The sequence below is a fragment of the Nycticebus coucang genome, chromosome 6 (assembly GCF_027406575.1).
Source record: "Nycticebus coucang isolate mNycCou1 chromosome 6, mNycCou1.pri, whole genome shotgun sequence".
NCBI classification, from domain to species: domain Eukaryota; kingdom Metazoa; phylum Chordata; class Mammalia; order Primates; family Lorisidae; genus Nycticebus; species Nycticebus coucang.
In genome coordinates this window covers 60,120,112-60,397,112 of record NC_069785.1, presented here as the reverse complement: position 1 = coordinate 60,397,112, position 277,001 = coordinate 60,120,112, and the positions used below count along the sequence as shown (strand labels likewise).

Here is a 277,001-nt window from a genome sequence, read left to right as displayed (position 1 = left end):
TTCTTTCATTCATACAGAAAAATCTTTAATTGAGTATTCATCATGTGTCAGGTATAGCATTAAGTAGTGGGGAGGTAAAAATGAGGAAGACAGAGATCTCTACTATTAAGGAATTCATAGGCCAAGGGACAAGGACCTCCAAATCAATACACCATATAATAAAATAAAATTCCAGCTATCAACACAAGGTCATCAGAGAAGTCATTCTTCATTTGCCAACAAGTTGACCAAGTAGTTTGCTGTCAACAATTCTAACACTGATGCGCTCTTCTGGATGCACTGCCATGTTGAATTTCCGGGACTGGCCTAAGTAGCTCTTTTAGTTCTCCCTGCCTCTGTACCTTCCAACATTTTCTTTTTCCCAACAATCCCTTTTCTGTCTGGTTTTGCCTTGACTGACCATCTTTGCTTGTGCTCGTGGCATCCCAGGACAGAAGTCTGTGTTCCCAAGAGTGACCACCTCACTCTCTGGCTTCACTTCCCTGACATCTCCTGCTGTGGCCACCTTCACTGTAGTTCGGAAGTCCCTTTGCACGGCCACTACTGGGACACACAGGACTGTTTCTCTTTCACAATCTTTAATAGGAAGACTCTTCTCACTGAATAACTTCCAGTTCTCACACTTCATGCGCTCACCAACTTTCTCAAATCTGCTAGTCACCCTCCTCATAAATTCCAGTCCCTTTCCACCTAGTTCTTGCCTCATGATTGCCCAAGCAGCTAATGAAGCACTTACCAGCATCTCAGGTTCCACCGACCCATTGACTTTATTCTATACCCACGCTGCCACAGCCCAACTCTGAATATATTTGGTCATCTATTTTTCTCAGATATTCTCTCTTCAGGCTGTTTAGTGATGCTGAAGAAAATCATATAAAAATATGCCATATAAATATTGACCCTATCATAGGTAACTGTGATAAAGCATCAATCCTGGCCCCATATCCTTAGTTCCTTTACTTCAAAGGTTTCAGACTTAAGTGTGCTGTAGAATCACCCTCCCTTGGAAACCCTGATGCCCTAGATCTGGGATGGTGCCCAGAAATCTCACAAACATACTTGATGATTCAGATCCCATGTCTTATTTCACTCTCTACTACAATCGCCATAGGCCTCTCTGTGCCTTCCAGCTTACAGTCACAACCCTCCTACTTGGCTGGTTATTTTTTTCTCCTAATCTGTCAGGATAACGAATAGAGTTCAATGGCTATAATTCCTTTTGTGTCTCTCCTTCTCAGAAACTTGCCCTAGTTCTATTTATGTTTTCCTCCATTCCTTTCTTCTCCCTAAAATTAGCCCCATGCTGGTATTCTGTTCTAGCCCCTCTGGACCTTGGCCAATCAACATTAATCTCTCATCCCAATATTGGCTTCTTCCCAGGGGCTAAAACAAGATCAGTTCTCTCTTATGCTGAAAAATATTCCTTCAGAGTTGTTCACTTCAAATTACCATTTCATCTGTCTCCTCTACTTTCTTTCTTTTCCATTTGAGGAAGACATTTCTCCCCTTAAGTATAAAACTATATTAAACAGTGAAAAAAATCACAAGTATTTAAATTAAAATGTTAAATTTCTCATAGTCTCTGCCCTCAGAAATAACCACTGTTGACAAATTGAAATATGCCCTGCAGAATTTTTTCAGTAGTTCTACATAAATATTTGTTCTTTTTCCCTTCTAGAATTATGTTATGCTCATTTATAAAATTAATTTTTTCCCATTTAAAATGTTCTGTTCATCTTTCTATGCCAATGTGTCATTTATCATTTTAATGACTGTATAATATTCCTTTTACAGATTTATCGTAATTTAAACAAGCTCCTTCAGATAAACAATCGGTTATTTCCAATTGGTTTTTCCTCCAATAAAACAACATTGTAATGAGCATCCTTAGGCATATCTTTGACTCTATCTCTTAGCACCAGTACCTAGAGTTGAATTACTAGTCAGAGAGTATGTGTATTTGAAATGTTTTAAAATGCCCGTTTCTCCCACTTTACATCTTTTGTATTAACCTGGATTGAGTTGGAATGCATTCATCTAAGTAAATCATCACAAGAGTGGATAAGCAAGAATCCAGTGTACTCAATTCTAATGCAAAGGCTGTAGATAATCTAATACAAGGTGGGGGTAGGGAAATGAGGGAGCAGGGAGAGGACAGGAGGGAGGGGGATTGGGTTCAAGATGGATAGCACACTTCTTGGGGGCAGGACACAATTATAAGAGGGACTTTACCTAACAAATGCAAACAGTGTAACCTAATTCTTTCTACCCTCAATGAATCCCAAACAATAAAAATAAATAAATGAATGAAGACAATGCCTATTTCTCCCATTCTCTTTAATATTGGGTAATGTAAATCTCTTCAATCTTTTCCCAAACACTTAAAAAAAAAAAAAACCATTGGTTTTATTCTATTTTCTCACTGACCATGGCAAGCAGAATTCTTTATTTCTGTATGTATATCTTCTATGTGCCAGCCCTAATGAAATTTCTTAAAGTTTTAAATAGGTTTCCATCACAGTGAACATTATTAATTGCCTACTTAGCATCTATTAAACCCTATTTCTATAGTAACAGATTTGCATTTTGAGATCCACATTTTCCCTATGCTACTGTGGGCTTTGGGTAGAAGACTGACCATTCTTAAGTCCAAGGGCAAATATTGACTAGCCTAAGTCTACAAGAATTAATTTCCCTCTTTTGAAACCATACCTGGTTTGGGAATAATAATGTGAATTAATTTGGGGCCAATGAGATTTGAGAAGAGGCTTGCTAGGGCTTTCGAAAGGAGTTCCTCACTTCTGTGAAACCATGTAGCTATTAAAGACAGTCATCCCTTAACCTTGGATATACACGGGGGTGGGGAGGACTATCCTTCTAATAAACCTGGTAACAGAAACTAGCAGAGCCTGAAAACGGGACAGACCTGCATTGTTGATGATATCACTAAATTCCTGGATCTACTAACCCTGAGGCTCAATCCTCCTCTGGACTTGCAGTTATGGAAACTAAGTCAGTTTGAATATGATTTCTGTTAATTTTAACGTGAAAAAGCCTTCAGTGGTTTGATTAGCTCCAATTTTTGAGGTAGAATATAATATGAACTATAATTGTCTTTTTACCTCTTCCATTTTAGTACTTTTATTTTTTTTCTTATTTTTATTGCATTGGCTAAAACCATTACAAAGATACTAAATCATAATAATGAAAACAAGCATCCTTGTATTGTTTCTGAAGTCAAAGGCAATGCTTATTATGTTTTGTATTTCCTATTGTCATGCTAAGAATTTTGTGTTATTGTTGTAATTACTAAGAATGTTATTTCTTAAACGTGAATGGGTGTTGTATTTTATCAAATGCCTTTGAGTATTTAATGAGAATCATTTCAAAAACTTCTGTTTTTCTTTATGTCATTAATAAATCAATATTCCATTTTAAGTGTTCCTTTGTTGAACCAGTCTTGCAATCCTGAATAGGCTCCTATTTGGTAAAGACATGCATATACATATGCTGTTAGATTTAATTTTCCAATATTTATTTTTAAATTTTTTTGCTTGGATATTCATAAGTAAAACTATAAAAGGATAATCCATATTTCTCTATCTTATAGAATAATTTAAATAACCTAAGAATTACCTGTTCCATAAAAGTTGATGGCCTCTCTTTATATATAAAGTTCTATTCAAGTTCTACCCAAGCTCCTCTTTGGGTAGTAGAACTTTGAGAATATTTTCATATCTACTATAATTAGTATTATCTATAGGTACTATATAAATTTTAGTTGTTTATGTTTTCTTAGAAATTGTTCTGTTTAATCTAGAACTTCAAAATTATTAATACAGATATAGTAAAGCATCCTTTTTCATTTCAAACATTATCTATTTATATTTTACTCTTTTTCCTTCTTGGTCTTAATTGCCAGAAGTGTATCATTTTTATTATTTTTGTAAAACCATGCCTTGATTTTATTTATTAATTACAGTTTTTATTTTATTTAAGATCATCTAATTTCTGATTATTCTTAGTTAATACATTTATCTTGATTCCATTTTATTTCTTTTATTTTTCTTATTCTTTCTCAGAGTTCACTGCTTCATTGATTTATTTCCATTTTTATTGTAAAAGTAATTAAGAGGACTTCTTTAGTTCATTGTTTCATTGCTGTTAATTCTTAGAGAATCTATAATTTCTGTTTTGATTTCTCTTAGACAAAATAGTAGTCAGTGTAATTTTTAAAGACAGTATCAAAGAAAGTTTTATTAATATCTACCTTTATTGCATAATATTCTGAGATTATATTCTCTGAGATTTTTAACTTTTTAGAATGCATTGAAAAGTTGTTATGGTCTAATATATATGACCAAGGTTTTTACCGCTCTGTAAACCTTTAAAGAATAGCTTTGCATTCCACACAGTTATATATTCACATAATCAAGATTAATTAATTGTTTTAAAGTGGAGATGTTAAGGTTTCACTTACATGCTAGAGAGAGAGAAATTTTAGCAGGATACATTTTCATATTACACCAGTGATTTGTTTGGTTTCACATTGCTACCTTCCAAGGAAGATTGCTTTATTATTTTCTGAAGAGGGATAGTGATTTAAAGTTGTTTTATCTCTGGCATCCTTAGATCTTCCTAATTATAATAGAACCTCCATAGTTGACCATCTCGCTACATTGACCAGTTCCATATGTTGACCTTTTTTCTTTTCTTTTCTTTTTTTTTTTTTTGCAGTTTTTGGCGGGGGCTGGGTTTGAACCCGCCACCTCCAGCATATGAGGCCGGCGCCCTACTCCTTTGAGCCATAGGCGCTGCCTGTGTTGACCTATTTTTCACAGATCAGACATGTAACACATGTACATATCAGTACAGTAAGCCTAGTTCCTCATATTAACCACCTTTTTATGTAGACCAGTGGTCAATTTACAGAGGTTCTACTGTATTTAGGAAGGCACAAGTTGCAGTTACACACTGTGTGACTCAGGTCACAAAGCCACATTCCTCTCAAGGCTCAGAATAGTTTAAAGTTCCAACAGGTTTAATTTTAGACTATTTAATTTCATATTGCTAAACTAGCCCACACCATCATTAGGTGAAATTGTTAGGTGAAATCCCTGTAACAGACTCCTTTATGCATACACACACACACATATACAATATATATGGATGTGTGTGTGTGTGTATAAACATAGAAGGTGCCAAAAAACGTATACACATTTTAAGAAAGGAAAAAACTATATTAAAAGTTTAATACTTAATATATACCAATAACAAAAGATGAATATAGTCACACTGAGTACCTCTTGTAGGTGCAGAAGTCAAATGTGACTCGAGCATTACAAATTTAATACAGTTTTATCCTTTTCTTAAAATGTGTATACATTTTTTTGGCAACCTCTTTATATGTGTAATGTACCTTCTACGCATCATTGCCCAAGTACAATGGAGAAATCCCATTTTGACAAAAATGAAAGGAGATTTTGACTTATGGATAGATCTTTGCTCAATTTTTCCTAATTTCTTTATGATTGTGATATTTTATAGAACAAATACACTAAAATTTGGGACAAGGTTCCTTAGGCAGAATTGCAGTTCTCTATGAGAATGAGGCTGAGGTCAAGGGCTTGGTGTTGACCACTTGACCTGCGTGGACTCCACAGCCCCAGCCATGTGAGTCTCTCAGTCACACCAGCTGATCACATGGGCTAGGAGTGATCTAGTGCAAAGTCAAATCCACAACTGCAAAAACACAAAACCCTTTGCCCCTCTGATGGGCATTAGCAACAACCATGTACAGACAGTTTGTATTACAGCTGCAACATTAGCATTTTAGGAGCCAAAATTACTAACCAAGTTGGGGATCAAGGTGAAAAATCACATATCCCACACAGTAATGATAGAGTAACAAATCTAGGACTTCCATTCCTTGTAGGTCCATGAACTTTCCCACTCCCACCCACACCCCACTAGGAAGGATGCTCAACACAATCTCTTGAGAAAGACACTAAAGTCCCCCCACATCTCTCAGCAATTGGGATATGAATCCATTGCTTGCTTTTTGAGCTTTGCCAGTAGAATGCCCCATATACCTACTGGTTGCTGTGTATTAACCCAGGGTGCTTTCCATATACGGTCCTGAGAATCTGGGAATTCCTTCTTGTTCTAGCAAGTAACTATCACTCTTTCAACTTAGTTCTGTCACTTAGGTCTATGAAAGTGCTAGCTCAGAAGGCTCTCCTTCCAGAAGCTACTCCACAAATTACAATTCCAGCTGCTCCTGTATGTACAGAGGACACAAAAATCAGGTTGTAGAGCTCTTTTCATAATAACCCTCTTCTAACTTCACATTTGTTGTAACACGAAGGAAAGAAACAGCAATGGTCACTGATCCGCATCTCAGTTAAATGACCTTATCTTCAGAGAAGATGTGCCATCCTTCCCTCAAGTACATCCTATGTTCTCCAGGGACTTCTAGGAGACACTGAGGCACTAGTGCAAGGGAAGCTTTCCTCATCTCCTGAAATGAGCAAGGGTTCTATTATTATAATAAAAAGTTAACTTGCTAGCCATTGAAAATATGCCATGATGGCTTCTAGAAAATTAAAAACAGAATTACATTTCTTCAAATGGACCTTTATCTAACAACTCATTGCATAATACACTCCTGGCACCAGAACCCATGCTCCTGGTAGTGAGTTAAAGGTGTGTCTTTAAATGCCATATTTCTCAATGAAAGCATGCTTTCAAAAGCACCTTGAAACATCTTGTAATACAAAGAATTTGGAGGCTTTGACGATGTCTACTTAGATAGACTTTTTGTAGATTAATCTCTGAATAATTAATCAAATTTCCACAAAACTGAGTGGCTTTGGTAGTTGAACTGATAAAAATAACTAATCAATTAATAATCATATAAGTAGTAGAGAAAAATTTAAAATCAGCCCTATCTTGACTGAACAATCTGAATTGAACAAAGTCCTGGCTGCTGCGTGCTCACCAAAGTGCTCTTTAACTCTGACTCCCATGTCCTCAATGACCTGAGTTCATTGATCTTTTGGGTACAAAGATGAAGATCACCTGTTTACCCAAATATTTGCTCAGAGAGAATTTGTTCAAGGGAAAGTGAGTTGACCAAAGGAAGCAAGGTCACTTTTATTTCTGTTTGTTTTGTTTGTTTCATGATATCAAAGAGACTGTTGAAATTTTGTATGCTACTAAAGGACATAAAGAAAACACTGCAATGTATTTGAAACAAACTGGAAGTCAACAGCACTTTTCAAATGAGCATTTTATTTATAATTTTGATGTATTTATTATATTTGGTACATGGAAAGAAATAAAGTGATGTCCTGCAAGTGGTTTAATCTATCTTCAAACCTGTTGACTGGGCATCTTGCCTATCTTGTCTATATTCTGACATATTGTTCTTATCCATATTGATTTGGTTCAGTTAAGTAAACAATTTTTGAGTATATGAGTGCTTAACATGCCCTTAGGTCCTTGGCACAGGAAAGAAAGCAAAATAACCTCAACCTAGTTAAGAAATCATACAATGTTGCTAAATTTGGTAAATGTATAAGATGTCTATTTTATCAAATAGCCCAGGGTGAGATTGAAACAGAGATTAAGACTAGCTAGTTGACAAGTACTTGACAAGTTTTCAAACAAATTGATATGACATTATTTGCTTTTCTGCAAAGAAATTCGCAAGACCACAGAATTTTAGGCCTTAACACAACATAACCCAGCCCCTTTGTCATAAATAAGGCATGAGAGGCTCAGTGACTTCCTCGAGTCAGCTCCTGATAGGGGCAGGATTGTAATTCTAGAAGAGAGAATCCTAATTCCCAGTCTTATGTCCTTTCCCTAGAATGTGTTGTCCCTCCCTGCTCTGCCACTAGTCTCACTCATGCACATTGGGGGCCTTAAGATCAAAACTCTGGTTGGAAAGGGGAGTGGGAAAATGTGCCTTGGTGTTGTGTTACCTGCACTGTTAACAGAAGGAATAGTTTTGTGAAGATACTTTACCTGGATTTAAAAAATCGCAATGATACACATTAACGACAGGCTCATCATAGTTAAATTTAGAGAGGCTGCAAGAAGGTGATGGAGATTAGGAGATTTCTAAAGTCCTCCCGGCTAGCTCTTGGTGCCACAATGGCTTATGGAATATAATAAGTCATTTAATTTGCATGCAGCTGGATTATGTGAACTCTTAGTATTATTATGTGATATTCCTAGAACTTTTTGCCCCTAAAAAGGTGTTAATTTGACAGGCTAAGTCCCTTATGAAAGAAGATTGGTTCTTTTTGTTTTTTATTTATTTATTTATTTATTTATTGGAATCAACTGGGACCCAGGATGTTGACTTCAGCTTCATGGATCTGGAAACTTAATTTTGTTTCATTGCCCAAATTTAACAAAGTCCCAGAGAAATGATACATATTACCAAATTCATTACCCACTGACTCACAAATAGGATGCCTCTTTATTAATTTCCAAGGAGAAAAACATCGATGTTGCCCCTGGTGCTAATCAGTACATGCAACTCTCAGCAGTGACCAGTCTACCAGAGAAGCCTCATTACTCTTGGGAAATTGGAAAACATGGATTAGAACAGTGGGAATTAGCTGCCTTGACCACTCATGGTTGTAACCAAACTGCTCCTTCCACCTATAGGCTGGCTCCCTTCAGGAAAGAATTTGCTTCACGTTGCACCCTTGGGGATCCTCTCTCCAGGTTCCACATCCCCTTGCACTTGATAACTCCATCGTGTGGCTCCATTTCATATTCCCCTCAACCAGCTTTCACCTTTCAGTTCCTCTGCTCTGGGATTGATACTTCTTTATATGGTCCTCAGTTCTCAACTTGACTTTCACTCCCAGCTTCTGTCCTTCAGCTAATTCTTGGCACCGTCCCTACCCATCCCAACATCTCACCTAGCAGTCAGAATGCTTCTGTAATGGGAAGTCTGACACCTCACCCTCCACCCCTCTCCAGACAGTAACCTGATTGGTGTACCTGTTTTCTACTGTTCAGACCTATCCATGGAAGGAACCAGAACATTCTGTTCAGTGGTCATGACTTCCTCACCCAGAGAGAGAATTTGATTACTCTTGAGAATGAGAGAGGAGTACAGAATTGAGTTTGAAGATCCCAGAGTTAGAAAGCTGGGGCTTCCATTTTTCTTTCACCACTCAATAGCTTGGTCAAGCTGTGGAACCTTGAGAAAGCTTTGTACCTCCATTTCCTCATTTGCAGAAAGGGAATTATACTAGGTCATCCTTCATAGAACTGTTCTGAGGAGTAAATTATTTCACATAACCCAATGCATACGACACACAGTAAGCACACCATACTTGCTGGTCATCTTCGTTGATACTTGTTCTAGCTTTCAAGCAGCCCCTCTCCTTTATGACAGCGCCATGACCTCAGATGTTTCACAATATAATTGAGTGGGTGATAGTTTCAGAGTAACACCCTCTTGAACTGATGCAGGAGTAGATTAGATGAGGCAGGGTGTGATTGCAAGAGGAGCACATGTATCTAACACCTCCAGAGTGCACCACTTAGCAGCTGCCTAATCATAGGGACAGCAGCCAGTGTGTGCGGAGCACTTTCCATGGGCCAGTCACCATGCAAATTGCTTTATGAATATCATTTTGTAATCTTTTATGTGACGGTCAGCCAGGTGTGCCCACAAAAGGAGATACTCGGGAATAAACAAAATTGATTATACTCACAGGTCCCTGTGACAGGAGGCTTGTTAGCACACCAGGCCTCCCCACACAGAGCTGCGTGGGAAAGACAGTAGAGTGGTTAGGGGCACAACACAGGAATTGGGGGAGGGTTTAGGTCTTTATTGAGATTTCCAAAAGAAGGGTAAGTCAGGACAAGGTGAACAATTTAGGATTTAACAGCTAGTTTGATCATTTCAGTAGGTTTGGCGTTATAAGGGTAGGTAGTCTAAGTTGCCTGGCACTTGGCCGTGAGGTGATCAAGGCAGAGGAATAGTAGGAGGTGGGACTCTGCGACGGTTGGTTCCTATTCCAAAGACATGCTCCTCACTGTGCCTTTGTGAATCTTCAAGAATTGCCTAACCCCGAGAGGAGCGGTCTCTCCCCAGCCAGAAAGGTTTTCTTAAGTTTTTAAAATGCCATCATGGAGCAGTGCCTGTGGCTCAAAGGAGTAGGGCTCTGGCCCCATGTACCAGAGGTGGTAGGTTCAAACCCAGCCCTGGACAAAAACTGCAAAAAAAAACCAAAAACCAAAAACAAACCAAAAACCCACCATCATGGACAGAGGAGAGATGTGCATTCCTCACCCTGAAGATAAGGACACTGGGTTTCCTGGCACTAGGATATTTGCCTGGATGGCAAAAGGAGAGTTCTGATTTGAACCGAGGTCTTCCTGGTTCCAGAGTGCACACTTTTCTCCAGAATGTTCTATTCTTTCCCTCAGAACATTTAGAGTGACCCTTTCCTTGAGCTGTCTGCACATTGTAGGGGCACGTTAGAATAGACTCCTAAAATAGTAACATAGATCTCATTGTCCATGATCAAGCCAGATCGGATGTCTGGCATTTTCTGGGACAGGTCTGATTGTATCTTTTGTCACTATGCTGGTTCCTTGATTTATTTATTTTGCTTCTGTTGTTGTTTTTATTGCTGTTACTTTGGCCCCATCTGAACATCCTCTGACTGAAGACCAACATATTAATCTCAGAGTTAGTGAATTCTTAACCTAGAGTTCCAAAATTCCCCTCCTTCTAGGAAGGTAACTGGTTTGGAGTTGAACCTCCAATAATCCAGTTGAACCTGGATTATTATATTGATTTAGAGGAATTAATGGCAACAGATTGGGAGCCCCATCCTTACGCCTACCTCTGTGGTGTGGCAGCCATGATGACCAACTTCCACTTCCTTCTCTGCCTGTGCTCACTTCCTTGCCGGGAAGAGAGCCCACCCGAATCTGTCTGTGACCTCTCGCTCATTCTCTCACATTTCCCTAAAAGCCTGAGCTCTAGCCTCTGGATTTTCTCATACATGAGTGTTGCTCCTGCAGATCCTAAATCGTCAGATGAACTAAATTTTTGTCCTGACCTCATGTGGCTGCCTTTGTATCATAAGCTCTACCCTGCATCTTTGCCCTGCATAAACTTTCTTATCTTCCCACCTTCTTCATCTCCTGTTATACATCCTATTCTCTTAGTCTCTTAGGTTTGAAATCTTGGAGTTATCTTTAATATATCTTTATCTTTATACTGCATATTTAGCCTTCTACCTTAATATCTCTTAATTCACACTATCCTGGCCTATCTTGCTGACACAGACTTAATTTCTTTCATTATGTGTATTAAGTATTAAAATAAACTGTCAACTCCAGGGTTTTATTTTTAACCTGAGAATTAAATGCACACTAGAAGGTCCATAGATGAGCTTTAGTGGGTCTATAAAATCTCTGGAAAACCTCCCTCTTAAAAGAACCCTTGTGATTATAATGGTCCCACTCAGGAATCCAGAATACTGTCCCCACTTCCAGGTTCTTAACTTAATCATATCTGCAAACTGCTTTTTTGCATATAGGGTAACACTAGTGAGTTCTAGGAATTAGAATGTAGACATCTTTGGGAGGCCATCATTCAATCTACCTCAGTAGTCAATGCCCTGAATATGGTAAGGGCTGTTTTCTTAACTGGCTATTTAAATCATCCAGATAGTTATTTCTCTGAAGTTACTCTTATACTGCCATTCTTCTGCTAAATTTACAATATCTTCCTCTTATTTATCAGATCAATCCACTCTCTGCGCCCAGTTTTAAGGCCATCAGCTGAGAGGCTCTGATTTATCTGTCTAATCTCATCGCCAACATTCCCCAGCTGGGACATTCTACGTCATTCCCCTGAGAAGGTGCTGTTACTCCTGACTCCACACCTGTTCACGCTGCTCCCCTGCCAAGAATGTCCTCTTATCTCACTCCTCTCTACCAGGGTAATTTCCACCCTTTTATCGAAGACTTTCTTCCATGTAATTTATCATTCATAATGGTTTCCTTTATGAAGCTTAGAATAATTACTGACCAATACTATAATCATATATTATTGTGAATCATTCTCTCACTGGCAATGAGTAAATATTCTGAGGACAAAAGCTTCTTATTAATTTCTCAGAACACCTAGAAGAATTTATGAGTGAATCATTCCTTTTATTCTTTCATCTTTCCCTCACCAAAACAATTCTCTACCACATACATGTTCTATGTCTTTCATTCTGGTCCTTTATTTATGATTCAACAACAGCCATTCTGAAATGTATCTATCATGTAAGTTACACAAAGAAAAATAAGTTCACTGAACAATAATTTTTTCATGAAAAATTGTCCTTTATTTAAAATTGTTTAAAAAAGTATGCATTTAGTAATAATAATAAAATTCTGAAAATTTCCCCCCAGTTTCTCCCTTTTAAAAAATTTTCAGATTGAAGTGAGGGTACAAATGTTTAGGTTACGTTGTTTTCATTTATAAGGCAAAAGCCCTGTCTTAGAGGCAGGGCTGATGATCTGGGACGGGACAGTGAGAAATCAACAGAGTTATCCAAAATAGAACCAGAGGAGGGGAGACAAGATGGCGGACTGAAGCCAGCTTTCAACAAAGGCTCCCGTCCAGAAGGAGAGTTAAGGGACAGGAATTTAGTAAGTATCCTGGTGGACTTGAGCCTCACCAAGAGAGAAGGCTGAAGAACGCACATCAACACCGCTGAGGCAAGTTGTGATCACAAGGACGCAAACAAAAGAACGCTCACTTCTGGATATTCTGAGGCCACACCCCCTGTCTCCCTGGGCAACCAGAGGAAGCCACCGGTGACACGGCTCACAAACCCAGAAGCCTCCAGGGCGGGGCCGACCCAGAGAGGTGTTCAGACGCAATTCTCCAGCAGCAAAGACGTTTGAACTCAAAACAGCCCGTCTCCTGTAGGCGACGACAGGAACAGAGACAGAACCTCACAAAGTTGTCTGTTCTGTTCTGTTCTGTTAGCAGCATCCATCAGGGATGGGGCTAAGCCTGAGTGAACACCTCCTTCCCATCACCTGCATCAAACACTCAAAGATGTCAGGCCCCATCTCCTCCTGCTAGATAGCGGCAGTCTGCGGGGGCCTGGCAGACTTCCTCGCGATTCAGGCAGGTGCAAACCCCTGGAGTGTCTGTTCACTGCAGGCAACTGGGTTAGCCATCTGCAGAGATACCAGTGACTGGGTCCGACGGAGGGGCAAAGTGGGGAAGGAGACGTCAACCTTCCCAGACTGCTCTGTTTGCAGGGTGGCTCCTCCTGACTCCACGCTGCACTGGGGTGAGCTGTCTCAGAGGAGTCACCAGGCCCCTGTGATCCAGTTCCCAGAGACCTCTTGAACCCTTCCACCTGAGACAAGTGCCGATTGAGACAGTTGATTCGGACCTTTTGAACTGGGCTAATAGACTGAGGACTTTTCAGGTGGTGCCCTGGGTGTGCGATTGTAGGAAGGTTTGATTCTCCTTTTCCAACTGGGGCCAGAGGTGGGCAGGCGGGGTGACTTAATTGCTGATTTTTCCACACAGCTGAGACTTCAAGCCAGAGTAGAAGTTGCAATAGGATCGAACAGAAACCAGCTGAAAACAAGACAGAACCACTTTGCTCCACCACAACAGACAGGGCCCCAGTTTCTCAGGCCACAACACTGTACGGGCCCTCGATAAAACCCCAGGGGAAAAACCAAAGGGAGTAAACCATGGGGCAGAATCAGCGGAAAAACTCTGGTAACATGAATAACCAGAATAGATCAACCCCCCCAAGAAAAGATACGGCAGATGTGATTGAAGATCCCATTCATAAACAACTGGCTGAGATGTCAGAAGTCGAATTCAGAATTTGGTTTGCAGACAAGATTAATAAAATGGAATTAGGAATTCGAGGAGAAATTCAAAAACTGTCTCAAGAATTTAACGAATTTAAAGACAAAACCACCAAAGACTTAGACACACTGAAACAAGAACTTACAGCCCTCAAAGATATGAAAAATACAGTAGAATCCCTCAGTAACAGAATGGAGCAAGCAGAAGAAAGGATTTCTGACATTGAAGATAAAGTCTTCGAACGCTCCTAATCTCTCAAAGAGGAAGAGAAATGGAGAGCAAAAACGGATCACTCACTCAGAGAGCTCTCAGATAATTCGAAAAAAAATAACATAAGAGTTATAGGAATTTCGGAGACTGATGAAGTGGCAGCCAAGGGCACAGAGGCCCTTCTACATGAAATTATGAAAGAAAATTTTCCAGACATGCCTAGAGAATCTGAAATTCAGATAGCAGACAGCTTCAGAACCCCAGCACGATTCAACCCCAATAAGCCATCTCCCAGACATATCATAATTAGCTTCACTAAAGTTAACATGAAAGAGAAGATTCTCAAAGCAGCCCGGCGAAAGAAAACTATAACGTACAAAGGTAAGAATATTAGAATAACTGCAGATCTCTCTGCTGAAACTTTGCAAGCAAGAAGAGGCTGGTCATCAACTTTTAATCTCTTAAAGCAAAAAAACTTTCAACCCAGGATCTTGTATCCAGCTAAACTGAGTTTCATCTATGATGGAGAAATTAAATACTTCAATGACATTCATATGTTGAAAAAATTTGCCATAAGTAAACCAGCTCTTCAGGATGTTCTCAGACCTATCCTCCACAATGACCAACCCAATCCTATACCACAAAAGTAAACTCAATCAGAAACTTCGGATCAAACTCCAACTTCCACACTGGCGAAAGGATTAAAAATGTCCACTGGACCTTTGAAAAACTCGATACCCAAAATTCCACCAGACTTATCCTTACTCTCCATCAATGTGAATGGCTTAAACTGTCCTCTAAAGAGGCATAGGTTAGCTGACTGGATACAAAAACTTAAGCCAGATATTTGATGCATACAAGAGTCACATCTCAACTTAAAAGACAAATACAGACTCAGGGTGAAAGGATGGTCATCCATATTTCAGGCAAATGGTAATCAGAAAAAAGCAGGTGTTGCAATTTTATTTGCAGATACAGTAGGCTTTAAACCATCAAAAGTAAGGAAGGACAAGAATGGTCACTTCATATTTGTTAAGGGTAATACTCAATATGACGAGATCTCAATTATTAATATCTATGCACCCAACCAGAATGCACCTCAATTTATAAGAGAAACTCTAACAGACATGAGTAACTTGATTTCCTCCAGCTCCATAATCGTTGGAGATTTCAACACTCCCTTGGCAGTGTTGGATCGATCCTCCAGAAAGAAGCTGAGCAAAGAAATCTTAGATTTAAACCTAACCATCCAATATTTAGATTTAGCAGACATCTACAGAACATTTCATCCCAACAAAACTGAATACACATACTTCTCATCAGCCCACGGAACTTACTCCAAAATTGATCACATTTTAGGTCACAAGTCTAACCTCAGTAAATTTAAAGGAATAGAAATTATTCCATGCATCTTCTCGGACCATCATGGAATAAAACTTGAATTGAGTAACAACAGGAATCTGCATACCCATACAAAAACATGGAAGTTAAATAACCTTATGCTGAATGATAGCTGGGTCAGAGATGAGATTAAGAAAGAAATCGCCAATTTTTTGGAACAAAATGACAATGAAGACACAAGCTATCAGAACCTCTGGGACACTGCAAAGGCAGTTCTAAGAGGGAAATTTATAGCACTGCAAGCCTTCCTCAAGAGAACGGAAAGAGAGGAAGTTAACAACTTAATGGGACATCTCACGCAACTGGAAAAGGAAGAACATTCCAACCCCAAACCCAGTAGAAGAAAAGAAATAACCAAAATTAGAGCAGAATTAAATGAAATTGAAAACAAAAGAATAATACAACAGATCAATAAATCAAAAAGCTGGTTTTTTGAAAAGGTCAATAAAATAGATAAACCTCTGGCCAACCTAATCAGGAAAAAAAGAATAAAATCTCTAATATCATCAATCAGAAACAACAAAGACAAAATAACCACAGACTCATCAGAAATCCAAAAAATCCTTAATGAATATTACAAGAAACTTTATTCTCAGAAATATGAAAATCTGAAGGAAATAGACCGATACTTGGAAGCACGCCACCTTCCAAGACTTAACCAGAATCAAGTGGAAATGTTGAACAGACCCATATCAAGTTCAGAAATAGCATCAACTATACAAAACCTCCCTAAAAAGAAAAGCCCGGGACCAGATGGTTTCACGTCAGAATTCTACCAAACCTTTAAAGAGGAATTAGTACCTATATTACTCAACCTGTTCCAAAATGTAGAAAAAGAAGGAAGACTACCCAACACGTTCTATGAAGCAAATATCACCCTGATCCCCAAACCAGGAAAAGACCCAACAAGAAAAGAAAATTATAGACCAATATCACTAATGAATATAGATGCAAAAATATTCAACAAGATCCTAACAAACAGAATCCAGCAACACATCAAACAAATTATACATCATGACCAAGTTGGTTTTATCCCAGGGTCTCAAGGCTGGTTCAATATACATAAATCTATAAATGTAATTCAGCACATAAACAAATTAAAAAACAAAGACCATATGATTCTCTCAATTGATGCAGAAAAAGCTTTTGATAATATCCAGCATCCCTTCATGATCAGAACACTCAAGAAAATTGGTCTAGAAGGGACTTTTCTTAAACTGATAGAGGCTATCTACAGCAAACCCACAGCCAATATCATATTGAATGGAGTTAAATTGGAATCATTTCCACTCAGATCAGGAACCAGACAAGGCTGCCCATTGTCTCCATTGCTTTTCAACATTGTAATGGAAGTTTTAGCCACCGCAATTAGGGAAGAAAAGGCGATCAAGGGTATCCATATAGGGTCAGAAGAGATCAAACTCTCGCTCTTCGCAGATGATATGATTGTGTATCTGGAAAACACTAGGGACTCTACTACAAAACTCCTAGAAGTGATCAAGGAATACAGCAGCGTCTCAGGTTACAAAATCAACATTCATAAATCGGTAGCCTTTATATACACCAACAACAGTCAAATTGAAAAAGCAGTTAAGGACTCTATCCCATTCACAGTAGTGCCAAAGAAGATGAAATATTTGGGAATTTACCTAACAAAAGACGTGAAAGATCTCTATAAAGAGAACTATGAAACTCTAAGAAAAGAAATAGCTGAAAATGTTAACAAATGGAAAAACATACCATGCTCATGGCTAGGAAGAATCAACATTATCAAAATGTCCATACTACCCAAAGCAATATATAATTTCAACGCACTCCCTATTAAAGCTCCACTGTCATATTTTAAAGATCTTGAAAAAACATTACTTCGTTTTATATGGAATCAGAAAAAACCTCGAATAGCCAAGACATTACTCAGAAATAAAAACAAAACAGGAGGAATCACACTACCAGACCTCAGACTTTACTACAAATCGATAGTGATCAAAACAGCATGGTATTGGCACAAAAACAGAGAAGTAGATATCTGGAATAGAATAGAGAACCAAGAGATGAATCCAGCTACTTACCGCTATTTGATTTTTGACAAGCCAATTAAAAACATTCAGTGGGGAAAAGATTCCCTATTTAACAAATGGTGCTGGGTGAACTGGCTGGCAACCTGCAGAAGACTGAAATTGGACCCACACCTTTCACCATTAACTAAGATAGACTCTCATTGGATTAAAGATTTAAACTTAAGACATGAAACTATAAAAATACTAGAGGAGAATGCAGGGAAAACCCTTGAAGAAATTGGTCTGGGTGAGTATTTCATGAGGAGAACCCCCCGGGCAATTGAAGCAGCTTCAAAAATACACTACTGGGACTTGATCAAACTAAAAAGCTTCTGCACAGCTAAGAACACAGTAAGCAGAGCAAGCAGACAGCCCTCAGAATGGGAGAAGATATTTGCAGGGTATAACTCTGACAAAGGTTTAATAACCAGAATCCACAGAGAACTCAAACGCATCAGCAAGAAAAAAACAAGGGATCCCATCGCAGGCTGGGCAAGGGATTTGAAGAGAAACTTCTCTGAAGAAGACAGGCGCACGGCCTTCAGACATATGAAAAAATGCTCATCATCTTTAATCATCAGAGAAATGCAAATCAAAACTACTTTGAGATATCATCTAACTCCAATGAGACTAGCCTATATCACAAAATCTCTAGACCAGAGATGTTGGCGGAGAGATGTGGATGCGGAGAAAAGGGAACACTTCTGCACTGCTGGTGGGAATGCAAATTAATACATTCCTTTTGGAAAGATATATGGAGAACACTCAGAGATCTAAAAATAGATCTGCCATTCAATCCTGTAATTCCTCTGCTGGGCATATACCCAGAAGACCAAAAATCACAACATAACAAAGATATTTGTACCAGAATGTTTATTGCAGCCCAATTCATAATTGCTAAGTCATGGAAAAAGCCGAAGTGCCCATCGATCCACGAATGGATTAATAAATTGTGGTATATGTATACCATGGAATACTATGCAGCCTTAAAGAAAGATGGAGACTTTACCTCTTTCATGTTTACATGGATGGAGCTGGAACATATTCTTCTTAGTAAAGTATCCCAAGAATGGAAGAAAAAATACCCAATGTACACAGCCCTACTATGAAACTAATTTGGGACTCTCACATGAAAGCTATAACCCAGCTACAACTTAACAACAGGGGGAAGTGGGAAAGGGGGGGGTGGGTAGAGGGAGGGGAATCGGTGGGATCACACCTGTAGTGCATATTACAGGGGTATTTGCGAAACTTGGTAAATGTAGAATATAAATGTTTTGGCACAGTAACTGAGATAACGCCGGAAAGGCTATGTTAACCACTGTGATAAAAAAGTGTCAAATGGTTTATGAAGTGAGTGTATGATGCCCCATAATCATATCATTGTATACAGTTATGATTTAATAAAAAAATTAAAAAAAAAAAAACAAAAAAAAACAAAATAGAACCAGTAGGCAGAAAAAGTTGGGGATAGAGAGTGTGAAGAAGAGAGTTGGGACAAAAATCTGAAAAATGAACCAACAGACAAACTAGTCACATAGCCTAAGATTAGTTTGAACCACATGGGTTTAGTTACTCCAGGAAGAGGTAGGTAGGGGGCAGTGGTGAGTATTAAAGCTGGAGCTGCAAGGCAGAGCAGAGGACATTGAGAGACAAGGTGGTTGGGCACAGCAGTCTCTTATTTACAACTGATGCTGTGTCCATTCCACAGCTAACAGACCTCAGCTTCTATAAACGAGCCCCACTCACCTTTATAGGCTCCCATCTCATCATTCCTCCTAAAAAGCTCACTTTTTGTTCTATACATGTATAGTTTCACATGTAGTATCCAACTATGTACTGTTACCTTGTGTAAATGTTGCCCATGTGATTTCTTTGGCTTAGCCCTGACTGCCTGTGTAATCTCATATGAAACCAAAAATTTGTTCTTTGAGATGATCAAATCCTTAAGTAGAATGACCAAGAAAAAGAATCAAACGACTATAATCAGGATGAAAGTGAAGCATTATTACTGATCTTACAAAAGTAAAAAGATTTTAATATTATGACGAAGTGTATTCCAAAAAATTAGGTAAACTAAATAAAATGGAAAATTTTCTAGAAAGACAAAAACTACTAAAATTACCTCTTGGTAATATGGTAGACCTATAATAAGTAGAGATTGAATTAGTATTTTAAAAATTTCCACCAAGAAAAGCCTGGGACCAGATGGCTCATTAGTTAATTTGACAAAATATTTATTTATTTATGATTTTATTTTTTTGAGACAGAGCCTCACTCTATTGCCAGGTTAACATGCATCAGCCTAGCTCACAGCAACCTCAAATTCCAAGGCTCCTGCCTCAGCCTCCTAAGTAGGTAGAGGTAGACATATGTCACCATGCCTGGCTAATTTTTTGTAGAGATGGGGTCTCACTCTTACTTATATTAGTCTTAAACTCCTGACCTTAAGCAATTCTCCTTCTTTGGCCTCCCAGAGCACTAGGATTACAGATGTGAGCCATTGTACCTGGCCTCTACCAAACATTTGTAGATTAATACCATCCTTCACAAACTCCTCTAAAAAATAAAAGAGGAGGAAAATTTTTGCAAGCCATTTTATGAAGCCATAATTACCATAATATCAAAACCAAACACACCAATGAAAAAGAAAACTCCAGACCAGTGATTTTTCAACCCGTGTCCTGTAGCACACTGGTATTCCATGAAAGGATCTTAGGTGTACCACAATAAAATTTTAAATTAATTAAAAATCATTAATTAAATTATTTTCAAAAGAAGTTCAAATCACAGTCGGTATATTCTTTTTTTAATTTTTTTGATCAATTTAAGTGTGTCATGGAAATTTAACTATAGGTTCAAGGGTACCATGAGATAAAAAGGTTGAAAAACACTGCGCTAGATCAATATTTCCAATGAATGTAAACAGAAAATTCCTTGGCGAGGCCTGGAACACCAATCCAGAAACACATAGAAAGGAATTTATCCCAGGAATGAGGGCAAGCTCAAGGTCTTAAAATCAATAAAAGTAATAAAACATGTTAATAGGATAAAAGATAGTAAGCATATTATTATCTCAATAAAGACAGAAAAAGTATTTGACAAAAATAACATGATAAGGCTTGGTGCTCACAGCTCAGTAAGTAGGGTGCCAGCCACATACACTGAGGCTGGCAGGTTCAAACCTGGCCTGGACCTGCTAAACAACAATGACAACTGCAACCAAAAAATTGCCGGGTGTTATGGCAGGTGCCTGTAGTCCCAGCCACTCAGAAGACTGAGGCAATAGAATCGCTTAAGCCCAAGAGTTTGATGTTGCTGGGAGCTGTGATGTCACGGCCCTCTACCGAGGGCAACATAGTAAGCCTCTGTCTCAAAAAAGAAAAAAAAAAAAAAAAGAGAAAAGAGAAAATCTTTGGGTTTTCATGATAAAAATACTCAACAAACTAGGACTAGAAGGGACATTTATCAATCTGATAAAGGGCATCTTTGAAAAACCCATATCTAACATTATGCTGAACGGTGAAATGCTGAAATTTTTCCCCTTAAGATCAATCCACAGCACAAGAATATCCACTCTTACTATTTCTATTCAACATTGTACTAAAGGATCTCGCCAGAGTAATTGGGCAAGAAAAAGAAATAAAAGGCATTCAGATTGGAAAAGCAGCAGCAAAACTCTCTGTTCACAATTAACATAATTTTGTATAAGAAAAGTTAATTGATTATGCACCAAAAATGTATTAAAACTAATAAATGAGTTTGACAAGTTTGAAAGATACACGATAAGTATGAAAAATGAGTTGTATTTCTATATATGATCAATGAGTGATCTGAAAATAAAACTAAAACACCCATTTACAATAGCATCAAAAAGAATTAAATACTAAGGAGTAGATTTAACAAGAAGGGCAAGCCTTGTGCACTGAAAACTACAAAACACCATAACAGATATAAAAGACCTAAATAAATGGAAATACATTCTACGTTCATGGATTAGAAGACTTAATATTAATATGGAAAACTCACCAAATTGATCTACAGATTCAACACATTCCCTGTCAAAATCTAGTTTCTTTTTTGCCAAATTTACAAGCTGATCCTAAAATTCATATGAAAATGAAAATGACCCAGAATAGACAAAATAATTTTGAATAAGAAAAACAAACTTGGAGAATGCACACTTCTAAATCTCAAAACTTACTGTAAAGTTATAATCATGATAGTGAGTGTGAGATTGGGATAAGGATAGACATATAGATCAATGGAATGGAGCTGAGATCCCAGAGACAAGCCTATGCAAACTGATTTTTGACAAGAGTGCTAGGACAACTGAATGAGGGGAAAGAACAGGCTTTTCTACAAATGGTGCTGGCACAACTAGATATCCATATGCAAAAAAACATTAAGTTGGATCCCTACTTTGCTCTGCATATAGAATGGAGATATATATATATATATGCTAAAATGATAATATTCTTGGCAGGGAATATAGATATAAATCTTCTTGAACTTAGATTTGGGGCAATGGTTTCTTAGATATATTTGCAAAAGCATTATCAACAAAAGAAAAATAGATAATTGAATGCTACCAAAATTAAAATCCTTTGCACACACACTTCCACTGCATGGCAGTCAGCAAGAACAAGCGCCTTATGAAAGGCAGCAAAAAGGGAGCCAAGAAGTGGTTGATTCATTTTCTAAGAAATATTGGTATGATGTGAAGGCACCTGCTATGTCCAATATAAGAAATACTGGAAAAAAAACACTTCACTCACTGTGAAGTGAGTCTTGCTGATCTTTAGAATAATGAAGTTGCACTGAGAACATTCAAGTTGATTACTGAAGATGTTCAGGGCAAAAACTGCCTGACTAACTTTCATGGCATGGATCTTACCTGTGACAAAATGTGTTCTATGGTCAAAAACTGGCAGACTATGATTGAAGCTCACGTTGATGTTCAGACTACCAATGGTTATTTGCTTCGTCTGTTCTGTGTTGGTTTTACTAAAAAATGTAACAATCAGATACAGAAGACCTCTTACGCCCAGCACCAACAGGTTCACCAAATCTGGAAGAAAATGATGGAAATTATGACCAGAGAGGTGCAGAGGAATGACTTAGAGGAAGTGGTCAATAAATTGATTCCAGACAGCATTGGAAAAGACACAGAAAAGGCATGCCAATCTATTTATCCTCTCCATGATATCTTTGTTAGAAAAGTCAAAATGCTGAAGAAATCCAAGTTTGAATTGGGAAGACTCATGGAGCTTCACGGAGCTTCAAAAGCTACTGGGGAAGAGACAGGTGCTGAAGTTGAACGAGCTGATGGATATGAAACACCAGTCCAAGAATCTGTCTAAAATTCAGGTTTTTAATAATGACAAATAAAGAATCCTATCTGAGGGGAAAAAAAATCCTTTGCACATCAAAGGACACTATCAAAAAAGTGAAAAGACAACTCACAGATTGGAGAAAGCATTTGAAAAGGTTATATTTGATAAGAGTTTAATATCTGGGATATGTAAAAAACTCTTATAAATCATCAATAAAAAAACAACCCTATTTAAGTATGGGCACACGATTTAAACAGACACTTCACCAAAGAAAATATACAAATGGCCCATAAACAAAAATGGATAACAATAAGTGTTAATAAGGATGAGGGGAAGTTAGAGACTTCATACATTTATTGTGGAAATGTATTAATAAAATGATGCAGCTATTTTAGGAAACAGTCTGGCAGTTCCTCAATAAATTTAACTTAGAGTTACCCGATGACTAAGCAATCTCACTGTTAGGTCTGTATCCAAGAGAAATGAAAACGTATGTCCATGCAAACACTTGTACACAAATGTTCAAAGGAACATTATTGATAATAGCTAAAAAGTGAAAACAAACCAAATATCCATCCACTGACAATGCATGAACAAAATGTGGTGTAGCCATACAAAGAAATATTAATCAGCCATAAAAAGGAATAAAGTCCGATGCTAACACATGCTAAAACGTGGCTGAACTTTGAAAACATTATGTTAATTGAAAAGAAAACAGTATGACAATGGAGCTTTAATAGGGATTGCATTAAATCTATAGATCGCTTGGGATAGTATAGACGTTTTACCAATGTTGGTTCTTCCCAGCCGTGAGCATGGTATGTTGTTTGTTAACATCTTCAGCTATTTCTTTTCTCAGAGTTTCATAATTCTCTTTATACAGATCTTTCATGTCCTTTGTCAGATAAATATACAGTTATGGTTTAATAAAGAAAAAAGGTAAAAGAAAAGTCACAAAAGATCACATATTATATAATTTTTTTGACACCAAATATCCAGAACAGGTCAATCCGTAGAGGCAGAAAGTAGATCCAGGGAAAAGAAGGGGGAAATGCGAGGTGACTACTAATGTGTACGGATTTCTCATAAGAGTGAAAAATGTTCAGGAATTAAGTAGTGATGACAGTTGCACAATGTTGTGAATATACTAAAATCCACTGAATTCTACTCCTTAAAAGGGTGAACTTTATGGTATGTGAATCATATCTCAGTATTTAAAATGTATGTTCCTAATTAATCCACTTATGAGTCTTATGGTCTAGGAGCTGCCAAAGGCACCCCAAATGGCCCTGTGCCAATGGAGGAAGCACCTGTTACACAGCTTGCTTTTGGGACATCCCTGAGATCAGAACCCCCTCTCCCATCTCTCTGTGAGTTCTAAATTAGTGTCTGCTCAGATGCACAGCCAAGTTAAGCTCAAACTGAAAACTGAGTTATTGGATTGGCTGCTATGGAAACACTGAACAGTAGGTCTCCCAGGGTCAGGTACAGGTGGAGAGAGACACCTTCCGCACTTAGTTGGGAGTGTCCGTCAATCCAGTACAGACCCGTGGCTGCAGCAGTCAGGAAACCTTGCCCCAGAGGCATGATCCTTGTCAGAGCAAGACAAGAACCAAGGAGCCAAAACAAAGTTCAAAACCTCACTTTAATAAGGAGGGCAAGAAGCCAGAACAAAATCAAAGAAAAAAACTGCAAACTTTAGGTAAATATGGGGTTGTAAGGGAAACACCCAAGATGAGGGATGTGGACAGATGTACTAATAATCAAATGTTATTTACCACGGGAAAAGTACAAAGAACACCATAGTGAATAGACCTCTTTTACTGTTACATAACTCTGAGTAATCTTTGAACCTCAGTTTCTTCAATCTTCAATTGGAGAGTTTGGGCTAAATGACCCCTGAGAATCCTTTTAGCCCTTCATACTAAATTATAGGGTATAAATTGAGATCCAGATGGCTTGGGTTCACGTCAGGGTTCTTCCACTTACTAAACCTTGGGCAAATCACCTTTCTATGCTTCAATTTTCTTACCTATAAAATGGTAAGAGTTATAGCACCTGTAATTAAATAAATATAGGTAAAGCATGTATAGTATTGTCTGGCACACTTGTAGTAAGTGTTGGGTACATATTTGCTATTGTTATTACTATCTGCAACCCTACAGAGTGTAGTATGATCTTAACGAGTCCCCTGCCAGAACTAAAGCAGCACCGAGGGCAACTCACCTCCTAGTGTGTCTCTTTCTGAGACTATTGCAAAGAAGGCATGTCAAAATTTGGAAATCTTTGTTTCCAAAGCAGCATGCTAGGAGGGTCCCTTAAATCTTTGCATGGAGACAGAGAATTCAGGAATTCATTATTACTGACTTCAAGAAATATCTCAAATCTTTGTTACATTGCTAAGAGTTCCATGATGTTGCCTATTATTTTAATAAGCCGGTTGCCAACAGATGCTACATGTGGTTGTGGTAGGAGACACGCCAAGTGAATATGAGGTCTGAAAAGGTTGTCCTATTAGAGCACCTAGTAGTTGAAGGAGAAAAGGATATCTTTTTGCATGGAAAATACAGAAATCATAACCTGTCCTTTTGTCAAAACAGAAATCTAAATTTATTGGGCTTATCCTTTCAGAATGATGAGTTTTGAGATGCTCCATTAGAATTCTAATGAACTCTTTAAAAATCACTTTAAAAATAGTTTATTCCAAAATGTGGCTACCATTTGCCACATTGAAAAATGCCCAGCATTACTAAAAGAAGTTGCCAGAATGTGTTTTTGAGTCTCATCATACTTTCGGTTTATCTTAAAGAATGTAAACTACTCACATTTTCAGTCCTCACTTTTAATTTTGGCTTCTTTAATTCTTGAGGCTGAGTGAATGAACATGCCAGGGCCTGAGAGTTAAGCGGGTTAGGAGAAACCCAATAGTTCTGGTCAAAACAGGAACAACACCTGAGGAGGGAGGCCAGATGGTGGAGTAGAAGCAGCTGGAGTGCACCTTGTCTTCAGAGAAGAATCAAGTGATCAGTTTAACACCCATATTTCAAGTAGATCATCAGAGAAAGTGCTTGAATATAGCGGAGGGGAAATGGGAAACACCAGGGTGAAGAAAAACGGGCTACTCTTTCAGGGTTTCTGAGAACCTTCCATGGCCTCTGGACCTGGAGCCAAGACCCAGGGAAGGGGCAAATGAGAAACTCTGGGGCCCAGCATTCTCACCTCAGACCTTTACAGTTTTAGCTGCAGAAGAGCTCCTTGACTCCCACAGGCCTCCACAGTGGTATAGGGAGCCATGATCACACAGAGCACTACTCAAACTCATGTGGAGTTCCACAGGCTTCTGAACTCTGAACTCTGGGCACCTGTGGCCAGACCCAATCGGGAAGCCCTTCCCCCAATGCTCCAAGTCCTGTCCTGAGGACACTGTTGCTGATGCATCTGCCAGACTAGGGAGAGAGTTTAGTGGAGAGATCTCTTTTACTGTTATATCACCCTGGAGAGGACTAGGGAGAGAGTCAGGAATGTGGGTCATCCCCTGAGCTCCAAAGTAAAGTTTCACTGCCATAGCTGTGGGCTACTGTGGGACCAAGGGGTGTTTATACCACAGCACTGTGCCTGCTGGCCTCCCCAGAGCTGCCCACCTGACTCCTCCCAGAGAGAGAAGCATATCCCTCCCAGGACCTGGCCTGCAGCACACCTGCAGCTGGCCTGCTTAAGTGTTCTGTGGGCAGCCCACTTTCCCCTCCTATGGTCAAAGCTTGAATTCAGGGGTTCTGAGGACAGGTCTATTGGCCTGGTCCTGCCCCCTCCAGGACTTGACCACATCATTCAAGAGAAAGGAGAAGGGGGAGGGGAGAGATTTTTAAATTCATCTCAAGTTGGGAGGGAGCCTCAGGGCAGAGCTGAAGGAGTGCTGTGGTTTTTGTACTGTAGTGCATGAGCAGGGCATCCCTTCCCCCATAGGAATATCCTGCCCTGGAGGGGGAGGCTCATAGCCTGGGGAGGATTCCTGACCTAAATGCAGGCTTCTTTTGACTTCCCTAGCCAATCTGACCAGACACTGGAGGGAGATCCAGGTCAGGGGAGTGGGAGTTGAGGTAACACCATTTCCACCTGCTGGACTGTAGATTCTGGACTACCCTTCCCCCTGTGTAGGTTCTTTGGTGTATGGGGGTGCTGATACCTTTCCCTGAAAGCTTCTCCAAGTGGCCTGGGAACCATCTCTGACCCCTCATGGAATACCATTTGCACCCACTTTGGGGAAGCCTGAACATGAACTTGCCTGACTAGAGCCACCTGGCTTTGACCACTCACCCATCTTAGCAGTAGCTTAACTCAAGAAGGAGTCCCCTGGAAATCCATGGGTCCCTCTAACTGCCTGGATGTCTTAGTGATACTTCTGATTGACTAGGGCCAGGCACAGGTCTTATAAACACCACCACAGCTAGCTCTCTCCTGCAAGCACCACTTAGTGGCAATGAGATCAACTTGGACAGCCCACTACAGCACTAGCTGACACAATTGTACAGAACATGGCCAACTTTTACCCACAAGTGCCACCTACTGGCCTGGAGAATAAATTGGACATCCTAATGTAACTCATACTGTTAGAAGGGCATAGAGCTGAAAAATGATGGGATTCCAGAGTCTTCCATCTCCCCTTCTGGGCAGGTGGAACCTGCCCACATCATAATACACCACCCACTACAGTCAACAAATAATTAGCATGTAGAAAACCAACACACTGAGGCTATCTATAACCAAGAATTCATTCAGCACCTTGATCCTCTGAAAGCACCCACAAGCAAAGCCAAATATTTTTACCCAACCCTCACACATGGGAAATAGTTATTATCCATATGCTATAGTTATGATCTAAAAATGGGGGGGAAATCCTATATAAACAAAAGTAAATTCAAAAATAAGAAGTGATAGCCTCTTCAGATGAGAAGGAATCAGCACAAGAACTCTGGCAGTCTGAAATGAGTATATTGTTAAAACATTCCAAATCGTTTTATTTCCCCAAATGAATTTTTCTTTCCAGAACTTCTGTTTGATTGTTCTTTAACTATATCCATCTTTAGTAAAATTTTAATTCATGTTCTGAATTGATTAATTTTCTAGGAGTTGTTTTCTTTTGTTGTTGTTAGTATTTGTTTGTTTTTGTATCTCATTGAACTTCCTTGATCTGTGTTTTGAATCCTTTACATTTCACTTCAGTATTTTCATTATAGTTGAGGTCTATTGCTAGAGGGCTAATATGATCCTTTGGGGAGATAGTTACACTCACCAGGATGAAAAACACTCAAAACTGAAATAACTCACAGCTCTATAAAATAGTAACACAATGAAAAATACAAAGCATGGCTCAGCACCTGTGGCTCAAGCTGCTAAGGCACAAGCCACATACACCTGAGCTGGCAGGTTCGAATCCAGCCCGGGCCCACCAAACAACAATGACAGCTGCAACCCCCAAAAAAAAAAAAAATAGCCAGGCATTGTGGCGGGCACCTGTAGTCCCAGCTACTTGGGGGCAGAGGCAGAAGAATGGCTTGAGCCCAGGAGTTGGAGGTTGTTGTGAGCTGTGATGCCATGGTACTCTACCAAGGGTGACAACTTGAGGCTCTGTCTCAATAAAAAAAAGAAAGAAAGAAAGAAAAAAAGAAAAATACCAAGCAGCTAGGTAAAAATCAACATGATGACTGGAACACAATTTCATAAATCAATAAGAACTTGGAATGTAAATTGTCTATATGTCCCGCTTAAAAGCTATAGATTGGTGGAAGAGACAAACAACTCAAATATCTACTGCCTTGAAGAAACCCACTTGTCAAGATTCTTATAGACTCAAGGTACAGAGGTGAAAACAAATATTCCATGTAAATGGAAACCAAAAGCAAGCAGAGGTAGCTATTCTTGTATCAGATGAAGCAGACTTGGAAGTCACTAACAGTAAAAAAAAAAGAGGTCATTATATAAAAAGATCAATTCAAAAAGAAGATATAAGGCCGGGTACCGTGGCTCCGGCCTATAATCCTAGCACTCTGAGAGGCCCAGGTAGGTGGATTGCCTGAGCTCACAGGTTCAGCCTGAGCCTGAGTGAGACCCCATCTCTAAAAATAACCAGGCAGTGTGGCAAGCACCTATAATGTCAGCTACTTGGGAGGCTGAGGCAAAAGAATCACTTGAGCCCAAGAGTTTGAGGTTTCTGTGAGCTATGATGCCACGACACTCTACTGAGGGAGACACAGTAAGACTCTGTCTAAAAAAAAAAAAAAAGAAAGAAAGAAAGAAAAAGAAAGATATAGCAATCATAAATATTTATGTACCTAACACTGGAGCTCCCAAATTTATATAATGAGTACTACTAGAATTAAGTAAAAAGATAGATCACTATACAATAACAGTGGGGAACTTCAGCACTCTATTTACAGCACTAGACAGATCAAGTCATAAATCAACAAAGAAACACTAAACTTAAACTGAACTGTAGAACAAATGAACCTAACAGACTTTTACAGAACGTTCTACAAAAAAAATTGCAGAACATATGTTCTTCTTATCAGCACATAGAATATTTTCCAAGATAGACCATATGTTAGGCCACAAAACAAGCCTCAATAAATTTTTAAAAGTAGAAATTATATCAAGTATCTTCTCAGATCACAGTAGAATAAAATTAGAAATTAGCTCCCAGAAGAACTCTCAAAAATATACATGGAATTTAAACAACTTTCTTATGAATGATCTTTTGGTCAACAATGGAATCAAGATAGAAGTTTAAAAAATTGAAATGAATAATAAAATTGACATAAGTTATCAAAACTTCTGAGTTACAGAAAAAGCAGAGAGAAGTTTACATTGTTGAATGCCTACATCAAAAAGACAGGTCACAAATTAACAACCTAATGTTACATCTTAAGGAATTAGAAAAACAAAACAAAACAAATCTAAAGCTAGCAGAAGAAAAGAAATGAATAAAGATCAGAGCAGAATTTAACAAAATTGAAACAACAACAACAAAAAAAAAATGCAAAGGATTAATGAAACAAAAAGTTGGTTCTCTGAAAATGTTAATAGTTAATCACATTAGCTAGGTTAACTAAGAATAGAAGTTAGACAACTCCAAAAAAATAATAATCTCAACCAGAAATGAAAAGGACAGTACAACTAATACAAAAGAGCATCTGAGACTGCTATGAGCACCTCTATGTATACAAACTAGAAAATCTAGAGGAAATGGATAAATTCCTAGAAATATACAACCCTCCAAGCTTGAATCAGAAAATAGAAATCCTGAACAGACCAAGAATGAGCAATGAAATGGAAACAGGTAATAAACAAATCTACCAAGAAAAAAATGCGCAGAGATGGATTCACAGCCAAATTCTATCAGACATGCAAAGAAAAACTGATGCTAATCCTCCTAAAACTGTTCCAAAAGATCTAGAAAGAGGGAATCCTCTTTAACTCATTCTATGAAGTCAGTATCACCCAGATACCAAAGCCAGGAAAGGCCATAACAAGAACAAAAAATGAAAACTACAGACCAGTATCCTTGATGAGCATGAATAAAGGCAAAAATCCTCAACAAAAACCCAACAAACCAAATCCAACAGCACATCAAAAGGATAATTCACCACAACCAAGTGGATTATATTCCAGGGATACAAGGATGATTCAATGTACACAACTCAAGAAATGTGATTCACCACATAAACATCATTAAAAACAAACATCATATGATCATCTTGATAGATGTGGAAAACCCATTTGATACAATTCAGCATCCTTTCATGATTAAAACCCTCCAAAAACTCAGCAAAGGAGGAAATGTCCCTCACAATAATAAAAGCCATATATGACACTTCCATAGCTAAAGTTATCCTGAATGGGGACAAGTTGAAAGCATCCTCTTAAGATTTAGAACAAGCGAAAGATACCCATCTTCACTACTTGTATTCAACATTGTACTGGAAATTCTAGCTAGAACAATTAGATGGGAAAAATAAATAAAAGGCATCCATATTGAAAAAGAGGAAATAAACCTATCTCTGCCAATGGTATAGTTTTATATCTAGAAAACCCTAAAGGCTTCCCCAAAAAGATTCTTAGGTTTGATTAATGAATTCCATAAAATAATAGGTTAAAAAGTCAATGTACCCAAATCAGTGGCTGAGAATGAAATTGAGAACTCTATCTCATCTCTAATAGCAGCAAAAAAAAAAAAAAAAAAAAAAAAATAGCCAGGTGTTGTGATGGGCACCTGTAGTCCCAGCTACTTGGGATGCTGAAGCAAGAGAATTGCTTGAGCCCAAGAATTGAAGGTTTCTGTGAGCTATGGAACCAAAAAAGGGCCTGAATAGCCAAAGCAATCCTAAACAAAAGAACAAATGTGGAGGCATCACATTACCTGACTTTAAATTATACTACAAGGCTACAGTAACCAAAACCACATGGTATTGGTATAAAGGTAGACATATAGATCAAGGTAATAGAATAGAGAATTACATATTTATAACCAACTGATCTTTGATAAAGCAAACAGAAATCACACACTGTGTAATAAATGGTGTTGAAAAAATTGGATAGCCACATGCAGAAGAATAAGACTTTATTCCTATCTCATACTATATACAAAAATTAACTCAAGATTGACTAAAGACTTCAATGTAAGACTTAAGAAAGAATTTCAGAAGAAACTTAGAAAAAACTCTTCTGGACATTGGCCTAGGGAAAATACTTATGGCTAAGACCCCCAAAGCAAATGCAGCAAAAACCAAAACAAAGAAGCAGCAGTTAATTAAACTAAAATGCTTTAACAATTTTTTTTTACATAGCCAAGTAAATAGTCAACAGAATAAATAAACAACCTATAGAATGGGGAAAAATTTTTGTAAGCTATACATCCAAAACAGGATTAATATCCAGAATCTATAAGGAACTCCAACAAATCAGCAAGGAAAAATATCAAGATCACCCCACTTAAAAATGGGCAAACAACATGAACAATTTTCAGAAAAAGAGGCACAAGAAACAGATAACTCTCTTTAAAAATGGCCAAGAAACATAGGAAAAAATGTTCAACATTACTAATCATCAGGGTAATGGAGATTAAAACCGCCATAAGATACCACCTAATCCCTGTCAAAGAAGAAACTACATTTTATAAAAGGGAGATAAAGCTCTTCCCAAAAGAAAAAAAAGCAGGAGATAAAAAGGTGTGATAAAGAGTTAAAGAACAAATTGAGAACAAAACAATGTCATAAATCTTATTTAATAAAATTAGAAACATAAAGGAACAAACAAGCATGAATAAAATTCTAATTGATCTCATGAACGGTCTATGAACCAAGTGTATGGTGCCCCATGATCATACTAATGTACACAGCTATGAGTTAATAAAAAGAATAAAAAATAAAATATTCCAGCTTAAAAAAAATAATAAATAAATAAATTAAAATTAAAAAAAGAAAGTCTTGAGACACAGAGAACTGAGAGAGAAGAGATTAAAGCAGTTAGAAAGAAGGAAATAGAAAAGATGATCCAACATAAGGGTAATTGCTATTTCTATTGCAGAAATCTCAAGAAGTGAAACAGAAAACAATTTTTTTCAAGAAGTATTATTTTGGGCAGCGCCTGTGGCTCAGTCGGTAAGGCGCCAGCCCCATATACCAAGGGTGGCGGGTTCAAACCCGGCCCTGGCCAAACTGCAACCAAAAAAAATAGCCGGGCATTGTGGCGGGCGCCTGTAGTCCCAGCTACTTGGGAGGCTGAGGCAAGAGAATCGCTTAGGCCCAGGAGTTGGAGATTGCTATGAGCTGTGTGAGGCCCCAGCACTCTACCGAGGGCCATAAAGTGAGACTCTGTCTCTACAAAAAAAAAAAAGAAGTATTATTTTTATTTATTTGTTTTTATTGTTAAATCATAGCTGTATACATTAGTGCAATCAAGGGATACAATGTGCTGGTTTCACATACAATCTAAAATATTCTCATCAAACTGTTTAAAATGTAGCATTCATGGCATTTTCTTAGTTATTGTATGTAGACATTTGTATTCTGCATTTGGTAGGTTTCGGCTGTACACATTCTGAGATGCACCTTAAGTGTGGCCCCACCCATTACTCTCCCTCCACCCTAACCTCCCCCACTCCATTCCCCTCCCTTGGCACTTTCCCCATATTCTTGTGTTATAGTTGGATTGTAGCCTTCATATGAAAGCTATAAATTAGCTTCATAGTAGGGCTGAGTACATTGGATACTTGTTCTTCCATTCTTGAGATACTTTGCTAAGAAGAATATATTCCAGCTCCATCCATGTAAACATGAAAGAGGTAAAGTCTCCATCTTTCTTTAAGGCTGCATAATATTCCATGGTATACATGTACCACAATTTGCTAGTCCATTCGTGGGTCGATAGGCACTTGGGCTTCTTCCATGATTTAGCAATTATGAATTGGGCTGCAATAAACATTCTGGTACACATGTCTTTGTTATATTGTGATTTTTGGTCTTCTGAGTATATATCTAGTAAAGGAATTATAGGATCGAATGGCAGGTCTATTTTTAGATCTCTAAGTATTCTCCAAACATCTTTCCAAAAGAACGTATTAGTGTGCATTCCCACCAGCATTGTAGAAGTGTGCGCTTTTCTCCACATCCATGCCAACATCTCTGGTTTTGGGATTTTGTTATGTGGGCTACTCTTACTGGGGTTAGGTGATATCTCAAAGTAGTTTTGATTTGCATTTCTCTGATTAATAACGATGATGAGCGTTTTTTCATGAGTTTGTTGATCGTGCGTCTGTCTTCTTTAGAGAAGTTTCTCTTCAAGTCCTTTGCCCACCCTGAGATGGGATCACTTGTTTTTTTCTTGCTAATACGTTTGAGTTCTCTGTGGATTCTGGTTATTATACCTTTATCGGAGGTGTAACCTGCAAATATTTTCTCCCATTCTGAGGGCTGTCCACTTGCTTTACTTACTATGTTCTTGGCTATGCAGAAGCTTTTTAGTTTGATTAGGTCCCAGTAATGTATTTTTGATACTGCTTCAATTGCCTAAGGAGTCCTCCTCATAAAATATTTACCCAGGCCGATTCCTTCAAGAGTTTTCCCTGCACTTTCTTCAAGTATTTTTATAGTTTCATGTCTTAAATTTAAATATTTCATCCAGTGAGAGTCTATCTTAATTAATGGTGAAAGGTGTGGGTCGAGTTTCAGTCTTTTACAGATTGCAAGCCAGTTCACCCAGAACCATTTGTTAAATAGGGAACCTTTTTTCCCACTGAATGTTTTTAATTAGCTTGTCAAAGATCAAATAACAGTAAGTAGCTGTATTCATCTCTTGGTTCTCTGTTCTGTTCCAGACATCTACTTCTCTGTTTTTGTGCCAGTACCATGCTGTTTTGATCACTATCGATTTATAGTACAGTCTCAGGTCTGGTAGCGTGATTCCTACTGCTGTGTTTTTATTGCTGAGTAATGTTTTAGCTATTCGAGTTTTTTTCTGATTCCATATAAAACAAAGTATTATTTTTTTCAAGATCTTTAAAATATGACAATGGAGCTTTAATAGGAATTGCATTAAAATTATATATTGCTTTGGGTAGTATAGACATTTTAACAATGTTGATTCTTCCCAGCCATGAGCATGGTATGTTTTTCCATTTGTTAACATCTTCAGCTATTTCTTTTCTTAAAGTTTCATAGTTCTCTTTATAGAGATCTTTCACGTCCTTTGTTAGATAAACTCCCAAATATTTCATTTTCTTTGGCACTACTGTGAAAGGAATAGAGTCCTTGACTGTTTTTTCAGCTTGGCTATTTTTCGTATATATAAAGTCTAGAGATTTATGGGTGTTGATTTTGTAGCCTGAGACATTGCTGTATTCCTTGATCACTTCTAAACGTTTTGTAGTAGAATCCCTAGTGTTTTCCAGATATACGATCATGTCATCTGCTAAGAGTGAAAGTTTGATCTCTTCTGACCCTATGTGGATACACTTGATCACCTTTTCTTCCCTAATTGCAATGGCTAAAACTTCCATTACAATGTTAAAGAGCAATGAAGACAATGGGCAACCTTGCCTGGTTCCTGATCTAAGTGGAAATGATTTCAATTTAACTCCATTCAATACAATATTGACTGTGGGTTTGCTGTAGATGGTCTTTACCAGTTTAAGAACTGTCCCTTCTATACCAATTTTCTTAAGTGTTCTGATCATGAAGTGATGCTGGATATTATCAAAAGCTTTTTCTGCATCAATTGAGAGAATAATATGGTCTTCATTTTTTAGTTTGTTTATGTGCTGAATTACATTTATATTTTTACATATATTGAACCAGCCTTGAGACCCTGGGATAAATCCCACTTGGTTGTGGTATATAATTTTTTTGATGTGTTGTTGGATTCTGTTTGTTAGGATCTTATTGAGTATTTTTGCATCAATATTCATTAGTGATATTGCTCTATAATTTTCTTTTCTTGTTGGGTCTTTCCCTGGTTTAAGGGATCAAGGTGATGTTTGCTTCGTAGAATGTTGGGTAGTATTCCTTCTTTTTCTATATTTTGGAAGAGGTTTAGTAATATAGGTACTAGTTCTTCTTTAAAGGATTGGTAGAATTCTGACATAAAGCCATCTGGTCCTGGGCTTTTCTTTTTAGGGAGATTTTGTATAGTTGATGCTATTTCAGAACCTGATATAGGCCTGTTCAACATTTCCACTTCATTCTGGCTAAGTCTTGATAGGTGGCATACTTCCAAGTATTGGTTGATTTCTTTCAGATTTTCATTTTCATATTTCTGAGAGTAAAGTTTCTTGTAATATTCGTTAAGGATTTTTTGAATTTCTGAGGGGTCTGTTGTTATTTCATCTTTACCATTTCTGATTGATGAAATTAGAGATTTTACTCTTTTTTTCCTGGTTAGGTTGGCCAAAGGTTTATCTATTTTATTGATCTTTTCAAAAAACCAACTTTTGGATATATTGATCTGTTGTATAATTCTCTTGTTTTCAATTTCATTTAATTCTGCTCTGATTTTGGTTATTTCTTTTCTTCTGCTGGGTTTAGGGTTGGAATGTTCTTTCTTCTCCAGTTACTTGAGATGTCCCATTAAGTTATTATCTTGGTCTCTTTCCATTTTCTTGAGGAAGGCTTGCAATGCTATAAATTTCCCTCTTAGGACTGCCTTTGCAGTATCCCAGAGGTTCTGATAATTCATGTCTTCATTGTTGTTTTGTTCCAAAAATTTGGTGATATCCTTCTTAATCTCATCTATAACCCATCTATCCTTCAGCATAAGGTTATTTAGCTTCTATTTTTTGTATGGGTGTGCTGATTCCTGTTGTTACTGAGTTCAACTTTTATTCCATGATGGTCTGAGAAGATGCAAGGAATAGTTTGTATTTTTAAAAATTTGCTGAGGTTAGATTTGTGGCCTAAGATGTGGTCAATTTTGGAGTATGTTCCGTGGGCTGATGAGAAGAATGTGTATTCAGTTTTGTTGGGATGAAATGTTCTGTAGATGTCTGTTAAGTCCAGATGTTGAATGGTTAAGTTTAAATCTAAAATTTCTTTGCTTCTCTTCTTTTTGGAGGATCTATCCAGCACTGCTAAAGGGGTGTTAAAATCTCCAACTACTATGGAACTGGAAGAAACCATGTTGCTCATGTCTGTTAGAGTTTCTCTTATAAAATGGGGTGCATTCTGGTTGGGTGCATAAATATTAATAATTGAAATCTCATCATACTGAGTATTACCTTTAACAGATATGAAGCATCCATCCTTATCCTTCCTTATTTTGGTTGGTTTAAATCTTATTGCATGTGCAAACAGGATTGCAACACCTTCTTTTTTCTGCTTTCCATTTGTCTGGACTTCACCTAGACTTTGAGTCTATAGTCGTCTTTTAATGTAAGATGCGATTTTTGTATGCAACAGATATCTGGCTTGAGTTTTTGTATCCAGTCTGCCAACCTGTGCCTCTTTAGATGACAATTTAAACCATTCACATTAATTGAGAATATTGATAAGCCTTTCGAGGTTCTGGTGGACATTTTTAATCCTTTTGCGACTGTGGAAGTTGGAATTTGATCAAAATTTTCTGTGGGTTTACTTTTGTCATGGAGTATTATGCTGGTCTTTATGGAAGATAGGTCTGAGAATATCCTGGAAAGCTGGCTTAGTTATGGCAAATTTCTTCAACATGTGAATGTCCTTGAAGTATTTCATTTCTCCATCATAAATGAAACTCAGTTTAGCTGGGTACAGGATCCTGGGTTGCAAGTTATTTTGTTTTAGGAGATTAAAAGATGATGACCATCCTCTTCTAGCTTGAAAGGTTTTAGCAGAGAGATCTGCAGTTATTCTAATATTCTTCCCCTTGTAAGTAATGGTTTTCTTTCATGTGGCTGCTTTCAGAATTTTCTCCTTCATATTAACTTTAGTGAAATTGATTATGATGTGTCTGGGGGATGTCTTATTCAGGTTGCGTTGTACTGGAGTTCTGAAACTGTCTGCTATCTGAATTTCAGAATCTCTTGGCATGTCTGGGAAGTTCTCTTTTATAATCTCCTGGAGAAGAGACTCTGTGCCTTGTGAAGGCACTTCATCACTTTCAGATCCCTATAAGATGAATATTGATTTTCTTAGAATTATCCCAGAGCTCTCTGAGAGAGTGATCTGTTTTTGTCCTCCATTTCTCTTCCTCTTTGAGAGTTTGGGAGCGTTCGAAAGCTTTGTCTTCGATGTCAGAAATCCTTTCTTCTGCTTGCTCCATTCTGTTACTGAGGGATTCTACTGTGTTTTTCAGATCTTTGAGGGCTGCAACTTCTTGTCTCAATGTGTCAAAATCTTTGGTCATTTGGCGTTTGAATTCATTGAATTCTTGAGACATCTTTTGGGTTACTGCTTGGAATTCTAATTCGATCTTATTTGCTATCCCGATTCTGAATTTGATTTCTGACATCTCAGCTATTTGTTTGTGCATGGGATCTTGTGCTGTGTCTGCCCCATTCATCCTTGGGGGAGTTGATCTACTCTGATTATTCACATTGCCGGAGTATTTCCATTGATTTCGCCTCATGATTGCTTTTCACCATTGCCTCTGGCTGTCCTCAGAGTTGGGGAGGTGTCTCTCCAAGATTAGACCCCAGCAGGATCACTCTATTGTTGCTGGATCTTTGTAGGGGGTGACCCTGTGTAGCTCCTCTGGGGCTGCCCCAGCCGGAGAGTTCTGGTTGTGGGTGCAGCTCCAGAGTGTGACACTCCCGGATCCAGCAACGGGGGTGGTGGTGGTGGTGCACACAGTTCTGGGAGTGCCTGGGGCCCAGTGACTTTGGCACAGAAGGCTCAAGGCTCCAGCAGTTGTCCAGGAGAAGGGCTCCACACACACAGAGGCAGGGAGGGCTCCAGAGGGCACGCAGCTACCAGAGTCCCTGGCCAGACGAGTGGGCCGGTGTGGAGGCAGGGAGGGTACAGGAGGGAGGACATGGGGTTGCGTGGCTCCCGAAGTTCCTGGTCAGGGCACGGGGAGGCCCAGCAGGCACGGGTCATGGGTCGTGGCGCAGCTCTTATGGGTGTCCTGGCAGGTGCCGATCGCAGGTTGTGGCGCAGCTCTTCCAGAGGTCCGGGTGGGCGTCGATCGCGTGTCGTGGTGCAGCTCTTCCCAAGAAGTATTATTTTTAAAAGGCCATGAAATACACGGAAAACTAAATCTTCAAATTGAAAAGACCAACAGTATACCAGTAAAAATAAAACAGAATGATAAATAAGAGCATTCCTAGTTAATGAGAGAATTCTTCAAGGAAACATTCAGAAAAAGGTACTTATATCTAGATTTATATCTATAATGTACATACACAGTTGATTAATTGTTCATATAAAATGTATCTTTATGTTATAAATTTGACTGTATATCTTTAAATAATATTAAAATTTCCATAAGTATCTATTATAGCTATTATTAATTTGTGCATATATTTATATAAACACAAACGACAGCAATAGATTTATATATAATTACAGATATATATGATTATATACATGTAAATGTACAATTAAGATTTAATAAAGCTTTAATTTATAAATATAAAGACTATGTACATAAACATATTGTAGTTACATGCCACAAAGAAATAGTGTATCATGTGACACAGATTAATAGGGCAGGTGGGGGTGAGTCACCTGCTTCTCTCAGGGAAGGTATGTCTAAGAAGGTCACATTTAGACTGAGAACTAAAGAAACAGGAAGAAACCACGGCAGGAGAGGAATGGTCCAAAAAGAGTTAACAGTGTGTATGAAAGCCCTGGGGAAGGAAAGAGCTCCAGGAACTTAAAGGAGGGAAGTGAAATGGCTGAAGCACAAATCTGCCAGGCTTATAGAAAAACAGGAAAAATTAATGAAAATGCTTCCAGAGTCTCATGAGGACTAGAAAACTGGGTTTTAAATCCCCAAGACATCAAAACAAAAACTAAACAAACTGGGCACAGTGGCTCATGCCTGTAATCTCAATAGTCTGGGATATTGAGGCAGAAGGATCACTTGAAGCCAGGAGGTTGAGATCAGTTTGAGCTACATAACAAGACCTCATCTCTACTGAAAATTTTATTTTTTTATTTTATTTTACATTTTATTTTATTTTATTATTTTGAGACAGTCTCATTATGTTGCCCTGGGTAGAGTGCATGGCAGTGTAGCTCACAGCAACCTCAAACTCTTGGGCTTGAGCAATCCTCTTGCCTCAGGCCCCTGAGTAGATGGGGCTACAGGTACCTGCCACAATGTCTGGCTAGTTTTTCTATTTTTTAGTAGAGGTGGGGTGTTGCTCTTGCTCAGGCTGGTCTTGAAATCCTGAGTTCAGGCAGTCCACCTGCCTCAGCCTGCCAGAGTGCTAGGATTACAGGGGTGAACCACTGCACTTGGCCTCTACAGAAAAGTTTTTTTAAAAAGCTGGACGTGGTGGCGTGTGACTGTCCAGCAATTCTGGAGACTGAGGCCGGTGGATGCTCTGAGCCCAGGAGTTCCAGGCTTCTGTGGCCTGTGAGTTCTGATTACACTACTACACTTCAGCCTGGGCAACTGAGTGAGACCTCATCTCTAAATCAATCAATTAATTAATTAAATAAAGTTAAGTAAACACAGGTTACTCACAAAGAGACAAAAATCAAGTTGAGTTTAGATTTGTCCCCTGTCATGTGCACCACAAATGGTAGAGTAATACAGTATATACATTTTTTGAGGAGAAGATGGTTTCCAGAGGATTTCATATCCTACTAGATGTTGGGTGGGGGTGGGGGAATTCACCTTCACTCACCTTCCCTCCTGTTTCCATGAAGGAGCACCTGCCAGAGGACCCTCTCTGACACCTTCCCATCTCCTCACTCCCTCCTGGGTTGAGGAGAAGAGGGACCTTCCTGGTGAGTCTAGGAGAAGGAGCTGGGTCTCTGTGGGAAATCCCCCAGGGGGGTCTTTTTTTAGAGCCAACTGAATGTGGAGTGGGCCTTTGGTCTGCTTTCATGTGGTAGGCTCAGGGAGAGATGCACAGTTTGGGACCATTCAATTCAGGGAGGAACATATGAGGATGCCTATATGGGTACAGATTCAAACCACATTCTCCAGTTCATTAAAAAGCTATATTTTTAAAAACCTCTGTCTATAAAACTATGTGCCTGATTTCTCAGTTGGTTCTGAACTTAGACTCAGTTGGGTGTGGTGATATGTGCCTATAGTCTCAGCTAGTAGGGAGGCCAGGCAGGAAGATCACTTGAGGCCAGGAATTACAGGTTACAGTGAACTGTGATCACACTGCTATACTCCAGTCTCAGAGATACAGTGAGACTCTGTCTCTAAAAAAATTAAAGAATACATTTTATAATAGACAAGGATTGACACTATGAAAATACCACATGTCAGTGGAAGCTTCTGCAGCATCCATCTGAAATGCTTTAGGATTTTAGTATTTCAAGTCACTAATTAAAACTGATGAAAAATCAAGGTTTTTATATTTGACAATTTGAGGAAATTTGTATTTTGATAAATTTTTATAGCTGTGTGGAGAGAGCCAGAACAGTCTTAAGAGCATGTCATTATGAGGTCCTTTGACAAGACCTATCTAGACACAGATTTGATCTACAACAATTCAGATTAGTCTCAACCTAAATGAAGCAGAGATCAAATTACTGGAAAGTGTGTCTTATAGCTCCCAGGGAAGGGAAATTTTACCTCAAAATAGGCAGAGTTTCAAGATACAGGCATTTTGGGCACTTGGTTTGAGAAACAATTTTATTTGCCTTTACGCGATTTATCAGGGAAGTTAGCAACCATGACTTTAAACTGTAAAGATAACTAGGTCAGTTCTTCTTGGACTATAGTGCACTAATGTGTGAGTTTCTTGCACATTAAAGAAAACCTTCCTAAAGGTTTTTAGGAAGAGCCAGATAAGCCTCTTTGTGGTTGAGCTGTCACAGGGCCAAGAGAGGTAGTGATGGATGGGCCAGCGCGTTGGAATCACTTAGGCTCAAGTGGTCTCAAGTTGGCTCTGGTTTTGTTTCTGACTGTGGTTTGAGATCGAAGTCCTAGGTTCTGGCTTCTTCCACAAAATGATGAACTATTCTATTCATGAACAAATCAAAAGCAATAGTTTGCTTGATCTAAAGAGATTAAGGCATCCTTTTGGGGTTGAGAAACAGAAACATCTCAGTGAAAATATTATAAAACTAAAGGTTAATTTAAGAAGGAAATAGAAAAGTACACTGTCTAGACTATTATCCCTAGGAATAAAGTTTGCTTAGGGAGAAACAAAGATTGAAAGAACTTGATGTGGATTCCTTTTACGGAAACTGAAGTTAATGTAATTTGGGTGCCTTTTAAAAGAAAAGATACAAAATTTTAAATACAAATTAATGGCCCAAAGTTTTTAACCTTAATAAAGTCCACTCTGTCAATCTTCCTTTACAGTATTTCACATCTTATTGAAGAAATGCTTCTCAGATGCTGAGGTCATGAAGATACTCTTCTATATAATCTTAGAAATTTCTAATTTTGCTCATTAGGTTGTTAATCAGCTAGTACTGATTTTTACGTCTGATATACGATAGAAGTTGAATTTCATTTTTTCTCCATTTGAGCAGGCAACTATTTTAGGCCCATTTGTTTAAAAAAGCCTCGGAGCAACAGATACTGGTGAGGATATGGAGGGAAAGGAACTCTCATATACTATTTGCAGGACTGCAAACTAGTACAACCTCTATGGAAAATTGTATGGAGATACTTCAAAGAACTTAAAATAGACCTACCATTTGATCCATCAATACCACTGAGGGGTATATATCCAAAGGAAAAAAGGTCATTTTATAAAAAGGACATGTGCACTCGAATATTGATAGCAGCACAATTTACAATCGCAAAGACATGGAAACAACCCAGTGTCCACCAATACATGAAAGGATTAATAAAATGTGGTATATGTATATGATGGAATACTACTCAGCCACAAAATAATGGATAGCTCATATTTTTTTCTATCACCTGGGTGTGACTGGAAATCATTCTTCTAAGTGAAACATCACAAGAATGGAGAAATCGCCACATGTACTCAATACCAAATTGGAACTAATCAATCAATGCTTAAGTGCACATACGGAAGTAAATCTCAATGAAAATCAAGCTAGGGGAAAAGAGGGGAAGGGGAAATTCACACCTATTGGGTAAGGCGCACACTTATAACTTGATAACTTGTATAGACTCAATCTACAGAAATAAAGTATGTAAACGAAACATGTGTACTCCCTAACATTCTGAAATTTTAAAAGAAGTCTATCTTTCTCCCCAATGTTCTATAGTTTGTCAGTCCTTACACAGAGCTGTATCTGGCTCTCTAGTTATTCCAATAGTCGATTTCTTCATCCCTGAACAAATATCTAATTAACTCAATTACTATGGCTTTGTAATAAACCATAACACATGGTAGAACAAGCTCTCCTATCTTGTTCATCTTCAAGAGTGTCTGATCTCCTGGACTCTGGGCACTTCCTGATACATTTTTAGAATCAGCCTGTCAAGTTCCACAAAAATACCTTAGGGGGGTTAAACTGGAATTTCATTGAATATGTTAATTATTCAGGACAAATTGCCATCTTTACAATACTGTCTTTCAAGCCATGAACATACAATATCTTTCCATGTATATGTTTTCTTAAGAATCCTTCAATAAAGTTATGACTCTTTCTGCAGTGATCCTGCACATCTTTCATTCAAATTATTTCTAGGTGCTTGATACCTTTAGATTACATTATCATTATTACCATTTTGAGCATTCTAAAAATTTTCTATTTGTTGCTCATCTGTTCAAATATAATAGATTTTTATATACTTACCTTGTGTCCGTCAATTGTATTAAGTCTAATAGATTAACTATAAGTTTTTTTTGGACTTTATGTGCCAAAAATGTATCATCTATGAACAGCGACTTTCAATTTCTTATGCTGTTTTTTTTTTTATGTTTTGTTTTGTTTTTAAGACAGGATCTCACTTGGTTACCTGGGCTAGGGGGCAGTTGTCTCGTCATAGCTCACAGCAAACTCAAACTCCTGGGCTCTAGTGATTCTCCCGCCTCAGCCTCCCTAGTTAGCTGGGACTACAGGTGCCCCGCTACCACACCAGCTGATTTTTCTATTTTTTGTAAAGGTGGAGGTCTCCCTATGTTGCTCAAGCTGGTGTTTCCTGATGTAAAGTTTTTGATGCTAATGTAGTCTCATTTATCAATCTTCACTGTAAGATTAATGCTTTTTGTCCCCATTTAAATAGTCATGAAATTACAAAGATATTATTCTATATTATTTTCTGAAAGTTGTATCAGTTTGTCTCATACATTTACATCTGCCAACTACCTGGAGTTAATTTAATGTACAATGTCCCGTATGGATATCCATTTGACCTAGTACCACTTGTTGAATAAACTTTTTTTACCTCACTGCTTTGTCATAAGCCAAATGTCCATATGCATAAATTGATCTGTTATGGATCAACCACCCTCTTCCATTGATCTATTTGTCTATCCTGGAATTTAAGACCACAATGTCTTCATTACTGTAGTTTAAAATAAGTCTTGATAACTGGTAGACTAGGCATTTAAAGTCATGAATTTCATTTTAGTTATGGTTTTAGCTTCATCCAATTTTTTGGGATAGGATGTATTTTTTGTTGTGGGTTAGTTTGGTTAGTTTCTATTTGCTGTTTTGTTTTTTTTTAAATCCATTAGTCATGTAGAGGAGTGTTTTTAATTTGAAATATAGGGGATTTTTCTAGTAATTTTTGTGTTAATTAAAAAAATTGGGCGGCGCCTGTGGCTCAACGGGTAGGGCACCGGTCCCATATGCCGGAGGTGGCAGGTTCAAGCCCAGCCCTGGCCAAAAAAAAAAAAAAAAAAAAAATTGATTACAGACTAGCCAAAAACCATGCTTTTCATAATATCCTTCATTTAAATTGATGATACCGTCCATGTGTATTCTCCAGATAGCCTAATAATATTTTTCTGCTTGATATGTCAATCTGAGAGATTGAGAGCAGCCAGAGCATTGTTCCAAAGTCTCTCACAATGATGGTGGCATTGTCTACTTTAGTTTGTGATTTTGTCAGTTTTTACTTTACATATACAATGACCCTTCTTTGTGCATATAATTTTGGAAATGTTATTTTCCTGATGAGATGATCTCTTTGTTGGTTGTGCTAGTTTACTCTGGCAATTTCCTTTGCTTTTTGCTTTAAAGTCCATTTTGTTGTGGTACTTTTCTTAGCTAAAAACAAACCTTCCCCTATGCAGCCTTAAAAAAAGATGGAGACTTTACCTCTTTCATGTTTACATGGATGGAGCTGGAACATATTCTTCTTAGTAAAGTGTCTCAAGAATGGAAGAAAAAGTACCCAATGTACTCACCCTTATTATGAAACCAATGTAGGACCTTCACATGAAAGCTATAACCCAGTTACAACCTAAGAATAGGGAGAAGGGGGAAAGGGAGGGGAGGGGGAGGTAGGTGGAGGGAGGGGGATTAATGGGATTACACCTGCGGTGCATCTTACAAGGGAATATGTGAATCCTAGTAAATGTGGAATGTAAAGGTCTTAGCAAAATAACTAAGAAAATGCCACTAAAGCTATGTTTACTAGTGTGATGAAAATGTGTCAAATGGTCTATGAACCAAGTGTATGGTGCCCCATGATCATACTAATGTACACAGCTATCATTTAATAAAATAAATAAATAAACAAAAAATAAATAAAAACAAACCTTCCCTTTGATATTTGCCTGATCTTTTTTGACAGTTGATCAGTTTTTTAAAATAATTGTTGATTGTCTTTCAACAATTCTTGGAAAATTCTCAGCCATTATCTCTTCAAATACTGTTTCTTCTCAATTCCATTATCCCCCTTTGAAATTCCAATCAAACATTTGTTAGTCCTTCACTCCCTAGCCTCCACGTCTCTTTATCTTTTTCACATAATCCATCTTTTTGACTCTCTGAAGTTTTCTTTGACTCTTTCTTCAGAGTGATTCTGTCTTGAACTATGTCTAATCAATTCTTTAACGTGTCAAATAGCGAACTTTTAATTATTGTATTTTTCTTTACTAGAATTTTTAGTTGACTCTTTTCAAATATGCTTGGTTGTTTTTATAGTTTCCTTATTTAATGTTTTGGTCAACAATGAGCCACATTTACAACAGTGGTCTTATAAGATGATAGAGCTGAAAAATTCCTTTTGCCTAGTGATGTGTAGCGGTCATAACACAATACATTACCTTTTCTATGTTTAGATACACAAATACTTACCATTGTCTTACAATTGCCTACCATATTCGGTACAGTGACATGCTGTACAGGCTTGTAGCCTAGAAGCATTAGGCTCTGCCACACGTCCTAAGGATGTAGTAGGCTATAATACCTATGTCTATGTAAATACACTCCATGATGTTCTCATGATGACTAAGTTGCCTAATGACACATATCTCAGAATGTACCCCATTGGTAAGTGACACATGACTATATATTGAAGTCTGCTTTGTACTTCTTAAAACAGGTTAAATGTATGTACTTTATAATTCTGTATTTGGTATTTCCAATATCTCAAGTTTCTTCGGTTTTAGTTCCGCTATGTATTTTTTTCTGCTGGATCTTCCTCATGATGATTTATCTTCTTGTGTTTCATGTCTTTAACTGTTAGTTCATATGTAGGAATTATTTGAGAACCAGGCTAATGTTGTGCTACTCCATAAAGTATTTATGTTTGCTTTTGCTGGTTGCTGAGGTGATTATTTTGTGGGGGTTACTTTGTTTCTATTTCACACTGATGTTGTTATTTTTGAGGCAGTCTTAAATTTATGGAAAAGTTGCATGGACTGTACCATGAATTTTTTTCCTGAAATCTTTAACAATAAGTTGCCACAATAATACTTAATTATTCCCACTTACTTAATTTCTATTTTATTTTTATTGACACATAGTACATGCATGTATTTTTAAGGAATATGTGATAATTTAATACATTCATATATAATAATTTATAAAAATCAGATCAGTGTAATTGGGATATCCATTATCTTATGTATTTGTCGATTCTTTGGAAACATTCAAATTATTTTCTTTTAGCAATTTTGAAAGCTATAATAGATTATTGTAAGCTACAGTCACCTTACTGATCTATCAAACATTAGGTCTTACTTCTTCTATTAACCTTCATATTTGTATTCATTAATCAAATTCTCTTCATCTTTTTCTTCCCCTTATCTTTCCCAGCCTCTGGTAATAACCAATGTATTCTCTGTCTTCATGAGATCCACTATTTTAGCTCCCATACACAAATGAGAACATATGGTATTTGTTGTTTTGTGCTTGGCTTATTTCACTTAACATAATGACCTCCAGTTCCATCAGTGTTGTTAAAAATAACAGGATTTTATTTTTTATGGCTGAATAATATTCCATTATGAATAATATTATGAATAATATTCCAATATTCCATACTACACTTTCTTTATCCATTCATCCATCCTTAGGCACTTGGATCAATTCTATATTTTGGCTATTGTGCCTAGTTCTACAATAAATATGGTAGTACAGATATCTTTTTGATATATTGTTTTCCTTTTCTTTGATATATATCCTGTAGTGGAATTGCTTGATTCTATTTTGTTTTTTGAGGCATCCCCATACTCTTTTTCATAGCTGTACTAATTTACATTTCCACCAACAGTGTATGAGGGTTCTCCTTTCCCTACATCCTTGCCAGCATCAGTTATCCCTTGTCTTTTCTATAAAAGCTTTTTTAACTGGAATGAGATGATTTCTCATTGAGGTTTTGATTTGCATTTCTCTGATGATTATTGAGTGATGTTGTGCATTTTTTTCATATACCTGTTGCTAGTTTGTACATCTTCTTTTGAGAAATGGTAATTCAAATCTTTTGTCCATTTTAATTCATTTTTTTTTGCTATTTTGTTTCAGCTCCTTATGTATTCTAGTTATTAATCTCCTGTCAAATGGATAGTTTACAGATATTTTCTCCCATTCTGTGTTTTGTCTCTTTACTTTGTTGACTGTTGTGCAGAAGCTTTTTAGCTTGATTGATCTCATTTGTCTACCTTTTCTTAGGTCACCTGTGTTTTTGAGGTCTTACACAAAAACTCTTTGCCCAGGCCAATGTTCTGTAGTGTTTCCTCAGTGTTTCTTTTAGTAGTTTTATAGTTTCATGTTTTATATTTATGTCTTTAACCCATTTGTATTATTTATATTTGATTTGTGTATATAGGGAGATATAAGGTTCTAGTTTCATTCTTCTGCATATGGTTAACTTTTCCCAGCACCATTTATTAAAGAGACTGCCCTTGCTCCAGGGTATGTTCTTGGTGCCTTTGTTGAAAGTGAGTTGGCTATACATTCATTGATTTATATCTGGGTTCTTTACTCTGTTTTATTGTCATATGAGTATGTTTTTATGTCAAAACCATGCTGATTAGTTTACTACAGCTTCATAGTATATTTTGAAGCCAATGATGTGATGCCTCCAACTTTGTTCTTTTTGCTCAAGATTGTTTTGGTTATTCAGAGTCTTTTGTTCTTCCAAGTAAATTTTAGGATTTTTTTTTATATTTATGTGAAGAATTTTATTGTTATTTTGATAGGGATTGCATTGAATCTGTAAATTGCTTTGGACAGAATTGTCATTTTAACAATATTAATTCTTCCAACCCAGGAGCATGAAATATATTTCCGTTTTTTTGCTTCTTCTTCAATTTCTTTCATAGTTTTATAATTTTCCTTATATAGATCTTTCACTTCTTCAGTTAAATTGTCTCTTAAATATTTTGTATTCTTTGTGGCTATTGTAAATAGGATTTCTTTGTTGATTTCTTTGTTAAATAGTTTGCTATTGGCATATATAAATGCAACTGATTTTTGTATGTTGATTCTGTATTCTGCAACTTTGCTGAATTGATTTATCAGTTCTGGTCTTTTTCTGTGTGTGTGAAGTCTTTAGGTTTTTCTAAGTACATGATCATGTTATCTGTGAACAAGGTTAATCTGACTTTCTCCTTTCCAATTAGATTAACCTTGTTTTTCTTTGTCTAATCACTCTGGCCAGAACCTCCAGATCTTAGAGGAAAGGCTTTCAATTTTCCCCTGTCAATACAATGTTAGGTGTGGGATGTTCATATATAGCCTTTATTATTTTGAAGTATCTTCCTCCTATACCCAATTTGTTGAAGGTGTTTATCAAAAAGAGGTGTTTAATTTTTTAGAATGCGTTTTCAGCATCTATTAAAGTAATCATATAGTTTTTGCTCTTGGTTTTGTTAGTGTGATATATTACTTTTTTTTTTATTGCGTGCATGATTGCTAAATGTAATTTAACTGTTATCCCCAATTCTGCCTTGTAAAAATAACAAACACGTTCCTATCAAAATTACATTGTGATATGAGTATAATTTTTTATGGTAATTTGTTCTGATACACCTCTAGAAAAATTGTTAGCGCCAAATGCACTTAAGAGTTTTGAGGCTTAATCAAAATACACAGACTAGTAATTTCTCAGTGCAGCTTAGAGGTAAGCAAAAGAAGCTAAGTTTTTAATTTTCCAAATACAGGCAGTCCCCAATCTATAGTACACCTTCCAAAGGGAAATAACAGCCACACACTGATGCTCATGTTTGTAGTAACTTCTCTTCTTCTCCCAGTGACCAGACTGCCCAGGACACAACCCAGGCCCATACCTTCATAGAGGAAAAGGTAAGGAAAACAGGAGAAGAGCAAGGTGAGACATTCTGTCACTGCTGCCTAGGCCTTCGGCTCTAGTTTATGGTTTCCTTACTCCCCCCAGACCTTCATTCCCATCTCTGGCTTCTTCCATGTCTACCTAGAAATACCTAAAACTAAAGAGCTTTCCCTCTCATTTGGCTGTGTGATGTATCACATTTATTGATTTGTGTATGATGTATCATTCTTGTATCCCTGTGATGAATCCTGCTTGATCATGGGATTCATCTTTTTTTTAGCGTGTTGTCAAATTTTGCTCTCAGTATTTTGTTGAGACTTTTTGCATCTGTTTCATTAGTGATACTGGCCTATACTTTTCTTTTTGGTTGTGCCCTTGTCTTGTTTTGATGTCAGGGCAATGCCGACCTCATAGAACAAATTTGCAAGTATTCCTTTATCTCCCTTTCTTTTTTTTTTTTTTTTTAAGAGTTTGAGTAAAAGTGGTTTTAGTTATTCTTTAAATGCTTGGTAGAATTCCGCAGTGAAACCATCAGATCCCAGGCTTGAATTGATGAGAAACTTTTTTTATGGCTTTGATCACATCACTCTTTATTGGTTTGTTGAGTCTCTCCTATTTCTTCATGGTTCAATCTTGGTAGATTGTATGTGTCCAGAAATTTATCTATTTCTTCTAGGTTTTCTTATTTGTTGATATATGCAGGAAAGAAACCCTCATGACCCTGACAAAAGTACAGTCATTTTGGAAGACAGCTGGTGGGAAGGAGCAGGCCAGAAACCAAACTGCATGATCACAGAAAACCCCCTCCCTACCCCCTGGAATACTTCAAGATCAGTGTTCCTGGGAAACAACAGAAGAGTAACTTTTACTCTGTCCCTGGCTGACAGCCGATTAAGGGTGTAACTCCTAGATTTTCCCTGAGTGCAAAAATTAGTCCTTCTGCAAAAGGGATGACACCCTCTGGGAACCCTCCTCCTACATTCAACCCTACTGATAAGGGTTCTCTTGAAACTGTGTGAAAGTGAGTTGACTCCTGGTCAGAGTCCATTCTGCTATTTTTCTCTCCTTTCTCTGATAATAAAGCCCTACCAATCCCTGGACTGACCTCCTCTCCTTTTTATGGACACTTCCCCTTGACCCTACCCCTGATTCTTCAATATAGTTGTTCATCAGAGTCACTAATGATTCTTTGTATTTCTGTGGTTTCAGTTGTTAACCTCCCTTTTCCAATTCTAATTTTATTTGTTTGGGTCTTTTCTCCTTTTTCCTTAGTCTAGCTAAAGATTTGTCAATTTTGTTTATCTTTTTGAAAAAACATCTTTTCGGTTCATTGATCTGTATTTTTTTAGTCTCCATTTCATTTCTTTCTGCTCTGATCTTTACTTCTCTCCTTCTTCTAGTTTTGAGTTTTATTTGTTCTTGCTTTTCTAGTTCCTTTAAGTGTACCACTGTGGATTATTTGAAGTCTTTAACTTTGTTGATATGGTTTTTTTTTTTTTTTGTTATATTATGATAGCACTTCCTTTCAAGTTTTATAATTATTATATCCTCTCGCTATCTTCATTCTTTTATCATTATATTGTGACCCTTTGTGCTTCTTTTTATGGTCATTGATTTGTAGACTATTTTATCTGATGTAAGTGCTCTTTCTCGATTTGCAGTTATATGGAATATCTTTTTCCACTCTTTCACTTTGAGTTTATGTGTGCCTTTATACATGAAGTAGGTTTCTTGTAAACAGTTTATAGCTAAGTCTTGTTTTTCCATTTAGTGACTCTATGCCTTTTAATTGGAAAATCGAGTCCACCTACATTAAATATTTTTATTGATAAGTAACGACTTACTATTGCCATTTTATTACTTGTTTTCTGGTTGTTTTGTAACTCTTCTTTTCTTCCTTTATTACCATCTCCCTTTGTGGTATGTGATTTTCTCTGGTAGTATGTTTTAATTTGTTGGTTTTAATTTTTAGGAATTCTAATGTAAGTTTTTGCACTGTGGTTACCATAAGGTTTACAAATCAGTTTACTTGAGTATTGCCTGTACATGAAAACATTCTCCCACACATAAATGATAAAAGCATCAAAATTAGGAAGTTAATACTGATATAGTACTATATAATCTTCAAACCCCATTTACCAGTTGTCTCAATAATGTCCTTTAAAGCAAAAGAAGCCAGTCTAGAATCATGTGATACATCTAGTTACCATGCTTTTTTAGTCTCCTTCAAATGGGAACAGTTTCTCAGTTTTTTATGGCTTGTTTTGACCTTGATACATTATGGGCCAGTTATGTTCTAGAATGTCCTTTGATCTGTATTTGTTATATGATTCTTCATGGATCAGTTCAGAGAGGGCACAATAAATAAGGGAAGATTCTAAAGCTAATGATGGAAAATGAACTCAAGAACTTGGGAGGAGAGGCAAACCCCAGTCCTAAAGAATGGTTTTCCTTAGAAATGAAAGCTATAAATGGGAAAGTTAAAAAAAAAAAAATGTTGAGGCTGAGTACGGGAAGTTGGAGGAATTAGTGAGCTCGTGTCCTGTGGCCTCACCCTTCATGATCACACTTCTTGAAAGATAATTCTGCCTCCACTTCCTCCTCACCCACTCACTTCTGCTCCCACCACTTTAAAGAAGAAACTCCCTTTTTAAAGGTCACTAAGAAACTTTTAATCATGAAATTCTATAGCCTTTTCCCAGTATTCAAGCTTTTTAACCTTCCTGTAATAACTACTTCACTTTCTTTTCTTATTTAACAAAACAAGCTATCTTGAGATAAAATTCACATATCACACAATTTATCAGGTATACAGTTCATTGTCTTTTAGTATATTCATGGATTTGAATTAATTCATCACCACAACTAATTTGAGAACACTTCATTACTCCCAAAAGAAACCCTGCTCTCCTTTGCTGTCATCTCCCAATTCCCTCACTCACTTTACTAGCCAACCAGTAATCCACTTTCTGTCTCTATGAATTTATCTACTTGGGACATTTTATATAAATGAAATTATAGAATTTGTGGTCTCTCATAACTGGTTTCTTTCACTTTGTTTGTTTTCACGGTTTATTCATGTTTCAGCATGTATCACTCATTGTTTTCATGGCTGAATAATATTCCATTGTATGGATGTACAACAGGTGTTTATCTACTCATTAGTAAATAGGCATTTGAGTTGTTTTCACTTTTTGGCTATTGTGGATCATGTTGTTTCCCTTTATCTTAAAGTTATTCCTTTTTTTTGGATTTGACACCATGTATATCATCTTACTTTAATACTTTTTATGTTACCTTCTGAGGAAAGAGAGAGAGAAAGAATCTTGACATTCAGTAATCTCCATGATATTGATTCATTTCTCGCTTACATTCTCCCTTAACTAGAGGCAAACCATATCCAGTGGCAAACCACATCCAGAGGCAAACCAAATCCAGCCTCTGGATCTTCAGATGCTTTTTACATCATTTATTTTTCCAAAGACACCCTTCCCACCATTCACTGACCAGAATATCCTACTAAATCTTCAAGGCTTATCTCAAATGCTACCAATAACTTTTCCATAATTCCTTTAAACATTTACTGAACTATTATGTTCTTCATTTTTCCACTTTTATGTCACATACTTCAATGTCTTCCCCAGTAAACTGCTAGTCCTTGAGGAGATGGACTATGCCTTACTCTTGTATTCTGTAGTAACGATACTGGAATTTTGTCTTCACTAGGTTCTTGGTCTCAGTGATTCAAAGAATGAATCCATGGACCACAGAACAGTCATAAGACAGGATTTATTTTACAGAAAATAATACAAAAACACCAAAGCTCCTGACAGACCGAAACAACCCAAGTGCGGTGTGGGGGGGTCGGGGGGACTCTAGTGCACTCTCTCTCTTTCTGTCTGGGTTCTTTGCCTCTAGAGGTATATATAGTCGCATAGGTCCTTCGTAGTTATATTATGCCAGGCCTTCATAACAAATGAATAGATACAGTCCTTTCCGCTGAGGCAAAGTGAATGAATGCATTAAAGAACAGATACAGTCCCTTTCATTACCAGGCCTAGGAAACTTACGTGAAATTGACTTAAGAGTAGGAAATGGGGGTTTCCCTCATCAGTCTTAAATGCACAGGGAAGGAGACACTCAGGCGCTGGCATCTCACTAGCAATTTTCTGGTCCCCCCGGCTACTGGAGCCTCTGGCAACACCACCCTACCCCCGCCACCCTTCAACCCGCAGGTTCTTTTGCCTGCTGCTGCTGCAACAACATCGCCATGGCGGAGGTGGCAGGTCCTCCCCTCAGCTCCACTGAGCTGGCTGGGTTATCAGCCTTGCTGATATATTCAAAAATAAGGCCTGATAAATACTTATTTATGGAAGTGCTGGCGGGGGTGGGGGTGGGGGGAAGGAATTATACAAACTGGATCAGTATTTCAAAAGATTATCTAAATAATTTAGGGAAAACTATTTGGATTCTAACTTATCCAGAATCCAAAACTTAAGTATTTTTTACTTAAGGCATGACAACAGAGAAGACGATTATTATCTTCTGAATAATTCCTATTATATTCCATTTGGGGGTAATGACTCATTGTTTTAAATGTACTGTGACTCAACACTAATTTTAAGTCAGTATCTATGTATGTTAAACAAATGATCAGTGACTTAAAAAATAGTGGATTCATGAGACTTTAAGGCACATGGTTTCTAAAACTATAGCTTTATTAAGAACAAAAAAATGAAACAACAAACCAATGTAGCCATATACAATGGGCAATGTAAACTGAAGGAGTTCTGTAATCAAATGAATGGAACTATCACCAAGATCATGATATACCTGAATTTGTGGCAGAGAAATATTTCTAAGACTGATTTTGAAATAAGCATACATCATTATTTATCTTCAAAAGATTGCTAACTTTAGCACCACTTATCAGAGACTTTTGCCTATGAAATTTCAGCATGAATCAAATCAAACCTCTAGCTGGAACCACTCATTTACAGAAAATGCAGAAGATAAAAGAACAATTTAAATGAAACCATGAGTAAGTAATGAGCTGATTCCAGAATGTAAATCATTCTAGAGTCCCATTCTTAACCACCCCTCCTTTTCTTTCTATTCGGATCTTCTAACGACTGCCTTGAAAAAGCCAACTTACAGCTATTTTCAAGTGGCTTTACTTCAAAATTATAATATTCAATGTATACCAATAACATTTGTATATTGTATGTTTTAGCTCTTGCAATTGCAGAAATCAAATGTGACTTGGCTATTACAATACAGGTTGTTCCTTTCTTAAAATGTGTATACATTTGGATGCTAACATATTTTAAGAGATCTTATTGAAAGTAAAATTGATCATTCCCCAAAAGCATATGAACTGGAGATAAAATGGACGTGCATAGCACATCTAAGTACCCTTGACCAATAACAGAACCTTCAAGTCAACTTGTAAAGTAATACACAGATAACTTCTTTTAAAATGTGTATACATTTGTTGACACCCTCTATGTTGGTGTGTATCTGTGGAGATATATATATGTCCACCAATACATATACACATGGGTGGTATTAAATTGCATATTGATGCCAAAATTATTATTTACACCTTTAGGTCCCTGGATTTGTGGTAATAAAAATAGCAACAACAATAATGTCTTATGCTTACATAGCATTTACTATATTCCAGATAATGTTCTCAGTTCTTTATCCACACTAACTCAATTTAATAAAAAAAAAACAACCTCCCACAAGGCAGGCACTATCATGTAGTATTACCATCTTTAAAAGGTGTCTGAACCTTTTAGTAGAGAGGATGAATAATTGCTCAAGGTCACAAAACTAACAAGTGGCATATTAGGATCTGAGCCCAAATACTTGTTTGCAATATCTGGGTTGTTAAGCACCGGGTCAGCCTGCCAAGTTCTCACAACCTAATAGAGACTGACTGAAATGCTGGGGCACATGCTTGCATAGGACTAGTGAAAGCCTCCACATAGTAAAAGGCTTAGCAGCCAAGATCTGAACATCCACCCAACCATTTGAATATCAGTTTGTAACTGTGTGGATAAAAACAAATTAAGTGATTATAATTGTATAATATGCCTTCTATTACCACCACTGTAAAGATACAGCCTAAGTCCACCATACATTCTAGCATATGTGAAAATAGTTTTGAATTTGAAAGTCAAAATACCTAGACTCAAGGCTCTGCTTTATTATCATGAGCCATTTAACCTTGAACATGTTACTTAACTTAGATCAGAAAGCTCTTCTTCACTATAAAATGAAGATTAAAAAACACTACTTTGTCAACTTAATGTGAAGATTGAGTAAGATAATAAATTAAGAAAGATCCTGCTAGAGAGAAATTGCTCAACAAATTCTGAAAAAGTTGAATCAGAAATCCTATTAGGAGGTAGTCAGCTTCAAAGTCAGGAAGAGGAAAAACAAAACAACGAGGTTACCTCCTTGTCTGGCAGGCGAGAACGAAGACTATCAAAAGCTGGCTCCCCGACTACAACTAGTTACTCCTAATCTATAGCTATTTTAGAAAAAAAAAGAAGCCCTGTGTGTCTTTAAAAAGAAGTTAAATAATAAATTTCAACTTTTTCTGTAGCTTTCCCCCCACCAAATCATCCGTCTTAAGTGTTTCCATTATAAATCCTGGTACATCCTATAAAGAGTCCAATTTGTCCATCGACATCTCCGTTGGAGCTTTAAGTATGGTTAGAAAAACAGAAAAGTTCAAAGCAGTTGGAAAAGCAGCAAATTGCCTAAGAATGCCAGTCAAGATTTTTTTGTTGAAAAATTCTACTTCCTAAAAGTCAACAGGTCAAAATTACTCACAGCTGGGGGTAAGGGTCTTCAGAAAATGAAAGGATGCTTTTGCTTCCTCCATCAGCAGAGACGGTCAAACAATCAATGGCTTCCTTGACGGCTTTAATGCTCAGGCCGCTGCGCTGACTCTGGAGCTCGCAGATGCTTTTCCCTTGCTGTCTTCCGGATGAAGTTGAAGCGACGTTCTTTGTGTTCCCGGGCGTCATCCACACTTTCCCCAGCGGTATTTTGAAGGGCTTTCCCCAGAATCATGTGTGCATCAACGGTGTCTAGAATGTTCATAGTTATTGCGTTCATGTTCTGCACGACACGGATCATTAATATCTCAAGACTCCTTGCCTCCACAGAACCTTGAAGGACGCCATACACTTTAGCATATACTCCGATGGGCAGTGGAGTCGTCTGCTCGGCTTTATCTCTGCCAAGCCGAAGCCGGGCCTCGATTGGCTTCGAGGTCATATCATCAATTTTGTAAAGAATGCAATTTCCAGCCTTCTCTGCCTGTCTGATTATTCCCACAATGACGACCTGGGAAACTACAATTCCTCTAACCTTGAACACATTATCAACCAGCGTGGCGGTGAGCAGCTGGTTTACACAACAAGGCATAACTTTCTTCATTTCCAGCTCGGGTCTGCGGGTCTCCCTGGCAGGAGCTGCACTTCCCTCAGATGGTTGGTCACTGCCGCTACTAGCCCCACCCTCAGCAGAGATGCTCCCACAGCTTCCAAACCCGCTTTTACTCATCTCAAGGATAGGTGAGAAAATCGAGATGGCATCTGGTCTCGTCAGGAAGCTGCACCAACTGGCGCAGAGCTCTACCAAGAGCTACTACCATATGCTGGGGGCTTGATGACGCAAGCAGCTCACGCCACCCGTGTAGCCAATCACCTACCAGACTGCAACTGCCTCCAGCCAATTGGGGTCTGTCAGGTTCTCACCTGATCCCATAACTCTTCCCGGCATGCTAGTGGTCGTGGCATGTTAGAAGTCCTACTTGTATGGTAAGGGCTGGCAGCCCTGGCCTGGGCCTGCTAAACAACAGTGACAACTGCAACAAAAAAAATAGCCGGGCGTTGTGGCGGGTGCCTGTAGTCCCAGCTACTCGGGAGGTGGAGGCAAGAGAATCGCTTAAGCCCAAGAGTTTGAGGTTGCTGTGAGCTGCGACTTAACACCACTCTACCAAGGGTGATACGGTGAAACTCTGTCTGAAGAAAAAAGAAAGAAAAGAAACAATTCCCGTTTTTAATTTCAAGTCTTTCTTCCCATGTTCATAAGAATGCATTTTTTACTAAGTCCCATCCTATTTATTTCTGAATGGTGCAACTTCGTATGTTTGAAAGGAATAAAATCACAAAGCCCCTCCCGCAAAGAAAAAAGAAAAGAAAAGCTATTAAGATGAATGAGAATGCATAACAAATGCCTGCAAGATCTTATTGCCAATTATTCTTAGATAAATGTAGAGATGAGTCTGATACTTGGCAAGAAGAATGAAGCATAAATGAGGTGGAGGAAAATTTTTAACTCGTTTACTTTTTGGCCTGCATCACCTTCTTAAATATTTCTTAGACTTTTGCATTCTACCATATATACCAAAAAATGTATAGCAATTAAAATGTCTTGCTCTGCAGTGGCGCCTGTGGTTCAGTGAGTAGGGCGCCAGCCCCATATACTGAGGGTGGCGGGTTCAACAGCAGCCCCGGCCAAACTATAACAACAAAATTTTTTTAAAAAGTCTTGCTATATTATAAGGCTATTACACAATTAACACTACCTTATACAACCAAATCACTTGTACTAATAAACACAGTTATTTTTTCAGTATTTACGATCATCGTTGGTGTCAAAATAATAATAGTATGAATCATGTAAGTCATGTGGTCGTTGTTATTACATTTATCTATATTGAAAAGTTCAGATCTGTCTTCCTAATAGTTCAGATCCTCTTTACTCAAGTATGTCTTCTCCATACCCTACAAAACTGCAGGACTAAAGTTCTCTGCAAACCCAGATGTCAATGAACTAGAGGTATGAAGAGGCCTAGATTTTGAAATAGTGATGCCATGACCTTCATTTGTGGAGAGATGAGAAGGAGAGACACCAATTAGGAGGAGTGGGTTCTTAGCCTCTAGGTGTCATTAGGGAGGAATGAAGGCATCATGAAAATCAACTCTGAAAATCTAGGATCTGTATATAAGGGAGTAAACTTTAGGGTGGGGAGTGGGGGAGACAATCTGCTCAATCATTTTGTTGCCCTCTCTGTGAATCTCATCTTTTGAGTACATCGAAGTAAGAGTTCCTACACAAAACCAAAATTAAGAAAGTTTTCCTAACAAATCAAAGACATTTTCCTGCCCTATCAATCCTATTGGATGGGCTGAATAACTCTAAGAGCCTCCTAAATATTTTCCCAGCCTCTAAGCCACCCCTTCCCCCACCATCTATTTCCGTTTTGCCCCCAGGCCCAGTCTTTCTAATTTGCAATTCTCCTGCCACTTCCCTGATGAAAACACCTTCCCTGGTTCCCTGGGATTTGAAAGTCTTAATTTATGAAGAAAAGAAATTTATTTCTTACAGCAACTCCTTTGCGTCTTCTGTTATCTTGCTGCTGTATAAAAATTATCTCCAAATGTAGTAGCTTTAAACAATGATCACTTACTATCTCTCACCGTTACTGCAGATAGACACTCCAGCAGAATACAGCAGGGATGGTTTGCTATCACTCTGCAGTGTCTGCAACCCTGTACAGAGACCTCACATCAAGACAAAGGAATGTAACCTACCTGCTATGGGGTGGGCTGTACAGTCTGCCACACACTTACCTGACCTTGCTTCAATCTACTTTTTTTTAGAGACAGCGTTTCACTTTATCACCCACGGTAGAGTGCTATGGTGTCACAGCTCACAGCAACCTCCAGCTCTTGGGCTTAGGTGATTCTCTTGCCTAAGCCTCCCAAGTAGCTGGGACCACAGGCACCCGCTACAACACCCAGCTATTTTTTGGTTGCAATTTGGCTGGGGCCGGGTTTGAACCTGCCACCCTCGGTATATGGGGCTGGCGCCACACTCCCTGAGCCACAGGCACCGCCCCCCTTCAATCTACTTTTTTTTTGCAGAGACAGAGTTTTACTTTATCGCCCACGGTAGAGGGCCCTGGTGCCACACAGCTCACAGCAACCTCCAACTCCTGGGCTTAGGCGATTCCCTTGCCTCAGCCTCCCGAGTAGCTGGGACTGCAGGCGCCCACCACAACGCCCAGCTATTTTTTTGTTGAAGTTTGGTCGGGGCCAGGTTTGAACCCGCCACCCCCGATATATGGGGCCGGCGCCCTGCCCATTGAGCCACTATTCCTTACCACTTTCTATACTCTTACCACTCTTTCCATACTGATCTTCTGTTTTCCTTCATTTTTTTTTCTTTGAACATGGAAAACTCTTCCACACCTGAGTTTCCTTGTAGATGTGGCTCAGTATGTTTAAAATGTTCTTCTTTCTCCTTGTTAACAGCCTGGTGAAAACATTCTCATGTTTCAAGTCCTAATTCAATTGTAGCATCTCTGTAAAGCCTTGTTCTGGCCCAAAGAAGTCAACTATTCCTTTCCTTAGGCCCCCATATGGCATGTATATACCTCTTGTACAGTAATACTCCTTTAATTTTCTTTATTTTCTTTATTTTATTTTTTATTTTGCAGTTTTGGCCGGGGCCAGGCTTGAACCCACGAGCCCCAGTATATGGGGCAGGCGCCCTACTCCTTGAGCCACAGGAGCCACCCATACTCTTCCAATTTATATCCTCACCAGACTGTGAGCACCTCAAAAGGAAGAACCAAGCCTTGTTCACTTTTTAAAAATGCATATTCTTTATTCTCTCCTGAATGCCAATATTTAACATAATGCTTCACATAGGTCACACTCATTAACTGTGTGTTGAAATAGCTGAACAAAACTTTGAAATAATCTTTGGGGAATTATAATTTCAAGGGTAAGGTAGCCCTGGGTCTCCTATTATGAATATTTTTTCCACTGCTATTATTACCTGAAACACTTTACTCTTTTAAGCCTTATATTTATACTTAAGATGGGATAGGGGTTTGGGAAGAGGCTGGATAGGACAACTATCCTGCCAAGGCAAGAATCCGTTTTCAGTTAAAGTGTGGATGATGACAACAGCGCTGTTTCTATGGATCAAAGAAAGAAAGGGCTAAGGGTAAGAACACACTGGGAGAAAAAAGGGTGGGAACATCAACAAGGGGGGAAATAGAGAAAAAAGGTAAGGCTTGAAACGTCAGGGACAAATATTGCTGGGCTCATAATTTTACCCCAAGCAAATCTTGTTTCTCTTTAGCTGCCTCTGGACACATAGAAGTTTTGGTTGAAAGTACCCATGTTCTGGCTCGGTGCCTATAGCTCAGTGAGTAGGGCACTGGCCACATACATGGAGGCTGGTGGGTTCAAGCCTGGCCTGGGCTTGAACAACAATGACAACTGCAACAACAACAAAAATAGCCAGCGTTGTGGCACACACCTATAGGCCTAGTTACTCAGGAAGCTGAGGCAAGAGAATCACTTAAGCCCAAGAGTTGGAGGTTGCTGTGAGCTGTGACACCACAGCACTCTACCAAGGGTGACATAATGAGACTCTGTCTCAAAAAAAAAAGAAAGAAAAACTACCCATGTTCTGTCCAGTCCTGTTCTTCAGTGGCAGGAACCCAGGACTGTCCTCCCCTCTCCCTCCTTTCTTCCTTCCCACTGCCCAAGAATTGCTACTGTTTTGGCACCACAGGAGTGAAGGGAGTGGAGAGAGGCCATCCACTGTCAAACTCCTGCGCTCCCAAGATCCCCAAGGTGGATCTCAGTGGTGCTCCAGCATGGAAGCTGGAGAGCTGTTTATGAGGTCTGCACTCTCATGTACACTCGTTCTCCCTTCTGTCTCTCCATTCTGGTCCTGGCCTTCATATCTTCAGGACCCGAGTTTCTTCATTTGTGGCAAAAGGCTTTATCAGTGTTTCCCAAAACCTTCTGAGTGTAAGAATCTACTTGGGGAACTCAGGTTGTTAAACACCTGTGGGCCCTTCCTTGGGCACCTGAGCCAACAGACTCAAGAGGAAGCTGAGGATCTGTTTTATTTCAAAGTTTAGAGAAGCCTGACAAGATGACCTCTAAGTCATTGTTGGACTTAATTGAATGCTCTACTTCTAAATTTTCTCTTCTTTCCCACACAGTTACACAGGTAGTCTTCCAAAGTCAAAACCACTTTGTTAGCAACATAAAGGTGAACTAAAGTGGTTCAAGAATAGAAATGGTAAGGACAACATTCTTCCATGCACAGACCTTTTGGACTCTTTTCCCCATCAGCAGCTTAAGAGGATTCCTGTTTTCCACAGCCCATGGGAAGTGATCTGGCATCATCTAACTTTAACTGAAGTTCATTGTCACCAATGTATAGCTTTGCATATTTAGATATGCTATCCGAGAGATACAGAAGACCAGGGCCAAAGCAGTAGCATTAGAGGTGAGAGAAGAGACTGGAAGGGGGAAGGACAATGAGAGAGAAGATGCAGAGCCCACTTTGTGCTTTGCAGGGGTGTAGCCAGCTGAGTGAGAGTAGGCACCTCCAGGCATCTCCCAACACTTTCTTTTTTATCACTTTGCTTCCTCCTCCTCCTCTGGCCCTAGGAATTTCTCCCAGGACTAACGCTTTGATTCCATGCACAGACCTTTTGGACCCTTTTCTGCTCTTGTCGGTGTGTTTGTGATGTTGAATGGCAATGACTTACACATCACACTTCTGTAGGACTTGCTACCTTCTCACACATGTAATTCTTACAGTGCGAAAAAGAAGAGAGATGGAGAGGGAGAGAGGGATGACAGAGAAGATGAGGGAAAACCGAGATGATTCACTCTTGCTCCCGCTTATGCTAAACCTTTATGCTATGCCTTTAGCGCTGCACACCTATCAGGGTACAATGCCATCACTGTGCTCCCTGCCAGCCTGAACACAAAGCTCCTCCATGGGAAACAATGATTTACACATCTTTATATTGCCCGGTACCTAACAGTGCTACAGCTGTTTTTGCTGGATTATGAAGAGATTGTGTAATAATCATTTCTCACTTCAATTTGTTTAGCTCAACTGTGCCCTAATTTTTATTTTATTTTACAAGTTCGTGGATAGCTTTGCACCATAGATAAAGGGTTATGTTTCTTTTAGAGTTAAAAAATGCAGATCTTCTAATATAAGTTGTGGCATGCTCTGACAGGGATATCCTCACGTTAGCATTGATGGACATTTTCCATTAGGGGAACAGGGGTATGTTTTCAGTGGCTCTACATATTGACTAAGGGAATGATCAGGAATAGAATTTAAATTTCCTGAATCCAGATCCAGTGTCCTTTCCCTTATTTAATAAGAACAAACAAAAAATCATTCAGAGATTGTGGAAACTCCAACAATATTGACACAACATGGTAACAATACATGAAAACCACTTAAAAACGAACAGCCAATGAATGTATTGAGCTCAAATTCAAATTCTTGAACTATTTCGCATACCTTTTCGGAAAGAATATCAAAAATAAAGTTGGCCCCCTATCCACGGGTTTGGTATTGGTGAAATCAACCAACCACATGTGGAAAATGTGCCCAAAAAGAAAATGGATGGTTGCATCTATACTGAACATCTACAGACTTCCCCCTCATCATTATCCTCTAAACAACACAATATAACGACTATGTACATAGCATTTACATCGTATTGGTACTGGAAGTAATCTAGAGATGGTTTATGCAGGACGTTGTGCATAGGGTATCTGAAAATACTATGCCACATTAGAACAGAGACTTTAGCATCCATGAGTTTTGGTATCTTTGGGGTCCTGGAACTAATCCCCCAGGGACACAGGGGGTGACTGTACCCATGCAGGAGGTTTATTAGGACAGTGGACAGAAGAAAGCAGTGCAAACTGATGGAGTATCTCTCAGAAGTTACACAGAATCAAGACACAGAGAAACATTAATCTCTTGAGAACCACAGAGAAAAGCAAGTCCTTATGCCTGGGTCTACCCCTAACCTTAACCTTTGCGTGACCTAGAGGTTGAAAACAAATGGAGACCCTAGCACCATACAATATTTTACAATTTTAAACTAAACTTATAAACTGTCAAATATAATGTTCTATTTTGCTTTGGCAAATAGACCTTCATGATGGTAAAATCTTTAAATATGTAAAGCTATGTTTTTTATTTAACTGAAAGAAAAATATCAAGACTACTAAATTTAATTATAATCATGTATGTCCTCGTGTTCTGTTGATGTGCCAGCAATGTCTGGGTAAGTAATAAAATTAAAATGTACGTGATTCATAAATTATATATATTGATTCCATAAAATGGAGTTTTGCCTTTATTTCATCAAAATCACTATTGTTATAATCAAGAATTTTTATAACTTGGTGATATTGACAGTGATGATTTAAAGGTTCTTTAAAAAATGAATTATATTTGAAGTATACAAATTTGAATACATTTTCATTAGAGTGTGAATTAATTAAAAATATTAATTTTTCTCATGTTTTCAAAAAGTTGTTTTTTCTAAAGTATTTATAACTATTAAAATTAAAAGGCAAAATTAATGAGTATTAAACTTTTAAATACAATTACTGATGGAAGCTATTTAGTTTCTAAAAAATGTAATCACTTCTTATAAAATAATTTTATAAGAATAAAACTATTTTTTTTGTTTTGTTTTGTTTTTCATTTGGAGGATTTTTTTTTTTTTTAGACAGAGTCTCAAGCTGTTGCCCTGGGTAGAGTGCTGTGGCATCATAGCTCACAGCAACCTCTAACTCTTGTGCTCAAGCAATCCTTTTGCCTCAGTTTCTCTATTTTAGTAGAGACAGGGTCTTACTTTTGCACAGTCTGGTCTCAAACTCATGAGCTCAAGCTATCCATCTGCCTTGGCTTCCCAGAGTGCTAGGATTACAGGCATAAGACACTGCGCCTGGCAAGAATAAAACTATTAGCAATTCTAGAGTTTAATGTCTACCTAGTTGCCAATGTAAAGAATTAATATTACGTTTAATGTATATTATGTCCAGACCTACATACAGAATGTCACAAAAAATGTATACACATTTTAAGAAAGGAAGAAAACAGCATTAAAATTGTAATACTCAATATATACCAAGAATGTTTGTTATCTTATATATTGTATCTTATATCTGCTGTAATTGCCCACAGTCAAATGTGACTTGAGTATTACAATTCTGACACAGGTTTTTCCTTTCTTAAAATGTGTGCACATTTTTTGGCACCCTCTGTATATACAAATGTGAGACTATTATAGAGCTTAATGTTGCAAAATATTCCTGTCACCATCTAGAACTATTGGGAACACCTTATTAATTTGTGACTACCTCAGAACCCATCAATTGGAACACAGAGAGAAGCCAGAGATGGACACTCGGCACCCCAGGGACATGATGCTACTGCTTTTGAAGAACCCTTTGCATTCATGCTATCGGAGCAGAAGGAGGTGATCAAATTCATCCATCGTTTCGCTCACCTCTGTGTTCCTATTGCTCGAATGATGACACTCAGAAGTCCAGCTGCTCAGCACCTGCATCTTCCTACCATTCCCTGAGAAAGATGTTGTTTTTCATTTTCAGAACACAGGGCCAGAGATAAGAAGAGCATTTGCTTGGGGCCTGAACAGTGTTAGTTGTAATACTGATTGTTTAGGGTTCCAGATGAAGCCCACATCCGTAATGGCTGGGTCAGATCCCAAGGGACAGAGAGGCTCAGGTACTCCTTACTAAACTTGCTTTTTATATATTTCTAACTGCAGGGGCTCTCTGGGATGTACAGCAGAGGAGACACATTTCTGACTCAGGCAACTCCTTACGCATTCTCCTTCCAGTCCCTCAAAGACCACCAGGGCCACATTTGTTTTTCATTTTCTCATTTCCTGTGCTCCTTACTGCTCATGGGAGAAGATTTACTCACATGGGCACTGTGTTCTGGATACTAAAAAGGGCAAACCACAGTGAAAAGCACATTAAATATAATTCGTGGGCATAAGTGTGTATGTAAAGTCAATCATGAAGACTTTTCTTTCTTTTTTTTTTAATTAAATCATAGCTGTGTACATTAATGGGGCACCATACACTGGCTTTATAGACCGTTTGACACATTTTCATCACACTAGGTAACATAGCCTTCCTGGCACTTTCTTAGTTACTGTGTTAAGACATTCACATTCTACATTTATTAAGTTTCACATATACCCTTGTAAGATGCACTGCTGGTATAATCCCACCAATCACTCTCCCTCTGCCTACCTCTCCCCTCCCTCCCCTCCCTTTCCCCTTTCCCCCTATTCTTAGGTTATAACTGGATTATAGCTTTCATGTGAAAGCCATAAATTAGCTTCATAGTAGGGCTGAGTACATTGGATACTTTTTCTTCCATTCTTCAGATATTTTACTAAGAAGAATATGTTCCAGCTCCATCCATGTAAACATGAAAGAGGTAAAGTCTCCATCTTTCTTTAAGGCTGCATAATATTCCATGGTGTACATATACCAGAATTTATTAATCCATTCATGGATTGATGGGCACTTGGGCTTTTTCCATGACTTAGCAATTATGAATTAGGCTGCAATAAACATTCTGGTACAAATATCTTTGTTATGATGTGATTTTTGGTCTTCTGGGCATATGCCTAGTAGAGGAATTATAGGATTGAATGGCAGATCTATTTTTAGATCTCTAAGTGTTCTCCAAACATCTTTCCAAAAGGAATGTACTAATTTGCATTCCCACCAGCAGTGTAGAAGTGTTCACTTTTCTCCACATCCATGCCAACATCTCTGGTCTTGGGATTTTGTGATATGGGCTAATCTTACTGGAGTTAGATGATATCTCAAAGTAGTTTTGATTTGCATTTCTCTGATGATTAAAGATGATGAGCATTTTTTTTATATGTCTGTAGGCTGTGCACCTGTCTTCTTCAGAGAAGTTTCTCTTCAAGTCCCTTGCCCAGCCTGTGATGGGATCACTTGTTCTTTTCTTGCTTATACGTTTGAGTTCTCTGTGAATTCTGGTTATTAAACCTTTGTCAGAGACATAACCTGCAAATATCTTCTCCCATTCTGATGGCTGTTTGCTTTCTTTACTTATTGTGTTCTTGGATGTGCAGAAGCTTTTTAGTTTGATCAGGTCCCAGTAGTATATTTTTGAAGCTGCTTCAATTGCCTGGGGGGTCCTCCTCATAAAATACTCGCCCAGACCGATTTCTTCAAGGGTTTCCCCTGCACTCTCTTCTAGTATTTTTATAGTTTCATGTCTTAAGTTTAAATCTTTAATCCAGTGAGAGTCTATCTTAGTTAATGGTGAAAGGTGTGGGTCCACTTTCAGTCCTCTGCAGGTTGCCAGCCAGTTCACCCAGCACCATTTGTTAAATAGGGAATCTTTTCCCCACTGAATGTTTTTAATTGGCTTGTCAAAGATCAAATAATGGTAAGTAGCTGGATTCACCTCTTAGTTCTCTATTCTGTTCCAGACATCTACTTCTCTGTTTTTGTGCCAGTACCATGCTGTTTTGATCACTATCTATTTACAGTATAGTCTGAGGTCTGGTAGCATGATTCCTCCTGCTTTGTTTTTATTTCTGAGTAATGTCTTGGCTATTCGAGGTTTTTTCTGATTCCATATAAAACGAAGTATTATTTTTTCAAGATTTTTAAAGTATGGCAGTGGAGCTTTAATAGGGATTGAATTAAAATTGTATGCTGCTTTGGGAAGTATGGACATTTTAACAATGTTGATTCTTCCCAGCCATGAGCATGGTATGTTTTTCCATTTGTTAATATTTTCAGCTATTTCTTTTCTTAGAGTTTCATAGTTCTCTTTATAGAGATCTTTCACATCCTTTGTTAGGTAAACTTCCAAATATTTCATCGTCTTTCACACTACTGTGAATGAAAGAGTCCTTAACTATTTTTTCAGCTTGACTATTGTTGGTATATATAAAGGCTACCGATTTATGAATGTTGATTTTGTAACCTGAGATGCTGCTGGATTCTTTGATCACTTTAAGAGTTTTGTAGTAGAATCCCTAGTGTTTTCCAGATATGCAATCATATCATCTGCGAAGAGTGAAAGTTTGATCTCTTCTGACCCTATATGGATACCCTTGATCACCTTTTCTTCCCTAATTGTGGTGGCTAAAACTTCCATTACAATGTTAAAGAGCAGTGGAGACAATGGGCAGCCTTGTCTGGTTCCTGATCTAAGTGGAAATGATTTCAATTTAACTCCATTCAATACAATATTGGCTGTGGGTTTGCTGTAGATGGCCTCTATCAGTTTAAGAAATGTCCCTTCTAAACCAATTTTCTTAAGTGTTCTGATCATGAAGTGATACTGGATATTATCAAAAGCTTTTTCTGCATCAACTGAGAGAATCATATGGTCTTTGGTTTTTAATTTGTTTATGTGCTGAATTATACTTATAGATTTACATATATTGAACCAGCCTTGAGACCCTGGGATAAAACCAACTTGGTCATGATGTATAATTTGTTTGATGTGTTGCTGGATTCTGTTTGTTAGGATCTTGTTGACTATTTTTGCATCTATATTCATTAGTGATATTGGTCTATAATTTTCTTTTTGTGTTGGGTCTTTTCCTGGTTTGGGGATCACGGTGATGTTTGCTTCATAGAACACGTTGGGTAGTCTTCCTTCTTTTTCTACATTTTGGAACAGTATATATAGGTACTAATTCCTCTTAAAAGGTTTGGTATAATTCTGACGTGAAGCCATCTGGTCCCCAGCTTTTCTTTTTAGAGAGGTTTTGTATGGTTGATGCTATTTCAGAACTTCCTATGGGCCTATTCAACATTTCCACTTGATTCTGGCTAAGTCTTGGAAGGTGATGTGCTTCCAAATATTGGTCAATTTCCTTCAGATTTTCATATTTCTCAGAATAAAGTTTCTTGTAATATTCATTAAGGATTTTTTGAATTTCTGAGGAGTCTGTTGTTATTTCGTCTTTGCCATGTCTGATTGATGAGATTAGAGATTTTACTCTTTTTTTCCTGGTTAGGTTAGCCAAAGATTTATCTATTTTATTGACCTTTTCAAAAAATCAACTTTTTGATTTATTCATCTGTTGTATTATTCTTTTGTTTTCAATTTCATTTAATTCTCCTCTAATTTTGGTTATTTCTTTTCTTCTACTGGGTTTGGGGTTGGAATGTTCTTCCCTTTCCAGTTGCTTGAGATGTCCCATTAAGTTGTTAACTTCCTCTCTTTCTGTTCTCTTGAGGAAGGCTTGCAGTGCTATAAATTTCCCTCTGAGGACTGCCTTTGCAGTATCCCAGAGGTTCTGATAATTCGTGTCTTGTCATTTTGTTCCAAAAATTTGTCAGTTTCCTTCTTTATCTCATCTCTGACCCAGCTATCATTCAGCATAAGGTTATTTAACTTCCATGCTTTTGTATGAGTATGCAGATTCCTGTTGTTACTGAGTTCAACTTTTATTCCATGGTGGTCCGAGAAGATGCAAAGAATAATTTCTATTCCTTTTAATTTACTGAGGTTAGACTTGTGACCTAAGATGTGATCGATTTTGGAGTATGTTCCGTGGGCTGATGAGAAGTATGTGTATTCCAGTTTTGTTGGGATGAAATATTCTATAGATGTCTGCTAAATCCAAATGTTGGATGGTTAGGTTTAAATCTAAGATTTCTTTGCTCAGCTTCTTGTTGGAGGATCGATCGAACACTGCCAAAGGAGTGTTGAAATCTCTGACAATTATGGAGCTGGAGGAAATCAAGTTGCTCATGTCTGTTAGAGTTTCTCTTATAAATTGAGGTGCATTCTGGTTGGGTGCATAGATATTAATAATTGAGATCTCATCATATTGAGTATTACCCTTAACAAACATGAAGTGACCATTCTTGTCCTTCCTTACTTTTGTTGGTTTAAAGCCTATTGTATCTGCAAATAAAGTTGCAACACCTGCTTTTTTCTGATTACCATTTGCCTGAAATATGGATGACTATCCTTTCACCCTGAGTCTATATTTGTCTTTTAAGGTAAGATGTGACTCTTGTATGCAACAAATATCTGGCCTGAGTTTTTGTATCCAGTGAGCGAACCTGTGCCTCTTTAGAGGACAGTTTAAGCCGTTCACATTAATGGAGAATATTGATAAGTCTGGTGAAATTTTGGGTATCGAGTTTTTCGAAAGTCCAGTGGACATTTTTAATCCTTTCACCACTGTGGAAGTTAGAGTTTGATCAAAAGTTTCTGAGTGAGTTACTTTTATGGTATAGAATTGGGCTGGTCATTATGGAGGATAGGTCTTAGAATATCCTCAAGAGCTGGTTTGGTTATGGCAAATTTCTTCAACATATGAATGTCATTAAAGTATTTAATTTCTCCATCATAAATGAAACTCAGTTTAGCTGGATACAGGATCCAGGGTTGAAAGTTATTTTGCTTTAGGAGGTTAAAAGTCAATGACCACCCTCTTCTGGCTTGAAGTTTCAGCAGAGAGTTATGCAGTCATTCTAATATTCTTCCCTTCATAGGTAATGGATTTCTTTCATCTGGCTGCTTTCAGAATTTTCTCCTTCATATTAACTTTAGTGAAGTTAATTATGATATGCCTGGGGGATGTCTTATTGGGATTGAGTCGTGCTGGGGTTCTGAAACTGTCTGCTATCTGAATTTCAGAATCTCTTGGCATGTTGGAAAATTGTCTTTCATAATTTCATGGAGAAGGGCCTCTGTGCCTAGTGAGGCCACTTCATCAGTTTCAGGGATTCCAATGAGGTGGATATTAGCCTTCTTTGAATTATCCCAGAGCTCTCTGAGAGAATGATCCATTTTTGCTCTCCATTTCTCTTCCTCTTTGAGAGTTTGGGAGTGTTGAAAGGCTTTGTCTTCAATGTCAGAAATCCTTTCTTCTGCTTGCTCCACTCTGTTACTGAGGGATTCTACTGTATTTTTCAGAACTTTGAGGGCTGCAAATTCTTGCTTCAGTGCGTCAAATTCTTTGGTGGTTTTGTCTTTAAATTTGTTAAATTCTTGAGACAACTTTTGAATTTCTCCTCGAATTTCTAATTCTGACTTTTGAATTGCTGCTCAAATTTCTAATTCCAAATTTTCCTCCATTTTATTGATCTTGTTTGCAATCCAAATTCTCAATTTGATTTCTGACATCTCGGCCAGCTGTTTATGAATGGGATCTTTAGTTACATCTGCCATATCTTTCCTTTGGGGGATTGATCTATTCTGGTTATTCATGTTACCAGAGTTTTTCTGCTGATTCTACCCCATGATTGTTTTATACCGTTTGATTTTTCCCCTGGAGCTTTGTCAAGGATCCATATAGTGCTATGGCCTAAGAAACTGGGGCCCTGTTTGGTGTGGTGGGGCTAAGTGTTTCTGTCTTGTTTGCAGCTGGTTTCTGTTCGACCCTAGTGAAACAGTTACTCTGGGTTGAAGTCTCAGCTATGGAGAAATACCAGCAATTAAGTAACCCCGCCCCCTGCAGGCAACAATTGAAAAAGGAAAAGCAAACCTTTCTACAACCACACACCCTGGGTACCACCTAAATAATCCTCGGACGATTGGCTCAGTTCAAAAGGTCCAAATCAATTGTCTCAGTCAGCACCTGTCTCAGGTGGGAGAGTTTCAAAGGTCTCTGGCAACTGGATCACAGGGGTCTGGTGACTACTCTGATATGGCTTGGTCCAGTGCTACGTGGAGTCGGGAGGAGCCACCCAGCAAATAGATCAATCAGGGAAGGTTGATGCCTCCTTCCCCACCTTGCACCTCTGTCACACCCAGTCACTGATAGCCCCGCAGTTGGCTGACCCAGTTGTCTGTAGTGAACAGATATTCCAGGGGTTTGCACCTGCCTGAATAACAAGGAAATCTATTTCTGGTCAGCCAGGCCACTGCGCTCTGCCTCTATCTAGCAGGTGGAGGTGAGGCCTGACAACCTCGGGTGCTTGATGGAGGCTTGGGGGTGTTCACTCAGTTCAAGCCCCGCCCCTGATTCGATGTTACTGACAGAACAGAACAGAACAACTTTGCAGGAATTTGTTTCTGTCCCTGCTAAATTCCCCTGCAGAAGAGAAGCTGTTTTGAGTTCCCAGAGCCTGCGCCTCAGGCCCTGTCTTTGCTCCTGCAGGTTTATATTCGGTTTCCTGTCAGTTCTAGCCTCCTGTCTTCCTTTGTCTATAGGCTGACGATCCCCTGAGAGTTGGGTGCATCTAAGGCTCAGTAAAACAGTCCTCTGGGTCAGCCCTGCCCTGGGAACTTCCCGGCTCTGCGTGTGTGTTTCTGGTCCCATGCTCCACCCAGGCCGGTACCGCCTCAGGCAAACCCTTTACTCACGGGCCTGCATTTCCATCCCAGATCTGTTCCGAGGTGGTTGCCAACTGAGTAGATGCCTGGCCTCCTCTTCTTGCCCAGGGAGAGAAGGGGTGTGGCTTCAGAATATCCAGGAATGAGCCCTATTGTTGCTAAAAGCCGGCTGCTGCTCTGCACCTTGGGGCACCGCCGCTCCAGTGCTGTTCCCTCTCAGCCAACCGTCCTCTCCTCACTCCCATGCCCCCGAGTCAGCACTGACCAGCTGCAGTTTAGGCCCTGACCACACCCCTTGAGAAATCACCCAAGAATCTGAACTCCTGGGGGACAGGCCTCCAGACCTCAGAGTGAGAGTGGAGGGGAGTGCTGCAAGCTCAGAGTTGCAGGTAGAGAATATATACAGTTTTATACAGTTTTGTGCCTGGCAGGAGAATGCCGTGGCACCCTAGTAGAGGAGGTAGGTCCAGATTTTAGAGGGTCTCTCCCGTGGAGTGTAGGGGGAGGACCTTTGAACTCTGTTCATTTGTTTGTGGGGCACTCCGAGCCATTCTCATGGCGGAGGGGACTCCCATCCACTTGATGATGGATTTTGTACCTTTTGTTTGTGTCCTTGTGGTCGCAGGTCGCCTCAGCGGGGTTGATGTGCATTCTTCAACCTTCTCTCTTGGTGCAGCTCTAATCCACCCAGTTACTGGCTAAATTTCTGTCCTTTAACTCTCCTTCTGGATGGGAGCCTCTGTGGAAAGCTGGCTTCAGTCAGCCATCTTTTCTCCGCCACATGAAGACTTTTCTTATGAGAATCAAATTATTGATTTCTTAAGAAGCCAGCCATCTTTATACTTTCCTTTCTCACACCTGCAGGGGGTCTGGTCAGTGCCCAGCACATAGGAGGCCACTGATACGAAACACGTAAATACTGGAGTCAATCATTTTTTAGAATATTTGATAAATGTACACTCGATACCCTAGGAAGAATGTTGGAACTTTGCATGTGTATAAGCAAAGGTAAGAAATATGATCTTTTTTTTTTTTTTTTTTTGTTGCAGTTTGGCCGGGGCTGGGTTTGAACCCGCCACCCTCGGCATATGGGGCCAGTGCCCTACTCACTGAGCCACAGGCGCTGCCCAAAATATGATCTTTTAATAATCCAGTGTCAGCTTGAAGGTAAGTAGTGTAAAAATGAAAAAAAAAAAAAAAAGCCCTCAAACTTATAATGCTTCGGTAGAGTCTCACACACATGTCCTCAAATACTCTTAAAGTCACACTGTAGACATCAGGTCAAAGTTACTAGTTCAGCTCTTGCTTTAACATGCAAGGAATCACATGCTTTCAAAGTGATTTCTGATTATTTTCCTCCTAGTCTTGCCACCTCTAAAACTAGCTTTTCAAGTGAATTCCTAGCCCCACCCACCTTTCCAGAAGTGGGTGGATATTTTTATAATTATGAGAAATGACTATTTCTTTGTAACCAGAGAAATTAAAAGCTAGAATTTTAATAACTGAAAATATTATGTAAATTCATTTTAGATCTCTAAATATTCTAAATATCACTGACTACAGGAACATTCAGTTCCCCAAATTATATCTTGATGTATCTTCTCATCTATAAAATTAGGTGTGTTTGGAATCATCGTAAAGTATTAGTATAGCAAGTCAAAGATTTTGTTTAATTCATGATGTTAATTTTCTCCTTGAGTTTGTTTTCTTAAGCATTTATTATGAAAAACTCAGGTCAGAAAAATTCAATAATTTGGAATGACAATCTGGATCCTTAAGTTTTGATCCTGATAAGTGTCTTCAAATGTGTATTTCTTTTACAATTCTGATCTTTAAATCCCTCTCAAAAGACATCTTTCTCTGGACAACATATTGTTTTACCAATGTTAGCAGATCCAGAAAACTCCTTATGAGCAGTATAGTACTCAGAAAATGTTCAAATGGAAAATTCAAGCTATTCAAGTTATATAACAGACTATTTCCTTTCCTCATAGCAGAAAAGTTTCAGTCCTTTCAATTGGCAGGCAGATGCTGCCCTAATGCTGCCTCCATATTCATTAGCCCATAATGAATCCATTACTTGAATATGTAAGTTTGGCTAATTAGATGTAAGACATTTCAGATTTAAAGGGTAATAATAAAAAATTTAAGCTCCAACACCAGATCAAGCATTTACGAGTTGATAAATGTGAACTGGAAGGTGCACAATTCCAATATAAATTAGTTAATTGCCTCTGTTAATTTAGGTGAAATACATTAGCAGAAAGGTCAATCCATTTGAGGCTGGATGTGTTTTTTTAAATACTAAATTAAAAATAGCAAATCAAAGAGCACTACAAAGTGGGAAGGCATGGGACTCACTTTTCTAGTCCGGAGGTTATAGAGTGGATTCAAGTGACCCCAGAGAATTAACCTTCTGTGGGTTAACCAGTGGTTCTCAAACCAGATTGTGCCTTGTAGATACACCAAGAAGCTTTGTTTAAAATATCAAATATCAGCTCGGTGCCGGTAGCTCAGTGGTTAGGGCGCCAGCCACATACACCGGGCCTGGCGGGTTTGAACCCAGCCTGGGCCTGCTGAACAGCAATGACAACTATAATAAAAAAGCTAGGCATTGTGGCTGGCACCTGTGGTCCCAGCTACTTGGGAGGCTGAGGCAGGGGAATTGGTTAAGCCCAGGAGTTTGAGGTTGCTGTAAGCTGGGAAGCCACAGCACTCTATCCAGGGTGATGTGGTGAGACTCTGTCTCAAAAAACAAACAAACAAAAAACATTAAATATCGACTTACACTAATTGAAATCTCCAGAAGTAGGACCTGGCATCAGTATATTTTGAAGCTCCCTAAATGGTTATAATTGTAGCCTATTATCTTCTGGCTAGAGCTATACCCAAAGGTCTTATACTTGAAATCACATAACTTGGTTTTGGAAAGCAGGAAGCAATCTCAACTGTAAGTATTTGCTTTTGGGAATTCCAGTTTTTTTTTTTTTTTCTTGTTGAGACACAGTCTCACTTTGTCACCCTTGGTAGAGTGTTGAGACGTCATAGCTCACAGTAACTTCCAACTCTTGGGCTCAAGCAATTCTTTTGCCTCAGCCTCCCAAGTAGCTGGGACTATGGGCGCCTGCCACAACACCTAGCTATTTTTATTTTTTAGAGATGGGGTCTCATTCTTGCTCAGGCTGGTCTCAAACCTGTGAAATCAGGGCAATCCACCCACCTTGGCCTCTCAGAGTGCTAGGATTATAGGAATGAGCCACTGCACCCGGAATCTCAATTTTATAGTTAACTCACTAGATAGCATCATTTACCTTTACCCTAAAAACATGTCAAGGAAGTTTTTTGTCGGGCCATGTTGGGAAAATCTTGAGAATATGAGATGCAAAAAATACTTACAAATAAGGATTTATTTATCTTGTATTCTCCACAGCACCTGGAAGAGTATAAAGGGCCAGGTGTGGTGGCTCACACCTGTAATCTTAGCACTCTGGGAGGCTGAGGCAGGTGGATTTCTTGAGTTCAGGAATTCAAGACTAGCCTGAGCAAGAGCAAGACCCCATCTTTACTAAAAATAGAAAAACTAGCCAGGTGTTGTAGCAGGTGCCTGTAGTCCCAGCTACTCAAGAAAAGGCAAGAGGACTGCTAGAGCCCAGGAGTTTGAGGTTGCTGTGAGCTAAGATGACAGCATGGCACTCTAGTCTGGGGCAACAGAGTGAGACTTTGTCTCAAAAAAAAAAAAAAAAAAAAAGAGTATAAAGACCCATGGGAGTGGTTTGTCTCCTGATACTCTTTTTCACTTGCATTCTACACTGGATATTCTGGATTCTTTCCTGTCTTACACGGCCCTTCCATAGCTTCACATATTCAGTTACCATCATTCCAACCTCGCTGCGAATTTGAGGGCAGGGAAGTGCCACAGACTTCTTTTGTATTCTTCAGAGGTTCTATGTCAATGCTTGGCACATAGTATTTGGTCAATGAACATTTATGCCATTGAATTTATTTGAGTGATAGAGAAAAAACATACAGGAGCATCTGTGACATCCAGTCATGGAGTCACAGATGCTCTGAAAGGGGAATCTGCATGCCTGAAGCAAGATCCTTCCTTGTCACTTGGTGCTGAGTGTTCAAATTGGGTGCTAGTGTCCTGTGCCTTTCACAAAGGAAACTGTTTGGCTAAGAAAGACATTACACTTCTGATGTCAAAATATCTAACATGTTCCTCATCTTTTCAGTGGCCCATTCTAGCATATGAAAGGAGATAGCAACTCTTTCTTGGCCTGGTTCTCTGGTGAATATCAGTATAGGTCTCTGTCCCAAACATCACCAAAGTTCATGTGAGAATTCTTTATGCCCAAAGATCCTTTGAGTTGAGTGGTCGTACAAAGGCAGAAGGACTTGGAGAAGTTGATGTGTAGCTTAGAAACGGGAAAGTCCTATGGTAAGTAACAGCAGTTAAGATTTACGTGTTGAAGTAAGAGATTTTTAAAGTAAAAAGAAAACTGTAAACTAAGGAATGTGAAAGGAAAGGAAAGCAAACTTAGTTACATGCCACTAACTTATGTGGGCAAGAAAAGAAAGAAATTCTGGAATCTACCTATTAATAACTCTTCTTCACCCACATGATAAAAATAGTTGCTTCCAATCTGAGACACACCCATGTGACTCACCCTGTGATAGATACTGAGTTGTCTGAACACTATGTGAGTAGGCTGCAGTGTTCTAAGTATTGCATTTTCTATGGTAAATTTGGCTAAAGAGCACAACTGTTCTTTTCCCAAAAGACAAAAGGTCTTGTAATGGAAATCATTCTCCTACACTAATGGCAGTCTTATGTTTGTCTGCATCTTGGAGGTTCTTTCCTTCCAGATTAATTCAAATTAGATAACAATATCTCCTAAAGATTTCTCTCTAGTATGAGATAAAATACATTGAATTCTAGCTATTCCATTTAAACGGACAATATTCACTTGCACATACATACCATCAGCTGCAGAGGGAGCTAATGCCTTTTTCCTTAGGCCTTTTTGAAAAAGCCATGTAGCTGGAAGTTTAATTTCTCTGTGTTTGTTAAATGTGATTATTGATAAAGTATTGGGCTCATCCCTGTACCCAGATTGAAGCTTCTCTATTCTAGAACATGCACATAGTTGAACTGGGCTTTACAACAAAGGGAAATCTAGTTCCCACTCTTAAAAGAGTCTCCTGGGGTCCCCCCAAAGTGGAGGATATATTTAAAAGGAAGTAGTTGTATTTTATATCAAAACATAGTTTTTGGAGTCATAACCAATTAGGACTCTACCCCTTGCTATAGAATATAGTGACCAGAGGCCACATCGAGGAATGAGGAACTTAATATCTGGAGAATTTTTATGGTTAATAAACGCCACAATCTCAACCTCTTTTCTTCTGGATGTTAGAAGGAAAGGGATAATTAAATGAGAGTTTAGATCTCACATAAAAAGTTAATATTCACATTAAATAAAAAATATAAGTGACTTTATTTTATGGAAGTTTTCATAATGGGTCCCAAATACTTCATTAAGCATTTCTGGATAAAAATATGTAAAGCACTTTATAAGCTTTTGTTAATAAATTAAATAACATTTCTCTATAAATATACCTTGCATTAAGCTTTCCTGTTAAAGAGTTTTCAGGAAACATTTCAAATAAAGTGGCCAGGCATATCCCATTTGAGATGAATGAGATCATTAGGAAACACTTATATCTGAAATAAGCACTGAGATCATTCTGCATACAACCTAAGGGCCCTAATTTTTTAAATATCTCAAACAATGTGCCTCTTTCAAATCATTAGACTTAGAGTCATTTAAGGAACTGATTCAATTAACCCAGAAGAGGGAAATGCTATAATGTGTGATTTATTTTTGAAGATAAATTAAAATGCAAGTGTATCTGTTAGAAAAGGTGAGCTGTCATCACAGTTAGTAATGGGGACAGGAAAGCAATTAAGCAGGGCCACCTGAGGCTGAAATAGCCCTTGAACATAGAACCTTGATGTTCAAGCTGGACATTCAGTTTACCGTCAAAACCCAAAGTGTATCTGCTTTGAGAGGAATCTCTGTGCTCCATTTAGTTTCCTTCATTGATTTCTAAAGCACGGGTCTCACTTTAACAAATCATTTCCTCTCTTTAACTGCAATGAAAAAGAAGCCTAAATTGTTATGGCTTCATACCTTAAAGTCAAACTTCACATAAAGCTGATGCCTTAAAATTACAACTTTGCATTCTATTATTTAGGTGAGGAAATATGAAGCAAGAATTTATTTTTCTCCACTGCAACTCCAGGATATTGAGTCCACCAGGCCTAATAAATTGCTTTCACAAGGAAATAAATAGAGCACGCTGCAGCCTAAGTTCCCTTCTGCAAGGGGTTTCAAACAAGGTGTATCCTAAACAATAAATAATTACAGATGGGGGAGGGTGGGAGGAGAAACGCCATAAGGGTGGGAAAAAAATGTCTCTTAACCAAATCTGAGGCAAGACTGAAATTCAAAATGTTAGAAATCTCAAGGTAGTGTGGCAAAGACTGTCTCCTTAACCATTGTGAAATCTTGAGCATGTGTTATATGTTTTAAAATGAAAAAAAAAAACACTACAAAATCTATGGAGGAAATTAGAAAATAATGAAATAAGATAATAAAAGTGAAGAGGAGGAAAGAATAAGAATGGGAGAAGAGGTATTAAGTCCACCTTAAAAGTAACAGCAGTATACGGCCTGCGAACAGAAACCAAGAAGATTTATACTGCACAAGTAGGTATAAATAACTGTTCTTTTCTGCCAAATCTTGTCCATACCTTGAATTAAAGAATTTGGACAAAAAGTGGCAATAATCATCAGCTGAATATAGAGGAAAATATTTTTTAGAGGATGATCTATATGAAGAAAAAGTCTTTGAAATCTACAAACACAGAAGTTCACAGTAAAAGATGGGGAAAAGTAAACAAAACTTAAGATCAGACAGAAAATATTTCTCAATCAGAGAGTGTATGGCAGTTATTTCCACATTTGGGTGGATGTAGTCAACAGTGCTTTGTCTTTTGCTAAAATCAATCATCAATAAAATCTTATTAAATAGATGTGATGTGACATGTTCCACTTTGTCTTTAGAAACAGAAGACACAGTCCCTGTGTTGACCATTTTACTGTCTAGTTGCAATGTAAGTATCACACAAAAGGAGCCATGAGGGAACCATTCAAAGCAGCCGGTCACCTGTTACTGTACTAGACCTTTCCTATATGTTTATGAGAAGAAACCAAGAGAAACTCCCTTTCCTGCCTGAAATAGATAAAAATCTCTTTATTTGCTCTACCTCACTGTGTAACAAATGTTAATAATTCCATCCTTCTTGGATATTGGGAAATCTAGCCATGGTGATGGAAAATCTAGCCGTTTTCTAGCCATGGTGATGGAATTGGAGGTAGCAAGCAAGAACTAAGGGTAAAAACCCCGTTTTATGCTTGGAGAAGAATGTAAACCAATGGCTTGAGGTATAGTCTTGCCCAACAGTGTTCATTTATCAGGTCAATCTATGCAAGTTTCCTTTTTCTCTTCCTCAGAATCTTCTGACGGCTTCTCAGTACCTGCCTTTCAATCTGAGGCTAACTGCCTTACCAGCCTCACTAGCTGCTCTTCCAACCGCATTCCACATCCCCAAAAACATATTCTCACATCTCTATGCCTTTACTATAGTGTCCTATCCACTCTTGTTGAAGCTTCACTTCTCCATTAAGGCCCAGCCAAAGGTCAACTTCCCCAGACAGTCTGGGGTCATGCTGTCAATGTTCCTTTGTAACTTTCCCCCTGCAGCCTCTCATACACAGCCATCTACTGGTCTGAAGGGAAGGACTGCAAGCTCATTGACAGCATGGACTATTGGTCTAGTTTGTAAGCCAGGCGCTAGCACCGTCCGTTGCATCAGAAGGTGCTTAAATACGTTTGAAAAATGTTCCATGAATATCATTGCTCTCCCTTGCCAGAACCTTCTCTCTCTCCCTTCCAAAATCCAAGTCTTTACTTTTTTATTCCTTAATTGTATCTCTAACCCTCTAAGGCTTTAATAAAAGTGTATCCTTTGAACACATACTGTTATTAAGTCATAATTATTGTCTATGGAAATCCCCTGATAAGTATTTCAAAAAGCCACGGTCTACAGTTTCTCCATGAAAACACTCTAGGTAGAAACTCTGGGTTCTGAGAAGCTATCTATAGAAACTTATTTCTGTAAACCTAATACTGTCCCAAGAAAAAATATTTTTTGTCTATTTCCACTACTACTTAGTAGCCAAACACTGAGATTAAGCAGTTTTAGTTACTGAAGTTACCTAAGGCAGATAGATGTTCTCTGGCCTATACTTAACATCAAAAAATTGGGATTCTAGCTCTGGAAACAGTTGGTTCGTAGTTGGGCCCTTTACTTGCTTTTCATGGAAAAAATAGAGGGTTTATCAGTAGGCCCTTGTCAGCTTACACTGGGAGTGAGGAAGAGAAGGAATCTATAGAGGTCTTTTTATGTGGGTCTCACATTTAGCCGATGGAGCCCAAAGTCTGTTCTGACTTAGGTTTTTGGTTTACATCCACAAACGAGACGAAGGCTTGTGGGACTACGGAAACAAATTAGGGGGTATGGAGATGAAAGCTCAACCCCAAATGGTCAGTGAAGTGAGGAGCCCAAGGGCTGGTAGTATGATGGCTGTTAAGAGTGAAAACCAGACAAACAAAACGAGAGTTTCTGTGTATGTTTTGAGGCAAGGAGGGGAAAGGACTGGAAGAAGGGATTAGAGAAGAAAGTAAGGAGCCCATGAAACACGCAACTCCCAGGAGCAGAGGAGGACCAGGATCCACACACCCTGCGTCCCTGCCCAGGCCGCACAACCGCCCGGCAGAGGGCAGCAGCTGGGCGGAGAAGCCTGCGAGGGCCGCGCCGCGTCCACCGGCTCGCGGGGATCCTCATCCGAGTGCGGGCGAGGGACTCGCACCCATCACTGTCCCTCCCCGACCCTCTGGCTGCCGCGCACGTCGGCCACTGGGAGGGAGTGTGTTTGAGGAGGGGAGACAGAAGACAAGGCGTCCTCCCTCCCAGCCCCCGCCAGAGACGGGGAGTTGGGGTTCGGCGGGCCCTGGGACGGGGGTCGGCGGTGATCTGGGCGCCCCTGGAGCCGCCCTCCGCGCCGGGCTTTTCCCACCGACCCTGCGCGTTGTCTCCGCGCGGAGCCGTTCGTGACCCCAGCCAGCTCGGCTTCCGGGGGCCACGACGCTCTCCCGACTTTGGCCAAGGTGCGCTTCCCGCCACCGCTGACCCGGTGAGAGGGAGACGGAGTCCGGCTGGCCGCGCCCCGCGGGGACGCGGCGCCGGTTCGCACTCGTGCCGTCGAGGACAGCGGCGGCGGCGTGGGCGTGGGCCGGTCCCCGCGGCCGGGGGCGGGGACCGGGCGGACTGGACCGTGGGCGCCGAGCGTCCCGGCCGCGCGGCGCGGGCTTTATGTAAATCGGGGCTGCGCCGGGGCGTCCTAGGTAGGGCGGACCAGCCCCCCGCGCCTCGGCCCTCACGTCCAATAAGAAAAGCCCCAGCTTGACACCTGCCTATATACAGGCGAGCGCGCCCCCGGCCCACGGACCGCGCGCACCGCCCGCACAGCCCCACGCCGCGGGCGAGCGAGACCTCGGCCCGCCACCATGACTTCCAGTAAGATCGAGATGCCGGGGGAGGTGAAGGCCGATCCCGCCGCCCTCATGGCGTCCCTGCACCTCCTGCCGTCGCCCACGCCCAACCTTGAAATCAAGTATACCAAGGTAAGCGGTCGCCTAGCGCCCGCCGTCCACGGACACTTTCTAGAACCTTCTTTCCTCCTCTCCGTCACCTCCCTAGGTGGTAAGGGCAAAGTGATGGTCCGGGAGCTGGGGTCGCCAGGGCTACCGGGGTCAGTCTGTCCTCGCGCAGCAGAGGGGCGCCTTGACTTTCTTGGGGATGGGCCGTTTGGAGCGGCGGCGCGGGCTTGGGACGCCTCGGGGACTTCCCCAACCTGGAGCGCAGCGTAGAGGGGTCACCGTCAACCGCTCCTGCCCCGCGCGGGTTTGCGGCTGATTTCTGGTCCGATGCCCCGGGTCCCCGCTGTCGTGGGAAGGCGTCGGAAACGCCTCTTCTGGCGAACCGAGGCGGAGGGTTCCCCGCCAGGTTGGCCCAGCAGCCTGGTGTCGCTCTCGGTCGTCCGCCCTCGGGGCCTCTCGGCGGCTGGTCCCAGTCGGGCCCTCGGGACCCGGGCGGCGCGCACCGGGCTTTCCCTGGGAGAGGGTCGCGACACCCGCACTCGGGCCGGCTTGACAAATTTCACGGAGATCTGAGTGATAAGTACAGTAGAGCCAACTCAGCATTTAGTTTGAATTTGGCAGGAAGTGGCAGTTTCTCTGGAAGACTTGAAAAGTTTTTAAATTTGGACAAATTCGCGAGTTCGCTTTTGAACTGAAGAACTTAATTTTTAATGCCGAACTCTGATTATCCTGGGTTTGCCTAGCAGGAATTTTTTTGTGGCACCGCGTGCCAAAAGAACATGTGCCCGCTACCTAGTGCAAATTAAATTTACTTTCTTTCTCCGAATTTGACATACAAAACATTGTCAGCTATAAATATGGAGGAATCGTAACGTTATAGCAATTTAGGGGGAAGGGGGAGACAGATGGGATTTAAAACATTTCTTGAAGTCCGTTTCGCAGTTCTCTAGTTCAATTTTCTGTTTCTTTTCAGTAGACTTACACGCTAATTTCTCCGGATTAATTTAAACACAGGCTCATGTACAAGATGGTTAAACACATACTCTATCGTACTTAACCACCAGATAAATTAAATTTTATAGAGAAGTAAATTGGTTCTGTCTTACTAGGTGAAATAGAAAGACAAAACCAACATCAGAATATTGGTATTTTCCTTGCGTTAAGTTTTAGGACACCAACCAGGATGATTCGTGTTTTTAAATGTGGATTTAGATGGATTTGATGTACCTGTTAGTTTTTTTAGATAGTGTGACAAATTTTTCAAAGCCATTTTAATGAGAGGTCATTAATGGTTATAGCCTTTTAGGCATTGTTTGCATGACAATAGTGTCAATGTGTGACTCTTCCCTGGGTTTAGCAACAAGCAGGGAAAGCGTGCAGCTTAAAAGTTTTGTTTTATGAGGGTCCCTAACCTCTTCAGGCTCCTTTTAAAGGTCTTAAGATGTGAGATCTACGTATGAAAAAGGACCTAACCCTCAGATTTGGGAAGGTTTGATGATAGTCTTACAATTTTTTTTAAAATCAGATTTTCCTAATAATCTCTGAAAAGTTTTAGATATCTTTTTCAGAATTTAATTTGGAAGCTCTTCTAGTTCTTTTCCCCTAACAACCACTTCTCTCTTTTCTCTCTTGTTCTCCCCCAGTAGGAAAGACAACTGATTTATAGCTAATTGGAGCCTTTAATGTGGAGTCTTTCAGTTCAGGGAAGACTTTTATCCAGTATCCACTTTCCCACTTATTACAAAGAAAAACAATCAGAAAAGAAATAATGGATTGTAACTTGATTCTTTAATTTGTGGGGAGGAGGCACCTTATTTTTGTCTTGACAAACAGCCCTCATAAACATTGAGTAACACTAATCTGAAGGTGAGCTTTTCCACAAAAACTTGTAAAATCAGGTATCTGGGAACATTTCTGGCAGCTTTCCTCCTTAGCTCTTTAGTGAGACTTCTAAATTTTCTAGACAGGCATTGTGGACAAGCGGTTTTGCTTTTCTTTTCTAACACGAAGAGCAGAAGCTGTTCTTTTGGTAGCCCGGCATAATGGATAGTGATTTTTTACTTAAAAGAAAAGTAAGTTTAAGAGAGAGCTTAAAAAATGAATTTATGATCAGAAGTGAGGAAAATTATAGTAGCAATTTCAAGGGGGAACAAAGTAGAATGGACAGCTAGTCTTTTAGAACAGTGATACTGTATTCATTAGGAAATTTTAAGAGTATTAACTAAAAGCAACTATTTTGCTTTAAGGCCTATAAGTAATGTGTAGAAAACAAACACAGTTTTTTGCATCAGAAAATGGAACTATAAAACGAATGTAGATATATATCATTAACTAATTGCTTTGCTTTGTTCAACAAATGTATCTTTCATGAAAGATCTGACTTTTCTGTATGATTTTTTTCAATGTGATTTGGGGAACAACATGAAGTCATTAACAAATAAATGACCTGATCATGAGAATTTCAAAGTAGCATGCACTTAGAATGCCTAGCACTTGCGTTGTTGTATTTTCTGCATTTTTCACCATTTATTTTCTTCCTTAAAAAATATTTTACGTTTTTTATAAAAAGAATGGGAGAAATCATAGAAATAAAAATTTCTGCCTTTGTCCATTTATTCTGGAAATTCTCCAGAATTAACGATCAAGTCCCAAGGGTGTGGGCAGGGTTAAACTCATAGTTTTGTATTGACTTTTAGGCAATTACATTTTGTTTAAAAAGCAAGTGTACTACTCTGCAGTCCACATATCCATTTAAGAGTAATGATCAATGGCAATGCCATTTTTGGAATGTGTCTCTTTGCATTTCCTTAATATAGCAAGCTGTAATCCGAGTTTTAAAAATCATTCCTCACTAAAGAATACGTACGTATGTGTAGACAGAGACACATACACTTCAAAGACTGCACCAAATAAGGATAACTGACGTGAAGTATTGAGGGGCCAATTCGGAACCAAGAGATTGTGCGCTCCCTTGCCTGTATCCTAAAAAGAGTGCTGTATGTTAATGAATTCACTATATTGTTAATATGTTAATGAACTAAAGTTTTTCTGAGTTGCCACTTTTATCAGTCTGATTTTTATTATTTTGTATGACTGAACATATTATGGGGATACCATAGGCTCAGAACTTTACTGGCTAACCCTGACTGCTGGAGGTGGTAATTTCTTCCAGATTCTCAGATCTTTGGAAACTTAACTATTTACCCTACTTCTACCTTCCTTATGGGTTCTATCTTTTTGGTTCTGGTAGTCTTTCTCTTCCCACCCCCGCCCTCCGCCAGGAAAAACATCATGTTTTCTCTCTGTTGATCACTTTTTCAGTGAGAGTTTATACCTGTTACTAACAAAAGGTTATATTTTCTTCTAGCATCTGATACCGTAGGGAGCTAGAACTGAGGAAGGGGCACATTCACTGAATATTGATGTGCTAAACTAGAGGAGAAAAATAAAAGACAATCAACTGAAGAATTAGAGCTAAAGTACATTGGGTGCCTACTATTTATTTTATTGAACTTCTCTTTTCTGGGGTCAATTTCTATTCAATTCAGTGGGTATTTGAGTGTCCATGCTCCTAACGATGGTGCTTTCCACGATGTTGAACTGTGGAAACACCTGCCTTCTGGAAGCTGAAGATCTTATTTAAAAGACTGATTGCCAAAACTGGTTGTTGGTCAGCATGGAAGTAGTTCACTTGATCAATGCAATAGTAATAATGATGATGGTAATATTGATAATGCCACTTACATTTTTATAGGGTATAATGGTTTACCTGATATTTTCACATATATTTTCTTTGATCCTTGCAAACCCTTTAGAAAGTGAGTGGAAATAAGAATATTTGATGAAGAAGAACTTGGCCTTGACTTTTAAAAAATTGGTAGTAGAGCTTTTCTCACCATATGCTTTCCCTAATGATCTGTGGCATAAAATTTGTTTGAGAGGAAGAAGTAAAATCTTCCTTTTTTGTGTTGCTTATGTTGCAAACATGAAGAGAATATGAACTGTCCTGCCCCTCTTCCGAAGGAGCTGACTTTTTAAGTCAGCTTTTGATTCCCTGACTTTAAATTATTATCTTTGAGGTTTCTAGGCTTTTTTAGGTTTGGCAAGATTCTTACCTATGCCACAAATCTTTACTCAAGATTGTCTGTTTCGATCAGAAATTGTCAATCAAGTTGCATATTAATACAAGACTTTAGGTTTTTTTAAAAAAATACCTTTTCACAACTACATAGCTTTTTGATGTTTGTGTCATTTCCATTTATCCCAGGAAGCAAAACAGCTTCACCATAGGTTCTATCTTGATGTCTTCTACTACAAGGCTTATATTACCATGTAGAATTACAATTTGCTAAGGCACTTCTGGTATTTTTTATTTATAAAATGATAGTTTTCCTGTTTCAGGGTCAGGGATTGTCTGAGGAGCCTGTTTTGTGAAATCTGACTTGCTTGTAGACAGGCTTAAGAAAGGCAAGGGATGTATCAGTGAAGCATGATGATCAAATCATGACCAAACCAATAAGGGTTTCAAGTCCCAAAATACAGAGTTCTTAGTTCTGAGCCTCAGTTAGGTGATAAAATACAAATACTGATGTGTATTTTTGCCTATTTAGTTATCTTAGTGACAGTTTGCTGGGGTCAGCAAAGCATGAACTTTGTCTGCCTATTTTGTAAATAAAGTTTTATTGTAACTCAGCCCACACCCATTTGGTTGCATATTATCTGTGGCTGCTTTCAGATTACAAAGGCAGATTAGAGTAGTTGTAGCAGAGACAATATAACCTTCATTTCAGGAAAAGTTTACAAGCCATTGACTTGGAAAAGAGGAGGCTCTGAGTTAAAATGGGCCTTTGATTGAATCTTGGTCAGATGTGTACATTTCAACTATGTGGACAATTAACATTTATTCAGCACATTGTGCCAGGTACAGTGACAGGTCCTGGGGAGGCAATAGTAAAAAAGGTAGGTGTGGTATCTTCTCTCAAGGAGTTTCTTCAATTTCTACATCTTTCAAAATGGAGATAATAGTGTTAACACTATGGGGTCATTATTAGACCTAAATGAAAAAAATGTGTGCAAGTAAATGGTATATGCTGACAACCAGTCAATGCTAATTCCATTAAATTTTTGCAAAAGTGATTTTATTTGGATTATTATTGTATTTATAGATACAAATTAATGGAGGTGCATTTTAGGAAAGATGGTAATTGTATGATCAATACGGGTTTTATAAAACAGGTCAGTGTTTACTAGTTTAATTACTTATACCAGTTTAATATTCTGGGCAGCTATAAAACCCTTGCATATTACATTGCATTTTCACCACCAAATGGAGCTCTTAGGAAGTTTTTTCCACTAAGGTCTTACCTTTACTAAAAAGTCTCTATTTCAAACAATTTCCCAGCCAGTATTTTAATCATCAAATTGGATTTTAGATAATTGAGCCAAAATTCAGCATTAATACGCCTCAGTATGCCCAACTGGCTGAGCCTAAACACCATGTTGCAAATAGTCATTTTTGGTATTTTAAGTAGTTTAGACAAAGATGTTCGTTATATAAATTGAGGAAGTATGGCAGCATATGGGGATATTCTCAGAAGGTAGATACTTTTGGGCAGTGGGAAGATACCTTTGTTTTAATACTTTAAAACCAAAGAAATTTTTACTGGTCCTGCTACCCAAGATACCACATGAAAGTACGGGGGTCCTTCACAAGAAGAGTCACCTTCCAGAAAGTAAAAGCACCAGGCAACAACTATTTTGAAGGCCCTCCTAGCATTTCCTTAACTTCTTCATTCACTGTGACAGGTCATTTCAAAGCCATTCATTTCCCCTTGAACGCTCAATCTAATGTACATCAAGGTGATTGCCATAATGTCACTTCAGTTAATTTTTAAATTTTTAATTGCCTTTTCAGAGGTATGTTTGAGCTCTGTTTCATTTAACCTTTAAAATATATGGATTGCCCAAAATGGAAGTTTCTTATCTCACATTTCTCTGTTGCTCATTTGTCTGCTTTTAAGATTAAGTTATGTTTGAATTGTTTCCTTTTAGAATCTTAACTCTTAGGAGTTTATTTGCAGCAAGTCTCTGTTGAGTCACATGATTGAAAACATTTCCAGGGTTTGAAAATTCCAGTTGGAATAATAATTGGGTAATTTCACCACCTAGAGTCTTGCTAGGCTCTCAACAATACTTCCCTGGGGCTAAATATGGGGATTAATTGAGCCTTGTAGAATGTGGTTAAAAATTAGAATGTCTGTGAGTGAACATTCTAATTTTTATTATAGAAGGAAGCCTTCCTTTTGCGGCAGTTCAGCTCTGTTACCTCTAAAAGTAGTTACCTACTCTATTTCCTCTCCTCATCACTGACCTTTGAAGAGCCAAAGTAGTAGTTTCTTTATCCCTAGATCTCTGGAAAGATAAAACTTAATGTCTAGGGCAGTATTTTTCAACTTTGTATTAACTCACAGCACACTTGAACCTATAGTTAAACTTCTGTGGCACACTTAAATTATGTTGATTCAAAACAAAGAGTAAAGAAAAGAATATATTACTGTGCTTTGAACTTCTTTTTGAAAATAATTTAATTAATGATCTTCAAAAATTTTCGCAGCACTCCTAAGAGCTTCTCCCGGCACACCAGTGTGCTGCAGCCTACAGGTTGAAAAATCACTGGTCTAGATTAAAATGGAAACACTTATCTCTTATCTAGAAGAATTTAGGCAATCATGGGTACCAAAACCCTTTTTAATCTTGATTATAAGAGATGGGAAAATTTTTTTAAATAATTAAAAGATTATATTTTAACGTATTTTCTCTTGCATAATTTTCATTCATTCTTAGTTCATTTCATTCATAGCCTCAGTCTTCTACTTCCAAGTCCAGTGACTCCTAGAATTTTTGTCATTTAACATCTCTAGGGATTTCTTACAGATTAGACTGAGTCAGAAAGTGGTATAGGTTGTGTGATTCTTCCCACAGGTAGAATGGAACCTACCTGCAGGTAAGTGGAACTGACTTAAGTATTGCAGGTTTAGCAAGCCCATTCATTATTTAGAAAATCCACTAATAGGCAAAAATAACTTATTTTCTGCCTCCCATATCCTTTTCTGTAAACACTCACATGGAATCTGAAGGCTGTGTATAAGATTGGAAGGAGGAGAGGAGATCAGAGGATCTTGCCAGGGCAGATGAAGTGAAGAAATGCCTGTATGAATACATGAAGAACTTATTTATGAAGGAATTTATTCAAGTCTTTTTTCCTTAAGTGTGACAATTGGACTTGCTCAACAAATCCATTTTGGAGAGGAGATCAGGAATCAGTATGAGACTATTGGGTTAAATTTCCTGAAACTGAAACCAGTAAATTCTGTCTCCTCTGTGTTTTAAGAGTCTGATACCCAATATACCAATGTAACTGGACGTTATCTCAGGGCCATTTTTATTTTTAATAACCAGAGCTGCTCTTTTGGTTCCCTAAATTTACTCATTTATTAATTTATCGTTTATCAAGGCCTCTCACGTATAAAGCATTGTTACTCACTGTTTTGTGTGTAAAGTATACATAGATGTGGTTTCTGCTCTGAAGAAGATCCCCTTCTGGGTGTGGAGTGAGGACTTGCACACGATAACTGTGGTGCATGATAGAAGATGCTAAATTCTTGATATGAATGCAGTTAAAAGTTTCATAAAGGTTTAGGAAATAAAGAGACATTTCAGGCTCAGCAGATCAATAGCATACTTAGAACATGTTAGATATACTTGATAGGAAATGAACTGCTTCATTCATACAGAAAAGTATAGGTAATAATATAACAAATGTATATATCTATGCCCAGATTTGTTAGTTCTTACTGTTTTGCAATATCTGCTTCTGATTTTTAAAAGAAAGACATTGAAGTCCCCCTGTGAAGTCCCCCCTTAAGTTTCTTTTTCTTTTCCCCTTTCCTTCCTCTGAGGCACTTAGCTTTCCCAGAAGTAGGTCTATCCACCTACAATATATGCTATTGTTTTGCCATCTTAAGTTTTTTGTTGAAAAGGTACCATGCTGTCTATATTCTTCTGCAATTTGTTTTGTTTGCTTAGCATCATATTTTCAAGATGCATTCATATTGTTGGACATGGACATGCAGTTCATCACTGTCATTGTTCCAGAGTATTCCATTCTTTGAATATATCCCAATTTTTGATTCATTCTGCTACTGATACTCAGGATATCTCCAATTGTCTGCTGTTACAATAATGCTTCATTGAACATCCCTGAACATGTCTCCCTATACACCTGAGTGAAAAAGCTTCTAGGATATATACTTACAAGTGATATTGCCAAATTTCTATCCCACATGGGTATACTGGTTTCTATTCCCATCCTATCAACCCCTCCCCTAGTATATTCCGCCAGCAGTATATCAAAGGTCCCCCCTATTATTCCACATCCTTGCCTATACATGGGATTCTCATACTTACTAAATTTTGACAGCCCAATAAGTGTGAAAGGGTATTTCATTGTGGTTTAGTTTGCGTTTCCTTGATTTCTTGTGAGACTGAGCATCTTTCCATGTTTCTTGTCCATTTGGCTTTCCTTCTTAGTGAATTGACTATCTTTTTCTGTGTCTGTGTGGTTACTAATTTATGGAAATTTTTATAGACGTGTTTGAGATTATAATCCCTTGTCACTTATATACCATGTAAACATTTTCTTCCTCCTTGTGCTTTTTCTCCCCTTTTGTGTTTCTGGTGTAACTGTCATACAGTTAAATGCAAATAAAGAAGTATTTTTCTTTTAGCGTCTTGTTAACAAAGTTCATTTTTATTCCAAATGTTTCAGGGTATTTTTCTTAACAGTTTTTGGAAAGATTATTTTTATATTAAAATATTTGCTTTTTTGAGGGCAATTGGTGGGACCACACCTACAGTGCATCTTACAAGGGTACATGTGAAACTTACTAAATGTTAATTATAAATGTCTTAACACAATAACTAAGAAAATGCCAGGAAGGCTATGTTAACCAGTTTGATGAAAATATTTCAAATTATATATAAAACCAATGCATGGTGCCCCATGATTGCATTAATTTACACAGCTATGATTTAATAAAAAAAAAAAAAAGAAAAAAAATTTGCTTTTTTGCATTTGTGTCTGAATTCCCTGGAACTGGTAATCGTTTACTTATGAAGACACAAATAAATCTTAAAGACAAATGTTGTAACATATAGGAAAATCAAACACTATTAAAGTGTAAATAATATAAAAGAATTGTATTCTTTGCAATCTTGCAATAATATTAGGAGGCTCAGAATGCGTGATTCTCTATAATAGAAAATATGATAAACTATTCCACTTCGATGGATGATTTTAATACATGTTAATTTCCCTAAACTCAGAATAATAGTGCTTTCCGTAAAGCTACCTTAAGGGACCATTGTATAAAACTCTGGGTTAACAGGATTATTATAACTTACTCATGTCATGACTTAATTTTCCCACCTTTCTTTTATTACCTAGAACAAAATTAAGTATTAAAATTGTAGCTACCGTTGTGCTTTCTTGCACACGCATGCTGCACCACTTGCTTTCCATGGTAGGTTCTCTGTCTCTCTCTCTCTCTCATAAAACATGCCCCTATTTTTGCAAGGTCAAGGTAACATGATTAATTCTTTACTCTGTGCTGTTTGTTGATGGGTGTGGAGAGCACATGGATAAAAGACAGTTAATTTGAAAAGGAATTTCCAATAAAAAGATCTTTTGTTGAATAACTAACTTAATGCTGTGCTTCATCCTATTAGTGCAGTGAGTTTAAATTATTCGTTAGCACGAGGCTTGAAAATAACATTACTTCATACTTCGTTAACATTTTAACTTGTGTTGTAAACTCAAAGCTGGCATTATATATTTATTTTTGTATTTTGATTTCGGAAGTGATTTGATTCATGCCTGTGTGCCTTTGATTCTAAAGAAGATATTGGTAGAAGAGTGAAATTCTCCAACCTTAAAACTGAAACTAGCTCTTCAGTTTTACATATATATTATTATATATAATGCCTAACAAAGTTGGCTGTGCAACCTACTTTTTTTACAATGCATTTATTTTCTCTGAGCTCTCTTGTTCCTTATTTGCACTTCTCCTCCATGGAACAATTTTTCCGTTGTATTACATTTTTCAGTGTAACTCCCTACTCCTCAACTGTACTAGATTATAAACTCTTATTCATCTTGATATTGGTATTTCTCAAGCACCTATCTCAGTGTCCAGCAGTGTAGATGCTTTGGAAATGTTTGTTGAATAAGTACTGGTTATAATATCTATTATATTATTATAATAGCTATTAATAGTTATAGCTTTTATTATCAGTACCATAATATGTAAAGTGATTTTCACATATGAGTCCACTTAATTCTTGGGGCACTCCTACAATGTGGATGTTATGTTACTATCTCCGTGTTATAAGTATCTCCATATTTAATCAGCATATTAAAGTTAGATAATTTATTCAGCTGAATAGCAATAGTGGGTGGCAATTCCAGGACTCAGTACTCTTCCTTGCTCATAACAAGAACAAACAAACATAAGAACCACAATAAAGTCAATAAAATGGACTAATAACCTAAAGCTCTGCTGAGTGTCTTACAGGACAATCACAAATCCAGTTTTGTGATGACAAATTCCATTTTTAATCCAAACTCCAAATTTAATTCCACTTGGTAGCCACCATTAGCAATAATTTCAACCAGACAAAAATGGGAGTGTGTATTCAAACAATAAAAGAGGGGGGATTGATACAATTTGATGCTTTAGGTATAAGTCACCTGGGTTCCCGTGATTTTTTTTTTAATTATTATAGGTACATAATGGTTGTGTGTCTTTTTAAGGTATATGGGATGTTTCTATATGGTGTACATGCAAATTAATCAAATCAAGCTAATTGTGGTATTCATCACCTGAAGAATTTATCATCTCTTTGTGTTAGGCACATTTCAACCCCACTCTTCTATTTTAAAGTATACTCTAACTTATTGTTGCGTACAGTCACTTTGTTGTGCTGTCCAATATTGTTGATTCTATGTAACTATATCTTTGCATCCATTAACCATCGCCAGTTTATTACCCTGTTATTCTTTAGGCTATGGTAAAGGACTGTGATTTTGGATTCTCACTGGTGCGGTGGTCATACACTGCCCTTAATAAGACCTGTTTGTTCTATTTTGTTTTTATTCAAAAAGTATTTTCCTTTGTTCTGGTTATTAAGATTCATTTGGGAGTGAGGATGTGTGAGGCTCCTGAAAACCAATGTATCTTATATTCTTTTTAATGCTTCCTCTTCCCTCTTAGGCCATCGTTTTGTGTAACTGGCTGTAACCTACGTCAGAGAGACTTGGGTGGATATGTTCCATCTTGCCTGTTAGGAACAATCATCATATCTCTCTATTACCTGTAAACTTAGAGGGGACACAGCACAGACAGAGAAATGCCTACGGTATCCAAACTAATAGAATCAGTGATGGGAGGAGGTGGTTGGGGTGCACAACTAATGTTTCCTTGTAAATGACTCAAAAATCCTATCTAAATAATTCAACAGGTTGTCTCCTTTAAGCCAGATACTGTAGTCTCTAGATTTCCCTTACACTTCACTCTTATTCTTACCCACTTGTGCTTCTCTTCTGCTTCCTTAAGTGTTTGTCTTAGGAGGGGCCCTTGAAGACTGTCATTCCTTGGTTAGACTCATTTACCTTTTTTCATAAAATGGCTAGTTAGGCCTGGGAACCTTTGTAGTTGGCTCTCCCAGCTGTTGGCCTAAATGGTCCTTAGGGAGACCAGAAGCAATGAACCTGGAATAACCACATTTGACTTTTGTGAGCCCTCTGGAGAATTTAGTAATTACTTAATGGATTGAATTGGTGACATCTACTATTCCAGATAACAGCCTGGGTTGCATTAAATTAACCTTCACAAATGGGTATTTATTGGTGTACTCTTAAAGACTACACGTGTTGGCTGTAATTGCTGTTCCACGTTTCTGCATGCTGCTAGGTATTTGTACTGAGTGAAAAATTTCTCAGATTAAAGCCCGGGTGGTAGTTCTGGCCATTTAGTGATGTGTGTCATTGTGTTCAGCACATTGAGCATAAATCCTGTCTTGTAAACAGCAGGGAGACTAATGAGGTTTGCCCACATTCTGGTATCATTACCAGGAATTCCAACAGAGAAAAGAGAAGGCTTGGGAAAAAAGTACACAAAACAGTGACTTTTGGAACTCTTGATGATTTGATTTGAGGAGTAAGAGTCCTGCTCAGCATTTAGTATAGATGTGTATGCGTAAATAAACTACATTAAACTAAAAAGGAAACCAAACATTTTGCTTTTAATGAACACTTGCAAAGTCACCAACTTGGTTCTGTAAGAAGATGAGGAGCTTATTTATGAGAGCCTAATTCTAAATGGGGTAAAGGGGCTAACTACTGAAATAATGCAGCTGTGAAAGTGATAGCATGCTTTCTGCTTTCTCGGAACTCATAATTTCACACCAGTTTTAGTCTTACAATTTTTGGAGTGTTTCTGTTGTCATTTTTATGTAATAGACAGAACATGACTTATGAACACACCAAATCATCTCTTGCAAGAAGCCTTTCAAACACACTATTTTAGGTTTATTTAAATCTTTATTTTTATCATTACTGTTAAATGATACGATATTTGATTGCGTCACACCAAGACTAGTTTCAATGCCAAGACTAATTTTTTTCTTGGACTCAAGTGTTCCTGGCTCCCTGACACACAGCATGGTCTGTACATGTTGGTGTTTGAATAAATGGGCAAATGAGTATCTATTAAACAACAAAATTGTCTGATTCCATTCCAGAGTCGCTGGTAGGTAAAATGGCAGGACTAGAAAGTTAATTCAGGGTCAAGTTTTCTTCCTTTTATGTACTCTTTAAAGAAAGTACACACACATACACACATTTTAGGATGAAAAGCTTCTCTTTCACTCCCACCCACTTACCCCTTCCTTTGAAATAGAAATCCCTCAGAGTGCCTTGCAGAGCGGTGAATAAGGCAGGAGAAGACCTGTCTGCCCCAGCTCTGCCACTCAAGAACACTGATTTAGCAGTTCCTTGTACATGTGTGATAAATATTTATTGAATTAACGAATGAACAAAATCATGTGATCACCTATTGAGTATCTACCCTGAGGAGGAGGGGGAGGCCCTGGGGATATGAAAATGCTTTGTGATACTGGGTAAATCACTTAACTTTCCTGGAAACAGTTTTATTACTTATAAAATGAGAGGGTGGAATGAGATGCTTATTAAATTGACCTGCTTATAAAAAGGGCTGGATCAGAAGAACTGTTAAGATTTCTTTACCCTACCTTAAAGAGATTCCTTAAAGGGTTCCTTACTCTCCTGGGCCCAGAACCTGTGATGGTGAGCATCAGAAGAACAATACTGAACTTGCTTCCCTATCTAATTATAGTTTTTCTGAGACCCCACATTTGCACCCAAAACAACATTATTGAAAATATTTCCTCAAGGAAGTACTCCGAGTTACCAAAGGGGGGTCCACAGAAAACTCTGTTAATGATTCCCCATATGCAGTTAGTGATTAGCAGTGCCATAAAGATTCCACTGGAAAGCACAATGTTGCATGTTTGTTAGAGACGTACAGTAGTGGAAATGAGGGAAACAACTCCCGAGAGAACTCCTCCTTCAAGTCTTAGGGAGAATCAATTTTCATGAGTGGTAATAAGGGGAGAAGGAAAAGATTTGTTGTTTCTCCTCCAAACCATTTCAGTAGCTTGTCTCCCAAGCTGAGCTCTTGAAAACCACAGAGGGTGAGGAAACGTGGTGGCAAGGGAACTTGTCAGAAGCTCATGGCTTTTCACTCGAGTCTAATAGAGACTTAGCACTTTGCAGGTCAGTGCCACTGCTATTTGTCTCTGACCTAAGAGATCTGGAGTTCTTCACATCAAAACCACAGCTTGCTGAGCAGAGATCAAACGTAGGAAGGTAAGGATTCTGCCAGTGATTTATCATGCCAGGGAGAGTGATCAGGCCATATGGGGCCACTGCAAATGAAGTTGACATTCCGGCAGTTTCTCATATAGGCCTCTCATGTAGTTATGGCTGGTTTTTCTTGTAGAGGAATTCCGGGTCAAGTGGCAGCTTTCGGTGGTATTTCTTCGCAGGGCTGACCTCCAACATGAGGTTTATTTCAAAATCAAGTCCCAGCAAGAGTTTTCTGATATTTTATTTGAAAGGCAAATAGGGATTTCTTGACCAAATATTTAATGGCTAATTTGAGGTTTTCATTTGACGTGTCATTTCCTCCTTTTTCCTTTTCTGGGAAGGCGACTATTTGAAAAAAGAAAGAGAAATTAAAGTGCTTTGGGATCTCCAAAAATGCCCCCTTTCTTTCTAAATATTAGACGTGACTTTAAGGTAGTGAAATTGACTCTATAAACTATGCATAATTAGGTTTATTAGCTTATCACAGTTTATTAAGTCAGAGGGCTTCAGGAATGAATTACTACAAATAATATTATAATCCAATTCCTGGGGTGGGAGGAGGCATCACATATACCTTTTTTTTTTTTTTTTTTTTGGCATATTTGTAAGGGCCTAGAGCAAAGAGGAAGAATTTAATCATTTAAATATAAAATAGGTATAATTATGTTAAAAATTATTTGCTAAGATCTAAGTCAAGGGCAAACATTTTTATTTTCATCAAAAATAATCCTTCCCTTCATTGAACTTATTTCAAGAGATATGTAAAAATGACCGTGCTACCTAAAAATCAGCTTGCTGTTTGTTTACTGTTGCAAGCACATGTTTAATCTCCCATGGGAAAAATCACTCATTTATTGGTTCAAAGGCCTCTTCAACCTTATGATGTGCACCAGGCTGTTCTGGCCCCTCCTTGAACAGGATGTTTGCTCTGCAGCATAAATGAAAGATGATATTCATGTTTAAATGTAGTTCGCAGCATTAATTTCTGATTCAGCTAAAGATGCCAGTTGTCCATTTACCTTTTTGTCACGAGAACATTTTCCATTATCGGAATGGGCTGTAGAGGCTTAGAACTATATCTGACTCTCTAGTCTCTCTCTTAAAATGTACTTATTTTCTGGGCTATCATTTCATCTGTTGATAGATTGGAAATTATTATTCAGAATGATGCCATACTCAGCTCTGTGGTGAGTAACTTTAAGTGCAATAATGAAATGGAATTTGTCCTAGTTTTCGGTTGGCATTATTGGAATACCCAGAGTATCCGACATCCACGAAAACGTGATAGGCTTGCACGATAAAATATAGGGTGTCTGGTTAAATTTGAATATTAGGGTAATAATTAAAATTTGTTTAGTATAAGTACACACCACGATTTCCCAGTGATTTGGGACCTACTTAGACTGAAATTTTATTCATTGTTTTCCTGAAATTCATATTTAGGCATTCTGTGTTTCTATTTGCTAAAACTGGCAACTTAAACCATTTTACAAATGTGACCAGCAAATAAACATAAATTAATTAACATAGAATTGAAGACCAAGGAATTCTTTAAAAAAAAAAAAAAGACTTTAATGCTAGCAATACTGTTGAATAAATAGGGCAACTGGCCCATTGTAAAGACAGCTTAATCTCCTAAATGAATTGCTCCAATCTTCTAATTCAAAATCATACAAACAAAAACACTGAGATAAGCTCGGTGCTTTTTCAAATGAGGACCCCCACAGCTTTGAAAATAAACACTTCATCCCCCTTCCCCCCAACACCCACACCCACCTCTACTAGCCTTTCTGATGTCTTCCATTTGCAAATGAACAGGCTGAATTCTGAGAGAGACGACTAATTAAACCCAGGGAAGATAGGCAAAGGAACATTTGTTTCCAAGCAGAAGACAAAAAAGAAGCCATGTTACATTCAGCTTTCTCAAGAAAGATAGGACACTAAAACCCTTTCCCTGAGTTTTCTTCTCTCAGAGCACATTTCTCACTGAGGAGCAGGCAGCCCTAGCCTGGTGGAACCAGACTGCATTAGCCTGTGTTCATGCCGTAGTCAGGAGAGGGTAGTATCAGACATTCTGGGAGACCAAGTAATGTGTTGGATGGCCTTCACGATCTTTACCTTCTTCCTCTGTCTGTGACCTTCTGAATCTTTGAGTGCAGCCTTTTGACTGAATCCAAATTTTACAGAATAAATCCTTTTTAATAAAGGGATTTGCCCTGTCAAGTTTGGATGTGGTCTCGGGGCCATCCTTGAGGAACTAGAGGGCCACACGTGGACTTGGCCGCAGGTTCCCCACTCCTGGATGGTTTGGCAAAGGGGTCTTAGCAGCAATAGAGAATAAATGAATGAATAAGAAAACAAACAAACAAAACAAGGAGTGACTAGCTTTTTAACAGCACTAATAAATTGCCTTGAATTGATTGTTTACATTCAGAATCAGTCAGTAAAAAGTCTGAGTTCACACTCGGCTAGGTTTTTCAGTAAGCCAGCACCTTGTTTAATCCTTACAACCACAGCAAGGTGAGTTGTTATTTCTTATTTTAGAGATGAGAAAATTGAGCCACAGAAAATTTAAATGACCTATCTAAGTCACACCTTCTAGTAATCTTCATAAGCATAGGAATTCTACCTATTAAAAAAATCATGTGAGAGGCATGTAGACAAAACTGGATCTTAAGACACCTCCTTCAATTTTTGTAGTTAAAGTAGACCATCAGGACCTTCAAGAGACCCACCTCAGGTGTTAGTCAAACCTGGTGAACGACTAAGGGAGACTGGGAAAATTGGACAGTTTAGTCGTGTTGTGGGGACATCCCCCTGTAACCCTTGGAATCCTGAATCAAATGGAAGACTAGATCAGTCCTAAATCTGGATCACAGGAGCCTGGAATTCGCTGAGGGCCCTTTAATCCGAATGATCTAAGATAACACTGAGTATCTTAAGCAGCCTCATTCTGAGAAAGGGCCCAGCCGTGCCCCCATCAGTGCCCCTTCCCACACTATCTCCCCTCCCCCACTTCATTTGGATCCAGCCTTGTCCACCAAAGGCTGGCCAGACTGACTGTCCTCCGGGGAACGTGACTGATGACCTTTTGTCTCTGTACTCTCCTCAGTGTCCTTTCACTTTCAGAAACAGACCTTGAGGCTAGGCAGGTGGTGAGAAGCTGGATGGAGTCTTGCTACCTAACTGCCCCCATCCTGGGTTATTTCTGATGACAATGTTAGCACAATTTACGGCATCATTCCATGTTAGTGTGACATGGACATACAACACATATTTTAAAGAACCCAGCCCCTTACTCTGTCACAATCACATTAATAGTTTAAAGCTGTTTTAAAATGTTGCCTCGAGTTTTTCATTTCTTTTGACCTCGTGCTGTCTGACCGCTTCGAGAATGTAGTTTGTAGTCTTTCCTAGTGAGGTCTTTTTTCTTTTTCCTGCTCCTTAACTTAAGACTCAGCATCAGTGGGGATCAGGGTATACGATATTATTTAAAACTTAATTAATTTAAAATTAAAATGGATAAATTCGACCTTGTCAAAGCAAGCTTTGTAAAACCGTGATTTTTGCTAGTAAAAGTTTGCACCTACTGAACAAAGGCCATGTCTCTATAAAATCAAAACATTGACTTTAAAGTGAAAAGTGCAATCAATCATCCAGGTGTTTTTCCTATACAATGCCATTTGGGTGTTTTTTCACTTTTTAGCCAGGTGTTTTGGCGTGAAGCAACGCGAAGAATGGAAGTTGACAGAACCACTTTTGCTCTAGCTATCAGCTATTTGAAGAGCATGTTTTCCCCTTTCCCTATAAATGAGCTAAATGAGGTGGGGATATTTTTCCTCAGTTAATAATACTTTTATTACTTTTAATTATAATATTAAAAGGCCACTAGTCTTACAAAGTACCCTACTGAGATGACCCTCCATACAGTTTTTAAAAGTTTTATATGGTTAAATGATAATGCTGTCTTTTCTTGGTTGTTCATAAATCTCCTTAAAGGATGTCAGTAGAAACAATAGGAGAGTCGTGTAAAAGGACATAACTACCGTATGACAAGTGCTCAAACTACTTCCGTGTATCGTTTAATTAAAAAGAATTGGACTTTTTCATAGGACTAGATCATTCTCGCTATTGATTTGCTATCTGGTACTCTCCTATGATGAACCAATAGCAGTTTAATGGCAAGCGGAGTAAAACTTAACTCTCCAAGGCGCAATCTGCTGCAGGGTTTAATACAAATCATCGGAAGCAGTTACTATTAAAAAACAAAACATTTTATTACTGAAATAAAACATGGCAGCTTTATGTCAGAGATTCATTGAGGATAGGAAATTATTTACACCTAACTCCTGTTAATGCCTGCTGCTTTGAGACTCCCTCCGAGTTTAGATCCCCAATTAGAAAATTCATGGCAGCCTCTCAGAGTAGTCATGGCCACTTGGCTGTGGACTGAAGTGTGGTAACCCTGATTGTCTTTGATTATGTTCCTGTGACAGAAGTGGCCAAGCATTGCAACCTTCGTGGATAAGCATCTCTGTTTTGAATCTTTATCCAAGTAACTGCTGAAATTTAGAAAACAACTCTTAGGTGAATCTGATCCCTTCTGACAACCAATTTGAGTTCCTTATCCCAGCTCCACTTCTTTCCCCAGGGTCATGATTTATTATATCTTTTGAGTGCTAACTACTTGTTAAATGCTATGTTAAGGTGTGCGGAAACCAAAGGAAGCCAGGAAACCTTTCTTGGAACCTTAGAGAGGGAGAAACTTCCATTTTAGCCAGCCAAGCCTTAGGCACAGTCACATGTTCCTTCACTAATTGTCCAAGAGCCTGTAAGGTAGATAGGTCTTATTTTTGATTTTACAGAGGAAGGAACAAAGCTCAGAGAGTTGAAATAGCTCATTTAGGGTCTCCTCAAGTGAAAAAATAGAGATCTTTCAACTCCTGTCCCTCCGTTCTAGGTGGTTCTGTGAAGGAGAGGAAAGAAAACATACAAGGGTGATCACCACAATCCTTCATGAATCTCCTTTTTTTTGCTTTGTTTTGTATGCGTAGACATAACCCTGCCTATGTTTAACCATCAAGGTTGAATAAATTAAGCAACTCTAACTTGTCTTGGGGGGAACAGACTGACATGTTGTTACCTTGTTAGCCTGATGGTCTCTTTAAAAATGAAATTGTATAGGGCAGCGCCTGTGGCTCAGTGAGTAGGGCGCCAGCCCCATATACTGAGAGTGACGGGTTCAAACCCGGCTCCGGCCAAACTGCAACAAAAAAATAGCCAGGTGTTGTGGCGGGCGCCTGTAGTCCCAGGTACTCGGGAGGCTGAGGCAAGAGAATCACCTAAGCCCAGAAGTTGGAGGTTGCTGTGAGCTGTGACGCCATGGCACTCTACCCTGGGTGATAAAGTGAGACTCTGTCTCTAAAAAAAATAAAATAAAATAAAATTGTATAAACCAGCCCAGACACCTTTCTTTGGCTTTCAGAAAGCCCACCTTTCTGCTCTTAACTGTTTTAACAGGGATAGAACCATAAGCTTTATTCACATGTCAGACTATCTCTCTTGGAGGCTATGAGAAATCTGTTTATTTATGATTTGGGAAAGGGCATTTCTGATTGGCAGAAAGCCCTTGTTGCAGGTATGAGTTGTCCCTGTTAGAGTTCTTTAAAGCATCCCACCAGGACGGTGGAGTTTCTGAGATAGGAGAATACACGACCTTTCCCCTCAGGTGCCCAGAATCTAAGATACTATTAAATCCTTACAGAAGAAAATTGAATTTACAGATTATTTTCCCAAATGTTTGTGTGGTAGAGTATCGCTACTAAAGTACCATTGTGAATTTTTATTTCATTTCTCTTAGCTGGAAGAGGAAACTGTGGGCCAAACAGCTGTGACCATTTAAAAAAGACTTATCCATTTGATGCCCTTCTCTTATTCAACCTTGACTACCCAGACTCTTCTAGAACATATGAAAAAGGACTCACTTTAGGATAGGGGTTGGTCTTGAAGTCCACCTCCTAAAACCCTCACATATAGTCCCATGGTTGTAAGAACACAAACTATTCTTTAATAAACCTAGAAAAAAGCAATTTCCTATTTGAGGAGTATATCGTCTGGCTGCTGCTGATCCTCTAGCAGAAGTTTCTACTTTCACACCTGGGGAGAATGTACAGAATGTCCCTGGACCTCATCTCTAAGTAATGCCGATTAGGAATGTAAACTAGTACTGTTTTCCCGAACACATTTTGCTTTCAAGAAAGGGAATACAAAATTATTTGATTGTCATCTGTGTTTATTGGTCTGGATTTGAATAATTTCTAACATTGTGTTAGACATGCAGTGAGGATTGCTCGTATTCCTGGTCAGCCATCAAGCCCACTTTTCAAGTAAATATCAGCAAAAATTAAATTTAGAAAATTCACTGGAGTCAGAATCAGGGCTTGGGGATTGAGTGCCTAGTCTGCCACTAACTGGGCGGGGTGGGGATGGCCTTGGGCAAGTCACTGGAATTTTTTTTCACTTTGTGCTTAGGGTGTATCTAAGGCCCCTTCCAAATCTGCGAATCTGTCTCTTCCTGACCAAAGCAGCCTCTACTATATTTAAGTCAAGGAAAAGATCTTCATTAGTGCATTTTAAAATAGTGCTTTAATAAGACTTGGCTGTTAAAGTATGATCTAAGTGAACTAAATAGTTTCACAACAGGAAAGTATAATAAAACCAGTTTTTTTGGAGGGGAGGTTTCTGGCTATTCTTGATGGTGACTTTGCTCGGGCTTTAAAATGTTTGTTGTAGGACTCTTTTTCTACCTGAATTTTGCTTTTTCAAATGATGTCTTTCTAGTACAATCGTTGCGTGTTAAAAAACTAAACATGTTGGGAACGTAGACAGTCACTTGAATGCAGAGGGTGTACGGACTCTGCAGTGTTCATGAGGTACAGTTATTCAAATGGCTGTGAAACTTTAATGTGCACTTGAGAAAAGATCAAGGCAAACCAAAGTTTGGCGCAACTTCTGATAAACTTTCTTATTGAGCGCCCACTGGTGGTCAAATGTGTTCTGTATCCAGTAGCTCATGTTCACAGAGTGTTAGAATTCAGAGGTTGTTAGGGACAGCAATGCATTTAATAGTAAATGACATCTTTCACTCACTTGATAGTAGCTATCTAAAGTGCTATGTTGAAAAGCAATCAGAAGTTCAGCTGGAAAGTGTTATGATCAATACTTAATGTCTGCAAAGGGGCCGGGAAGATTTGTATCATAAAGATTAGCCTTCCTCTGGTTACCAAGTCTGGTCTTTTCCTAGACAAGGAAGTGGAGGGCTGGGGAAGCTCAGTGACTTGCCAGACACTGAGTATGAAACCAGGACTAGAACAAAGAACTTCACCTCCTCCTCTTCTTCCCCTCTGCTGTAGAGGAAATGAAGACTTTTAAAGTGATACCCTCTTATAAATAAATAACATACCATCAAATGGCCGCACTGCATAACTGGTAGTGGTCAGATGAGGACACTGCAGTTCCAATTTAGTCTTCCAGGCTGCAGATCACTCACCAGAACTCCAGGGCTATGGTCCAGGGCCCAGAGAAAAACAGTTCCTTTGGAATCACCTTCATTCCCAAGGGCTTTAGCAAGCGATACCAGTGGTACTGCATTTTTTTCTATTAATAACTTCACTGTCGTGATGGTCACCATGTCTATTCAAAACCATGTTTGAGATGAAAACAATTTGTCTTAACCTCAATTCAAACAAGAGAAAAGTAGAAAGCATACAATATACGTAAGATGGCTTTCAGTGTAGATTGAGGGACAGCTTCTTTAGGACATGAGATGAAAATGGTTTAATTATAAGAACTTTGACTCCTGGAATTCATACGTTGTTTTGCTTTTTGTTGGAAGAAACAATGTATATTGTGAATTCACACTTGTGTTTTGTGTAATACCAATACATATCAAACATTTATTGAGCAACTACTATTTCTACTACTCCTATTTAGGTGCTGGAAAAACAAAAATGAAGGTGATGTAGTAACATGGTGATTGCTGTTAAAGAGCAAACAATTGAACAGGGGACATAGGTAAACTATTTACAGGACAGTATCATAGGTGTCAGAGGACCAGCAGCTCTGTCTGAAGGGTCTGGGGAGGTTTTTACCAAGAGGTTGTATTTGAACTGAGTTTTGAATGGCAACTAAGATTTTAATGTTTTGACAGGTAAAGAAGGGAGGGAATGGCATGTTCAAATATCCGGACTCATAAAAGTTCATGTCATATTTAGAAATTGGTGTAATTCTTTTTAGTCCAGTACTTGGGAGGGGCTTGCGAGTGCTATGGTCTGAATGTTTGGTCTTCCCCAAATTCCTATGTTGAAATCCTAATTCAGCAGTTCCTCTCTCTTATCTAGAGTTTTGCTTTTCACAGTTTCTCATGTTCAGCTGTTATCTGAAAGTAGGTGAGTATATTACAATAAGATATTTTGAGAGAGAGACCACATTTATGTAATGTTTATTGTAGTATATTGTTACAAATGTTCTATTTTATTATTAGTTGTTAATGTCTTACCATGCTGAGTTTGTAAGTTAAACTTTATCATAGGTTTGTATGTACAGGAAAAAAAAATGTAGTGTATATACTGTATCTGTGGTTTCAGGCATCCACTGGGAGTTTAGAACAGATTCCTAGCAGATTAGGAAGCACTACCCATCCAAGGCAATGATATTAGGAGTTGAGAACTTCAGGAGGTGATTAGGTCATGAGGACTCCACCCTCATAATGGAATTAGTGCGTTTATAAAGGAGGACTGAGAGAGCTAACTCATCCGTTCTGCCATGTGAAGACACAGCCAGAATATGGGCCCTCAGTGGATCCTGAGTCTGCTGGTGCCTTGATCTAGAACTCCCCAGCCACCAGAATTGTCAGAAATAAATTTCTGTTGTTTATATACAACCCAGTTTATGGTATTATATTGTAATAGCCCAAACAAACTAAGAGAGAAGGAACTTAGATGCATAGAGTTTACATTCTCTTGCTCCTCCATTTATGGCACATATATAAGACATTGGTCAATACAAGATCTCTCTGGTTTCTGCCACAGGTAGCCACACAAATCCGTATTTAGATATGGACATATTATTAATGGTGAATGTGTTACCTTGCCTCTGTGTTTTTATTTACATACATAGGGTTATTCTGTAGGTGTTACTCTGCCATAGATAGTTGATGAGGAGTGTTCAGAGAAGAGACTGGGAGATTTATTGGGACCAGATTATGCTTACCCCTTGGGAAGAAATACATTTAATTAATATATTTTGGAACAGTACAAATGGCTACTTAAAGGCTATGCAGCACAAAGGAAGTTGCACCAGGCACTACCCTATTACAAAGACCAGTATGTAGGACAGAGCTTCAGGCGCCAGGCTATTTGGGCAAGTTCCTTTAAGTCTCTGAGCCTCATCTTCTCATCCATGGAACAGGAATAATGAGAGTGCCTTCTTCAGATGGTGGTTGTGAAGACTGAGTTAACATGTGTAAAAAACGTCTACAATAGTGACTGGACCTGCTTAGCACGTAAATATTAACTTCATTATTATTCTTTTGATTAATTTGGTTTTCCATTCTGACTTTCAGTATCCTAACATATTATTTCTTCTGCTTGTGGCCCAACACTACATAGATCTTTAATTTAACGTTACATCTTAGCAGATGATGGTGGGGGGCGGGGAAGAACAGTTAATGTGAGAATAATGGAAAGAGCTATAAACTTAGTGTTGGGAGACCTCAGTTCAGATTTTTGCCCTGTGAATTATTTGTTCTGTGGGCTGGTGCTTATAGCATAGACCTTAGTTTGTTCCTTTGGAAAAGAAAGGAATATCTGGAATATTTGGAAAAGAAAATAATATCTACACCACGGATTTGTTATGCAGATTAAATGAAATAGTGAAAGTTCTCAGTACATGTTGGGCATCTGGTCATGTTAGTTGTATCCTAATTCTTTGTTGAATGTGTATTATCCATGTACGTTGGATTAAAACAAATTCCTCTCCCTAGATTATCTATCTGCAGGTTTTTTTTACTATTCATGGTATAGTTGGACTTGCATGATATATTGTTAGCGCAAACAATCTAGTCTCTTTAAGTGTGGGTTCAGAGAGCCAGGGTTTTCTCAGATGAAGCCCCAGTTCTTTCCTTCAGAGAGATGTTCTGTTGGCTCTGTCAGGCAGGTGTGGTTGCTTCAGCTGGATTTTTCTGATTCACACAAATTACCTCTCTGGTAGTTTATAAAATTCCATGTAAAATTGATCTTCTTTGGAGCATGTTCCTGGCAGCTATTTAATAACTACTTTTGAATGTTGTTACCACAGCATTACTATTGTTGCTATCCCCCACCTTAGTACTGAACACTTATTCCAAGAGCAGGGGCTGATTTCTTAGTTATTTTTTATTAATGATCGTGAATAAAGGAAGAATTAATGACTTCAAGGGAGATGGAACAAAGATGCCAACTGCTTCTCCTTGTACAAATAACTCTCCTCCATTTTTCTCTTCTTTTCCCTCTTTTTCTTTAGCTCTCTATTTCCTCCCAGCACACACAGCTGTGAGTCACTTAACTAGCCTTAGCCCACCTCGTTCGAAGATAGTATTTCTTTCATTTCCTCTCTTCACAAAAATGAAAGGTAGCATGTCTCTGTTATAAAGAAACGGCCTCAGCAACTTCTGGAACAAGTCTAGTGGTTAATCAGTTACTTTTTATTTAAATATATATGCTTAATGCTGAATTACATTGTAAAACTCCCAGGCTGATTTATGGTTTCAGTCTGCCTTAATTAACATCGATTCCAGGGGAATAGTAAATGGGAATGGCCTTCACTATTGAGGTTGAACAATGAACTCTCTGGGTGTTGTCCAATTTGTAACATGATTTACATGGAAGCAAGCCCTTCCTTTCCCGGGGTTATCCCTTTTTCATCTGGTGTTTAAGACGGGTTATATATAATCCATAGATAGGAACATTTGCTGTCAAATACTTTTGCTGATTTAGAGCTAGACCACAAAATGGTCACTATTAATAAAGAAGGAGGAAAAAAAAAACCCTAATCTGAGACTTTGCAGGGATTCCAGGTTCTTGCTATGTGTCATCGCTTGTCCAGTCCGTGGCGGTTTTATGAAGTGGCCATAATGAAAGTCAGATTAAATGCACAGAATATATACATTTAATCAACAGCCATTGTGGGCTGTGGTGCTGGAAGAGTTATAAGAGCCCAGTGAATGCAAATTTATTGCAGAAGAATTCGAGGGGCGGAGGAATGAATGTCTGCTGAATGGTACTACCTGACACAAGATACCAAAAAACTTTCCAGAGTGAGTGATTTAAGTGTAAGGTTTGGCTTGTAAAGCTGCCAGCTGCTTGGTTTCAAAACTTGAAACATTTCCAAAACATTGGATGAGGCACTTTATATATGCACTAGAGTAAATACTCTGGTTTTACTGCCAATTTAAATGTGCTCAGTTTACAGTAATGAGCTTGTATAGGCATTACCTTGTTTATAGAAAGGGGGACAGGAAGAAATGAACATTAACCATTACCAGTAGCAATTCCCATTGCCTTCTACTGTAGTACTGATGGCAAGCTTAGTTTCTTCCAGCTTTGGAGGATGTGTACTGGGCTTTAATGTCATGTTGCCTCAACAGAGTAACAAATGATGTAATTCAACTTGACTCTGTCAGGGCTATTCAGACCAGTTGGTTGTTCATACTATTTTTCCTAAGACAGATGTCAGTAGCACAGATACAGGAATTGTGGGACAGTAGAGCAAGTACATACCCTGATTACACATAATTGGGTTTTTTCTGGGTTTTCCAAGTCTGTTTTCTGTAAGTGAATCAATCGGTAGAGTCATTCATTTTCTCTTAAAAAAAAAATACTGGGTGTATTTTGATGCTATAATTAAGCAATGGCCTTTGTTTCTAGGGATGACTGGCACAGACCTCTTTAGCTTTCTTTTACTCCTTGGATCTTATACTGAGAGATAAGCCAGACTTATTTAGATTTAAAGACATAATTTTATTGGCCTGCAGAAGAAAGAAAATACAGAGGGAGACCCTAGCAAGTACGGTGCCTGGAAGAGGGTAAGTGTTCAGTAAATATTATTGAAGGAGATTAAGAAGGGAAGGGGTAAGGAGGGAGAGGATGAGGGTGTGTATAGGAAGAGACTATGGAAACCTCTGTGTTAAGAGACCAAGCTTCATAAGTTCAGCTGTGTTTAGACTTTAAGAGGCAGGAAGACACAGAAGAAAAGACAGGAGAGGCACGTAGGGAAAAATGGGTTAACAGACCCTAGTAAGGATGAACAGAGAGACATTTGCTACCAAGGAAGATAGAGAGATGAGGACCTACGTTCCAAAAAAGACAGAGTATCTTGTTGAGTTCCACTGACTATTGAGTTCTTTTTGTATTTGTCTAGGTGCGTCAAGGATTGCCAATTGTCAGGGATTTCTTGTCTTTATTTCTGCTTTTCTTACATAGCTTCTTAGAACCTTTTGGCCCCAATACTTAAGAATATTAGGATGATGGCATCCAAGGAATACCACACTTCCCCACATCTCTCCATTGTGTGCGATACTAGCAAAATGCAAAAATTGACCAAAATCGGGAGGATGATACAGCATAATTCAGCAAACAATGGAATTATGATCACATGAGAATATGGCTATTAAATTTTGTCACAACCTGCCTATGTTTTCTGTCTGATCTTACTTTAATGCTTTTTCTAATCATATCAAAAAAGAAAACAAAGCTAATTATTCAGTACTGAAATATTAAATACCTAAATTTTGAACTTTCACAGGCGATGAGTTCCAGCTCTTTCTCTTTGCCCCATCAGTATTTTCTTTTTATCTTTTAAGTCTCCTCCTCCTGTTTCCTCCACAGTATTTTCCATTCCCATTTTTTCACCGTCCTTCCAAAACACGTGGTTAATTTATAACATATTTAAACTTTCTTTCGCATCTCATGTCTTCTTTCTATGGTTCTATTTGACTATCTTTATGAATTTTCTAATTCAGTTACTGTCTTTCTGTTATGGATTTTTGTGATTTGAGGGCCTTGCTTGCCTGAATACACCCTCACTTGCCTGGGGACAGTCCTGTGGCAGAGGCTGGTGTTGCATATCCAGGGACACGTTTATCATTTGAGCTTATTGTAGAGGGAGAAGACTTGTAGAGGGAAGAAGAGAAGCTAAACTTCTCTGTCACACTTCTTAAACCAGGGTATCAGATCATCTTCAGAGAGGAGCTAACGTCAAGAAGAGGGGCTGAGCAGGCTTGCTGAATAATTTTATTAAGGATAGAGTTTCTTCCTTCTGCCTTCCCCAATCTCTAGCCCAGGTCATCCTCCCTCATTATTCCTTGTTTCCCTGAAGTGCTCTCCTGACATGTCAGCCCCACTGATCTCCCCTTCTCCGAGGTGAGCCCCTGCAGTGCTTATCTCTACCATCCATCTCGGCACTAAATCACAGAGTGTCTTCCACTATTTAACTTGCCTAAAAGCAATCTTGTCATTGAAACATTACTGTAAGCTCTAGGACAGCAGAGTACATTTTTTTCTGAGGATTTTCAGTAGTACCTACAGACAGGGACATACTTAGAATCGGCTTTTAATATTTTGCAGTTCTTTTCTGTGAAATCAAATTTCTGCTCAGCTATTCCTTTCCCACTTATTTCCAACACATGCCGTTTATATTCAACCTTTTTCACAGGGAAGATGTGGGAGGAAGTTTTGCAGGTCCCCTCACCTTACGAAGTGGTTGCATTGCAACTAAGAACCATAATTCTTTAGACTTTTCCTCCAGGGGTGTCCAACCTTTTACTTTTCTCTGCTGCATATTGGAAAGAGAAGAGTTGTCTTGGGCACCCATTAAATACAAAAAAAAAGTAATAAAATTTGATTAGAAAAAAAAAAGAAAGAAAAGAAAGTCTGTACAGACTTTTTGGGATATCCAACAAAAGTTCTCACAAAATCAGCATGCAGCCTGTGGGCAGGCTGGACACTCCTGCTAAGACTATTATTTTAATTTGTTTATTTTAAAAGATTAATAGTTGCTGCCAAAAGTTGCTTCCCAGGATTTCCATTTTTGGCCATAACATGAAGGGTCTTTCTGTCATAATGCACCTACATCTTGGATGAATATGTATATGAATATGAATATGTATATATGTGCATAAAAATATATGCACTATATTTAAATTTCATTTTCCAGAGATTTGTTGATATATCAATTGTATATTAATCATATATTCTAGGACTTTCTGTGAAATTTATATTCTAATATTTTTTTGTAGATTTCTTAATAATTTCTACACAGAAAACAATGTCATGTGAAAATAAAGATAGTATTACTTTTTTTATTTCCAACATTTTTACTCATTTGTTTATTTAATGTTATATCAAATATTACAGTACTAAATAGAAATAATAGGGTGGCTATCTTTGTATACATTATTTAAAATATATTTATTAGTTGCAATTACATTGATGTGAAAATGTGTAAAAGGTTGAAGGAAAATGCAAAAGCCTATTTTTCTTTGCTGGCAAATTCCAATACCACTTATAAGGATAGGAAAGTAAATCTCCAGCCAGCATCAGCAGAATACACATTTTTCTCAACTCTCATGGAGCATTCGCCAAGATAGACCACATTCTGAGTTGCGAAACATATCTTAACAAATTTAAAAAGTAGAAATCATAAAATCATACAAAAAATATATTTTCAGGCCACAGTGGAATTAAAGTAGAATGGCTATAAATTTAAATTTAAAAAATGGCTGTAAAATTAAAGAAGGATGACTGTAAAAACCTAAAGTATTTGGAGATTAAAGAACACACTTCTAAATAACACATGAGCCAGGTTTTAAGTCCCTTTAACTTATTTTAAGATAAATTAAAAATATCTTGAACTAAATGAAAATACAACTTAAAAATTTGTAGGATGCAGCTAGGCCAGTAGAGAGAAATTTAGAGCATTGAATGCATACATGTGTATTAGAAAAGAAGAAATAGTCTAAACTTCTCTTTTGGAAAACTATAAAACAACGAGAAGAAAAGAATAAAAATTATAACATAAATTAGTCAAATTGAAAGCAAAACAGTAAAGAAAATCGACAAAACCATAGACTGATACTTTGGAAAAGATCAATAAAATTGCTAAACATCTAACTCAACTAACCCCCCAAAAAAAAAAAAAAAAAGAGAGAGAGAGAAAGAAGACACAAATTGCTAATATCAGAAATTAAAGAGGGGTCATCATTACTACTGACAGTAAAAGGATAGTAAGGGAATATTATAAAGAACTCTTTGCCTACAAATTTGGGCCAATTGCTTGAAAGACACATTCTACCAAAACAAGGAGAAAGAAATAATATAAATAGGCCTATATCTTCAGGAAATTGAATCAATAATTAATAAACTTACAAAACAGAAAGCACCAAGTCCAGATAAGTTCTTCAGGTAACTTCTACCAAACATACAAATTCTCTACAATCTCTTCCAGAAAATAGAGGCAGAGAAAATACTTATGAGGCCATCATTACCCTAATACCAAAACCAGATAAAGGCATTATAAAAAAGGAAAAATATAAACCAGTATCTCTTGTGAACATTGATGCAAAAATCCTCAATAAAATATTAGCAAATTGAATCCAGCAATCTATGAAAGGAATAATCATAATCAAGTAGGATTTATTCCAGGTGTACAAGGTTAATTTGATATTCCAAATTTAATTAATGTAATTTTTGTCATCAATAGACCAACAAAGAAATGATCAGATGATCATATCTTTATGTGTGGGAAAAACATTTAACAAAATCTAACACTTGGTGATTTGAAAAAAAACAAACCTCTCGGGAAACTGGGAATAGGGGGAACAACTTGATGAAAAACATCTACATAAAACCTGAAGGCAACATCAGACTTAATGGTGAGAAGCTAGATGCTTTCCCTTTATGATTGGCATCAAGGCAAGATTGCCACTTCTATTCAGTATTATACTGGAAATCCTAGTTGCAAAAGGATAAGGAAAGGAAATAAATGATATATAGACTGGGAAGGAAGAAATAAAATAGTCTTTGTTCATAGATGACATAATTGTATATATAGAAAATCCCTGAGAAACACACACAACAGAAAAAAGCCCAACTCCCAACTAATAAGACTATCCTGCAAAGTTGCAAGATACCAGGTTAGTATACAAAAGTCATTTACTTTCCTATACATCTGCAATGAACAATTGGAATTTGAAATTAAAAACACAGTGTCGTTTACATTACCATCAGAAAAAAAGAAATAATTTTTACAAATCTAGTAAAATATGTGTGAGATCTTCATGGGGAAAACCACAAAATATTGATGAAAGGTATCAAAGTAGATTAAATAAATGGAGAGAGATTCCATGCGTAGGAAGACCTGATACTGTGAAGATGTCAGTTCTTCCCAACTTGATCTGTAGATTCAATGTAATCCCAATCAAAATCTCAGCAAGTTATTTTGTGGATATCAACCAACCGATTATAAGATTTATATGGAAAGGGAAAAGACCAGCATGGCCAGCAAGATAATGAAGAAAAACAGAGTAAGACACTGACATGATGCAACGTGAAGATTTATGGTAAAGCTACAGTGTCAAGACAGTGTGGTACTGGCCGAAGGAGAGACAGCAGGATGGGAGGAACAGAACAGAGAGCTCAGAGATAGACTCACACAACGGAGTCCCCTGATTCTGACACAGGAGCAAAGGCAGTATTGGAGAAGGAATAGTCTTTTCAACAAATACTACTGGAAAAATAAGACATTCATTAGCAAAATAATGAGTCTATACTCTGAGCTTAACCTTTCACAAGAATTAACTCAAAATGAGTCATAGTGCTAAATGTAAAATGCAAAACTATGCAGCTTCTAGAAGGTAACACCAGAGACTCCAGATGACCTTAGGTTTGGCAATGTGATTTTAGATACACCACCAAAAACCTGATCCATGAAAGAAAAGTTGTTAAGTTATATTTCTTTCTTTCTTGGTTTTCTTTTTTTTTTTTATGAGGCAGGGTCTCACTTTCTTGCCCAGGTAGAGTACCATGCCTCAAACTCTTAGGCTCAAGGATCTTATTGCTTCAGCCTCCCAAGTAGCTGGGACTACAGGCACCTGCCACAACACCCGGCTATTTTTTGAGACAGGGTCTCACTCTTGCTCCAGCTGGTCTTGAACTCCTGAGCTCAAGCAATCCACCTACCTTGGCTTCCCAGAGTGTTAGGATTACAGGCGTGATCCTAGCCAGCCCTAAGTTACATTTCTTAAAATTAAAATCTTCCATTCTGCAAAAGATACCATTAAGAGAATGAAAAGACAACTGAAAAATGAGAAATTATGTGCAAAACACGTATCTAATGATGAACTTTTATCCACAATAAACATATTCTTAAAACTCAACAATAATAAAACAATCTTAACTAAACAATGGGCAAAAAATATATAAACGTACACCTCACTAAAGAATATATGCAGACAGCAAATAAGCATTTGAAAAGATGCTCAACATCATGTGTCAGTAGGGAATTGCAAACTAGTACAACATTTTAGATACCACTACACAGTATTAAAATGGCTAAAATAAAAAATATATATATATTTAATGTGGAGCCAAGGGAGCTCTCGTTCATCTGGGGAGATTGCAAAATGCTTACAGCAGCTTTATTCGTAATTGCCAAATACATGAATCACCTGTAAGTCCTTCAGAAGGTGTGTAGATAAACTGTGGTACATCCATGCAGTAGAAGAAAATGAGCTATTAAACCACACACAGAAAATGAGAGAAACCTTAAATGCATGTTGCTAAGTGGAAGAAGCTTATCTGAAGACACTACCTATTATATGACTACAACTAGATAACATTCTGGAAAAGGCAAAACTATGGAGACAGTGAAAAGATCACTGTTGGTCAGTAGTTCAGAGGGAGGGTGGAGAGCTGAGCAAATGCAGCATGGGAATCTTTCAGGGCTGTGAAACTTGTGTGTGTTACACTGCAATGAGGCATATAAGACCTTAGGCATTTTTCAAAACTCGTAGAACTATGCTACACCAAGAGTGAAATCTAATATAAACTGTGGACTGTAATTAATAATGTATCAATAAAGGTCCTATTCTGAAATTCAACAAACTGCAAAGCAAAATTTTTTGGTTTCTCATATGAACATTAACAAGCCTTTGAGTTGAAATAATTTGTAAATTTTAAAATGAAGATTTTTTGGCAGCATTGGGTCATAAATTTTAAGGCAGGGCTTGAATCATTGCTTTTATTTCCCACATACTCATACTTAAAGGAGCTTTATTGAAAATAAAGACATTGAATCCTCATTCCTTCATTTAACAAATTTGTTTTGAGCATTTACATTATGAAAGGCAGGCACCAAAAGGTAATACTAACTTTTTAAAACTTTTTCTTAACTTATTTTGAAATAATTTCAAATTTACAAAAAGTAAATTTGCAAAAATAGTGCAAAGAATTCCCCTATACCCTTCACCCAGATTCCACAAATGTTCCTATATGTGTATAGCCACAGGACAATTGTAAAAGCCAGGACACTGACATTGAAACAATATGATATAAAGACCTTATTGCAAATTTTAATAATTGTCCCAATAATATTTCTTTTGTGGTCCAGGAAGCCAGTCCCTGGTTATGTGATGCATTTAATTTTTATGTCTCATTAGCGTCCTTTAATTTGAAATAGTTTTTTAATCTTTCTTTGTCTTTCATGACCTTGGCACTTTAAAAAAGTATAGGACGGTTATTTTGTAGGACATCCTTTTATCTGTATTTTCCCAATGTTTTCTCATGATTAAACTTAGGTTATGCCTTTTGAGTAAGAATACCGTGGGAGTGATTTTGGGCCTTTCTCAGGGCATCGTATCAGGAACACATGATGTCAATTTTTCCTGTTATGCATATTGATGATGTCAGCTTTGATCATTTGATTAAGGTGGTGTCTGCCAAGTTTCTCCAGTGCAAAGTTACTAGTTTTTCCTTTGTCATTAGTAAGTATCTTGAGGTGAGGTCGGAGGTACTTTGAAACTATACGAACATTCAGTTTTTCATTGAACTTCTTACTGCTCACTCATGATTTTTGCCTGAAGCAGTTATTAACATGGTGTGTGACAAATGATGACTGTCTAATTCCATCATTTTTCACATATGTTAGTTGGAATTCTACTATGAAGAAGAGTTTCCTTATCCCCCATTTAATATTTATTTATTCATTGAAAACATTTATATCATTATGAACTCTTTGGTACCTTTTTTATTCTGTGAGTAGTGATTTATTACTATTATTATTTACTTTGTTGTTTAATGTATCCCAATATCATCCATTGGGAGCTTCCTAACAGAACTTTTGTTATGTTCCCATGAATTTTCAATCATTTATTAGATTTCTGGGACCACAGGTGTTCCGGGTTCATTTTGTATTTTCTCTGCTACACCACTGAAATAAAACATTTCTCCAAGATGCCCTTGTTAGAAATGAACATGCAGATAGGATTCAAAACTTTTGAAATTGTCCAGGGAAGCTGAAAACATTCAGATATTGTGGAGATATTTGTTATCCCAGGTACCAACAAATAGTACAATTTTTAAGGGTACAAATTATAAGACTAGGCCTACAAAAGTATGAATACAGTAAAATTAAAAATCTTAACTTTTGGCATATCAGGATAATTGCCATCAAATTTACCATCTGGTTCCAATGGATCCTTTAATTCTTAAATTTTTAAGTTATTTTATGTATAATTTACAGATGTAAGCATAAAGAGATGGTAAAAACAAAATAAGAATTTAAACACAGCAATCCAAATTTTTCCAAATTTTTATTTCATGTTTTCCTAGTTTGGGAAGTGTAAGTAATCTGAAATGGGCAATGCCTTTGAATGCGATGGGCAATGCCTTTGAATGCGACTAACTGGTCACCAACTGTCATCTGTGAACGGGAGCATAAACAGGCCATAGGTACCGATTCCAGATCTTAAACATCTCTAATAGAGAACAGCTTAGTACATCAGGTTCTGCTTGCATGTTCATCATCACAGTGTAATACTCTTGAAAAGTCTGAAGGCTCATAGTTTTGTAGAAAAGAGGATGGGCATATTTTTCTTCCATAATTATAAGAAAATTTATTTTCAGTTTTGTAAATGTCAATTAGATTGATCAACCCAATGAACTTTAAAAATTTTATGAGCTGGAATGCTCTTAATCATCTTTGCCTCTCCTGCATCTAGAAGTTTCTAGTTATTTCTTGGGTAAATAAATGCATTATGTTAAGTGTGTTCATGAACTGTATGTTATAAACTGTAAAATGCTGTACAATTACAAGGTCATTCATTTTGTTTGTGCTCAATACATTGGAATTAAGTGATGTACAAATTTAAGGTCTTTTCTTTCCTTTGAGCTTAAAAAGCCTTCAGGAAAAGAAAGCCCTAGTTTCACCAGGCCCTCCTTCCACATGGGCTCATTGTTTTATCAAGTCAAGGGAAAAAGGAGATCTTCAAGACACTTTCTAGAATTTGGTATTTAAAGGTGTAGGTTTATACTTCTTAAGCCTTGTCAAAAAAAATGGCAGATAATAACAAATCAATTTATCATTGTCTTTTTCCTAAATTGGCTGAGTGGTGCATACATTCAGAAATTTTCATTGCGTTATAAATTTCATAGTGTAAAACATATGTGTGTGCTCTTTAAGATTTTGTAGTCCAAAAATACTGGTTTGGGGTTTGCTCTTAATGTCTATAAAAATTTAAAAAACAACTTTTTTGCCTATCTTCTCCCTTCTCCTTTAACTCATTTACTACAAATCATCAGAAATTGACTTGAATGATTTCTTAAATCATTAGTTTCTTTGCCATCTTAATATAATCTCCATTTCATATAGAAAGAACCAAACTTCTTAAGAAATCTTAGACCAACTTGAAAGTAAAAACCTGTTTTCCTTTTTTTAAGCCAAAAGGGCTAACTTTCAGCAAGGTTAAAGAAATATAATTTGGATTTATACGTGTAACTTGTTTGATTGACTAGTTAGCTCAGTTAGTTCAGGATTCAACTGTAAATTAGGCAAATGTTTATTGCAGCACCATTTGAGTTTACTCGAGAAGTCACTTAGGGCTCTGATACAGAAACTAGGATTTAAGGCTTGATGACTGTCAGTTCCATCTACTACTTAGCCCTTTTGGATATTGGCCGAACTTGGACTATGAACTATGGTCTGTATGTATAAGAGAAAAGTCTTACTTGCTTTTCTCATTAGTGGACAGGTGCACTAAGGGCAAAAACTGTGTTTAGTTTTTGGATAACATTGAAGCAAAAATATTAGAGAGTGAATCCCTAAATTGAAGGTAAGTCTGGACTGGGTACTGTTTAAGGTCTATTGCAACACTTCAAATTCTATCCTTTGGTTATATGCTAGCAAGCATACAGAACAAGTATTATTACCATGTTACTTCCATATCCCTGGACCGTTGACTGTGTTTATCATCTGTCTCACAGACTCCATTCTGTTGTCTGCCCCCTCAGATCTTTATTAACAATGAGTGGCAGAACTCGGAGAGTGGGAGAGTGTTCCCTGTCTATAATCCAGCCACAGGAGAACAGGTGTGTGAAGTTCAAGAAGCAGACAAGGTATGTCTTTCTTAAAAATAGATTACCTATGAAATAACTTACATTCAGACAGCAGAGCAGTAAGCACATGCTCTCCAGACACCATTATTTATGCTCATACATCTGTATGTGTGTGTGAGTGTGCGCACGCACATGTGCATGCATACAGATAGTTCTTTCTTTTTTTGGAGTGTTTATTTTTCATCAGTTGTACCTTTTCCTCTCCAACAGGCAGACATAGACAAAGCAGTACAGGCAGCCCGCCTGGCTTTCTCTCTTGGCTCAGTGTGGAGAAGGATGGATGCTTCAGAAAGAGGACGTCTGCTGGATAAGCTTGCAGACTTAGTGGAAAGAGACAGGGCAGTTCTTGCAGTAAGTAACCTTGGAGAATGTTCCATGTGCTGATGAGAAGAATGTATATTCAGTAGTTTGGGGGTGTAGAGGTCTATAAGACCTATTTGCTCTGAAGTCTCATTTAAATCTTGTATTTATTTATTTTCTGCTTGGGGGATCTGCACAGTTCTGTCAGTGGGGTGTTGAAGTCCCCAGCTACTACTGTTTCTATTTATCACTTTGTTTAGATCTAGTAGGGTTTGCTTTATATATCTGGGAACACTTGTGTTAGCATAAATAGACTTGTGTCTTCTTATTGAATGTTGCCTTTATCATTGTATAATGACCATTTTTGTCTCTCTTTACTTTTGTTACTTTGAAGTCTATTTTGTCTGATATGAAAATGGTTACACCAGCTTTCTTTTGGTTTGCGTTTGCATGGAATATTGTTTTCCATCCTTCACCTTGAGTCTGAACGAGTCCTTGTGGATTAGATGTCTTTCCTGGAGACAGTAGATAATTGGCTTGTGTTTTTTTTATCCATTCAGCCAATGTCTCTTGAGAGGGGAGTTCAATTCGTTCACATTGAAAGAATTGGTAAATGGGGTGGATTTATGTTCATCCTCTTGAGTAGAACGTCACTGCTTTGTTTTGCCTCTTGGGTCATGATGGCATCTGGACCCTTAACTTTAGTATTTGGATGATTTTACCTTGGTGGGTGTCTTTTGTGCTGATTAGTGTACAATGCAGGTCTGAATACTTCCTGCAGGGCAGGTCTTGTCTTGACCAATTCTTTCAGCATTTACTTGTGTGAGAAAGTTTTTATTTCTCCCTCATATAAGAAAATTAGTTTTGCAGGAAACAAAATTCTAGGCTGGCTCGAACTCTGATTGAGAAGACTGAGAATGGGGCCCCAGTCCCTTCTGGCTTGTAAGGTCTCAGTTGAGAACCTTGCAGTTAGTCTGATAGGTTTTCCTTTTGTTAGCAAATAAAAAGTTATAGAAAGCTGGAAAACCGTTTAGGAATGTTTGTGCTGTTCACTAGGGATATGGTTAGAGTTAGGGATGGCCCATAATTGATGGATTAATATTTAGAGCTTACTTCTTCAGTCAGAGCATTCAAGCCATGGGTACTGTATCCTTCCTTCTACTTGGGAAAATATGTCACTGTTGGACGTGCTTTTGGGGAAAAGCGTTAGTTTCCTTCCTCGGTGTCCCTCTTACCATGGATCTTTCCTACAACCTTTCCTCTCAGGAATCTATTTATAGTATGGAAGCAAAAATGATTCCTATATGGAGATGACTTGGGATTCTGGCTCTATAGAACATCCGTTTGTCCATAAAAATATTTTCTAATCTGGTACTCCAGAGAACACTGTTCCAATGAGATGTTGACATATATTATGAAAAAGTTGTTTCATGGTGAAGTAGCTTCTTCTTAGAGATTCATGGGGGATTTAAGACTCTGAAAAGGCTCCGAAAAAGCCTACTCCATGCTGCTCAAGCTTATTGATCCTTAATGTTATTTTGCTGGCTAACCTACCAATATTGTGCAAAACTGAGTTCTTTGGAACATCTTAGAGAATGTAAGACGTTGTTTATTTCTTCACTGGATTATGATTTCCTTGAGAATTGAAATTGGGTTTTACTTCTTTTTTTAATGTAATCCAGCATAGTTCCTGGAACGAAAATGGTAAACAAGGACCCATAGGTGGTCAATAAATGTTTGTTTGCATTAAAGATACATAATACCTACAGCATTGGATTAATAATAGATACTAGAAGATGATATAGTTCAATTTATGCAGTTATATTTTCTTTTTTATGCAGTTATATTTTCATATAATAAAACTCAAATGCCTTTCTTTTCTTGGCATGTTCACTGTGATCTATTCCCTTTCTGACCATGACTAAATAAGATTCCTGCTTCTGAACATTCCTAATCTATGAGATAAGTAGTTTTAGTAAGAGGTAGCTTCTGGAATAAAGGGGAGCTCCTGAAAAGAAAACTGAAGTTAATACTGTAGCCAAAATAAACACAATTAAAAATAGACCTGGCAGCTCTCAGGTGAATTTGACTGGTTTCATCAGCTCATAGGTACCATTTAGGTCGCCCAGTTTCTGGTTATGGACTCTAAGATGCAGAGACTTTGGCTCTGTCTAGCTGCATAGATTATGTATTGCCCATATTACAAACATGTTAATGTTCTAAAAAGTAAAGGTAAAGGACTTGATTCTCTTTAATAAAGGTGACCCAATAAATAGTGGTAAGTAACATGATCTTTTAAATTGAGTATTTCTTGTACACATACTAAGTATATTACTTGCCCTGTTAGTCATAGTATTTTCATCTCATTGAATGGAGAATTTTTAATTTTTTTAGCAATCTATTAATTTTTATACCAATATCTGTTATAGAAATATTCTTATTAAATAAGTGAAATTACAAACATATATGTTTGTTTATTTCATTTGTAAAATTTGTAACACCTTTAATATCTCCCAAGTCAAAATATTCTTTTCTGATTTAAGTTTGTTCAGTTTTCATTGTTTTTGTCATAGACTTATCCAGTTTAAGAATGCCATTAAAATAATAATGTTTATAGTGTAAAGCTGTTTAATATTGATGTTTTTCTTAAATAGAGTAGGTGCTTCACTCATAATAGATAATGGTTGTTAGCATAAATGTTTACAAAATATCAGCCTTTAAGTTGTTAAATTGTTTGTTTGATGCTAATCAGTAAAAGCACTGTGCACACCATGGACATTCCATTTCTCAGCAGGGGTCCTGGCAGCTATGGAGAACACTTTATATTCTTATCAGTTGCATTAAATAGCCCATGTTCCTGCTTCTCTTTATGGATTCAGATTACTGATGTAGACTCCACAAAATCCCCAATGAACTGTGATCATTAATATAACAGAAGCTTGTTTGACAAGTTGAGCATTAGTTAAAGAAATGTTGTATTTATATATTTAGACAGTGGTAACTGGAAACATGTAAAAACAAGAACTTGTGCATATATACTCACCGTGGGTTTTATTAGAAACTAAACCAAACTGACAGTACTAAAAATCTTTTTACTTGGGAAATCAGGGCTGACCAGGTATGCGTTGCCATTCTTATTCATTTGTATTCTTTTTTTTTTCCTTTTTTCTTCTGGTTCAGAAGAAAAAAGGAAAAGAAAGGTTTAGTGCATCACTAGATTTGATTCTGGGAATTTGATTCCTCTCCATTTTTTTCCTACAGACCATGGAATCCCTAAATGGTGGCAAACCGTTCCTCCAAGCGTTTTATGTGGATTTGCAGGGCGTCATCAAAACCCTTCGGTACTATGCAGGCTGGGCTGACAAAATTCATGGGATGACCATTCCTGTAGGTATGTGAAGTCTGAGTATGCTGAAAAGGGAAATGGGAGGCTTCACAGAAACACACTTTGACCACCAACCATGAGCAGCAGTCACATGGAGTACAGACACAAGCACACTAACAGCAGCTTGAACTGAGCAAAGAACCAGAAAAATCATGTCACTAACTTTGACATCCTCCCCATTTATATATACAGAGAGTCCACATATAAATGTGGGGACAAGCCATTTAAATAAGACATCATTCAATGAAGGAACAGGCATATTTGTCAGCTGCTCAGTGCACCACACTGTGCTAGGTTATGTGCTAGAGGATATTGAAGGAAGTTGGGCAGGGGGAAATCAGGGAGAATTCCAAGAAGATTAAGTCTTGGTTCTTGTCCTCCTGAAATATAAGATCTATTCTTTATAAGGAAATAGAGTGAAATGTTAGTAGTTGTCTCTGGTGAGATTGTTGGTTTTCAATTTCTTTTTTATATTTTTCTCCATTTTCTATGTTTGCTGTAATGACCATGAGTTACTTTCATGATCTGTAAAAACAGTAATCCCGAGCCTTTGTTAAAATTATTAAGATCTTGGTCAGAAGACCAAACCGGCAACAGAAAAACAACTCAGGGCCCCTCCCTCCGGGAGAGTTATAATTGGATGCCAAGTCGTCGTCTGCTTTGCCTTTAGTGCTCTAGCCCTTTAAAGGAGAGGAAAAATACCTAATACTAAAGTAGTTGGTGGAGAAGTCTTGATCTGAGCTTGATTACTAGTGATAGCTAATACCAACAGAGTACTTTCATAGCCACCCTAAATGGAAGGCACTAGTACAGACACCCTCAGTTTATAAAAGTGGAAAACGAGGCCTAGAGAAGTTAGTTTTCCTAATTCACATAGCAAATAAGTTTTAGAGCTAAAATTTTGACAGGAGAGCCTAAGCCCATGATCATTTCACTAGAGGGTCTATTTTAGGTTCTGGGAGGAAGCGATATACAGGAAAGGGACAGACTGAAAGAGATAGCAGCATGCTGGGAATGGTGAGTAGACGTAAGGAAAGAGCATGCGTGTTCATGGAGTGCGTCCCAGATGCTGCTACTTAAGGACAGTGCCAGGGGCTCCACCTGTGTTCTCTAGAAGTCAGTCTGCCTCCCATGGAGTGTGCATACTAACCAGAGTGGGAGGTGGGGCTGGGTACTTGGGAGTGTCCCTGGTAGGCCTCCCTAGCCTGGATGAGCAGCACTGACTTACCAGAAAAGGGCAAGTTGGACTGGTAGTGTGGGTGGCCTGGAGTAGTGCTTCCCAAACTTCATGTGTCCACAGATGGGGCCTTTTTCAAGTGCAGTTTCTGATCGAATAGGTTTGAGGTAAGGCCTGAGACTGCATTCCTAACTAGCTTCCAGGTGACATCTGTGTTGCTGGTTCTCTGTTTTCTCTCTCCCTGATGGGTACCTCCTACTAGAATATCTCTATCTCAACACTATTCATTGTTTCCTGCTGAGGTACCCAGTGGAGCCATTCTCTCTGACCATAATTCTGATGCTTTAACCCTTCTACTATGGCAGCTCCTAATTATGACAATAAATAACGATCATCACGTGTTATATTATCTCTAATCTCTAATAGCAGCCGTGAAGAGAAGTACCCACATGACATTCCCCATTTTAATTATTTTTAACCCACATCAGAATCTTCATTTCCTCTCATGTCCACAACCTCTTTCTGACAAAGGATCAAAGCTTTTTCAGTTTACTCAGAGAAAAATGGAAGTTAGTTTATATTAGATTTTTCTCAGTGATAGTGTCGATTTTTATTGACTTTGTAGTGTATAAGCTGTGCTGAATTCTGACATAAAAATGGCTTTGTGATATACTAGCATGTAGAAAAGGTTAAAAACGACCCAGGTCCTGTGTAATTATTCTCTGCTCCACCATCTTCCAGATATCTACGCACAGACGATGACTGAGATTCTAAGGTTGCCTTCTATCAGCTTGATCTGATTTAGTGTCATCCAGCAGAAAATGCATAGAGTGAAATCTGAAATCTTGCTCTTCTCAAAATCTGAAATTTCATCAGAATGAGAATGAGGGCTCCTTTGTTCTGCTTACCTAAGAAGAACCAGGGGGTAGTTAATGGGACTTGAATGGTGGTGACATGACGTCATGAAGTCAACTCCACAGGGAACCTCTTTAAGAGGTCAAGGCTGAAAAGGACACCAGGGATCCTAATTTCACGAGGCTAGTCTCCTTATTTTACAAAGAAACCAAGGTTTGCAGAAGTAAATTAACTTTTTCAAGATCACATAGTGGAGTAGTGGTAGAGCTAAGATACCTTCGTAACAGACTCAGGAACATGTGATCTTAACTTCTTAGAAGCTACCAGCAGACTCCTGGGAAGAAAAGTGTTGGTACTGCTTCCTACTGACATGAAGTTTCAATGTATAGGCATTTGCAGAGTTTATCATTACAGTACGTAAATGTGCAGTGAGCTCTATTTAGTGTCGCATCCATCGGAATCTGCTAAGGTACATAATGAAATAGTTCAGTGTAATTGATCTAATTGTTTAATACTGGGAATTACCCTTCAAGGAACTGGCAGCCTTTCTGATGATCCCAGTGTGTGCCTAATCACACTTTCCTAATCACACATTTATATATGAATGTGCTAATGTCTGATATTTTTATGAGAATAAAAGTTCTGTCAAAATTGTATTCAAGCATTAATAAAGTCTGTTTAAGAATTAATATTTGTCAGGTGGTGCCTGTAGCTCAAGGAGTAGGGCGCTGGCCCCATATACCGGAGGTGGTGGGTTCAAACCTGGCCCCAGTCAAAAACTGCAAAAAAAAAAAATTTAATATTTGTCCTACAGGAGTTATCCAAAATTTTAAATTGTTCTAATTAACTAAATATTTCTATCTCTTCTGTGTAATTTTTTTTTTTTTTTGAGATAGTCTTTATTGCCTGGGCCAGAGTGGAGCGGCATGATCACAACTCACTTTAACTTCAAACTGCTGGGCTTAAGTGATCCTCTGTCTCAACTTCCCAACTAGCTGGAACCACAGACAAGCTACCATGCCTGGCTAATTTTTCTATTTTTAGTAGAGATGGGAGTCTTACTATGTTTCCCAGCGTGGTCTCAAACTCCTGGCCTCAAGCAATCCTCCTGCCTCGACCTCCCAGAGTGCTAGGAGGACAGGCGTGAGCCACTGTATCCAGCCTCTTCTCTGTAATTTCATACGCTGCCACCAAAAAACATAGAGCAGTGTTTCAATACTTCCCAAATGCGGAAGAGGCTTATTCTCTTACTTATCTCTAGGGACAAAGGCTTTTCTTAATACAATTATAGAAGAGGCTCAATGCACACATAGTCGTAAAATCAATCCATAGTTCGGCCAAATTCCTAGCATAATGAAGTATTTAATTATAAGATTTTTATGTTTTTCATGAGTTGTAAACCATTCTTTGGTTATTAAAACACTCAGGCATAAAAACATATCAGACAAGTTGTCTCTGGCTATGTCTTAAAGCTCTTTTACAATAAATATCTATTTACTTTGAATTTTTTAGTTTTTGAATGAAAGGGAAAAGAAACTGACAAATACAGAGTTTTACACATGGGATTTAGTATTTCTGTTTCAGTTCCTCTTCTTTAGTTTTCTCCACCAAAGTTATGTTCTGACCTATTGACCCAGAATGTGGCCTCTGGAATATTTCTGGGGGTCCTCATCAAACGCAACCCTTTTTTTTTTTTTGCTGAGTCTAAGCCCTCTCTATAATGCTTCATGTTTGGTTAGAAGACAAAGTATCAGAGTTTGGGTAAAGACTTTATATCAAGCTATTGAGCTTATAGCACAAAGCTAGGAAAATAAAGGAAAACTTGTTAAGTTATCCTGGCATATTTAGAGAAAATGATTAATGTCAAGGTGGAACAATGGCCTATGATTTTTCTTCTCAACAGAGAAGAGTACGCATTATGCATCACCACAGGTAAGGAGAAGGAGCACTCTGGCTCCCCTCGGAGTCAGTTCTGCCAAGATGAAAGGAGAGAAGTGCTCAGTCCTGGGCTCCCCCATGCGAGAGAGTGTGGCTCTGTTGTGTCCCTTTATAACTTGAGATGCCAGGCTTTGCATGAGTTCTCACTGCCCGAGTTATCAGAGAACCATCTTCACCCTTCTTCACAAAAGTCTTGCCATTGGTTTTTTTGTTCGCTTCATTTTTACTCCATTAGTACTCTTCCTGGACATTTTACTCAAATTCTGTGATTTGTGATTATTCGCCCATGTCAAAGAATTTGATGTCCGAAGCCCTAAATCCAAGTCCGGTTGCCCCTGGTTGGCCAGTTACGGTTATCACTTTGGACTTAACCTCTCTGTTGCTGTCATCTCTACATTTATAAAGTGTTGATGATGACAGTTGGCTTTGTTTCTTTCAGAGTTGTTTTGAGTGTGAAATGAGATAAGGATGTGAGAATATTTTATAAGATTCTATAGAAATACTATATGCCATGTTTTTGTTCTTATTTTACTATTTTAAAGGAATTACATAAAAACAGTGATCAGATTCAGACTTCAGACTTCCTTTCAAGCAAATTAGTAGAGTTACAAGAAAGGCAAAAAATAAACACATAAGAATGAACTAAGACACCTAGGTCATGGACCCCACTTGCACCCTGTTGGTTGCTCTGGATCTTGCTGCTTGGAGTGTGGTCTATGGGTCAGAAGCAACAGTAGCACCTGGGAGGCTGTCAAAAGGCGGGTTCTTGGTCTCATCCCAGACCTGCTGATTTAGAATCTACATTTTAACAAGACCTCCAAGTTCTGTGTGCACAATTAAGTTTAAAATCATGAAGATGTCTCTTGAGGGACTGGCTTGAAGGTAACCCTGATCTAGAAGCTTGGTGGCATTCAGAAGAGGGTCTTAGCAGTTGTGAGGGACCTCTGGGGTGCTGTTTGCTCTAGCTGAGAGTACCTACCTATAGAAGGCATAGTGCCAGAGTCTGCCAGCCCCCCAGCTTGTGCCAGGGGTGTCATCTCTCACTAGCCACAAGGAAATATAAACAGCTCACCAAAACTAGGGCCCTTTCCTTCTCCCTTTCACTCAGTGCTCTTCTCATTAAAGCATCAAAATACCCTTTAGTTCTTTATTTACCACTTAGAGGAACTGTAGGGACTAGAAGATTCAGTCCCTCTCCTTGTATTAGCCCTTAGCTAAATGTTTATCAAATCTGTGGACAGTTTATCCCAAGAAGTTTTCATTCCCCGTAACTCAGTTTCTCTTAGGACACAATCACGGAGTCGAGCTCAGTTCCTTATGCGGTCAGCTTTTTAAGATTTCGTTTACATTTTTCTTCTTCTTGCTTTCATTTTTTCAGTGACTTTTGACATTAGTAAGTAATGCAACTAAATTTTTAAGCATTGAGAGTGTACGACGGGGAAAGGCTTTGGGAATTACCATGCTGTGCTCGTGCAGGTGCTCTGTGAGTTTCTCTGAGCCATTCCAGGCTCCTACATGTGCTGCTAAGATAAACACCTGTGCTCCTCTTCAGCTCATTCTCCCCATTTTTTTCTCAGACCTGTTCTGACTGCATCTTGACATTACACTCTGATTCAGTGCTTTGTGACCATCTACCTGACTCTGCCACCTTAGCCAAGTTACAGAGTTTGGTCGGGGAAGACAGGTGAAATTCTCTGGCCTATGGATCAGTGTTTTTCCACATGAAAAACCTTTCCAGAGGTTTATAAATTAAAGAATCACAGTATCTTGTACTATAGTAAAGGATGATAACTGTTCAGAAGATTCTTGAGTTGTTTGCATGCAGAGCTAAGATAGTTAACATGGTTTGTAAAATATTACTCAAACTTCTAATTGTTATCCTACGGACAGTTTCAACATCTTGGTTACTTTTTTCTGTGACAGATGTATTTTTTTTTAAAAAGTTCTTACAGCAGCTAAACCCAGGCTACTTCCTGATCTCTTCCATTTCCATTAAGATACACTAAGTCAAGAGACAAGCAGCAGATTGGGAGAAATCTTACAATAATAGGACAGAGGCCCAATTTTCTCAACATCTATAGAACTTTTCAAATGGCTCCAAGAGAAATAATCCAATAGAAAAAAGGGTATAAACATAAAATGATGTTCACCCTCACATATCATTAAACCCAAAACAAAATAAGTTACCATTTTCCAGTGATCAGATTGGCTGAAATTAAAATGTTTGAAAAACCCCAGCATTAAAGAGTAGAAAAAATAGAAACTTGTTGGAATTACAAATTGTTTAACTTCTCTTAAGGGTGGTTTGGTAATATTTATGAAAACGTGAAATGTGCGTATACTTCGTTCAAAAAATTTCACAGATATGAAAAAATATATATACAAATAAGAATAGTCTGTACAGAATTATTTATGATAGCCTAAATTGAAGGGAAGCTGCATATTCCTCAAGAGAGTTTACAGTGGTATCATTATTTATTGAGCCAATAGAATAATAGCAGCCTGATTAGATGGAAAATAGGGAAAAATATAAAAGACCTAATAATATGATCCCATTTCTAAAAAAAATGGGAGAGGGATAAAGGATACTACATATACTATACTTGTATGTGATTAAAAGCTTTTTGAACGAAGGGAATAGAGATCAGAGTGGTGTAGGAGAGAGAGGGACCGAGACCTTGGGCTTAATTATTTCAAGATGTATAAATTTGAACTTAGTCACAACCATTTTGTGTGATAAACATTAGTGATTTGGATGTGTTGAGAGAATGATACAGTTTAATTCCCATCATTTCTCTTTCCCCTACTCACACACTCCTTCTGTCCCCACCCTCATCCCTGTCCCTGATGGTTACACTTCTGTGAGTAAGAGTGGAGTGTCTTCATTTCCCTGGGGGAACTGCTTTAGAGAGAGAAAACAAATATTAGTGACGTGGCCAAAGGCTGAGAGTGGAGATGAAAACCCATCTATTAAAAATAAGCCATTATTTGGTTATTTCAATTAGCCATTTAAAAATAATTCCAATGAAAGCAATGACATTTTCCTACCGAAGCCTTTTGTTAAGACTTCCTGGATAATTATTCCAATTGCCTGTTACTCCTATAAGGAAAACAAAGTTATTAAACTCATTTCTATGTCTTTTGAGGGTGGAGGCTTTGGGGTATTGATGAGTTGTTTTTTAGAAGTGGACTTTTGCCTTCTTTAAATAGCCCTAGTCTTGTCTGTGTTCTACTGGTATTCAGGAAGTATATTTTGATACCTGGATTGAGCTATGAAATATATATTATTTTTACTCATCACCTTTTCCATTTAAAATTTGCACAATAGCATTTTACTTAGTTTATTAATACTTCAGAAAGTTATTTAAAAGTTTGTTACCCTCAGGCCGGGCATAGTGATTTAGGCTTATAATCTCAGCCCTCTGGGAGGGCAGGACAGGAGGATGGCTTGAGGCTAGGAGTTGGAGACCATCTGAGGAAAAAGTGAGACCACATCGCTATCAAAAATAGAAAAATTAGGGCGCCCCTGGCTCAAGGAGTAGGGCGCCAGCCCCATATGCTGGGGGTGGCAGGTTCAAACCCAGCCCCGGCCAAAAAACTGCAAAAAAAAAAAAAAAAGAAAAAGTAGCAAAATGAGCCAGGTGTGATGGCATGTGCAGTTATTCTCAGCTACTTGGGAGGCTGAAGCAGGAGAATTGCTTGAGCCCAGGAGTTTGAGATTACAGTGAGCTGTGATGATTCTGTTGTATCTAGCCCTGGTGACAAAGCAAGATTCTGCCTCAAAAAAAAGAGTTACCTCAGTTTTAAAAATCAAACAACTGTTTACATCTTTTGTATTAACCTGGATAGAGAAGGAACACATTCTTCTTAGTAAAGCATCATAAGAATGGAGAAGCAAGAATCCAGTGTTCTCAGTTCTAATATGAAGGCAATAGATGAATACAAGGTGGGGCGTAGGGGAAGGAGGGAGTGGGCAGAGGCAAGGAGGAAGGGGGATGGGCATGGTGTAGGGGACGGGACACAATTATAAGAGAGACTTTACCTAACCAATGCAATCAGTACACCCTAATCCTTTGTACCTGCAATGAATCCCAAACAATATAAAAATATCAAACAAATGTTCTACCTAAGTTACACATATTTTAATATTTAATATAAAATTTATTTATTTATTTATTTATTTATTTTTGAGACAGAGTCTCAGTATGTTGCCCTTGGTAGGGTGCTGTAGCGTCATAGCTCACAGCAACTTCAAACTCTTGGGCTTAAGCCATTCTCTTGCCTTAGCCTCCCAAGTAGCTGGAACTATAGGCGCCTGCCACAGCGCTCAGCTATTTTGTTGTTGTTGTTGTCATTGTTGTTTGGCAGGCCTGGGCTGGGTTCGAACCTGCCAGCTCTGGTGTATGTGGCTGGCGCCCTAGCTGCTGAGCTGCAGGCACCAAGCCAAAATTTAATTTTTTAATATTTTCAGTTTTCAGTCCCTCCCACCCCCACCCCACAGGACTTCTAGTGTCATAAATTTGACCTTTTTTTTCTTGCCTCAGATGCCCTCACCTCAGTACTCTACTTGGGTGTCCAGGAGCCATATCTGGAGCCACCCTATGCCAAGTGACAGTCTTCTACCGTTCAGCATGCATGGTTGAGCAGGATGCTTTTCCATGTCATTTCCGTTTTTTGGTGCCACCGGGGCGCTCTACTTTTTTTTTTCCTATCTAAGCTCTCTGGGAGTGACCATGCTTATTTCTTTCAGATGGAGACTATTTTACCTTTACAAGACACGAACCCATTGGAGTATGTGGACAGATCATCCCGGTGAGTGTATCTCCTCGCACCTCGTATTTATTTTCATTTGATCCAGTTCTCTTAAAAACACATAAAATGTGGTCCTCGGCGATGTGTGTTTTCCATTACTGGGGGAAAAAAACTAGCTCATGTTGTTGACATATCTTTAACAGCCTCCCTGCAAATGCTTATTTGAACAGGTTAATAGGGTTTCAGCTCCATTACCAGGAGTTGAAATCTCAAGTCATGGAATTCTCATGATTAAAATAAGCAAAGCGAAGCACAGTGTATTAATAACCTGCCCTTGGTTATGGGTGTCCATCCTACTTATGGAAAATTAATGCCTTGTTATATTTGCTTATTTGTTTTTTAGAACTGTGAGTCACCATCTTTCCAGGAATATTATTTTATATGGTCTTTTAGTCTCATTCTTTCCCACTGTTTCTTTTCACAAGAATCTCGATAGAAGACACTACGGAAGACACAGCAGTACAATTAACGTCACGGTCATAATTGAAACCATGCCGGGCTGTTGTGTCTTGTAAAGGGAAATAGATGTAGTGCTTAGTGTTTGGATTGGAACATTAAACAGTGTCCTTTTTTTTCTTTCTCTCTCTCTCATACACACCCTTGGCATAACACGAAATATCACGGCAGCTTCTCACAGTACTAGCTAAAGTTCTGGAGGGATTTCAAAGGGAGGCTCAAATTAAACTCTTAGAGTATAGACAAGAAGTTCTCTCTTTTCAAAATATAGGAGAATAAGTAAAGATAATCATTGGTTTTGGGAACCAGAGATTTTTTTTGGGGGGGTAGTAATATTTGTTGAAATGATAGGTAACTCCCAGGTTATTGTGCAATTTATTAGAGAATGAAAAGGCAAAATGAGAGGTTTGGTTAAACCCCTAAAGAAATCTCTTAAACCCCTAAAAAAATCTCACTTGGATCAGCTCCAGGGTCCAGCCTGTCCCCTGTACCTTAGAACTCAAACGTGCTCTTCCCCAGAATCTTGAAGCTGCAGCTTCACCACCAGGACAAGAGCTACTTGTCAGCGAGCTCTTGCTCAATTACTGCACTCCAAGATTTATATACTGTAGATGGAATTAAAACATGACTGTGGACTCCCAAGTTTATAAACAACCAAGGGGAAAAGAAATTGGGTGTTTGGTGAAGGCAAGACACTTGTATATTTTTGCAAGCTTGCCAGAGCCAGTGAGAATCCTTCAAGGATGGCAGCTGAGATGCTTCAGGCAGAAACACATTGTGGTCAGGGGCTGAAGCCAAGGGGCCAGAATTTCTGTTTTCTTTCTTAATGAAATTATCAATGACACCTGATAGTATTGAGGCTCATGCCTGTGCTTATGACAATATGAGATTAATACCCTTTGAAAATGAGCTTAAGCCATTTTAGGCCCCAAATTCGTATATTCCCATAAATATATTTTAGTTTCCATTAGCTTATTTGGTAGTGGAAAGGGAAAAATGAAAATTGTTGCATACTCGTCAGTAAATGCACTTTATTTTTTGTAATCATATGCATTTGATGACAATGTATGTAAAAAAAAAGTGCTGCTTTATAATACACAGTGACTTAAATATAATTCACAGAATTTTATCTTCTAGCTCTTCCCCATACTAGTTTTCATAGTAGTGTTAAAATCCTGGTGTAAAAATTCCAGATGCAAGGGAAAGTTTTATATACAAGAACTTATTGGAACCAAAGCCCAATTTTAAAAGTCAATAAAATAACAGAGAAAAACCAAACCAAAACAGAAAACGAAAACTCGCCTTTTGCCATGAGATGTCTTTTGGTGAGTAGTTGAAATATAGTAATTTTTTTGAATAGAGAGTAAAGGAGAGATTTTCAAGGTCATTTCTATTCTGTTCTTAATGAAGTTATTATAAATCCAAACACCTATCCTTGGTGATAGACCAGATTTATGTTGAGGACTAGTGTAAGAAATCTGAGAACTCACAGTTTGAAAACAAAGTGGTGAAGGAATATCTCCATCTGTCTATCAACCTGGAGTTTTCTCCTTTCAGTGGAACTTCCCCCTGCTGATGTTTGCCTGGAAGATTGCTCCAGCTCTGTGCTGTGGCAATACAGTAGTCATTAAGCCAGCAGAGCAAACACCACTCAGCGCACTCTACATGGGAGCCCTCATCAAGGAGGTAAGAGGAACTCACTTCACGAGTGGTTCCGACTCCCTTTACAGTTGGAGCCTGTTAAAGCATATCTCATTTAACGTGACGCATCAATTTCCACAAGCCACAGTTTCTCCTACTCTGTTTTCTTAGGCTGGCTTTCCACCAGGAGTCATCAATATTTTGCCGGGATATGGGCCAACAGCTGGAGCAGCAATAGCTTCACATGTTGGCATAGACAAGATTGCGTTCACGGGGTCTACTGAGGTAGGTATCTGAGAAAAACAGTCCTGTGAATGAGGACAAGGGCTAAAGGAACATAGGCTGGACACCACAAGGGCAGTGAGTACCGAAGTCCCCAAAAGGCAATATCAGTATTATACGTGAACTCTGGTGAACATGAAAGTGAAGGCACGCATTGAAGGCACCAGTTGGTGCCACCGACCTTTCAGCATTTGTGTGATGCCAACTGCAAAAAAACTGTCCCAGAAGCTGGGGTTCTAAACACTTTTTTGAGGAAAAAACAACAGTGCAGAAGCAAGTTAAGCTGGAAATCTAAACTAGTCTCTGGTAGGGACTAGAATTGAGATACACCTTTCCCTTCTCACTGTTTTACCAGGTCCTGTGGATGCAGTTAGCAACTAACTATGCCCCATGAGCCATAAGGGCTGATGTAAAGCAGGGATCGCTGCTGCCAGCATGGTGTCTGTTGTGACCATTCAACTGTGCCCTAGTAACACCAGGGAGCCATAGACAATACCTAATAATGAGCAGTGCTGTGTGCTAATAAAAACTTTATTTATAGACACTGAAATTAGATTCATAAAATCTATAAATTTCATGAATCTTGAAATGTTAATCTTTTTATTTTTTCTCAACATGTAAAAATGCAAAAAAATGATGTTAGCTTGTGGGCTATACCAAAACAGGTGGCAAATCAAATTTGGCACATGGGCTGTAGTTTACAGATACAGGATTCCCTGATACAGAATCACAAGTCTGTCTAGGGAGATTTATAAAATATTATTCCAATATGTTTTCTAGCCATGTAATAGATAATGAAGAGAGTCTGATTCATTGTTTCAAGTAACAATGACATCATTGAACAACAGATATCTGCAGGTCTAAAACAGTGCTGCCTATAATTTGCTGAACCAAATTATAGCAACATTTGGCATTTAAAGTTTGATTGAAGCCACATTTTTTAAAAAACAAGGCAATAGGGCAGTGCCTGTGGCTCAAAGGGGTAAGGCTCCGGCCCCATATGCTGGAGGTGGTGGCCAAAAAAACTGCAAAAAAAAAAAAAAAGGCAATAAGTGAATTAATTTTAATAACATATTTAATCCAGTATTTTCAAAATACTATCATTTTAACACATGATCAATATAAAAATTATTATTTTTATTTTTATTGTTTGGGATTCATTGAGGGTGCAAAGAATCAGGTTAATACTAATTGCATTTGTTAAAGTCCCTCTTATAATTGTGTCCTGCCCCCAAGAGGTGTGCCATACACCGTGACCCCCCATTCCCCTACCTCCTCCCCTCTCCCCACTTGCTCATTCCCCTAACTCCCCCCCTCCCTTGTATTAGCTCATCTGCTCCTTCATATTAGAACTGAATACATTGGATTCTTGCTTCTCCCTTCTTGTGATGCTTTGCTAAGAACATGCTCCACCTCCATCCATCTTAATACAAAAGATGTAATGTCTCCATCTTTTTTAGTGGCTGAATAGTATTCCATGGTGTATATATACTACAGTTTGTTAACCCATTTCAGGGTTGGTGGGCATTTAGGCTATTTCCACATTTTGGCAATTATAAGTTGAGCTGTGATAAACAGTCTAGTGCAAATGTCCTATGTTAAAATGATTTTTTTTTTCTTCTGAGTAGATAGATGCTGGATCAAATGGAAGGTCTAATTTGAGTTCTTTGGGGATTCGCCATTCTTCCTTCCAAAAAGGTCATATTAGTTTGCAGTCGCACCAGCAATGTAAAAGTGTTCCCTTCTCTTCACATCCACACCAGCACCTGCAGCTTTGAGATTTTTTGATGTGGGCCATTCTCACCGGGGTTAGGTGATATCTCAGGGTAATTTTGATTTGTGTTTCTCTGATGATTAGGGACAATGAGCATCTTTTCATATTTGTTATCCATTAATCTGTCTTCTTTAGAGAAGGTTCTAATCATATCTCTTGCCCAGTGATATATGGAATTGCTGGGTCTTTTTTTGTTGATTCAAGGTCTCTATAGATCTTAGTTATCAAGCTTTTGTCCAATTCATAATATGTAAGTATCTTTTCCTATTCTGAAGGTTGTCTGTTTTGATTTTGTTGATTTAACTGTACAGAAGCTTTTCAGTTTAATTGATTCCCATTTGTTGTTGCAATTGCCATGGAAATCTTCTTCATAAAATCTTTCCTTGGCCAGTATCTTCATGTGTTTTCCCCACACTTTCTTCGAGTATTTTTATTGTTTCATGCCTTTGTTTTAAATCTTTTATCCATCTTGAATCAATTTTTGTAAGTGGTGAGAGGTTCAGGTCCAGTTTCAGTGTGCTTATCTAGTTCTTTCAACACCATTTATTGAATAGGGATTCTTTTCCCCCACTGTATATTCTTGTTTGGTTCATCAAAGATCAGGTAGCTGTAAGAGGTTAGTTTCATCCCATGGTTTGCTATTTGGTTCCAAATGTCAGTGCTTTATTTTTGTGCCAATACCATGCTGTTTTGACACTGTGGCTTTTTAGTATAGCCAAAATCTGGTAGAGTGATACCTCCGGCTTTGTTTTTATTACTAAGAATTGCGTTGGCTATATGGGGTTTCTTCTGGTTTAATAAAAAATGAAGAATTATTTTGTTCAATTCTTGAAAGTATGATGATGGTATTTTAATAAGAATTGCATTGACTCTGTAGATTGCTTTGGGTAGTATAGACATTTTCACAATGTCGATTCATCTCAGCCATGAGCATGGTATGTTCTTCCATTTGTTAATATCCTCTGCTATTTCTCTTCTTAAAAATTCATTATCTTCTTTGTAGAGGTCCTTTACCTCTTTTGTTATGTACGTTCCTAGGTGTTTCATTTTTTTTTAAGCTACTGTGAAGGGGATTGTGTCCTTGATTAGCTTCTCATCTTGGTTGTTATTGGCATATACAAAGGCTACTGATTTCTGGGCACTGATTTTATATCCTGAGACACTGCTGTATTTTTTTTATCACTTTCTGGAGTCTTGTGGTTGAGTCTTTGTGGTTCTCTAAGTATAAGATCATATTGTCAGCAAAGAGTGAGAGTTTGACCTCCTCTTCCCCCATTTGGGTTCCCTTTATTTCCTTCTCTTGCCTGATTGTATTGGCTAGAACTTCCAGCACTATGTTGAATAGTAGTGGTGATAGTGGACAACCTTGTCTGGTTCCAGTTCTAAGTGGAAAAGCTTTCAGTTTTACTCCATTCAGTGTAATATTAGCTGTGGGTTTGTCATAAATGGCTTTGATCAGGTTAAGAAATGTGCCACCTCTGTCTATAGTCTTAAGTGTTCTAATTAGAAAAGGATGCTGAATTTTATTAAATTCTTTTTCTGCATCTATTGAGAGGATCACATGGTCTTTGTGCTTGTGTTGATGTGGTGAATTACCTTTATGGACTTGTGTATGTTAAACCAGCCTTGCATCCTTGGGATGAAACCTATTTGATCTTGATGAATGATTTTTTAAATGCATAGCTATAACCTATTGGCTAGGATTTTATTGAGAATTTTTGCATCTATATTCACTAGTAAGATTGGTCTGAAATTCTTCTTTATAGTTGGGTCTTTTTCTGGTTTGGGTATCAGGGTGATGTTTGCTTCATATAGCATGTTGGGGAAAAATCCTTCCTACTCAATTTTTTGGAATAATTTCTTCAGTATGGGTATAAACTCTTCTTTGAAGGTTTGATATACTTCTGGTGTGAAGCCATTCGGACCAGGGCATTTTTTTGTTGGGAGATTTTTTATTGTTTCTTTGATTTCAGTGCTTGGAATTGGTCAGTTGACATGATCTATTTCTTCTTAAGTCTAGGGAGAGGGTGTGATTCCAAATATTAATCCATTTCTTCCACATTGTCAAATTTCTGGGCGTAGAGTTTTTTGTAGTACTCAGACATGATCTCTTGTATCTCTGTGGCATCTGTTGCTATTTCCCCTTTATCATTTCTGATTGAGGTTACAAGAGATTTTACTTTTCTGTTTCTTGTTAGCCTGGCCAAAGGTTTATGGATTTTACTTATTCAAAAAAAAACAACTTTTGTTTCATTAATTTTCTGAATGATTCTTTTGTTTTCAATTTCATTAATCTCTGATTGAATTTTGGTCATTTATTTTCTTCTGCTGGGTTTGGGATTAGATTGTTCTTCTTTTTCCAATTCCATAAGATGGTTTATGAGTTTGTTGATGTGCTCTCTTTCTGCTTTTCCAAAGTAGGCATCTAATGCGATAAATTTGCCTCTTAAGACTGCTTTTGCTGTATTCCACAGGTTTTGGTAACTTGTATCTTCATTGTCATTATGTATGAGTAATTTAATGATTTTCTCTTTTATCTCTTCCTGAACCCAGTTATCATTCAGCATAAGGTTGTTTAATTTCTCAGTTTTTGCGTAGGGATGAATGTTTTTGTTGGAGTTGAGTTTCACCTTTATTGCATTGTGGTCTGAGAAGATACAAGGTATAGTTTCTATTCTTTTAATTTTGCTGAGGTTTGATTTGTATCCTAGGATGTGGTTGATTTTGGAGTACCATGGGCTGACAAGAAAAATTTATATTCTTTAGCTTTGGGATGGTGTGTTCTGTATATGTCTATTAATCCCATTTGTTCTAGGGTCACATTTAAGTCCTTTGTATCTTTGTTTAGTTTCTGTTTAGAGGATCTGTCCAGTTCTGTCAGAGGAGGTGTTAAAGTCCCCAACTATTATTGTGTTATGGGATATCATATTGCTCAGACCCATCACTGTCTGTTTCATAAATCTGGGAACATTTAAGTTGTTTGCATAAATATTTAAAATTAAAATGTCACCTTGTTGTATTGTTCCTTTGACTGTTATGAAGTGTCTGCCTTTGTCTTCCTTAACGTTAATTTCTTTAAATCCACTTGTATCTGAAAATAAGATTTCAACCCCTCCTTTTTTGTGATTTCCATTTGCTTGAAATACTGTTTTCCATCCCTTAACCCTGAGTCTTGATTTATCCTTCAAGGCAAGGTGTGTCTCCTAGAGAGAGCATATGAATGGCTTGTGATTTTTTATACAGCCAGCCAACCTAAGCCTCTTCAGTGGTGAATTCAGTCCATTGACATTGGACTGAATTGATAAGTGTAGCAGAATTCTATTCATCTTATTTTGTGGAAGTCTGTTGTGTAGTTTTATCCTTTGAGCCATTGTGAAAGTTAAGTTTTGACCTTTAGCTTCTGGGTGTTTACTTGGCTGGTGGTCAATTGTGGTGGTCAGTGCTGAGAAAAGGTCTAAGTATTTCCTGTGGAGCTGGTCTTGTGACACATTTTCTCAGTGCTTGTATATCTGCAAAATATTTTATTTCTCCATCAATTTGAAGGCTTAGTTTAGCAGGATACAGAATTCTAGGCTGAAAATTGTTTTGTTTAAGAATGTTGAAGGTCAATGACCATGCTTTTCTGGCTTGGAAGGTTTCAGTTGAAAAGTCTGCTGTCATCCTAATGGTTCTGCCTTTGTAGGTCACTTGGTGCTTACTCCTGGCTGCTTGCAGAATTTCTTCTTTCATCTTTCAGCTTTCATTATAATGACATTACAATGCATCTTGGAGAGGCTCTGTTTGAGTTGAGATGACCCAGGGTTCAATATCCATCTGAAAGGAGTGTGTTCAGGTCTTTAGTAAATCTTGGGAAGTTTTTGTTTATGATAGTTTCCAGTAAGGCTTCCATTCCTTTGGGACAATCTTCTTCCCCTTCAGGAATCCCTATTATTTGTATATTTAAAGGTTTCATGGGGTTTGTAGCTCTCTAAGTGCCTGTTCTGATTTCTGTCTCTTCTCTTCTGCCTCTTTAACTACCTGGATTAACAAAAACTTTATCCTCTAGCACTGAGGTTCTTTCTTCTCAATGGTCTAACCTATTTTTGATACTTTTACTGCCTCTTTACATTCCCTGATCATCTCCTTCATTTCCTTAAGCTCTACCATATCCTTTCTATATTCTACATATTTCTTGTCGACTTTTGATTCTGTCTTTCCATTTTCTCATGCATTCCTTTTATTGTCTTTATCATCAGTATTTTAAATTCCCTTTCCGTCAATTCCCTTGCATTAATTCTTAATAGGTGGAATCTTCTGCAGAAGCTGTCTCATAGTCCCTTGGGGGAGTTCCTCTGTTTTGGTTTTTCATGTTGCCTAAATTTTTCTGTTGGTTCCTCCTTGTGTGTTCTTTCTTCTTGTTCACCTCCCCGTTCTTTTTCTATCTCACTCCTCCTTTGTTTCAAACAGAAGTCCTTGCTCTTGATGACAATATGTTGTAATGCGTTGCCCAGACACCAAGTGGCACTGTGCTTTCTTTAGGAGACAGAGAGCACAAGCTAGCAACCTCTATGGTCCTTATTCCAAACTTAGTCACCTTCAGTGGTTGCCTGATTGTTTCCTCAGCATTTAGACCCTGCCAGTTTGGGATCTTAAAGCTCACAAGAATCCTTCAGGGGCAGGTTTCACAGTGCCCCTTGACTCCAGTTCCTGTGGGATGTGGGCATCTCTCAGCCTGTCCCAAGAGTGGGAATTCTGATCCTGGCAGGCAGAATTAAGATGACCATGCTTTAGGTCCCTTGTAAGACCTTCTCATGACCTTCCCACAAGGGCAGCCTCCTGGCTGCCAAGACCTTCTCAATATGGCTGCCTCACGAGCCACCAAACCTATGATAGCAAATCCATTCCAACCATCATTCAAATCTGGTTGCTGTATACTGTATACAGTATACATGATTAGTTGGAGTACCCCCACTATTCCAAGCTTTCCACTCAACGTGCAGCTTCCCCCAACAACTAAAAATGTATACGGTATACATGATGAGTTGGAGTACCCCCACTATTCCAAGCTTTCCACTCAACGTGCAGCTTCCCCCAACAACTAAAAATTCCTCCCATCCCAGACCTCCTTGGGGGACCATCTGAACCCACCCATTCCCTATCACTTGCCTAATTCATCAGATTTCCACCACTCCGGATCATACCCTGTATCCAGCTCATCACCTCCTCGCTGTGCTCTCTGAGTTATGACTCTGGGTAAGGTCCCTGTGCCAGGTATGGCAGGGTTCTCTCTTTTCCCCAGTCATTCTAGGAGAGCTCAGCTGAACGATCCTTCTAGTCCACCATCTTACTCTGCCTCCCAGTATAAAAATTAATGACACAATATTTTTCATTCTCTTTTCTTTATTTTTTTTTTAAAGACAGAATCTCACTCTGTTGCTCTGTTGCCCCAGGCTAGAGTGCAGTGGTGCCATATGGCACACTGTAACCTCAAACTCCTGGACTTCCTGGACTCAAGCAATTCTCCTGCCTCAGCCTCCCAAGTGGGTGGGACTACAGGCGAGCTTCATCACACCTAGCTAATTGTTTTCTTTTTTGTAGAGATGAGGGTTCTACTGTGTTGCCCAGGCTGGTCTCAAACTCATAGCCTCAATCTGCCCTCTCACCTTGACTTCCCAAAGTGCTGAGATTATAGGCATCAGCAACCCTCACTCAGCCTACATCCTCTTTTTTATGAGATGTCTTTGAAATCTGTATGTGTGTTACATTTATAGCATATCTAATTTTAGACTAGCCACATTTCCAGTGTTCCATAGCCATGTTTGCCACCATGTTGGACAGTAGAGGTCTAAAAACTTGATTGATTAATTGATACAGAGCTAATGAAATTTTTCAATCTTCTATGAAATTTATTAACATGAGTTAGTCTTTAAATTTCATAAAAGATTGATTAATAAGCTTGAATGTCATTTAGTTTACAGTTAGATTATTGTGTTTGAGATTATTGTCAAGAATTGTCTTGTTTCCTATGAAACTAATTTATGGCTTTCATATGAAAGCTATAATCCAGTTATAACCTAAGAATATGGGGAAGGGGAAGAGGGAGGGAAGGGAGGGGGGAGGATGGGCAGAGGGAGGGCGATTGGTGGGATTACACCTACGGTGCATCTTACAAGAGTACATGTGAAACTTAGTAAATGTAGACTATAAATGTCTTAACACGGTAACTAAGAAAATGCCAGGAAGGCTATGTTAACCAGTGTGATGAAAATGTGTCAGACGGTCTATAAAACCAGTATATGGTGCCCCTTGATCGCATTAATGTACACAGCTATGATTTAATAAAAAAAAAATTGTCTTGTTTCCAAAACTTTTCATTCTAATTGTAATATTATAGTAATTTTATGATTAATGAAATATATAAATCAATCTGTGATTGTGAAAGGGAATTATTTTTGTCTATAAACTAAATCTAATGCTTTGAAAATAAAGCCTAGATGCTAAGAAATAATATCATCAGTTAGGGCTGGGGAAGACAATTATAAAATATAGGAGAAAAATATAAATCTAGATACAGTGCGCACTTGGATTGCTTTGCAGATATTTTTAAATTATCACTCTACTTCAAAGAAATTGAAACAAGAAATCTTAAACAATATTTTAGAGCTGTGGTTTAATGAGAAAGGACAGGTGGACCCATAATTAAAGAAAAATCCTTAGTTCTGTATCAAAGAATGAATATATATATATATATATTTTTTTTTAAGCTAAGATCAAATATTTAAGTTATCTTTCACTGCTCTAACATTTTTCTGTTATTCAACCAATGGTCCTGATTGAGTTAGCCAAGAGATTTCTAGTATGTAATTTTTTCAAACAAAATTTTTAAATAAAAGCATAATATATAAAATGAGATATAACAACTTGTCAGGTCAGTAGCTATGTTTCCCTTTTTGTATTTTTAAAATATTTTGATTTTTTGCTTTTCAAAGACAGTGTTTTGCTCTCTGTTGTCCAGGTTGTAGTGCAGTGGTAGGATCATAGCTTACTGTAACCTCAAAGTCCTAGGGGCTCAGGTGATCCTCCTGCCTCTGTCTTTCAAGTAGAGTAGTGAGGACTACAGGCATGTACCACCATGCTAAGCTGTTTTTAAAAAATATTTTGTAGAGACAGATCTCTGTTACTCAGGCTGGTCTCAAACTCCTGGCCTCAAGTGATCCTCCCACCTTGGCCACCAAAGTGCTGGAATTGCAGGCATGAGCCACCATGTTTGGCCTCCTTCATTCTTTTAAAACCTTTATAGAATATTCTTGCATTAATATGTAACAATTAATCCTCCATTAATGTACACTTTAGGGGTTTTTTCCCTACTTTTTTTCTATTACACAGACTACTGAAATAAAAAACGTTGGCCATCTAAGAAAAACTTTTTGTGTATGTATGTGTGTGGATGTATGTATATACATACACGTAAGAAAGAAATATATACAATACAACAAAGATGAAAATAACTACTGATGTCTCACTTGAAACAGTAAAAGTCATAAAAAAAAACCTGAATGACATCTTTAAAGTCTTGAAAGTGAAATAAAACAAAGCAAAAACTGTCAAATAAGAATTCTATGCCCAAAGAATAAAAATCAAGACAAAATAAATATATTTTTCAAACAAAAGATGAGAGAATTCATCACTCATAGACCTGCACTATGCAAAATGTTAAAGATGTTTACAGATGAGAAAAATGATACCAGAAGAAAACTGGGACCTACACCAAAATAAGAAAAGGGCCATGTGTATGTATATTTACATATACATATATGTGTGTGTGTGTATTCGACATTCTTTTGGATATACATACACATATATAATATATGTGTATGTATATATCAGATATTCTTTTGGATATGTTTCTAGAAGTAGAATTGTAAAATAAAAGGACGTTTATACTTTTAATTGTTACCAAGAATGCATTAGAGTGATGATTTCATTTATAAGACCTCCTTAAGTATGTTAATCTTTTGTTTGTTGTAGAATTTGTAAATATGATTCATAGTTTGTTCTTTGCTTTTTAATTTGTAAAAATAGATTGTTTGCCATGCATGAGTTTTAAATTTGTATTTAGTCCTATCTTTCAGTCCTCCTTTTAATGGCTTCTGGGTTTCCTATCATTTTTGAAGAAGTCCATTGAAGACTATAAAAATGGTCCTTAACATTTTCTTTTGGTACTTCTATGGTTTTTTTTAATTTAAGTCTTTAATCTGGTTGGACTTTATTTTCATGATAATGAAAGGCAAAGGCTAAGTTTATTTTTTTTATAACTGAGTGTTAAGTTACTTAAACACCATTAATTATACACTCTATCCTTTTGCAACTTGTTTGAATATTTAACATCATGTGATGAATTTCCATATACATGTTTCTGTTTTATAACCCATAATTGTATTTATCTCTTTTCACTAATACCAGACTGCCTTAATTACTAGGTTTTATAAGATGTGTTTCAGTGTAGTAGGAAAGATTCTTATTTCATATTTCAAAACCTGTGGCTGTTATTGCCCATCTGTTCTTTTTTTTTTATGATCTGAGGACCCGCCTCTTTTTATTTATTTATTTTATTGTTGGGGATTCATCGAGGGTACAATAAGCCAGGTTACACTGATTACAATTGTTAGGTAAAGTCCCTCTTGCAATCAAGCCCATCTGTTCTTTCAGATGAAAGTTCAAATAAATGTTCTAAGCACCTTGTGCTCCTCCCAGGAACTCTCATTGGAATTTTGATCGGTATTACATGACAAGTCTATATTCATACATTGACTGCCACACTAGAGAAAGAAAATTTTTCCTGGGGCCACAATATTTTATTAGGTCAAGAGATATTTGAGTTATATATGCTTTATGAGACTCTAGGCTCAAAACTCACATGAGTGAACTAAAAGTCACATGGCAGTCAGTGTGTTAAATGGAGGGTCAGTGCTCTTTACTCACCATACTGACTTCTCATCTGGGAACATCTAGCGTCCGTCCCTTGTTTGTTGTGTAGAATTACCACAATGTCAGCATGTGGTTGATTTTAGGCATTTCCTAATAAGTCATTTTCTGGGCATTTAACATTTTCTTCCAAGATGTTTTAGTCTAAAAACTACACTGTTTTTAAAGTTATATTCAATAGATGGACCTCATCTTCAGGCCAGCCAAGAAATCACATAGTAGGTCAGTTAGAACATTAAGCCTTGTTCCCAGGCTGTTTGAGTTCAAGTCTCTGTTTTTAAGTTTTTAAATAACTTTATTGAAGTACTATTTATATGCAATAACATGCACCAAATATACACACGCATGTAGCCTCCATCCAAATCTACACCCTGAAAAGATTTCTCTTGCCTCTTTGTGGGTAACACCCTTGGCTCTAGGAAACCACTAATCCCTTTTTTTTATAATTTGCTTATTCTAGAATTTCATATAAATGGAACAATACAATATATACTCTTCTGTGTTCATTTTGTGTGTGTGTGTGCGCTTTTTTGTTGTTTCTGTTCAGCATTTAATGTATTATTAATATGGTCGGGTCTAACTCCCCCATCTTGATTTTCTCTTTGCCTGCCTTCTACTGGATGAATTGATCTTAGCACTCCATTTTGTCTTCTAGTTGGCATTAGTGTTTTCAGTATGTGTCTTAGTCATCATTAAATTTTTTATTATGTTACTTTATATATAATGTGATCGGCTTATAACAGTATTCTTCCACTCCTTCTCTCATCCTTTATGCTGTTGCTGCCCTGCAGTTTACTTCTGTGTATGTTATATGCCCCACAATACATTGTTACTATTTTCATTGTAAAATTTAATTATTTTAAAAATATTTAAGAAAACATAATCATTTTACATTTTCTTATACCCCTGCTATTCCTGACCCTCTTCTTATTTTGGTGTAGGTCCCAGTTTTCTTCTGGTATCATTTTTCTCATCTGTAAACATCTTTAACATTTCGTATAGTGCAGGTCTTCGAGTGATGAATTCTCTCATCTTTTGTTTGTCTGAAAAATGTATTTATTTTGTCTTGATGTTTATTTTTTTCTTTGGGTATAGAATTCTTATTTGACAGTTTTTGCTTTGTTTTATTTCACTTTCAAGACTTTAAAGATGTCATTCAGTTTTTTTCCTGACTTTTACTGTTTCAGGTGAGACATCAGTTGTTATTTTCATCTTTGTTGTATTGTACGTGATATTTCGTTCTTTTGTGACTGCTTTTAAGATAATTTCTTCTTCCTTGTTTTCAGCAATTTCATTGTGATGTGTTTTTGTGGAATTTTCTTTTTTCCTTATTGGTGTTAAATTCTTGGATCTATGTGTCTCTGCTTTTCATCAGATTTGGAAACACTTTGACCATTAACATTATCCCATAGTTCACCGAGTCCCTTTTTATTTTCATCCCTTTTCCTCTTTTGTTTCAGTCTGGATAATTTATTTTGAAATTCACTGGTCTTCCTTCGTGCTTAATCCACTTCAGAGATTGTATACTGTATGTATTTTTTTTTTAAAGACAGTCTCACTCTGTCACCGTGGGTAGAATATAGAGGCCTCATCATAGCTCACAACAACCTCAAACTCCAGGACTCAAGCAATCCTCTTCCTGTGTAACTGGGACTACAGGCATCTTCTACAACACCCATCTAATTTTTCTATTTTTGGTAGAGACAGGGGTCTCACTCTTACTCAGGCTGATCTCCTGAGCTCAAGAAATTCTCCCACCTCAGCCTTCCAGAGTGCTAGGATTATAGTCGTGAGCCAGTATGCCAAGCCCAGAGATTATATTTTTAAGATCTAGAAATTTCATGTGTTCTTTATTCTTTTCTTTTCTTTCTTTTTTATTTAGAGATGGGGGTCTGACTCTGTTGTTCAGGCTAGAATGTAGAGGTGCAGTCAGAGCTCTCTTCAGCCTCAGACTCCCGGGAGCTCAAGTTATCCTCTACCTCAGACTTCTGAATAGATGGAACTACAGACGTGGTTTAGGAAATTATAAACAGTAAGCAAATGTCAGTTTGTAATATGAAATCAGCATCTCAAGAAGGAGAGATCTCTAATGTTTGGGTGGTCTATCAAGGCTTCAAGAGAAAGGGACTGGATTTAGGTCTTGTATGATAAGGATAAATAAGAGTGCATTGGGAAGAAAGGGCAATATTCACAACTAGAAGCAGAAGAATGCAGAATGACTTAGTGGAGTTGAGTGGACATTGAAATGGGATTGGAGAGAAAGGTTGGGAGGCAGATGAGCCAGAAAATAATATTGTGCAGATCAACTCATTTGAATGAATTCTGGGTTAAAAAATTGTGGCCAAAATGTAGAAGAAATTACAAACAAAGACATCACAAGAAAAACTATACACCAATATCATATAAATATAGATACAAAAAATCCTCAACAAAATACTAGCAAATAGAATTCAACATTGTATAAAAAGGAGTGTACACCATGACCAAGAGGAATTTCTCCAGGAATGAAAGGTTGGTTTAATATCCAAAACATTAATGTAATACTCTATAGTAGAACAATAACACAAAAATCATATGATCATCTCAATTGTCATAGAAAAAGCATTTGACAAAAGTCTAACACCACATAGAAACTTGTACATAAATGTTCATAGCATTAGTCCTAGTTGCCAAGAAGTGGAAACAACCTCAGTGTCCATCAAATTTCATTTGTTACTTTTTATTTGTTACATTGTAGAACTTCCATCTGACTCTCTCTCATATACTACTTAAACCCAAGCTATCTCAAGTCCATTCTGCAAACATTTATTGAGCATTTATATGTCAAGCTCTTTGCTGTCCCTTACAGGTGCAAAGGTCTTGTGAGATTCAGTGTAGCCCAGGTGATAGTCTTTGAATATGTTAACTATTATAGTGTAATACATCTGTGAGCCTGGAGGAAAAGAATAATTCTGTACCCTTTTACTTAAAAAAAAAAAAAATCCTGATTTTTAAGATAACTTTCTAAAATCAAGGCAAGGACTGAAATTCTCTTATACAACATAGATTTCAAATGTTAAACGTGTATTGAGACATACCATTAGTTCGAGGTGTTTAGTTTTTTAAAATTTGAGTACCATTTATGTGAAGTTGTCTGTAGGGAGGTGGCCTACAGATTGGGGTGAGCTGGTGATTAAAGCCTCCCAAAGCCAGTGTTAGGCACATCCTTTGAGACTCCAAACACAGGATATGACCAATGCTGAGAGGAACAAAGCCCCCTCAAAAGGTTGGTTTTGTGCTGCTCCAGGGCAGAGTTAATAGTCATGAAGTAGGTTATAGGCATGGAAAGATGGATGGGATTCCATAGCAACAGGAGGAAACTGTGTGAGCAGGACTCTAAGACCAGGGTCTAAAGTACTAAATCTGGGTTTAGACAGGAGACTGAAGGTGATGAACTTGTGGGTAGCAGGGCCAATGGCTTTCACACCAAGCTGAGGAGCTTGGGCTTAATCCTGAGGGAAAAGGGCAGCCATGGAAGATGGTATTTTCGAGAGCTGAGCCTGGGCTAGGTGTGCATGCTGGATAGAATGAGGTTGGGGATGGCAGCAACAGGGCTGGTGTGGCCAGTGTGGAGAAAGCACTTTAGAGTCTGGTGTGGGGGACAGAACACCCACTTGGTCCCTGCTCCCAGACCTCCCCAGCACCCCTACCTGGCTTTTAGCCTCCAGCACAGCAGGGAAGTTACTTTCTTCAAAGACAAAAGAATTTTAAGAGAAAGATAATTCTACTCTTAATGACATAGTTTTTAATATTCCTAACTGGAAAGAATTTAGGTCTGTTTTCTTCTCTGATCACTAATCTGGTTGTAGAAAATAAAGTTGTAGCGGTACAGGAACTGACGTACAAAATGAACTTGGAGGAAAGGGATGCCAGCTGTAGGGCCCTTGCGAGTAATGTGTTGCTTGCCATTGGCAGGTAACCAACAAACACCGGTATTATTTAATTCTCAAAATCATTTTCCATGCCAGATATTAAAGGACCAGCACTTTCAAGGGCTCAGTGTATATTTTCTGGAAGGTAGAATGGGAGATCAGGTTTCACTGTTTCTCTAGCAAAGATTTTGTTTTTATCATCCTAGCAATCCTACTTTTAGCCAGCATTTAAATGCCGCAGCAGCAGATTTAATACTAATCCAATGTCTATCCTTAAAAGTCTTTTTAAAAAGATATGAAAAGCCTTATAGAGAAGGGAAAAACAAGCAATCCAGACTCAAGAACCTAACATACATTACATACATACAATACATGTTTCATAAATACATTACAAATATTTTTGGCTCTCATAGCAGATGGGACATGTTGAGGAGTTAGGGTTAAGTTAGGTCCAATTTCCTAGGGTCCTTAACATCGTTTGGGGAAGCCAACACCACACAGCACATGCTCCGTGACAGCTAAACGTATGTTCCAGGGAAAGGATTTACTAGGCAAGAGACACAAGTGTGGAAAAGTTAGATAAAATACTAGGTTATCCTCCACAACTATTTCCCATAAATCATCTTTCTGCAACTCAGATTATATTACTCTCAGTCACATTCAGGCCAAGTTAATTTCCATCTACAAAACTATGCCAATGACTTGTCATAAGCAAAAATAATTCTAGACATGAACACTTAAAGGATCAGTCTGATTAACCACCTGATCAACAAAGGCCACCTCATAGGACTTTACAACAGTTTAGGAAGTTCAGAGATTTAACCTAGATCAGCTTGAGTTCCTTTCTCTCCATCCTTTATTTAGAGTCTCTTAACGGAGAATGAAGTACTCCCCAGCACTTTGCTAAGATGAAAGCTTGAAAGGACATATCACAACACTATACTTTTCCTCTCTCTAAAAGATCTAGAGGAAATCATTCCTTTTTCAATAAGAAATTCCAAACACAGACTTCAAATCACACTAAAGCAATCAAGATTAAATATATCAGAGACATATAGAAAACTAGATTTAAATATCTGTAAGAGTTGTATGGGTTCATTCACAGTACGTGTTATTTACTCTTTCCAGGCCTCAGATTTCCTTTCTGTAGATTAGGAATGATTATATCTGCTTCATGGAGTGTGAGGATGAAATAAGCTATATAGTTAGAATGTGTGCCCCAGAAACCATACACTGGAAACTGAATCTCCAGTGCAACCGTGTTGAGAGAGGTGAGAACTAACGGGAGGTGTTTAGGTATTGTGGGCTCCGCCCACATGGGTAGATTAACGCCATTTAAAGGTGCCTGAGGCTGTGAGTTCCAAGTCTTGCTCTCTCCGCCCTCTGCTCTTTGGTGCTTGCTTGCCCTTCCACCTTCTGCCAAGGGCACAGAAGGCTCTCACCTGATGCTAGCACTCAACCTTGGACTTCCCAGCCTCCATAACTATAAGAAATAAGTTTCTGTTCTTTATAGATTATCTGGTCTGTGGTATCTGTTAAGGCAACACTAAACCAACTAAGACACCTAGTGTATCTAAAGCGCTTAGCACAGGACCTAATTTTTCGTCAAATGTCAGTTAATATTAGCTGTCATTGTTATCTAGGTAAGTGAGGTTTATAGAACAATTCATGCTTGGGGAAGTGTGGTGTAACAGAACAGTGGTGTAACAGGGCACTGAATTCAATCAACCATGGATTGAATTCCAGCTTTTCCTGCTGTGTGACTTCTGGCAAATTTTTGTGGTTTTTTGTTGTTGTTGTTGTATTTTGTTTTTTGAGACAGAGTCTCACTTTGTTGCCCTTGGTAGTGTCATGGCGTCACAGCTCACAGCAATCTCAAACTCTTGGGCTTAAGCGATTCTCTTGCCTCAGCCTCCCAAGTGGCTGGGACTACAGGTGCCCGCCACAATGCCCAGCTATTTTTTGTTGCAGTTGTCATTATTGTTTGGCAGGCCTGGGCCATAGTCTTGGTGTATGTGTCTGGCGCCATAACCACTGTGCTACGGGCACTGAGCCGACTTCTGGCAAATTATATAGACTCTCTGGTCATTCATTTCTTCTTCTTTAAGACAGGCTGTGAATAACTCCCTATAGGCTAATTTGTGGGTTGGGATAATGTATTTGAAAGTTTAGTCATACTGGTTGGCACATTATATGAACTCAGTAAATATTATTGAATTGAAATTTCTATTGGCAAATATTAAGTCTGTCAATAACCAATTCCTGCTCTGCTTGGGCAGCTTTATTCTCCCTTTGTTTATTTTGTAGCTTTCATAAATACATTACAAATATTTTTGGCTCTAATAAGTGTTTATTTTTTTGTGTTTGCTCTTCTGCTTTACTTTTTGGAAGATTGCCTGGATGCCTGCCGGATAAACTGATTTTTAATCCCTTTTCTCTTTAGGTGAAATAGTGTACTTGATTTAAAGTGTAGTACCAAGAGAGGATGCCTGGTGCCTGTTAGAAACTCACTTACAATTCCTCCTTGTGGCCTAGAGTAGGGGCCACTGCTTCAACCTGAGTTTTCCAGGATTGAATTCTGATGTAGGGAGAAATTTCTTTGCAGAAAAATGTAATACGGTTACCATTGTTTTCCAGTAGTTGTGCAAAGATCACTGCGCCTACAGTGGTGGGGGTTGGGTGCTTTTTAAAATGCAGATTCCAGGGAACCTCCCAGGATCTATCTTCGAAGTTAAAATTTTGGAAATAGGTCCAGGAATTCTCATTTGAATCAGCTTACCTAATGGTTTTTATGTCCATTGAAATTCAGAATAGCTACTTTGCACATAATTTGAATACCATCTTGCTTCAGAACTCATCCCTAGGGTTCTCAGTTTGTTAATCCCCAGTCCTAATTGAAAGACACCGCTCACATTGTCTGCTGCGTCTGTGGTTGCATTCCAGCAGTTATATCTCCCCTAAGCACCTTCAGGAAGAATAAACAAATCAGTTTAGCAGAGTGAGGGCATGGTCCACAGCATTCCATATACCCATGAATTAACCAAAAAAAGCGCCAGTATCATTTTAAAAGTGTCCAGACACTTTCGAAAGTTCACACATACTGCAGAACTATACGGTATTGGCAAGATAGTAAAACATGTGACTGAAGATAGGGGAACCAATAGGCATGTGAGCAAAGCTCTGCTTTGATTATATTTCTCAGAAAGGAGCTGTAACTCACACAGTGCCACTGTAAAGTAATAAGACTTATTTCTGAGCTACACTTCGTAAACAAGTCACGGCAGACTGCAGTCCTATCCCACTCCCAGTCCGTTTGTATTTAATTACATTCTCCTTTACTCCTGCTTCTCCATGATCATTTTGATTCCTTATTGTGTGCCAGGCATTGGTGTATAAGGACGCCCTTAAGTCACTCCATGTTTTATTTGATACCACCATGATACCACCACGGCCCACCAAGCATAGAGCCGATCTTGGGCAGACCCCCAGCGTCCTTCGTAAACTTACTCCCCTCTCTCTCCTCTGTTTCTTCCGTACAGCAGCCTTAGTCCCCAGTTTTGTAGGGTTAGTACAGCTCCAAGGCCATTAGGTCCCCCCTGCAGAGTTTATTCAAGGGAGTCCAGGAAATCAGTTGAAGAATTTGTTGGGAATTTTATCCTCCAGGCCTAATGGTAAAACTTTCTTTAAAATTTTTTTGTTGTTATTGATTTAGTTCCGCTTATCTGTTTAAAGCAATATTCCTTAGGGAAAGTCCAAGGTTAAGTTCAGTCATAACTTTTAATTTCTGAACTTGGAAATGAACCACCATTTCCCACTCCAACTCTTTTCCTTTCCCCTAAGATCTCAGTATAAACGTCCTTCACCTGTGGCAGACTGTTTAAATGATGTTTATTTATTCACCATTCTGAAAGTAATCATCAAATACGTGAATCAACATGGTTTGTCAATTAAGAGATTCTTTTTTGTTGTTGTTGTTACAATCTTTATTGAAGTTATACAAAAAGAATCCCCCCAAGGTGAAAAAATACATTATATATAAAAACACCTCCCTTTGGGAGGAAGGCTCCGTCCCCTCTTAACATGCAGTGCTTTCAGCTGTAGCTCCAGCCCCCACTGTCCCCTCCATCGCTGCCCACCTGTCAGTCTGATTCTCAGCTGCCGCCTCCATGTTTTCTGAGACTTCATTTCCACTGTGGGCAGCATCCCCACTGTCTCCATTAGGTCACACCATTGGACCAAGAAGCACCATCTGCAGGCTTTCCCCTAGCAATCATGGAGACGGAAGAGCCTCCGCTAGGAGTGAAACCTGGAGCAGAACTCAGAGCCATTCAGCTCCATGCCTGCTATGCCAGGAGTCCTTTGCATCTTCTATCTTCTCTCTAATTTCAGGTAGCAGTTCCTTCAGCTCCTCGATTTCTTTCTTCTGTTCAATAGGTGATCCTTCAGCCTCCATCTGCTCCCGTAGTACTCCCATTCTCTTCTCGATGACCTCAATAGACTTGCTGAGCTGTGCCACAGCCTCATCTGAGAGTTGATCCCACAGGCCAAGCCCAGCTGGTAGTGAGTTTCTGCAAGGAGCCTCTTGTGGGCTTCCAAGTACGGCTTCTGCAAGATCAGGCAAGCCGGAAACGCCTCCACAGCTTGGGTATCATTCTCAGATTCAACACCAACTTCTCCAAGTTTAAGATGTGCCTGTGTAGCATAAAGCTGGACTGCTTTTGTTTCTTGCCTTTTAAAAATGATCTTGGCTAAATCCAGCATATCCCAGATAAGGTTTCCAATCTCCTCCTCTTCATTTTCTTGAAGAGACTTGTTTTCAGGAACTGAATCCCTTGGTGTTTCTTCAGCCTTGTCATTTTCTTTGTCCTCCTCTTCTGAGCCTTCAGTTTCTTCACCCTCTTTCATCTGCTCCTCTCTCTCTTTGTCTCTTCATTAGCAGCTATCTTAATTTTTGTCTTCAGGTGATTTCTCAGTAGCTCCCTGGGCTACCTTGGTATCAACCCCATCTCCAGCTGCCTCAGACTCTTGTATAGATGGTTTAGTTTCCTCCTGGCTAGGAACCAGCTTTGTCCTCACCTTCTCCTCTAGTCCTAAACCATCTTTTGTTTCTGTCAGTCTTTCTGAAGAAGCCTGTGGTTCAACAGAAGTGTAATCTCCTGCAGCTGATGGCCCATTGACTGCACTATCCTCAAGAACTGTGGCCTCCTGCCCAGGCTTCTCAGCAACTTCTGATACAGCCTCTATAGCTGAGTCCTCTGTAGACTCTGTTGCCACCTCTGGTGACTTTTCAGCAGCAGGCTCTTCTTGCCCTACCAGTTGCTCAAGAACAGCCTTTCCTATGTCATTTTCAGAGGTAGCCACCTTCTCCTTTGGCTCATCCCCACCCATGTCTACTGGCTGGACTGCTGGGTCCGCGGGCACTCCTCCTACCTTCATGCAGTGCCCGGCTTTTCGTGAGTCACAACAGGCTGCTCTTCTTTTGGTTTCTCCTCCGTGCTCACAATTGCCTCTCCTGTCCCTGTCTCTCCTGCTGTCCTTTTTCTCTGCATTCTTCTTGGGCATCAGTTCCAGAAACTGATTTTTCTTCCTCAGCATCTGGGACTTCCTGTGTTGGCTTCCCAGAAATGACCTCCGTTTCATTCTCTTTCTGGTGCTGCTGCTCCCTTCGCCTCTTCAGAGGTTTCTGGTGTCGATTCGACTTTCTCCCGTAGCTCCTCTGTGGGCTCACTGATACTCAGATCTTCTCTTCCACCCCTTTCAATTTCACTCTCCTTTCTCTATCAGTTCCAGGTGTGACCAGAGACTTGTCTTCTGTTTTTGTTTTTGTTTTTTTTAATTTTTTTATTATTAAATCATAGCTGTATACATTAATATGATCTTGGGGCACCATACACTGGTTTTATAGACCGTTTGACACATTTTCATCACACTGGTTAACATGGCCTTCCTGGCATTTTCTTAGTTATCGTGTTAAGACATTTACATTCTGCATTCACTAAGTTTCACGTGTATCCCTGTAAGATGCACCGCAGGTGTAATCCCGCCCATCACCTTCCCTCCACCCATCTCCCCCTCCCTCCTCTCCCTCTCCCCCTTCCCCCTATTCTTAGGGAACAGAGTATCCAATGTACTCAGCCCTGCTATGTCTTCTGATTTTCTGGCTGCTTCTTTTTTTCCCAGGGCATCAGGAACCTGTTCTCTCGACTCTTCCCTTGCTTTTTCGTCTGTATTATTGTTATTTTCTACCAGAGATGATTCTTCTGTTTTTTTCTCCTTCCTCTTCCACATGCACACCTTCCACGGCATTTTCCAAAACACCATTCTCCATTCTTGCCGATTCCAAAAGTGATTTCCCATAGAAAAAGGCGGCTTCTACACACTCATTAGCTGTTTCGCCATACTTCCTAGCTAAAATACTGGCTGCTTCCCGGAACACATTAACAGCTGCTGGAATATCACCCATCACCAGAAGTTTCTGTCCCAATCCCAGTAGTCTCTTAGCTTCACAATACACATCCAGGCTCTCTACTTCATGTGCAGAGGTAGAAGGTACAGGAACATGTTCAACTTTGGGAAGCTGAGGCAGGAGCCCAGAAGTGTCAGGTCAGCTTGGTCAATGGAACAGGACTCCCTCTCTGTGGTCCCAGCTACTGGGGAGGCTGAGGCAAGAGAACCGTTTGAGTCCAACAGTTGGAGGTTGTTGTGAGCTGGGACGCCATGGCACACTATTAAGGGTGACAAAGTGAAATGGACAGAAACCAGCTCCGCAGCGATGGCAGCAGTGGCTGTGGGCTCTGTAGCCATCATTTCCTGAAGTGGTAAGCAAGAAGGGCAGTGGTTCTCAACTTTCCTAATGCCGCGGCCCTTTAATACAGTTCCTGTGGGTCGCAACCCACAGGTTGAGAACTGCTGAAGTAGGGGGACAGAGCCTGTGAGGAAAACAGAAAGAATATGGGACACCGAAGACTTATCCAGGGCCGGAAAATGTCATATTAGATCCATTTAGGGGATTCTTAACCTCTCTTTGGAGCTCTAGGTCTCTAACTGCAGAGTGGACACCTCTACCTGGATGTCCATCACATTCTGAAATCCAAACTCCTTAGGGAGCAGACAAGCTGATTCATGACCTGGCCCCCACTTTCCTCACCACCTTCATCTCCCACACCTGCCTCATACGCTCGCCTTACCAGACTTCTTGCAAACCCCCAAATATGATGTGCCTTTCACTTTTCTGTGACTTTGCACATGTTATTCTTTTCTGCCTGAAATGAACTTTCCTCCCTTGTTTACCCACAGAGTCCTTAGCTCGGTAATTTCTTCTACCTTCTGTGTAGATCAGTGAAATCAGGAAAGACGTTCAGGGTGGTGTGGCCATAGACATCTGTATAGATAAGTGAGAACCAGTCCACGTCTCCATCTCCAGTGACTGTGATGGTGTCTTCTTATTTAGACTTATAACCTCAAATGCTGCCTTCTTTTTGTTCCAGTCATCATCATTTATCTAATTGGCCTCTGATCTGTTCTTTATTTTCACCATCTTTTCCTTTCCTTCAAGTTCCTTTTATTTTTTTTTTTCCTATTCACTTATTCTTCCCCTTTGGGGCTCCAATTATTTTAAAACTTAATTAATTTATTGCTAACGCATTTGTAATTAAAACCATTAAATTGTACTTTAAGTAGTCAAGTAGATTGAAAATAATTTCCCTGCCAATAGTCAACAAAGAGATGTATAGGGTAATTGCTCTAAAAATGTATCATTTTTCTTATATGTATATTTATTTAATGAAGTATCTTTTTTTTTATTTTTATTTATTTTGGGGGGGGGGGTTTTGGCCGAGGCTAGGTTTGAACCCGCCACCTCCGGCATATGGGACCGGCGCCCTACTCCTTGAGCCACAGGCGCCGCCAAAGTATCATTTTCTTAATGTATATTTATTAATAGCTTTATTGAGGTATAAGTGACACGCATTAGATTTCACATACTTGAAGTTACACAACTTGAAAAGTCTTGTTTTATGTATTCATCTACCTGTGAAACCATCAACGCAGGTGGAGACTACATTCGTCCTCCTGTGCCCATTTATAACCTCTCTCATCTCTCCCTCCACCCCTTCTCCGCATTCCTAGGCCCTGATCTTATTCCTAGGCCCTGTAGATTATTTTCAATTTTTAGAATTCTTCATAAATGGAAATGTAGAATATGCTTTTTTTGTCTGGCTGTTTTTACTCGCATGATTATTTTAAGATCCGTTTGTGTTGTTACAGATATCAATAATTCATTCCTTTTTGTTGCTGAGTAGTATGACATTTATGGTTTCACAGGTTGAATATCCCTAATCTGAAAATCTGAAATCCAGAATGCTCCAAATTCTGAAACTGTGCATTTGTCAACATGGCACTCAGATTTGGGATTGTTTTTTAATATATTAGAACATTTCCATTATATTTGAGCATCCTTAATCTGGAGACTCAAAAATCTGAAATATTTCAATAAGCATTTTCTTTGAGTGTCATGTAGGCACATGATCTGTGTGTCTGTTGCTTCACCAATATCACACTATTTTGATTACTGTAGCTTTATAATAACAGGATGTTCTTTACCTTCTAGAAGAATATTAACAGCTGTGTGTGTAATCTTCAAAGATGGAGCTAATCACTGGAGAACTGAGAGAGGGACGGAGGAGAATTTGGGAAAGAGAATAGGGTGTAAGGTAGTCCTGTGAAGTGTTCTGCTGTTAGAAATACTCAAAACAGGTAGTCTGTTGCAGCATAGAGCACATTTCAGGTAAATTTTTCGGACGGAGTCTAGGTTTGATACTTCTCTCTAAAGAGGCTTTCATTCATTTGAAAGGAAACTAATCCTGTGTCTTCTAGGCTACCTCCTACTTTCTTCTCTGGAATGACATCCTTGGCAGACACTAGAGGACATGAGCAAGGAAAGCATTTGTCTAGAACATGAAAGCCAACTTGTAATTACCCATATTAATAGCAGCGGGTGAAGAATTTTCATAGGCAAATCAAATGATTACATAATCCCCCATCTCCTTTTCAGTTTGTAGTTATTTACTTTTTTTATCCATCTATTCTTTTTTCAACTTTGTAGACTACTTGGGAAATTATGCGGATTCCTCTAGAGTGAACATGTAACTTAAATATGGATTTGATGATGGCTTCTGTTGTGATTACCCTAGGGAGATAGGATCTGTTAGTACATCATGGAATGTCTGGAAAAGTCAGTAACAAGAACCTTAGTAACGAGAACCTTATTTGAGGTGGCTGCTTTCCATTTTACTTTAGCAAAAGGTCTTTAGAAAGCAAACAACTTTACTCAGATTAAAGATGGGATTAATTTCTTCTTCTTATGCAGCTAAATACAGAAGCAATGCATGTAAATATTTAATAAGTGAATAGGAAGGAGCTCTTATAAACCCAGTCCATAAACAACCTCAGTAAAGTACTGGGAAAAAAGTCTGCATTTTGCTTGGTATAGTGTTTTCTTTATTCAAACCATGATTTCATCATTAGTAAACAAGATAGTAGAGAGACCATCAAAGCAAACTACGGGAGAGTCCAGATTGATTCGTGCCAAACAAATGTTTGTAGCTAACAGCTGTATTATCACTCATTCTAATTTGCGCAGCCGGGGTTCTCCTTTCATTTCCTAAGTGAGGTAAATGTCATGTTGCATGATACAAACATCATCTCTGCTGCTTGAGTAATGTTGGGTCAGCTCTCTCCCCTTGTTTAGCCTCACCCCCACTTGGTAGGTGGAGGACATGGCCTGCTACAGTTTTAGCTATTTTTTAAAAAACAGCTAATAGGCCCTTTCCTAAGGTTGTGTGAGTCCACTAGTGAATCATTCAGCATTTTAGTCAAAAATACCCTTTCAATGTGATAAAACTGGTGGGTATACAAGTTTTAAGCTATGAGCTTTCTTTCCTTTAAAAAATTTATTAAATTAAACAGTTTTTGCCTGCTGGATGAGAGATCATGATTTATTCTGTATGCTGCGTCAAAGATTCCACAGTAGGTGTCTCTCCTGAGAACGCAAGCTGAGGATGAAGTGGATTAAGGTACCTGTCCCTTTAGGTCACCAAGTTAGTGGACACAGAATACCTTTGACTTAAATACTCTGTTTCTCCCTATCTTCCTATCAAAGCAGACCACAAAAATCAAGATTTTGATTTTTAGAATTTATCTGAAATAGACATGGAGTCTTCTGTGACAAAAGGATGGCTAAGTGTACAGAGTAATTGATCTAGAACAGCGGTTCTCAACCTGTGGGTCGCGACCCCTTCGTAACAATGAAAATACATCGTGGCCTTGGGAAGGTTAAGAACCGCTGATCTACAATACGTTGGTGGTAGGTAGTGTTTTTAACTGTCAGGATTCTAGTCATCAAGAGGGGGCCCAGTCCCCAGGAGGAGGTCTGAAGGGAGAGAGCCACACAGAGAAGCCGTGCTGGAAGGAAAGGCACCCAGGGCTGGGGGTCCTGCTCTGCTGCTCAGTGGGTGCCTATTAATAAGACATTGCTGGACCTCTCAGAGTCTTTCTGCTCCTCCAGTTACACATGGGATAATAATTCTTGCTTCCCGGGGTTGTCTTGAAGATTAAATGAAATGTTTGTGAAAACAAGTGGCACAGAACAGCTGCTCAATCAACAATAACATTAAAGTAGGCGAGTAGAACCAGCACTAAAAGGTTAAAAAGACAGTGTAAGAGAAGTGCTTTAAAGATTTTTAATCCCATGGTTTTCAACCATAGAAGCATTAGAATATTCTTGGGAATTTTTGAGAAAGACCCAGGCCTCTGTGTTCTGCTCCAAACGAAGATGATCACAATCTCTAGAGATACCAAGAGCTGTCTCATTGACACAACACATATTACTGGAAATCTTCTGAGTGTACAAACACATATTTAAAAAAATCATCAAGTAGAGTCCCTCCACTGGAAAACTCTGTCGGGGAAGACAGCTAATAACGAGCACAGTGCTGGAGGTGCGTGCAAAGCACCGTGGGGTCAGAGAAGGAACACCAAACCCATGGGGAGGTTAGGAAGGGAAAGTGAGTTCCTCAAGGAGGTGTCCAAGACTCAGGTCTGGAAAAATGAATTTATCAAGGAAGCAAGGGGAGAAAGAGCAGTGCAGGCGGACGAGACAGCTTAAACAAAGGTACTGTGGCATGTTCCAGAAGAGGCAGGTGTTTGTGTGTGGCTGGCCTTCATTAAAAGAACTGTTTAGATGCTTTGGCCCTGTTAATTTCTGGTGGAAGTCTGAAGGGGTTGATTTGGCTTTACTTCTGGATATTTCAGAAAAGACAAGAAATAGCCAATTTATTTATTTTTGCCATTTTTCATTCCATCACTGTTGGAACCAGGACACAAAACAATGAAAGTTAAGAAAGGAGAAGAGGGAAGAAACATGCAGTAAAAGCTGTCTGGGATTTAAGAAATGAAAATACACGTCAGAAAGTGGCATTTTTGACCAGTTCACTGAGATCTCTAGTGGAGATTTTTCTATTTTAAAAATGGATTCATAACTCTGAGAAGAAATTCACCCTAATATGTATAATGAAATATCTTACCTTAATGTGAGTAATTAATAAAAAGAAAAATTTTACCTAACTTTACAAACTGTTCAGCGAGCAACTGCCTTGAATACAGAGCATGAAAAGCCTTTTGTGTTCTTTTTTGTCTGTATAACAAATTATTCTCCTTGCAAAGCACCAAATTGCATTTCCCTGCTCTGCTGCATTGCCGTGAACATGATTCTGGTGCATTGTGGCTCTTCCAGGGATACTCCTGTATCAATCTTGAAGCCTATTCAAATGAGGATGGGAGGCAGAATGGATCTGTGCCAACGTTCCTGCTGAGAATTAGCCCAGTTTCATTATGTGTGTGGGATCCCCCAGTTTACTGCCCTTTCCTGTGGGGGGTGCACAGATAGCACTGATAGGCTCTCCAGGGAGTGCAAAGTTCAGAAACTCCACGAGAGCAATCCTATCACTTACTCTCCTGTAATGAGCTCTGTGCAGGGACACCAAAAAAATACCAGGTTTTTCTATCATTTGTTGCAGCTGTGGTGCTCTTGTGACAAGCTATTTCTGCCCCATAAGGCAAGGAAAAACACAGAAGAATTGCAGACAGACTCACAGAATGAGCAGGGTCCCCAGGAGTCCTATCTGTCTTTTTTTAAGTCAGATACTAAGGGACAGAAGGGCTGCTTGGCCTGTGCCTTCATTCTGCAGATGAAGGAACTGAGACCAGGGGGAGGGGAAGTGGCGTCTCCAAACTGAAGGTGCCTTGAGAACCACACCTGAGTTTGTGGTACCAGGTCTGCTGACTTCTGCGGGGCAGGCTAGAGTCCACAGATCTCAATATGGTTGCAGTTAGCCAGCTTTCAGCCCCGATGCAGGAGGTATAAGACAGGTACCTTGTGACGTCTTCTGTGAAAAGACTTCTGAAAGACATCTGAAAAAAGACGATGAATGTGAGATGTCATCTCTGCACCTTTGTTTTATTTGATCTATATTCATGTCATGTACAGGAGTTAATTTCTCAAACTGTATTTTTATCTGTTTTATCTTACGCATTGCCTAGTGCATCCAAATAGGGCTTGCTTTCATGAAGTTCATCCCTACCAACCTGACTTTTAACTATAAGAAAGACCTACGTTCCTCACAGCCTCCTTGTGCTCCCACCTTCTGGTCAGGTGGGAAGAGGTTAAAGATGACTGGTGCAGCACATGTCCCTGGGAACTGTACTCGAGTTCCATCCAAGAAGAGTTAGTCAGGCAAAGGCCTGCGTTTCACATGTGTAATTCATTCTCTTTTAAGGCATTCTAATCCCATAGATTTTGACCTTGAAAACCTTTGAATGGGATTGTATAAGTAATATTTTGGCTTGGTTTTCGTAGACTTACTGTATTGTGTAAGCAGACACGGAGCCTGTTCTCACCAGACTGTTTTTAAGCATAGTATTTTTCCTGTTAAGAACCCCCTACTTTACAGTTGCATCTGTTCTTTCTATTGCCTCTTTCGCTCTCATGATAATGATAATGAGGAGTACTTCCCATTTGGGGTCAGCTAACCTTGCTTCACTCGTGGGGAGAATTCATGAGCAGTAATATAATACTTTTTCTAAAGAGAGTTTGACCTGAAAACTGTATCATGGGAATGCATATAGTGCCTTATCCTGTAAGTAATGAAAGTTGTTCCACCCTAGCCCAGTTCTACGGGTAAGGACCACAATGGTCTGACACTGGGTTATAACAGAGTACTGCAGTTGTTGAATCTGTTGAGATCTAATATTAAATTAGGCCAGGATTTTTTCCTGTGTGTTCTGCAAAGTGGCATTTATTGAGCACCTCCTAAGTTTACCTTGGAGTCCTTTTAGCTGTGAGTTCTTTGTTGGTAGAGGGTTATGCCCAGCAGTGCACCCGGCACACAGTAGAAAGTACGTGCTGAATGGAAGAGGTTGGTGAAAACGGGTTTCTCAGGACTGTGTGTCCTGAGGCCACTCCAGATGGAAGTGGTTCTCCCACAGCCTGACAGATCCAATTCTTTCTTGAGGCTGGATGGCAACTTGACCTTCTTCCAAAGATGAAGAGGAAAGGCATTATTCATCTGAGATTTGCCTTGTGGTGTTTAGCCCAAATTTGGTTTCTAAGGAAAGGCTGGCAAAGCATTGCTGTAGGAGAAATTATTCTTGGGTATTTCATCTCTGACAATCATAGACTGAGCAAGACTTTTACATTGTATAGTTACTGTAGCCATGACAATAATCGCTGGCTGACATTCCAGTCGCATAAAATATCAACTCCTAGAATGGTCTGATGAATGTCAAGGCATAGGGCTAACACAAATACAGTGCCAGCTGGGCTGGCATTCTTTTTACCAACACCACATATTTATTCAGCATCTTACCACGTGTAAAACCCATGATTTCTGCTTGCTTGTGCTTGTTTTTTAAATGTAAATCTGAAGGCAGAATATGTTTTGTAACTGATGATTTGTGAATATTATTTGTGTCTAAAAGAGCTGATGTTCCTACAATCTTTGAAATCAGTTTGGAGTGCAGGGATAAGATCTTGGTGGTATATGGCATATATTAAGTGCTCGGTAAATATAGAAAAGATTGCTTAAAGATGGACAGAATGCTGGAAGGGAGGAAGGGAAGGAGAGAGAGTGATCCCAAACTTGGCTCTGGAGTCAGCATGCATTGACCTACAAGCTCTGCCATTAACCAGCTGGGTAATCTGGTAATAGTATTCATTAACTTCTGACTCGTAAATTTGCTCATCTCTGAAATGAGATAATCTACTTCATAGGGTTTTTGAGAGGTTTAAATGACTTAATGCATGTAAGTATCTGACATAGACTACTCAATAAAATGTCAGTTTTTTAAAGATAATGAATAATATGTTCATGAATTCCAGTGATTGCTTTCTTTGAGGAAGCACTTACCAGTTTATCTTCCTGGACTTTAAAGTGAATATATGTTAATTAATTTGGATTCCCCCAAAGCAGAGAGCCAAACTCATCAAAATTCCTCGGAAAAGCAGGCAGACCAAGGTACCCCCAGTGTTCTCAGGGGCCCCTCTGGGTGCCGGCGTGAAGTCGAGGTGGCTCTTCCCCAAATCGCCCTTCCCTCTGAGGGTCTCAGGCTTCCAGTCACAGTTTCACCCGATACTGTTCTTTTGCCAGAGCAGAAGGCCAGATTCTTTTTGTGTGTGTGTCCTCATGTTTTCTTCTTGGAGAGAGAGCAATTTAGCCTGAGAACTGGCTCTTTATTGAGCCTAGATCTTCCTGAGGAATTTACCTGCAAGTAGGAGAAATACTGGCGAGGGCAGGAAGGGCAGTCTGGCTGGCGGACCAAGTCTGCCCAGCCATCTGTAGGGCCAGATTTTAGAGTTTCCTAACACCTTGGTAAGTAACATGTTTCTGCAAATCAAGAAACCTAAATTCTCCCTCTTCCTGAGACATCGCCCCCACCCCATGGCACGGTTAGATTTTCTCCGAATGAGGGTGTATTTTCTAAAAGTTTTTACAGTGAGGCAAAATTGAAGTGAAAATACAGAAGCATTGAATCCAGCCAGGGAGTAATCTTAGAGGTGGCGGGGGAGTCAGAGCCTTTCCCCAGTGTTTTTCTGAAACAAATAGCACAGGCAGTCCTGGGGATTCAGAGCAGACCTCTCTCGGAACATCCAGCAGTCCCTCCCCATGGAACACGGAGGGGCGAGGGACCCCTGGCTTCTCACACTTGCTTAGGGTTAGTGTGTACTTACCATGTGCCAGGCTGGGTTCTACGTGGCACTGGTGATAAATCACTGAGTTTTACCTGAATTCTGAGGTAAACACTACTTTATCCCTACTTGCACAGAAGGAAACCAAGGCTCAGAGACGTTAAATAATTTCCCCCCAAGGGGAAACAGGTAGTAAGTGATAGAAATAGTAAGAAATGCAGGCAGTCTGGATCCAGAACCTTTCCCTTAGCCAGTACTCTCCACTTCTTGAGAAGTTGTTAGTCCTGCTGGAGGGTCTCAACAAGGGGCTGAAGGAACCGAAAGGACATTTACCATTTCCCTTCTTCAGGCTTTTTCAATATTTAACTGTAGTGGAATTCCAGGCCCAAGCAGCATCTTTCACCTAGTAAGACCAAGTTGCCTGCATGGCTGCCGGGCACCCGCCGCTCTGTGGGCAGGTCGGGCTCTCCAGGAGCCTTCACTGATGTGGAGTTTGGGGTGCAGGGTATTTATCTGGGGAGGCTGCTATAGGGGAGTGGGCACAAAGAGAGGTGGAACTGTGGTACAGGCTTGACACGGCCTTGGCCAAAAGCTGGGGGAGTTGTGGAACAGATGTGGTCTCAGGGCTGTCTTGCGGTGGGCTGAAAGGGCCTTCATAGCCCAGCCACCAGCAGCGAGTGGATCTGGCCTCCCCGGGAGGGCATCTCCTGGGGCGAGGGAGCACATGTCAGCTGAGGCGGACCCCGAGCTGATAGCTCTCCTCCACTGAGGAGGTGAGTTCTCCCTGAGCACAGGCTCTTAGTGGGGCACCCGAGTTTCCACTTGACACTTTCAGTCTCATCACAGATGTGAGTCTACTCACTGACAAATGCTTTCTCCCAACTCACTCTCTTGTTTCATTGGATTCCAGGGTAGAAGGCATTTGTAATATTGCATAAGTAGAGACAGAGCCTCAGCTATCTGGAACACTTTTACTGTAGCCCGAGGCAGAGGCAAAGTTATAGTATCAGTAGTCTCTTTGGACCACGTGATAAAAATCATACCTGGCAGTTTTGGAGATACATGAACAATCTGTTTTATTATTATCATATCTTTCAACTGGAGCCAGTTGGCTTTTTTCTGGAGGCGAGGGTCCAAAGCTAAAGGCCAAAGTACAGTGATGGAAATCTCTAGTTACATTTTGCTTGCCAGTTGTCTTGAGAGAAATTTTCAGAAGATTTCAGATTTAACTTTCTTTTTCTTGTTCTTTCCATCATGAAACTAAAGCAGTCCTCCAGTTCACTTTGGACATTAAACTGCTTCCTGCTAACTTGTATCTTGTCACCCAAGTTGACCACGGTGCTATACCTGTGTCACTCAGAGGCACAGTCGGCCTTTGAGCCTGTTGTTGCCCGCAGCAGGCTTTGGTCACCGACTGTCTTGCCTACAGGGTGTGCAGAAGCTCTCTCCACTTCCTTTCTTGCAGGTGGGAAAACTTATCCAGGAAGCAGCTGGAAGAAGTAATTTGAAGAGAGTAACCCTGGAACTCGGAGGGAAAAGTCCTAATATCATTTTTGCCGATGCCGATCGTAAGTCAGCCACAGCTCTCATACATGTCCCAGCACACGACCCTCTGCTGGTCTCTTGTGTGCTTCCACTTTTGAAACGAAGGACAACCAAGATCTCCTTCTGAGGAGAAAGTAGTTTAATTTGGGGGAAAGAGCACTTACCAGTGAGTGACTGAACAGAGTTGTCTAGACGTTGGTAAGCCATTCTAACTCTGCCGTTGTAGGATGGGGAAGGAGTAGTGAAGGCTTGGTCAGTGGTGTCTATAGTGCCGTGGTGTAAGGTTGAAAGAACAATGGTCCAAGCCACCCTGTGCCTTTCGTTTCTCTGCCTCGATTCAGGAAATCAAAAACTTTTCAACTATGCTTGATGCTGGTAGGTAAATCATTAAAAATAAATTCTCCTTCACTAGTCCTGCCTACATTCTTTCAAACCCACAACCTCTTCTCTGTTTAGTCCTTTCATCTCCTTCCTTCTGCACCCGTGATTTTCAATTAAGATGACAACACTCTGGTCAGTTCAGCACGAATGGTCCTAAATTTAGAGTCATTGCTCCTTGCCAATAGGACTTCATGAGACTTAGAGCAGTGACGTAGGAAACTCCATGTGTCCAGGAAGGATACCACCTAGTCTTTTCTGCACAGGTGTGATCTTTCTGCGTCCAAGCTTTCCAGGGAAGGAAATTTCGATGTCTCCTTCGGGATTCTTTTTTTTTTTTTCCTTCACATTTTGCCAGGCAGAGCTGCTTTCCCAACTTCACTACTGGAGAGCTCGGAAAACAGGAAGCAGATTGCTTGAATTTCAGCCCCAGTTTCTACTAGTTGTAAAGGGAGTGAGACTCCTAATACTGATTCCTCCAGAGGTCTCGGCACTCCATGGGCATGACATGGATTGATTCAGCCAGCCAGTCATTAGCAATTAGCACATACAAGGGTCACTAACACTATCTTGAAATGTAAGATACTGAAAATGAAACAGTTGTCATTGCTAATATACAGTTCCCTGTCACTATAGAGAAACCTTAGTGTCTTTGAAGAAGAGCCATTGCTGTTAATCACCAAAATGCTAAACATCCAGCTGTAGATCAGGATTGTAACTTGGCTAAATACAGCGTATAGACATTTTTACTTGCCTAAACATTACACTGTGCTTACAAAACAAAAGCAGCACATAAAAAATATCAATTTCTGGCTTCTGAAAATTGAAAAGATCTGGCAACCTGGGGCCAGATAGATTCATGCACAGCAACAATAAAATGTAGTGGCTTCCCTTCTTAGTCTCCCCATTACATCATCGTACCACTTGGCAGATTCACATACTTCACCTTATCTGCCTGTCCTTTTGCATTTGGGGGTTTGAGACTCTTGTTATGAAGTAGTCCAATCCTTTTATTTGCAGAATAAGAAAGAGACTCAAAGAAATCAAGTTGTTCCAGTTCACATAGCAAGTACTATCAGGATTGAGTTAGAACTAGAGTTAAGTTGCATTCGCAGGCCGGTGCTAGTGGCCGTTACGCTCTGCGGTGAGCCACGGTGAACACGGCATTACACCTAGGGCTTTGGGGAGGGGAGGGAGGTGGCTCCCCAGAAGGCCCCTCCCAGGCAGAGCGGTGCTGAGAGCCTGGCTGTTCCCTGTTGCAGTGGACTACGCCGTGGAGCAGGCGCACCAGGGCGTGTTCTTCAACCAAGGCCAATGCTGCACTGCGGGGTCACGCATCTTCGTGGAGGAGTCCATCTACGAGGAGTTTGTGAGAAGAAGCGTGGAAAGGGCCAAGAGACGCATAGTGGGGAGTCCCTTTGACCCCACTACTGAGCAGGGGCCCCAGGTAAACATTCCTTTTGTTTGCTTGTCCCTGACTGTTACACTAACCGGGTTTTCTCATGGAACCCAACAAAGTAGCGCCTTCCTTCTTCTCCTGCCTCCCTACGCTTCCAGGTCTGCACGGCCCGCCGTGTAGCCAGGGAGGGATTGCTTATTTCTTGTGCTTCTCTTTCTCTTCCTAAATTTTAATCTTTGTAAAACTATGGGATTAGGAACCCATAGTTGGGTTCAACTGGTCAACAAATTGCCTTATAGATATTTTGAAGTTAAGGGGTAAGCTGGTACGTCAGCTCTAAAGAAAGCCCTGGGAAACTTGACAAAAAACTGAGTCCCAGTCCTCCTAACCATCGACCTCTGGGACATCCCTGCAGGCACCACAGGCACCACAGGCTGGTGTCTGTCCTTCCCAGAGCCGTTTGCCCTTTCACCAGCTGCCAACAATTCTCTGACCTAGTCTGCATGGATCGCCTGTGGCTCGTAAATATGTAGGCAATGAAGGGCTGGCTGACTCCTCCTGCTGCATGTGACGTGTCTCTTACTCTGAAGGCTTTAGGCACTGTGGTGGCTGGGGAGGACCACAGAAGTCTCTCCTGAGTCGCCAGACTGCACAGGCTAGTTCTGCAGGCTCACTATGACCATCAAGGAATATTTCCAAATGGAATTCTAGTTTCAATCTGTAGAAAGGGTCTGAGAATTTTTAAGGGTCTGTCTGGACCGGCTCCCATCAGGGTCACTAGAGCATGGGTTTTCCTGGTAAGGGACAATGTCTTCTCAGGGACCACTCCAGGGGAGATGGATATCCAGATAGATTCATGCACAGATAGATCAAGGGTAGATCTATCTATCTATCCAGATAGATTCAAGGGTAAGCAAGGCAGACTTGAGCGAATGTGGGCTTTTGTGTTATTTCCAGAAAAAACTGAATGATAACTGTATCAGTTTGGGGGTGGGCAAAGTTGGCCTTATTTTTTTGGACTGAGGAGCTAGTCCTTTACACTTAATCCTTTCCTCCAAAGTTTCCTTTAAAGGAATTCCCTTAAAAATAAACCCCAGTAGAATTTTGGTACGTAGCACTATCTAAAAAGGTTGTGTATTAATTTAACAATTGTTTTCATCTTTTAAATGTCAGTGCAACTTGCTAAATCATTCATTTGATTATGGAAGTCTGTTTTTCCTCATCTAAATAATGAATAATAAATTAGCCAGTGTCCTCATCATTTTGAAACATTTCCTAAATCTTCAGCTGTTGTGTCTGATTAGGCAGTATCATCAGAGAGTACATTTATTGGAATCCTCAATATGCAGGAGAACCTCTGTAAGTTGACCACCCGAGGGACTATAACAAACTGGTCAACATATGGAGGTGGTTAGCCTAAGGAACTAGGCCTGCTGTGCTGATAAGTCTATGAAAATTAGGTCAGTTTAAGGAGGCTGTCAATGAAGGGAGGTGGTCAACTGTGGAGGCTGAATCATACAAAACTGCTATTTTTATAGGTCAAAATTGGCAAATAATAAATTTCACGGGGAGGAAAAGCAGAAAGAGGGACGGAGGGAGGGGGGTGGGGCCTTGGTGTGTGTCACACTTTATGGGGGCAAGACATGATTGCAAGAGGGACTTTACCTAACAATTGTAATCAGTGTAACCTGGCTTATTGTACCCTCAATGAATCCCCAACAATAAAAATAATAATAATAATATAATAATAAAGATTTAGAAAACACACACAAACAAAAAAAATAAATTTCATAAGATTTAGCTTTGAAAAATCATAAATGAGGAGGCGGAGCAAGATGGCAGCCAAGTAACAGCTTCCTTGCATCTGGGCACCGTGAGTCGGGGGAGATAGAACTCCAGGCATCTCTGGCTGGTGGGAACTGCCTATCATCACTCCTATGAGGCTACAGGGAGTCAGCGAGAGACTTCTGGACCCCAAGAGGAGGACTAAAACAGTGGAAAACCGTCCACAGGCACAAGATCTTAAAGAGCAAGAGGAAGTGAAAGGAAAATTAGGGCAAGGAAACAGATAAAAGAAATCACTCATGAGGAAGAATCAGCAGAAAACTCCAGGCAACATGAAGAACCAGTCCAGAACGACCCCGCCAAGGGACCATGAGGTAGCTACTGCAGAGGATTCCACCTATACAGAAATGTTAGGAATGACAGAAAGGGAATTTAGAATACACATGTTGAAAACAATGAAAGAAATGATGGAAACAATGAAGGAAACTGCTAATAAAGTGGAAAATAACCAAAAGGAAATCCAAAAACAGAATCAAATCAGAGATGAACGATATGAAGAATATAAAAGGATATAGCAGAGCTGAAGGAAATGAAACAGTCAATCAGGGAACTTAAAGATGCAATGGAAAGTATCAGCAACAGGTTAGACCATGCAGAAGAAAGAATTTCAGAGGTAGAAGACAAAGTTTTTGAGATAACTCAGATAGTAAAAGAGGCAGAAGAGAAGAGAGAGAAAGCAGAACGTTCACTGTCAGAATTATGGGACTTTATGAAGCGTTCCAACATACGAGTTATAGGAATTCCAGAAGGGGAAGAAGAATGCCCCAGAGGAATGGAAGCCATACTAGAGAATATTATAAAAGAAAATTTCCCAAACATCACCAAAGATTCTGACACACTGCTTTCAGAGGGATATCGGACCCCAGGTCGCCTCAACTCTAACCGAGCTTCTCCAAGACACATTGTGATGAACAATGTGTCCAAAGTCAAGACAAAAGAAAAGATTCTGCAAGCTGCCAGGAGTAAGCGCCAGTTGACCTACAGGGGCAAATCCATCAGAGTGACCGCAGACTTCTCTAATGAAACTTTCCAAGCAAGAAGACAATGGTCATCTACCTTTAATCTACTTAAACAGAACAATTTTCAGCCCAGAATTCTGTACCCTGCTAAGCTAAGCTTCAAAATTGATGGAGAAATCAAATCATTTATGGATATACAAACATTGAGGAAATTCGCCACAAGACCAGCTCTACAGGAAATACTTCAACCTGTTCTGCACACTGACCACCACAATGGATCAGCAGCAAAGTAAGAACTCAGAAATCAAAGGACAGAGCCTAACCTCCACACTGATGCAAAAGATAAAACTAAGCAATGGACTCTCACCAAATAAGACGAATAGAATACTACCACACTTATCAATTATCTCCGTAAATGTTAATGGCTTGAATTCCCCACTGAAGAGACATAGATTGGCTGACTGGATTAAAAAACACAAGCCATCCATTTGCTGTCTGCAAGAAACACACCTGGCTTCAAAAGACAAATTAAAGCTCCGAGTCAAGGGATGGAAGACAATTTTTCAGGCAAATGGAATTCAGAAGAAAAGAGGAGTTGCAATCTTATTTTCAGATACATGTGGATTTAAAGCAACTAAAGTCAAAAAAGACAAAGATGGTCACTTTATATTGGTCAAGGGAAAACTACAACAAGAAGACATTTCAATTCTAAATATTTATGCACCCAATTTAAATGCTCCCAGATTCTTGAAGCAGACCTTACTCAGTCTGAGCAATATGATATCTGATAATACCATCATAACAGGGGACTTTAACACACCTCTTACAGAGTTGGATAGATCCTCTAAACAGAAATTAAACAAAGATATAAGAGATTTAAATGAGACCCTAGAACAACTATGCTTGATAGACGCATATAGAACACTCCATCCCAAAGATAAAGAATTTACATTCTTCTCATCACCCCATGGAACATTCTCCAAAATTGATCATATCCTGGGACACAAAACAAATATCAACAGAATCAAAAGAATTGAAATTTTACCTTGTATCTTTTCAGACCATAAGGCACTAAAGGTGGAACTCAACTCTAACAAAAATGCTCGACCCCACCCAAAGGCATGGAAATTAAACAATCTTCTGTTGAATAACAGATGGGTGCAGGAAGAAATAAAACAGGAAATCATTAACTTCCTTGAGCATAACAACAATGAAGACACAAGCTACCAAAACCTGTGGGATACTGCAAAAGCAGTTTTGAGAGGAAAATTCATCGCTTTAGATGCCTACATTCGAAAAACAGAAAGAGAGCACATCAACAGTCTCACAAGAGATCTTATGGAATTGGAAAAAGAAGAACAATCTAAGCCTAAACTCAGTAGAAGAAAAGAAATATCCAAAATCAAATCAGAGATCAATGAAATTGAAAACAAAAGAATCATTCAGAAAATTAATGAAACAAGGAGTTGGTTTTTTGAAAAAATAAATAAAATAGATAAACCATTGGCCAGACTTACTAGAAAAAGAAAAGTAAAATCTCTAGTAACCTCAATCAGAAACGATAAAGGGGAAATAACAACTGATCCCACAGAGATACAAGAGATCATCTCTGAATACTACCAGAAACTCTATGCCCAGAAATTTGACAATGTGAAAGAAATGGATCAATATTTGGAATCACACCCTCTCCCTAGACTTAGCCAGGAAGAAATAGACCTCCTGAACAGACCAATTTCAAGCACTGAGATCAAAGAAACAATAAAAAAGCTTCCAACTAAAAAATGCCCTGTTCCAGGTGGCTTCACTCCAGAATTCTATCAAACCTTCAAGGAAGAGCTTATTCCTGTACTGCAGAAATTATTCCAAAAAATTGAGGAAGAAGGAATCTTCCCCAACACATTCTATGAAGCAAACATCACCCTGATACCAAAACCAGGAAAAGACCCAAACAAAAAGGAGAATTTCAGACCAATCTCACTCATGAATATAGATGCAAAAATTCTCAACAAAATCCTAGCCAATAGATTACAGCTTATCATCAAAAAAGTCATTCATCATGATTAAGTAGGCTTCATCCCAGGGATGCAAGGCTGGTTTAACATACGCAAGTCCATAAACATTATCCACCATATTAACAGAGGCAAAAATAAAGATCACATGATCCTCTCAATAGATGCAGAAAAAGCATTTGATAAAATCCAGCATCCTTTTCTATTTAGAACACTGAAGAGTATAGGCATAGGTGGCACATTTCTAAAACTGATTGAAGCTATCTATGACAAACCCACAGCCAATATTTTACTGAATGGAGTTAAACTGAAAGCTTTTCCTCTTAGAACTGGAACCAGACAAGGTTGTCCTCTGTCACCTTTACTATTCAACATAGTGCTGGAAGTTCTAGCCAATACAATTAGGCAAGACAAGGAAATAAAGGGAATCCAAATGGGAGCAGAGGAGGTCAAACTCTCCCTCCTTGCTGATGACATGATCTTATACTTAGAGAACCCCAAAGACTCAACCACAAGACTCCTAGAAGTCATCAAAAAATACAGTAATGTTTCAGGATATAAAATCAATGTCCACAAGTCAGTAGCCTTTGTATACACCAATAACAGTCAAGATGAGAAGCTAATTAAGGACACAACTCCCTTCACCATAGTTTCAAAGAAAATGAAATACCTAGGAATATACCTAACGAAGGAGGTGAAGGACCTCTATAAAGAAAACTATGAACTCCTCAGAAAGGAAATAGCAGAGGATATTAACAAATGGAAGAACATACCATGCTCATGGATGGGAAGAATCAACATTGTTAAAATGTCTATACTTCCCAAAGCAATCTACCTATTCAATGCCATTCCTATCAAAGTACCTACACCGTACTTTCAAGATTTGGAAAAAATGATTCTGCGTTTTGTATGGAACCAGAAAAAACCCCGTATAGCTAAGGCAGTTCTTAGTAACAAAAATAAAGCTGGGGGCATCAGCATACCAGATTTTAGTCTGTACTACAAAGCCATAGTGCTCAAGACAGCATGGTACTGGCACAAAAACAGAGACATAGACACTTGGAATCGAATTGAACACCAAGAAATGAAACTAACATCTTACAACCACCTAATCTTCGATAAACCAAACAAGAACTTACCTTGGGGGAAAAACTCCCTATTCAATAAATGGTGTTGGGAGAACTGGATGTCTACATGTAAAAGACTGAAACTGGACCCACACCTTTCCCCACTCACAAAAATTGATTCAAGATGGATAAAGGACTTAAATTTAAGGCATGAAACAATAAAAATCCTCAAAGAAAGCATAGGCGAAACACTGGAAGATATTGGCCTGGGGGAAGACTTCATGAAGAGGACTGCCATGGCAATTGCAACAACAACAAAAATAAACAAATGGGACTTCATTAAACTGAAAAGCTTCTGTACAGCTAAGGAGACAATAACCAAAGCAAAGAGACAACCCACACAATGGGAAAGGATATTTGCATATTTTCAATCAGACAAAAGCTTGATAACCAGGATCTATAGAGAACTCAAATTAATCCACATGAAAAAAGCCAACAATCCCTTATATCAATGGGCAAGAGACATGAATAGAACATTCTCTAAAGACGACAGACGAATGGCTAACAAACACATGAAAAAATGTTCATCATCTCTATATATTAGAGAAATGCAAATCAAAACATCCCTGAGATATCATTAACCCCAGTGAGAATGGCCCATATCACAAAATCTCAAAACTGCAGATGCTGGCGTGGATGTGGAGAGAAGGGAACACTTTTACATTGCTGGTGGGACTGCAAACTAGTACAACCTTTCTGGAAGGAAGTATGGAGAAACCTCAAAGCACTCAACCTAGACCTCCCATTCGATCCTGCAATCCCATTACTGGGCATCTACCCAGAAGGAAAGAAATCCTTTTATCATAAGGACACTTGTAGTAGACTGTTTATTGCAGCTCAATTTACAATCGCCAAAATGTGGAAACAGCCTAAATGCCCACCAACCCAGGAATGGATTAACAAGCTGTGGTATATGTATACCATGGAATACTATTCAGCCATTAAAAAAAATGGAGACTTTACATCCTTCGTATTAACCTGGATGGAAGCGGAAGACATTATTCTTAGTAAAGCATCACAAGAATGGAGAAGGATGAATCCTATGTACTCAATTTTGATATGAGGACAATTAATGACAATTATGGTCATGGGGGGGAAGCAGAAAGAGGGATGGAGGGAGGGGGGTGGGGCCTTAGTGTGTGTCACACTTTATGGGGGCAAGACATGATTGCAAGAGGGACTTTGCCTAACAATTGTAATCAGTGTAACTGGCTTATTGTACCCTCAATGAATCCCCAACAATAAAAAAAAAAAAAAAAGTTCAATTACCACAAGGGGGATGATTTAATCAAATAAAATTGTGAAATCTGAAAAAAAAAAAAAAAAAAAAGAAAAATCATAAATGAGAGAAAGGTCCTTGAGAGCAGGCTGATTTCATTTTCACAGAAGGCTGTCCTTGTACTCATGGGGTGCTCTCTCCTGCAGATTGATAAGAAGCAGTACAACAAGATCCTGGAGCTCATCCAGAGCGGCGTGGCCGAGGGCGCCACGCTGGAGTGTGGAGGCAAAGGACTGGGCCGGAAGGGGTTTTTCATTGAGCCCACAGTGTTCTCCAACGTCACCGACGACATGCGGATTGCCAAGGAGGAGGTATCGAATAGATGGTGTTCTTACAAAGCCACATCTTTCTTGGGATGGTATCCAGAGCATTTCTGGTAGAAGATATTAGAGTTTGAGCTCTTTATCTTTTACATACATTCATCTTACAGTAGCAATAAATGTGGCTATTAAGACCCCAGTTTTAAGAAAAAAGCTAAAGCAAAAGGCAAGCAGCTAGTTGGAGGACAGGTGGCATGCTCTGTGATCATGGTTATTATTTGCCAATAGAATAATCAGAATAGCCTGTTGTTGGCCTCAACAATACAGTTGCAACAGTTCACTTCCTCGAAATGTGGTTCCCTAGACTGTTAATCAGGAAAGAGAAAACATTGACATATCCTCATGTGTATGCACTGGAGCCGGTTCTCAACCTGTAGGTCACGACCCCTTTGTAACAAAATACATCCTGATATTTACATTACAATTCATAACAGTAGCAAAATTACAATTATGAAGTAGCAATGTAAATAATTTTATGGTTGGGGTCACCACAACATGAGGAACTGTATTAAAGTTAGGAAGGTTGAGAACCCCTGCTCTAGAGGAAGCAGGAGCTGACTGTAATCTGAAGCAGTCTGGAGCAGCGTGGGGGTGGGGATCATGGAGCACGCCACCTTCTTTACCTAAATCACCCTCTCAGTGCTCACAATGGAATCAGGTGATGCCAGGCAGGTTGGGTGAGTGGGCGTATTAAACAGACTCTAAGGTTAAGGCTCATATAATCTTACTGAGACAGTCTGAGATATTTTACAGTTTTGTGCTGCTAAACTTAAATGTCATTTATAATCAAGGCAGAGTAAACTTGCTTTGAAATGCAGAAAAGAAGTAAAAGAAAGGTAAAGAGGCCATGCTGAGTCAGCTGGTGTTGTTGCAGATCTTCGGCCCTGTTCAGGAAATTCTGAGGTTCAAGACTATGGATGAAGTGATTGAAAGAGCCAATAACTCAGACTTTGGCCTTGTGGCAGCCGTCTTCACCAATGACATCAACAAGGCCCTCACAGTCTCTTCTGCGATGCAAGCTGGGACTGTCTGGTAAGATGGGAGTCCGTTTGATTGTTCTGGCCATAATGAGCCCCACTGGTGGTACAGGAGCCAGGGTGACACAAACAGATACCCTCTGAAAGGATGGGGAAGACCAAGGGCGACCAGGCTTTACCCTAAGGTATGCTCTTTAGTAGCTAGATCAGGAAATCAAATAAATAATAAACTATACATTTTTAATCTGGGAAAAGGAATTCAACAATAAAACTTTCACAAGAAGTACCATCAGATGGATTCTTTCTGTGCAGAATTGACACTAACTCACACCTGTGTTCTCTTCTTTCAGGATCAACTGTTACAATGCCTTAAATGCTCAGAGCCCCTTTGGGGGATTCAAGATGTCGGGGAATGGGAGAGAAATGTAAGTATCAAATTTGGGGGTGCCTGCAGAGAAACAGAGATTGCAAGTATCAATGCAGAGGAGCACTTTAAAAAATAGTCTGATTCCTTTATGCTCATCATTTCCTTCAAGCTGATATTTTGTTGAGCATATACTATTATAAACTAAATAATACATGCTGCAAAGATGAATAAGACATTCCCTTATCCTAAGAACAAAGAAAATCATTACCACTGATTCTGTATCATAAGAGCTGTTATAGAAGTATGTCAAACATCTTGTAAGAACAGAGGAAAAATCAATCCGTTTCACCTGGTGATGTCAGAGAAAACTTCACAGAGAAAATAACATTTCATCTTTTAGGAGCTGGCATTCTGGGCTAAGTGGACAGCAAAAACAAAGGCAGGAAAGCACAACAGATAGAATACTCAGGGACCAGAATGGAGTTGGCTGTGCTTAACACGAAGGTCACCAACTACCAGCATTAGGGTGAAATCTGACCTGCAGAAATGTTCTGTTTTGCCTTCACAACACTTGAAGATTTCTCACTGACATCAAAATGAAGAGACTATAGCTAAAGTCTTGATTTCTTGCTTACTTTCATTCCCTGTAACAAAATGGCTGGGCCTCTGAGCACTGTGGTTTGCCATGTTCCCCAGCACGGCTGCTGCTTTGGGGGTGGAACACTGGCTGCCATTTATCATATAGCCACTCTGTTACTCACTTATGGTCCCTGCTCTTCTGGATTTTTTGCTTTTGGGGCTGTAGTGTTGGGGCATAGGGTCAATGGATGGGATTTATTGAAGACACAGTAGGAAGGTTCATTTGAACCATATTTCAAGGGCTTTAAAGGAAATTCTGTATGAACAGGAGATAGCAGAGTTTCTAATAAAGGCCAAGATGCTTGGCATGTAGAGGATGTCTTGGCAAAAACTAGAATCCTTCTTATAAGGATTCTTTAGTAACAATAAAAGGTGTCGTCTTAGTCCATTTGGCTGCTGTAAAAATAGATTAAGTAATTTGTAAACAACAAAAATTGCTCACAGTTCTGGAGACTGAGAATTTCAAGATCAAAGTGGTAGCAAATTTGGTGTCTGATGAGGGCCTGCTCCTCATAAATGGTGCCTTCTGTGGGGGAAGGGAGCTTGCGCAAGCCTCTTAGAAGGGCACTAATCCCTCCTGACTCAATCACTTCATAGACCCTACGTCTTAATACTACATTGGGTATTTAGTTCCAACATTTGAATTTGGAAGACACAGACATTCAGACCATGGCAAGTCTCCTTAATTAAATACTTGCTGTTTGTCTGGCTTTATGCTAGTTGTTTGATGTCTCATCTGACTTTCACAGCGATTCTGTGGGATAGATGAGGAACTAGGGGTTAGAGTGGTTTACGTAGCTTGCCTTAGTCTCACAGCCAGTCGGCGGCAGATCAGAGGTTTGCACTGTGGTCTCACTGGCTCCAGATGCACCTAAGTCCCGTGACATCCAGCCCGGGGCAGGCACAGGGACTCTTCAGGAACAGGACCAGAGCTGGACAGAGTCCTCCTGAGATACTGAGGACCTGAAAAATAAGACTGTAACGATTATAACTAGATTCAGGAGAGATTTTATTTGAAAACTTCAATATAAATAGGTATTTTGAGTGGCATTCAGAGGATGAACGGTAGACAGGATCTTTGTAAGCTGAACATGCCCCTATCCAGGAGAAAAAAAATCCACTTTCCCTCATTTTTAAAAGAGCTGATCATATTTTCCAAATCCTGTGACTCACAAGGGGGAACTTGTCCCATGCCCAGTTTCTCTGCCATTGCTGAAACATAGTTTTTTGAGCAAGTGCTTAGTTGATGATCTAAGATGCAGGTCAGTAAGGTATTTAAAATGTTGTTGGGTAAATGAGTATCTAACATTGAAAGAATCAGGAGAATCCCAGAAAAGTCTAAGGTCATAGAGGAGTTCAGGGAGGGTGGAGATCATTGTAAGCTGCGGAGTCTGGGAAATCTTTAGGCATGATCTGGTACAGAGATTTGAATTGGCCTTTCAAGGAGAGGAACACATGAGTAGATGGAAAAAGGGGGATATATTTTCAAGGTCAATGAGCAAAGCAAGGTAACAGCGGGGGAAGAGTAGGAGAGTTACTGTAGTAAAGTGTAAGTGTGGAGTGTCTGGGGAAGTACAATGGACCTGTAGGCTAGGCCGGGGATTTACATGCTCAGAGAGTTTAGCTGGTGATTTCTAGCCCCTAATCATTAGACCATGAAGTGCATATAGCTTGGAGGCTAAGAGTAGTTCTAGAATCACATTGATCAGACTTGAATCCTGCCTATACTGCTTACTATCTGTGCAACCTTGGAAAAATCACTTAATCTCACTACGCCTCACTTTCCTCATCTGTAAGATGGGGATACTTCTAATGTCTACCTCAGAGGGTCACTGGGAGGAATAAGTGTCAAAGGTAAGTATGCAGACATCACACAGAGTGGTTGGCAAGCCTTCAGAAAATGTGAGCTGCTATCATCATTATTAATCAAGCAGTGAGTGTTAGGAAAGTGTGAAAGCAGTACCTCTTTTTCTTAACAACCCTGTTGCTTTGGAAGCGTGGCAGAAGTCTTCCTGAATTCCAGCTAGTGTCACTAACATATGTTCTGTCTCTGGCAGTGCCAGGGAAAAGCTGTTCTCTCTTGAATCTTTGCTTTTGGCTTCCAGCACCCCTCTCTTGCTTTGTACCCAGAACCTGTAAATAACCAATCTGAGTCCTGTTTGCTCAGTTATTAGTATTCCTTCAGCTTCCATAATATCTTCACGTATTCCACTTGCATACAGCCTTCCCTTTCTGCTCCCACTTTTCCAGATAGTTCCCACTTCTTTCCTGCCTCAATGTCTGTGCTATTCTGGGCCCTGAAATGTTGGGGCAGTCACTGGCTCTGGGAACACTGCTTGCGTTGACTGTTTTGTCACAGATAATTAACAAAGTGAACCACTGGAATAAAATACACTTGCAATAAATGATGTCTGGTCGATGGAGCCTAATCATGGGTCCCTTGTCATGGGCAGGGCCCCTGGCAGGATCCAGGCATGAGACATTATTCGAGCTAGTCTATTCCCATCAGAAATGTTCTCCCTGCCTAGAAAAATGGCCAAGGAGACAGTGTGGCTGTGTCAGAACATCACATAACAGGGGCCCAGAGACTAATGAACCATTTCCCTCTACTTGTCTGGTAAGCCCTACGGTGATTTGGCATTCCCAGTGCAGTTAAAAATAATTAGGGCTTGGTGCTGTTTGATGAGACTCACTTCATCTTGTCTAAAGTGCATGGTTCTCTGTCTGTACTTACCCCCAAACATTTTTTCTCTTCCTTTAGTGATATGGAGTGGCAGGAAATGCTTCAAGTAAAAGAAGCTGCTCTGTCTTGGTCCTTGAGTCTTCCGTCTCATTTGATGCGTAATACAACCCTGGAAACTCCACTTAACCCTCCATCTGAGCAGAACTGTTTGCCTCATGGCCTACAGAACCCCTGTAGCTTTGGTTCCTGAGCCCTTAAGACGACCTCTGAGAGGAGCAGAGAAGGGTCGTAGCCCTTGCCGCAGCAAGCTCCAAGCGGGGTGACCCAGCCCCTGAGAGCCACGGGGAGGCTGCCCTCTGCAGGTTGTCTGACGGTCTGGCCGCTCGTTGTCTGAGACTTGAGTCGAGCTGTTCTCAGTTCTACCCATCAGCGCCTTCCTTGTGCTTTGCTCTTCCCATCCTTCCCCTCTCTTCCTCATTCAGGCTCCCCCAGGAGGTGAGAGGTGAGAGAGCGCAGGCCCTAAGGCAAGGCACACACCGAGGGCTGGAGAGAAAGCTGTGGGCCTCAGCATTTTAATAACTGAGACAGGCTTTGAAAATGAGAAGCAGCATAGATTGAATGAAGGCTTCTCAAGTGCGTGTGCACACGCGTGCATGTGCGTGTATAGGCATGCAGCACGTGCGCCAAAGAAGTCTCCAGCAGTCCAGGGCATTGTTAAGCATGCCTGTCTGCGGACTCCCTCTGCAAGATTCTGAGCTGAGCTAGGCTAGGGCCCAGGTCTGTATTGTTAACAAGCTTGTGGAAGGATTCTGATACAGGTGGTCCAGGGACCTTACTCTGAGAAATGCTGCTCCAAGCCAGATAAGAGGGCGGGTACATATATACTCTAAACAGAAGTCCTTATTTGTTTCATGGGTAAGTCTGAGGGATTCCTAAAACGGTTGGCTGAGAGCAGCACGTTGCCCTACCTCTAGGTGTGCCAAGCTTCATCTATCTCAGGGAGCATGGCCTGCTCTGCTGAGAAGCAGCTGAACATGTCTGTGTCCTGATGCGTGGCCAGCTGTGGCAGTGCCTGCCTTTTGTCCCCAGTGGGGCTCTTCCCTGGTAACTGCAGAACTACACATACCAAAACAATTTAGCTGAAGGAAATAGACTTGAGAGAGAGAGAGAGAGTCTGGAATGAAATGGTGAGATTACTGAAGAATTTAAACTTTAGGGCGTTCAGAGACTTCTTGAAGTGTGAGCCAAATGACCATCCGTATCACAGTCTCCCAGGTCCCTCCCCAGAGCTACTGAACAGAGGGAGGGTTTCGTGAATCTACAGCTGAAGCAAGTTCCTTGGGTGATACATATACGTGCTGAGGTTCAGGACCTGCTGCCAGAGAGGTGACGGGATACCAAGAGAATGGAGGTGACTCAGCTGGAATCCTTCAGCCAGTTAATGGTGGAGCCAAGTTGGCGCTCCCGTCTGCTGGCCCCAGTGCCAGTGTTCTCTCTCCGCTCCCTGCTGCCTCGGTCACTGTGCCCTAAGACCTCTCGCTGGCTTCCCTTGCTGCCTGGGCCCACGGGCAGTCCTGTGACAGCAGATTTCAGTGCACTTTGTCTCAGAGCAGGCTGCCTGGCTCATTGCCCCGGCCCTGGGAGAGGAGCACCCCCAGTCCAGCAGGGTCTTCTGTGTCGTCACACACCCAGAGACTGGGACCCAGCAGTCACACATGAGAGCAGCCAGAACTGTGACGTTTGTGACTCTTCAGACTTCTGACGTGTCTCTCACCCTAGTCAGAGATCTGAGCGGGAGGGAAGTGTGGTTCGGAGTCTGCTCCAAGTGCATGCGCAAGCCAGAAAACCAGAAGGGAGTAAACGTACTTCAAACAGGAGGCACATGATGTCCATGATGAGGAGACACGTTTGGAATTGCCCAAGGACAGGAAAAGTCCAGAGGGAGCCAGAGCAGAACTGGTAATAAGGAGACTCCGAGCCTGGCTGGAGTTAATGAGGGAGCCGTATAATGAGTGGGGCAGTCACAGTTTATTTTTCTCATTCTTCCAAGTACAGTGACCTATACAGACAGGAGAACTGCATGCTTGTCCCCTCTCTCCTTAGCTGCCCTTGCTGTCAACCAAGGTGCCCTCGCTGCTCTGAGCAGCTTCTGGCAGAGCAATTGGAGCTTTGTGTGGGGCCGTAAGGATCCCTGGGAAGGACTCATATGAGTCCTTTCAGCAAGTCTCACTTGGAAAGCCTAGTTGTGGTTAACTCTGTACCTTTTGTAATTATTTAAAAGATAACCTTTGTTAATTCTTTCATGTTCAAATAGATCTCTAAAGGTTCTTGAGCTTTTTCCTCGTGGAGATGGTGTCACAACAGGTAGAAGTGGGGATGGGGGAAGAAGGTGCCCTTGCTGCCTTCCTTCCACAGTCATCGGGTGCCTTCCTTGTGCCCAGTAATGTAGGCTGTATACTAGGATGGGAGGCAAAACTTGAAACTAGTAGGATACAGCGCCGTGGGGGGAGACAGCCATGCTCAAGTCGTTCCCCCAGTGTGCCAAGTGCTGTGATCAAGGTGTGCCCAGGGGCTCTGCGAGCACAGAGCAGAGAGGAGCTGCTTCTCTTGAAGCTACCAGGAAAAGCTTCACCAAGGAGTGGCTAAAGAGAATGAAAGAAAAGTTGTGCTACTTTAAAGAAAAAGACTGAAAAGAACATGCTTGACTTTAAAATGAAAGAGAAAAGGCAAGTAAGACAAGGCGAGAGGAGAAGAGAAGAGAGAAGGGAGGTGAAGAAAAGGTGTGTCACAGGAGGCAGGTGCTACCACACGCCTGTGTCCTTTCTGCAGGGGAGCGTCCAGCGGGCTCAGACAGGTGAGCCCTCGCCTGGGCCTCCATCTCAGCCCTCACCACCTGCACGATCCAGTCACTTGTGTTGCTTGCCCCAAGCCACACGGAGCTACCTGACGTCATCACTCATAGCTGATGGTTGGCTGAGCGAATGGCAGTCCCTGATATGTGACCAAGATCTCAGAGGGAAAGTGGATGGAGGAGAATCTTGGAGGGAAAGCAAACTATCACTTCCCAATTCTTTACTTATTGTCAGTTATTTATACTTCCTAAGTCTTCCCCCTGATGCACTGGGGGGGGGAGGGGTGGACCCTGCTTACCCAGGATTCTGTCTTCACGGCATTGCAGATGATTTGTGCATTTCACTGGGAGGCCATTAGATATTGGTTCACATTTAGTAAATCTAGGGAACAAGGAAAAAGGGACCTAGAATAACCAACAGAGAAGATCCCAACCTGGGGATCTTAACCTTTTCTTTTTCGATTGATGGGGACTAGCTCTCTGGGTGAGCAGTTGGAACAGAGACGTGCAGAGGATGTCCAGCGGCAGGAAGGGAGGGCAGAGGAGGAAAGCTCAGGGCTGTCCTGAAGGATGAGAGCTGCATCAGTGCTGCCCTGTGGGGAAAAACACAGCCAAGGTGCTCAGAGACATGGGCCTGGTTCCACGTTTGCCCACAGTGCACAGCCCAGGCGCACAGGCCAGGGTCAGCTGTGTGCTCTCCACCAAGGCTAACCCCAGGCCTAGTTCTCTGAGTAGCTGGGAGGGAGTTACTGCCTTTCTGTTCAATACTGTGGAAGAAAAATCACAATCCTTTAACTTTAATCAGTGGTGGTTGCTCATGGGGTGACAGTTTTCCTGCCCTTCAGAAGAAGGCCAGACTGCCCCCTACCCCTGCCATTGGGAATTGTTATGAGAGACCCCAAGACCTGCTGTTAGCAGGTGATGCCCTGTACCTTTCCGGGACTCACACTGTTGCTGGGCCCCGGCGTCTGATCCTACCCATTTCTGTGTTTCAGGGGAGAATTCGGCTTGCGAGAGTATTCAGAAGTTAAGACTGTGACAGTAAAGATCCCCCAGAAGAACTCCTAAGCAGGCCAAGGAGGAAGCTGAAGGCCAGCCCGCACGTCTCTCTCTCTGCTTTCTCTGTAGGGCCCAGCTCTCAGGAACACAAAGTTGAGCCACAGTCCTTATTTAAAGATTGAGAAGATAACATGTAGGCAGGCAGGTCACTGCACAGTGACAGCAAGCAGCTGGGACAGTTTCTGGGCACCTTGGAAGGGGTCACCTTACTGATACCAAATAGGAGAGCACGGGGTGAAAGGAAGAGGAGGAGCTGCCGGGCACATCCAGACTCCTTCTCTCTGGAGCAAGGGTTGAAATAAGGGAGTTGTGTGAGTTGGTACCTTTGTCCCCACTACTTTCCTCTTGGGGAAAGGTAACCATCCACCACCTTCATTTTCCTCCTTCCGGGCTCTCCCTGCTCACCCACTTCTTCTCTTCCAAGGAGATCTCAGCTGACTGAATTCTATGTTTGGGCCAGGAACAATTTTCCAAGGTTTTGCAGCAAATTACCATTTCGTGTTAGCCATTTCTTCAAAGCAGAGCATGAAATGGTTTTAGTTAAGAGTCAGACCACACCAAAAATGCCAGGAGCTGGTACACTGTGGACGTACTAAGAAGTAAGGACTCAGGATAGTCCTGACCTAATCCGGTTTTTTTAGATACATACATAACATGAGTGAAAGATCAGGGTGACTGATACAGAGGTCATCACATGTAGTTCATAGCTTCTGAGCTTGCTGTACAGTTCTTTTTTTTATGTTTGTGTGGGTATGTGTGTTTAATTCCTTCTTGGTTATTCTTGAATAAGACAGGGGGTAGGTTAGTTTTCGTAGATGGATAAGTTCCCTTCCAAAGCTTTCTTAGACCCAACCAAAAGCAATCCGGTTAGGTTTGTGAATTTGATAATGCTGGATGCCTTATAGAAATAATCCGGTTTCTAGCATTGGGCAGCAATTCTTACTAAATGAATTATTTCTATGGTTAGAATGTACGGCTTCTTCTGCACCCCACCCCCTGCACCAACCCCTGCCACTTCCAGTGCCATAAGTGTTATTTTGGCCTATCCCACCCTACTAATGTGTCCTAAGTCTGTTGGCAATAACCTTGGAAAATCTGGCCAAGCCCGGGGATGTCCTATTCCATTTGCAGAGCTCCAATGTGCGGTGACTGCCATGCTCCTCCAGAGCGCCTCTGTCAGGCCCAGCAGCTCGTCCACAGCCCGCTCCTGCCCCAAGCCAGCAGCAGCCTACTGAGCAGGAGGTGTGAGGTGGCTCAGCTCCCTTCCCTCCAGCCTCGCGCTCCCCTTCTGCCTTCCGGTGACTCCACCAGTTTGACACGGGCAGTGTTAGCCTCCTTCCCTCTTTCCAGCTACCAAGTCCAATGCAGTCTTTACCTAGCTGCAGATCATTTATTTAAAAATACCAAACATAACCTAGAGTATGTGGATATGGGCAACATATATTTAGCCCTCTGTATTTAACAATTTTCTGCTTTCTAACCGGTTTTCTATTTATAACTCTTATCTATCCATGATGTTTTAAAGAAATCTCTACTTGCTGTTACATACAACCGACAGTGCGTTCAGCAGCCCAGTGCCTAGAGCCTTGACAGATGCCGCGTTTCTGAGTTCCTCCGCGTGAATGCCATGCTCTGCTCCTGTAGCCTGTCCCAGTGGACACATCCATGGAACAGCTAGTTACCTTTGGACTGCAATATAGAATGTGAAAATGAAGATTTATTTCTTTTAATTTACTTAAAAAGAAACCTCTGTGCTAGCAATAAAGCCTTTATATTGTGTACTCCTCGGGATTGTTTGACTGTGTTTGTAAGTCTTTGTGTCCCACGAAGTAGATTCGGTCCTTCCCTCAGCAGCTGGGTTTTTCAGCTGTGTTTCTTTCCCAGGTTACTGATACTTCTGCAAAATGCGTGAAGGTAAACAGCTGACACTGTTCAGAATCTACGAGTGCCAGTAGTTTGGGTGGCAAGTAAGTAGAGCGTGTATGAAATACATGAAAAGACGCGTTTCATTCAAAACACCCTCTGTGAAAGCTGAAATTCAGAGGCGTTTGTGGGGCCTGTTCTCACAAACATGGTGAACGCCCCAGGAGCTCACACTGCTGATAGCATTTTGCAGTAGCTTTGTTTTTATTTACCAAAGTGAAATGAAGTCAGAGGCTGACAACCTGATGAAATATTTTTGCAGCTGTGAAAAGAAACATGTAGAGGGTAACTGTACTCCTCACACGCTGGAGCTTGTTTACTCTCTCTGTGTTCTCAGAGCCGAGATTTTAGGAGTGGTTGCTGCCCTTTAGAACTGCAGCCCCTTTCTGCCTTTTCAAACCTTGTAATCTCCACCCAAGCTCTGGTCAAGTTAAACAAAAATGAAACCTAATAACTTAGCTCCACAGGAAATTCACCTTTGAGGGGGGAAGAGATGCCTTGTGAGATGCTGGTACCTCGTCCTTGGAGGAGCAAATGGGGCGCGGGCTCCTTGTGATTCCACCTCATCACATTGAGCCATGAGGAAGACAAAGAGAAAGACGTGGGCATGAAGGAATCATTGAAAAGTCTTTGGGAAGGTGCCATTGGAGCGTGTATGGATGGCAGGAATCTGAAATAAGACAGGTGTAGAAAGCATTCCTGGTAAAAGGAGTAACGGCCAAAGGCACAGGGGAGGCCGAGATCGCTGTGTGGTAATGAGAAGGTGGGCTGGCAAGAGCAGGCCTGGCCTGCTGGCAGTTGGCTGGGCTGCAGAGGGCCTCGGTCAGCTGAAGATTTTCCCTGGTAATAGGATAGAAAATTGAGAGTCACTAGTAGGTTTTGAGCTGGAGAGTAATGGAAACAGTGGTTGGAGCGTTCTGCTCTGGAGGAAAGTGGCTGGAAAGAGAGACTGATTACAGGGTTAGTTTGGCTACCACTAGTGCGGGTGAAGAGTGGGGAGGAGGGAAACAAATCAACATCCCCAGGCTTGATGAATGAATAGGAAAGAATGAAAAGATCAGCTTTCGAGCCTGGCAGAGTGGGAAGACGACAGTGCCACTGCCACAGAAGCTGAGCTGTGGAACACAGTTTTGGAGAGAGATCTTGATTTCAGGCTTTGAGCATGTAAATTGTGAGGCAATGAAGAAATGCCCCAATAGAAATCTCTAGCGGGTGGCTGGAGATAGAGACTGGAACTTGGCTCTGGTGACGGGACTGTGACATGAACATAAAATGATGGGTCTAGGTTCAGAGTGAGAATGAAGCTAAAAACCAGCGCCAGGGAGAAAGAGCTCAGCAAGAGAGGGAGGCTGGAGTGAGAGGAACAGGAGGGAAGCGGGACAGGGCGGCACATCAGAAACCCAGCAGGGAGAGGTCCAGGGCTCAGGCAGTAAAGAAGTTGGGGAGATGGACATGCTGTGAGGAGCCTGAGAGTTAGGGGCTGTCAAGCTGATCTCTCTTGATGAAGTAGACTGGTGCCGTCCATTTGCTGAGGGGGTGGAGGGAGAGGGCCACACTCGGCACCCAGAGCTCCGTGGCCCAGGACGCACAGAGCACCCACTTCTTGCCACGCTCGCGTGCACTCAGAACCCCACAGGGAGGGAGGACAGGAGCTCACAGTTGGTAAGTGCCCATGAGCTAGAGGAATTTAGAGCCTAGAGAGGCTGGGGGAGGAGGAAACTGGCCTCAGAATAGGTATGAATGAATGAGTAGAATTTAGAAAGATACAAAGAGGAGGAACGGCAAGACCACTGGGGAGAAACCTCCACGCAGGCTTTCTGTATTGGCAACCTTGGCAATCAGAACAGAAATGCTCCTTGCCAGTTATGTGCATCTATGCAGCCATTTATTAGCTTTATAGGGATTTTTGGTTGATTAATAATTCAGATATACTAACGTCAGTCCCAAGAGCCACAAGGGTGCTTAACATGGAAATGAAGTGAAATGAAGTCAAAGGCTTCATTTTCTTTCAAAAGAAAATGAAGATGGGAAACTCATGAAGATGGGAAACTAATGAAGTCAGAATGAGGCTAGAAAGACGTCACATACACAGTCTTACCACCCTCCATGTGGGTCCCTGCTGTCTGAGGGGGGAGGACCTGACCCCACATTGCCAGGGGTCCTAAGAAACTATCCTCCCTTCTTCCACCTTACCCTCACTCTCCCCTTCTCATCCCCTGTCTTTCTTCACAAATGTTTATTCTACTGGGCACGGGCACAGGTGTCGGGGACCAAAGCAAGCCAGGCTACTCTGGGAATCTCATCATCAAGATAACTCAACCAGTAGTCCTTGCTCTCTCACTGCAACTCCTTCCCAGGCACAGCCACACAATGACAGAGGATAATGTAGGACCTTCCCCAGGTCTGCTTAGTGAGAGATCCAGACGACACCTTTGTCCAAGACGGGAGCTGACTAGAAATGTGGCAGAATGCAGAGCATGTGGGGTCGGAGGGTCAGAAAAGCGAGCAGAAGCCTGCACACAGTCACTTACCTACCATTTACAAGGCCTGTGTCTGAGCAAGTCACTTAACTTGTACGGGCCTCCTCTTCCCCCTCCATAGGGTCAAGACGACCATTCATGGCCTTCCTATTGCATAGAGGTGTGTGAGGATTAAACAATATCGTGATATATTTCTTCAGCTGCTCTGAGACATCATGCTGTGCACACACCCTTCTAAACAACTACAAAAAGTGCTGATGTCTGTAGAACATCATAATTTGCCATCCCCCACTTATCTTTGAGGCCATTCTGTAGACACTCTCCAGGATGGTTTCCTGCAGGCTTCAGGGCAGGGGTGGGGGGGTTGCCTCGAGACCAGACCTCACCTGACGATCTTGAGCCAACTAGGGTGACACTCCCCCAAGTTTTGTGTGACACATTGTTCAGACCCTCTGTAGAGTGATTAAACAGCCCACGGCCCCTGGCTGGGCTATCTGTGCCACCGCGAATGTCTGCTGCAGCCAGGGCTCAGCGGAGGAGACCGGCTGGGAATGAGAGCATGGGAAAGTCCACTCTGGAGCGGCATGAAGCTCTCTTCCTAAACATGAGCATTATCTAATTCTCACTTGGTTATTGGCTAGATTAAAAGGGAGATCAGCTTGCCATGTAGCCTTTGATGTGAAACTGCTTGGATAATGTTTCCTTTGGCCATTTATCTATGTAGTAAGAAGGAACCTGAAACCAGCATGGCCTGGGCCCTGTTCCTGCTGGAGCAGGAACACCTCTTAATGGTTTCAAGGCCCTTTGGCCTTGCTTTTTTCATTTGTTTCTCCAGAGCCGTCCCTGTCCTCCTCATGAAATAGATGTTACCAAGTAGGCTTGAGTTGTCTAATTTCTTTTACAACATGCTTACCCCACTCTGTTTTCAGAAGTTTGCAGCTGGTTTCATATTTTATTTTCTGGGCATGATAACATTACGAAAACTCAAACACTTCTGAGCTGGAAAGAACAGATGGGCCCTTCAGTCCTTACCCAACCTGTATCCAAACGTGGGGATTCTAGGATCCTGGGAAGCCCAACCTCTGCCATTCCAGGCAGATACATCCAATTCGTAGACCATAAAGAGGTACCTCTCCCCAGTTCCTGTTGGTTGGAAACTTAGAGTGACAGCTTTCAAGACTTACACTGAGGGTAGCTGAGCAGCAGCAAACAAGAAACTGTAGTGCTCTCCGGCTTGCTGGAGCTTGGCCAACCCAAGGGGAAGTTCTGTTTGTTAAATAGTTGAGGCCCTCTTCTCCCTTCCCCAAGTTAGGTTCATTCATAAACAAGACAGGATTCGTGTAAAATTGAATAAAATCTAGATTCCGCTTGTTAATACAATTAGCTCATGCTCCCTGGTGACCCTGGGGGAAGTGTGCTACCCACAGCACACTCAGAGCCCGCAACGGTGTCTGCTCCCAGCCCTGAACTGTGTGTGCCAAGGGGAATGAGGGCTGGGGCTGATGATCCAAAGGTGGGATGGAGGTGTCTGTGGAGGGAATGTCTGCCCGTCACGTGTCTAGCCTTCAAGTTCAGATCTCACACGTTCTAAATCCAGAAAGGGAAGTTTATCAGTAACATAAAGAGCTTCTTTAGTGGGCAAAGGAACAGAATTCTGAAGTGCTAACTATGGGCTCTTAAAAAATTAACCAGGCAGACCTTCAGTTTTCTCACCTGTAAAATGGGGTAATGAAATTATCTACCTCACACAGTTGTCACGAGGATGGAATAAGAAAATGTCTATTAAGCACTTAGCTCCATTATAAGAGCTGAAGAAAATGGTAGGAATCAATGACAATGAATAAATAAATCGATATTTAGTAGCACGGTCGTCTCAAAGCGGCTGTAAATCTCACCTTCCCTTGGGCTTGGTTCCTACGCAGACGGCAGGCAGGGGGCCACCTTACAAAGGTGGACATACTGGGGCCACCTGTGAATAAGAAGCATTTAAAAATGACATGTCTGTGCCCAGTAAAATCTGCTCCACCTGCCGAGTCCCTGAGATCTAGAGATTTTTTAACACAGAAGATTACAGAGGATGTTGCCCTGGCTCCATTTGCTTAAAAGAACAGATAGCAAGAAGGGGCAAAGGTTCAATGGGAGGCAGCTGCTAAGTTAGAGCAGGGCTGAGGTGAGGATGGTGGTATGGTGACTGCTGACTTGTCTGGCTTGAATCTTGAAAGTGAACCACAGCGGTTCTCAGGAAGGTGGTGGGAACACCTCTGCAAGAGGAACATTCTGAAAAGACGTCTTCCCTACCCAAAGCTCCAAAGTGTGACCCTCTGCAAGGGGAGCGAGGGCGGCTCTGGCCAGATGTCAAAAACACAAATCCTCTCTGAAGCAGAGGCTGAAGTAGCAAGCAGCCGAGACTAAAGGACAGAGGAGAGCAACACAGAAAAATGCTCAGAACAATCCCGTCGCTTGTTTGTTCAGTTTCATTCCCACAAGAAATTATTATTGTTGCAAACTAGATACGAGGCTTACCCCCAAGACCAATCGATAACCTTTGAAAAACCTAGGAAAACAAACCCACGCTGGAAATCTGCTCGATTCTGAGGGCTTAGCTTGGGGCGTGATGACCCAGGATTCTGATTTGGTTCTTTTTGTCTTCCCCTCCCTCTCAAAGATAACAAATAAATTAATACGCAAAGCCACAGCCTATTGGAAACGCTTGTCTTTTTTTTTTTTTTCCACTTACCCTCAGTGATAGCAAGAGCTTTGCAATAAATAAGCTTGTTAGTAATTCTTTTCAGGAAACTCAACCACAGTTTTAGTCTTGTCTATTCAACACATGGTTCAGAAATGTTTTGGTAACCTTTACAGCCCTACTCTGGGAAGGAGGTTCCCATGCCCTCCAATTAAAATATTTCCTATTTTGAAGGTCATTAAGACTTTGGGAGATGTGCTTCTTTACATGGGTTTGAGTCACACATCCGTGTCCTCAGCTGAAAGGGCAGGAAGGTACAGCACTTGTGGGGGAAAAGTGTCCCCTGGAGGCACCAAATTGTGCAGTCCCAGCCCTCCTTGGAAGGAAAGGAGAACCTATGGGGTGCTGGCCACAGCTGCCACTGGGGAGGGCTCACCAGCAGCAGGGCTCAACCTGCTGTGGTCAACGCCCAGGTGTGAACAGTTCTACAGCGGGAGGCAGGGGACCAGGAGCCCAGCACCGTGGGAAGGAAGCAGGGAAGCTGTCCTTAGTGCTCCAGCCTGCCAGATGCAGTCCTCTCACCCGTATCAAAACCCATTCATAGTAGGGACTCCAGGAGGTATCTGTATACCCATGGTCATGGTAGCTAAACAATGGAAGCCAACAAGTGTCCATCAAGGGAAGGATGGATAAACAAAACGTGGAGAGAGAGTGTGTATACACGTACATACATATACATTTGAATCCCAGGCTACTCTTCTTTCTTATGATTAAAACTGAAATTGCTACCCATCTAATCCCAAAATAACTAAAACCATGCCTCTGATGCTCATAGCTACAAACACATACACACACAATGTATATATATCTGCACACACAGACCTATATATTAATGATAGACAATAATATGTAACATTAACATATTTTTATATATTTAACTTTTAAAAGGAAGAAAGTACTGTTCCATGCTACAATATGAATGAACCTTTAAGACATTATACTGCATAAAATAAGCCTTTCACAAACAGACAAATACTGTGTGAGTTCAATGACATCAGGCACCCGGAGAAGTCAAATTCATGGAGACAGAGAATAGAATGGCTGCTGGGGGTGAGTGGAAGGAGCATGGGGTGTTAGTATTTAATGGGTCTGGCATTCACATGGCGAAGGTGGAAAGGTAGTGAGCATGGGTGATGGTGATGGGGGCACAGCAGTGTGAAAATACTCAGTGTCACAGAACCATGGGCTCAAATAAACACAGTTAAATGGTACATTTTATGAAATATATGTTTTGCCATAATAAACGTTTCTAAAAGACTGCTCATAAAAAAATTGAAAAATTCACATACACTCAAAGTATATGTCTAATAAGAATTAAGGTGTTGCCTCTCTTAGAAACCCTTCCATTTGGGCAGGAGAGAAGACTTAATTCAAGGCTCCTTGGCTCAGCTGGCATAATGGGACCAAGGAATGAAGGGAATGAAAACTAGAGAATGTCTTCCTGACTATCCATTTCTTGAGTGCTTGCCTTCTTTCCTACCTCTGCAGGAGCAGAAATTACTAGAGATTAGGGCTGCTTGTGCTAAAATACAGCTTTCCATACTACATTCACTACAATTCTAACAGGCCATTATCTCATCTTTAACTTTTGTTTTATCCTGACTATTCTTTCTTGTGATCAAAACTGAAACTGCCCTCAGTGGTAGGGCCTCTTGGTCACCCACCCACCCAACCCAAAAATGGCTAAATCCATGTTCCCGGGGTCCTCAGAGCTACAAAAATGTCAGTGTTACCTGAAACTGTTTTCCAAAGGAGAATTGTGTCCCCCAGTGCCTATAGTTTAAAATATAGATTGAAGCAGAAAAGACTTAGGCAAGACTATATATCGAGTTTTAAGAGGGGAACTTTGAGATTTGTCTTGGTTTGTTGTGTGTGGCAATAACAGAATGTCACAGACTGGGTAATTTATAAAAAACACAAGTTTACTTCTTCCACTGTTCTTGAGGCTGGGAAGTCTAAGAGAATGACGCTGACATCTGGAGAGGACTTTCATGCTGCACCCCTGGGAAGAATGGCAAGAGAGGGTGACAGTGAGCAGGAGAGGGCTGAACTCGCTTTTTTTTGGCGGGAGGGCAGGGCTGGGTTTGAACCCGCCACCTCTGGTATATGGGGCTAGCACCCTATTCCTTTGAGCCACAGGCACTGCCCTGAACTCATTTTTTATAATGAATTTAATCCTGAGACAACAACATCCCTCCTGTTGTGAAGGCAGAGCCCTCAGGACTCAATCACCTCTTCAAGGTCTCACTTCTTAACACCTTTGCTTCAGTTATTCAGTCTCCAACACATGAACTTGGGGGACACGATCAGCCATACCTGGGGACCTTTGACATCATTCAATTTAATGTCCTAAACTTACAGATGTAAAAGATGCACCACAATGACTTCCACAGGATAAATCTTCAAATCCAGGTCGTGGGACTTAAGTCCAAAGTTTTGATTGAATTCAGGGAAAACTGCTATCCTGCTGAATGACCATTATTACTTCACAAGAGTAAAACACAATTGTTGATACGCTTTCAGAAAGCTTCCTGAAGTGTCCTTTAACAGAACACATTAGCTCATTAGTACCCACTGACTACGTTATCATTCAGTTTGCCAGATCAGCCTTGAGAAAGTGGGGTTTGAAGAGTAAGGGATCTGGGGCAAGAAATAGAATTGAAGAAAGAGGGACGGAGGGAGGGGGGTGGGGCCTTGGTGTGTGTCACACTTTATGGGGGCAAGACATGATTGCAAGAGGGACTTTACCTAACAATTGCAATCAGTGTAACCTGGCTTATTGTACCCTCAATGAATCCCCAACAATAAAAAAAAAAAAAAAAAAGAAATAGAATTGAGAGAAAAAGATGCCGGTGAGGGTACCGAAGTGAGGGTTGGGGTGGTCATGGTTTGGAAATCAGATTGTACTTGCTGTTCAACTACACGAATTGGCCCAGCCAGTGCCCCTCTTGGGGCACAGTTTTCTTGTCTGTAAGGTGTAGGGGTCCTGAGTGAGTCCTTGAGGGCAGTGTTCTGGAACTGTTGTGCCCAGGTCTTGAAATCCCCCATAAAGACCACGGAGGAGCCGAAACCAATGCAAAAGCAAAAGAAGCCGTTTTATTGCAAGTTCGAACTTGGACTCCCAGGGTCTCAGTTACAACGGATCCAAGCCAGGAGCCCTGAGCTCTGGAGCAGGGGGTTCTTATGGTACCCCGCAGCAGGTGGGTGTGCACAGCTTGAAACAAAGGGGGCGCTTCTGGATTGGTTAGGTGGGGGGGGGGCAGTTGTCTCATGATGCCTGGTCTGCCTGGGCTTGCCTGGAAAGTGTAACTAAATGGCAGGGGGTTGGGGGCGAAACTTAACTCCTGAGATGGCGCTGATTTGGTTCTTTCAGAACCTGCCATCAGAATCACTTTCTCCAAAGTGATTGAGTCAAAACAGCTGCCCCATTTCCTCTCTGGATAGTCTGAATCAACTGGACTGGGATAGGACCTGGAAATCTGTATTTGTTGTTCCTCTTAATTTTATGTACTTTACTATTTTATTTGTTTGTTTATTTTTGAGACAGAGGCTAGAGTGAAGTGGCATCATTAACAGCTCACAGCAACCTCAAACTCCTGGGCTCGAGAGATCCTCCTGCCTCAGCCTCCTGAGTAGCTGGGACCATAGGCGCACACCACCAAGCAGGCTAATTTTTTTATTTTTTATAGGGACAGTCTCGCTGCTGCTCAGACTCCTGGTCTGAAACTCCTGCCCTCAAGCAATCCTCACACCTTGCCCTCCCAAAATGCTAGGGTTTATAGGTATGAACCAGCATGGCTGGCCCTGTTTATCTTATTTTAAATGTGAATTATTTTAGTTATTTGTAAGTAGATCATTGAATGCATTAGAGTCAAAACTAAAGAAAAAGAAGTAGATGTTAGAAGATTTCCTCCCAGGTCCTTGTCCTCATCCCTCAGTCCTCTTTCCAGAAACAAACCCAATATCTGCTTCTTGGTGGAGTCCCATAGATGTCCCTCCCAGGGTCAACACATAGCTTCTGTCCTTGTGCTGTAGCTGATCTCAAGACCAGCTCTGCTGTCTGGTCTTCCTTATCTTACGGCTGAGAGCTGAGGCTTTGAGTGTTTGGGAAAGGGGAAACGACAGCAGGTCTTGTGTGCAACCATCTTCATTCTGTGCTTTGTGTGTCCTAAAGCCACAGCTCACATTGGTGGTGCCCTGTCCCTGAAGGGCAGGGCTGCTCTGGACTGGAGGGCTACAGCTCTGTTCCCCTCCACAGGGGGAAGCAGAAGTCTCCTTCTGCCTTGGAACCATGCCGGGGAGGGCTTCTCCAGCTCTGAGTCTGCTGCAGGGCCTCAGGGTTGCTGAGGGACCAACTGTGAGGACCCCCAGGGGCTGCCTCAGAGGGAAGTTTGACCAAAGTGCCCCTTCCCAGACCCCAGGGAAGACCCATGCTCTGCCCTGTGGACAGCCTTTTTTTCTCCTCCCTCAGCCCTTTCGTGGCATCAAAAATTTAAACGAATGGACAGTTTTCCAATGTTGACTGATTTCATATCAGAAAAACCACCCCAGGGAGAGAGCTGGAAATTCTAGAGAGTAAAGGCCTTCATTCCTGATATTTGAGTCAGTAATGGCCTTCAAGATTGCCTATTAATGGTCCCAGCCACCCTTCATTTCCACATACTCCTATCCTTAGCTAATAAATAACACAATGAAGCTTCACCAGGGGTCTGGTTTTGGACAAATTATCTTTTCAGCACTTGGATCGGTTTACCTCATAGCTTGGTTGTTTCCTGTTTCTCAGCATCCAATTGGCTCGCCTTGGAGCTGGACGTGAGTGCGGGCTTTGTGTGCGAGCATATGAAGAATTCCTCTGCATTTCTTGAAATTCAGCCTTCTTCACTCTAGTGCTCCCCTGGGGACAGCCCAGTGTGGTGGGAGGGACCTTTGATGAGGAGTCCAGGTACCTGGGTTCTGGTCCCAGCTGTGGGCTGACTCCCCGCCCCTGGGCGAGCACGGTAAGCCTCCGGCCAGCTTCCTCTTCTCAAGATGCATCCTTCTCACTCGTGAAGTTTCTTCAGATTGCATTGTTCTACTTAAATCTCACCCTTCTCCCTCCAGAGAAGTATGATTAATCCCTTTTTATTGAGGGCAGCTGAGATTTGAGAGGCTATCAGGAGCAGCCATGCAAGAACAAGAGTCCAGCCTGCTCCAGGAGCCTCAGCAGAGGTGTTAGCGACCCAGCTCCAGCCTCTGCCAAATGACTCAGGCCCTACACTACTCCTCCAGCCCAACCCACCCATCTGCTGTTGTTCCCCCACTTTGCTCACTCACATCCACTCCCTTCACCGGACCCATCCTCACTCCCCTGACTCCCCTTTCCTTTCCTTTCCTCCTTTCTTTACTCACACTTTCAGCAGGGATGACTTGCCCCAGGCCGTGGCGGGCACTGCACTAGCTCCTGGGACTGCCTAGGGAATGAGAAGTGTTTGTCCTCAGGAGCTCCCAGCCTGACGTGGGAGAAGGAATAAATAAGTCCTTTACTGCCATCCTGTAAAAGGGCTATACAGGAAGAAGAAAACTTTCAATGAAAAAGATAAATGTTGACAAGGAGCAGGCACTTCAGGGGAATTTTAGGGAAAATTTCATAGAGAAAGTAACATCTTTTAGTACCTCCCAGCTTCCAGAAAGTATCGTAGAGGGGGTAAAGGCAGGCAGAGGTCAGAAAGTGAGAACACTATGATTTATTACAGCTTACTATGTATCAGGCGTGTTTATTGCTCAGTGGCACACAGCTAGGAGATGCAAAGGCATGTCCGAAGCCCAGACTCTTACTTAACCCTGTGCTGACTTCCTCTAGGACAGTAGCTTCCGGGGCGTGGGGGGATGCAGATATAAGCACCACAGAAAATTGACAGTATATGGAATCAAGTTAAAGAGGGAAGCTCAAGTTTGCATCTGAAAAGTAGCAAGGTGCTGGGAGGGCCTTGAGGACTGATTCAGAAAGGGAGCAAGGGTGAATTTTTCCAGCAACAAATGGAAGTGATGATTGCACTGCTTGCCTCTGAAATTCTGACTGGACTTTGCAAGGAGGTGGTTGGGGCAGGATCTGGAAGAGAGGCCCTTGAAGATGAACTCAGTACCAGTGTCTACTTCTTCACTCTGTGACCTGAAGACTCTACTTCTCTCCAGTCTTTCCTAGTGTGGCAGGCTGGCCAGACGACTGAAAGCTGCTTGGCTGGACTCCATAGGGGGCAGTGAATGGTGAGGAAAAGGGAACCCACTACAGGGCAGAGTAGGTTTACAGGATCTCCCCACCCTCCCAGGACCGGGTGGAGAAGTGTTGTGGTGGGAAGACAGACATTCCAGAGGACCCTGAAGGAAACAGATCCTTCCACAGGCACTGACACTCAGGCAAGGAGAACTCTGCCCAGTAGAGACAGGCCCTTTTACCTCACCGATTCCCAGGATTTGCATGTACCTGGCACTGCTGGGCTCTGATACAGCTCTGTGATCGACACTTGGCTCCCTCCTCCAAGGTGCCAGGGGTTTGAATTATATATCCTGGGCCTGCTTAAACATTGTCGTACCAAATGGCATTAATGGAAAATAGATGGCAACTTACTGGCTGAATTAAAGAGTTTATATTCTTAGTCTATTATGAAATGATCTGAAGTTTGAAACATAATTCCCCCATTTTGCCACGTGGGACAAAGGTCTAGGACTAGACAAAGGTCAAGAGTAGCAGGAAGACTGGATCTGGAGTCAGACAGGCAGCCTTCAAATTCTGGCTCCACCATTTCTATGGAACTTGAGGCTAGGTACTTATCCTTTTCATCTCGTGCTCCTGTCCTATAAAACTGAGGGAGACAGTAATCGTAGTTTGCAGTCCTGTTAGGACAATGTACGCTAAGGCCCAAAGCATAGGAAGCAGTCAATAAATGGCATTTTTTAAAGTATGCACACAACAGAATAGAAGAAAATATTACAGTATGTTAACAGGAAAATCCTCAGGAGCCAGAGTATATAAAGAGCTCCTAGAAATCATTAAGAAAAAGACAAGGCAAAAGAAAACTAGACAAAGAATAGGAATAGGTAATTCACAGGAGAATGAATATAAAAGTCCAGTGAGCATACAAAAAGATTCTTACCCTTCTTAGTAATGATAGTAGAGACTCGTAATGATAAGACTGCTGACAACATTGTTTAAATATACTTTTGTGCAGCTCTACTGCTGAATAAACTATAATACTGAATCCTTTCCATGCACCAGGAAGAGTGAGAAAGATCAATTTTTAGACATATTCTTAAGTGAAAAAAGCTTGTGTAGAAAAATAAATAAAGCTAGGACACCACATAAGTTAAAAGGCCCACCAACACACTAGATATGTTCATGATGGTACATGCATTACTGTAAATGTCTAGAGAAAGACTTGGGAAGAGTCACACCAAGTGGATATCAGTGGTCACCTCTGGGGAAGGCCTCATATAGGAATGGATTTTTAAAGGACATTTTAGCTTTATCAGGAAAGCTTCACATTTTTATAAGACTATGTTCCATAAATGAGTGATCTTCAACAGTGTGCTGCACGGCGAAAATTTTTAAAGATCATTATTTAAATTATTTTCAAGAGAAGTCCAAAGCACAATAAGTATATTTTTTAACTCTTTTTTTTTTTTTATCAGCATCATTTAAGTGTGCGGCAGAAGTTTAACTATAGGTTCAAGTATGCTATGAGATTAAAAAAAAAAAAAAGAAAAAGGTTAAAAAAGCACTGCCATGGGTTAATTTAAATGGGGGAAGTTAAAGGAACAAAAACTTAGAGGACATGAAGATTTCACTCAGCTTGGGGCGTGGTTAAAATCTCCAGCTCTACACCCAGAATCCTGCTGCACACCCAGACCCTCCCACTTATCTTCCATGTGAACTGAGCCCAGTCGTCTAAACTTTCTTTGCCTTAGTTTCCTCATCCTTCTATGAACGTAACAGCTGTACTTGCCTCGAGAAATTGTTGTGAGGATATATGAGTCTAGCCATGAACATCACTTGGTGCCTATCATGGGAAAAGGCCTCTGTAATGCAGGTTCTGCTGTTATTTACCCTCCTTCCTACCACAGGGCAGCAAAAACGTCTCATACTGGAGGGGGAAAGGTCATGTTTAACTCAAGGTTGTGCTACTGGTAAGCAAACTAGGGCCCGGGAGATTTGATAATGGCTTGCCCAGGGTCTTAGTAAGCACTAGACCGCAAGTCCAGATTCCGGTTCCCAAGTCTTAGTGCTCTCATACTACAGAATGAAGTTTTCCAGAGTATAAAAACACCCTGACCGGACTTTATTTCTGTAAAAAGTTAATGGCTCTTTCTTTACATACATCTCCCAGACTTCCTTCAGACCCGTGCAGCTCCAATAAAAGCCTTCCTCATGGCCTGAATATTTTGCTTGAGGGTAGAGAGAAAATTAATTCTGGTTATGGTGATTCTCTTGTTCCCAATCAACACTCCGAGGAAATAAAATCACTAACAACTAACATTTGGATTTCAAAGCACTTTCTCAAATCCTCTCATTTGGTCCTCAAAATCCAGGGAGGCAGATTTCATCGTTATCCCAGGTTACAGAGAAATAAACGGAGACTCACAAAGTTCAAGCAGTTTTCCCTAAAGTTCTAGAGAGGATTTAGCTTCGGACTAATTTAAATGGCAACTCTAAAATTGGAAAATGAGCTGATTTTAAAAGCTTAGAATATTGTTTTTGCAGGCTGGGATAGAGGCAGGTTCAAACATATCTTGTCAGAACATGTACATGCGTAGTAACACACGTGTCTCAAACATTCTGTAACAGCCATTTTTAAATATTTTGCCTGATCAGTTCGTTGAGTATAAATCCTGATGTTAGTTTCGGAAAACAGAGTCACCATTCCTGTGTAAAAACACTTCTTTCATTCAAGATCTATTAAAGGCCTAAAGTATCACTATGAAACAGTGATTATAATTTCCAACTGTTGTAATTTTATACTAGGTTGGGGAAATTCATAAATATAACTTGACAAATATACCCAAGTTACCATTTAAGAAAACTTTCAGAAACTCATCCAACATGGCAAGAACTCTGTGAGGGGCCCCTCCTCCTGGGGTGTCTGTCTGTAGATAGGTCCAAAAGTAGCTGGAGATGATATCAAAATATTGAAGAAAAATACTCTTCTCCGTGGGGGTTAGTGCACATTCCCTCTAGATAGAGGTCTTTGGGAACGAAAATGCTCAGCTCTCAAATGCTGAGAGTTTATGGGATGGTTTATCACACTTGCTCTGGTCACAGGCACTGTCCATCTGCAAGTTTATGTGACTAGAGTCCAGCACTGAAGTCTCCAACCCGTACAGTCAAATAAAGGGAAGCTTATTAGAATGGATAAGGGTGGCCTCGGAGGACGCTACTGGAGATGAATGAGAAGAAGAAGAGCTCTGAAAACAAAGGAGAAGATTCAGAGTGGACCATTCCAATGCCTTGAAGAAAAAGTTCCTCCTTGAGTTGCCCCCAAGTCAGGCCTGGGCCTGGGGGAAGGTCATATGGGAGCAGAGGACCTGAAGTGGAGGACTGTACTGACTGGAGAATATTTTAATGAACTTCTACCTTTGGGTACAGAGACAGGTGGTGAAGTGCAAAATGCAACAGTGAGACAAAGAAATGCAAATGGGACACCTGCTTGCCCAGTGCAGCCCACCCGGGAAGCCCCTGCTCAGGACGCTGCTTTGAAGGTGACGGGATGGAGCCAGGATTGCCAAGCTGGCCAGCTCCCAGAGCTCCCCACTGCCTCCTGGAGGGCTTTGGGTGATCAAATGCTCACAAGAAATGAGTGAGCATTTTTGTGATTTCTGGTACACACCTATCACCTTTTCAAAGCAGCCAGGGCAGTGCCCATGGCCTTGCTCCCCCTCACCTTTCTTTTTGCTTTTTTTTTTTTATTATTAATACTAAATCATAGCTGTGTACATTAATGCGATCATGGGGCACCATACACTGGTTTTATGAACTGTTGACACATTTTCATCACACTGGTTAACAGACTTCCTGGCGTTTTCTTAGTTATTGTGTTAAAACAATGATAGTCTACATTCACCTTTCTGAGGGGCTGCAGCAATGGTGGGGCACACTCACCAGCTCATGGGATGGTCTCTCCCTCAACTTGCAAGCTGTTCATTGAACAGGCCAACCGACGTCATGGAATATATCTTTGTATGCTAAAAAATGTCTTCAAAATCTCCACCATAAGAAATAATCTGAATGAATTTGCAGTAATAATCAGTGAGTGCCATCAATAAGAATGAATATTTAAAAAATACAGGCACCTGTAGTCCCAGCTACTCGGGAGGCTGAGGCAGGAGCATGGCTTGAGCTCAGGAGTTTGAGATTGCCATGAGCTGTGACACCAATGCACTCTACCCAGGGTGACGGAGTGAGACTCTGTCTCACAAAGAAAAAAAAAAAAAGAATATTTCAAAAGTTGGTTCATGAGATGAATTTTCTATGGGGCTGTTAAAGAACCTCCACATTGTTGTCACAGCTTGGACCCCGATACGAGGATAATGTTTGCCCATCAGAGCAGCCATCACAGATCAATGGCTAAGAAAGAAAGGGAAAAATACAGCACAAACGGCCTGAAGGACACATTGTGCACATGTGACCGCTGAAGGAATCTCAATTCCTTCAGGAAATACACCATCTAAGCAGCGAAACCTACAACATCCCCAACAAAGAAACTCCGACAATCTGTGCTACAAATGTTCCCAATGCGAGGGGACATGAAGGACAATGTGAGGGGAACCTCCAGCCCCCAACACAAGGGACGTGACCACTCTATACCCTTTAGGTTTCAGACACATGGGCCTGGGAGCAATTATAAGAAAGAAGAAGGAAGGAAGGAAGGAAGTGGGGACCGGGTGCAGTGGCTCACGCCTGTAATCCCAGCACTCTGGGAGGCCGAGGTAGGTGGATTGCCTGAGCTCACCGGTTCAAGACCAGCCTGAGCAAGTGTGAGACCCCGTCTCTAAAAATAGCCAGGTGTTGTGGCGGGAGACTGTTGTCCCAACTACTTGGGAGACTTAGGCAAGAGAATCACTTGAGCCCAAGAGTTTGAGGTTGCTGTGAGCTGTGATGCCACAGCACTCTACAGAGGGCAACAGAGTGAGACTCTATCTCAATTTTTAAGAAAAGAAGAAGAAGGAAGTGAGGGAGGGAAAGAAGAAAAGAGTAAGGGGAGGCAAAGGTATGGAAGGAATGAAGGAAGAAGAGAGGGAGAAAGGGAGGGAAGAAGGGAGTCTGTGGAATCTCTGCAGAGAGAATCAAAATAACTGAGAGCTCTTCTCAGTGGCAGAAGGAGCTGGCCTGATCCAATGGGTAAGTGGGGCACAGAATGGCCACCAGCTAGAAGGGGCAAATCCTTATAGGTGCTGTTTTGATGCTTGTCTAATAGAAAGCTGGAACATGAGCTGCCCACCTGGTTACTTCCTTAACCTTAAACGTGGTAAATGGAAAGAATTTAAAATTTAAAATTTAAATTTTAAAATTGCTGAATTTTGAGTTTGGGAAGAAACTGGAAACCCTGGAAGGAGATACCCAGTGACAGTGTTCATGATCAGGATTAAAGAGACACATCTAAGACACACCACTGTTTCCCTTGGTCAGAGGATTTAAGTCTCGTTCCATGTTTAACCATTCACTGCGGCAGCGGGGTGGGCCGTGGCACAGGTGTGTTCTCACCGTAGCCGGTCTCAGAGGCAGCGCGGCCACTCGTTATCTCTAAGGCATGAGACAGGACACCACCTCTCTGGGCTTTGGTGTCTCAGCTCCAACACAGGCTTGGACAAGGGGCTTGCTAAGGTTTGTTCTCACCTCAGACAGCCAGAAAATTTACCTCTATGTGCTTCTAGACGTAGTCAATATCTGGGTTAAGGGTGAAACATTTAAGATAAGTGATGCCATCACAACCACTAGTGCCAATCATTTAAATTAGTATTCTATCTCTCCCTAGCAATGGTTCTGTCTGCTGTTACACACTTGATGATTTTTCCTTTGGAACAATTCATTTTATCACAAGAAATCAAGGAACTTCAGAAAGCAGAAATTTTATTTATATCTATTTGTTCTAACTTAAAAGTAAAAATAAAGATGAAGGTGAAGATTCAGGTATTTTTTTCCCCAAACTTGAATTACTTTCTTTACCTAGGTGGAAATCATATATTTAGTATGAGTAATTTTTTTAAAACTTTTTTCCTGTTTTCGAGTACAAAATAATTTATATATTTAAAATAGTCTTTAAAAATCTATTATTTACCTGATGACAAAGAAGGAAGTCCAAATGCTTAATGATTCATATTAAAGGAAGCTATTTGCAGCCCCAGTGGTCACCTGCTGCCTTGGATCCCAGCCATCTACCAATAACTGGATACCTTCCTGCTTGATCCCACTTTTCAGATCAACAAGCTGGCCCAGGACTGGGCTAGGTAATTGCACCCACACTCACCCTTGTGGAGCTTTCCCCAGTGACTTCTCCATCAGTCAGTCCCCTGACCATCAGCCCACACAACAAGCTGAGGTGTCCAGTTTCTGCTGACCTTGTAGGAAAGGGCCTTCCATTGAAACACATGGGGCCAGATCTATACCAGATGAAGAGGACAAGCTTAAAAGGCGTGGTCCTGGTGCTCCCCATCCCAATCTGAGAAAATCTTCAGGATTCATGAGAGCAGGGCCTGCTGAAAAGTGGTTTCACTTAGGCTGTCCCCTCTCTTGCACAATAGAATAACTCCAGAGTAATATACGACAAATCACTTACATAGGAAGAGGCTGTTGACTGCCCGTCAATGCCAAACTCTGCCCGTCAATGCCTCTCTGAGTGGCAAACCCATTTTCATTTAGCTTGTGGCTTTTGCCATAGAACACCAGGCAGGCAGGGCATCACTACACACATTTTAGGTTTCTGGACTGAGTTGTGAAGGTATTACCCTAAATTACACCGTGTAAGAGAACAGATGAGATGGGGTGGACCCCAAACCCATCTGTGCATCAGAATCACCTGGGGCCTTAGAAAAGTTCAAGTTACCAAGCTCCTTCCAGACACACCAAATCGGAATATCTGTCTGGGTCCAGGTCTGGGAGTAGAACTTTTTAAAATCTTTTGAGATCCATATGCCACTTGCCCTACCCTGACATTTGGGAATCACTGACCAGGTAACTGTTTCTTATACAGTAATGTCCTAGAAAATGAATTGGTTTCATCTAGAACTCTGGCTAAACCCAATATTTCTAAGGAGAGGCTTTCTGTGGAAGTTACTCATTTTACCTGGGCTGAAGTTGTTGCTGTTGCCTTTAACCACATGCAGTGTAATCAGATGAGTAAAATACTAAAAGTTAAATCTGTTTCTTAGTTATTATATATGTTGATTGGTGGGGGGAAATTCAGAATAGAAATGCATGTATGTGTGTGCGTATCAATGCATATTAGTCAACAAAAGCGATTAAAATATCTGTGACATTTTGGCTTTGTAGTTTGTACACCAAACAGGGTGTATCTCCAAAATAGCTGTGGTTAACCCACTGAACTGGAGCAGATTTCCACAAAAAATAAAAATAAAAATGGAAACATGCCTGTGCTTGCCCTTTACATTGTTTCTTTTTGATGGAAAGAACAGCTCCCCCTCTTGTCCTTTGGATAATACCGTATCTCCAACCACATTCCAATCCTTCCCGTTCAGCCAATGAGAAGAGCAGCCTAGGGAGGTGTGGAGGTCCACTCCTCTGGATTAATGTGCTGGCAGAGCTTTTTTCGACCCTTGTGCTAAACCAAAATCTTTTCCAAGGTTCTTAAGGGTTCAGTAAAAATGTTTGTTTGAATAAAAACTTCCACTAAAATAGAAAAACATTGTAGCATTGTTTGCTTGCTGTAAGATATTTTACATGCCACACAGTTCCTCAACTCAGGAAGAATCAGAAATAGCCACACCACATCTTGAGGCAGAGAATACAGTCTCTGTGGTTGTTGGGGAAACTCATGAAAATTTTTGAGAGAGCACAGGAAGTGAACTGATCACAAAGGAAGATCCATCTCCTATTCAAGCCCAATTCCAAACTCAGTGATTCATTATCCTTTCAGGCGATGCTTATCATGTGCCTTCTGTGCACTAGATCCCACGACAGGGAATTTATAGAAGACTTAACACACATCTAGGAAAGCCTGAGGGGGAATGCCGGGTAATAAATAATATTATTGGGTAATGCAAACATAAAACAATCAAAATATGTAGAAAGAGAGATGATTCATGAATTGGACTTTGTGGGATGCATAGGAGTTCACTAGGCAAGGGAGGGAGGGACGTCCTCTCAACTCCACCCAAATACAAAAGCACAGAGGTGAGAGAGGAAATGTCCTGTGTGGGCAATGGCTCAGTGGGGCTGGAATATAGAATGTGAGATGCAGTCCAGCCAAGGTTGCAGGTCATGAAGGGTAGTTACTGATGCTCAAAATTGGATGTTAACCTCCAAGGGATGGGGTGGCATTTGAAGAATAAGATTTATGATAGCAGAGTGAAGGATGCTCTTGAAGAGGATGAGACTGGAGGCATCTATGACAAAAATATTTATGACAAAGCCCAAGTGAGGGATGATAGGCATCTGAACCAAGACAGCGACAGAGTGGAAAGAGAGAAGTCAGGTGTGAGGGCTGCTTGGAGGATGAACTTGACAGAATTGACTGGATGAAGATGACCAAACGGACATCAGGGTGGGAGGTAATAGTGAAAATAACTGACCCAAGGTTTCTTCTCTCTCCTTGCCACCACATGCCCTTGTTTTCTTAGATCCCTTTGCTGTTTTCTTATTGCTACTTCTTTTTACACTTCATCCATTGAAGTTTGAAATATCACCTTCTCCATCCACATGGGCCCCCATCACCATTATCCCACAAGTTGCAAGAGTTGAGGCCACAAACAGAAGCATGAGAGCAGCAGGGCCATGTTTCACATCCCTTCTCAGTCATCAAATGACAACAAAAACACTTGCATGTTGCTTCACAGTGACCACAGTCTTTTCACATATGTGCTTCACTTAAGGCTTATAACCTCCCCTGTCTGTAGGAAAGACTAGTTGGATGTTTCCATTTCAGGGAGGAGGAAACAGACTGGGTCCATAGGGCAAGCTCAGGGAGCAGTATGGTGCTGCCCGTGAGTCTGTCCCGGCAACCCCACCCTGGCATCCTGCCTTCTGTTTCGGGGATGTTAGACTGTTACTCACACTAAGTGTCAATGTCCTTCTCTGGACATGGACATGATAGAAGCACCTGCCTCTTGGGACACTGCACATGCTGACTGCAGTTTTTAATTGAAACTGCCAAGAAGTGCAAGCCAAAAACCCTGCCCCAATCCAGTAGTTGGCTCTCTTGTAAGACACACAGTCATGTCCACATTCACTCTACCAGGCTCACACCGCCTCCGAGTACAGGAAGCTCTGTTGGGGCCTGGGAGTGGGTCTTATAAAACTGACATCTCTCCATCAACAACATCTAGTTTATATGTTAAATAACTTTGGGAAGTGTGCTGTGGCTGTTAAATTCTATCCTAGATCCAGTGAAGTATTCATGTTTCATTTTTGGCATTTTTCTTTTGTCAACAAGCAGAAATGCATTCAGTGGCCTGTAAGGCAAATGACAGCCTTCTGAAAAGACGTGTCTCCTCTTCCTAGAGTGAGGGACCCTGTGCTACAGCAGAAAGAGGGAACTCTGGAGCTAGAAGGCCTGTCAATAGCAATGGCTGCAATGGCTAACATTTACGTAGACTTCACCACGTCTGTGCTACACATCTAATGAGCATTGCTTCTCTCAGCACATGCACCCATCCCAAGAAGGGTTAAAAATTCTAATTTGGGGTTGTTTCTGTTACTTTAAGATGGTGCTTTATGAAATAATTAAAAACCTTCTCTGTGGTCCACTGTTTGGCACACTTTTGGATTGAATTCCTAAATTCTTGGGCAGGTACTTCTGTCCTCTGAGAGTTTAGTGTTACTGGGCATCTTCACTGGTGACAAAGCCAGAGAGCCAAGCAGTGTGTCCTCCAAACAGCCACTCAGAGGATGGACGTCTTCCTCAAGCAAAACGTGGTTCCAGTCCCCATGTCAGGTCAACTTCCACCTCCTGAGACCTTTCTACACCTCTCTCCAGTGCTAATGCTCCATAACGAGCAGCGCAAAGATGGTGGAGGATGGGGTGGGGGCAAGAGGATCAAAATGTATTGGGGAGAATAATGGGGAAGGATATCTTAAAGAAAACAATTCAAGAAGAAAGGAAGAGGGCTTCCATTCTGCCCCGCTGCATGGAATAAATGTTTGAGCAGCATTTTGTCCAGCTGGGGAAAGGCCAAGACTAATTTAACCTTTGGTCAAATGGTTGGGAGTTAGCTAGTTTCCTTTTTCCTCTTACATCACTCCCAGAGATTCAGACAAAAATAACACGGTCCCGATTACATGACATTATGGGCTCTGAAAATACACCAGGGAGGATAGTGTTGAAACCCCTCCGAGGCAAATTAATCCTAGCAAAGCAACAGCTGTAAGATTGATACAAACAGAAGAAACAACAGCGTGTTGGTTCCAGGTTTGCGTAAAGGTTGATCTTAATCCAAGCAATTAAAAAAGGGTTAAAAATTCTAATTTGGGGGTGTTTCTGTTACTTTAAGATGGTGCTTTATGAAATAATTAAAAACCTTCTCTGTGGTCCACTGTTTGGCACACTTTTGGATTGAATTCCTAAATTCTTCTTGATCCTCATTGTTTAAAATTGAAATAAATGCAATGGTGAGAAAGAGCTTGTATTTGCTGAATCAGAGTTTCAGCATCAGGCCTCTATCAGGAAAAGAGGTGTGGGAGTTGCCTCTCCCACGGGCTGCTTGCCCAAATCTGGCACGCAGGAGCCAGGCACCTGCCCCTCCTCCCCAGGCTGATCCTGTCCAGAGCGCACACTTGAGTGTTTCCCGAAAGTACAGCCTGCAGCCCCTGGAGGACAATCTGCAGGACTTGTATGCACCATTTACACTTGAAAATCAAAATATTTCCTCTCCCCGGGACACAGTGGCCCTCTCCACACCCGCCCACTTTGCAATTAGGCATTACTTGGAGACCCAACTTGAACCTTCGCATGGAAGTCTCACAGCTGGAGTAGAACTTAACCAAAAAGGAACAGAGTCACAGGACAAGAGGAACTCTGTCATAATGGTCACAGGCATGGTCTCTGTTCTCAGGCTGCCTGAATGCAAAGCAGTCAGACAACTGATATTTGTGTGACGTTGAGCAAGTCCCCTTCTGTATCTCAGTACCCTCATTTGGGAAACAGAGATCAGAACAACATCTACCACAGGAGATTGTCTGGGAAGTGCACAGGCCTGACAAATACTAACAGAACACCCAACCTGCCATCAATGTCAGAACCACTGTGGTCTCAGAGGTCTCAGCAAACTTACTCTAGAAATCAGGGGGTGGCTGGTGGCCCAAAGTAATCTTCAACACAAGACTATTTTTTAACTCTTCCAATCATAAAAGCAATGACTATCAGGATAGTAGCCATCTAATCAATGAAAAGAGTCCCAAAGCCACGTCTGGCAAGCAAGCAAAAGAGATTGTGTTCTTCTGGAAACAGAGAAAGTGGCTAGGCTCTGCTAGGATTTGGGGGGTGAGGGTTAGTTGCTGAGGAGCACAGAGCAAAGTTATCAAAGAGTAGAAGGCAAATGACAGATCTGATGGAAATGTTGAAGCTTGGGAACTGCTCCCTCCGTCCATTCATTCAACAGATGTCCCTTTAATCTGTGCCTGGAAGGCACGGTGCTGAGTTCTGTTCATACAGAATGGGCATTTGATGGTGCTTCCAACCTGTTAGTAGAGACACATTTCAGGTTTAAAACTTAATCATGTCAATAAAATTTAACTTAAAATTGTGTAGTTTTTATGGACTATTTCAAAAAAATCACTATGATAGAAAATAATGGGGGGATTTACTTTAGTTTGGGGTTTAAGATATATCTTATTGATGAAGGGACAGAAATAACTTTGGGCGACTAAACAGCTACAGATTTTAACTTGGGCCCCAGAGCGTCTCCTGGACAGGTCAATAGCATCATCCCACCAGCCCTGGTCCTTCTTGACTTTGGCCTTATAAAGTACCAGCCCTCTGCTTCTGCAACAACACCCAAGTTACACAGCTCCAGCCTGGGAATAAGCATTACATGAGTACAAAGCTTTTACTGTCTACATACAGAAACTCAGGCCTGGGCTAGGTACGAGGTTGTTGCTTTTCCACAGCCACACGACAGCTTGGGACCAGAACCAGGACTCCTGAGTCTGGGTCAGTGGATCTCCCTCACACCCTAGGACTCAGAGCTCATAATCTAATACCCAGACTGTGACCTTTTCCCCAAAGAAATAATGATGAAGGTAAGTGTCTGTTAGAGAAATGTCTCCTAGAGAAATTTTCTGAGGCCAGCCCTACTGTTAGGGGAAAACTTGGTCCTTTCTTGGAGATCTCTGATCTGCTCTGAGGTGCCTATAGGATCCCACTGTTAAAACATAATAAAAATGAGAGGCGGAGCAAGATGGCAGCCGAGTAACAGCTTCCTTGCATCTGGGCACCGTGAGTCTGGGGATATAGGACTCCAGGCATCTCTGGCTGTTGGGATCTGCCTATTATCACCCCTGAGAGGATACAGGGAGTCAGCGAGAGACTTCTGGACCCCAAAAGGAGGACTAAAACAGTGGAAAACCGGCAAGTGGTCGCATGTGTTCAATCCGTCTAAACCCGCCCGCAACTGTAAGTTCAGTAGCAACGAGACTGCAAACCAGAAAGGCCTTACCTGTGAACTGTTTTGGTGTCTTTGGACTTGGCACTCAGCTGAACTGCCTTGGGGAGAACCTGAGCGGGAGTGCGGAGAACTTTGGCCTTTGTCTAGGGCCCCAGTCTGAGCCGCTGAGCCAGACGAAGCTAATAGTGTTTGGCTCTGGGTCACAGGCAGACATTGTGAGTGATTTGCCCCGGCAAGCTCCGCCCTCAGGGTCACAGATCTGGAATTGGGTGGGAGCTGGTAACCCAGCGACCAAGTAGCCTAAGGGTGGGGTCTGAGCCGCCTTGCAGCCCTAACCCTCAGGGGCAGAGGGAGACCAGTTTTGACACACAGGATAAGTGGATAGCCACTTCAGCAGTGATTCCAGTGACAAGCACTTCCCTGAGAAAGCTTCTGCTCAGTAAGTGAACAAGTTCAAAGTGCCTTTTAAGTGGGCTGAAGAGAGATTTAGGGTGTCTACCTGCTGGGGTTTGAGAAACTAGCAGCCTCCAGTCATATCAGAACTGTGATTAACATCTCATACCCCAGAAGACCACGTGTTGCCCAGACAATATTCAATAACATATACATACTGCTTTGTTTTTGGTTGTGTTTTTTTGTTTGTTTGTTTGTTTTTTTTTTTTTTGGTTTGGTTGTTTTTTTTTGTTTATTTTGATGTTGTGGATTGTTGTTTTCTTTTTTAAGTTCAACCTTTTCCATACAGATCCTTTTTCTTTCTCAATTTTTCTAGTTTAATTATAATTTCCCATTGCTGCCTATTTCAATAATTAGAACTTCATTTTTGTTAGTGTTTCTACCGCTTTTATTTGGTTTTTCCAGCCAATTTTATCCTGTAAAGTTTTCTGTTTGCTTGTTTTGGTTTGATTTATAGCATTTTTGTCTTTCCTCTCTACTTGGTGGAGGTGGGGTACTGTGTCTGGTCAGGTTAGCAAAGAGCTGCTGACCTCAAGGGAACCACCCAACTGGGCACCCCCAGAAGGTGGTTTTTTTTTTAAGGTTGTATCAAAGTACCCTACTGTACACCTATATTGCTCTGTCTCCCTCTTTCTGTGCCTCTCTTCTTTTTGTCAATATTCCTTTTACCCATCCCCTCTCCTTTTTCTATTTTTCTTTTTTTTTTTCTTATCACTCGGTCCTCCTTTCTTTCATCCCTTTATTGCTCTTCAACCTTCTGGTCCTGTAACCCTTAGTCCACAGGCACGAGAACTTAAAGAGCAAGAGGAAGTGAAAGGAAAATTAGGGCAAGGAAACAGATAAAAGAAATCACCCATGAGGAAGAATCAGCAGAAAACTCCAGGCAACATGAAGAACCAGTCCAGAACAACCCCGCCAAGGGACCATGAGGTAGCTACTGCAGAGGATTCCACCTATACAGAAATGTTAGGAATGACAGAAAGGGAATTTAGAATACACATGTTGAAAACAATGAAAGAAATGATGGAAACAATGAAGGAAACTGCTAACAAAGTGGAAAATAACCAAAAGGAAATCCAAAAGCAGAATCAAATCACAGATGAACGATATGAAGAATATAAAAAGGATATAGCAGAGCAGAAGGAAATAAAACAGTCAATCAGGGAACTTAAAGATGCAATGGAAAGTATCAGCAACAGGTTAGACCATGCAGAAGAAAGAATTTCAGAGGTAGAAGACAAAGTTTTTGAGATAACTCAGATAGTAAAAGAGGCAGAAAAGAAGAGAGAGAAAGCAGAATGTTCAGTGTCAGAATTATGGGACTTTATGAAGCGTTCCAACATACGAGTTATAGGAATTCCAGAAGGGGAAGAAGAATGCCCCAGAGGAATGGAAGCCATACTAGAGAATATTATAAAAGAAAATTTCCCAAATATCACCAAAGATTCTGACACATTGCTTTCAGAGGGATATTGGACCCCAGATTGCCTCAACTCTAACCGAGCTTCTCCAAGACACATTGTGATGAACCTGTCCAAAGTCAAGACAAAAGAAAAGATTCTGCAAGCTGCCAGGAGTAAGCACCAGTTGACCTATAGGGGCAAATCCACCAGAGTGACCACAGACTTCTCTAATGAAACTTTCCAAGCAAGAAGACAATGGTCATCTACCTTTAATCTACTTAAACAGAACAATTTTCAGCCCAGAATTCTGTACCCTGCTAAGCTAAGCTTCAAAATTGACGGAGAAATCAAATCATTTACAGATATACAAACATTGAGGAAATTCGCCACAACAAGACCAGCTCTACAGGAAATACTTCAACCTGTTCTGCACACTGACCACCACAATGGATCAGCAGCAAAGTAAGAACTCAGAAATTAAAGGACAGAACCAAACCTCCACACTGACGCAAAAGATAAAACTAAGCAATGGACTCTCACCAAATAAGATGAATAGAATACTACCACACTTATCAATTACCTCAATAAATGTTAATGGCTTGAATTCCCCACTGAAGAGACATAGATTGGTTGACTGGATTAAAAAACACAAGCCATCCATTTGCTGTCTGCAAGAAACACACGTGGCTTCAAAAGACAAATTAAAGCTCCGAGTCAAGGGTTGGAAGACAATTTTTCAGGCAAATGGAATTCAGAAGAAAAGAGGAGTTGCAATCTTATTTTCAGATACATGTGGATTTAAAGCAACTAAAGTCAAAAAAGACAAAGATGGTCACTTTATATTGGTCAAGGGAAAAATACAACAAGAAGACATTTCAATTCTAAATATCTATGCACTCAGTTTAAATGCTCCCAGATTCTTGAAGCAGACCTTACTCAGTCTGAGCAATATGATATCTGATAATACCATAATAACAGGGGACCTTAACACTCCTCTTACAGAGCTGGACAGATGCTCTAAACAGAAATTAAACAAGGATATAAGAGACTTAAATGAGACCCTAGAACAACTGTGCTTGATAGACGCACATAGAACACTCCATCCCAAAGATAAAGAATATACATTCTTCTCATCACCCCATGGAACATTCTCCAAAATTGATCATATCCTGGGACACAAAACAAATATCAACAGAATCAAAAGAATTGAAATTTTACCTTGTATCTTCTCAGACCATAAGACACTAAAGGTGGAACTCAACTCTAACCAAAATGCTCGACCCCACCCAAAGGCATGGAAATGAAACAATCTTCTGTTGAATAACAGATGGGTGAAGGAAGAAATAAAACAGGAAATCATTAACTTCCTTCAGCATAACAACAATGAAGACACAAGCTACCAAAACCTGTGGGATACTGCAAAAGCAGTTTTGAGAGGAAAATTCATCACTTTAGATGCCTACATTCGAAAAACAGAAAGAGAGCACATCAACAATCTCACAAGAGATCTTATGGAATTGGAAAAAGAAGAACAATCTAAGCCTAAACTCAGTAGAAGAAAAGAAATCTCCAAAATCAAATCAGAGATCAATGAAATTGAAAACAAAAGAATCATTCAGAAAATTAATGAAACAAGGAGTTGGTTTTTTGAAAAAATAAATTAAATAGATAAACCATTGGCCAGACTAATGAGGAATAGAAAAGTAAAATCTCTAGTATCCTCAATTAGAAACGATAAAGGGGAAATAACAACTGATCCCACAGAGATACAAGAGATCATCTCTGAATACTACCAGAAACTCTATGCCCAGAAATTTGACAATGTGAAAGAAATGGATCAATATTTGGAATCACACCCTCTCCCTAGACTCAGCCAGGAAGAAATAGAGCTCCTGAAGAGACCAATTTCAAGTACTGAGATCAAAGAAACAATAAAAAATCTTCCAACCAAAAAATGCTCTGGTCCAGATGGCTTCACTCCAGAATTCTATCAAACCTTCAAGGAAGAGCTTATTCCTGTACTGCGGAAATTATTCCAAAAAATTGAGGAAGAAGGAATCTTCCCCAACACATTCTATGAAGCAAACATCACCCTGATACCAAAATCAGGAAAAGACCCAAACAAAAAGGAGAATTTCAGACCAATCTCACTCATGAACATAGACGCAAAAATTCTCAACAAAATCCTAGCCAATAGATTACAGCTTATCATCAAAAAAGTCATTCATCATAATCAAGTAGGCTTCATCCCAGGGATGCAAGGCTGGTTTAACATACGCAAGTCTATAAACGTCATCCACCATATTAACAGAGGCAAAAATAAAGATCACATGATCCTCTCAATAGATGCAGAAAAAGCATTTGATAAAATCCAGCATCCTTTTCTAATTAGAACACTGAAGAGTATAGGCATAGGTGGCACATTTTTAAAACTGATTGAAGCTATCTATGACAAACCCACAGCCAATATTTTACTGAATGGAGTAAAACTGAAAGCTTTTCCTCTTAGAACTGGAACCAGACAAGGTTGTCCTCTGTCACCTTTACTATTCAACGTAGTGCTGGAAGTTCTAGCCAATACAATTAGGCAAGACAAGGAAATCAAGGGAATCCAAATGGGAGCAGAGGAGGTCAAACTCTCCCTCTTTGCTGACGACATGATCTTATACTTAGAGAACCCCAAAGACTCAACCACAAGACTCCTAGAAGTCATCAAAAAATACAGTAATGTTTCAGGATATAAAATCAATGTCCACAAGTCAGTAGCCTTTGTGTACACCAATAACAGTCAAGATGAGAAGCTAATTAAGGACACAACTCCCTTCACCATTGTCTCAAAGAAAATGAAATACCTAGGAATATACCTAACGAAGGAAGTGAAGGACCTCTATAAAGAAAACTATGAAATCCTCAGAAAGGAAATAGCAGAGGATATTAATGAATGGAAGAACATACCATGCTCATGGATGGGAAGAATCAACATTGTTAAAATGTCTATACTTCCCAAAGCAATCTACCTATTCAATGCCATTCCTATCAAAATATCAACATCGTACTTTCAAGATTTGGAAAAAATGATTCTGCATTTTGTATGGAACTGGAAAAAACCCCACATAGCTAAGGCAGTTCTCTGTAACAAAAATAAAGCTGGGGGCATCAGCATACCAGATTTTAGTCTGTACTACAAAGCCATAGTGCTCAAGACAGCATGGTACTGGACAAAAACAGAGACATAGACACTTGGAATCGAATTGAAAACCAAGAAATGAAACTAACATTTTACAACCACCTAATCTTTGATAAACCAAACAAGAACATACCTTGGGGGAAAGACTCCCTATTCAATAAATGGTGTTGGGAGAACTGGATGTCTACATGTAAAAGACTGAAACTGGACCTACACCTTTCCCCACTCACAAAAATTGATTCAAGATGGATAAAGGACTTAAATTTAAGGCATGAAACAATAAAAATCCTCCAAGAAAGCATAGGAAAAACACTGGAAGATATTGGCCTGGGGAAAGACTTCATGAAGAAGACTGCCATGGCAATTGCAACAACAACAAAAATAAACAAATGGGACTTCATTAAACTGAAAAGCTTCTGTACAGCTAAGGAGACAATAACCAAAGCAAAGGGACTACCTACACAATGGGAAAGGATATTTGCATATTTTCAATCAGACAAAAGCTTGATAACTAGGATCTATAGAGAACTCAAATTAATCCACATGAAAAAAGCCAACAATCCCTTATATCAATGGGCAAGAGACATGAATAGAACTTTCTCTAAAGACGACAGACGAATGGCTAACAAACACATGAAAAAATGTTCATCATCTCTATATATTAGAGAAATGCAAATCAAAACAACCCTGAGATATCATCTAACCCCAGTGAGAATGGCCCACATCACAAAATCTCAAAACTGCAGATGCTGGCGTGGATGTGGAGAGAAGGGAACACTTTTACACTGCTGGTGGGACTGCAAACTAGTACAACCTTTCTGGAAGGAAGTATGGAGAAACCTCAAAGCACTCAAGCTAGACCTCCCATTTGATCCTGCAATCCCGTTACTGAGCATCTACCCAGAAGGAAAGAAATCCTTTTATCATAAGGACACTTGTACTAGACTGTTTATTGCAGCTCAATTTACAATCGCCAAAATGTGGAAACAGCCTAAATGCCCACCAACCCAGGAATGGATCAATAAGCTGTGGTATATGTATACCATGGAATACTATTCAGCCATTAAAAAAAAATGGAGACTTTACATCCTTTGTATTAACCTGGATGGACATGGAAGACATTATTCTTAGTAAAGCATCACAAGAATGGAGAAGCATGAATCCTATGTACTCAATTTTGATATGAGGACAATTAATGACAATTATGGTTATGGGGGGGAAACAGAAAGAGGGAAAGAGTTAGGGGGTGGGGCCTTGGTGTGTGTCACACTTTATGGGGGCAAGACATGTTTGCAAGAGGGACTTTACCTAACAATTGCAATCAGTGTAACCTGGCTTATTGTACCCTCAATGAATCCCCAACAATAAAAAAAAAAAACATAATAAAAATGAAATGAAATGAAATATAAAATAAAATAAGCCATTATAGAGCGTGCAATTGAATACACGTTCAGAATGGTGATTGCCATGGCTCAGTTTGCTGTTTGTATTCTGACTGGCCTGGCTGTCAAGACATCTACCAATGAGGGAACATATTTCTGGGTATTTCTGTCTTGTCTGTAGACCTTTTGCTAACACAGCACATAACTAGTGGGACTTCAACCCAGATCTTTTGACTCCAAGCCCAGTGCTTTTCAACTCCAGCATGAGAAGTTAGTAACAAATTTTGTTTGGGATGCATGGAGGTTACAGAAATGGGGAGATTTCAAATGGTGATTTCCCATGAGCACACAGAGGGAGGCAGATGGTCACTAATTTATTCAGCGAACATGTGTTGAATGCCAACAAGTTGAGCCATGTGGATTTCCTGGTGAATAAAATAAATTCAAGTCCCACCCTCGTAGAGCTAATAATTGTCCAGGAAATTCATTTAATAAATGCATAACTAGCCAGATAATGATTAATTACAACCATGCTGAGCACTCAGTGGGTTTATATTGGGAGGCCTGGTCTTGATGAGGGGAAAGGCATGATAGAACTCATGACCTGCCCTCCACCAGAGCCTATCTCATTCCTACAGAAAATAGTATCTCCTCCCTACCCACCCAGAGTGGAAACAACTCACCAGGGTGTCCTCACACCCCTCATTTCAGTCATTTGCTGATACTTCACCATATCGTCTTAATTTTACACTGAAGGATCTTCTGGGATTTTGACCCTTTCTCCATCTTCACTGCCACTGTCTCCGCTAACACCATCATGTCTTTGGACCTCTGTAGGTCCCCCACCAGGTCTCCTCCCTACCACTTGGTAATGCATTTTACCCAGCACCGTCACAGAGATATTCTCAAAGGAAACCCTGCTAGTGCCACCTTTTACCCCTGTACTCCCCTATCCTCTGACACCCATCCCATCCCACCCTTAAAACCTCAATGTCTCCTCTTTGCTCTTAGAATCAAAACAACTCCAGAGCATAGCCTGCAAAGTCCTGGATATCTTGTCCTTTCTTGCCAGCTCCTTCTGAAACGCAGTCTTCACCCTCTCCTCTGGAACTGCCCCAGCCCTCTTTCCAGCTCTAGAATATTCATATGTCTCCCTGGTTGCCTAAAGCAGCTCTCCCTGACCTCCGTAACTAGATTCCATTCCCTCAGTTATGATTCTTTAAGAACATGCACCTTATCACAGCTGCACTCCTACATCCACCAACTTCCTTGCCTGCTCCCCCCAACCCCAGACTATGAGCTCTGTGAGGACAGGGACATATATATTTCGACACATCATTATATTCCCAACATCTGGCCTAGGGCACGGTGCAGAGTAAGTGAGGAGAGAGAGAGAAGTTTGAGGAAGTCTGAGCTGAGAAGGGAAGGACAAGCAGTATCCGGTTAGATAAAGGATATGGCAAGGAAGGAATATTCTGAAGGAAAAGTATGCTCACGGAGACAGGAACTGACAAGAACCCTGCCCTCACTTTCCAGGAAGAAACTGGAGGCATCAGAGAAACACTGAGATGATGACCATGGCCCCTGTCTTGCATGGGTCGGTCAGATGCAATTTCGGCGAATGTGAGGATGGGGGTTGAGGCGTGGGGCTCTTCCTAATGAGCAGTCAGGAATTTTATGTCATATGTGTGGGATAAAAAGGCCAGAGTTAGTTCACAAGATCATAGTCATGTAAATATGGGGGGGTTGGGGAGGTGGGGAATGGCTTTCTTCACAAACTAAACTGTGGCATGCTCAGAAAAAAATTAAATTTGCACAGTGGCCATTTTAATTTTTTTTCTAGGTAATCCAAGCAGAAACTAGTGACAGGCATTCCCCAAGGAACAGAGACCAAATTGTAAGTGAAGCAACCACTATTACTCTTCAGAGTAGAGCTGCCCCTGCGTCTCTGAGCTGGGAGCAGTGCTGGCAGGGGAAGCCCAGGAGCACCTGCTGACATCTGAGCCGGGGGCACAGCAGGCAGGACCAGGGAGTGGGGCTCTAGTGTGCAGTTAAGAGGGCCGAGTGTCCTGAGGAATGGGGACTGGGCTTTGCAAGTGGATGTTCAAACAGGGGCCTGAAAATGGGCACCAAAACTTCAGGAGATGGCAAGGTTAAAGAAAAGGATCATTCATCAGAGGCCAATGTGAGGCCTTCCACCCCAACCTTCACTTCAGCCAAGAGGTGAGTTAGCCTAGTAAGTTGTAAATCCCTATCGGGATCTTCCCTGGAGCCTTCAGGAGAAAACAAGTGCTTCCAACTAATCTGCCACAGCATGTGGTCTGTCAGTGAAACAGACATGGTGGACAGCAGGTGTCAGAACCAGTGGGGGTGCCCAAGGACCCCTGATTTCCCAATATGATTCCCCAGATTAAATCCTGCAATTGTTAGCAAGGGCTAAGAATGTAGGTCAGTGGAGGACTCTGGAGGCCTAGGGGACTTATGGCTCCTTCCTTTGATATTTCTCTTCTCTCAGCAGATTCAAAGGGAGAATCCCCGTGTCATGGAAAGGGAAGATCCCTTTACGGGTTACAGGTGCTTAAGCTATATGACAGAAAGGAATTTGGTGTCCATAGCATAGAAAGACCAGATGGTCCATACAGAGTAGGGTGGGAGAGTCACAGGGTTGGGCTGGGGGTGGAAGGGGGCTCAGTCTGTTGACTCTGCTATAGAATGGTGCAACAAGATCTGCATTTTCAGAAGATCATCCTGGTTCTAGGGTGAAGAATGGATTGGAAGGAGCAAGAATGGATGCAGGGAGGCCATGGAAAGCTACTGCTGTGCCCTCGGGTGAGGGGTCTGTGCTGGAGCTGATTGACTACGCAGGAGACAGAGAGAGGAAGTGGCTCCCGGGCACATGGAGAGGTTTCCAACCTGCACCAACTGTGGAGCGGGCAGCACTGTCCCTGCGTCTGGCCTGGAGACGCTGGAGGAGAAGTGTCAGGAGATTTAGGGGTGAGGAGGAAGCTCCAGGTCCCATGCTCTTTGGAGCAAACCATTATGTGGCTGTTCCTCAGGAGAGTCCCATAGACACCTTCCCGGTGGCAGTGGACCCTGTTGATATTAGCGACTCGCCCGAAGTGGCTGCCAGTGGGACTGGGGGTTGCTCTTTTGCTTTTGAAGTGACTGGTTCTCATTTCCTCCTTCGCATGCCCCCTGAGGCGGCATGTTTGGGAGTGTTACATAAGGGTCCTTCCTGGTGGCTCTTGTATTATTTACCTTTGCCTGGGGATGGCCCTCCCCAACAGGACGGTGACCACGTCCGCGTCAACAAAATACATCTGCCAAGTACCTGACTTGGGGGTCAGGGCTGGGCTTCGCTCTGGGATGGTGTTCAAAAGCCAACAAAAGATGTGGTCCTCCTGCCTTAAAAGGTTTTGATCTCTACGGCCTCAGATTCGTTTTGGAGATGGGCCTTCTTCGTACAATGAGGAATATGATGAAGAATAATAAAAGAACACTTAAGAACATTACATAAAACTTGGGTAACGAATGCCAAATAGCTGCCAGCTGGCTTTGCTGTCCTTGTCTGACTCAGCCCAAGCGCTTTATCTTTTGCTGCTTCAGAGCTTAATCTGTGTCCCTTCTGTATCTTTGGCACACTTCCAGGAGCTCCCTGACTGCTCCCCTTCCCCTCTCCTCCTCCCCCTTCCCCTTTCCCCCTCTCCTCCCTCCCCCTCTCCTCCCTTCACCCTCCCTCACCCCCTTCCCTTCTCCCCCTCCCCCTCTCCTCCCGTCCCCCCTCCCACACCTCTGAACTGTCACCGTTTGTTTTCTATCACCCTCCTTTCTGGCTGGCTAATGTTGGAAACATTTCAGGAATTTTTAATTGAAAATACCATGAGAACTGTTATCACCTCAGTTTCACCAGGGAGAGAGCCCGCAGCTCGGGATGGCCGTGGGTCACTCCTGGGGCGGTGGAGTTTAATATCTCACCTAGGTTAACCAGGGCGGCTGGGCTCTGCTAACCTTGGCCGGGTAGAGTGTGAGAAATGAAGTACAGGCTGATGGGAAGGAGGGTGTGCTGAATAACCACAAATTCCTATAAAGTCTGAGGAGGTGGGAGAGAAGACAGGGATGGGAAATCTGTTAAAAGAAACAAAACAAAGAATTCTACCATTGCCACCACCCTCTTCCCCAATTAGCCACCACAACATGGCTGCAGGGAAAACAGGTACCACCTGACCCTGGAAGAAGGCTGCAGAGGCCTGGTCCTCCCCATGGGAGCAGTGGGTGCCCTCCCACTGTGTGCACAGCTGTCCTGGCTCCCGGAGGCCTGGGCTCATCTGGCCCATGAGCTCAGCCTCCTTTGATCTCCTCCCCTGGGAGGTCATCAGCTCCCCACCCGCTTCTCCCAGGTCCCAGGTCAGCCTTCACATCTGCCAGGGCCTCGAAACAAGGAGCCTGAGGACCTGACAACAGGGGGGCAGCGGCAGGGCGTACGCTGGCCATGTTGGCATCAAAGGAGCTTCTTTTCAGCTGCTCCCCTGGAACAGGAAAGGCCTACAGAGCTGCTGGGGCAGCAGAGAAATGTGGCTGCACTCTGGGCTCTTCCCCTCAGTTGGAGTCTGGGGACAAGGCCAAGGACTTTAGACTAAGTCGGCCTCTCCTCCCCTGGTCCTCAGCCTGCACCCTGGATCCAGGTGAGGTGTGGGTGAGTGAGCCCTCTAACTCCCTGCCACCAGGGTAACTCTGCTTTCATTTTTTTTCACCTAGAAAGGGGTCCTGTGCAAGATTTTGAGAAAAAGATTCCTCTACTGAAAAAAATAAAAGAGGTAAACATTTGAAGCCCACTGACCTAGTTCAACCCTTTCATGTTCATGTATGAGTAAAGTTAGGCCCAGAGAAGTTACAAGATAAACCCCAATCAACACAGCAGGAACTGCACAGCCAGCCCAGCCTTGGGTCTCAGCTGAGCACTCCTGTGATAATGAACAGTCACCCAGAAGGAACAGGACCACGGGTTGGGCGGGGCCAGCTGGAGGGATTTTGTGTCTCTCCATCCTTGCACGCTGATTCTCATAGCTGCAGGTGGTACTGGAGGAGGGATTTGAGCACAGAAGCCTGTGTAGTTTCCCAGAGGCACCGAGGTGCGCCTTTTCTGATCCAGAGCACAGCAGTCTGTATCACTTTTGAGATAAAGCATCATTTCCTTCTGAGCTGCCGCTTACACGGCCTTTATGCCATCTCCCTTATGGTACAGAACAAAGGATCCTGAAAATCAAAAAGGAAGGAAGGAGAAAGAGAAAAGACAGAGGGAATGGTCGGGGAAAGAGAGAGAGTGTGAGAAAGGGAGAAGGGAGGGAGAAAGGAAGGAGAAAAAATACATTTGCCAAATGAGACATACGACACCCTTATTCCTGAAGAATAGTCTGGAAGATGGGGAAGTAAAGAAAATGCTTGAGCCAGTTCTCACCATATGTCAAAACTAAATTCTGAGCTCTCGCAGGGCATTTTTATCTGATAATTTTCTAAAAGGAGACAAAACAGAGAAAATGAAACCCAGGAAGAAGACATCGACCTGGCAGGCTGCTGCGGAAGCAGGCGGAGGGAAGGCCAGACGTCTGGGAAGGGAGACGGCAGGACCCGGGTGCTGGTGAAGATGCTGCCAGTGTGTGACCAGAAAGGTGACTGCTCCGCCCGGGGCCGGGCCAACCAAGGAGGCCCTCACCTCCCTCCTCCCCAGACGGTGCTCCCCACGACGGCCCAGGCAAGAGAACTCCGCTAGCATGCAGTGTTTTCTTTTTCCTGAAATAAAATATCATCACCTGATCTTAGCTAAGTAACTGTGAACTTGTAAAAGTCTGTTTGTTGTTCCCCAGGGACCCACTCGAGTGGTTTTTCAGATGAATTTGTTCGTGCAAACACTTTTCAATGTTTCTCTAATTGTTTCTCACAGGCCCATTGTGAGGGATAATTATTCCAATCCCCTTACTCAACCTCGTTGCAGCTGAGGAAACTGAGGCTCATAAAACGGGAGATGTGCGAGGCAGAAACCTCCACTGGTTCATCATCCGAGCCCTCAGACACTCACAAGCATTTTCCGAATCTAGAACATCTGCAGGACTCACAGACTGGGTGTTTCCAGCTAGACCTGGACCATCAGACCCGGGTGTCTATTCGGTTTGGCCAGGACACAGCATGCTGTTGACAACCACCGAGTACTTTGACAGCTTGTCAGGAGCTAGAACATTTCAGTTTCAGAAAACCAGGAGTTCAGGAGACTGAAACCAGTGAGGATAAGGTTCTCAGGAGTTCTTAAAGGTACTGGAAACTTATAAAAAAAAAAAAAAAAAGAGCATTTTAGGTAACACATTTGGGATTTAGTGTTTTTTCTTCTAATAATAAAATATTGCTCTGGCTCCTTCTCAATCTCCCTCAGGGTTTGGTCCTGCACAAGTATACATGGAGGCATTAGCTAGTAATCAACTAATATTAATTGTAGCATATTATTCCCTTACATATTATATTAATACGTTATTATATAATATCACACAATAATACGTAATCACGTGATAACTGTATCAATAAATATATAAATATGTTAGTAAATAAAATGATAACGTAACATATGATTAAATGTTAATTATAATAAATATTAAGCAAATGTCTAGAGCAATGTGTGGAGCACGTGTGTGTTCCTGGTATGTATGCTGAGAGGACAGGGTGCCGAAGGAGACCCTTGGAGGTTGGTGTGGGCTGAGGCTCCAAGGCAGGAGAGCGGGCACTCGCCACTGCTGGAACTGCCCGTGGAGGCTGCTTCTAAGTCCTACGTCACCAGTGCAGTGACATGAAGGGCCCTTGGGCAGAAGCAATTAAGTTTTCCAGAGTTAGGCAACTGGACAGAAGGACACCTCCATCTCTCACCTCAGCTCCATCTCTAGTCTGTAATAGATTATGATCCTTTTCCTCTTGGGCACAGAGAGTCTCAAATATGGTGACTTTCAACCAAGTGGTAGGGCAGGGGTGTGAAAGGCCAAGTGGGGCAGAAAAGGTGCTCAGGCTCAGCGCCCATAGCTCAGTGGTTAGGGCGCCGGCCACATGCACCAGAGCTGGTGGGTTCAAACCAGCTGGGGCCTGCTAAACAACAATGACAACAACAACAACAACAAAATAGCTGGGCATCGTGGCAGGCACCTATAGTCCCGGCTACTTGGGAGGCTGAGGCAAGAGAATCACTTGAGCCCCAGAGTTTGAGGTTGCTGTGAGCTGTGACGCCACAGCACTCTACCAAGGACGACATAGTGAGACTCTGTCTCAAAAGAAAGAAAGAAAGAAAAGGTGCCCACCTGCCTCTGAGGGGTGAGCTGTCCCAGATGTCAGTGAGCAAAGAGTGTGGAATTTCTTGAGGTAGGACATGGCTCAGCTGGGGCGTGATCTGGGGAGGACAGTCCAAGGGCCTAGGGCTGGGGCAGCCTCACGGTGGAGCGGCAGACTGCTGCCTTGGAGACCCAGGGGCTCTGGGTTCATCCTGTTTCTGCCTCTAACTTGCCCTGTGATGTGAGAACAGTTTCTTCTCCCTCACCTTGGGGTCTTTATTGGGGAAATGGAAAATCCTATTCCTCAGACTGGAATTCTTTCAGCTCTAAATTCTGAGATTCTCTTTGGATTCCAGGAAGAAAGCATAGCAATGCCTGGGCTTGGAGGGAAGCCGCACAGCAAAATTCTGGCATGTTTGGGGTAACACAGAGTAAACTGATCTGGAAGTGGAAGAAACAAGTTCTGGTCCCACCACGGCCCTTTACTCAGTATGAACTCGGGCAAATCAGTTCACCTCGTTGGTGAACTGTTTATTCATAAGAAAAATCAGAGTATTGCTCTCCAAACTTTTTGCGGCTATTTTAAACCATTTTTAAAGCAAGAGAAATTTTTTACTAATGTCCCACATATGACAAAAAAAAAAAACCCAGAACTTTGCTGGATGACATGGTGAGCGAGGGAAGATGAGAGAGTCCTCCCGACCCGAGATGCACCCCTCAACACCAAGACAACTGCCACGTACCTCTAAGCAATCTGAAGACACAGAACCTGAGCCTACCCTTGTGACTTGGGTGAGCTGTGTATTTTTCTCAGGCCTCCTTTAACCCCTCTATAATGTGGGGATGAGAATTCCTGTCCTCGTGATCTTCAGAGCAATCAGGGGGAAACGAGACGATGTATAGAAAAGGGCTTTGCAAACTCTCAAGTTGTAAGAATGGATAAACTCATTGTCAGGCCTGTTTTCAATCCCTTTATCACCTCTCCTGGTCTGGAAATCAAATCCTGTCAAAGGCAACTCCAAAGCATGTGGCTATGGAATTTAAAAAAAAAAAAAAAAAGATTAAAAATAAAAGCAGGGTATCATTTCTTTGTCCATTCTACTCCAGCCCAAAACATGGTGTAAGGCAGGTTGCCCCAGAAGCCAGCACCCCCAGGTCTGCAGATGGGGCCTAGAGCAGCCATGGTTGGGGATCCCTGGGACAGAGGACAGGGTCCCCACTGCACACATGTTCGCCCACGCAGGAGGAAGAGGCATTATCTGAGCAAACTTCCAAAAGGAGGTCAGCTGGTATTGTCTTGGTTTAAAACATTTCTGTGTCCTTGGATGAGCACTTTGGTCTGGGGTTCCTGTGTCCCCTGACCCACCCATCCTACATAGTCACCCAAGTGATTACCAACAGCTCTACCCTGGAAATGGATTCCTCCAGGTCAGCCCACACCCTGTCACTCGCCTTCCGGATGCTGATGATCTGCACCCATCCTTGTGCTGCCCCTCACTCATCACCTGCACTGGCTGTGACTAGCTCAAGCTTGTGGGACTCCCAGGATGATTTTTAGTGAGAGGAGGTGGGTTTGACTTTGTCTGCTCTTTGCTGCCTCATTCTTTTGCTCCTCTCTCTTCAAACAGGCTCCTGCTGGCTTTAATTAAGGCTGTGGAGCCTCCCCCCAGGGCTGGCCCTCGTGAAATGAGGTGACCCAGCTCACCAGGGCTGTCCCCCAGAGGCCCCTCAGCTCCAGGCTTATCACAACAATTTCTGCTTCACATTTTCCACAGAACGTTGCACCCTGCATAGGAAAACATCGCCTGCAAGTGCAGAAGCCAGCCAGGGCACACGGTTCCAAACAAGAAGACTCCGGATGCTCTTGCTGTCCAAAGGGCTCAGACTTTGGAGAGATTGCCAGTGAGGAACTTAGCTTTTCAGTACCAAGGAAAATGGCTCCTGGGCAGAGCTGTAGCAGGCCAAGTCACAGAGTCAGCAGAGCTTTGCAGCTGGGCCACTGCTTTTTTATGGCCCTTTAAGACTGAATCCAGGGTGTCCAGCTACGTAACAGCCCCAATCACCTACTCAGTGAAGTCTCCACTTCAAGTCTGGCATTCAAGACCCTCACAACTGTCTCCTCTGTTCTTTTCCATAGTCATAATCTAAAACTCTTAGGCAGATACTTAGCTCTTGCAAAAGGAATATACTGGGAGTATAGAAGAGTGGTCAGAACAGGATATGTTATGCTGTAGTAACAAACAGCCCCACAACCTCCTTGGCTCAACATGCAAAAGTTTATGTTCTATACATGCTATTTGTCCCATGTGGGTTGGAGGGGCCACTTTTTGATGCAGGCATTCAGGAACTCAGGTTGACAGAAATTCCTCTGTGGTAGAACACACACAGTGTTCTTGGCCATCATAACAGGAGAATGATTAGGGAATTGGGCATATGAATGCCACCTTCTCTAATGTCATGGTTAGGAATAAGTTGGAGTCAGATAGAACTGGATCCAAATACCAGTTTCACCACTCATTAGTTTTGTATTTTGGCCAACTTAACCTGTCTGATATTTTATTTTTATTTTAAAAATAAGGTAAAATATACACTCAGTAAATTAACTCTCTTTTATGGATAGTTACGTAAATTTTGGTGAAAACATACAGTTAGAAGGGCAGCGCCTGTGGCTCAAGGAGTAGGGCATTGGCCCCATATATTGGAGGTGGTGGGTTCAAATTCAGACCCGGCCAAAAACTGCAAAAAACAAACAAACATAAAAAACAAAAAAAACATACAGTTAGAAAACTACCATCACAATTTGGATATAGAAGAGTTCTGTCCCTCAGAGATCCTACATTTCCTATTGTACTTGAATCCTTCCCCTTCCCCAGCTTCAGGAAACTTCTGATGTGTTTTCTGTTCTTATAGCTTGCCTTTTTAAGATGTCATATAAATGGAATCATATAATATGTTAACGTTTAAGGCTGGCTTAACATAAAGCACCTAGGAGTCACCCATATTGTTATACATATTAGTAGTTTATTCCTTTTTACCATTCAGTAGTGTTTCTTTGCATGGATATACCATAATTTGTTTACTCATTCACCATTTGAGGGATATTTAGTTCCAGTTTTTGCTGATTATGTATATAGCTATTATAAACATTTGTGTACAAGCTATGTGTGAGCATTAGCTGTCATTTTCATTTGAGTAAATATCTAGGGGAAAATTTGCTGGGTAGCGTAAGTGTATGTTTAAGATTGTAAGAAATTGCCAAACTGTTGCCCAAAGTGGCCCAACCATTTTGCATTTCTTGAGGAGTGTATGATGATTTCAGTTGGCAGAACTTGTTATTTAGGTTTTTTGTTGTTTCTGTCGTTGTTTTTAGCCTCTGTAATCAGTGGATAATAGTATCACATTGTGGTCTTAATTTCCATTTCTTGAATGACTTATGAGTTGAGCTTTTTTTTTTTAATGTGCTTATTTCCACTGGTATGTCTGGTTGGTGAAGTGTCTATTCAAATCTTTTCCCCAACTTGTTAATTGTGCTTGTTTTTTATTATTAACACTTGAGAATTCTTTATATGTATTTAAGTCCTTTTCGGATGTAAGATTTGCAATAATTTCTCTCAAATCTTGATTTGTGTTTGCATTCTCCTGACCGTGTCTTTCAAAGAACAATGTTTCTTACTTTTGATAAAGTCCAATTTGTCAATTTTTTCTTAGCTGGATTATGCTTTGGGGTATTATATCAGAAAAATGCACATTAGCAAAGATTTTCTTCTAATTTTCTTCTAAAAAATTTACAGTCTTGGGTGCTACATTCATATCTATTACCAATTTTGAGTTAATTTGTTTTTACATGTTACAGGATATGAATCTAGTCTTTTTTTTTTTTTTTTAAGACAGAGTCTCATTCTGTTACCCAGAGTCTCACTCTGTTCATGAGAGTCCATAGCATCAGCCAAGCTCACAGCAACCTCCATCTCTTGGGTTCAAATCATCCTCCTGCCTCAGCCTCCCAAGCATCTGTGTCCACCATGATGCCTGGCCGTGGCCTCATTTTTCTCCCATATGGTAATCTGTTTGGTTCAGTGCCATTTATTTGAAACATTAAAATGTTGCTTTTTCACTTTTGATAGAAATCAACTGATATAAATGTGTAGGTCTACTTATTGTTTCTTTGTTCTGTTGGTCTATGTGTCTAATCTTTCATCAGTACCATACTGTCTTAATTATCATAGCTTTACTCAAAATCTTGAAATTGGGTGATGAGTATCTAGCTTTGGGCTTCTTCTTTTTTTTTTTTTTTAATTAAAGCATAGCTGTGTACATTAATGTGATCATGGGGCACCATACATTAGTTTCATATTGTTTGTTTCTGTCATTCTAGTTCCTTTGCCTTTCCACAAAAAATTGAATAAATTTATCTATTGCCACAAAAAAAAATTTTTTTTTTTTGTAGAGACAGAGTCTCACTTTACCACCCTTAGTAGAGTGCCATGACTCATAGGACTCACAGCAACCTCCAGCTCTTGGGCTTCCATGATTCTCCTGCCTCAGCCTCCTGAGCAGCTGGGACTACAGGTGCCCGCCACAACGCCCGGCTATTTTTTTTGTTGAGGTACGGCTGGGGATGGGTTTGAACCCACTACCCTCGGTATATGAGGCCGGCACCCTACTCACTGAGCCACAGGCGCTACCAAAATTTTTTTTCTGAGATTGATTTTGATTGTAATTTCATTGAACTTACAAATCTATGTGGGCTAAATTAATTGCTTAATAATATTGGGTTTTCTAATCCATGAACATAATCTATCTCTCCATCTATTTAGGTATCCTGATTTTTTAAATCAGTGCCTTATAGTTTTTTTGTATGTTTTGTCACTTTTTTATGTTTGTCCATACAGATATTACACATTTTTTGTAAGATTTATATCTATACATTTTGTATATTTCAGTGCTATTACAAATTCACTTATTAGTCTCCTTTTTTGTTTGTTTGTTTGTTTTTAGAGACCTGCTTTGTCACCCACAGGGTGGAGTGCAGTGGCATTATCACAGCTCACTGCATCCTTGAACTTCTGGGCTCAGCCTCTCCAATAACTAGGACAGCAAGCACATGCCACCATGCCCAACTAATTTTTCTTTTCCTTGTTTCCTTCCTTCCTTTCTTTCCTCCTCCTCCTTCTTTTCTCTCTCTCTTTCTTTCTTTCTATCTCTCTTTCTTTCTTAAACAGGGTCTTTCTATGCTGCCCAGACTGGTCTCAAAAGTCCTGGCCTCAAGCAATTCTCATTCCTCAGCTTCCCAAAGTCCTGGGATTAAAGAAGTAAGCCACCCCATCTCCTAGTTTTAAACATTTCCTTAGCATCTGCTAAATAAATTGCCATGTTATGTTTTCTATCTGGATGCCTTTTATTAATTTTCTTGTCTTATTGCACCTGTGGGTAAGAATGTTGAAAGCAGACATATATACCTTATTTTCAGACTTAGGGGGAAAGTATTCAGTCTTTCATCCTTAATAAAGTAAGATGTTAGCTGTTAGGTTTTCATAGATTGCTTTCATCAGGTGGAGGGAATTACCCTGTGTTCCTATTTTGCTGGTATTTTCTTTTATCATAAATGTATGTTGTATTTTGTCAATATTTTTGCTTGTATGGAAATAATTATATGGTTTTGATTTTTACTTTAATAGGATTGATTTCATTGATTTTGAATTTTTTAAACCTACCTTGCATTCCTGGAATAAATCTCAGTTTTATGTGGTACAGTATCCATTTTATATATTCTGGGACTTTACTTATTTAAAATTCTGTTAAGCGTTTTACCTCTGTATTCCTGAGAGTATTGGTCTGTAGTTTTCATAACAGTAGTGTTGGTCTCATAGATTGATTTGAAAAATATTCCATCCTCTTCAATTTTCTTAAAAAAAAATTTACATACAAGTTGTGTTATTTCTTTCTTAAATGTTTAGTGGAATTCAGTAGTAAATCCTTCTGGGCCTTGAGATATTTGTTTTGGTGGCAGGAAGTTTAAGAACTACAAATTCCATTTTGTTTACATACGCAGATTTCTTAATTCGCCATTTCTTCTTCAGTAAGCTTTGGTTATTGTGTCCTTCAAGGAATTTGTCTATTTCATCAAAGTTGTCAAATATATTGGCATAAATTTGTTTGAAACATTTTTGTTATCTTTTTAATGTCCTTAAGACCTATCATGATAATATCTCTTTTATTCCTGATAATCTTAATTTGTGTTTTCATTTTTTAAAATTGGTCTTGGTAGAGTTTCATTAATTTTATTGATTTTCTCAAAGTTGTCTCTTTGATTTTTTTCTTTTCTACTTCATTTTTTTCTCTTTCCTTTCTTTTCTGTTTCATTGATTTCTTGTTTTACCTTTATCATTATTTACTATTTTTCCCTAGTTTCCTAATACAGAAACTTAGATCATTTATATGAAATCTTTTTTCTGATATATAAGTAACAGCTTATAATATTAGTATACAAATTTTTCTCTATGCACTGATTTAGCTACATCCCACAAATGTTGATAAACTTTATTTTCATTTTTACTCAGTTGAAGTTCTAATTTTCCCTTTAATTTCTTCTTTCACCTATGGATCCATGGGTTATTCAGAAGTGTCATTTAGTTTCCAAATATCTGTGGATTTCCCAGACATTTATTTATTTCTCCTTAATTACTTTGTGATCAGAGAACAAGCTTTGTAGAATTTTAATTCTTTAAATTTATTGAAGCTTGTTTAATGATCCAGAATATGGTCTCTCATTTGGTTAATGTTCCACATGCACTCAGAAGAATGCATAGTTTACTGTTGTTGGGCTGTTTCACTGACATGTGTGCAGAAAGAAAACACACAAATGAGTTTAAGTCATCTGAAGTGTTAAGACATGGAATAATGGAAGAATTTTGCTAACTATAATTATAAATTATGAATGTCAAGATCTTTTTTATAACTCAGGAAAAGGACCAGTTGGAATTTTTTTTTCCATCAAGACAGAGACTCACTCAGTTGCCCTGGGTAGAGTACCATGGCATCATAACTCACAGCAACCTCAAAATCCTGGGCTCAAGTGATCTTCCTGCCTCAGTCTCCTGAATAGCTTGGACAACAGGCCCCCACCACAATGCCTGGCTAGTTTTTCTATTTTTAGTAGACACCGGGCCTTGCTCTTGCTTAGGCTGGTCTCAAACTCCTGAGCTCAAGCAATCCCCCGCCTTGGCCTCCCAGAATGCTAGGATTATAGGTGTGAGCCACCATGCCCAGCCTGACCAGGAATTTTGTTCTTGTTGTGTCTCAACAAGGACATAAGGATTGGGGATTGTAGGATGGACTGAACACTCAGAGACATCATCTCAATTAATCCACATTAACCTTTTAGTGTAAGAACTTCTTTCCTGGCCTTATTGATGAGGATATTCAGACATGCAAAAATTAAATAATTTATCCAAGTTTATAGAAAGTGGCAGTGTAGAAATTTAAACCTAGAATCAGAAAATTCATGCTCCTACCTGTAGTACTGTAAGTGCTTGAGATGTGGGGAAAGACTAGAATTTGGAGTCATGAGTATATCCTTGGGCAAGTCACCTCTCATCTTTCTAATCTGTACAATGAGAAGGATGCCTGTTTTGACTCTTAGGATTATGATGGGGCTTAAATAAAATGAGTTATGAGAAAGTAATTTAAAATCTGTTAAAGCTAAATAGTCATTGTCATCACTATCCTAATAACAGTCTCAGGGAAGAACGTCTGACAAAGGCAGGGGGCTAGATATGAACAGACAAAAATACTAAAACTCAACTCTACAAAAGTGGGGCTAGGGAAAAACAGTCTCTAAAATCATAAAGTATGTGAATCCAAAATTCTAAAATAAGTATCATTTCCAGCATAAAAGAGACAAATTCAAGGCAAATAAAAGAAACTATTACTTTACATAGTAGATGTTAAATTTATGTGATATATTATCCCAGAGGTGTAGAATACTTGCTGAAAATCTAAACAAAAAAAAATTTAGAGGAGGGAGGAGACAAGATGGCTGACTGAAGCCAGCTTTCCACAGAGGCTCCCGTCCAGTAGGAGAGTTAAAGGACAAAAATTCAGCAAGTAACCTGGTGGATTTGAGCTGCACTAAGAGAGAAGGTTGAAGAACGCACGTCAACCCCGCTGAGGTGAGCTGCGACCACAAAGATACAAACAAAAGGTACAAAATCCATCACCAAGCGGACGGGAGTCCCCTCCCCCATGAGAATGGCTCAGAGTGCCCCACAAACAATCGAGCAGAGTTCAAAGGTCCTCCCACTACGCTCCATGGGAGAGACCCTCTAAAAACTAGACCTACCTCCCCTACTAGGGTGCCATGGCGTCCTCTTGCCAGGCATAAAACTGTATAAACTGTATATAGTCTCTACCTGGAATTCTGAGCTCCCAGTGCTCCCCTTTACTCACACTGAGGTCTTGGAGGCCAGTCCTGGTCGGCAGAGAGGGGACCGCACCTGAGCGGCAGTTCCCTGAGGCACAGTGCAACAGCCATCTTTTGGTGACAATACAGCCAGGCATAAAACTGTGTAAAGCTGTGTGTGTTCTCTGCCCGCAACCCCAGGCTCCCAGCGCTCCCCATGCTCCCCTCTGCTCTCACTCCAAGGTCTGGAGGCCTGTCCCCCAGGGGTCCAGACTCTTGGGCAATTGCTCAAGGGGTGTAGACAGTGCTGGGCTGCAGCCGGTCGGTGCAGACTCTGGGGTATGGGAGCAGAGAGAGGACGGTTGGCTGGATGGGAGCTACACCGGAGCAGCGGTTGCCTGAGCCATAAAACAGCAGCCCTCTTTTGCTAGCAATACGGCTTACTACTGAATATTCTGAAGCCACACCCCCTGTCTCCCTGGGCAACCAGAGACTCTGAGTATAGTATTTGCCTGAGGCTACTCCAACTTGCAAACTGGGGAAACTCCCAGGGTGGGGCTGACCCAGAGGTCTGCCTAAACCTAAGACGCACCTGGCCCTCAGGGGATCGTGAGCCTATAGACAATACAAGAGCAAAGACAAGCTGATTTGGAACTCAATTCACCTTCTCTTCTGCAGGGGAACCACAGAGTTGTTCTGTTCTGTTCTGTCAGTAACATTAATCAGGGGCGAGACTGGACCTGAGTGAAAACCCCCCAACCTTCATCAAGCGCCTGAGGTTATCAGGCCTCACCTCCTCCTGCTAGAGAGAGGCAGAGCGTAGCGGCCTGGCAGACTTCCTTGTGATTCAGGCAGGTGCAAACTCCTGGAGTACCGATTCACCACAGGCAACTGGGTCAGCCAACTGCAGGGCTATCAGTGACTGAGTGTGACAGTGGTGCAAGGTGGGGAAGGAGGCATCAACCTTCCAAGACTGATCTATTGGCTGGGTGGCTCCTCCTGACACCATGCAGCACTGGAGCAAGCCACACCAGAGTAGTCACCAGACCCCTGTGATCCAGTTCCCAGAGACCTCTTACGCTCTCTCACCCGAGACAGGTGCAGACTGAGACAATTGATTTGGACTTTTTGAACTGAAACAATCACCTGAGGACAAATCAGGTGGTGCCCTGGGTGCACGGTGGTAGGAAGGTTTGATTTTTCTTTTCCAATGGTTTGCCGGTGGGGGGGTGGGGTGACTTAATTGCTGATATTTTTCCACAGCTGAGACTTCGATTCAGAGTATCTCTTTCACTAGGGTGAAACAGAAACCAGCTGAAAACAACACAGAACCACTTAGCCCCACCACACCAGACACTAGTTTCTCAGGCCACTAGTTTCTCAGGCCACAACACTGTACAGGCCCTCGACAAAGCCCCAGGGGAAAAAATCAGAGGGAGTAAAACAACCATGGGGCGGAATCAGTGGAAAAACCCTGGTAACATGAATAACCAGAATAGATCAACCCCCCCAAGGAAAGATATGGCAGATGCAATTGAAGATCCCATTCATAAACAACTGGCTGAGATGTCAGAAATTGAATTCAGAACTTGGATTGCAGACAAGATTAAAGAAGTGGAATTAGGAATTCGAGGAGAAATTCAAAAGTTGTCTCAAGAATTTAACAAATTTAAAGACAAAACCACCAAAGACTTAGACACACTGAAGCAAGAATTTGCAGCCCTCAAAGATATGAAAAATACAGTAGAATCCCTCAGCAACAGAATGGAGAAAGCAGAAGAAAGGATTTCTGACATTGAAGATAAAGCCTTTGAACGCTCCCAAACTCTCAAAGAGGAAGAGAAATGGAGAGCAAAAACAGATCATTCTCTCAGAGAGCTCTGGGATAATTCGAAGAAGGCGAATATCCGAATCATAGGAGTTCCAGAAACAGATGAAGTGGCCTCGCTGGGCACAGAGGCCCTTCTGCATGAAATTATGAAAGAGAATTTTCCAGACATGCCTAGAGCTTCTGAAATTCAGATAGTGGACAGCTTCAGAACCGCAGCACAACTCAACCCCAATAAGACATCCCCCAGGCATATCATAATTAACTTCACTAAAGTTAATATGAAGGAGAAAATCCTCAAAGCTGCCAGGAGAAAGAAAACCATTACCTTCAAAGGGAAGAATATTAGAATGACTGCAGATCTCTCTGCTGAAACTTTTCAAGCCAGAAGAGGCTGGTCACCGACTTTTAATCTCCTAGAGCAAAATAGCTTTCAACCCCAGATCTTGTATCCAGCTAAACTGAGTTTCATTTATGATGGAGAAATTAAATACTTTAATGACATTCATATGTTGAAGAAATTTGCCATAACCAAACCAGCTTTTCAGGATATTCTCAGACCTATCCTCCGTAATGATCAACCCAATCCTATACCATAAAAGTAAACTCACTCAGAAACTTTGGATCAAACTCCAATTTCCACACTGGTGAAAGGATTAAAAATGCCCACTGGACTTTTGAAAAACTCGATACCCAAAACTTCACCAGACTTATCAATATTCTCCATTAATGTGAATGGCTTAAACTGTCCTCTAAAGAGGCATAGGTTAGCTGACTGGATACAAAAACTCAGGCCAGATATCTGTTTCATACAAGAGTCACATCTTAACTTAAAAGACAAATACAGACACAGGGTGAAAGGATGGTTGTGCATATTTCAGGCAAATGGTAATCAGAAAAAAGCAGGTGTTGCAATTTTATTTGCAGATATAATAGGCTTTAAACCAACAAAAGCAAGGAAGGACAAGAATGGTCACTTCATATTTGTTAAGGGTAATACTCAATATGATGAGATCTCAATTATTAATATCTATGCACCCAACCAGAATGCACCTCAATGTATAAGAGAAACTCTAACAGACATGAGCAACTTGATTTCCTCCAGCTCCATAATAGTCGGAGATTTCAACACTCCTTTGGCAGTGTTGGATCAATCCTCCAACAAGAAGCTGAGCAAAGAAATCTTAGATTTAAACCTAACCATCCAACATTTGGATTTAGCAGACATCTCCAGAACATTTCATCCCAAAAAAACCGAATACACATACTTCTCATCAGCCCATGGAACTTACTCCAAAATCTATCACATCTTAGGTCACAAATCTAACCTCAGTAAATTTAAAGGAATAGAAATTATTCCATGCATCTTCTCGGACCACCATGGAATAAAACTTGAGCTGAGTAACAACAGGAATCTGCATACTCATACAAAAACATGGAAGTTAAATAACCTTGTGCTGAATGATAGCTGGGTCAGAGATGAGATTAAGAAAGAAATTGCCAACATTTTGGAACAAAACAACAATGAAGACACGAACTATCAGAACCTCTGGGACACCACAAAGGCAGTTCTAAGAGGGAAATTTATAGCACTGCAAGCCTTCCTCAAGAGAACAGAAAGAGAGGAAGTTAACAACTTAATGGGACATCTCAAGCAACTGGAAAAGGAAGAACATTCCAACCCCAAACCCAGTAGAAGAAAAGAAATAACCAAAATCAGAGTAGAATTAAATGAAATTGAAAACAAAAGAATAATGTAACAGATCAATAAATCAAAAAGGTGGTTTTTCAAAAAGGTCAACAAAATAGATAAACATTTGGCCAACCTAATCAGGAAAAAAAGAGTAAAATCTCTAATCTCATCAATCAGGAACAACAAAGATGAAATAACAACAGACTCCTCAGAAATCAACAAAATCCTTAATGAATATTACAAGAAACTGTATTCTCAGAAATATGAAAATCTGAAGGAAATTGGCCAATACTTGGAAGCATGTCACCTTCCAAGACTTAGCCAGAATCAAGTGGAAATGTTGAACAGGCCCATATCAAGTTCGGAAATAGCATCAACCATACAAAACCTCCCTAAAAAGAAAAGCCCGGGACCAGATGGTTTCATGTCAGAATTCTACCAAACTTTTAAAGAGGAATTAGTACCTATATTACTCAACCTGTTCCAAAAGGTAGAAAAAGAAGGAAGACTACCTAACACGTTCTATGAAGCAAAAATCACCCTGATCCCCAAACCAGGAAGAGACCCAACAAGAAAAGAAAATTATAGACCAATATCACTAATGAATATAGATGCAAAAATATTCAACAAGATCCTAACAAACAGAATCCAGCAACACATCAAACAAATTATACATCATGACCAAGTTGGTTTTATCCCAGGGTCTCAAGGCTGGTTCAATATACGTAAATCTATAAATGTAATCCAGCACATAAACAAATTAAAAAACAAAGACCATATGATTCTCTCAATCGATGCAGAAAAAGCTTTTGACAATATTAGCATCCCTTCATCATCAGAACACTTAAGAAAATCAGTATAGAAGGGACATTTCTGAAACTGATAGAGACCACCTACAGCAAACCCACAGCCAATATCATATTGAATGGAGTTAAATTGGAATCATTTCCACTCAGATCAGGAACCAGACAAGGCTGCCCATTGTCTCCATTGCTTTTTAACATTGTAATGGAATTTTTATCCACTGCAATTAGGGAAGAAAAGGTGATCAAGGGTATCCATATAGGGTCAGAAGAGATCAAACTTTCGCTCTTCGCAGATGATATGATAGTATATCTGGAAAACACTAGGAACTCCACTACAAAACTCTTAGAAGTGATCAAGGAATACAGCAGTGTCTCAGGTTACAAAATCAACATTCATAAATGGGTAGCCTTTAGATATACCAACAATAGTCAAGTTGAAAAAAACAGTTAAGGATTCTATCCCATTCACAGTAGTGCCAAAGAAGATGAAATATTTGGGAATTTATCTAACAAAGGACGTGAAAGATCTCTATAAAGAGAACTATGAAATTCTAAGAAAAGAAATAGCTGAAAATGTTAACAAATGGAAAAACATACCATGCTCATGGCTGGGAAGAATCAACATTGTTAAAATGTCCATACTACCCAAAGCGATATATAATTTCAATGCAATCCCTATTAAAGCTCCACTGTCATACTTTAAAGATCTTGAAGAAACAATACTTCTGATATGGAATCAGAAAAAACCTCGAATAGCCAAGACATTACTCAGAAATAATAACAAAGCAGGAGGAATTACGCTACCAGACCTCAGACTATATTACAAATCGATAGTGATCAAAACAGCATGGTATTGGCATAAAAACAGAGAAGTAGATGTCTGGAACAGAATAGAGAACCAAGAGATGAACCCAGCTAATTACCGTTATTTAATCTTTGACAAGCCAATTAAAAACATTCAGTGGGGAAAAGATTCCCTATTTAACAAATGGTGCTGGGTGAACTGGCTGGCAACCTGTAGAAGACTGAAACGGGACCCACACCTTTCACCATTAACTAAGATAGACTCTCACTGGATCAAAGATTTAAACTTAAGACATGAAACTATAAAGATACTAGAGGAGAGTGCAGGGAAAACCCTTCAAGAAATCGGTCTGGGCGAGTATTTTATGAGGAGGACTCCCCAGGCAATTGAGGCAGCTTCAAAAATACACTACTGGGACTTGATCAAACTAAAAAGCTTCTGCACAGCCAAGAACACAGTAAGTAAAGCAAGCAAACAGCCCTCAGAATGGGAGAAAATATTTGCAGGTTATGTCTCCGACAAAGGTTTAATAACCAGAATCCACAGAGAACTCAAACGCATTAGCAAGAATAGAACAAGAGATCCCATCGCAGGCTGGGCAAGGGATTTGAAGAGAAATTTCTCTGAAGAAGACAGGTGCACGGGCTTCAGACATATGAAAAAATGCTCATCATCTTTAATCATCAGAGAAATGCAAATCAAAACTACTTTGAGATACCATCTAACTCCAGTGAGACTAGCCTATATCATAAAATCCCAAGACCAGAGATGTTGGCACGGATGTGGAGAAAAGGGAACACTATTGCACTGCTTGTGGGAATGCAAATTAATACATTCCTTTTGGAAAGAGATATGGAGAACACTTAGAGATCTAAAAATAGATCTGCCATTCAATCCTGTAATCCCTCTACTGGGCATATACCCAGAAGACCAAAGATCACATCATAACAAAGATATTTGTACCAGAATGTTTATTGCAGCCCAATTCATAATTGCTAAGTCATGGAAGAAGCCCAAGTGCCCATCGATCCACGAATGGATTAATAAAGTGTGGTATATGTGCACCATGGAATATTATGCAGCCTTAAAGAAAGATGGAGACTTTACCTCTTTCATGTTTACATGGATGGAGCTGGAACATATTCTTCTTAGTAAAGTATCTCAAGAATGGAAGAAAAAGTACCCAATGTACTCAGCCCTACTATGAAACTAATTTAGGGTTTTCACATGAAAGCTATAACCCAGTTACAACCTAAGAATAGGTGGAAGGGGGAAAGGGAGGGGAGGGAGGGGGGAGGTGGGTAGAGGGAAGGGGATTGGTGGGATTACACCTGCGGTGCATCTTACAATGGTATATGTGAAACTTGGTAAACGGTCTGTGAAGCTAGTGAATGACGCCCCATAAATTTATCAATGTACACAGCTATTATTTAATAAAAACATTAAAATTAAAAAAAATTTAGATTAATTTCCAGGCAATAATTAAGGAATTATTAGGAAATGTTATGATTATTTGATACACACCCCTAACCTTTTTAGAATGAATTTCCCCCAATTCCCAAATCTCCTAGTCACTTCATTGGAAACTGACATTACTCTGGGGTGAATGGGCAGGGCCTATTCTGGAAGCACTGGATGAAGCCTGGGTCAACCCACAAGTGCAGGGTAGATCCAAAAAACTGCATTTGCAGAGGCTGTATCAACTTTCAGTATCTTTCACGGGACCTCAAGAACAACATTAATTATCAGAATTTTAATTTTAATTGTGGTCAGAAAGAAACGTAAGGAGTAGGGCCAGCAGGCTCCCACACCAAGTAGATCTGGATAAGGGCCCCGGTTTCCCAAGGAGCAGTCTGTGGATGATGGTTGGTCTCACCTTACATCCTTCTCTAGCTACTCACTTGTGAGACCACACTGGAGGCCTTGTCCTGTCTCAGAACTGCTCTATCTTAGAAGTCCTAAGGCCCAGGGTCTCAGGATCTGAACATACATCCTCACTTCCAGATCCTTCACCTTCTTCATGAAGTCCAGCTTCTTGCCTCCTCTGTTTCTCCCTTCCAACAGTCTCCTCCTGGCACTATTTCTTCTTATCTCATTCTAGAGTCTTCTTACCAGTAACTTTAACTTCTGTACCTCTTTTCCTGCAAACCTCTAACTCTGGTTTACTTCACACAGCCTGCATCCCCATTTCTAGAGCTGGGGTTCTGAGTGATGCTGGAAAAAATTCCATTACCGTGGATGAAGATCACTGCTTCTTTATTGCCTGAAGCCTGCATGAGCTTTGCCCCATGCTCAACAAACATCCTCATCCCCCAGGTAATGCTCTCTCCCACTCCCTCAGTGGCCAATGAAAACCTCACTGCTCTCCTACCAACCCTGCCCCTCTTGCTCAGCAGATGACTTTGACCTCTTCTGTCAGGAGCCTCCCTTGACTCCCTTGTCTTCATCCACCACCATCTTCATCTCCTTCCCACTGGTCTCAAGGAGTCTGTATTCTTCTGAAATCCAAGGCTAATTCTTCTGCCAAAGTCATAGCAGAAATCCTCCTGTCTCCTCCAGGCACTTATTCCGTTGATTATTCCCTCATCTCTTTCCTTCCCCCTGTCATTTATTCCATATCATTCTCTTCACTGTCTTATCTTCTTACCCCATAAACACAGTCAGTTATCGTCTATCTTAAAATTAAATAACAGCTTCTCCAGTTTCTTAAGCATCTTTTAACTATTCCAGCAAATCACATCTCTGCACAGCAAATAGTTTTTGACCTTGTTCCCTAGAATTACTGTTTCTGTATTTTAATCCTCCATTCACTTATCAATACAAAGATGACTGTTCTGAGAGTTACAAGATCTGTTCTCTGATTTCATTAAGGCAGGTCCAAAGTTGTGGGGCCTTAAGAAGTCATTTCCTGACCTGGTCGTCAACCTCCTCATCCATGAAATAAAGCTTTGACTTAGTACTAGGCATTGACCTGAGGGATTCCACACATACACCTATCAGTTAACTTAACCCTGCCTGCAGCTCTGTGTACAAGGCACAATTGTTATTCTCATTTTGTCACTAAATAACTTGCCCAAGGTCGCACAGCTGATGAGTACAGAAATGTATTTCACATCCATGACCCTGGTGCCTGTACCCTTGCTTCTTGAAAGTCAGGTGATGGTTCTTTTTAGCTTCAACCACGGAGAGTTGAAATAGTGATGCTAAGAAGTGATCTTTGAACTCTGGGAGCAAGTCCTTCAAGATGGCAGAGTATTTCCCTCCACCCCTGACAAACACCTCTTTTTCCCTCTCCACTGCTCCAGACTAAGCCCCCAGAAGCATCACATCCGTGGGCTCTCAAGTTCCTGCTGGCTCACTCTTGTCCTGCAGTTACCACTCCAGGTAAGAAACTCCTGGAAGGCAGTGTTGTTCTTTATTTTTTTTTAAAACTTTCAAATTATTGGATTTATTTGACTGATAAATAAATGCTGGAAAATCATTTGCCATTGAAGGAAGATTTTTAGCTGAATTTGTTCATCAGTGCCTCAGACCTTTCTCCATACCCAGAACATCTTCTGGTACTTCCCGTGCTCCAAATGCTCCAAAATGAACACACTTAAATCAGCTATTTGATAAGATATATATATATTTTTTTGTCTGAATTCAACAACGTCTGCACATAAAACAGTCAGATCTGTTTGTATGAACGTGACCATTTTAGATCAAATCGTTAGAGAGCTTGACACAACATTTCATTCTTCCAAACCATTCAGTAAAGTGGATAGGTATTAGTCATAAACATGACCAGTCACTATACAACTGTTGTCTCCATTTGCAATGCAAGGATCAAAAGGAATCTTATGTATGTAAATCTTCATGCTCACTCTTCTTTCTCTCTGCTCAGCGCTCTCCTCCCAGATGGCCAGACAGCCACAAGGCCCACTCTTGTTTGCTTTAGGTCTTTACTCAAATGTCACTTTGGTGAGACCTTCCCTGTCCACTCCAAAGCACAGCCCCACCCCAATGCCTGCTGAGCTTCTCTGATCCATTTGTCTCCATAGGACCTTTATAATCCGCATTATTATCTACATTGAAACCTCCACAGTCGACCAACTCCCTATCGTGACCACCTTTTTAAGTTGACCTGATTTTTATAGACTAGACATGCACCACACGTATATATCAGTACAGTAGGCTTAGCTCCCTGTGATGTTTTTCTTCCTTTTTTAAGCATCTCAGATTAATATGAGGGTGCATACAATTAGTGCCATGGTTTGCTTTTGTAAGGTTAATGTCTGAGTTGTAGTTGTGTCCTTCACCCAGGAAGTGTGCTGGATATCTGTGCAGTATACCCGTTGTAGGGTTGTTCCTGAAGCTCTGCTCGCCCAGCTCTGCTCGCCCTCGGTTAGATAGACTCACATTCTTTCCTCTGCATCTCCCAAGGTCAGGGGAATTCAAAAATGAATAGAACCTAGTCCTCAACAAAGAGTTAGACCCAAATGGCAAGACTCGGTGATTTAGGACAACTATGTAATGTCCCGCCCTCAGTGTAATAGAGATAACCAACTCACTTTGCCTGTCAGGGCCAGGAGAAAATCCAGGAGAGAACAGACAGAAGAACAATAGGGAAGGAATGGAAATCAGGGTTTATTTTTTATAAACTTCTCTTTCTTGCTCCTGAATGGAAGCAAGTGGGCTCAACCTTGAAACAGACAACCAACAGGAGTTTTATAACATTTGTGCCTAAAATATTCCAAAAAAAGCATGCGCTCTTCAGCCATTGTGCTGCCTGAAGGCAGGGAGCTCAGCCAGATGTTCTTCTGAGGTTCCTCCCAGCATGCAGCACCTCTGTACCCAAAGACCGAGGGCAGGTGAGCAGCACATAGTGTGAGGGAGACGCTGTTCACCCCCGTCCAGTCTGGAGCCTGAGTGGTAAAAGGTGATACCACATTGGAGAAGGCAGGAAATGGCTTGAAATTTTCTTATTTTCTTATTGTGTTCTGGCTCTATGTGTTGGGGAAGCAGGAGCTCAGATTTCACAAACAGGGTCTAAGGAGGCAGGAAGCTCACTGGCCCTGGGAGCTGTTTTCTTCCCTCGCTTGCCCACATCTCACAAATTTCTTTCCTCCTTCCCCTTTCTGGTTTCTTACCTTCTTGCTTCTGGCACTGTAAAGTCTTGGCAGGCCTTGGAGCCAAGTTTATTTGGGTTGAATAAACAGTGAGATGAGGTTTTATTTTCTTGTTTCTGCCCTCAATTGGAGGAAGGGGAGCTGCAATGCTAAGCTGGCCTCTTGGGAAGCCATTACGTAATCCTGCTGTTCCTCCAGGAACAGTTTTTATAAATAACCCTTGTTTATAATAAATCATCAAGATGTTGAGGAAAATCAGAAAGGCATTTCATATAAGAAAGGTGAGCAAATTGAATGAAATGAGCCTAAGGTCCAAATTTGGAGGTGGACTCCTGTGCCCTTTTGCCTGGTCAGTTCTTCAGAGCAGCCACCCTAGACTGACTCCTTTATCCCTTTGTCTGGACAGAAAAGCCGCCTTTTTTGAAAGATCACACTTGGTAATTGCAGCTAAGAGATAAGACCCATAATTTGCTTTAAAACGTTCACCAAGAGCTGTCTGAGTGCCCCCCTCTTATGGGATGTGTTGTCTCTGGGGAACATTCTACTGACTCATGGCAGGGGCAAGTGTGGACTGTGGCCATGAGCAGATTCAGAGCTCACAGGATGGGAGCTAGGCCGTGGCCACTGCAGCCGTGGGTCAGGGCTCTAACCACTTGATTAAGTCCCAAAGGCTGCAGAAAAGTTAAACAAAATTTATAGGAGGCCAGGGGAGGATAGCAAGATAGCAGCCGAGTAATAGCTTCCTTGCATCTGGGCACCGTAAGTCTGGGGAGATAGGACTAAAGGCATCTCTGGCTGGTGGGATCTGCCTATCATCACCCCTGTGAGGATACAGGGAGTCAGCGAGAGACTTCTGGACCCCAAGAGGAGGACTAAAACAGTGGAAAAATGGCAAGTGGTCGCGAATGTTCAATCCGTCTAAACCCGCCTGCAACTGTAAGTTCAGTAGCAGCGAGACTGCAAACCGGAAAGGCCTTACCTGTGAACTGTTTTGGTGTCTTTGGACTTGGCACTCAGTTGAACTGCCTTGGGGAGAGCCTGAGGGGGAGTGAGGAGAAATTTGGCTGTTGTCTGGGGCCCCAGTCTGAGCCGCTGAGCCAGATGGAGCTAATAGTGTTTGGCTGTGGGCCACAGGGAGCCATTGTGAGTGATCGGCCCCAGCAAGCTCCGCCCTCAGGGTCGCAGAGCTAGAATCGGGTGGGAGCTGGTAACCCAGCGACCGAGTAGCCTAAGGGTGGGGTCTGAGCTGCCTTGCAGCCCTAACCCTCAGGGGCAGAGTGAGACCGGTTTTGGCACACTGGGTAAGTGGATAGCCTCTTCAGCAGTGATTCCAGTGACAAGCACTTTCCTGGGAAAGCTCCTGCTCAGCAAATCTACAAGTTCAAAGTGCCTTTTAAGTGGGCTGAAGAGAGATTTAGGGTGTCTACCTGCTGGGGTTTGAGAAATCAGCAGCCTCCAGTCATATCAGAACTGTGATTAACATCTCATACCCCAGAAGACCACATGTTGCCCAGACAATATTCAACAACATATACATACTGCTTTGTTTTTGGTTGTGTTTTGTTTTTTCTGTTTTTTTGTTTTTGTGGGGTTTTTTTTGGTTTGGTTGTTTTGTTGTATATTTTGATGTTGTTGATGTTGTTTTGTTTTTTAATTTCAACCTTTTCCATACAGATCTTTTTTCTTTCTCAATTTTTGTAGTTTAATTATAATTTCCCATTGCTGCCTTTTGTAATAACTAGAACTTCATTTTTGCTAGTGTTTCTACCTCTATTATCTGGTTTTCCACCCAATTTTATCCCGTAAAGTTTTCTGTTTGCTTGTTTTGGTTTGATTTATAACACTTTTTGTCTTTCCTCTCTACTTGGTGGAGGTGGGGTACTGTGTCTGATCAGGTTAGCAAAGAGCTGCTCACCTCAAGGGAACCACCCAACTGGGCACCCCAGAAGGTGGTTTTTTTAAAGGTTCTGTCAAAGTACCCTACTGTACACCTATATTGCTCTGTCTCCCTCTTTCTGTGCCTCTCTTCTTTTTGTCAATATTCCTTTTACCCACCCCCTCTCCTTTCTCTATTTTTTTTTTCTTTTCACTTGGTCCTCCTTTCTTTCATCCCTTTCTTGCTCTTCAACCTTCTCACCCTTCTGGTCCTGTACCAAAAGGACTCATCTAACCCTTAGTCCACAGGCACGAGAATTTAAAGAGCAAGAGGAAGTGAAAGGAAAATTAGGGCAAGGAAACAGATAAAAGAAATCACTCATGAGGAAGAATCAGCAGAAAACTCCAGGCAACATGAAGAACCAGTCCAGAACAACCCCGCCAAGGGACCATGAGGTAGCTATTGCAGAGGATTCCACCTATAAAGAAATGTTAGGAACGACAGAAAGGGAATTTGGAATACACATGATGAAAACAATGAAAGAAATGAAGGAAACAATGAAGGAAACTGCTAATAAAGTGGAAAATAACCAAAAGGAAATCCAAAAACAGGATCAAATAAGAGATGAATGATATGAAGAATATAAAAAGGATACAGCAGAGCTGAAGGAACTGAAACAGTCAATTAGAGAACTTAAAGATGCAATGGAAAGTATCAGCAACAGGTTAGACCATGCAGAAGAAAGAATTTCAGAGGTAGAGGACAAAGTTCTTGAGATAACTCAGATAGTAAAAGAGGCAGAAAAGAAGAGAGAGAAAGCAGAACGTTCGCTGTCAGAATTATGGGACTTTATGAAGCGTTCCAACATACGAGTTATAGGAATCCCAGGAGGGGAAGAAGAATGCCCCAGAGGAATGGAAGCCATACTAGAGAATATTATAAAAGAAAATTTCCCAAATATCACCAAAGATTCTGACACACTGCTTTCAGAGGGATATCGGACCCCAGGTTGCCTCAACTCTGACCAAGCTTCTTCAAGACACATTGTGATGATCCTGTCCAAAGTCAAGACAAAAGAAAAGATTCTGCAAGCTGCCAGGAGTAAGCACCAGTTGACCTACAAGGGGCAAATCTATCAGAGTGACCGCAGACTTCTCTAATGAAACGTTCCAAGCAAGAAGACAATGGTCATCTACCTTTAATCTACTTAAACAGAACAATTTCCAGCCCAGAATTCTGTACCCTGCTAAGCTAAGCTTCAAAATTGACGGAGAAATCAAATCATTTACAGATATACAAACATTGAGGAAATTTGCTAAAACAAGACCAGCTCTACAGGAAATACTTCAACCTGTTCTGCACACTGACCACCACAATGGATCAGCAGCAAAGTAAGAACTCAGAAATTAAAGGACAGAACCTAACCTCCACACTGATGCAAAAGATAAAACTAAGTAATGGACTCTCACAAAATAAGACGAATAGAATACTACCAGACTTATCAATTATCTCGATAAATGTTAAAGGCTTGAATTCTCCACTGAAGAGACACAGATTGGCTGACTGCATTAAAAAACACAAGCCATCCATTTGCTGTCTGCAAGAAACACACGTGGCTTCAAAAGACAAATTAAAGCTCCAAGTCAAGGAATGGAAGACAAATTTTCAGGCAAATGGCATTCAGAAGGAAAGAGGAGTTGCAATCTTATTTTCAGATTCATGTGGATTTAAAGCAACTAAAGTCAAAAAAGACAAAGATAGTCACTTTATATTGGTCAAGGGAAAAATACAACAAGAAGATGTTTCAATTCTAAATATTTATGCACCCAATTTAAATGCTCCCAGATTCTTGAAACAGACCTTACTCAGTCTGAGCAATATGATATCTGATAATACCATCATAACAGGGGACTTTAACATTCCTCTTACAGAGCTGGACAGATCCTGTAAACCAAAATTAAACAAAGATATCAGAGATTTAAATGAGACCCTAGAACAACTGTGCTTGATAGACGCATATAGAACACTCCATCCCAAAGATAAAGAATATACATTCTTCTCATCGCCCCATGGAACATTCTCCAAAATTGATCATATCTTGGGACACAAAACAAATATCAACAGAATCAAAAGAATTGAAATTTTACCTTGTATCTTCTCAGACCAAAAGGCACTAAAGTGGAACTCAACTCTAACAAAAATGCTCAACCCCACACAAAGGCATGGAAATTAAAAATCTTCTGTTGAATAACAAATGGGTGCAGGAAGAAATCAAACAGGAAATCATTAACTTCCTAGAGCATAACAACAATGAAGACACAAGCTACCAAAACCTGTGGGATACTGCAAAAGCAGTTTTGAGAGGAAAATTCATCACTTTAGAGGCCTACATTCGAAAAACAGAAAGAGAGCGCATCAACAATCTCACAAGAGATCTTATGCAATTGGAAAAAGAAGAACAATCTAAGCCTAAACTCAGTAGAAGAAAAGAAATCTCCAAAATCAAATCAGAGATCAATGAAATTGAAAACAAAAGAATCATTCAGAAAATTAATGAAACAAGGAGTTGGTTTTTTGAAAAAATAAATAAAATAGATAAACCATTGGCCAGACTAACGAGAAATAGAAAAGTAAAATCTCTAGTAACCTCAATCAGAAATGATAAAGGGGAAATAACAACTGATCCCACAGAGATACAAGAGATCCTCTCTTAATACTACCAGAAACTCTATGCCCAGAAATTTGACAATGTGAAGGAAATGGATCAATATTTGGAATCACACCCTCTTCCTAGACTTACCCAGGAAGAAATAGAGCTCCTGAACAGACCAATTTCAAGCACTGAGATCAAAGAAACAATAAAAAATCTTCCAACCAAAAAATGCCATGATCCAGATGGCTTCACACCAGAATGCTATCAAACCTTCAAGGAAGAGCTTATTCCTGTACTGCAGAAATTATTCCAAAAAATTGAGGAAGAAGGAATCCTCCCCAACACATTCTATGAAGCAAATACCACCCTGATACCAAAACCAGGAAAAGACGCAAACAAAAAGGAGAATTTCAGACCAATCTCACTCAGGAATATAGATGCAAAAATTCTCAACAAAATCCTAGCCAATAGATTACAGCTTATCATCAAAAAAGTCATTCATCATGATCAAGTAGGCTTCATCCCAGGGATGCAAGGCTGGTTTAACATACGCAAGTCCATAAACGTTATCCACCATATTAACAGAGACAAAAATAAAGATCACATGATCCTCTCAATAAATGCAGAAAAAGCATTTGATAAAATCCAGCATCCTTTTCTAATTAGAACACTGAAGAGTATAGGCATAGGTGGCACATTTCTAAAACTGATTGAAGCTATCTATGACAAACCCACAGCCAATATTTTACTGAATGGAGTAAAACTGAAAGCTTTTCCTCTTAGATCTGGAACCAGACAAGGTTGTCCTCTGGCACCTTTACTATTCAATGTAGTGCTGGAAGTTCTAGCCAATACAATTAGGCAAGACAAGGAAATAAAGGGAATCCAAATGGGAGCAGAGGAGGTCAAACTCTCCCTCTTTGCTGACGACATGATCTTATACTTAGAGAACCCCAGAGACTCAACCACAAGACTCCTAGAAGTCATCAAAAAATACAGTAATGTTTCAGGATATAAAATCAATGTCCACAAGTCAGTAGCCTTTGTATTCACCAATAACAGGCAAGATGAGAAGCTAATTAAGGACACAACTCCCTTCACCATAGTCTCAAAGAAAATGAAATACCTAGGAGGCGGAGCAAGATGGCAGCCGAGTAACAGCTTCCTTGCATCTGGGCACCGTGAGTCTGGGGAGATAGGACTGCAGGCATCTCTGGCTGGTGGGAACTGCCTATCATCACTCCTATGAAGATACAGGGAGTCAGCGAGAGACTTCTGGACCCCGAGAGGAGGACTAAAACAGTGGAAAACCAGCAAGTGGTCGCATGTGTTCAATCCGTCTAAACCCGCCCACAACTGTAAGTTCAGTAGCAGCGAGACTGCAAACCAGAAAGGCCTTACCTGTGAACTGTTTTGATGTCCTTGGACTTGGCACTGAGTTGAACTGCCTTGGGGAAGGCCTGAGCGGGAGTGCAGAGAACTTTGGCCGTTGTCTAGGGCCCCAGTCTGAGCCGCTGAGCCAGACGGAGCTAATAGTGTTTGGCGGTGGGTCACACGGATCCATTGTCAGTGATCTGCCCCGGCAAGCTCCGCCCTCAGGGTCGCAGAGCTAGAAACGGGTGGGAGCTGGTAACCCAGCAACCAAGTAGCCTAAGGGTGGGGTTTGAGCCGCCTTGCAGCCCTAACCCTCAGGGGCAGAGTGAGACCGGTTTTGGCACACTGAGTAAGTGGATAGCCACTTCAGCAGCGATTCCAGCGAGAAAACTGGGAAAGCTTCTGCTCAGCAAGTTTACAAGTTCAAAGTGCCTTTTAAGTAGGCTGAAGAGAGATTTAGGGTGTCTACCTGCTGGGGTTTGAGAAATCAGCAGCCTCCAATCGTATCAGAACTGTGACTAACATCTCATACCCCAGAAGACCACGTGTTGCCCAGACAATATTCAATAACATATACAAACTGCTTTGTTTTTGGCTGTGTATTTTTTTCTTCTGTGTTTTTTTGGTTTGGTTGGTTTTTTTGTTTGTTTATTTTGACGTTGCTGATGTTCTTTTGCTTTTTTAATTTCAATCTTTTCCACACAGATCCCTTTTTCTTTCTCAATTTTCCTAGTTTAATTATTATTTCCCATTGCTGCCTTTTTTAATAACTTCAACTTCATTTTTGCTAGTGTTTCTACCGATATAATTTGGTTTTTCACCCAATTTTATCCCCGTAAAGTTTTCTGTTTGCTTCTTTTGGTTTGATTTATAGCATTTTTGTCTTTCCTCTCTACTTGGTGGAGGTGGGGTACTGTGTCTGATCAGGTTAGCAAAGAGCTGCTGACCTCAAGGGAACCACGCAACTGGGCACCCCCAGAAGGTGGGGTTTTTTAAGGTTGTGTCAAAGTACCCTACTGTACACCTATATTGCCCTGTCTCCCTCTTTCTGTGCCTCTCTTCTTTTTGTCAATATTCCTTATACCCAACCCCTCTCCTTTCTCTATCTTTCTTTTTTTCTTATCACTCGGTCCTCCTTTCTTTCATTCCCTTTTTTTGCTCTTCAACATTCTCACCCTTCTGGTCCTGTAACCCTTAGTCCACAGGCACAAGAACTTAAAGAGCAAGAGGAAGTGAAAGGAAAATTAGGGCAAGGAAACAGATAAAAGAAATCACTCATGAGGAAGAATCAGCAGAAAACTCCAGGCAACATGAAGAACCAGTCCAGAACAACCCCGCCAAGGGACCATGAGGTAGCTACTGCAGAGGATTCCACCTATACAGAAATGTTAGGAATGACAGAAAGGGAATTTAGAATACACATGTTGAAAACAATGAAAGAAATGATGGAAACAATGAAGGAAACTGCTAATAAAGTGGAAAATAACCAAAAGGAAATCCAAAAACAGGATCAAAAAAGAGATGAATGATATGAAGAATATAAAAAGGATACAGCAGAGCTGAAGGAACTGAAACAGTCAATCAGGGAACTTAAAGATGCAATGGAAAGTATCAGCAACAGGTTAGACCATGCAGAAGAAAGAATTTCAGAGGTAGAAGACAAAGTTTTTGAGATAACTCAGATAGTAAAAGAGGCAGAAAAGAAGAGAGAGAAAGCAGAACGTTCACTGTCAGAATTATGGGACTTTATGAAACGTTCCAACATACGAGTTATAGGAATTCCAGAAGGGGAAGAAGAATGCCCCAGAGGAATGGAAGCCATACTAGAGAATATTATAAAAGAAAATTTCCCAAGCATCACCAAAGATTCTGACACACTGCTTTCAGAGGGCTATCGGACCCCAGGTCGCCTCAACTCTAACCGAGCTTCTCCAAGACACATTGTGATGAACCTGTCCAAAGTCAAGACAAAAGAAAAGATTCTGCAAGCTGCCAGGAGTAAGCGCCAGTTGACCTACAGGGGCAAATCCAAAAGAGTGACCTCAGACTTCTCTAATGAAACTTTCCAAGCAAGAAGACAATGGTCATCTACCTTTAATCTACTTAAACAGAACAATTTTCAGCCCAGAATTCTGTACCCTGCTAAGCTAAGCTTCAAAATTGATGGAGAAATCAAATAATTTACGGATATACAAACATTGAGGAAATTCACCACAACAAGACCAGCTCTACAGGGAATACTTCAACCTGTTCTGCACACTGACCACCACAATGGATCAGCAGCAAAGTAAGAACTCAGAAATCAAAGGACAGAACCTAACCTCCACACTGATGCAAAAGATAAAACTAAGTAATGGACTCTCACCAAATAAGACGAATAGAATACTACCACACTTATCAATTATCTCCATAAATGTTAATGGCTTGAATTCCCCACTGAAGAGACATAGATTGGCTGACTGGATTAAAAAACACAAGCCATCTATTTGCTGTCTGCAAGAAACACACCTGGCTTCAAAAGACAAATTAAAGCTCCGAGTCAAGGGTTGGAAGACAATTTTTCAGGCAAATGGAATTCAGAAGAAAAGAGGAGTTGTATCTTATTTTCAGATACATGTGGATTTAAAGCAACTAAAGTCAAAAAAGACAAAGATGGTCACTTTATATTGGTCAAGGGAAAACTACAACAAGAAGACATTTCAATTCTAAATATCTATGCACCAAATTTAAATGCTCCCAGATTCTTGAAACAGACCTTACTCAGTCTGAGCAATATGATATCTGATAATACCATCATAACAGGGGACTTTAACACACCTCTTACAGAGCTGGACAGATCCTCTAAACAGAAATTAAACAAAGTTATAAGAGATTTAAATGAGACCCTAGAACAATTATGCTTGATAGACGCATATAGAACACTCCACCCGAAAGTTAAAGAATATACATTTTTCTCATCACCCCATGGAACATTCTCCAAAATTGATCATATCCTGGGACACAAAACAAATATCAACAGAATCAAAAGAATTGAAATTTTACCTTGTATCTTTTCAGACCATAAGGCACTAAAGGTGGAACTCAACTCTAACAAAAATGCTCGACCCCATCCAAAGGCATGGAAATTAAACAATCTTCTGTTGAATAACAGATGGGTGCAGGAAGAAATCAAACAGGAAATCACTAACTTCCTTAAGCATAACAACAATGAAGACACAAGCTACCAAAACCTGTGGGATACTGCAAAAGCAGTTTTGAGAGGAAAATTCATCGCTTTAGATGCCTACATTCGAAAAACAGACAGAGAGCACATCAACAATCTCACAAGAGACCTTATGGAATTGGAAAAACAAGAACAATCTAAGCCTAAACTCAGTAGAAGAAAAGAAATCTCCAAAATCAAATCAGAGATCAATGAAATTGAAAACAAAAGAATCATTCAGAAAATTAATGAAACAAGGAGTTTTTTTTTTGAAAAAATAAATAAAATAGATAAACCATTAGCCAGACTAACTAGAAATAGAAAAGTAAAATCTCTAGTAACCTCAATCAGAAATGATAAAGGGGAAATAACAACTGATCCCACAGAGATACAAGAGATCATCTCTGAATACTACCAGAAACTGTATGCCCAGAAATTTGACAATGTGAAGGAAATGGATCAATACTTGGAATCACACCCTCTCCCTAGACTTGGCCAGGAAGAAATAGACCTCCTGAACAGACCAATTTCAAGCACTGAGATCAAAGAAACAATAAAAAAGCTTCCAACTAAAAAATGCCCTGGTCCAGATGGCTTCACTCCAGAATTCTATCAAACCTTCAAGGAAGAGCTTATTCCTGTAGTGCAGAAATTATTCCAAAAAATTGAGGAAGAAGGAATCTTCCCCAACACATTCTATGAAGCAAACATCACCCTGATACCAGAACCAGGAAAAGACCCAAACAAAAAGGAGAATTTCAGACCAATCTCACTCATGAATATAGATGGAAAAATTCTCAACAAAATCCTAGCCAATAGATTACAGCTTATCATCAAAAAAGTCATTCATCATGATCAAGCAGGCTTCATCCCAGGGATGCAAGGCTGGTTCAACATACGCAAGTCCATAAACGTTATCCACCATATTAACAGAGGCAAAAATAAAGATCACATGATCCTCTCAATAGATGCAGAAAAAGCATTTGATAAAATCCAGCATCCTTTTCTAATTAGAACACTGAAGAGTATAGGCATAGGTGGCACATTTCTAAAACTGATTGAAGCTATCTATGACAAACCCACAGCCAATATTTTACTGAATGGAGTAAAACTGAAAGCTTTTCCTCTTAGAACTGGAACCAGACAAGGTTGTCCTCTGTCACCTTTACTATTCAACATAGTGCTGGAAGTTCTAGCCAATACAATTAGGCAAGACAAGGAAATAAAGGGAATCCAAATGGGAGCAGAGGAGCTCAAACTCTCCCTCTTTGCTGACGACATGATCTTATACTTAGAGAACCCCAAAGACTCAACCACAAGACTACTAGAAGTCATCAAAAAATACAGTAATGTTTCAGGATATAAAATCAATGTCCACAAGTCAGTAGCCTTTGTATACACCAATAACAGTCAAGAGGAGAAGCTAATTAAGGACACAACTCCCTTCACCATAGTTTCAAAGAAAATGAAATACCTAGGAATATACCTAACGAAGGAGGTGAAGGACCTCTATAAAGAAAACTATGAACTCCTCAGAAAGGAAATACCAGAGGATATTAACAAATGGAAGAACATACCATGCTCATGGATGGGAAGAATCAACATTGTTAAAATGTCTATACTTCCCAAAGCAATCTACCTATTCAATGCCATTCCTATCAAAGTACCTACATCGTACTTTCAAGATTTGGAAAAAATGATTCTGCGTTTTGTATGGAACCGGAAACAACCCCGTATAGCTAAGGCAGTTCTTAGTAACAAAAATAAAGCTGGGGGCATCAGCATACCAGATTTTAGTCTGTACTACAAAGCCATAGTGCTCAAGACAGCATGGTACTGGCACAAAAACAGAGACATAGACACTTGGAATCGAATAGAACACCAAGAAATGAAACTAACATCTTACAACCACCTAATCTTCGATAAACCAAACAAGAACTTACCTTGGGGGAAAGACTCCCTATTCAATAAATGGTGTTGTGAGAATTGGATGTCTGCATGTAAAAGACTGAAACTGGACCCACACCTTTCCCCACTCACAAAAATTGATTCAAGATGGATAAAGGACTTAAATTTAAGGCACGAAACAATAAAAATCCTCAAAGAAAGCATAGGAAAAACACTGGAAGATATTGGCCTGGGGGAAGACTTCATGAAGAAGACTGCCATGGCAATTGCAACAACAACAAAAATAAACAAATGGGACTTCATTAAACTGAAAAGCTTCTGTACAGCTAAGGTGACGATAACCAAAGCAAAGAGACAACCCACACAATGGGAAAGGATATTTGCATATTTTCAATCAGACAAAAGCTTGATAACCAGGATCTATAGAGAACTCAAATTAATCCACATGAAAAAAGCCAACAATCCCTTATATCAATGGGCAAGAGACATGAATAGAACTTTCTCTAAAGACGACAGACGAATGGCTAACAAACACATGAAAAAATGTTCATCATCTCTATATATTAGAGAAATGCAAATCAAAACATCCCTGAGATATCATCTAACCCCAGAGAGAATGGCCCACATCACAAAATCTCAAAACTGCAGATGCTGGCATGGATGTGGAGAGAAGGGAACACTTTTACACTGCTGGTGGGACTGCAAACTAGTACAACCTTTCTGGAAGGAAGTATGGAGAAACCTCAAAGCACTCAACCTAGACCTCCCATTCGATCCTGCAATCCCATTACTGGGCATCTACCCAGAAGGAAAAAAATCCTTTTATCATAAGGACACTTGTACTAGACTGTTTATTGCAGCTCAATTGACAATCGCCAAAATGTGGAAACAGCCTAAATGCCCACCAACCCAGGAATGGATTAACAAGCTGTAGTATATGTATACCATGGAATACTATTCAGCCATTAAAAAAAATGGAGACTTTACATCCTTCGTATTAACCTTGATGGAAGTGGAAGACATTATTCTTAGTAAAGCATCACAAGAATGGAGAAGCATGAATCCTATGTACTCAATCTTGATATGAGGACAATTAATGACAATTAAGGTTATGGGGGGGGGAAGCAGAAAGAGAGAGGGAGGGCGTGGGGTGGGGCCTTAGTGTGTGTCACACTTTATGGGGGCAAGACATGATTGCAAGAGGGACTTTACCTAACAATTGCAATCAGTGTAACTGGCTTATTGTACCCTCAATGAATCCCCAACAATAAAAAAAAAAAAAAAAAAAAGAAATCACCCATGAGGAAGAACCAGCAGAAAACTCCAGGCAACATGAAGAACCAGTCTAGAACAACCCCACCAAGGGACCATGAGGTAGCTACTGCAGATGATTCCACCAGTATAGAAATGTTAGGAATGACAGAAAGGGAATTTAGAATACACATGTTGAACACAATGAAAGAAATGATGGAAACAATGAAGGAAATTGCTAATAAAGTGGAAAATAACCAAAAGGAAATCCAAAAACAGAATCAAATAAGAGATGAACGATATGAAGAATATAAAAAGGATATAGCAGACCTGAAGGAACTGAAACAGTCAATTAGGGAACTTAAAGATACAATGGAAAGTATCAGCAACAGGTTAGACCATGCAGAAGAAAGAATTTCAGAGGTAGAAGACAAAGTTCTTGAGATAACTCAGACAGTAAAAGAGGCAGAAAAGAAGAGAGAGAAAGCAGAACGTTCACTGTCAGAATTATGGGACTTTATGAAGCGTTCCAACATATGAGTTATAGGAGTTCCAGAAGGGGAAGAAGAATGCCCCAGAGGAATGGAAGCCATACTAGAGAATATTATAAAAGAAAATTTCCCAAACATCACCAAAGAGTCTGACACACTGCTTTCAGAGGGATATCGGACCCCAGGTCGCCTCAACTCTAACCGAGCTTCTCCAAGACACATTGTGATGAACCTGTCCAAAGTCAAGACAAAAGAAAAGATTCTGCAAGCTGCCAGGAGTAAGCGCCAGTTGACCTACAGGGGCAAATCCATCAGAGTTACCGCAGACTTCTCTAATGAAACTTTCCAAGCAAGAAGACAATGGTCATCTACCTTTAACCTACTTAAACAGAACAATTTTCAGCCCAGAATTCTGTACCCTGCTAAGCTGAGCTTCAGAATTGATGGAGAAATCAAATCATTTACGGATATACAAACATTGAGGAAATTCGCCACAACAAGACCAGCTCTACAGGAAATACTTCAACCTGTTCTGCACACTGACCACCATAATGGATCAGCAGCAAAGTAAGAACTCAGAAATCAAAGGTCAAAACCTAACCTCCACACTGATGCAAAAGATAAAACTAAGCAATGGACTCTCACCAAATAAGACAAACAGAATACTACCACACTTATCAATTATCTCTATAAATGTTAATGGCTTGAATTCCCCACTGAAGAGACATAGATTGGCTGACTGGATTAAAAAACACAAGCCATCCATTTGTTGTCTGCAAGAAACACACCTGGACTCAAAAGACAAATTAAAGCTCCGAGTCAAGGGTTGGAAGACAATTTTTCAGGCAAACGGAATTCAGAAGAAAAGAGGAGTTGCAATCTTATTTTCAGATACATGTGGATTTAAAGCAACTAAAGTCAAAAAAGACAAAGATGGTCACTTTATATTGGTCAAGGGAAAACTACAACAAGAAGACATTTCAATTCTAAATATTTATGCACCCAATTTAAATGCTCCCAGATTCTTGAAGCAGACCTTACTCAGTCTGAGCAATATGATATCTGATAATACCATCATAACAGGGGACTTTAACACACCTCTTACAGAGCTGGACAGATCCTCTAAACAGAAATTAAACAAAGATGTAAGAGATTTAAATGAGACCCTAGAACAACTATGCTTGATAGATGCATATAGAACACTCCACCCCAAAGATAAAGAATATACATTCTTCTCATCACCCCATGGAACATTCTCCAAAATTGATCATATCCTGGGACACAAAACAAATATCAACAGAATCAAAAGAATTGAAATTTTACCTTGTATCTTTTCAGACCATAAGGCACTAAAGGTGGAACTCAACTCTAACAAAAATGCTCAAGCCCACCCAAAGGCATGGAAATTAAACAATCTTCTGTTGAATAACAGATGGGTGAAGGAAGAAATAAAACAGGAAATCATTAACTTCCTTGAGCATAACAACAATGAAGACACAAGCTACCAAAACCTGTGGGATACTGCAAAAGCAGTTTTGAGAGGAAAATTCATCGCTTTAGATGCCTACATTCGAAAAACAGAAAGAGAGCACATCAACAATCTCACAAGAGATCTTATGCAATTGGAAAAAGAAGAACAATCTAAGCCTAAACTCAGTAGAAGAAAAGAAATATCCAAAATCAAATCAGAGATCAATGAAATTGAAAACAAAAGAATCATTCAGAAAATTAATGAAACAAGGAGTTGGTTTTTTGAAAAAATAAATAAAATAGATAAACCATTAGCCAGACTAACTAGAAATAGAAAAGTAAAATCTCTAATAACCTCAATCAGAAACGATAAAGGGGAAATAACAACTGATCCCACAGAGATACAAGAGATCATCTCTGAATACTACCAGAAACTCTATGCCCAGAAATTTGACAATGTGAAGGAAATGGATCAATATTTGGAATCACACCCTCTCCCTAGACTTAGCCAGGAGGAAATAGACCCTCTGAACAGACCAATTTCAAGCACTGAGATCAAAGAAACAATAAAAAAGCTTCCAACTAAAAAATGCCCTGGTCCAGATGGCTTCACTCCAGAATTCTATCAAACCTTCAAGGAAGAGCTTATTCCTGTACTGCAGAAATTATTCCAAAAAACTGAGGAAGAAGGAATCTTCCCCAACACATTCTATGAAGCAAACATCACCCTGATACCAAAACCAGGAAAAGACCCAAACAAAAAGGAGAATTTCAGACCAATCTCACTCATGAACATAGACGCAAAAATTCTCAACAAAATCCTAGCCAATAGATTACAGCTTATCATCAAAAAAGTCATTCATCATGATCAAGTAGGCTTCATCCCAGGGATGCAAGGCTGGTTTAACATACGCAAGTCTATAAACGTTATCCACCATATTAACAGAGGCAAAAATAAAGATCACATGATCCTCTCAATAGATGCAGAAAAAGCATTTGATAAAATCCAGCATCCTTTTCTAATTAGAACATTGAAGAGTATAGGCATAGGTGGCACATTTCTAAAACTGATTGAAGCTATCTATGACAAACCCACAGCCAATATTTTACTGAATGGAGTAAAACTGAAAGCTTTTCCTCTTAGAACTGGAACCAGACAAGGTTGTCCTCTGTCACCTTTACTATTCAACATAGTGCTGGAAGTTCTAGCCAATACAATTAGGCAAGACAAGGAAATAAAGGGAATCCAAATGGGAGCAGAGGAGCTCAAACTCTCCCTCTTTGCTGACGACATGATCTTATACTTAGAGAACCCCAAAGACTCAACCACAAGACTCCTAGAAGTCATCAAAAAATACAGTAATGTTTCAGGATATAAAATCAATGTCCACAAGTCAGTAGCCTTTGTATACACCAATCATGGTACTGGCACAAAAACAGAGACATAGACACTTGGAATCGAATGGAACACCAAGAAATGAAACTAAGATCTTACAACCACCTAATCTTTGATAAACCAAACAAGAACTTACCTTGGGGGAAAGACTCCCTATTCAATAAATGGTGTTGGGAGAACTGGATGTCTACATGTAAAAGACTGAAACTGGACCCACACCTTTCCCCACTCACAAAAATTGATTCAAGATGGATAAAGGACTTAAATTTAAGGCATGAAACAATAAAAATCCTCCAAGAAAGCATAGGAAAAACACTGGAAGATATTGGCCTGGGGGAAGACTTCATGAAGAAGACTGCCATGGCAATTGCAACAACATCAAAAATAAACAAATGGGACTTCATTAAACTGAAAAGCTTATGTACAGCTAAGGACACAATAACCAAAGCAAAGAGACAACCTACACAATGGGAAAGGATATTTGCATATTTTCAATCAGACAAAAGCTTGATAACTAGGATCTATAGAGAACTCAAATTAATCCACATGAAAAAAGCCAACAATCCCTTATATCAATGGGCAAGAGACATGAATAGAACTTTCTCTAAAGATGACAGACGAATGGCTAACAAACACATGAAAAAATGTTCATCATCTCTATATATTAGAGAAATGCAAATCAAAACAATCCTGAGATATCATCTAACCCCAGTGAGAATGGCCCACATCACAAAATCTCAAAACTGCAGATGCTGGCGTGGATGTGGAGAGAAGGGAACACTTTTACACTGCTGGTGGGACTGCAAACTGGTACAACCTTTCTGGAAGGAAGTATGGAGAAACCTCAAAGCACTCAACCTAGACCTCCCATTCGATCCTGCAATCCCATTACTGGGCATCTACCCAGAAGGAAAAAAATCCTTTTATCATAAGGACACTTGTACTAGACTGTTTATGGCAGCTCAATTTACCATTGCCAAAATGTGGAAACAGCCTAAATGCCCACCAACCCAGGAATGGATTAACAAGCTGTGGTATATGTATACCATGGAATACTATTCAGCTATTAAAAAAAATGGAGACTTTACATCCTTCGTATTAACCTGGATGGAAGTGGAAGACATTATTCTTAGTAAAGCATCACAAAAATGGAGAAGCATGAATCCTATGTAGTCAATCTTGATATGAGGACAATTCATGACAATTAAGTTTATGGGGGGGGAAGCAGAAAGAGGGATGGAGGGAGGAGGGTGGGGCCTTAGTGTGTGTCACACTTTATGGGGGCAAGACATGATTGCAAGAGGGACTTTACCTAACAATTGCAATCAGTGTAACTGGCTTATTGTACCCTCAATGAATCCCCAACAATAAAAAATAAATAAATAAATAAATAAATAAAAAAAGAAAATGAAATACCTAGGAATATACCTAATGAAGGAGGTGAAGGACCTCTATAAAGAAAACTATGAACTCCTCAGAAAGGAAATACCAGAGGATATTAACAAATGGAAGAACATACCATGCTCATGGATGGGAAGAATCAACATTGTTAAAATGTCTATACTTCCCAAAGCAATCTACCTATTCAATGCCATTCCTATCAAAATACCAACATCGTACTTTCACGATTTGGAGAAAATGATTCTGTGTTTTGTATGGAACCGGAAAAAAACCCGTATAACAAAGACAGTTTTTAGTAATAAAAATAAAGCTGGGGGCATCAGCATACCAGATTTTAGTCTGTACTACAAAGCCATAGTGGTCAAGACAGCATGGTACTGGCACAAAAACAGAGACATAGACACTTGGAATCGAATTGAAAACCAAGAAATGAAACTAACATCTTACAACCACCTAATCTTCGATAAACCAAACAAGAACACACCTTGGGGAAAAGACTCCCTATTCAATAAATGGTGTTGGGAGAACTGGATGTCTACATGTAAAAGACTGAAACTGGACCCACACCTTTCCCCACTCACAAAAATTGATTCAAAATGGATAAAGGACTTAAATTTAAAGCATGAAACTATAAAAATCCTCCAAGAAAGCATAGGAAAAACACTGGAAGATATTGGCCTAGGGAAAGACTTCATGAAGAAGACTGCCATGGCAATTGCAACAACAACAAAAATAAACAAATGGGACTTCATTAAACTGAAAAGCTTATGTACAGCTAAAGAGACAACAACCAAAGCAAAGAGACAACCTACACAATGGGAAAGGATATTTGCATATTTTCAATCAGACAAAAGCTTGATAACTAGGATCTATAGAGAACTCAAATTAATCCACATGAAAAAAGCCAACAATCCCTTATATCAATGGGCAAGAGACATGAATAGAACTTTTTCTAAAGACGACAGACGAATAGCTAACAAACACATGAAAAAATGTTCATCATCTCTTTATATTAGAGAAATGCAAATCAAAACCACCCTGAGATATCATCTAACCCCAGTGAGAATGGCCCACATCACAAAATCTCAAAACTGCAGATGCTGGCGTGGATGTGGAGAGAAGGGAACACTTTTACACTGTTGGTGGGACTGCAAACTAGTACAACCTTTCTGGAAGGAAGTATGGAGAAACCTCAAAGCACTCAAGCTAGACCTCCCATTTGATCCTGCAATCCCATTACTGGGCATATACCCAGAAGGAAAAAAATCCTTCTATCATAAGGACACTTGTACTACACTGTTTATTGCAGCTAAATTTACAATCGCCAAAATGTGGAAACAGCCTAAATGCCCACCAACCCAGGAATGGATTAAGAAGCTGTGGTATATGTATACCATGGAATACTATTCAGCTATTAAAAAAAATGGAGACTTTACATCCTTCGTATTAACCTGGATGGAAGTGGAAGACATTATTCTTAGTAAAGCATCACAAGAATGGAGAAGCATAAATCCTATGTACTCAATTTTGATATGAGGACAATTAATGACATTTAAGGTTATGGGGGCAGGGAGGAAAAGCAGAAAGAGGGACAGAGGGAGGGGGGTGTGGCCGTTGTGTGTGTCACACTTTATGTGGGCAAGACATGATTGCAAGAGGGACTTTACCTAACAATTGCAATCAGTGTAACCTGGCTTATTGTACCCTCAATGAAGCCCCAACAATAAAAAAAACAAAAAAACGTTCACCAAGAAGTAACTTGAGAGGTACCTCTGAGTAAACACTTGCTTATTAATCATATTTGGTTTTACATCATAATTAAAATGATTTTACAGTCAATGATATTTGTTTATTAGTCACAGATTCAAAAGGTTAGGGTTACATTCAGGGATGATCCCACCGATGGTGTCTAACTGTGTACTGGGACAGGTGAGACTGTGGTGAGTGTACAGATACCAGGTGATTTTGTTTCTCTTTGCACAGTTGTGATTATGGAATAAAAGTAGTGAAGTTAAAAGAAGCCTGAAAGAGATGGTGTGTGTGTTTCTGTGTGTGTGTGTGTGTGTGTGACAGTGTGAATGTGCCAGATACCTCCATTGAATAGGCGACCTCCATGGCTCAAACTAACAATTCCCAAAACACAGCAAGATCACTGATGTGATATCATACAAAATAATGGAGAATAGAAAATAGTATGTGTACCTGTCTCCATCCCCTCCCCCCTTATTCTCTTGGGCTTCATCTCATGACAAGGAAACCATGAGAAAGAATAGACCAAATATCCAATAGATGGATTTTTCAGAAAGGAAAAAATTCTCTCCATAATTCTTGCCAGAGTTTAACAACCCAAACTACCTGATGGATTTTTCAGTAGAAGTAACCTGCTGGAACATTTACTTGTCCCAATTCAGGGGAGAAGCCGAGTGTCTATTTTCCAAATAGTTATGTTACACTAGATAATGGACTACAGTCAGAAGGTTTAAGGGACAAAATGCAGAGTCTTGAGTCATTAAAAGGTATAATTCCAGTTAGGAAAAGGCCCTTTAAGGGTGAGAGCAGCCTGGTTAAAGTCTCCTTAACCAGTGGAGGGAGGAAGTAGAGAGGCCAAGGCAGAGTTCTAGTTCAAGTTGTCCCAAAGCTAACACGCTGACAAGTCCCTTCAGCCTCAATTAATTTCCTCAGCAGAAAAGGACGGGGGACTTGGATTTGACTACCTCTAAGATCTCCCCTTCTTCCAACTTTCCAGCATTCTAGAAAATGTTCAAGGCCCAGAGATCTTATCATTTTTTGTGTCAAAGAAGCAAAGAAACCAATTGATTGCTATTCTGTGGGTTCAATCTCTATAGCTTTTTGAGATCATTTTAAAAGTTCCCTCATCAGCTTGGCTAAAGAAAGAGAAAAATGACCCCCACCCTCCACTGCATTTTTCATCCTGTCTGTCCCAAGAGTATTCTTCAGAGACCTCTATTACTGTCTCTTCGATTGTGTCCAATTTAATAATGACGGTAATGATAATGACAATGTAATTATCCCAGTTTATTGATGTCAAGTGTATGTTGATTACAAATGGAACAGGAAGTATTTATTTGCCTCCTGCTTCTCCAGGCTGGTTGTGAAATCAGAGCCCAGCTTTGGAGCAAACATGAAGCCTGCACCTTTCATAATTGTAATGGGATCCAGATGTGGCTCCGTCCCATGAAGGCAAGTGATGAAAGCAGTAAATGGGTCCCATGCACATATACTCTGCCCAGGTGGGGTCCATTCCCAGCTCCCTTTCTGTGAGACAATATCATTCAGCATTTCCTCCCATTAAATCTGATGATGTAAAAAGATTAAAATGCACACCCCACGGCAGCTTGCACGTAGTAGGTGGTTGGTTTCCGTTCATTCATTTGTATTCCAGTGGTGGCAGGGCATCTCAAGGAAAGCAATCTGAAGGCAGCTGAACATGTGATACTCCTGGGGTGGAAAAGTATTGATGTAAGAATGAGCCATTAGTGGGAACCCAACACACAGCAAAGGAAGAACCTTTCGAGGGAGCCCCTGCTGAGAACACAGGTCCTGGAAGCCGGGAGGTGGGAGTGTCAGGAAGGAAAGGTGTCCTGGGCACAGCGCAGCACCTGCAGGTGTGGGCCTTGCTGCCCTAAGTCCTGCAGCCCCCGCTCTCTCACTATGTCCAGTTTCTCTGGTAGGACCGGGGGGTGGGGTGGGGGTGGAGCAAGGCTTTCCCTGCTTCACTCTTTTATATTTTTCAGCATTCACTGTCCCTTTCTCTTCGCCCCACCCAAGTCCCCGAACTTTGAAGTGTATTTCTACAGTGTTAAGTTTGTTGTTTAAAAAAAATTATTTTCTCACTTAAATTGAGTAAGTTGTGTTTTAACGAGGTTTACGGACAGATCTTCATTAGATTTTTACGAACACAAACTTTCATGATAATTGAACAAGTGGGCATTCTTTCGGGTTTTTGTTTGTTTTTGAGACAGTCTCACTTTGTCGCCCTCAGTAGAGTGCAGTAGTGTCAGAGCTCACAGAAACCTCAAACTCTGGGGCTCAAGTGATTCTCTTGATTCAGCCTCCCAAGTAGCTGGGACTACAGGTGCTTGCCACAACGCCCTGCTATTTTTAGAGATGGTGTCTCACTCTTACCCAGGCTGGTCTTGAACTCCTGAGCTCAAGCCATCCACCTGCCTCGGCCTCCCAGAGTGCTAGGATTACAGGCACGAACCACTGCGCCTGGCCTACAAGTGGACATTCTTAACTCAGTATAGGAACAAAGCATTCCTAGCCAGTAATTAGCAGTAAATTAATTACTTTTTAAAACCTAAAAAATATTAACATAATTAAAGAGCCTCTTTATTTATCAATCACAGAGACCCAATTGTTACATAACGTAAAAGTGGCCTGATTGGAAAACCACAACTCTGTTCTGATCTGAATTTCCTTTTTAAATTGTGATTTCATTTTTGCTCTAGCACAACAGAGTATTTTAACATTGTAGTGTGTAAACTGAATGTGATTATTTTTGTTTTTGTTTTTGTTTTTTTATTGTTGGGGATTCATTGAGGGTACAATAAGCCAGGTTACACTGATTGCAATTGTTAGGTAAAGTCCCTCTTGCAATCATGTCTTGCCCCCATAAAGTGTGACACACACCAAGGCCCTACCCCCCTCCCTCCGTCCCTCTTTCTGCTTTTCCTCCCCACCCCCATAACCTTAATTGTCCTCATATCAAAATTGAGTACATAGGATTCATGCTTCTCCATTCTTGTGATGCTTTACTAAGAATAATGTCTTCCACGTCCATCCAGGTTAATACGAAGGATGTAAAGTCTCCATTTTTTTTAATAGCTGAATAGTATTCCATGGTATACATATACCACAGCTTATTAATCCATTCCTGGGTTGGTGGGCATTTAGGCTGTTTCCACATTTTGGCGAGTGTAAATTGAGCTGCAATAAACAGTCTAGTACAAGTGTCCTTATGATAAAAGGATTTCTTTCCTTCTGGGTATATGCCCAGTAATGGGATTGCAGGATCAAATGGGAGGTCTAGCTTGAGTGCTTTGAGGTTTCTTCATACTTCCTTCCAGAAAGGTTGTACTAGTTTGCAGTCCCACCAGCAGTGTAAAAGTGTTGATTTTTTTTTTTAAAGGAGGCTTTTGGAGGTTAATTGCAGTGTGTAGACTATTATCAGGAAATGAAATACTCATCTACCATCACTGAATATCCTGAACAATTGAAGCTGATTTGGTCAAGAGCCAATTTTTTTTATTTTTAATCTTAAAAAAATAAAAAAACTCCTTTTTCTCCATTACAGAAACTCACAAGTTCATTGTACCAAATTTAGAAAATGCAGATAAATCAAAATAAGAAAATAAAAACAAATCTATAACTCCGTCCCTCATAAATTATTTATTGAAAAATATTTACTAACAGGAGGACACGCTTGAGAGTGAAAGGGAGCACTCCTGGGAAATCCAGCATGAACAGTCATCCCACTCAGTGAAGACCTGCTATGTTCCGGAGTTGTTGTCTGGGCCACGGACACTGCAGCCAGCAAAGAAGACAAAAATCTCTCACGGAGTTCAGATTCTAACGTTAGCATTGGCCACAGTTAATACTGGGCCACGTGTTCTTCTAACCACGTATATACATATATCCTTTTCTTTTTCTTTCTTCACCTAAAGTCATTGTGTTTTCATCATTTCAACGAAAATCTTTTAAAGTGTACTATATGCCTTCCTGACTTGTATAGCAGATGCTCATGTCACTCTGCATGTTCTAATAAGACAATGTGATGTGTGGGCAAAGACCATAAACCAAGAGATGTTGCCCAGAACTCCTACTGGTTCTTCTGCAGTCAGGGCATGAGCCTTCTGGCCTGATTCATTCTCCCTCTTGGCCTTCAGCTTCTTCATCTGCAAAATTTGGTCAACTTGATCTCCAAGGTACAATTTTTAAATCTGTGACCCTATCGTTCCATGATTTCCTTCTAATTATTTGTGTGAAAATTGGATACAAGGGTAAAATCTTGTGATTTTTCTGATAAAAAGAAGGAGAAAACATTTCTGTACTTTATGAGGATGAATATAATAATTATATAATTGACACGTTACTATTTTGCATATATTTTGTGGAATACATAATATTTTTATTAAATATTTGAGAGAAAATATATTTCTGAAATTATTCAATAGGATAGGTTTTTAGGTAAAATGATCAGCAGTATCAGAGGATGATAGCTTCTGAACTCCAACGACCAGCAGTTCTGTCCCAAGAAGTAGGCACAGATGATTTCCTGCCTCTGGGAGCAGTGCACAAATCTGATATTGACCTCGATTGGGGTGTTTTAATCTGTACAACAGTGAACACGTTCCTTTCTTCTGAGTCTTTGCAGAGGGAGAGCAAAGTTCCATGTTCTTTTCTTTTCTCCACATTTTTGGCCTATTGCTCACACGTTGGCCAAAATGAAGCGACACTGCCTTCTATACAGTATGACAGGTTGTAGCTCCACTGTAACGACATTAAAAATATTTTAAGGTAGGTTCGGCGCGTATAGCTCAGCGGCCAGGACACCAGCCACATATACCAGAGCTGGCGGGTTCAAATCCAGCCTGGGCCTGCCAAACAACAATGACAACTCCAACCAAAAAATAGCCAGGCATTGTGGTGGGTGCCTGTAGTCCCAGCTACTTGGGAGGCTGAGGCAAGAGAATTGCCTAAGCCCAAGAGTTTGAGGTTGCTGTAAACTGTGACACCATGGCACTCTACCCAGGGTGACAGCCTGAGACTCTGTCTCAAAAAAAAAAAAAAAAAAATATTTTAAGGTAAATTCAATGAGCAAATTTATAATTATTTACTAATAAACTTTCTGTTAAATTTAATGAAACAATACTTTTATGATAAAACTACATATTTTATAGTACTAAATTAAATTGGTTTTAAACCCATAAAGACCATTCCAAATAACCTTGTGTATATGTTGCAATATTCCTCAAATTCATATTTCCAGTCCAAAGTGAAAATAAATGATTTCCTACAGAACTATTGTAACCATCCTTTTTAAAAAAAAAATCCTATAATTTTTTCTGGTTCTCAGCCAGTTATACACCCACCTGCCACAGGATGTTGCAGGCCCACAGTAAAGGGCTGTCTCTGCGAGGGGAGCCTGGCGGGTGGCTGGAGGAGGGAGGTGAGAAGCCATTTGGGGAGTCCAGGTACCATGTAATGGGGCAGCCTCCCCTTGCAGGAATGAGGACCTGGGGGCACCTGGGCTTCCAAGAAGCCAGATACATGGGTTGTTACGTGAAATGTTTAGATGTCAACTGATTTTTTTGTTAACACACTGTACAATCTCTTTCCCCCTTAAAATAATCTGTGGTCCGGAATTAGCCAGTGGGCTGCCAGGGGATCACCACTCCTCCTTAGGTGTCCCACAAAGAGAGGAGCCAGACCAGTAGAAACCAAAGGAAATGGAACATGGCAGTACCGGCTGCTGGAGAAGAGTCAGGCTGACTGTGCTGCATAGAGAATGGAGAGAGGGTCAAAGGGAGGAGCATGTTTGCATTTGCCCTGGACCAGTGCTTTAAAGAACAGGACTCAAAATGGCGGTGAGAGAAAGGAGTTTGCTCTGTTTTCTGAGATGGTTGCTACCAGGTCCAAAGTGGGATAGTGCAGAAAGGGCATCTCTTCTCTGGCCATGGTTTTATGCCCTGCAGGAATGTGAGGAAAAGGCAGAATTTGGCCTTTTGTTTTTTCCAGTTAAAGAGGAGGAGGAGGAGGAAGATGACTGATGAACACGCCTCACCCTTGGAACGAAAGGACATAGCCTGCAGGCTGTGGGACCAGACTGGAGGCTACTCAGGCACCATCCAAGGGAGACTTCTAGAACCAGTTAAGAAATAGGATGGAGGTGGGTGGGTGTGGTCGTGGAGGGGGAGGGGTGCCAAGAAAACAGGAAATAAATACCAAGAGAGCTTTGTAATCGTCTTGGAAGCTCTGTGATTTCTCCACGCTTATTACTCCTGTTACCACCCCTGCTCGTATTCCTGTGATGAAAAACCCATAAAATGAAGTGAGCATGGATGATTATCTCAAAGGCCAGCAGAAGGAAGCTGGAAGCTATGATAACTCAGGGCTTGGGCAGCATCATCAGTGAGAGGAACCAGGCTGAATCTGGAGATGTGGAGTCTAGAAATGTAGGAATGGGGAGTTCTGAATGAAGACCCACGCTGGGAAGGAGAGCAGAGGCCCAGCCCTGACCTGGGAGATGGTGGGGTACAGGTCCCTTGCTGGAGAACTTGTGGTGCCAGACTAAATGCGGGATGCCCACTGAAATCTGAATTTCAGACAAATAACAAAAAGAAAATTAGTGTAAGTATATCCTGTGCAATATTGGGGGCATATTTATACTAAGAGATAAATTGTTCTTTATCTGAAATTCAAATTTAATTGAGCATCCAAGGCCAGGTGTGGGGGCTCATGCCTATACTTCTAGCACTTTGGGAGGCTGAGGCAGGTGAATTTCTTGGGCTCAGGAGTTTGAGACCAGCCTGAGCAAAGAGTGAGACCCTTGTCTCAAAAAAAAAAAAAAAAAATTGAACCTCCTGCATTTTTTACTTGCCAAATCTGAAAACCTTTTCCCTATTTTTTTTTTTTTTTGGTCAGTCCTTCAGCCTAATTATACTAAAGTACAATCAGGGGCTATGTGAACCCCATACAGGAGTATCAGACCCCCCACACAGACCCTATCAACAAACTGCAGGCCCAAAGTCAGAATCCTCACTTAGGCAAAGAAGTGCAATACAGGGGGAGCAATGCCTCTGACCTTGGAGTCTCTCACTCATTGCCTCATCTTCTACCAGCTTGGTGATCTTCAGCAAGTTATGAGACACCTCTGAGACACAGTTTTCTCATCTGTAAATGGAGAAAATGCTACTTCTTACTTTGCACATGTAGTAGAACCTCCCTAGTTGACCATCTCCTTAAGTTGACCTAATTTTCATAGACCAGACATGCCCCATAGCCCATATACCAGACGTGTATGTATCAGTACAGTAGGCCTGGTTCCTTATGGTGGCCACCTTCATATGTTGACCAATTTGTTACAGTTCCTTGGGTGGTCAACTTATTGAGGTCCTCCTGTAGTAAATGAGATGATTATGTGGCATTTCTTGATAAAATGGTAGGGATAATTCCTATTACTCTGGTCATAGGATACACATTTTTGTGAAGCACACCCCCTTGGGTAATGCCCAGCCAAGAACAACCATCACCAGTGCCCTCCACTGGTCATGTCAAGGGCTATTATAAGCTAATCTTCTTCCCTTGAAGTTCCTGGAGTTTTGTAAATAGTAAAGGGTAGATTCATACTTCTCTAAAAGCATTATAATATATTACTTGCCTGGTGATTTCCCTAAAACAGCCAAGAAAACACCTTCCTCCTCCCTCCACACAGACTAGGGAAAGACTCAAGCCTCACTGTGTCTTACAGTTAGTGCAGACATCCCTCCAGCTGAACTTGACACTGAACTGGGAGGGCAGGTGGCCTGTTTCCTCCCAACATTCCTCTAATAAACTCAGATTCCCCAAAATTACTGTATTGCCAAGGAATTTCAAGGCATATAAAGGGAAATCTTGGCATATACAAAGAAGAAATTACTTTTAACTTGCCTTACTAAAAAATTTTTTTGCTTAAATCGATTCATGTTTTTCTCAACCAACATATTACAAAAACAAAAATTATCAGCATTTTGGCTATATTTATCTGGCTCTGATTTTAGTGAGATTGAAAAGAAGTTCACTTGGAGATGGCAGGCAGTCACCTGTCAACGGGGTGGTGAAAGTCACTTAGGATGCTGAGACTTGTGTTCTTGTGCTCCATCCACAACATGCTAAGGAAATTCAACTTGCTACAACTTTCTCTGCCTCTCTCAAACATAAGGAAGGAGTTCCCAGAGTCACCATCAAAAATGCAGAAAGAACAGAAGTCTGCTAATGCTAATACTTTTTGCCGCTGTGAGAGTAGTGGTATTGCAGAAGGAGACCACACCAGACATACTCCTGACTTTCCTCAATGGCACCACAGACAAACCCTAATTTCTCAGAGCTTTTTATCTCTTATCTATAAAATGAGATTCCAATACTCTCTATTCTGCCTATTACAATGGTTGTGGTGAGGATCAAATGAGCTAAGATACGTGAAATGTTGATGGGCCCCAGAACACCACCCTCAACCCTTTCTCTCTTGATCTATAGCCCCTGTATGTCAATTGTCACCATTACAAATGATGGGCTGCTAAATGACTGACCCATCACTGTATTTCCAACTGTCTAATGGATTTTTCCAGTATCTTAGGGCTGGTAAATTGAAAACTTAACCCACCCAGATCATGCCTATGATATATCCAGGGTCCAATCTGAGCAAGAGTCTTGAATAATCCTTGTGCCCACCATGCTTCCGGGTGGTTCTCCTACACCAGACATCTCCAGCACCCCTAGAAGGAACCTGGACAATCATTACCTTAAAAATAATCCAGATTCTCCTGCCAGCTCTCCTAATTATGCAGGCAGAATGTTTCCATGCATGCCAACCACAACGGCTCACTCTCAGCGTGGCTGATTTAAGAAAAAATCCAGAATCCTGGGACAGTAATACTTGAACTTGGAGGATGGACCTGAAATTCTATCTCTTATTTCATGGAAGAAAAAAAGGCTCTGGATTTGAGGACAAGCAATAAATTGACAAGCTGAGTAACACTGCATGTATTCTCTACTCTAATATTTTATATTCCTTGTGATGAGGGACAAAGATTGATGCTGGATATAGAAATCTTTTAGATGCTTGGGTTCCAACTGTCTAACTGGTGTCAGCAGCATCAGCCAGAGGACCATGCTATCCGAAGAAGAGAATGTAAGGTAGTTGAGGCAGGGACTCTGTTTATTTCCTTGCTGAATTCATCATATCTAAGGCAATGTCAAGAACATTCATAGTAGACAGTCAGAAGATATTTTGGAACGAATAAATGAGGGTAATATTTTCAAACAGGATCACTAGGCCCAGGAGCAGCATCGCAGATTAAATGTTCACAAATGTTGCATTCCATCTTGACAGTCATCGCAGGGCTGGTAGTACTCTCATGGGCTGCATATTTTGCCCACTTTGCAAATTACTATCTAACTCCTACACACACTCTGAATTCTATTGTTGGACCATTTTCAAGGTTAAAATTTCTCCACTGTAAACCTTATAGTTCTTATGTCTTAATGTTTATATTCTGTGTTTTATGTAGCTCTCTTTCAAAGATAATGGTAACCAATTATCCTTTGCCTCCTCAGAAGATAATTAGGAGCCAACAGACAAATTGAATCTTGGCATTTGAATTGAGAGTTAAGAGGAGAGAGATATTTTTCCTAATGTTTCAAATGTTAAATTGCGAAGTGAGTGCTTTATCGGGAGTCCTTGACAAAATATAGACTCTGTTATCTTTGGTACAGGGTAAGTGAGTATAAGCCAGACCTGAAGAAAGGGTGCAGAGATATGGAAAGGAAGGCAAATAAGCACAAGCTTGAGGCCACTGTGGCCTCCATTTCACACCCACGGTAATGGTCACTAATTGGTCACAGCACTCTTCTGGCTGAGCTCAGGCAATACTTTTTAACACAGTACTTCCAGTAGCCATCACTAATCAATCACAGAGCAACCTATAAGATTTAGCCATTTAATAATTATTTATTGAGTGCTGGCTATATGCCTGGTACTGAGGATTTGCAGTGAATAAAACAGGTAAAAATGTCTAGCCTCCTAGAGCTTGTATTACCGGGGGTGGGGGATAGTCAGTAATCAAGATAAATAAGTAAAATATGTAGTCATGTATGAAATGGTATTAAGAGCTAAGGAGAAAAATGTATCAGGAAAAGGAGATGGAAATTGTTGGGAGAAGAGAGGTTGTATTGTTAAATATATGAATAAGTTATTTTTTTTCTTCTGAGTAACAAATCATCCCAGAATTAAGCAGCTTAATTTTTATTTAATAGTTTCTGTGGCTCATGAATGAAAGATCTGCTTAGCTGGGCAGTTCTGGGTTGGAGTCCTACCGCATGAGTTTACAATCAAGATGTCAGCTGGGGCTATAGTCATCTGAAGGCCTAAACGTGGCTGGAGAATCTACATCCAAGACATCTGACTGTCATGGTTGTTGAGAGGAGACCCCAGTTCCTCACCACATGGGTCTCTCCACAGAACTGCTTGTGTCTCCTCACAACATGGCAGCCGGCTTTCCCCCAGAGTGAGTGACCCAAGAGAGCAAAATGGAAACAATAACATCTTTTGTGACTGAGCCTTGGAAGTCACATTCTGTCATTTCTGCCTTATCTTACTGGTTAACATAAATCAGTACTATTCAGAATGGGAGGAGACTATGCCATAGCATGATGCCAAGAGTAGCTATCGTTACAATGATCTTGGGGATCGGCAATCACACCAGGGGAGGAAACGAGAGGTTGAGTTTGAAGATAACTGGAGCAGAAAACTACAGGCAGGGAGAATAACAAATATAAAGACCCAAAGCAAGTGTTTGCTTGATGTATTGAAGAACTAGCAAGCAGGCAAGGATGCCTGGAGTGGAAGTGAAAGAGTGACAGAGATAAATTCAGAGTCACAACAAAGATCTAGATCATAGGAGACCATGAAGCTAATGTAAGGGCTTTGGTTTTTAACCCTGTGTTTTGGTATCTTCGCTGCATAAAAAACCATCCTAAAACTTATTGTCATAGGCTTGGTGCCTGTAGCACAGTGGTTAAGGCGCCAGCCACATCCACCGAGGGTGGCAGGTTTGAACCCAGCCTGGGCCACCTAGACGACGATGTCAACTGCAACACAAAATAGCTGGGTGTTGTGGTGAATGCAGGTAGTCCCAGCTACTTGGGAGGTTGAGCCAAGAGAATCGCTTAAGCCCAAGAGTTTGAGGTTGCTGTGAGCTGTGATGTCACAGCACTCTACCGAGGGTGACAAAGTGAGACTCTGTCTCAAAAAAAAAAAAGTATTGTCATAAAACAATCATCTCACTATCTCATCAAACAAGATATGATGAGACTCAAAGTCTTTGGGTTGATGGTTGGGGGTTAAGATTTTTTTGCACAAAAACAGAGAAGTAGATGTCTGGAACAGAATAGAGAACCAAGAGATGGATCCAGCTACTTACCGTTATTTGATCTTTGACAAGCTAATTAAAAACATTCAGTGTGGAAAAGATTCCCTATTTAACAAATGGTGCTGGGTAAACTGGCTGGCAACCTGTAGAAGATTGAAACTGGACCCACACCTTTCACCATTAATTAAGATAGACTCTCACTGGATTAAAGATTTAAACTTAAGACATGAAACTATAAAAATACTTGAAGAAAGTGCTGGAAAAACTCTTGAAGGAATCAGCCTGGGTGAATATTTTATGAGGAGGACTCCCCAGGCAATTGAAGCAGTATCAAAAATACGCTACTGGGATCTGATCAAACTAAAAAGCTTCTGCACAGCCAAGAACATAGTAAGTAAAGCAAGCACACAGCCCTCAGAATGGGAGAAAATATTTGCAGGTTATACCTCCAATAAAGGTCTAATAACCAGAATCCACAGAGAACTCAAACGTATTAGCAAGAAAAGAACACGTGACCCCATCTCAGGATAGGCAAGGGACTTGAAGAGAAACTTCTCTAAAGACAGACGCACGATCTACAAACACATGAAAAAAAAGCTCATCATCCTTATTCATCAGAGAAATGCAAATCAAAACTACTTTGAGATATCACCTAACCCCAGGAAGAGTAGCCCACATAAAAAAATCCCAAAACCAGAGATGTTGGCGTGGATGTGGAAAAAAGGGCACACTTCTACACTGCTGGTGGGAATGCACACTAATACGTTCCTTTTGGAAGGATGTTTGGAGAATACTTAGAGACCTAAAAATAGACCTGCCATTCAATCCTATAATTCCTTTACTAGGTTTATACCCAGAAGACCAAAAATCATAATATAACAAAGACATCTGTACCAGAATGTTTATTGCAGCCCAATTCATAATTGCTAAGTCATGGAAGAAGCCCAAGTGCCCATCCACCCATGAATGGACTAGCAAATTGTGGTACATGTATACCATGGAATATTATGCAGCCTTAAAGAAAGATGGAGAGTTTACCTCTTTCATGTTTACATGGATGGAGCTGGAACATATTCTTCTTAGCAAAGTATCTCAGGAATGGAAGAAAAAGTATCCAATGTACTCAGCTCTACTATGAAGCTGAATTATAGCTTTCACATGAAGGCTATAACCCAACTATAGCACAGGACTATGGGGAAAGGGCCAAGGAAGGGGAAGGGAGGGGGGAGGTTATGGTGAAGGAAGGGTAATGGGTGGGGCTACACCTACAGTGCATCTTAGAATGAGTACAGGCGAAACTTACTAAATGCAGAATACACATGCCTACATACAGTAACTAAGAAAATGCCATGAAGGCTACATTGAACAGTTTGATGAGAATATTTCAGATTGTATATGAAACCAGCACATTGTACCCCTTGATTGCACTAATGTACACAGCTATGATTTAACAATAAAATAAATTAATTAAAAAAAAAAGATTTTTTTGAAGCATCTTATTTCATGTGTCTGCAGTTGATTCTGGCTATTTGCTAAGACCTCAGCTATAGTCCTTAGCCAGAGCATTTAAACATAAGCACTTCATATGACTTGAGCTTCCTCACAACATGGCAGCTTCAAGGTATTTGGAACTTGGATGGAGACTCAGGGAGCCAAAGGCAAGTGTCTCCAGAGAACCAAGTAGAAGATGTATTGCCTGACCTTGTATGATACCTTGAAAGTTACTTTTATCACTTTGCCATAGTCATAAGCCTGCCAAATTTCAAGGTATAAACCCCATTTTTCTAAAGTCAAATCATTTGAAGCTCACATGGGCTAGGAAATATTGCAACAATCTTGGAAAATTCAACGTGCTATACTCGGTGTAATAGAAAATTATTGCAATATTTTGACCAAAGTAGTAATATGATCTGACTCACATTTAAACAGGACCTTTCTGCTGCTGTGACTGAGCCTTGGAAGTCACATTCTGTCATTTCTGCCTGTTGTAAGTAGACTGAAAGGTAACAAAGGTGGAAGAAGAAACACTAATTAAGAAACTTATACAAAAGAACTACTCAAAAGAGTAAATAGGCGTCCTATAGAACCAGAGAAAATATTTGCAAACTATGTGTCCAACAAAGGACTAATATCCAGAGTCTACAAGGAACTCAAACAACTCAGCAAGAAAAGAACATTAAAAAGTGGGAAAATCACACAAATATGCATTTTTCAAAACATGACATACAAATGGCAAAAAAAGAAAAAAATTCTCAATAGTGCTAATCACTGGGAAATGCAAATTAAAACCACAGTGAGATATTTTCTTACTACAATTAGAATGTTCATTATTTAAAAGTCAACAACAATATAAGGTAGCTCAGATGTAGTGAGAAAGGAACACTTACACACTGTCAATGGGAATGTAAATTAGTACAGTCTCTGTGGAGATGGGTGTAGAGATTTCTCAAAGAACTAAAAGTAGATCTACCATTTGATCCTGTAATCCACTCCTGGGTATCTACCCAGAGGAAAATAAGTTATTATATCAAAAAGATACCCATACTTGTATGTTTATTGCATACACAATCGCAAAGGTATAAAATCAACGTAAGTGCCCAACAACTGATCAGTGGATTAAGAAAATGTGGTACACACACACACACGCGCGCGTGTATGTAGACACATGGAGTACTACTCAGTGATATGAAAGAATGAAATAATGTCTTTTGCAGCATCTTGGATGGAACTGGAGGTTATCATCCTAAATGAAGTAACTCAGGAACAGAAAAATAAATGCTGCATGTTTTTTCTTACAAGTGGAAGCTAAACTATAGCTACAGGAAGACACACAGAGTGGGATAATGGACATTGGCATCTCACAAGGGGTGAAAGATGAAAAATTACCTATGGAGTACAATGCACAATACTCAGGCAATGGGTGCACCAAAAGCCCAGACTCTATCACTGTTCTATAAATACATACAATGAAATGAAACTTGTACCCTCTAAATCTATGAAAATAACTTAAAAAGAAACTATCACAATAATCTAGATGAGAAGTAATGAGAGCTTGAATGGGGGTGTAGCGTTGGATATGGTAAAAAGTGTAACAGGCAAGACTGTAGGCAAATTAGGTTTTATTGGGAGTTCTGCTGAGCTTCAAACAGGAGCTTAGTTCCAGACCTAGGAAGTTTGCAGGTCAGTTGATGTTAGAGTTTAGAGTTCAGAGAAGAAGTAAAGGTTCAATACAAACGCTAATATATGGATATCAAAAGAAGTATGAATGAAATAAAATTAAAAATTTTAAAATGTAAAAAAAATAAAAAAAAAGAACTATGAAATGGAGTGAGATCATCAAGTGTGTAGATAGACAAGAGAGGATTTTCAGTCACTGAGCCCAGAGACGCCCCAACATGGGGATGACAGTGAGATGAGGAGGTGCTGACTCAGAGATGAAGAGGAATGACCAGGAGGGGAAGGAATGTGGTGCTCTGGCAGCCAGTGAAGAGAGCTTTTCAGTAAGTTAGGAGGGATCAGCTATTGACTCACAGAGGAAGATATGACCTGAGAATTTACCATTGAGTCTATCAACATGGAGGCCATTGGTTATTTTGATGGAACAATTTTAATGCCCATGAACGCCTGACTGGAGGGAATTCAAGAGAGATTGGAAAGAGGGAAATTGGCTATAGCAAGTATAGCCATGGTGTTTGAGAAATCAAAGGAAATGTACCATTGCATCATGCACATTAGGTGAGGTCCCCCCGATACCCTCCCATTTCAAAACTATTAAGAAATAAGTATAATTGTGATGGATGTGTTTTAATTATTTTTTAAATAATTAAATACTGTGAATTAAAAAAAGAGAAATTGGAAAAAGGAATTTGGCCATAAAGAGGAGAGAGGGAGCTAGAGAGGGAAATGGGGTCAGGAGAAATACCTGTCTGCCATCCAGATTGTTGTTTGTGTGGCAATACAGAAAGGGGTTAGGAGCACAAGCTGTGGGGTCATATTGCCTCACTTTGAATCCTGGCTTCACATCTTACTACTTGTGTGACCTTGGGCAAGTCCCTTAACCTCTCCAAGCCTCAGTTTCTTCATCTGCCACATGGAAATAACAATATTATCTCTTCCTAAGGCAAAGAGTGAACAAGTTGTCATATGTAATGTTTGAAACAGTTGTTAGCATATGGTCAACACTCAAAAAGTGGTAGCTATGTTTGGTCATGATGGAAATGATGAGGATGTGATGGACCCAGCCACACTGCCATGCCTCTCAGGAGCATATGAAGTACCAAAAGGGACAGCTTTAAGGCCCCGCTGATATGTTGGCTGCTGCCACAGTCATCATTCCCCACACTGAATGGGGCTGACCTAGAAATGAGCTGGAAACTCAGCCCAGTGATAGGTGGCAGGTTTCAGCACTCTGCAGGCCTCTCCACTCAATGCTGACACACACAACTTGTTTGGATCAGGCATGGCTTGAGGGGCAATAGTTTTGTGGAAGAACATTTTGTTTCTATCGCCTCATTTCCTGAGGATCCTCCCTGAAACAAGGGATTTGATTCTCTTCTCTTCTGTCTTAGCTGGCTTAGTAGATGCTCATTGCAAGAATCAAAAACAATTCCTGCTTGCAAAAAATATCCGGCTACAGTTTTATCTGATGGCCTTTAGCAAGTGTAGATTCCTTAAGTGAAGGGGCATTGAGGCAGAGAAGAGTCAACAGTGTTCATCAAAAAGTCTCTAAAACCGCCTCAGAGATTTTGAAAATTATTGTTGGATTCCTATTGAATCCACATCAGGAAACTTTGTAAATGTTGCAATAGTTATTTTTCAACAAATATCTCTCCCACTTTTATTTCCTAACCTGGTTTCCTCACTTCACAAAAGACAAATTTTTTCAAAAGACAGATTTTACCTTCTCTGATTTACTAATTTTAATAAAATCTCCACGGATGGAATAGCCATGCAATTTGTCACCCAAACTGGGACACTTTGGGTTAAAAGGGGACATTCTTGATATTATAAAGAGACAATAGACATAAACTGGGTTTGTCCTGAGCAAATCAGAACCTGTCTCCAGGAAGTCAGGATACCTAGGACTTCCTATTTACACATACTTTCTGGAGGAAGAAAGGATTCCTATAGAGAGAAATTGATTATTGAATTTAAGTCAGGTAAACTAAGACTTGGTTGATTTAGAACTTTAAGATCATTAAATGATTCAGAAATCATTGAAAAGACCTCTTGCTAATATCCATCCCACCTCTGACCTTGCTTCAAGAATCCTGAACAAGTAGTCAGACATGTGACTCATCATTCAGTTCTGCCCCACAGAACCGGTCTCCACGGCCCAGGGCCCTCTACACACAAATAATATCTTTATTCTGGGCCTGAGTTGAGAGCCACTCCTAACCACACAGGTACTAGCCTAGGAGGGCTGGATTACCAGGACTTTGTCCCCTTCTGGGAGGTTGTTATCAGTAACAAGGAGGTGGGGAGAAGTGAATGCTGCCCATTTCAAGACTACTTTGACTTCAGTGTGTTCATTGCTCAGATTAGTTCCTCCTTCCTTCTGACTTTCAACCTCCTGGACCAAATTAGCAAAGCCTGGACCACAGTGTGAACTTTTGCAGGTCTAAACAACCTCATCCTCATCAAAGACAGCCTTCTCCTTGTGGCCATTATAATGCTATTCAAATCGTGAAATGGCACCACTGTGTACAAAGGCTAATGGGCAGTCTGCTCCATCCGTAATGTTCTTAGGATTTGCTCACTGGACCTGGCACACCTAAGCCTGGCCTAGCCTGTCTGGGGCCTATTGGTTTAGTATTTCCTTTTAGGCCAATACTGAGAGAGTTGGCTTGAGAGCTCAGAGGCAGAGATGTCAATGTGAAATAGGACAGAGTATTAAATGGTATTGATCAGGAAGCTCCAAGACAATTAAGCTTGCCCACTGATTCCTGGAGTCACTGAGCACTATTCACAGGTCATTCCGCACTTCTCTGCTGTGACAGCCCAACATAGTTGAGATCCTTAGGAGAAAAGAAAAAAAAAATTCATCTGGTTTTTGCTGAGGCTTCAACATTTCAACCACTCAAAACATTCTTCAGATCTTTGTGTATTTGGATATTCCTTATCCAGATGACCATCTAAAGCAGTATTCTTCAAAGTCGTGCTTCATAAACCACCGATGTTAGAATCTCTTGGCCTACTTGTTATAAAATGCAAATTCCAGGATCCTACTGGATCAGAGATTCTGGCAGTGGTGCTCAGAAATATATTTCAAATAGACTTCCTAAGTGACTCTGATGCCCATAACATTAAGCATCACTCACCTAGAAGTAGTGCAGTGACTCAGCTGTGGGTGCACATTGTAAGTCACCTGGAGAACTTCTAAAAATCCCCGGTGCCCTGGCCCAGCCACATCAAAGTGCCTGGGGATAGAATCCATCTTGTAAAAGTTTCCCAGGTGGTTTCCATGCACAATCAGGGATGAGAACCACTACAATAGATCCATCAATGTTGGAGGATGATGAGGCTGCCCCGCCTCATCAAGGTGTCAAGATAACAGGAAGGTGCCATCTGGGAATTTGACTGTAGTTGGGGAAAACTCCTCTGTGTGATTGTGGGAGCAGGGGGAGGTCTAGGCCCATGTTCTGCAGACCACCACCAGGCTCTGAGTTCTTTCTTTACTGACCTTCAAAGAGCTTGTGCCATCATGTAAAACAACTATTCATTAAGGTTTCTTTCTTCTTGGTTAGGTTTTTGTAATAAAACTTTCCTTCTGAAGCCAACGGTATGTTGATCCACGCTCTGATGCAGTCTCCTTATCACGGATCTGTAACAAATAGTTTAAGAAGCCAAGGCACCAGTGTAGGCCGGCTGCCCAGGCAGAAGGGTTGCACCTCACAGTTTCCCACAGCACCGAAGTCCAGCGGCTGAGCCCTGGAGCAGCTGAGGCCAACCTGGAAACTTAGAATGTGCCCCATTCCCAGAATGCTGACAGGCTGTCCACAAGGACAGTGTGCTGGGTACCAAGAAGGGCTCAGAGGGACCTTTCAGAAAGCTCAAAAATGAGGGGACAGATTTGACAAAAACCCTCCAGCCTCAAACTCTATGCCTTCAAATTCATCACCCGGTGTGGACAACAGGAAGTTGTCAAAAATGCCTGACTGAGGGCCAGAGTACCCTGTGGGTTGTTTCAGGCCCTTGGAGCACAAAATATGTGCCCTAGTCATGGCTCTCACCGCTTCAAGAGACAGAAAATCAACTTAATCTCGCATAAAATAGAAAGAGAATTTTTTAGCTCATCTCAGGCTTTTCCCACCTAGTGGCAAATATGGCCTCAGGCAGCAGCCAGCTGAGCAACTTCAGCAAGATGATATCACATCTCTTTCCCCATAGTTACAGCAAACGTACAGGAACTGACTCTTCGGGAGCCAGACTGGGTCATCTTTTCAGCC

General features: G+C 40.2%; 1 protein-coding gene and 2 pseudogenes across 2 annotated transcripts; 2 read left to right on the top strand and 1 right to left on the bottom strand.

Moving 5' to 3' along the window:
- Positions 1-22,184: 22,184 nt before the first annotated feature.
- LOC128587461 (40S ribosomal protein S3a-like) lies at positions 22,185-22,919 on the top strand (annotated as a pseudogene).
- Positions 22,920-80,443: 57,524 nt separating this feature from the next.
- ALDH1A2 (aldehyde dehydrogenase 1 family member A2) lies at positions 80,444-182,841 on the top strand. 2 transcript variants are annotated; one of them, XM_053593608.1, is made up of 14 exons: positions 80,444-80,686; positions 81,003-81,202; positions 116,756-116,887; positions 117,098-117,238; positions 120,449-120,578; positions 129,293-129,354; positions 131,368-131,496; positions 131,623-131,736; positions 163,089-163,191; positions 164,809-164,993; positions 172,311-172,475; positions 173,359-173,516; positions 173,812-173,886; positions 180,997-182,841. In XM_053593608.1, exons 2-14 carry the CDS (start codon positions 81,086-81,088, stop codon positions 181,067-181,069), a joined length of 1,584 nt encoding a protein of 527 aa, XP_053449583.1. In that variant the 5' UTR covers positions 80,444-80,686; positions 81,003-81,085; the 3' UTR covers positions 181,070-182,841. The 2 variants fall into 2 exon arrangements, with proteins under 2 accessions (XP_053449583.1, XP_053449584.1); XM_053593609.1 differs by having other exon boundaries at positions 80,449-81,202; positions 116,783-116,887.
- Positions 150,458-153,186, bottom strand: LOC128587458 (nuclear autoantigenic sperm protein-like; annotated as a pseudogene).
- Positions 182,842-277,001: the final 94,160 nt, after the last annotated feature.

Excerpts from the sequence above, each read along its gene's own strand:
- ALDH1A2 (XM_053593608.1), top strand. The coding sequence starts at position 81,086 with ATGACTTCCAGTAAGATCGAGATGCCGGGGGAGGTGAAGGCCGATCCC. Across the intron at positions 81,203-116,755 it reads TTGAAATCAAGTATACCAAG|ACTCCATTCTGTTGTCTGCC; the intron begins GTAAGCGGTCGC and ends TCTGTCTCACAG. Across the intron at positions 164,994-172,310 it reads CTACTGAGCAGGGGCCCCAG|ATTGATAAGAAGCAGTACAA; the intron begins GTAAACATTCCT and ends TCTCTCCTGCAG.